General features: G+C 37.6%; 5 protein-coding genes across 10 annotated transcripts; 2 read left to right on the plus strand and 3 right to left on the minus strand.

Annotated features, from left to right (window-relative positions):
• Positions 1-6,365: 6,365 nt before the first annotated feature.
• SLC35A5 (solute carrier family 35 member A5) lies at positions 6,366-25,658 on the minus strand. 2 transcript variants are annotated; one of them, XM_036850103.1, is made up of 7 exons: positions 25,419-25,658; positions 24,459-24,607; positions 19,971-20,069; positions 18,462-18,595; positions 15,850-15,917; positions 9,143-9,923; positions 6,366-7,850 (listed from the first exon to the last, which is right to left on the minus strand). In XM_036850103.1, exons 2-7 carry the CDS (start codon positions 24,586-24,588, stop codon positions 7,782-7,784), a joined length of 1,281 nt encoding a protein of 426 aa, XP_036705998.1. In that variant the 5' UTR covers positions 24,589-24,607; positions 25,419-25,658; the 3' UTR covers positions 6,366-7,781. The 2 variants fall into 2 exon arrangements, with proteins under 2 accessions (XP_036705998.1, XP_036705999.1); XM_036850104.1 differs by having other exon boundaries at positions 18,462-18,592; positions 25,419-25,621.
• Positions 25,659-25,746: 88 nt separating this feature from the next.
• Positions 25,747-55,201, plus strand: ATG3 (autophagy related 3). Its single transcript, XM_036850105.1, has 12 exons — positions 25,747-26,234; positions 28,919-28,960; positions 32,578-32,627; positions 36,330-36,400; positions 37,773-37,880; positions 43,124-43,173; positions 46,354-46,435; positions 49,850-49,884; positions 50,138-50,293; positions 51,068-51,195; positions 53,236-53,304; positions 54,944-55,201. The coding sequence occupies exons 1-12, from the start codon at positions 26,163-26,165 to the stop codon at positions 55,023-55,025; spliced, it is 945 nt and encodes a 314-aa protein (XP_036706000.1). The 5' UTR covers positions 25,747-26,162; the 3' UTR covers positions 55,026-55,201.
• A 31,987-nt stretch (positions 55,202-87,188) lies between these two features.
• BTLA (B and T lymphocyte associated) lies at positions 87,189-139,086 on the plus strand. The gene is given in 7 exon segments (XM_036849683.1): positions 87,189-87,276; positions 101,524-101,545; positions 101,547-101,659; positions 101,662-101,841; positions 117,158-117,298; positions 118,829-118,875; positions 138,847-139,086. Coding segments are annotated over 7 exon segments (831 nt in total).
• A 10,927-nt stretch (positions 139,087-150,013) lies between these two features.
• LOC118894911 (OX-2 membrane glycoprotein-like) lies at positions 150,014-168,837 on the minus strand. Of its 4 annotated transcripts, none has more exons than XM_036851651.1 (6): positions 168,695-168,837; positions 164,893-164,974; positions 161,625-161,945; positions 158,987-159,259; positions 156,833-156,940; positions 150,014-150,497 (listed from the first exon to the last, which is right to left on the minus strand). In XM_036851651.1, the coding sequence occupies exons 1-6, from the start codon at positions 168,704-168,706 to the stop codon at positions 150,490-150,492; spliced, it is 804 nt and encodes a 267-aa protein (XP_036707546.1). In that variant the 5' UTR covers positions 168,707-168,837; the 3' UTR covers positions 150,014-150,489. The 4 variants fall into 4 exon arrangements, with proteins under 4 accessions (XP_036707546.1, XP_036707547.1, XP_036707548.1 ...); XM_036851652.1 differs by lacking the exon at positions 168,695-168,837 and adding an exon at positions 162,096-162,307 and having other exon boundaries at positions 164,893-164,960; XM_036851653.1 differs by lacking the exon at positions 164,893-164,974.
• A 75-nt stretch (positions 168,838-168,912) lies between these two features.
• Positions 168,913-213,167, minus strand: LOC118894581 (OX-2 membrane glycoprotein-like). 2 transcript variants are annotated; one of them, XM_036850906.1, is made up of 5 exons: positions 213,076-213,167; positions 197,841-198,179; positions 196,799-197,098; positions 182,562-182,646; positions 168,913-169,425 (listed from the first exon to the last, which is right to left on the minus strand). In XM_036850906.1, the coding sequence occupies exons 1-4, from the start codon at positions 213,137-213,139 to the stop codon at positions 182,612-182,614; spliced, it is 738 nt and encodes a 245-aa protein (XP_036706801.1). In that variant the 5' UTR covers positions 213,140-213,167; the 3' UTR covers positions 168,913-169,425; positions 182,562-182,611. The 2 variants fall into 2 exon arrangements, with proteins under 2 accessions (XP_036706801.1, XP_036706802.1); XM_036850907.1 differs by lacking the exon at positions 168,913-169,425 and adding an exon at positions 170,184-170,248.
• Positions 213,168-221,767: the final 8,600 nt, after the last annotated feature.

Raw genomic sequence — 221,767 nt, forward strand, 5'->3', positions numbered from 1 at the left:
GTGATGATAGTTCTTCAATCTTTTGGAGACTAGAATTATTACATTGCTCTTCCTGTCAGCCTCGACATGATTTGAGCAAGTACCTCTTATTGACTCCACTGTCACCATAGTTAATGGCTTTTGGATACTCACAGTGTAGGCACTTCTTCTCCTGGGAACTTCTTACCTCTCCCAGATTTAAGAAGTTGTCTGGATGTCCATGGAAGGATGGTGGTACTAATATTAATTCATTCATAAACACTACCCCCTCCCTGAAATAAACTAAAATGAACAATAAGCATGAATTTATAGAAGAAAACTTCATCAAGATTGAAACTAGGGAATAGCTTTAATCTCAAAGCATGAACTTTGAGTAATGTGTGCCTACTTACTATCCCCAACTTGGGGAAATTGAGCACTAGGAAAGATAAGAAATACACTTGTAGTCTATTGCTCAGGCAAGGATCAGCTGTAGCTGAGAGGCCAAAGTTAAGTGACATGGCTATGCCCTGCCCTTCTTTTCCCCTAACTTCCTAATTGGAGGAAGGAGGTTTGGAGATAAGGGTATATATATGCAGGATGGAGTTGGTTTACAGCTAGACTGGAAAAGCTCTATCTCTGGGGACATGATGGTATCTTTTTTGACTCTTGGCCAAACTAAGGGCAGTGGCATTTATGATGTGCTGTTTAAAGTCTGAAACTACCCCAGGGATCCCCAGGGTTAATTTCTTTAATGATGGTTTCCAACTGGCCTAATAGATTACGTAAACCTGACTGATGAGTTGGCTAGAGAGGCCATGAAAATCCTGGGAAATTCTACTTTGAGTTCTCCCAAAGTCAAGATTCCTCCCACAGATCTTGGGAGTTCCAGCTGGAGAGAGTGGAGACAGTGGAGACAGTGAGGTCTCTGTGTAATAAGGACCCTGGGGAGCTTAGGCTTCGGCTCTCTTGGAACCCCAGTGTCTACACTCTCCTTTTCTTGCGGCACCATATCCTTCACCTTAAATAAAAGTCTTATGTGAGTGTCCTCTGTGGAGTCTGGTGAGTCCTTTCAAATATATGAACGTGGGAAATCTTTGCAGCAGGGCAGTGTGTATAAATTTTACATATACAAACTTAACAAAATAGGAAATGTTAAAATATTTTATACAATATGTTAAATGTCTGTAACGTGTTAAATGTAAGAATATATACAAATATAATTATACATAAGTATACAATACAAAAATTCTAGTAGCAAATTTCACAGTTGTAGAGAAAGTGTGTGCTGCTTTCAAGGCACTTCACTTAGCCTGACTTCTTATCAAAGCAGGGGGCTCAGTCTCAAACAGAGGAACAAACTAAAAGTCAAGTGATACCCTCTCCTCACAACAGGAGACAGTACTACCCCTATCTCTATGGAACTGGCCCTCAAAGCAGGCATTTCAACCGAGATAGAGGAAAAGTACACACCCAGAAAGTTCCCTCGTTGCAATTTTCTATGGTCCTGCTTCCCTTCCACCTTCTTAAAACAGCTTCTAGCTTTAACACAACTTCAAAGATGCCATTCAGGGTCCAGGTAAAGAGCAATTGGGTAAGGAAGATTTCACCTACACCATTTTGTGGGAAATACTGGGACTGATTAAAATTTTGTTTAAAGATGAGTACACAGAAATCTTAAAGAAAAGATCTATACAGAGGCATCCATGCACCCAGGCTTAGAAATCAGCTCACCTACAAAAAGGGGGGAAAAATATATATATATATATGCATATACGCATATACACACACCTAGACATACATACACACCTACATACATACATATGTAATATAGCAGGGAAACAACTTTTTGGCAACACTAAATGATAAAAAAGGAGATTTCTAAATGGAAAAGAAAAGGTGACTTAAGAATTATTTTTCAGACAAGCCATTATTTATATTACATTAAATAGCTATAGAAAGTAATACAAATGCAAAACCTCTGAACAATAATATGACTCGAAAAAACTGCAGTCAGTAGTTATTAGACACCAACAAAAATTAACAAAACCTCAGGAAGTGTATCAGTCGAAAACACTTTCGGAAGAGAAAATTCTATTTTAAGACAGCTCCCAGCTGAGAGATGAACTGGCATTTAAAGTTATGAATAAACAAATTATGTAATGAACGAATAAAGTTTAATTAGCTGTGATAATTGGGATTACAAACTAAAAGGCAAACTATTAATTCTTGAAGGAAAAGGTGCATAATAAAACATTTTAAAAAGAACTTCCGAATTTCATCATATCCATGACAACATCAAGTCTAAGAGACACCACTATTTCATGTCCTGCTAAGAAACACACTGTCAATTAAACATATTACTTTCTTGTCATTTAGAATTTTCATTTTATATCTTTTTAAAGAGCTTTTAAAGACTTTGCATTTATCATGTAGCATTTTCTGATTACATAAAAAGGGAAACTATAAGTTAAATAAATTAAGCTATTTCTAGAATATCTTCCCATTTTTTTTTTTTTTAATTATTTATTTATTTTTATTTTTGGCTGTGTTGGGTCTTCGTTTCTGTGCGAGGGCTTCCCCTAGTTGTGGCAAGTGGGGGCCACTCTTCATCGCGGTGCGCGGGCCTCTCACTGTTGCGGCCCCTCTTGTTGCGGAGCACAGGCTCCAGATGCGCAGGCTCAGTAGTCGTGGCTCACGGGCCCAGCCGCTCCGTGGCATGTGGGATCTTCCCAGACCAGGGCTCGAACCCGTGTCCCCTGCATTGGCAGGCAGATTCTCAACCACTGCGCCACCAGGGAAGCCCTAGAATATCTTCCCATTTTGAGCCAGAATCTCTTGAATCACTTTTTGACGCAGAGTCGTAGATGTCTGAGGTTTTCCGGGCAGATAGTTCCCTGCACCACTGGGAGACGTGATGATGATGAAGCATTTTAAGAGAGTTTCTCTGCTGTCTCCAGGGTCTTCTTCCAAGCTATTGACATTCATTCTGTAAAATTTGATGCTGGCATTTTCTTGATCTTACCAGGAGGTACCAATGAAAGATTTTCAGACAACAACCAGAACTCTTATCCTCTCCTCAAATGGTCTTTAAGTGGTTTGTTGACTGAAACATCAAAAAGTTGTATGCACGTGCCAAATGCCTGCATGTGCAAGCAAAGACAATTTCATTACTGCCAGGAGGCAGCAGCTATATTAACATGCCATTGCTTAACACACCCCAATTTCAGAGATGGTAATGTGAAAACATGAGTCCTAGAAGAGATGAAATACAGCGTAGCAGACCTAGATAAAATTCTCAGAGCTTATGAAGAAAAACTAGGAGTTGGGAGGAAATGTAATAACCTAAGTTCCTCATCTTTCAATGAAAGGAGTCAATGATCATATTTTAATTTTTGAGGTTGAAACATTTATAAATAAGGTTCTAAGTTTGCTTTTAAAAATGTAGAAGTAACTACTAGCAGTGAAACAGACTAGAAATGCAAGTTGAATAAATCTAAAATATGACAAGAAACTTTCAAACTGGTTCAAAATATCAAACCAACGTCAACTTTCTCAAAAAAGTTTTTACACAAAGGATGAGCCGAACTACAATAATAAATTCAATAAAAATATGCAAATAACAACAGGAAGAGCACAGCTCTCATTTTCCAACCAAGTGTATAAAAACTAGAAACTAACAAAAGTATGAATAAAATCCTCAATGACACTACTCTTGACTCGAAACAGAATTAGAAAAAATAACAATGATAATGCTATATTTTAAAGTCTTTGAGGATTGGCCTGGAGTCTACTTACTCCAAGGAATTTTTCTACTAGTTATAAACATGTTCATTAACAAGCAAGAAAGAAAACAAATACATTTGAAGAAGATGGAAAAAGAACAAAACAAACTTTAGAAAAACAGAACATAATAAATTTTAATAAAGTAAAAATTAGAAACTGCTCATTAACCTATTTTCTAAAAAACCAAGAGACACCATTCATACACAAAATCAAAAGTGAGAAAGAAAACAGAACTATAGTAAAAGAGGAAATAAGTAAAAGAATTATGAGCATGATTCACAAATTCCTGTGCAAATAAATTTGAAAATCTGGATGGTTAATTTTTTAGCAAAATATTGAATATAAATGATCAAGAGTGAATCAAGAAGAATATGAGGAAGAAACAAAGAATGTTGTAGGGAAAAAAGTACTCCTCAAAACAGTGCCAAGCCTAGGCAATTTTATTTGTGAGTTCTTTCAAAGTGTCAGGGAACACATAAAGCTGACGTTTTTAAAATCTTTCCAGGGCGACGCGGCCAATGGGAGTTGGCAGCTTGACCCACACCACATCCGTATGTGATTGTTAGGGACGTAGGTTGATAAATCCCAGCAGGATTAAATGCATTACCAGCATTGTCAGCAGGTTTCAGTTATCTTGGCAGAGACAGGATGGTGCTTGAAGCAAGTAAAATAGCAAGTGAGGACAGAAGTTCTGCAGATCTGTTAGGGAGTTTATTGTCATTCCATGTGAGCAAAACATCACCTTCTCACTAAACTCCTATTTGAATTGAAAATTTACTGCTTTTATAGCTTTATACTTTAATTGTAAATTTGTTTTGGTTTTCATATAAAAAGTATAAGAAGTTTATACTTTATGTTCATATGCATTTAAATTACAGTAAAGTGAAAAAAAGGTCAACACTGATCTGTAAGAGGTTTTTTTTCCTTTAAAGGAGGGATACATATTACTCAATTTTAGAAAGTGTGCTCTAGGCTTTAGAGAAGGAAAACCACTCTCTTTCCTTTGGGTTTGACATTCTCTGCCCCTTCACCATACTAGAATGGTAAGAGTTCGCAGGAAAAATCAGGACTTAAGTAAAAGGAGAAGTTGCCAAGGAGGACCTGGGCTGTGTCTGGTCAAGGTTGGGCCTGTACAAGAGCAAAAGGTTTCCCTGCAGCCCCACATAGTCTAACCCAGGTCACCAGCAACAGGGCTTCCACATGGGGATTCAGATGCAAACAGCCTTAGAGTTATAAACAAAGTAACTCTGCCCTGAGTCTCCTCTGCATATGGACCTTGAAAACCTATGGCAGCAGGACATAGCTGGCCAAGCATTTGGGATCTGGGTCTAAGCCATCTTTCCCTCTGTAACCAACAGCCACATCCTGCTTCCCCTCAGGATTAGGCACATTGCTGGATAGAAGTTTGACCCTAGGACCAGTGGCAGAGCTGGAATCAGGTCACTGCAGGCCATACTTGTGGTCCAACCAAAGGCTATTCAGCACATTAGTTGTAGGTCAAAACTGCTTAGAAGAGAATCTAAAAATAGGAAGGGATTTTAGAAATCACTTAGTCCAACTTCTATAACAATGATGGAATCTCTTCTAAAACATACTGCTGATACAATCTCTCCTTAACACTTCAGTGATCGAGAATTTACTACTACTCTCTACTACTCTTCAGGAAGGCCTTCTCCATTATTGGAAAGTATCATTTGTTAGGAGAGTCTTCCTTATAAGGAAAGAATAACCATCACCCTATAACTTGTTCTTTAGAACAGGAAAGAAGTCTACTTCTTTTTCCGCATGACACTCGTTCTCCCCAGATTATGCACTTGATCCAAGAGCACCTAAGATGATAGGATATGGTTTCTAGACCTCTCACCTTTCAGTTACTCTCCTATTAAAACAGTAGCACCCACAAAATACAGTTGTCCCTTGGTATCTGCGGGGGATTTGTTCCAGGACCCAATGCGGACCAAAATCTGAGGATGCTCGTGTCCCACAGCCGGCCCTCCATATCTGCAGTTACGTATCCGAGGATTCAACCAACCGGTGATCGTATAGGACTGTATTTATTGAAAAAAAATATGCATATAAGTGGACCCGTACAGGTCAAACCTGTGTTGAGGGGTCCACTGTACTCCAGTCCATCCACATCAGAACTTCACATTTTAGTTCCAGCTCCTTCCCTCTCTCTACTTAATTTGTAAATTAACATGAGTAAACCTTCCTTTGGGCAATAAATGCTTTCCTGAAAAGGAGGGTAAAAAAGCAACTGTAAGTGAGAAAATCAATCTCCATGAATTAGTGGGATCTGCTATTTAATACATCCCGTAGGCAATACCTTCACAAGTAATGTTGCTGCAATTTTATGTTTCATAAGTATGTTTTGTATGCTATATTTCTTAAAAGTGAGGTCTTCCTATAGCTGATTTTCTTTACCTTTAAAATGAATTGTCATAATAATCTTCCTGTTTCACACTACTCTGATGGAACGCCTATGATAAGATAAAGTTTTGCTATTCTCAGAAGTCAAGATCTACTGAAAAAGAGACAGTTTTAAAAGTTCTTTTGAAATTACGTTTTGAAATTAAAAATACTCTGCATTCCACCTCATATAACAAAGTGGCAACACAAGGTAAGGGTTTAATAGTTATTTTATTTATAAATTTCCACCAACTCTTGCCATTCATATTGTTCTGGATATCACAGATGGATTATGTAATAGTATTATCTTATATTTATCTGTATGAAAATTAGGGGAAAGAAGAGATGTACAGACTGCATGAAAACGACAACTTAAAGCTCACATTTACAGTGTAGTGCTCTATAAACACACAGGCCTATTAGCTGAAGCCAACACTTGTCCTATCACCATCCAGCTATATGGCCTTGGGCAAGTCATGTTTTCTCATTTTTAAATTATCTATCACCTGACTTCTCTACCTCATAGGCTCAACTGGACGCATGCAAAAATCCCTAAAAAAATACCATGCAGTTTAAGGGTGAAATATGGTTACTATAAAGTGCTTTATTTATTACTGGCCTTCCTCTTTTTAGAGTAATACTATTCATATTTCAGTAAAAGTCATTTGTTTGCAAAGTGACTCTTTTAAAAGAACTCTTCAGCAATAGTCTTACTGATAACCTGGCATGATTCTGAAGCCAGTGTCTCAAACCTTAGGAACAGAATATGATATAAAGATATATAATAGTCATAAGTTCTATTTAATAACTAATAAAAGTGGCTTATTAGGTCTCCAAAATAGAATAATCCAAGAGTGATGTGGTCAAACTGAGGAGAAAAAAACCCACCATGGCTGGTTTAAGTGAAAAATACAAGTGATAACTGTGGGGACTGGAAACCAACTTTCACCTAAATTGAAGCTTATTTGTGTAGAAAAACATCAAAAGACAACCACTAAAAATAAGATTTCCTACAAATTCCTAAAAATTAAAATTCTGAGATTTTTGTTGAAAAATTTGTTTGTCAAAACATTTAGCACCGACTACAATACTCTCAAATCAATGTTGTGGCTGGTTATTAACGTCCTTCAACCAAATTTTTAGAGTCTCATTGCTTTTTAATTACAAAATGACTATCTCCATGGCCTCAAAATTCAAGGGTCAACCTAGGTGATATTTATAATGATAAAAAAGGGAAGACTATGGCATGCAGAGTAGAAGTACACAATTCTGAATATCTGGCAAACTGATCTCTATATGTATATTTATAGGGTACAGCTAACATGATTATTACAAGTTTTCTGGAATGGAGGAACAAGGAAAATAATCTGCAAATATATCTTGACCTACTAAGTACCAGGCCATTACTGCAGTCTCCATACTATTATTCTGATGTCAGTTCCTTAGAACTTTTTAGCCTTTGGGTACTCTAAGCTTTGGTTGGAGTTATTTAGGGAGCGGTTAGATATATGCAAAGAGTTTTATGCTTTAGAAATGTTCTTGGTTTATCAAAGTGGAAAGATAAATATCACACATGCTGAAAATGTGAAGATAAGGTTTGTGAGAGCTGCCAACTATTTGGGTACCAGTCAGAAAGTATCTTCATCTGATTCAATATCACTCTTGGGTTTGGTAAGTCTCTCCAGTTCTTCTCCATCCTAAAAGGAAACATGAAATCAGTAATTAATTAGGACAAAACTAGAAATGTTCCATTTTTAATAATTACTAAGGAGAAACCTTACTAAAAAATCATGGATTTTATTTAATTAAACTATACTCTTGTTAAATGAAATTAAATAAATAAGTTCTTGGCAAGTTAACCGCAGGCATATAGTAAGATAAAAAATTGGAATGCACTTCAGTACATTTGAATTTCAAAGTTAACAAGAGCAAAGTAAGGAGCGGCCTCTGCTGGTCTTGGAGGGAAATGACTAAAGGCTGCAGGAATAGGTATAAACTAGGCCTTGTTACCTACATTGATTTTCTTCTACCTAAAAAAGTAGGGCAAGCAGTGTTATTAGACTGTTGGAAAAGAACACAGGATTTCTAAATCTATATTCTAACTGAGATCAGAGCAGGCTTCTAACTTTTTCATCTTAAGAATCTGTTGTAAATATCATCACTTCAGAGGCATTACCGAGGGAAGCTCTGCCATGAACTCTATCTAATAAGCAATAGGTTAACTTTCCCGAAGAGTAAAATGTTCATTGTGTGAACTATCTCATATTTTGTGTGTTCATGAAAACTGTAAATTTAAACCTAGATAGAGGACTCCATTTCATGTTTTATTTAAATATATATCTATCTCCTAACTTGAGCCTCCAGGAGATCACTATGCATTTGCAGCAATCCTTTTGGGAACCTTGGGAACCACCGTCTTAGTGAGATAAACAAGGTTGCCCTTCTGGCACCCTCTGGTTTATGAGTAACTACAGGGAAAAGAAAGAAGCCAGGCTTTTGACTTATATTTAACAAGACTTACTAATGTCAAAGATCAACTTTTCTTACGAATGAGGCTTGTTTCCCCAACTACAGTGGAGTGGAAAGAGTAATGAATGGATTAGGAGTCAGACCTCATGGATTTGGTACCAGTTCTTTCACTTACTATCTGTAACCCAGTTAGCCTCTCTGAGTCTGTTTCTTCACTTGTAAAACTAGGAGACTAGACAAGATAACCTGTGATGCATCTTCTGGTTCTGTGACTGTAATATTCTATGATACAACTAATGCATAAAGTCCTTGAGACTGTGATTTATACTTTTTCTCAACCCCTGACAGCATTATCATGAGCCCTTATACATAAGGAGACCAACAAATGTTTGTTGAACGGTAAGTCAGAGAGATCCAATATGCCCTGTGACAAATCAGCACTGATCTATTTCTTTTCTTGTATAACTACACTTTGAATTTGGGAAGAACAGGCAAAAAAGCAGCATCCTCACAAACTTACCCCACTGGAGCGCTCCCAAAGACTGCCACTTAGATCTCGGATCCTTTCTTGCCTAGGTGCATATTCCAGACCTTGAGGCTTGCTGGCATTATAAATAAATATGGAGAGAAGAACTGATGGGGCTTCTAAGAAGAACTCAAGGGAGGGCCTGAAGTCAAAGACCAAGACAGACACCGTTGTGATGACGACAGTGGTGACCTGGGCCATCAAGACATGGAACATGTTATCCAGGAACTTCAGAATAAAGGCCACCGAGAGGCCCTGGAATGCAGTTACAAAAATAAGGGCTACTGAAAATGCATTGTGGCCATAAAAAAACCCACAGTTCTTAACCTGATCACGGTTACTGCTCTGAAGGCCCAGGGTCAGCCCATTAAAAAGAATGCCAAAGAAATAGAGTTTGCTGTTCTGTACAAAGATGCTTTCAGTGAGCTGGTTCCCTTCCTTCAGTATCTTTTCATTATAGATATTGGCCATCGAAGAAATAAAACACTGGACTATAATAAGAACATGGCCCAAGCCAAGACGGATATGACTGAAAACCCTGGCCGTGGTGTTCCACTGAGCTTCAGAAGAAGTCCACTCCTTTGCTGTGCAGTTGTCTTTTCTGGAGCACTCACTTCTGAAAAGAAGACAGGAATTGGATGGGCTGAAGAAGGCATCGTGATGAAATCCATGTCCTGCCAGGTTATGCTGTGAGGTCTCAGTCCCAGAAGTGAGGGCCACAATAGACAAAAATAAAATCAGGAGGGAAGCCCACTGTATCCAGTTTAGATGCCTCCTGTTCAAAGATGAAAAAAGAGATTTTAATACTAGTCTTTTTTCCTCCTCCCCTATCAACTGTGTCTACTGAAAACTCAATCACTTGAGTACTTGGTTGCATGAACCATACTGTTTTTGCCAGCATTCCCCACAACTCAAGTTCAAAGGAAACCTGTTGGGGTGTGTCTGCTTCTTGAACTTATTTTTTATCTGCTTTTATAGTAGCTGTCCCTTAAGGCCACTCAGTCATTTCTCCTCATTGTAAGTTTCCTTTTAACCTATAGGTTTAACTAAGCCTCCTTTGTACCTTGGGAGCTGATCTTAGTTGTTTGGTACGATCACTTTTTAATCTCGCGATAAAGTAAGTTATAGCAGGGATTCTCAATCTAGTTTCCATGAACCAGAAAAAATGTGACGAGCTTCTGATATCTGTGAATTCTTGCAGTGTGTGCCAAATCTTCTACATAGGCGAATTCCTGGCCTTCCCCACCCCCACCAGGTGATCCTTCAAAGATTTGTCAAATTTTCAAAGGTATTCATGACCCAGAAACGACTTAAGGAGGAAGCTAGTTCCCAGATTCATGGCCTGATCATGAAGTATTATACAGCAAACTGTCTGATAAGGCAAGGAAAAAAATATTTTCAGTGTTTCAGTTGATGAAGTCCTAACGATGCTTTATTTATTTCTTTATTTTGCCTAACAACAAACTTTTCAGATATGGAGGATGTGATGATTATTCCATTTTGCAAATTCATTCAGTTCAACAGACATTTAATAAGCAGCAACTATGTGCCAGGCATGCTGGGAAGAGAAAAAAGACTTGGTCTCCATCCTCAAAGAATTCACACTTTAATAGGGAGTGAGCCATGGAACTAAATGATGACAATATAACGTGTGACATATGATACACAGAACGATTGGGGTACACTGAGGAACAACGCCCGAGTCTGGAAATAGAGTCAGGTATTGCTTTGAAGAGGAAATGACACTTAAGCTGAAAGATGAAAAATAAATTGAAGTTTGTCATGTGAAAAGGGAGTTGGCAATATACCCAGGAAGAGGCAAGAGTCTACACAAAGGCTACAAGGTCCATTGACTAAGGAAAGAGGGGTATGGGACTCAGGTGCGGGCACCCAGGGAGGCTTCTAGGGGGGACAACATCTTCAAGTTTGAAGATCGATTAGTCAGGTGGAGAAGAGGCACACCAAGAACAGACAGTAACATGAGCAAAGGCAGACGTGAAAAGCAACAGGTGAGAACTGAAGTTGTAAGAATTTTGGAGCCTTTGTTGAGCACCTACTATGGGTCAGGCAGTTTCTGTTCTAGGGGAGGAAATGGTTCTCAGAGGTTAACTGACTTCTCTAAGGTCATGTATTTATGAAAGAGCAAGGAAGGAGTCTGAGCCATGGTTTTGTTAGTTCTCCTTCTGGACCAATGCACCTCTTAAGTGTAATTCTGAGTTCCAGGATGCCTGTACAGGAATATGTGTCTGATTTCACCAACGCTTCCATAGAGCTTCATGCTGTGAAACTGCTAACTGCACAGACAGCACACACAGACAGCAGCACACCTGTGCTCCCTATATGTCTTCTCTCGTATACACTTTCATATAACCAGATCTAGCGTGCAGTGATGAGACCAACATAGCCCTATAGTCCATGAGGTCAGAAACCGTCAGCTAGTCACATACATTGCTGAAGGTGCAGGTGGTACACATTTAGTAGTAGAAGGCAAATGGAACGGAAACCGAAAAGACAGAGATGAAAAATGGGCGCTCAATTTATAAAAATCATTATATAACCAAGTACTGTACGTCAAGATAAATGAGGCAATGATATACTCTACACGTCCTTTAGAAGTATTCAATTCTGACGGCTATAGATTTTCCACTAATATTGACATGGAGAAAAAAGAATCCAAGGAAATAAAGCCTTAAATAAGCTAAACGGTACCTACTGCAAATAATTACTCATTCAAGATAATGTTCTAGGAAGGTAAAAATTATTAAAGATTAGGGTGAAAATAGATTTTCAGCAAAGAAAATAAAACAATAAATCATCCTATAAAGTCAGCTGAGCATCTGCACTATTATAAATGACGACTGATTAGGCACGAAAGAGTTTGCTCCTTACGGTTTAGGAGGTGCAACAGTAGAAGCGCACTTAACCGACCTCTCCACTGCCCCAGTAAAACATTCAGATTGATGCGCAGAGCTGAAAGCCTCTGGTTGGAAGGCTGCTGAACCTGAAGGCCTCTGCTCCCAAGTGAACTGTTTGCTCACAGAGTCTCTGTTCCAAAACGTGTTTTTGCCAGGTGACCTCATTATTGTAATTATATATTTTAATGATTACAGAAATCATAAATTATGAGTGAATGAAAAGGATTGCTGGTTTCATGAAAACTAAGTTGAATGCCTTGGGAGGATTAAAGGCAAATCACAAGACAAAAAAAACTGCCTTTGAATTAGGTACAGGTAAGTTAGTTTAAGCTTAGGGAATGAATAATAAAAATCCAGAAGAATCTACTTTAAAAATATATTTAAGGCTCGCTCCACTATAAAGAAATTGAAACCAGAAACCACAGATGATGTGTAATCAAGGTAGGTTCAAGCAAGAAAGAAGCCAAAGAACTCCAATCAGCAAACCCCACATGTATGCAAAGGAAAGGTCTTAGGCTCTTCATCAAAAGAATGATGAATGGACACTTACATACCTTAAGTTAAATTGTCTAAAGTATATATATATTTTAAATGACATCCCTACTTTGAGTTTTCCTAGTAACTCAAGAATTAGGTCCAAATTGTGTCAGAGCATTTCTACCATATTTGGTGGTAAACCAAGGCAGAGCAAGAAAATATTTAAGTGGAAAGACATAACTTTTTTCAAGAAACCATGCATCATACCTTTCTAATAAATAGCACAGAGAGTGACCAGGGGCAGATTTATCATGGGAAATTATAAATATTTATCAAGTGAATGAATGGTTTTGGAGAAATGCTTGTTATTACCGAGTGGCACTTTTATTTTTTCTGCTGGTTCAGAAAGTAAAGTTCACCGTAACTTCCAAGACATCCAACGTATGTTTCAAAATGTGTTTTTTAATAATTTTTTCCCTTCCCTTTGAAGAAATCAGAGAAACTTATATACATTCTTTAGGTAAAAATAAGTGCTGGTCTTGGTTTTGCTCTCTAATCTCCCAAATCTCGATGTTCAGGCTGACATTGTTATTCCCTAGAGCCTAGCAAACAAGATTATACAACTTTGCCAAGCCTTAAGAGCAAACCAATAGGGCTTTGAGGCATGCCTGCCACATTTCCACTTTGAGCCAGTAACTATACTTCAAGGAGGAAATCTATGCATTCACATGGGGTTTAGAATAAGACATTTGAATGGTGATACTTTTCACTTTTTCTCACTTTCAAATTCTTACAAGTAAGTTTTACATTATTCACTGGACTTATTTTTTTCTACCTGTATAGCCGTATATCCTTTACCTGTATGGGAAAGGTATTTGATGGCTCTGCTAGAGTCAAGTATAAGACAAGAGATTTGATATTCTAAATGAGTTATTTATGGCAAACAAATTAAGAACTTGTGATAGAACTCAAGCTATTCTTAGGTCAAAATTTTATTGCCACGGGCAAAACACTATCAAATGACTCACAAAGAGTAGATTAAATAGGGAAAAACAAACAAACAAACATACACTACCACCAACAAAAAGATCAAAATAGAACAAAGTTGATTTTAAAATATAATAATAGGTAATACTTAAAAGGCATTCCCATAAAAGACATTATTAGATTTATTATCACATTTTAGCTCTACTATTTAGAGTAGCTTCAAGTGCTGATCTGTGAATTAGTCAAACTAAGACCCATTTTGGGAACTAAGCGCTTGAGGAAATAATAAAAATGGAGTGATTTTATTGTTTCTTTAATCTGAAGAACTTCTAAGGATTCAAAACAGAGTGGTATTAACAACAAAGCAAACACATGCCTAAGAATCAATATTACTGCTTTGAATATTAAGAGGTAAAATATGTAAAAAAAAAAAAAAAGTTTGAACTGTAGTTCATAACGTCGTTCGCCCCTCTGCCTCCAGCCTATCCACCTAGACTCCCTCTTCTACAGCCAAAGGGAGCTGCCCGAGGGCTGCAAAATGCTTAGTGGCTCTGGGTTCCAGGCACAGACTCAGCCTAACTGCACCTATCTCATGGGGTCATTGTGGGGTTAAGTCGAAATAGGGTAGAAAGGCCCTGAGGAGACCTTGGTGTTTTCTAGTCACTGGTGGAGAGCCTCCCCGCGCAGCTGCCCACATGGCAGTCAGGCCACCCGGGGCAGGGCTTTTCCAAGTGCCCCTCACCTTGGCCCACAGCCCTGCTCATGCTCTGGGGTCATTAAAAAAAAAAAAAACCAACCAACTCTGGGCATAGCTAGAGCTACTGGCCAATTTCAAGACAGGAAATACATACCTTTAAACTTCTCTTTGGTAAATTCAGTTATTAATTTAATTTTGACATAATACTTATATATTATATAATAACTTAAGTATAATACCATGTGTACTCATAAACTGTCACTTCACAGGAAAAAAATAATTTTTTTACTTAAAAAAAAAGTTAAAAAAAAAGCCCCAAACAAAACAAAAAAAAATACATGTTTTTCAGACCATCGCTCCCCTATTAATAGTGAGTATTTTACTGTGTGTCAGAGCCAACAATTATTCCTTTATGGAAGTGCATCCCTAATTTTATCACAGGAATCAATATAAAAATATTATTGCTTACACATGTTTTCTCAGAAGCCAACTTTTATCCTACAAAGTGACTTTCGTGCTGATTTTAAAGACTTTAAAATGTTTTTTTGGATTAGCATTCTTTAACTTGCTAGTTGAACTGAATTATTCTCACAATTCATAAATAAAATGAAGAAAGTGATAGCAAAAGCAAATTTCAGTGACTCTATAACATTTAAATTGGATGAAATGCTATGTTCATTTTTTCCCATCTCTGACATCAACTGTTAAATTGAATGTTTCCTCAGGGTAAAAGAAAACCTTTCAAGAATTTCATATAATTTATGGACTGAATGCATCACGGGATTCAACAAATAATTACTGAGTGCCTATGTACCAAGCCCTTCATCCTTCTGTACACATCAGTTATGAAAACACACTGTGACATAGCACATTGAGAAACAAATTAAAAAGAGAATGTGAATGTAAAATTAAAATAAAAACAATCACAACAAATGTAACAAAAAGTTAATTTTATTTTCATCATCATCATCATCATTAAGTAACAAATTAAACTGGAGTTAAGTACCCAGATCCTGTATCACCTTAGGACATTCTGGCCTTTGCTTTGCAGCAGAGCCTATCTAAACTAAAAATGTTTATTTTATTCAAACGTTCTCCTGGAGATGAATTAGTGATAGCACTTGGAAAGTTTAATAAGTTCACTCTTATTAATTGTAATTTTAACTAGATTCCTCATGCAAATCCTCTGCCAGTTAGAGCTTAAATCACGTAGTCATCTCAAGGAGTTTAATAAGGAATTTGCCACTTTTTATCACCTCCAAACTCCAAATAACAAATATATTAATCTTAGGAACTTCTTGGTTCCCTATTAGTGTACAGAGAATCTGCAAAAAAAAGCGCTAATGAATTCTTTGTTGAAAATCTGGCACTAAACATTAAAATAATTAAAACCCAATCATCTCTTTTTTTTTGAGATGCTAAGAAAAAACATTTCAAACACTGAATCACAGAGGATTTAGACAGGCTAACACTGCAGCTGCTTTCCAGATGGGTTAAACAACTTGCCCAACACACAAAGCAAATTAGGAATAAAATCCCGGCCTTGGGATTCAGAGGGTGTATCATCTGAAACAAGGCGGTGCCATTTTAAAGTATGATATATGCTTTCACAACAAGTTACTTACTTCAGCACTATCCTGAATAGAAGAGCTGTTGTTATAATGCTAAAATTTGAGAAGATAACAGCCATGGCCTAGAAAGAAAGAGAAGATAGAGTTACAATCCAAGCAAAGCACTGACCTCAGAAATCTCCCAGCTTGGTGCAAGTTCACCTGACAAAAAAAGCTTTTTGGTCAAAACCCAGAGGGGTTATTAGGGCAGCTACTTCACTAGAGGATTAAATTCTATTTTTATTGCTCGTTAAACTTACGTAGATATGATCAAATTATTGTACAGGCTTTGAAAATGTGTTGAAATTCAGCAAACGCCTGTGTAATAATCTTTATGTGCAGATCTGGAAATACTTATAAACTCTATAGGTTTAGGTCCAGAAATAATGGTTACAATGATTATAAAGCATACTTTTTCAAGCTCTCAGAGACTTTTAACACTGATTCTGTGGGTAGAGAGAAAGCAAGTACTGTTAGGCCCATTTATACATTAAGAAGATGGAGGTATAGGTTTTTAAGCGTTTTTAACGCTCTAGGAATTAAATCAATTTACCTGGTTGAACTGTAGTGATTCAATACCAGTGACTCACTACCAAACTTATATTTGACAGTCCTTTGGATTTATTCACATTGTCCTAAACACTTAGAAAGGTGTTAGCCAGATTTTATTAAGGTTTGTTTTTGTGAATTTAGTCAAATTTCACACATGAGAATATTAATCTGAACATATATACATTTTGGCCCAGAGAATATGAAATTTATCACTGCCCCCATAATTGGATCTGACAATATTAATAATTTCTAAAAACAAATCCTACTGCCTTCCTCCTTGCTGTCACTTTAAATTGACCAAACCCTAAAGAGTATCCACAATCTTATACAACCAGCAAACATGACTAATATGCAGCTGAATTAAAGAAATAAGAGTAAAATCCAATAACAACTAGCAAAAATTCCAAGAATACGATATTGCTCTTTTTCTACTGAATTTTTATGGGAACCATTATTTTAAGGTTTTCTTTGCAGACGAATGCTTGTGAACCCCTGGTTAGGAGACAAGTAAGAGGAGATAAGAAAAGTACGTGGCTGGTTAAGAGTGGGGAAGTGGCAGCTCTGATCAATCACAGGTACAGCGCTGCAAATGTACCTAACAAAACAGCCTGCTGGCCTGGGGAATTGTGTCTACTCTGTCCAGGCAATAGTATAGAATAAATAAAATATCACAGCTCTTTGCGCCCAAACTTCCATGCATCTCTATTTAATTCTTTCCAACTAGGCTTGGGCATAGCACTACACAGAATATGTATGCCAAGTAATTTATTTTGTAATATCTGTGGTTGTACACAATCAGGAAGGAAGAGCAAAGCAATAAGCTGTAAGAACAGGAAATTGCACTCCTGCTTTGGTACTAGGGATTTAGCAAAGGGATATAAATTTAGAGCTAGTCTGTTGGATACAAATAAAACACAACAAATATACACTTTATTGAATGTGAATAATTATGTTGTTGGGAGGAATTCTCAGATCCGAAAAACAAAGTGAAAGAATTTAGGAGAGGACACATTTTAAATGGAATGAACTTTTACTAATAAAATGGATCACAGAGCTGAAAGCAACTTCAGGTGATCCCCTGGCCCAGGTCCTTGCCTTTGGGCCGGTACGGTAACACTATTCTATTTTACAGAGCAGTTTGGCCTTGCCTGGTTCTAATCTTTTAAATTGTGCAAAAGAATCAAACTCCTGTTTTCTACCTCAGTGCCCTCTTGATCCCTCCTTTTCATCCCACTTTCACACTTATTTGGCTTTACTTAACAGGTTTCAAATAGAGGACTAGTGTCAACAGAAATTCTATTTATGATCAAAATGCCTGAAGTTTCTCTTTAAAGAAAATTAAAACACATTTTCTTAAATGTGGCAATAGAAACCTTCATTTTATAAAATGAAAATATAGAGGGGAAAATATACACGTGATCCAAACTGAGTAATAGGTAAAAGCAGAAGACCAAACTTTAATTCTGATTACTAACAGCTCTCTAAATTGGCACAGGGGATGCCAGGAGACATGAGAAGTATACCTAGTATTATCAGTTATGGATAGCATTTAGATTGGGAGGATATAATCTCTACCCTTAAAGAACTTGGTTAAATGACAGGACTAACAGAAAACGAAAATCATACCAAAAGAATACATATACACCACATTAAAACAAGTGTAAGAAAGAGCGGTACACTGAGCGTATAATTTTCTGAGTTAATCACGGGAGTCTGCTTGGAGGTCCTGAATGTTGAGATTAATATTAGAGGTGGGTGACCACAGGATGGCTCAGAAAATAGGCAGACTGGTTAAGGTTACACAGAGAGAGATGGCTCTAGATTCAGTGGTCAGGAAGCAGCTCCCACCGATCAGTCAGCACAGTTTAATAGTTATCTTTCACAGCAGGAGAGTCTTGCAAGTGGATTGGTAAGTCAGTGCTCAGATGATTCTGCTCAAACCTCAGGAAGGCCAGTGAGGCAATGAGAAACTAACAGTGCCAAGGAAAACGATTAAAAAAAAAAAGAGAAAGGTTAGTTCCAGGATTTATTTCTCTGTCTTTTCAATGTTGTTTTCTTTGTCATTATTTACTTACAGGCTGAAGATAGGAAAGGACATAGAAGACAATCAAATTATCCAGGAAATAAAGAAAGGCAGGAATGGACCACTTCATGAAATTAGAGAATTCCTTCCAGGAACCACATCTCAAGTTTCTATTTTGATGATCTTCTAAAGAAAGAAATACAGCAATAAATATATGAGCTTGATGAGAATGCACATATTTTTAGAGAAAGTAAATTGTATTTAATTTCTGATATAATTCTTTAAAAGAGACTTCATGAACGTGCTTTCATAAGTGACTATTAGCCTTGAGAAATCAAGGACTACACAGGATTCCATTACAGTCTTTCTTCACCCCACCACCGTGCCCATCTCTGACAACAGCAACACTTTAGGAATACTGATTTTCTTAGTTCCTGCTAACTTGAGACAGATGTATTACTGAAGAAGGCAACTCAGGACACACTTATGTTTTCTCTTACTACAATGAGCATAAAGCCAAGAGAGATCAACAAATTAAAATAAGTGGAACAAAAAATGTAGCGTTCATGCTGGGATTTTTTTTCTGGGGGCCGGGGCGGTGGTGCTGTGGTGGGTGAGGGAATCAGGAAAGGGAGATACTAAGTGAAAGTTTATATATAGGGGAGTAGAGAAAATTAACTTTTACTCATCCTAGTATGAGTTATTCTCCTATCTCTAGGTTTACAAAAACTTAAGAAGGTACTATAATGGAGAATGTAAAATAAAATGAAAAGATAGAAAACAATTTAAGTCTAACCCCTGTAAATACTTCATAAATTTCATGAGATTAAGAAATGTATTCCACTAACTAGAAACTCTGCAAAGATTGAAACCTCTGAGAATGAAGAGACATCTTCTTGGGCAAGCCCTTTAATAGTGTAAATTCTATGTCTACCTCATGTGGGAAGGTGGATCAAAGTAGCAGAGAGAGCTAAGGTTCAATAACTGGAGAATTAATAGCCACAAAAGGGTACATACTTTTGATCTGAGGAAGGATTAGTACCCTTATTTGATACTATTTGTACCCTTATTTGATACTTATTTGATAGTTGATGAAACTGGAGCTCAGAAAAGTAAAATAATCTGCCCTAGAATACAGTCTCTCTGACTCCAAAGCGCTACGCTGTCCCCCTAAAGGCAATGGGGACTGTTTTGCAGTATGCTACATATCACGTCAGACAGCAGTGATTTAGATAATCCTGAATCTGAATAAAAACTAACTCGCTGTGCGACCCACCACAGGAACAAGTCAAGAGGCGGCACAGTGGACGGGACGCTAGGACATGTGGGTGGAGTCCAGGCTCTGCCCCTCCTACCCAGCACCACACTAACACTTACTACTTACTCTCTGAGTCTGCTCCTCACCTGCAAAACATGAGTAACCATATTTCTATTTGTATCTTAGTATCCTCATATATAAAATTAATGGGCTAGGCTAACTGATATAAAATGTTCCTTTCCGTTCTAAAATTCTTTGAGTCTGTGATTTTTAAACAGTATATAGTACCATTTCAAGACTCACCTTTCTTTAGAACCCAGAATGACACAAGCACACAGAAAACCAGCTTCACCAGTTCTGAGCACACATTCACAGTAGTTGGAAGATAATCATATTTGTTCTCTGAAATGTAACAGAAATGTTTTTTAATTATAAGTTTTGCTCTATATAATGCTTACATACAGTAAATAATTGAGAGCTGTTTCTAAACTTAAAAGCTGGACTTTAATACTGGTTATATTAAACTTCATCCAGTTGGTTTTGGCTCTTTTGGATTTTTGAATCAATTCACCTAATGTGTTAGCTATCCTTACCTCATTGAGTGTTTTATTATCCTTGAAATTGAGAGATATGCCTCTCATGTTTTCCTTCAAGTTCCTGAAAAATGTGTTGAGGAGGCTAGGGCTACAGGCGAAGAAAGCTTTGGGGCATGGCATTAGAGACCACCTTCTAAGTTGACCATTAACTAACAATCGGGGCCTGACTAATCAAACAGCTATCAATCTAGGTGGCTGAATTATTACCCAGCTCATGATTCCTCTTGTGTGACTTGTCTGCCTTGCTTAAATCAAGGTACACTCTGTCTGTGATATTCCCTTAACTCAGAGTTTTCCTATCTGTTTCATATCATGGTACACATGGAAAACAATATTTGTTAGGCACTCTGGGACAAACATTATGTTGTGGTAACAGAAGGAAGTGGCTTGAGGCAAGAGGCAACTGGCCCAGGGCTCTTCGGTGGACAAACACACTGACACATCCAAACCCACTGACCAATCAGGAAGCTATATCCCAACCTACAAGTCAATCTAATTAGGAAATGAGGTTTGGTTAGTATATCTTGACTTAGCTGTTATTTCTCTCCTTTTTCTAACAACTTGCTCTATAATTTTGCCAAGGACAAACATAAATTTTATTAGTTACTATTTTGAGGAATGCATTTTCTCAAAAATATTTGCTTGTTTCCCTTGGTTGTCGTATGAAAAACCAAAACTGGCCAAGTACAAAGGAAAAAAGCCAACTCGACATTCTTGCTCCCCAGAACACTCTTTCTTCCTCTTTTCTGTGGTTTTCCCTGACCTTCACAACCTATGCATAATCAATCCTTTATTCATCTCCAATCCTGTAGCACTAGTGTAAACAAATAGGGTAGGGGGTCCCCGAAGAAAGAGAACCAGGCATGGCTTTCTTGACTTAAGAGAAGCCATTTTTGGCCTAAGCCATCTTGTGACTTAAGCCTGGCCGTAATGCTTGTCCTTGAACAGGTCTCAGTAATTAAGGATCTTAAGGGAACAAAAGAATGCAGGAACAAACTGTTATCCAGCAAGAGAAGTGACAATAGCAAAGATAATGTATCAGTTGTAAAGACTCCCAGTTCAGTTTCAGTGGTAAAGATGAGCCTGCAGTGCTCAACCACCAGATCAACTAGAACTGGATGATGATGTTGACCTTTTCTGACCCTCCTGACTTCAGTCAACTAAAGCTGGATTCTGTCAACCACCCAAGCCCCTCCATAAAATGCATGTACCCTTTAGCTTAAAACTTCCCCAATTTTGCTGTTTGGGAAGACACTGCTTTGGGAAAGCTCCCCGGTGTTCTCCTTACTTGCTACAAGTAATAATAAATCCTTCCTTCTCCCGATCTTTGGCTTGGTTGTGTCTTTTGGCTCAACACCTACCAAAAGGTGAACCCAGTTTTCGGGTAACACTACCTATAAACCTCTGTAACAGTACTTTTTTATGTTGTTATGTCTTACCCTTAAAATGTAAGCTTCTTACAAGACAGGGATCATGTCTTGTAAGACATCCTAAACCTGGCAGTTAAGTGTTCTGCACTTAGTAGGCACTTAATTGCCTGTTAAACTTTCTCCATCATTCAAAGCTTAGTTAAAAACATCTCCTCCTCCCTTTTCTGAGCTCAAAGCTATACTGAAATCACATTCCATTATCCTCCAACAATACTTTGCTTTACTTTCTAGCATGATACACACGAGCAAACACACATGCACACAAATGGGGGGCTTCAGATCACAACTTTCAAACTCTTGTCACTGCTCTTTAACTCATTCTTACTTTTCATCGTTTTTGTTTTTCTCCTTGCATTTCTCTCATGGTTGATCCCAAATCATATCACAGCATCAGGTGTGACCTCTCTCCACTCTTCTGCCCACACTCCAACCTTATCGACACCACGTTCATCCTTATTGGTTTCCCTTCACTCCCAGAGAGACGAGCCATGGCCCCACTATTCACCCATTCTCCCCGTTAAAACCTTCCCTTCTCTTCAGGGGCTTTGCTCCAATAAGTATTTCCTCTGGCTTCAGTATATCTCCTTTATCTTTCTATTAACTGGCTTCCTCTCCTCTCCTACAAATATGTTCAAAACTCCCAACCGAAAAAAGTAAAATAGAAGATCCTCCCCCTCCAGCTACCATACCTCCTCCTGATCTCCATAAAAGTGTCAATATTCATTATCTCCACTGTACCCACCTTCCACTCAGATCCTGCCCCCAAGCAGTTTGGTTTCTGATCCCACCACAGTACTCCAACTACCTAGTTCCTGAGATTACCAAACACCTTCTAATTACTAATTCCAAACAGTGGGTTTTAATCCTTATCTTATCCTGATACTGCAATTTCCTCCCAGTCAAACTCCCTTCTGTAAGTCATGTGCACTTAGTTCTCTCATCTCTCTAATTCCTTCTTAATGTCCTTCTGAGTGTCAGCACTCCTGTTAAATGCTGCCATTCCTTGGAGTTCTATCCTTGGCTCTTTGTTATTTTCTCTTTCTGTGTGGTTACCCTGAATGAGCCCTCCGCTCCTTGGGTTTTAAATGTCAATTTAATATTAATGTTTCCAAATCCGTATTCTGGAACATTTAATGCTCACTAAACATATCCATATGAATAACTATCTCCTATTTATTCACTTAACTGGCATTTCCTTGACATGTGTGAAGTGCTAAAACACTGCAGGATACAGCAGTAAACAAGGACACAGCTCCCGGCCTCATGGAAGGTACAAGAGCTAAAACTGTTAATTTCTCTGAGCTCTGTCCAACCTGTTCTTCCTTCCTTAGTCTCCATCTCAGTTGAGAACATCATTGACCTACTCAGCATCCAAACCAGAAACCTCTGAACTATCCAATACTTCATGTCCTTTAATCTCCACATTCCACACGGTCTCCAGGTCTTGTCTTTTCTATGTTTAGAATATTTCTTGAATCTATCCTCTCTTCTCTATTCCTACTTCAAAAGCCTTGGTTAGTTTTCATCATCTGTGGCTTGAATTTGTAATAACCCCCAAACTGGCTACTTCTCTTCCCCTTTAGTCCATTCTCCATCCAGCTACCATAATAGTCTTTCTCATCTTACCCTGCCGTTTATATTCCTCCCAGTATTCCCTGTCTCCCAGACTCTAGGGTCTAGAGAATAAAGCCCCAGATGCTTAGCATGACATATAAAGTCCTCAGCTCTCTGATCATTACTGCCCTCTCTGGCCAAGCACTCCTTCCCCCCTCGTCCAAGTCCTTAAAACTTTTTGCTCGGTAATTCTGAACTACACATTCTCACAATCCATCCTGCTTTTTTAATACATCTGTTCATTTTTACAGGCTGTTGCTTCTGTTTTGAATACCTCTGCCCACCTTGTCTTCTTGTGGATCAACTGTCACCTTATCCGGGAAGTGCTCCCTGACTGCTTCACAGTCCACACCATGCTCTCCCAGACAGAATATATCACTCTCCATGTAAAACTACCTCTGTATCTTTGGTATAGAACTGCACTTACTATACTGTATTTTCATGATGCATTTACATGTGTTTCTCTTCTAATAAACTGTGAATTCTTGAGAATAAAGTCTATATCTTATGCACTTTGAACCCTGCTAGTAATATCTAGCCCAGCGCCTGGCAGAGAAATGGTAACTGAAAAAAGAGACTTATGTACACATCTGACTCCCCAAGCAGACCATTAATGATCATGATGTCATGATTTTACGTGTACTCAATAACTAGTGAGAGGTTCTCAACACAGTTTTGTGGAATTAAACTGTTTAAATACAAATTCTTACATTAAGAATAATAAAAGATTTCCTGAGTACGTATTTATCAAAGCTAATAACCTGTACTGCTCCATTGATAATGTACTTAAAATAGTACCTCACAAACGCCAGGCGACCAAATATATCTCCTATTTCAAAATAAGTTATAATATATATTGCTATAGGCCCAGAAACACCTGTTGATTAAACCAACAGTCAGATGTTATGATCTGTTCTGCAAAGGTTTTGATCCTGTACTTGACTGACCCAAATTTCACTCAGCATCAAAAATTTTTCTTGGTAAGGAATGAAAGTTTAAAGAACCAAATTTAAACATGCTTTATCACTGACATGAAGCAGAGTACTTTTAAGGGTATTATCCCCATTTTATACACAAGGGAAACTAAAGACAAGAAAGATAAAGTGTGATTAGATGGCAGTGCTCCATACATATTCCAAATCTTAACTTACCTTCATTGGTTGAATATTTTACAAGTAGGATGCGACTGGAGCTTAAAGCAATGAATATGGCCCCCAGCAGGAATGTATACATTGCTGACGAGGAGCTTAACATGGGATGACCATAATAATTCCTTTCCATTCCACTGTTTTTTAATTGCCTTAAAGAGAAGAACAAGTTCATGAGCAACCCTGCTGGCAGATTAAGCATAATGCAAATACCATTGATTTGTGAAGAACAGAAAAGGAATTTTTTAGATGTCTGGTTATGGCTATACCCAAAGCAAAAAAGTTGGGGAGTACAAGAAAAACTATGGGGAAAGGAAAGGAAAGAGTCAAAATTTGATAGAAGAGGGAACTCTAGAGACTGAAAAGGCAAGAGCCAGGTTAGAAGTGCTGCCCAAGGTAGGACATTTTAGGACTGCAGGATTCTGCAGAAAAGCAATTCTTTAACTTTCATTCTTATGAGCAACTTTGCTCTAGAAGATAATTTCATATTTGTATTTTTCTCCTCAGTAGCAGCTTTTCCATAGGAGGAAGAAAAAGAGCTTGCTGGGAAAGATTTCGTTACAATAATGACCGAAATAGAAATATCTGAAACACTGTATTAATTTATACTGAACTACTGTTGGAAGTAGAAGACGACTTAGAAATCAATGACTCTAAGGCCCTCTTTTGATATGTTAAGGCCATTAAACTCCAGGTCGGGTAACTACCCAAAACAACCCAGAGTAAGGATAGTGCACAGTGCCTGGGGGATTGGTGAGAGATGGGCTGGAAATACCAATGCCCACAGCCCAAGTGGGGCGTAAACCTACCAAGGCCAAAGAGACATCTCCCCTACTCGGGAAGGCCAGCTTTCCCCCCACGATCTAGGAACGCCTTCTTGTCACACATGCGCAGAGGCATCTCGCCTGGGGCGCCCTCCCCTCAAACGCACGCGCACTTCTTTGTCCCGGGGGGCGCGGTTACCTCGGTCCCTTGGAAGAGCTTCTAGTGGAAGAGCGTACATCCTAAAGCTGAGACAGTAACTGTCTAGGTCCGCAGCAGCAGCAGCAGCGGTAGCTTTTAGGGTCCATACGCGGAGAATCTATGGGAGAAAAAGAAAGGCGAATGAGCCTTTGGACCCGACCCGCCTATTCCGGAACAAAAAGCACAATAACGACCCGACTGTGAAAAAGCGGACCTGGCGCCCATTGCGCAGGCGCGCTCAGTGTTACGCTTCCGGAGGGAGGGGAGAAGCGACCCGATCCCGCCCCAGCGCGGCCTTTCTCGCGTCACGTGCCCGGAGACTCCTGTGTCACGTGAGGCCCAGGTGGCGGCGGAGCTGCGGCGAGAGGGCGAGAGTAAGAAGCGGAAGCCGGAAGGGGCGCGAGTGAAGGCTGGCAGAGAAGACTCCTCCCGAGAGGGCGAGGGGTGCGCGTGCGCCCTCTTCTTCCAGCTCAGCCCCGCCGCCCTCGCTCGCGGCCAGGTGACAGCTGGGCCCGGCCTGCCGCGCGCTGCCTGGGGCGCGAGGAGCGCGCGCCCTGCCCTTGCGCGCCGCGTCGGCCGCCCCTCCCCCTCGTCCCGTCCCTCCCGTCGCGTCCCGTCCCCTCGGGTGCCGCCGGCCGGTGCTGAAGCGAGTCGGCGGCAGCAGGGACATTTTCTGACTCCCGACCACTGTCCCGGCTGCCCTTTCCTCTCCGACGCGGGGCCGGCCGCTACTCCGGCCCCAGGATGCAGAATGTGATTAACACGGTGAAGGGAAAGGCACTGGAAGTGGCTGAGTACCTGACCCCGGTCCTCAAGGTAAGCCGGGCTTGCGGGGGGCTGTCAGGCTCACGCTTGGCTCTGCAGGGACCGAGGACCGGACGCCGGGGGAGTCACGGTGTTGTCCGGTGGGGAGCGGTGTAGGAAGCTGGCAAGGGTGGTACGCGGGAAAAGGTGTAGCCCCCTCCCGCGGTCGTGTCTAGCTGTTCTCTAGGGTAAACTTCGAGCGACGCTCTGTGCGTACTTCACCCGCCAGAACTCAGCTCGTCTGGGTACATCGGGTTGGAACGTAGTCCGCAGCTAAGTGGGTTTTAGAACATTAAATCCTAACATCGGAAGTCTTTTGAACTTTTTAAACAAGGATTTTGCTTATTTTAAAGAAATGAATCAGTGTTTGGTACTAAAATGACATGTTACTTTTTTTCTTTCAAATTTCGTAGTAAGTCTTGTAATTAAGAGTTTGAAATAGTAAGTTGTCAATGAGGTTGCAGCTTATTAGATTTCAGTGGAACAAGGTGAAATTTGCAAAATTATTTCTTTCAGTACCATTGAACCCAGTTTGCAGGCAAAACCCCCTTTCCCAAGTTTTAAAATAGCTGAAACTAGTTCATCTTGGACGTCAGTGATAATACGGAGCAGCTTGACCCTTCTAGATACATTATTTTTTTTTACATTGGCAATAACAGCATTTTTAAACTAAAAATTGTGACACATTAGCTATTACAGCAGTGACTGACTTTCTCATTTTCAAAGATAAATTTCTAGAAGTGCATTCGAGTTTTTCTTTTATAACCCTTTATGGTAAGTTTTTTGTTATTGTATCTTTATTTTTCCTTTCTGAAAAGCGAGCAGTGATAGTAAATGAATAGCGATTTCTTGCTTAAGTGTTTTTTTTCTTTAAGCTTTCATTTAAAATTTTACAAATCTTAGTGTAGGATGAAATATCCATGGAAGTGGTTGTTCCTCTCTATTCAAGAAGTTACTCTGGTGTTCTAAGAAGATTTTACTTTGCTCCCTTTCCATGACAAAGCGAAATATTAGTCGTGTAGTTTTTAAATACTTATTTCTAAGAATGGTTTTAAAATGATACCTTGTTGGGCCAAGTTATAAAAAAAAGTTTATAAATGAGAACAACACTTGCTACGCTTACATTTGTTTACTGTGAAACCCATCATAATTAAGATTATTCAGTCAACTTTGAAAATAATTTTTTTGACATTTGAATTGAATGATTCTTTTGCATATTATGTCATCTTATCAGAAACGTCTAATTTACTAGACATACAGCATTTAAATAATACACAATTATTAAAACTTTTTAGTTTCAGGGAGAGAGGAGCAAGAGAAGAAAACCTCCCAAATAAAATATAAAACTGCTATTTTGAACTTATAGGATTATGTATTGAGAAAGCATTCTACTTGTTCACCAAACTGAAAGGATGTGTTAGCTTGTTAGTATGTATTTTTAGTAATAAGGAAAGCAGAATTAATGACCCTCTCCTTGATCTTCCCTGTGCAAACTGTTGGTTTACAGAGTGAATTCTTGTAGTTTCCTACTAGACATGGGAATGCAAGGAGGAAAAACTAAATCCCTGGGAAATAAATGATGATTTATCTCAACGAGTAAAAATTAAGAAAAATGGTCTGGAAGGCACATGTACAGTAAAAGCCAAAGTCCTTACAATGATCTTCAAGCCTATACTTGTTTGGTATATATATATATATACTACTGGCTTTTAAGCAAAAGCCCTTGTTCACTTTTGCTTAAAAGCCAGTCTGACCTCTGTGTTATCCATCAAGCGCTCTCTTGCCTTGGGTTTTGCATTTGCTCTTCCCTCTGCCTGAAATGCTCTTCCCCCAGACAGCCTTGTGGCTGGTTCCTTTCCTTAAGGTCTCTACTCTATAGTCACCCATCAGTGCAGTCTTTGTTCTCTTACCATCCTATTTTAAATAACCATCTCTCTCCCTCCACCCCTGACCAGTTTCCTCTCTGCCCCATTTATCTTTGATGACCATTTGGCTTTTCACCCTGAACTAGAGTTTAAACTTCTTATGAGGACAAGGAGGGGTATGGTCTATTTTATTCACTCTATGTCCCTATTACCCTATTATGTCCCTATTAAATAGTGCTTGGCATATAGTAGTTATTTGGTATTTTTTGAATCAATAATGTTCATAAATGAATCTTCATTTTTGTAGATTTCTACCACAAAATCTTATATATAACTTAAACTTTAGAAAAATTTGGTAAGTAACATCTTTGCTTTAGAGGAGAGAATATTGTATAATATCTTGGTGGAGATGAGAATAATGGGAAAGTATTAAATGATTTAGGACTTCTAGATTTGGTTTCTAATATTACTCAAATGAGACATTGGCTGAATTGTAATATGTTTAAACATCTTTAAGACATTTTTCTGTTCTGTAAAATATTTCGTCATTTCACAAAATTATTTTGAGGTTTAATGTTTGTATAAATCTTTGAATGTTTTTCCAAAGAGCTTTGCTCTGTTATAGCACTGATCACATTATATTGTAATCACTTTCATGTCAGTTTCCTCTGTTATACTTACATATTCCTTGAGGTCAGGTACCAGTGACAGATTGTCTTTTTGCACATGCTCCATTACCTAGATGGGTACCAGGCAAATAGTTGCCCACAAACATTTTTCAGTTGAAAGTGAGAGATAGTGTAATACTGTTATTCTTTTTATTTTCTTTAGGAATCAAAGTTTAAGGAAACAGGTGTTATCACCCCAGAAGAGGTGAGTATTGAAGATATCAGTATAAAGCTATTATATTCTACAATTACATAAAACTGGGTGGCTTTTGTGTTTTATAAGAAAACATCTTGAAATTTAATCTTGATTTGAGTAAAATTAGATCCTGTTGACTATATTAGCAATTTTGTAATTGTAATTACAATTTTGTAATTGTAATTACAATAATAGCAGTTTCTATTTCCCATAAAAGAACATGTAACTTCCCTTTCAGTTTGCCATTTCTCATATTTTTCTGTAGTTTCTCTTTATTTAGAAATGAGGGTGGGAGAGGAAATGGAAAAGATTCCTATAGTGACTTATCCTTCACTCATATTTGTATTATATGGAGCTGTGCAGTGGACTCTGGTGTTTGTTGTCTTGCTTCTTTCTACCCCAAACATGAGTTTTCATGGCTTTCCATTTGGAAACTGTCTCAATGCTTGGATATTAAGTTTTCTATCAGTATTCAGCTTAAATATTTTATTGCTACATATTTAACATTGATTTTTTTTCCCACCATTCTTTCACTTTTTCTACTAACCAGACAATGATGAATCTGCTTAATGCTGAAACAAATGGCTCTTTTATAGGCCAGTTGTGTTTTATTGAACATTTAATATAGAATTATGTTTTGAGGAATCATTTTACTTGTTCACTAAATCTATATAATAAGAGTATTGTCTTTCCTTTAGGTAGTTTATTTTGTTGTCTTTAGAGAAATACATTCTGGTCTAAATATCCTTTTGGACTCCAGTTTTATGAATAGTTATGGTTACATCAGACTTATTTTTTAGTCTTAATGAATGGCAAATAATTTATTTAAGCTTCACCTTTAACTCTCATTAAAAGTACCAGTCATTGGCAATGGAACTTTATTGAAATGAGCCATGTTGTATGATCTGGTTGTAAATTCCAAGACCTCAAGCCAGGGAATTAACCGATCTTTTAGTTTTCAATTGTGATGGAATCTCTTCAGTCCCAGATCCTTGTAAGTTCAAAGGATGGTGTGCTTAACTGACTATTTTATCTAAAATTGTCTTTATGTTTAGTGAAGACACAGAATAGTATGGCAAAACCTAGAAGACCTGCCTTCTAGACCCATTTCTCTTAATTTCTCCTATTCTGACTCAGGCAAATCAATTTATCTAGGCACAGGCCTCATGTTTCCTCATCTTTAAGATGAGGGGTTTTGACTCGACATTCTCTAAAGAACCCAGTCTCCCTTAGGCATCATGAGTTTAATACCTTGAATGCCAAATAAAACTAAATTTTGAGCTTAAGGATATCATTAATGTTCTGAAACTCAGTATCTAAAATAAAGAGCAGAGATGAAAGTGTGCTGTTTTTCTTGTACTCTTCGGCTTTATCTTCTCTATGTGAAAATGGCTAATTGGTAAATAGATAGTTGGATTTAGAGATACAAGTCTGTGGTCATTGAGTAGAATTAAGCAAACCATTTTAAAACAGCTACTAATCCTACAATGAATAACTCTTACACTTAATTGTATCATGAAGTGATTTATGAATTTCCCCAGTTTTAAACAAACGCAAGGCAAAAACTAGCTCAGCTGGGTACCAACCACATAATGCTGAATTGAGATAGAGTGCAATTATGGGATTTAATTAGATTAGAATGAGTCTAGAGGAAGAAAACCAGAAGACAAAATGCTTTGGATCAGTACTATACTGAGTTGATCTGTTCATTTGTTTTCTCTTACTGTTTCTGGGCTTCTGGCTGTCAGTCTCTAACTATCTTTTTGTTTTCATTGAGAGATGTGGAAGTATTGTGTTTAAAAATAAGGACAGGCATTATCTAATATGGTACTGTCTGACTAAAAATACTTTAATGTACAACATGTGTATGACTTGAATAAATAGAGTACTAGTAATAGAGGATAGCTTGAAGAATAAAGTTGCTCATCAGAATGTTAATATTGATTCTACCTTGTTAAAGTTATTCAGTCTTATCCAATATTTAATCACTAAGAGAAAGCTACTGTAAGCAGTATTGAGAATTTAGAAACTTGAATCTTTCATTTGAACATAGGAAGCATGTAATAATAATGGCCACTGCTAATGAGAGCAGATATACACATGTACTAAATATCATTAGTAGCATAGCAATTCTATGTTCTTTTATATTTTTCCTTATCTTCTAGTGTGTTTGTTATTTTTTCAATGGATGCCACCAGAGGTGCTGGGGAATAAAATATTAGAGTCTTGTGATCTCAAGGCAGTATCATTAAAGAATTTTTATGTTTTTAATTCTTTGTTTTGCTTGCATTTTGTTAAATTAATACTTTTTTGGTGATGATGAATTAGTTCCCAATAGCCGTAGAGTTATGCAGCATCTTGTTGCAAAGACCCAAAATGCTTAAAACCTGGGGGAGAGGGTATTGCTTTCGTTTGGGTTTTTGTCTTTACCTAATCCCTTTAAGTAGTAAAGAAATTATTTAAATAAAAGAACAGAAACATTTTGTAAAGTTACTGTTGGGAGTATGCTGCTAAATCTTATCTTGTTAATCTATCTTCTTAAAAGAAGTTACTGTCAGAACTCTTATTTTATAGAGTTTTATTCTCTCAAAGCAGAATATCATACATAGACATACTTTTCTCAGAAAGACATTAGAAGGTTAAAGATAATATAATTTTTTGCTGTGTAATAAACCCATGAACAATACATGATTTTAAGTTAGAGCTGTTGTGAAATAGTAATTGGGGAAGTATGTGTGCATATAGCTTGAGTTGGGACACTGCAGTTATGTTTAACAGACTTTCATTTTCTGCTCTCAAGAATAAGCAGGATTTCTCTCTTGCGATAAGATCAGTCCATGCTCATGTATAATGGAAATTCTCAGAAGATTAAACTCTTTCTTCCTGAGTCTTGTTTTTCATTTCTGAAGAAAAACAAAAATTTGTACAATGTTCAGCCTGCCCAGAAAGTCCAAGATTTGTTAGAGGATTCAATTTCTTAATTGTCTTGGTGTTTTCTGATTCAATCCAAAAGCTTCTAACTTTTTCCCCATTGTTTGGCAGTACATTTCTCACTTTTATTAATGATTCCTTTAATAGTGTGAAAAAGCTTTCAAAATTAGATGTTACTTAAATTTTTTTTAAATGAGGAAGAAAAACTGTGTGCACTGTGATGTAATAAACTATTCTTACATCATAGACCTGTAGTTATTTAGTAATTTTTTCAAAGATCTTCATTGACTTTTCAACCATTAGCAAAAATCGCTCTACATTTTATTCATCCATAAAGTGGTTTTTGGCATTTTAAAATCCTGTTGTGTTACCCTTATTCATTTCATGGTACTCTATGCTTTTGGCATTATCTAAATCCAGTGATTACAATTGAATAAAAAAATTAACAGCACTCGATATTTTTTCTTCCAAAATTAATTTACATTTTCATGGATGTTAAAAATTTTGTACTTTTAATAAATATTCAAAAATAAATCTTTAGGCTGGTAGAGCAAGTTGGTGCTGTTTGCATTTTAATTGATTATTTTGAATCAAGGTTACACAGGATGATCCCTTTGGTATTTTGCCACCTTACATTCAATGATGTTCAATTTTTCTTTTTTCCTTTTTTCATATTTCTGCTAAATCTTCAATAGTTTGTGGCAGCTGGAGATCACTTAGTCCACCACTGTCCAACATGGCAATGGTAAGTACTCTTGAGTGAGGAATAGAAAGTTTATAAAAGGTGTGACTTCATAATTTTGGCAGTTTACAAAATAGATTAGTGCATGAAAATTAGAATGACCTGTTTAACCCTCCTCTAGTAGATTTTTCTATTAAATAGTGCTCCAGTGTTGCACAAGTAAAATAAATGAAGAAAAACTGAGCATTATGCCTGTTTTGTTTTGCTCTGTTAGCACAGAAGATGGAGATTTTTGAGAGAAATGCCTTACTTCCTTTACCGGTATTCCGTTTCTTTATAGTGTCTAAGTCTGTTCTTGTGGTGGGTCTTTAAAAAATGATTTTCAAAAGTTTAATAACTTTGATTAGCTTTTTTTTTTTCTGTTCATAAGCGTAATATTTAACATCTTTATTGGAGTATAATTGCTTTACAAGGTTTTGTTAGTTTCTGTGTGTAACAAAGTGAATCAGCTGTATGTATACATATATCCCCATATCCCCTCCCTCTTGCGTCTCCCTCCCACCCCTCTAGGTGGTCACAAAGCACCGAGCTGATCTCCCTGTGCTACACAGCTGCTTCCCACTAGCTGTTGGTTTTACATTTGGTAGTGTATATATGTCAATGCTACTCTCTCACTTCGTCCCAGCTTACCCTTCCCCCTCCCCGTGTCATCAAGTCCATTCTCTACATCTGCATCTTTATTCCTGTCCTGCCCCTAGGTTCATGAGAACCTTTTTTTTTTTTTTTTTGGATTCCATATATATGTGTTAGCATATGGTATTTGTTTTTCTCTTTCTGACTAACTTCAGTCTGTATGACAGACTCTAGGTCCATCCACCTCACTACAAATAGCTCAATTTCATTTCTTTTTATGGCTGAGTAATATTCCATTGTATATATGTGCCACATCTTCTTTATCCATTCATCTGTCAATGGACACTTAGGTTGCTTCCATGTCCTGGCTGTTGTAAATAGAGCTGCAGTGAACATTGTGGTACATGACTCTTTTTGAATTATGGTTTTCTCAGGGTATATGTCCAGTAGTGGGATTGCTGTGTCATATGGTAGTTGTATTTTTGGTTTTTTAAGGAACCTGATTAGCTTATTTTTCAAATTAAGAAGTATTGAATTTTTTTATGACATTAATAAATGCAGAATTTTGCAGAATCTTACGGTTCTTTACCATAAGACCTTCTTTAAGGTTCAAAAGTTTCTCCCCTTTTTAGGAATGAGCTCAAAAGTTGAAAGATTCATGATACCAAATAAAGTCTTAATTGGAAATCTACTTGTAACAGACTTTTACAATTTTTATTTTCCTCATTAACTTTTCTTTTAATTATAAAGTAATTTAAACAACTAGCAGTTCTCATAATGTGTTTTTTAAATGTCTGAATAATAACAGAATGTTTTAAAACAAATTCAGTTTCATTACTTTGAGTACTTATGGTAAAAGCACCTGGCAGTAGCTGCAAAATTGATCCCAATACTGGCAGACTATTTTAATTAGGCTAGAATTGTTTGGAATTATCATCTTGTTTGGATATGAGTGGTTCAACTTGTTACATCCTTTTTTTTCCCTCAGTGACACTTTTTCAATTGTAGTTGAAAGGTAGAGTTTTGATTTGGGGGCAGGGGTTCTAGAATGAACAAGATTCTAATTGATAATGTTTTCCTTAATATCTAAAGAGCTTAAATAATTAAACTATTTAAAATCACAGTTAGAATTCTCTTTCATCTGTGACCTCTTCTATTACCCTTAATTTTTTTTTTCTTTTTTTTTAACAAGTCCTTGCCCCTCTGTGAGTTTCATGATTCTGTCTGTCCCCTCTTTGGGGACCGTGGGCCTTTTAGGATCTGTAAAATAATAAAGTGGGTTCCTGGACTGTTTTCAGTATTTCAAAAAGTCAAAGAGAAACTGCATTTGTGTCACCGAGCCTTTGGCCATTGCCCAACCTACCCTTAATTTTTATGCTTAACACATATCCAAAATAGTTCTTACTGCTTTTGATCAATTGCTCTTTATCTTGTAGAACATTGTTTTTTATGTACCAAGAAAGGCCGAAATGTCAGGTTCATTTATTTTTATGTCCTTGTCTTTCCTATGTGTATTTCTGTTCCATATTTTAAATTATGTTCATATCATAGAAGCTCTCTGATTTTAGACTTTTTTCCTCCCTAAATTGTAAAAACTATATTTCGCTATGTTGTGGTCTACAATATATATGTATATTTCAAGTCATATAGATATATAAAATTTAAGGTAATGGTCATTTTATGGAAAAAGAACTAAATAAGGATTTTCTTCAATACATGTGTGATAGATATACATTTTCTTTATTCAGATTTCTTTGTTGAAGCCCTTAGTTGTCTAGTTAGTTTAGTTATATAATTTATAGTATTGTTATAGGGGTTGGTATATATGGACAGGATCTTCTTTTAGCAGGTAGTAGTTTATAGTTCCATTTCATAAATTGTGATGGTTGAAATAATTTTATTGTAACTTAGAACTCAGTTGTATCACACTCCAATGTCTATACTTCTGGCTAAATTGTTGGGGCCAAAGGAACAATTCATTTTAAATCAGTGCTAGAAACAGACCATTTCTATGCTATACGTTCATGTTTACAGGTGCCATCGTGACTGTATTATATCATCTTCCTGCAGAACTTTAGGCATTGCCATGATGTTGTTGAATTTGACACTTGGAAAATGTGTAAAGATACTAGAAGCCTGCCAAATAGTTTTAGGACATTTCCTGGCTTTTTCTTTTGCTGAAATCTATGGTTTGAAGTTTAGACTGAAGCTTAAGACGGCAGCAGAACTCAAAGTTTGTGCTCATTTATATTTGTGACAGATACCACATGCCACTCTAGCTCTGACCAGTTCCCCTAGGTGACCCACAGAAGAATCTTTGAACAAATTTCTTAGTGAGATATTCCAGAGTAGCCCCCCAAAATCAAATAGCTGGCTGTGACCCACAGAGGGAGCAGTGTTAAAGAGCAGGAGCCCTAGAGTCACTTGGCTCCATCCTGGCTCTTCTACCTTCCGGTTCTGTGACTGTGGGCAGCCTGACTTCTTTAAGCTTTTGTTTACTTACTTATAAAATGGGACTATAAATATTACTCACTTTTTAGGTATCTGAGGATTATATAAAAATACTGCATGTTAACGTTCTAGTTCCTATACTTAATAAGCACTCAATAAAAGGATTTTTTGTTTGTTACAACCATTATTATTCTCAACATTATCATCTTGTGATTCAAAGCATCTTTTATCTCTTAGTTCCAATTTTAATGCAGTGGTAGGAATGTGGATGTTGTGAACCACCTACTTTGTTATGTAATGTCATGGAGCTATTTTTCTGCCTCCTCTTGGCCTTCAGATGAGCAGTACTTTAAGATTAAAAATCTGAATGAGATTATATTTGGTTAGAGGCAAACACAATAGTTGCATAATATAGTTCTGTATTATTCTACCTTTTTGTGTAATATTGAATCCAAATTCTTTTGGTCTGTCTGCATCTCTTGGTACATTTCACTTACAATAAATATTGCTGTGCTCTTCATTGCTGTGACGTATGTCACTTACGGCATCCTTCCCAAACCAGTCCTAAAATAATTTTCTCAGGGGTGTGGATTGTGTAGTGTTGAGATTAACATGTGATATCTTCTGTCTTTGTCTTTTAAAATATTTTTTGTATTTTGGTGCTTTTCACTCTTTTTAAAGGGCTACAGGGGAGGAATTGAAAGTGAAGGCTTACCTACCATCAGGCAAACAATTTTTGGTCACCAAAAATGGTAAGAATTATGTTGTATATATTAGTTAATTTTGCGCAAAGAGTTATATTTTTTAAAAAAGCTTAGCACTTGCTGATCGTAATTCATGCTTAAAGCGGTACTTGCAGCTTCCCTCAGCCAGAAATTTGGAAATTTAATGAAACTATGGATTTTCTATGGGTAGAGTATTTTTTCCATACTTGATTTTATCTCCTTCCTTTTTGTTATTTCTTTTTGCCAAAAATGTCTAGTTTTAAGATATGAAGGAAAAGAGCTTTAAGGAAAATTGGGCTTTTTTCTCGTTGGGCTTTTTAAGCAGACTTCATAATCATAATCTTTTTAGCTATTTTAATCATCTTTAGACTTAAATTTTTTATGGAAAGTGTAACTGATACTATCTTTGATATCTAAAATCTCAAAGCTAGAGGTTTTATTGTCCATTGTGTCATTGAAAGATTGCCTATAGGCACAAAAATGTTTCTGAAACAGGTATTTATGAAGTTAATGAAGTTATTTATGAAGCTAATTTGAAAACAACATCAAAAGGTTGTTACAGTCCCTATCTAATCACATAACAATACATTGATTTCTATTCTAATTTGCTCATTATAGGAAAGGGAAAACATGTACAAAACATCAGTTTTTTATTTCCTACAGTATATTTTTTGATAGGATTGGTCATTTATATCTTGCTTGTTTTAAAAAAAAATCAGGAGATTAATAGCATTTTGTTGACCCCATGTCGTAATGTTGTTACCTTATAATTTTTCAATTTTTAGGCTTATATGAATTATAATACCTGTTAATCGATGCATTTGCTATATGAAAAACTTGGCACCAATTTGTATAAGAGAGTAAAGTTTAGCAGGTTAGTGAACTTTAAACTGGTTTATCCATTATGAATAGCTGGAGCTTAAATATGAATTATGAAATACATGTTGAAAGTTACTTTAGCATTGCAAACCAGAGGTCACCTCTGCCACCTCCGAGTGTGACAGGTGGTGCCTCCATGTTCTGAGAGTAAAGCTGTTAAAATAGTATATTATTCATTAGCCTGAGGTTGAACAGTGTCACCTCTGACTTCAGCTTTGTTGATCTTCACAGATCATCAGGGTAGAGAATATATAGAACACTCCCAGTAGAGCCTTTGTATTTGTCTTCTAACAAATACAAAGGGATTTTGTATTTAGGGAAAGATAAGTGTGGTCAAATAATTTTGTCTGTGGGTTGAATGTATCTCTTAAATTAAGTACTCCTATTAGAAGTAACATATAATATTTACCTAATATTTTGGTGGCAGAAATATATTTTATGGAATAAACTTTCTCTTTTTTTAATGGATTTATAGGAAGCAGATTATGTCCTAGTAACTGTTTTTGTCATTTTTTTATAGTGCCATGCTACAAGCGGTGCAAACAGATGGAATATTCAGATGAATTGGAAGCTATCATTGAAGAAGATGATGGTGATGGGGGATGGGTAGATACTTATCATAATACAGGTAAGAGGAGAATAGAATGGCATGTATTTAGTTTAAATTGTTTTAAACTCCTTTACAATCTTTTATAACAGCCTTGATTTAAAAAAAAGGCTACATAAAGGCATATTATGACTTAGTTTTTTTTTTTTTTTAAAGATATGAATCCTTTCTTTTTTTTTTTTTTATTAATTAATTTATTTTATTTTTGGCTGTGTTGGGTCTTCGTTTCTGTGCGAGGGCTTTCTCCAGTTGCGGCAAGTGGGGGCCACTCTTCATCACAGTGTGCGGGCCTCTCACTGTCACGGCCTCTCCCGCTGCGGAGCACGGGCTCCAGACGCGCAGGCTCAGTAGTTGTGGCTCACGGGCCTAGTTGCTCCGCGGCATGTGGGATCTTCCCAGACCAGGGCTCGAACCCGTGTCCCCTGCATTGGCAGGCAGATTCTCAACCACTGCGCCACCAGGGAAGCCCATGACTTAGTTTTAATAAAGAAAATATGTTCTGAATTTAAATCTAGGATACTAAAAACAAGTTTTCTCCCTCTAACTCCTAGAGAATAGGAGGTATATCAAATGTAGTGGTAGAGCAGGGTTTCCCAGTCTTAGTACTATAAACATTTTGGGCAGGATAGTTCTTTGTCATAGCATTTTCTGTGCATTGCAGAATGTTTAGCAGTATCTCTGGGCTCTACCCACTAGATGCCTGTCACATCCTCCCAGTCGTGACAACCAGAAAAGCCTCTAGACATTGCCAAATATTCTGTGAGGGGCAAAATTGCTACTCTCAGTTGAGACTCACTGCAGTAGTCAGAGGGCTAAATAATCTGCACAGGAAAAAGTACCTCATTAAGTCTGTTTCTCCTCTTCTCTGAGTAAAGGATACTGCCATCATTTCCTTATGATGATATAGAAACAGATTTAGGACTTGAGCTCCTTGATTTGAAGCTCTTTTGTTCCTTAATGAGTTGAATGTTGTTATGTCAAGGCCTAGAGAAAATAGATTAAACAACTTCTTAAAATAATTTCAAAAATCATCCTCTTTTCTCCACTGAGTAGTGCTGTTGGACTTTTTTTTTTTCTTTTTTCCCCTGGATCTTTCCAAAATCTTTTAGCTGCTCTGCTTTGGTCTTCACATGACTGGGAGATGTGAGTAGCACATCTGTAGGAAATTGCCTGTTGACTGAATAGAGCCATTGGTTATAGCACTGTATTTCTGATATCAAGTTAGTGAGTTTCTCAAGTTGTCTAGTTGTATTTTATTCCATAACCCCTACCCCAAAATCCAGGTACATGTTTACAAAGGCATTCATCACAGAGATAAGCAGGTGCCAGAATGATTGGATTGACAGAAATCTATTACAGAAATTCTACAACTAAAGAAATGTTTGCCATGTTGACAGAAGACAAGTAGCATCATTTTCTTACATAGAAAGCAACATAGTATTATACTTCAGTTAATTTGGTGTACATAAATTCTAAGTAAAGTTTATGAGCGATACCCTTAGAATTTTAGGTTTAAACTATATTCTGATTGGCTTAAAGCAGTGCTTCCAACTGACTCACAAGGCTAGGTACCTGGTTCTTTATTCACCTCAGTCCGCTTTGCTTCATCACTGCTTTTCTTCTCTCAGGTTTCTTTCATTTCTGTTAGCCCTTGTATTAGTCATGGTTCTCCAGAGAAACCATGGATATAGATATAGACAGGTTTGTTTTGAGGAATTGGCTTACGTGATTGTGGAAGCTAACAATTCTGAAATGTACAGGTCAGGCCGGCCAGCAGCCTGAAGACTCAGGGAACAGTTGATTGCTGCAGCTGGAGTCTGAGGGCAGTCTGGAGGCAGAATTAATTCTTCTTCTTTAGCACTCAGTCTTTCTCTTAAGGCCTTCGACTGATTGAATGAGGCTCACCCACGTTATGGAGGGTAATCTGCTCTACTCTAAGTATACTGATTTAAACGTTAAACACATCTAAAAAATACCTTCACAGCAACATCTAGACTGCTGTTTGATCAAACTATGGGGCACAATAACCTACCCAAGTTGAGTTGACATATGAAATTAACCATCACAGCCTTATAGAGTATTACCTTCATTAGAATCATTTGAGCTTTCTTTTTCTTTGCCAGTATGTCCTACTTTTAGGAGAGTCTGGTTTAATGGGATACTACTACATTATATTTAAACGGATTGAAGAGGTTTATTTTCTTGTGTTTCTATGTAGTAGATTCAGTGAACTGTTTTGTAATAGCAATTTATTACGTTAATATTTGGGCTTTACTGTTATAAAATAATCATACCTATTATAAAGTAATTTCTAGAAAAACTACTGTGAAGTAAAAGTTTTATGCTAGAGCTGTGGATTGTGACATTTTCCATCTGTGAAAATGAGTCATTCTTTGGTTTGGATATATTGAACAGATACATCAAAGCTTTAGAAGATTAACAAAGGAGCAAAGCATATTTTGTATTTAGGGTTTTTTTTTCTTTAATATTTCCCATCCTTGTTGAATTATTTAATTGAGAACACTGATGGGTATTTTGAATTAGAAATATTATTTAGCTGACTTATGATGCTGCCATCTGCTTAATGTCACTTTCATTGAGATAAGTAGGTTCCAAGGTAGTTGCTTAATGAGGTGCACTGGACAGAGCATTGAACCAAAAAGGTGTGGGTTGAGTCCCAGATTATTCATGTAACTGTCTGTGAGATTCATGCAAATTACTTTCTTTTTCTGGAGACTTCATTTCTTTATAGGGAGAAATCATTACCTTATAGAATAGTGTTTGTAAGGATTATTTAAGATATAGAAACAGTAAAATAGAAAGTCCCATATAAACCTGATATGATATTACTACCTCTGAATGTCCTGGATTTCTGAAGCAAATAGCACATATTTTTTTAATTTTTTAAAATTAATTTATTTTATTTTATTTTTGGCTGTGTTGGGTCTTTGTTGCTGCGTGTGGGCTTTCTCCAGTTGTGGCGAGCAGGGGCTACTCTTTGTTGCAGTGCACGGGCTTCTCATTGCGGTGGCTCCTCTTGTTGCAGAGCAGGGACTCTAGGCATGTGGGCTTCAACAGTTGTGGCATGTGGGCTCAGTAGTTGTGGCTCACGGGCTTAGTTGCTCCACGGCATGTGGGATTTTCCCGGACCAGGGCTCGAACCCATGTGCCCTGCATTGGCAGGCGGATTCTTAACCACTACCCCACCAGGGAAGCCCCTAAATAGCATATTTAGTATAACCAGTATCTTGTTGAAAAAATTTCAGTGCAGGTTTAAATGTAAATACTGGGTTGGCCAAAAAGAGCCTTCGGTTTTTAAATAAAATTAAAAGACACATTTTTCATTTTCACCAAGAACTTTACTGAACAACGTATTCACCCTTCTGTTCCACTACCTTCTGCCATTTTTCAGGCAACTTCATAATGCCATCTTCCCAAAACTTTATATCTTTTTGAGCAAAGAACTATTCCAGGTGCCTTTTACAGTCTTCCAAGGAATTGAAACTTTTTCCATTAAGAGAATTTTGTAAGGACTGAAATCAATGGAAATTCAAAGGTGCAATGTCTGGTGAATATGGCAGATGAATCAGAACTTCCCAGCCAAGCTGTAACTGTGTTTGCCTGGTCATCAAAGAAACATGTGGTCTTGCGTTATCCTGATGGAAGATTATGTGTTTTCTGTTGACTAATCCTGGACGCTTTTCACAGAGTGCTGCTTTCAGTTGGTCTAATTGGGAGCATTACTTGTTGGAATTAATCGTTTGGTTTTCCAGAAGGAGCTCATAATAGAGGACTCTCTTCCAATCCTACCATATACACAACATCACCTTCTTTGGATGAAGACCGGCTTTTGGTGTGGTTGGTGGCGGTTCATTTCGCTTGCCCCACAGTCTTTTCCATTCCACGTTGTTGTACAGTATCCAATTTTCACTGCCCGTCATAGCTTGTTTTAAAAACTGAACGTTTTCATTATGTTTTAGTACAGAATCGCGTGTGGAAATACAGTCAAGAAGGTTTTTTCCAGGGACTTCGCAGTGGTTAAGAATCCGCCTTCCATTGCAGGGGACTTGGGTTCGATCCCTGGTCCAGGAAGATCCCACATGATGCGGAGCAACTAAGCCTGTGCACCGCAACTACGGAGCCTGCGCTCCAGAGCCCACGTGCCACGACTCTGAAGCCCGCGCGCCTAGAGCCCATGCTCCACAACAAGAGAAGCCAACGCAATGAGAAGCCTGCACACTTCAAGGAAGAGTAGCCTCTGCTCGCCGCAACTAGAGAAAAAAAAAAAGCCCGCACACAGCAACAAAGACCCAATGCAGCCAAAAAAAACAAAAAAAAAAAAGGTTTTTTCTGCTAATCTTATGTGGAACCCAAACATCAAAGTGATTAACATAACCAAGCTGGTGCAAATGATTTTCAATGTTTGATTTGGATATTTTGCGTATGTTGGCTATCTCCCACATGGTATAACGTTGATTGTTCTCAATTAATGTCTCGAATTGATCGGTATCAGCCTCAACTGGTCTACCTGACCATGGAGCACTGTCCAGAGAGAAATCTCCAGCACGAAACTTCACAAACCACTTTTGACATGTTCGATCAGTCATAGCACCTTCTCCATACACTACACAAATCTTTTTTTTTGCATTTCTGTTATGTTTTTACCTTTCTTGAAATAATAAAGCATAATATGCCGAAAATGTTGCTTTTTTTCTTCCATCCTCAACAGTAAAATGGCAACACAAAAATTCACCAATTTTGATGTCTTTTTTTTAAATGCATGCTGATATGACAGCTGTCACATACAATCTAACAAAATTGTTTGGAATGAAGTTAAAGATAGCTAAGTGCTACTAGAGCCATCTTATGGAAAAAACCGAATGAACCTTTTGACCAACCCAGTATGACTCCTGTAATCTCTTAATCTGTTCATTTTCTGAGGATGAATATTTGTTTAGATAGACTCACACAAGGAAAGTAAATAAGAGAAGAATAGTAAATGAGGAATGATAGAGTAGGATAATTTATAGTAAAATATTAAATTGGTATTTAAAAATTTTTATTTTATTTTTAATATGAAAGGTGCCTTTGGGATTATTTATTCCTATTAGAGTTCATTTGTAAAAGTGCTGCTAACATTGCCTCCTCGTTTCAGAGAACTTTGAGAATTTAGGTAATATTAAGTATTTTTATATTTCTTAAATCAGGTAAATGGAGGATGTTTACAACGTAATTTTAGTTATATTTTGCTGAATTTTAAACAGGTATTGCAGGAATAACCGAAGCAGTTAAGGAGATTACACTGGAAAGCAAGGTACTGGTTGTTTACTTATGTCTCTAAATTCAGTGACCTAGTTATTTGCATGTATATTTATTTTGAGATTATTTATATCATTTTTATGCAAACTAACTATTTATTATCAAGCTCTTTTAAATTTCAGCTATTTTATTCCCTCTCATTTTTCTACATCAACATACCAAAACACTGCTGTTTCCCAGTGCTTCTCTTTTCTTTAATCTGTCAAATGGTTAAGAAGAACATTTTTTGAGATTGTAACTGGTTAAAATCTACAAATTTTTCTTCTAATTGGGAAGATTTCTAGACCATTTTAAAAGAAACGGCTTTTTATTTTTAAGTACCAAATGGTCTTCAAGTGGAGGTTTTGAGGGGATTTATTTACTTGCTGATCAGTAGCTGCTGATGGTATCGTGTTTAAATTTGTAGTTTAAACATTAAGTAATTTACTCATTTCTTCTGTAATTTCTTAATTTACTGCTAATTTGAGGAATTTTTTTTTTTTTTTTTTTTTTTTTTTTTTATTCACACACACACACACTGTATTTTATTTTTACAAGACATAAATAGACTGACACCAAGCATTGTACATGGATGAACACAACAAAAGCAACAATGATTGCAATTACCAAACATGAAACACACTCATACTATGTCATAATATTGACATTCAGTCCAGTAATCCTCCACTGTAACAACTCCTTTACTTTGCAGTGAAAATTGATTTGTATATTCTTTGCCTCTGAGTCCTTGTGGGATTTTTTTTTTTTTTTTTAAATTCAGACAGAAAGTCACAAAAATTATACTCATCCTCATCAGTTCACTCAGTCCCATGTAATTAATTTTTTTTTCATCTTGATCTTTTGTTAGCACTTTTATGAGTTCATCAGTTTTTCATTAGAGTTCTGAAAATGCTTATTCATTCAGTTCAGCAGTACAGTCAGTTACCAGAAACCTGTACTTGTCAGAGTCTTTTCCATGAATTTCTTGAAGATGAAACCCTTTTATAGGAACATATTTGCAAAATCATCAGAGTACACCCAGGACTGTCTGTAAATGACAAAAGACTTAAAAATGACCACGGTTAAAGATTTGATGAAAGTTCATAATAATGCAGTTGACAAGAAAATTAGTTATTTCTGAGATATACATTTTAATGTAATAACTAGGATTATTACTTATAACATTATACCAGAACATATAAGATTTTTAGAAATTTCATGTAATGTCTGAAACATTTATATTAACATATTTCCATACATATTTCCATACAAATACAAATATAAGATTTTTAGAAATTTCATGTAATGTCTGAAACATTTATATTAACATATTTCCATACATATTTCCATACAAATACAAATATAAGATTTTTAGAAATTTCATGTAATGTCTGAAACATTTATATTAACATATTTCCATACAAATAACCCAATGAAAGTTTAGTATTAGTTGTTTTGTTTGTTTTTTTATACTGCAGGTTCTTATTAGGCATCAGTTTCATACACATCAGTGTATACATGTCAATCCCAATTGCCCAATCCAGCACACCACCATCCCCACCTCACCGCAGTTTTCCCCCCTTGGTGTCCATATGACCATTCTAATTTGAGGAATTCTTGTTTTTTTGTTTTATTTTTTGTTTTGAAAATTTAAAGGAAACTTTATGTCATCCAAAATCATGACATTTTGGATGAGTGGAAGCTAAATGGGTTTTATTGTACAGTTCATTTGAAGGAAGGGTAAAAATATATAATTGGGTAGAAATTTTCTCCTTGAAAGTTTTCAGTTAATTTAGACTATCTGTATTACATTAGCTTTTCCATTTCTAGAGAAAGAATGATTACAGTTGCCTTCATATTTTTGATATAGTTGTTTGAAATAATATAAAAAAAATACGAAATGCCTTCACCCTTATCTTTTCTTAACTGTTTTGTTCACAGTCAAATCTCTTAGAGGACAGAATATTTGGGCAGAATAATTGTGTTCCTTTTGTCCTTATGAAACATTCAACTACAACAGTTCCTAGTTTAAGATAGTCTTCTTTATGTGTTTTTGTCATTTGGATCTTTTGGGATTTGTTACTGGGGCTTAACAGAAGGTGTTAGAAACCAAAACAATATTTTTTTTCCCTGCGTACAGTTTTATGCTTGCTAGGGATTTAAGGTTCAGTTCATTAGCCTGAGAATTCATCCTTTTGAAGTTTTACTTTTTGGAGAATTTGAATGATAAAGGAAAAATTACATAAATGGCTTTGCTGCTTCAGAAGCTCTTGTTTACTCCAGCCATTAGTATGTATGCTTCAGACTTTGGGAATGATAAATGGCAGAGGAGTGTGGATAGCATTGTTTGATAGGTTTATGGTAATTCTTTTAAGAATTTTTAATAAATGCAATAATGGTTAATATGGTACTTTGTATCCCACTTAACATTCTTATGTCCTAGTAAAGGTTGAATATTTAGAATAATTTACAACTAGAATATATCTTCCCTGTGACTTCCTGTTTAATATAGAATTTACATGATTATTTATAATTTAGTGCTTAGAATACTTGCTATCCAGAGTAAAATTATAAATTAGGTGAAACTAAATGTCCAATTTTTTTACCTACTACATTGACTTCAGATTTTTAGAATATTAATTTTGTGAAAATGTTAATTGTATATTAGGCTTGGCTTTGGTTAGCATTATTTCATTCTAGTGCAAATATAGTTAAGAACTGAGATCTTATGTGTTCTAATAACTGTAATTGCTTAATTCAGTCAGGAATGTTAACAAATTAGAGAATATGATAGTATTTTATTTATAATAATAAATTTAACTTATAAATGTATTGTGATTTATAGATATATAGCTTTTTCTCCTTTAAGTGTGCAAGTTAACTTTGAATTGGTTTTCTAATACTAATGAATTGCTTAACTAGAAGTATTGTTTTGTTGGAAGTGCAACTGGCAACTTTTTTAGATGACTCGGTGCTTCTATGATACTTTTATATTTTTCAGTCACAGCACTTAGCACATCACTCTTAAAGATTGGCTTATGGGTTTGTCATCTGAAGGAGGAGTTTCTTGAGCATAAGAAATATCTTATCACTCTTATTTTTACAGTGGTTAGTTAGCACTGTGCTGGCATGTGGGTGCTCAATATTTGAACTAATGAACATATTTAAGTGACTTTAAATATAATCAATTTCAAAGGACAGTATAAAACTCCAAGATTGCTCAGCATTATGTGAGGAGGAGGAAGAGGAAGATGAAGGAGAAGCTGCAGATATGGAAGGTATTCGTGTTCTGGATTTGCTTTAATCACAATAGAATATTGCTTTTAGAATTTATGTAATTGATGTGAGTTAAGAATTCTACTCCATTGAGTTCTAAATTTAACATTTAGCAGCCTAGAGAGGATTTGTTTAGTTTAAATTTAATCAGCACAGAACTTATCTTGGTCTTGGACTCTTCTACTTCACCCAGAGCATAGCCATGATAGCATTATTTCTGCTGAGATCAGTACTGATCATAAATCTTTAATGCTGGGTACAGCCGTAAGACACAGATTCTTAAGCTAATTCTTAAATTTTTTCAGAACAAAATTTGTTCTGGCATTTAGTATTTTCTTTTTCCTTTTTGATAACATCTTACTACTAAAACCTTATGATAGTGATTCTTAATGGGGCCTTTTGAACTACATGGAATCCCCCCACTGCTCCCTGAAAATCTGAAGTGCCTTCCTAGGATTGCTAGCTGAGACTCACTGCATTAGTGAATCATTGTTACAAGAGATTGAAACCCACTGTACTAACAGAACACAGTGATACAGGTCTAAAAGTATATGGCTATTCAAAGCTTCCTATTTCATTAGCATGATAATCTTTAATACAGGTGAAACCTCAGATATTTAAAATTAGATGAAGAAATTGCTGTCATCAGGACAACCTCTCTGTTAAATCCAATCTGTCTTTATTATACTTACCTTCTTTGCATTATTTATTTGATTCTGTTAACCATTTCCTCCTCTTTTTTTTCCTCCCTTGATTTTTTGACACAGGATTTTCCTCCTTTTTCCTTGACTGTTTCTTTTAAGTCATCTTGCTGGGCTCTTTTACTTCTGCTTCACTGTTAAATGTTACTGTTTCATGGGGTTTCACTTTTTTTTTTTCTGCTCACTCCCAGGTAGATTTTTATCCACTCTTATGACTTCTGTAATTGAATACTGTGGTCTGGCACAGAATTGTTTACAACAGGAAAAATGGTGTATAAATTACATTAGATTCTCTGTGAGAGTTTAAATATGAATATGTGTATGTATAGAGAGAGGGTTAGTTGGAAAAAGGAAGAGGATATAAAAAAGACAGGGCAGGTATTTTGGAGGCTGTAAGGTGGCTAAATCCCCCCAATACATAGGATTTAGTGAGAGAGAATGCAAAAGTAGAAGGTAGTGTCAGTAGAGTTGAAGCACCATAATGGCAAGTGGTGTTCGATGATGAGGAGGTGACAGCATAGCCTAATCAACCAGAGTAGCCTTTACTTAAAAGTACCTTTTTCAGTTTTGTTTCCTAAATTACTTTTGAGTTTCTGTGAAACCTAGCTGTATATCTGTTCCTGAATTCTAGTAAGAGTCTTGTCCTTATTTCCATTGTATACTCCTATTCTTTGAGGAATTCCAAATGAGTTACTTGTAACCGAAATTGCTCACAGCAACCTCATAGACCATTTCTGCGCTCAAGACATCCATGTCTAAACCCCCAACCCAGATCTCCTGAACTTCACATCTACTTGTTTAGTTTCATTTCCACGTGGATGTCTCATAATTGTCAGAACCACCTTCTTGTACAAATACTCTTTCTGGGTTCCATTTGTCTCTGAATGGCATACAGTTGTCCCGGTTGGAGTGGGGAACCTTATGAATAAAGCACTGTTTTTAGAGTACAAGCTGTGGGACTGCCTTAAATATCTGGCAGCCTTTTAGTATGTTTGTTACATTTCCCTTGGATAGAGTTAAAGAAACAATTGCTATATATGAATTTTGCTTAAAACAGTGTTGTTGGTATCTAATATAACAGTTAATTTTCATCCATCATTCATCAAATATTTATTGAGCAATACAGTATCTATGTATCAGATACTGTATTTGGTGCTGGAGGTAAAGCAGTAGACATGATCTCACGGAGCTAATATTTGATTTAGGGGACACAGACAAAAAACAGTAGATAAGCAAAACATACCGTCGTAGATGGTTATAAGTGTTAGGGAGAAAAATAAAGGTGGGAGGGGATAGGGAGTCTTGTAGTACGATGAGTGTTGTCATTTTTAAATAGGTTAGTCAAGGAAGAACCTCATTGAGGATATGCCTTTTAAGTAAAGCCTGGCAGGAAGTGAACGGACAAGCTATTTGGGTATCTGAGGAAAAGTGCAAAGGCCCTGAAGTGGGAGCATGTGTGGCGTGTATAAACTACTGCAAGGAGGCTCCTATGTCTAGAGAGGAGAGAGGGGAGAGTAATAAGGCATGGAGTCAGAGAGGTAACCCGGGGACAGGTCGTGTAGGGCCCTGGCTTTAACTCAGAGCGAGACAAGAAGCCATTGGAGGGTTCTTCTAAGTAGAGGAACAACTGAGAATGCGATTTAACATCTCAACAGAATCACTGTGACTGCAGTGTTGAGAATAGAGTGAAGGGATAGGGACAACAGTTAAGTGGCTATCTTGATAATCTAGGCAAGAAATGACTGTGGCATGGGCTCGAGTAGGAATTGCAAGTGATGAGAAACTGCAGATTCTGGACATATTTTGAGGGTAGGGCCGAAAAAGGATTTGTTGCTGGATTGGATGTGACATGAGGGAGAGAGAGTACTCAAGTGTGACTCCAAGGTTTTTGACCCAAACGTCTGGAAAGATGTCATTATTGAGATGGAGAAAACTGTAGGAGTGAATGGCTTTGGAGGGGGAGTCAGGAGCTCAGTTTTTGACATGTGATATTTGCTCTGCTCCTTAGTCATTGATTGGAGTCATAAGTAAACAATTAGGTATCCGTGTTTGCAGTCAGGGAATAAATTTAAGAGTCATCAGCATTTAAAGCCATTGGGACTAGATGAAATCATCAAGGGAGTAAGTGTGGATAAAGAAGAGACAACGTCCAAAAACTGAGCCCGTAGTTACTGTAGATGATGAAGGGGAACCAGCATAGGAGATAGTGAAGGAGAAGCTAGTGAGGTGGGAGGAAAGCCAGGAAAATGTAGTATCTTAAAGGCTGAGGAAAGAAAACGTTCCAGGGAAGAGGGAATAAATCATGCCAGATGTTCCTGAGAGGTCAATTAAGATGAAAGCTGGGAATTTACCACTGGATTCAGCCAAGTGGAAGTCAGTGATGACTTTAACGAGCACGTTTTATGCAATTCTATAAACAGCCTTGTGCACCCTATGGAGTCACCTAAGGCTCTACAGTATTATTGTGCCAATTGGTATTAGTAATAGACTGTCGTAGCACAGACCAAGCCTTAAGCCTGCTAACTTTCTCTGGCTTTGTCACGTAAATTGTCTGCTGCTTTAGAAGTATAGAATTAGCTCCCTCATGTTTATTCAATATCTTCAGTCAGAACAGAAGCAAAAACCCAGGATTTGAATGATACTCTGAAGTAATATGTAATTTGGTTTAGGAAATTACTTTGAACTTGATTAATCTTTTGTTGCTTTTTTAAACAGAATATGAAGAGAGTGGATTGTTGGAAACAGATGAGGTTTGTAAATCAAGTTTTGTCTTTAGTTAATTTTTAATGAGTAAACTTGGGGATTAGTATTCTTAATATCTTGATCTATCAAATGAGTTTTTAATATATGTACATTGTTTATTACAGTATATAACATTTTAGCTTTACATTTTGTTATATCTGCTGTTGAATAAAAAATATATGGGATGGGAAAAATAGATTTTCTAAAACATGACATTCATAGTGATTTTAATGGTTGTAAATTTTTCTCCACTATTACCAGGCTACTCTAGATACAAGGAAACTAGTAGAAGCTTGTAAAGCTAAAACTGATGCTGGAGGTGAAGATGCTATTTTGCAAACCAGAACTTATGACCTTTACATCACTTATGATAAATATTACCAGACACCCCGACTGTGGTTGTTCGGCTATGATGAGGTAAAACTAAAGAAAGACATTTTAATGTAAATATTTAAAATTTTTGTGTTGAATTCTTTTGTCATTAGGCCCATGGATATATACTTTTGCCTTTTAAATTTTACAAATCATTTGTTTTATAATTTTGTGATTAATGTTGAGTTTTATTCTTATTTTGAAGAAACTGTGAATTATTCATTGTAACAACACCACTGCTAAGAATTAAACAGAAATAATCTGTTACATTTATTTCTTGGTCCCTGAGCTTATTTATCCCTTCAAAATGTGAGGAAAATTGAAGTTGGTTTGTTGTATTAAATTTTGTTTGGGATTATATCTATTGGATATATAGGCATTTGCAGAATGATCATATTGCATGTAGTTTTTTTCCTTAAGAATTTCACTTAATTGAATTAAAGGATAACTGAAATAAAGTTAACTTCTTTAACCTGTCATTCCAATGACTATAAATGGGAAACAAGAAAATAAAACAAAATCAGCCTAAAAGATGTTACAACGTTATAAAATGTTTTGATAGCCATGAACCTGCCTTTTTGTGGGATCTTTTCTGTATTAGATGGTGGCTGATGTCACATAGCCTTGATGGACAGACTCTCTCCTCCCTCCCTCCCTACTTGGTGTAAATAAATCCTTTGCCCAAAATAATCTGGTGATTCTAAATAGTATAGAATTCAGAACTGCAGGTGATGTGGGAGGTGGGGATAAGTGTAAACCCTGAAATTTAGGCCTAAAAGTTTTTAAACAGTAATTTCAAAGCACTTTTTATGGTTTTAGCAACGGCAGCCTTTAACAGTTGAGCACATGTATGAAGACATCAGTCAAGATCATGTGAAGAAAACAGTGACCATTGAAAATCACCCTCATCTTCCACCACCTCCTATGTGTTCAGTTCACCCATGCAGGTGTGTCTGTGTGTGTGTGTGTATTTGTGTGCATGTGTGTGTGTGTATACTTCATGGATTTACTACTTGGGAGTCTGTATAAACATGGTGCCCGAACAGAAAAATTTACTTAATAAATAAAATTCTCTTTTGTCTTCCTTAGGAATGTTTTTGTGCTTAAATAATATATAAGACAAAGAAAAAAAAACCCTTACCAATTTCCTTTAAGTTTAAATTCATTAAGAATAATTTTTGTCCTTTGTGTGTGTTTAGTTATAGTATAGATCTTTGTGATTTCACTCCTGTTATTAGCTCCAAGAATACTTTGGAAGATCCTTTTTAGATTAAAAAATACTAATCATTTAGACATGGTTTGCTCTATTGTGATATATCTTTCTGCGAACGTGCAATGTAAAGTTAACTGTGCTTTTTCTAGGTGACCTATTTATCTCCTTTTATCGGTTAGTGAAGGGAGATGTATGTAGAATTTCTATTCCTTTACTTTTCAATTAAGAGGTTTTCAGCCCTACCAAATCAAGTACATTTTATAATTTGGGATTTCTTTGTATTAATGTGTTTTCACAGGGCCAAATAAGTGAAACTGAATCTATATATATGATCTGTTTAGAATTTTCCTTAAAAAAAAGTTACATGCTAAATTCTTTCAGTTATTTCTAATGGGTAACTTCTACAAATCATTGAGCAATTTTGGTAACAGTATTTTTCAGATACAAACTCTGATATTCCATTGACTAATTAGAGGCAACAGTCTTGTTTTAAAAAATCCTTTAATATTTTCTTCTCATTTTTAACAACCTTTTTATTCCAAAAATCTATCCCATAGGAAGTCTAGTTCATTTTTCAAGTTTATTTATGTTAAGAGTGTTAATAATGCTAACTGTGAAAAGTATTTCAAGAGTCATTAGTTTAAAACCAAAACTATCTAAAATTATCTAATCTAAAAGGTTTTCATTTTTGAGAGTTATTTTTTTGGTTCCTCTTGTGGCTTGAGAGTTTAGGACAGAGCTTATCAAACTGAGGCAGGTCTCTTTCTGAAGTATAAACTTTACTCAGTGGGAAAAAGAGATAAGTAATTTAACTGGTGATGTTAAACATTTTAGTAAATGACTGTATTATGGAATATAATGTAAATAAGGCAAAAAAAAGCTGGGGGCCTGTAAAATGAGACTGCAAGGGCATTTTAGGCCTTGCCGTTGGCTGCCTCAGGTTATGTCTTCATATTCTCAGGGCCAGTACATTTATTCTCATCTTCTAAGTTGACTGCCTCTTTCATGAAGGTTGTACTCATAAAAATTGAAGTGGTGTTATTTAAGCCAGGATACGTGTAAAAGTTCATTTCTTTTGTACAGTGCCCTTTTCTCAAGTATATGCTCAGGCAATTACTTTGATGCCACCTTTTTCTATAGCATAGGAGATTCACCAGTTGGCCACAACAAAATTTGTGGAAAACTTCAGATAAATATCCTTCTTTATATAAAGCCAAACATTTTTTTCTAAGTAGAATCAGATAATTTTAATCTGAAAAAAAAAAATATAAACCTCTTAACTCTGACCAGTTGGCTTTTCTTTAACTCATTTTTGGTTTACTCTCTGTTAAACATTTAAAGAGGCAAAATCACAGCCTTATAAATATCTTTGTGTTTTTTTTGACCAGCTGTTACCATGTAGCTTTTTTGAATTTGCCTGTTTAGATTCTTTTTTGTTTCTCAGAGCAGAAAGCCCTTGCTCTGCATTTATGCCCTGGCATGATTTCCCTTTCTCTGATTTTCTGCCCTACCCCCCTTCCGCCCCCATTATAGGAAAGCTAACTAGTCCCATTGTGTTCATTTGTGACTACCATGGCTGCAATAAAACTGTCTGCATGACTCAACAATCTGGCTTCTTGGGGAGTAGGGAGGAGAATATTTTACAATAGTACTGTTATATATTAAAATTAATTCACAGACGGTAACAACGTAGGTTTCTTCGCAAACAAAAACTTGCTTTTCCTACTTTGATCCAGTTGATCTATACTAATAAGATATGTACTTTTGCTTTTAGGCATGCTGAGGTGATGAAGAAAATCATTGAAACTGTTGCAGAAGGAGGGGGAGAACTTGGTGTTCATATGTATCCTTACCTGTGTATGCGACTAGAGGCAAATTGCTTCTGGGATTTTTTTTTCCCCCTTTTTGGGAAATTTAGTATAAACTTTAAGTCACAGTAGTATAACTTATTTTAGCCCTGCATATCTGGAAGTCTTAGTGGGAGTCCTTAATTTATTTAGAAAATGTTACATTTTGATAGTTCTGGCCTTGTTCAGTTGATAAGCACATGTCCTTATGTGCACCAGTTAGCTCTGCCTTGTTACAGAGCTTCAGAGCAATATGTACTTCTAGGTAGCAGCTTGCCAAGTGCTTTTGTTTGTTGAGGCAGTGGCTGAGAGTATGCAATTCCACAACTGTGAACTCTTTATGGAAAAGAAACTCAAAGCGCTTAATCTGTTGATGAAAGATGAATAACCTGTGAATTTAGAGGATAACACGTGAATATCTTTTCAAGTATATTTCTGATTTAACATGTTATCAAAAACGTACTTTTCTATCAGGTAAAAGTAAAGTTGGGTTTTGTCAGTCTGAGGTCTCTGTGAAGCAAAGAAAGAATTCCGATTAAATAAATAGGTTAATTAAAAAGTAAAGCACCTGAAATCTATTTCAGGTAGTCTTCAAATATAGTATTTTCATTTTTCTCCAGATAAGAGCACCTCTTTATTTCTCTGGGGTTGACAAGAGGAATTAAGTAAACTACTGGATCCTGAAATACACGTACCCATAGCATGGATGCATCAAAAGCAGTCAAGAGTCAATGATTTAAATACCAAATAGCTTGAATTAGTTTGATGCTAGATTGACATTCGACTTGGTGGTTCCTGCCACTCAGTGTTAGATGGAGACTGAGGGGTCACCACTGTCTTGGAACTACAGATAACCTAAGCATTGCTAATAGAATGTGTGCCTCAGAGAAACATTGGGCTGGTTTGATACTGAAACAAACCAAGAACTTTTGGTCCAAACCAGAATTACTCTTAAAATTCTATTATGCATAATTTGAGCATTCATCTCTGTTTTGGAAGCTGTGTAGCAACTTGGAAGACTCTATATATAATTCATAATTGTCATCAATTCCCCTGAGAAAAATTAATCTCTTAATGTTTCTAAGTGCAGTGGAACATAGAAAACCATTCAGGAATTTATTAAAGCCAGTCCAGTATAGCAGATTTATTAAAGACTATTCCAGTATAGTATATGGCAAGTACATATACTAACCAAGAATCATTCCTTATGGAGGGTTTTTACTTATTTTTTGTTCTTTTCCTTCAGTATTTTTATATTCTTTACACTGTCTCATTTTCTAACATACTCTAGCAAACTTACAGGCAATAAAAAGACCATCTCCCACTCATTTAAACATGTACAACCTTGTCCTTATTTTTATATTAAAATATTTGGGCTAATATGGACTTGTACTCATTAAGAAGTCTTACATGCAAATATTAAATGCGGCCGGGTCAGTCATTCTTATAGAGAGCCTCATGTTGAATAGACACCAAATGCATGAATGAATTTTTTTAATATAATATACTCGATTTAAGATTTTGTCTTCTGTATTTTTTCTGAGGAGTTATTGCTTAATAAAATGGATATTTACAATGTTAGCTTAAATCATAGAACTATTTACCAATCTGTTTTCCTTAGCTAAAGACCTTTAGGTATCTTCTAATTTTCTTGAAATTTGTACAAGCTGTCATTCCGACAATAGAATATGACTACACAAGACACTTCACAATGTAACAAAGAGAGCATAGAATCTATCCTAATTATTGGTTCTGATTTTTAAAGAATTAACCCATAGATGTGACCATTGACCATATTCACCAATATGTACAATTTCTCTAATAAAGAGAATTATATGTTTATGCATTAAATAAAAAAAAGTTCCACTACCAGCCTTATTTGTTTAATAAAAATGAGTGTAAAGAGACCGTTTTTCTTCTTATCAAAAGATGATAATAATTCTTTAAGTGTAGAAGTATCTCATACAGAATGATGATAAGAGTATTTTTGGTTCACACTTATGAGGAAGGTATTTAAATGTGTAATAATGTGAGAGCTGGAGCTAGAAAATACTGCATGCTAGACTCATCTTCCCTTCTTCTTCTTTCTGTTCCTTTTGTTTCCCCTCTCTGACCATCTCCCTAAGTCTCCTATCTGCTAGTAGTTAATATTGATGAAGTACTTACTGTGTGCCAGGAAATGCGTTAAGTGCTGTTACTTATTTTGTTTCTGGATTGTTTTACTAAGTTGGTATCACCAAAGTTATTTTTTTTATTAAGGATTCAGGAATATTTTTCCTATGGTCATTGCCTGATAGAATATTAGAATTTAAAGGGGTCCCTTTGTTGTTTACAGATATGGGTCTGGGAGTTCAGAAAGGTTAAGTGTGTTCTACTCAGGGACACCCGCTGAGAGCCGAGGAGTAGAACCCAGGCCCTTTGAGGACTCCTCTTACATTCTCTTCGTACCCCACATTGCCCCCTCGTCCCTTTTCTTTCCATCTTGCACGTAGTGGGAGTGGCTAATCCTGCCTCTAAGGAACCTTCGTTTCTTGGTTTGTTTTTGTATTCCTCATCCTTCAAGAATACTCGCCTTACCTTCAATGCCCCTTTATTTTTACCCCTTTTCCAATTGTAACCCAATTTTTGTGTTTTAAGGCACTCTCCATAATGAAAATCTTGATTGAATTAAGGTGGTGTTTGATATGGCATAATAGATGTAAACATAGGTGTCATCTTAGAATACACATCAGATATCCTGCTTGCTCATGTAGGCAGCAAGCTACTCTTCTGGCTTTATTTAAATTAATCTTCCGAACTGATTTTACTGAAATATCGTATTTTTGAATACCTGTAATCTAAATGATATGTAGTAATAGATATTTTCACATTGTCAACATTTTTCTCCCAGTTAAGCCTTATTTATAGTACAGATACCTTCAGATCTTTTTTTTTTTAAGCCAGCAGTCATATTTATCTCAGTCACCACTAGGTGGCATAAATCAGAAGATCTTTTTTTCCAATTGAAATCTTTACATGGGTGCCTAATGCATAAAACAAAAGTGGATTTTTTTTTTAACATCTTTATTGGAATATAATTGCTTCACAATGTTGTGTTAGTTTCTGCTCTATAACAAAGTGAATCAGCTGTACGTATACAGACATCCCCATATCCCCTCCCTCTTGTATCTCCCTCCCAGCCTTCCTATCCCACCCCTCTAGGTGGTCACAAAGCACTGAGCTGATCTCTTTGTGCAATGCAGCTGCTTCCCACTAGCTATCTATTTTACATTTGGTAGTGTATATATGTCAATGCTACTCTCTCACTTCGTCCCAACTTACCCTTCCCCTCCCCGTGTCCTCAAGTCCATTCTCTACATCTGCGTCTTTATTCCTGTCCTGGGTTCGTCAGAACCTTTTTTTTTTTTTTTTTTTTTAAGATTCCATATATATGTGTTAGCATACGGTATTTGTTTTTCTCTTTCTGACTTCACTCTGTATGACAGACTCTAGGTCCATCCACCTCACTACAAATAATTCAATTTCGTTTCTTTTTATGGCTGAGTAATATTCCATTGTATATGTGTGCCACATCTTCTTTATCCATTCATCTGTCGATGGACACTTAGGTTGCTTCCATGTCCTGGCTATTGTAAATAGAGCTGCAGTGAACATTGTGGTACATGACTCTAAAAGTGGATATGTTAATGGTATAAATGTGTTTTTATGAGTTCAGATTTCTAGCACTCATTAAGAAAAATGGGGTTGGTTTGATAAACAATGAAGTTGTTTTGATGAACTTAGAATTGGGATTCAGATTACGCACAGAAATCTTACAAGTCTTTGCACCTAGTTTATTTCTTATATTAGCTTTGTGCCATTTTTAAACATTCAATTTGCATAAGTAGTAGCAAATGGTAATGGTTTTTTCTTTTGTTTGTTTTATAACTTTTTACTTTGAAATAATATTAGATTTACGGAAGAATTGCAAGTCCTATACACCCTTCATCTGGCTTCCTCTAATGTTAATATCTTATATAACCATGATACATTTATCAAAACTAAGAAATTAACATTGATACAAAGCTACAGATTTTTTTTTGAGCTGTTTGTGCATTTTATTTTTGTTCTTGCCTCTTTTTTTATTGAAGTGTAGTTGATTTACAATATTATATTAGTTTCTGGTATACAACATAGTGATTCAGTATTTTTATAGGTTATACTCCAATTAAAGTTATTATAATATATTGGCTATATTCCCTGTGCTGTACAATATATCCTTGTAGCTTATTTATTTCATACATAGTAGTTTGTGCCTCTAAATTGCCTACCCCTGACTTGCCCCTCCTCCCTACCCTCTACCCACTGGTAACCACTAGTTTGTTCTCTATATCTGTGAGTCTCTTTCTGTTTTGTTATATTCATTCTTTTTAAAAATTTTTTAGATTCCACGTATAAGTGATATCATATAGTATTTGTCTTTCGCTGACTTATTTCACTTAGCATAATATCCTCCAGGTCCATCTGTGTTGTTGCAAATGACGAAATTTCATTCTTTTTTATGGCCGAGTAGTATTCCATTGTGTATATATACTACATCTTCTTTATCTGTTCATCTGTTGAGGGACACTTAGGCTGCTTCCATATTTGGCTATTGTAAATAATGCTGCTATGCACATTGGGGTGCATGTATCTTTTTGAGTTATTTTCATTTGCTTTGGATATATACTCAGGAGTGGAATTGCTGAGTCATATGGTAGCTCTATTTTTAGTTTTTTTGGAAACCTCCGTACCGTTTTGCACAGTGACTGCACCAGTTTACATACCAGCCAACAGTGTGAGAGAGTTCCCTTTTCTCCACACCTTGCCAACATTTGTTGTGTTCTTTTTGATGATAGCCATCCTGACAGGTGTGAGACGATATCTCATTGTAGTTTTGGTTTACATTTCCCTGATGATTAGTGATATTGAACATCTTTTCATGTGCCTGTTGGCCATCTCATTTCCTTTTTGGAAAAATGTCTGGTCTGTTCTTCTACCCATTTTTAAATTGGGTTGTTTGTTTTTTTTTGATGTTTAGTTGTATGGGCTATTTGTATATGTTAGATATTAACCCCTTGTCAATCATATCATTTGCAAATATTTTCTCCCATTTAGTAGGTTGCCTTTTCATTTTGTCAATGGTTTCCTTTGTGGTACAGCCATTTTAGAGAGGAATCTGGTAGTACCTGGTCACGTTAAGTATGTCTCCTCAGATTCAGTTATCTTGCTGAAGTGGCTAACAGAACTCAGGGAAACACAATATTTATCAGTTATTAAAGGACATGAAGGGTACAGATGAATAGCTAGATGAAGGGTGAGGTCTAGGAAGGTCCTGGGTCCAGAAGCTTCTGTTGTGCAGTGCGGGTGCATCACCCTCTCAGAGTGGATGTGTTCACCAAACTGAAAGCTCTCCAAACACCATACTATTGGGATTTTATAGAGGATTCCTCACATAGGCATGATTGATGATTAACTCTGTTTCTAGCCCTTCTTCCCTCTCTGGAGGATGGGGAGGTGGGGCTGAAAATTCTAAGCTTCTAATCATGGCTTTGTCTTTCTGGTTATGAGCCCCGATTAAAGAGTCCACCCAGAATTACCTTGACAGAACAAAAGATGTTCTCTTTTTTTTCTAAAATTTATTTTATTTTTTGAAATATATTTATTTATTTTATTTATTTAGTTTTGGCTGCATTGGATCTTCGTTGCTGCACGTGGGCTTTCTCTAGTTGTGGCGAGCGGGGGCTACTCTTCGTTGCAGTGCACAGGCTTCTCATCGCGGTGGCTTCTCTTTGTTGGGGAGCACAGGCTCTAGGCACGTAGGCTTCAGTAGTTGTGACACACGGGCTCAGTAGTTGTGGCTTGCGGGCTCCAGAGCGCAGACTCAGTAGTTGTGGCTCACGGGCTTAGTTGCTCCGCAGCATGTGGCATCTTCCCGGACCAGGGCTCGAACCCGTGTCCCCTGCATTGGCAGGCGGATTCTTAACCACTGCACCACCAGGGAAGTCCAAAGATACTCTTAGTGCTCTTATCACTTAGGAATTTTTAAGGATCTTAGGAGCCCTGTATTAGGAACTGGAGACAGAGACCAACATATATATTTATTATTATATTACAGGGAACCTATAGGATGTTCATTGCTGTTTATGGTGACAGGAGTTGGAAGCAATCTGGGGATTAATCATTGGTAGGGATACCAGGTACTGTACAGCAATTGGATACATAATAGATACACATGAAACAACATGGATAGATCTTAAACATATTGTAAGTTTTAAAAGTCAGTTATTTCCTTTGTAGTTTCCTCTGTTTTCCATTTTTATTTGGTTATCCTGTTTGACATCTCAAACATAACATGTCTAAACCAAAACTCCTGATTTTATATTCACTGCCAAACAGCAACTACCACAACTGAACTGCTAACAATAAAAACCCACTCACTTCTTCTAATTTTCCACACTTGACGTCACTACCAGCCCCCCCAGTTACTGAGCCAAAAATCCTGGAGTCGTACTCTTTCTCTCTGTCCACCCCTATCCCACTAATACATATCACATCTCTCAGCGGCAAGTCCTGTCCTCTACTTCCATGACACATCCTGGTGCCTGGGGTTCTGTGTATTGAACCAGCAACTCACAAGATTTTAATGAAGGAGGTTGATTCATGGATCACACTTTGAGAAACTCTTGAGAAACACTCTCTTGCCCTTAGTTGAGGAGTAAACTTTTCCTTTTTGATAAATTTTGGGGCTTCTTTAGGAAAAATTAGAGGAAGATATTTTGGGGGAGCTTTTTAAAATAAAAATCATTTTTGTGATTCCATTGTTAATAGTGAATCAACTGGTCTCAAAAGGTAATACCTTTCCAGATTTATCTCCCAGTACAGCTGATAGCATGAAGTTTATATTTAGGGAACAGGAAGTAGCTAAGAGCTGTCTCTAGAGCCACTATTGAATTCCCCGTTCCCTTTAATTGTGTGACCTTGGTTCTGAACCTCCAGATTCCTCATCTACAAAGAGAGGCTAACATTTTCTAGCCATAGAATTGTTAGGAGGGTTGAAGATGATGATGCATGTAAACCACTTAGCACAGTGCTTGACATTCATACTGTAGCTAGTGTGATGACAATGATTACAATTGCTGCCACTCTAGAACTTCTGGTTTTGAGGTCAGAATTATCACATCCAGCAGAGGGCAGTGGAATAGCACAAGATTAAGCATTTAAGCATTCTGGATATGGCAGAGTTACCAAAAACTGCTTCTCCCACTTTCTCTGGGTTTTTTATTTTAATGGGGGAAGGAGGTGGATGATATTGGTCAACATCCTTTATGTTTAAATCCTCACCCCTTCATTTATTGAAGAACAATGAGATCCAGTTTACCCAGTGTTTGCTTGCAGTTTCAATCACCTGACATTTTCCCTGAGTTATGTCCTTCATATCTACCTTCCTAAAATGAGAATGGATTAAATTTTTTTTGTTTTATTGATGTATAATTGATAAAATTATAATGTATTTAAAGTATACAATGTGATGATTTGATATATGAATAATTTGTAAAGGATTCTCACAATTAACACACCCATCATCTCCATATTTTTCTTTTTTTTCTTTTTTTGGTGAGGATGCTTAAGATTTATTTTCTTGCCTAAATTTCAACTGTACAATGCACTGTTAACAACTATAGTCACCGTGCTATCCTTAGATCCTCATACCTTATTCATTTTATAACAAAGTTTATATAACCTTTCACCAACCTCTCCCCTTTTCTCCCAGCCCCTGGAAACCACCATTCTACTCTTTATGAGTTTGCCTTTTTTTTTTTTTAAGATTCCACATATAAAGGATAACCTGAGGTATTTGTCTTCTATCTGGCTTATTTCTGGTGAAATGCCCTCCTGATTAATCCATGTTGTTGCAAATGACAGGGTTTCCTATTTTTTTAAAGGCTGAATAATATTGCAGTGTATATATTAACAGTAGTTGAGGAGAGACCACAATGCAGGTGAGACACCTGTGAAAAGAGAAAGAGAAGAAAGGAGACTTGGGGAGAAAGAGCCTCATCTTGCAGTGCAGCTCCAAGAAAGTCTCAGACAGATTAATGGGGATCCAGGAGCGCAGATTGCCTATTAGAGAAGCACCCCATCTGCCAGGAACGTCCTGGTTCTACTGCCGTGCGCAGATCCCAAAGGTGTGGCAGCTGGAAGCCATCAGCTTATTACACTCCTTGCAGGAGGCTCTCTCCAGAAGGGAGATTTGAATGGCATGCCTCCATGACAACCATGGTGAACACATTTTGAAAATGCTAAAGAAAATTGTTGTTATGATTATTATTATTCCCCTTGATATTGCTGCTGCTGCAACTACCACTATGGAGCCCAAATATGTTCATTCACTAAATAGAGGTCAAAAGCCTCTGCTGGGTTAGATACCAGTGGACTCCAGAATTCCAATCCCCATATACCACATCCCCTTCAAAGAACATTTGGGTTGTTTTGAAATCTTGGTTATTGTGAATAATGCTGCAACAAATAAGAGAGTACATATGTCTCCTTGAGATAATGATTTTATTTCCTTTGGATATATCCCAAGACATGGGATTGCTGGATCATACGGTAGTTCTATTTAATTTGTTGAGGAATCTCCATACTGTTTTCCATAGTGGCTGTACCAGTTTACATTCCGTAACAATGTACAAGTGTTTCCTTTTCTCTGTATCTTCACCATCGTTTGTTATCTCTGTTTTTTTTTGATAATAGCCATCCTAACAGATGTGAGTTGATACTTCATTGTGGTTTTGATTTGCATTTCCCTCATGATTAGTGATGTTGAGCATCTTTTCATGTACCTGTTAGCAATATGGATGTCTTCTTTGGAAAAATATCTATTCAAGTACTTTGCTCATTTTTCAATTGGGTCATATTACTGTTTTTGTTGTTTTTTTGCTGTTGAATTCTATCAGTGGTGATAATGGGCATCCTTGTCTTTTTCCTGATCTTAGCTTTTTGCCATTGAGTATGATGTTAGCTGTGGGCTTATCCATAAATGGGTTTTATTATGTTGAGATACCTTCTATCTGTACCTAATTTGTTGAGAGTTTTTATCATGAAAGGATGTTGAATTTCATCAAATGCCTTTTCTGCATATATTGGGATGATCATGTGATTTTTATCCTTCATTTTGTTAATGTGATGTAACATTTATTGATTTGTATATGTTGAACCATTCTTGCATCCCAGGAATAAATCTCACTTGATCATGGTGTCTGATTCCTTTAATATATTGTTGAAATTGGTTTGCTGATATTTTGTTGAGGATTTTTGCATCTATGTTCATTGGGGATATTGCCCTATAATATTCTTTTCTTGCAGTGTTCTTGTCTGGTTTTGATGTCAGGATATTGCTGACCTTATAAAGGAAGTTTGGAAGTGTTCCTTCCTCTTCAAATTTTTGGAAGACTTTGATAAGGATTGGTATTAATTCTTCTTTAAATGTTTGGTAGAATTCACTAGTGAAACCAGACAGTCCTGGATTTTTCTTTGTTGGGAGGTTTTGATTATTGATTCAGTCTCCTTACGCATTATTGTTCTGTTCAGATTTTCTGTTTCTTCATGATTCAATGTTGATAGTTTGTGTGTTTCTAGTAATTCATCCATTTCTTCTAGTTTATCTAATTTGTTGGCATATAATCATTCATAGTAGTTTCCTATGATCCTTAGTATTTCTGTGTTATCAGTTGTAATGTCTTTTTTATTTCTGATTTTATGTCTTCTCTCTTTTTTTCTTAGTCTAGCTAAAGTTTCTTTGATCTTTGCTATTGTCTTGCTAGTCTCTTTTTTTTTTTTTCTGCTCTGATCTTTGTTATTTCCTTCCTTTTGCTAAATTTGGGTTTAGTTCTTTTTCTAGTTCGTTGAGGTGTAAATTTAGGTTGTTTATTTGTGCTCTTCTTTTTAACGTAGCCATTTATCACTAAAAAATTCCTTCTTATTATTGCTTTTCCTGCATCCCATAGTTTTTGGCATGCTGTGTTTTCATTTTTGTTTGTCTGGTGGTACTTTTAAACTTTTCTTATGATTTTATCTTTGACCCAATCGTAGTTCAAGAGTGTGTTGTTTAATTTCCATGTATGTGTGAATTTTCCAGTTTCCTTGCCTGTTACTGATCTGATTTTATTCCAAGTGGTTATAAAAAATACTTGGAATGGTTTCAGTTTTCTTAAATTTGTTGACTTGTGACCTAATGTGATCTCTCCTGGGAAATGTGTTCCATGTGCACTTGAGAAGGATGTGTATTCTTCTGCTGTTGTATAGAAAGTCCTGTATATGAACTTTCATTGATCTATAGTGTTCAAGATTTTCTGGATGGATGTTCTATCCATTATTGTAAGCAGGATATTGAAGTTCCCTACTGTTATTACATTGCTGTCAGTTTCTGCCTTCAGATCTGTCAGTATTTACTTTTGATACTCTGATGTTGAGTGTGTTATGTATTTATAATTTTTATATCTTCCAGTTGAATTGATTCTTTTATCATTATATAATGACCCTTTTTGTCTCTAGAGACAGATTTAGACTTAAAGTATATTTTATCTGATGAGTATAGTGACCTCTGCTTTCTTTGGTTACCATTTGTATTCATTCAGTCTACATGAATCCTTAATTTAAAAGCAAGTCTCTGCAGGCAGTATATAGGTAGATCTTGGTCTTTTAAATTCATTTGGCCACTTAGTGCCTTTCGATTGGTGAGTTTAATATTTTAAGTTAAATTATTGATAAGTGATGACTTAACATTGCCATTTTGTTGTTTTCTGTTTGTCTTTCAGTTGTTTTGTCCCTCTGTTCCTCTCATGATTTTTTATAGTGATTTGCTTTGATTTTTTTTTGCATCTTTTGTGTATCTGTTATATGTTTTCTTGTTGGTTAGCTCAAGACTTGCATAAAATATCTTGTAGTTATAACCTTCTATTTTAAATTGATAACAAAACTTCAGTTTCATACAAAGCACTGTCCTTTTACTCTTCCCACCCCCAGCACTTTGTGTTCTTGCAGACATTTGGTTTCCTTTTATATTGTGTACCCACAAACAAATGTTTAAGCTTTATATTAGGGTTAAAAATAATTTATATACCACCTTTACTGTGTTATAGACAGCTCTACATATGTCTATATATTTACCTTTGTGAGATTTGTGCTTTCACATGCTTTTGTGTTGCTGTTTACTGTGTTTTTATTTCATTTGAGCAAGTCACAGCCAGGAGGATACTTCTGGGTGTGAGTCCAGCTTGCATGTGCATTTGCTGCAGCAGTAGTGCAGCAGAAGTCTCAGGCACAGGCTCCTGTGTAGCAGTTGCAGAGATAGGGTCCAGGGCGAGTGTATGTTTGTGGAAGAGGGGTGTCAGCTCTGGCACTGGGAACTGAGGGATCCAGCAGTGTACATATGGCTCTGGCCCTGGAGAGGGGGCAGCATTGCACAGAGGCAGCTCTGGCCCTTGGGGGGAGGATGCAGCTGCTGCTTGGGGCCCAGCAGGGAGTAGGAGACAGCGGGGGTGACTCTAGGCAGCTCCATCAGCTGGGTTCAGCATAGGTGTAGACAGTGGGAGTCTTTGGCAAAAGCTAGAGTGTCCTCAGCAGTGATTAGGGCTGCTGAGATCCTCTGGTTCTCTTTTTTCCCCACAGGAGATGGTCACACTCATCCCTCTTGGCAATAAGCTGTGCCACACTGGGGGATGAGATGACACAGGTTTGCTTTCTACACTTTTCTATGTGCCATCCTTAGTTTTTGTGCTCCTCAGGATTTCTGAAGCTACTTTATTGTATTCTGGAGTTGTCCTAGAGTTATTTTCCTCAGTATGTAGTTGTTGGGGGGATGAGCATTGGATCCTTCTACTCTGCTATTCTACTGACATTACCTGTTTTTAACTTTTGGGTAAATTCCTAGGGGTAGAATTGTTGAATCATAAGGTAGATATATATGTAGTTTCATTCAAAAACAAAAAATCCTGTCAAATCTTTTTCTAACATGAGATACTTTTTTTTTTTAACCCACTAAGATCCAGGATGGTTTTTTATTTAGCAATAAATAACCATAGCATGAGCCCACTGAAGCCACAACCCTTTGAGAAATGTACAAGTTCCCCCCTTTTTACAGATGAGAAAACTGAGGCTTAGTGAGCTGAAGCACTTGTGTCCCACATCATGCAGATAATGAGCAACACAGCTAGAATTTGAGTCAAAGTGTGTCAACCTCAGGATCCACATTCTTTGTTGATGAGATGATCATCAGTCTAGATGGTATAGAATGTTTGGGTTGGGAAAGAATGGGGAAGAAAAGAGAGAGAGATAACCCAAAGGCTGAGCTTAGAGAGGGAGCAGGGGAAGCTAGAAGGTATAAGCAGATTTGCCATTGGAATTAAGATCATTCAAGGCGACTCTTTTCACCAGGGTCAGCTAGGGAAGCTCCCACCTATGCAAACACCAGAAGGGAATCTGGTGCTTGGCGCTTCATACCAGGTCAGAGGGCCTGGGAGGGCTCTCTTCATCTTCCTACCTCTTCAACAAGGAAGTGTTGGCAAGGATGTGGAGAAAAGGGTATCCTTTTGTGCTGGTGGTGGGAGTGTAAATTCATTCAGCCACCCTGGAAAACATTATGGAGGTTCCTTAAAACTAGAACTACCATATGATCCAGCAGTCCCACCTCTTCAGTATATATATGAAGGAAAGGAAAACAGGGTCTTGAGATATCTGCGCTCCCATGTTCGTTGTAGCGCTGCTCACAATAGCCAAAATATTTAAACAACCCAAACAAGTGTCAATGGATGAATCAATAAATGAGATGTGCATATATACATGGCATATATATATATGTGTATGTATATATACATATATATGTATACATATGTATGTATACATATATATGTATACATACATATGTATACACACACAAACACACAGGAATATTATTTGCCAAAGAGAAAGAAGGACATCCTGCTGTTTGTGGCAACATGGATGGAATTTGAGGGCATTATGCTAAGTGAAGTAAGTCAGACAGAAAGAAAACTACTGTATTATATCACGTTATACATGGAATTTTACAAAGCTGACTCATAGAAACAGAGACTAGGATTGTGGTTACCAGGGGTTGGGGAGTGGGAGAAAACCGAGATGTACAAACTTCCAGTTACAAGATGAGTAAGTTCTGGGGATCTAATGTACAGCATAGTGACTATAATTAATAATACAGTATCATATACTTGAAAGAGTAGATCTTAAATGTTCTCACCACAAAAAAGATGAGATACTATTTTACATTCCCATCATGAATGCATGAGAGATCTAGTTGCTTCAAAACCTCACCAACATCGATGTTGTCAGTCTTTAATTTTAGCCATTCTGGTGGCTTTAGTTTTGACCTTAAGGTTTTAATTTGCATTTCCCTGTTGACTAATAATGTTGAACATTTTTTTCTGCTTGCTTGCTGGCCATTTATATGTATTCTTTTGTGAAGTGTCCATTTAGATATTTTGCCCATATTAATTGGGCTGTTAGTCTTTATTTTTCATTTGTAGTTCTTCATAAATCCTGCATTGGAACTTTGGCATATGTATGTTTTTCAGATATTTGCTTCTAGTCTATAGCTTGCCTATTCATTTTCTTAGTTTTGTCTTTTGAGGAATAGACTTTTTACGTTTGATGAGGTCTAATTTTTCCATTTTTTTCTTTGCTTTCTGTATCCTTTTGAAAAAACCTTTCTACCCTTAAACGTGAACCTATTTGCTGTTTTTCCTTTAAAGACTTTATCATTTTAGTTATTGTGTTTAACTTTAGGTCTGTGTATATGGATGAGGTATGGGTCCATGTTCAGCTCCCATCCACACCCCATCCCCTTTGTTTAAAGGACTTTCCTTTCTCCATCGGGTTGTGTTGGCATCTTTGTTGAATATCAAATGATCTTAAAAGTATGAGTCCATTTCTGCATTTTCTCTTCTGTACCTTTAATCTGCTTGTCAACTCTCATGCCAGTACACCTGGTCTTGATTGATATAGCTTTATAGAAGACTTGAAATCAGGTAATGTATGTCCTCCAAATGTTTTCTTCTTTTTCCCAGATAACTTTGGATATTCTAGGTCCTTTGAATTTTCATGTAAAATTATAAATAAGCATGTCAGTTTCTACAAGAAAAATCCCGTTGGAATTTTTATTGGGGGTGTTGAATCTATAGATAAATTTGGAGGGAATTGACATCTTAACAAGATTGAATCTTCTACTCCATGAATATGATAAAGCTCTTCATTTATTGAAATCTTCTTTTATTTATCTCAGCAGTATTTTGTAGTTTCCAGTGTAGGTGTTTTGAACATCTGAAATTTATTAATGAATATTTTGGTTTTTACATAATTGTAAATGGTATTCTGCTATTTGATTCCTGCTAGTATGAATAAAAATACAATTGATTTTTTCATATTAATGATATTATTATGTAACTTTATCACTTAACTAAATTGACTTATTTCCAGTAGTCGTTTTGTAGGTTCTGTAGGATTTTCCATGTGAACAATTACATCATTTGCATATAGAAATAGTTTTGCTTTTGCTTTTTAAACTTTATGCTTTTATTTCTTTTTTCTGTTTTATTACAATGATTAGGACCTTCAGTACAATGTTGAATCGAAGTGATATGACTGTGCATCCTTTCCATGCTCCTGATCTTGTGGCAAAAGCATTTGATATTTATCATTAGTTATGTTAGCTATAAGATATATGTCACCTTTGAGGAGACAGTTCTCCATGAGTCTCCTGTTGCTACACATCTTGCAAGCAGATGTAATAAGCACTGTTTTGTTCTGGACTACCTTTTCAAGGATATTTGTAGAGCAAAAAGCCTTGGAATATATAGTGTCTCCCTCCAGAGCAAAGGGTGGATCTGTTTACTGTCCAATATGATAATGTCTCCCTCTGGGGCAAATGTTGGGCAGGGTTGCTTGCAGCCCATTACAAGAGATTTGACTTCACTAAACTCAGTGTTTCTCTTCTGTAATGTAAGCTACTGTGTGTGCAGGTGGCACCTAGCCCTCACTGTGTCATCCTGTGAAATTGGGGCTTGAGAAAGTAGCACAAGAAAATGATAATACTCTAGCTACTGCTATTGTTACGAGAAATAAACTGTCCTTTACAGCGGACCTAGGAGATTTGTGTCTTCTGCCAGCATCCATGACAGGCTGATTTGTTAACTTGTAAGTAGAGTAAAAACTGTTTACGGTTCTTGACAATGACCTCTGTCAAATTGTGGAAAGTCCCTTATATTCATAGTTTTATGAGTTTTTTTTTTTAAAGATCTGATTCTCAGGACTCTCTTTCTCTCTCAAATTGCAAATCATTTAATATAGTAAATTTAGAATTTTTGGTATACTTGGCTACCATGCCTGTTGCCTTGCTGAATGATGATCATCAGTGTTCCACCACTACATTAACTTTTGCAAATTCAAATAACTTACTCTTTGTGACACTGAAGGGACTCTGAAAATAAAAAATATATGTACTCCAAGTAGGGCTTGCTTTTCCAATAAAAAAATCTCAGACTTTTAAAATCATGAATGAGTGTTGAATTTTGTTAAATGCTTTATTTTTATCTATTGAAACTATCACATACTTTTTCCGCCTTTTTTGTGAATTACATTGATTTTTGAATGTTGAACTAAACTTAATACACACTATTTGGTTATAATGTATTATCCATTTTATATATAGCTGAATTTGATTTGCTAATATTTTGTGGACATTTTACATCTATGTCCATGAGGTATATTGGTCTGTAATTTTTCCCTCTATCTCCCTCTTTCTTCCTTCCTCTCTCTTTCTGTCTCTTTCTCTGCCTCTCTCTCTCTCTCTGTCTCTCTCTCTCTCTCTCTGTATCTTTGTTTCTCCTTTTTCTATATTTTATAATATTCTTGTCAGGTTTTGATATTTTGGGCACACTGACCTCATAAAACTAGTTGGGAAAACTTCCTTTCTCTGCTATGAACCGATAAGATTTATGTAAGATTTTTCCCTTAAATATATGATAGAATACACTAGTGCAGTCATCTGGATCTGTAGTCTTCTTTCTGAGAAGATTTTGATAACGGATATAATTTCTTTAATATATATAGGCAGGCCTATTCAGATTTTCTATGTCATTTTGTGTCTGTGTTTGTTAGTGGTATTTTTCAAAGAATTTGTCCATTCATCTAAGATGTCAAATTTGTATAAACTTACTCATTGTATTTCCTTTATTGTCTTTTTAATGTAAGTGTGATGTGTGGGGATAACTTCTTTTTTATTTCTTATATTGGAAATTTATGTTCTTTCTAGCTAGAACTTTATCGATTTTGTTGATCTTTTCAAAGAACTTACTTTTGTCTTTGATAACTTTCCCTGTTGTTTGCTTATTTTATTTCAAGATATTTATATCTTCTCTTTATTATTTTCTTCCTTCTACTACTTTAGGTTTATTTTACTTTTCTTTTGTTAGTTTTTTGAGCTCTAAACTTAGTCCATTAATTTTGACCTTTCTTCTTTTCTAAAATAAGCATTTAAAACTATAAATTTTCCTCTAAGCACTGCTTTAGCTGTATTTACAAACTTTGATATATTTTCATTATCATTCTATTCAAAATAGTTTCTAATTCTTCTTATGATTTCTTCTTTGACCCATAGACTATTGAGAAGTCTGTTGTTTAATTTCCAAACTAGGGAGCTGTTCTAAATATCTTACTGTTGATTTGTAATTCAATTCAGTTGTTGTCAGAGCACATACTCTGTACGTTTTCAGTAATTTTAAATTGATTGAGACTTGTTATATTCCAGCATTGGTCTACCTTAGAGAACACACTGTATGCACTTGAAAAGAATATATATTCTACAGTTGCAGGATATACTGTTGTATAAAGATCAGTTAGATCAAAGTGATTGATAATGTTATTCAGATCTGCCTTTACTAACAATTGCAAGTACGTAACAAATATGTCATTCACTTCAGGCTATGTAGTATGTATGAAAAGGAGGGAAGAGAGGGGAAAAAGCACCTTTTATCTATGAGTTTGATATTTTAGAACTCTGACTTTATTATAATTTTACATTAAAGCTTTCTCTGTATAGTTACTAATTATTAGAGCTACTGGTTGTGATAATTATGGTTAATTACCCATACCTGCTAATAGAAACAACAAAAGGTCCATCTTAAAAATTACATAAAGGTAAGGGGTTGTTGGTGGACTGAGTGGGAGGAAAAATAGTTAAGAGCAGGAAGAATTAGATCAGAGGTATGGTAGTTTGAGACATGATGTGACATGCTGTTCCGTGAGTCTGTTGGGCTGTGGCAAGTTTACTACACCATCCCTTTTCCAGTAAAGAAAAAGAATCCACCATCACTGAGTTCCCACAGTGTGCAAAACATTGTGCAATGAACTTTACACATGTACATTCATTTTATTAGGTAGATATAATTATCACCATTTTTCAAATGAGGCAACTAAAAAAGGTTAATTAAATTGTCAGGTTTATGTGGTTAGAGAGCATAGCAGAAGATAATGCTTTGTGTTCATCAACATTTAGTGTAATGTTTTTCCTTCCTAGACATGAAAAGTTTGCTTCCCATCTCCCTGGTAATTAAGTGGGGCTGAGTAATAGTTCTTATCAATGAGATATGAGATGTAGCAGTGAAAAGTCCCTCAAATGTCTCCAGTCTCTCCCCTCCCCTCGTACTCAGATGATGAAACTATGTATGGAGAAAGCCTGTTGAGTCACCACTGAAGGAGTGGTGCCCTATAGTTGCACCAAGCAGATATTTGAAAAGTGAGAAGCAAACTTTTGTTAAACACTGAGATTTGGGAGTTGTTTGTTAGTATATTAAAAAATCTATTCTGATTAAAATAAAGGGAACTGGAATTTGAACCCAGATTTATTAAACTCTGAAAGCCATTGTTATTGTACTACCTCTTCTGTTTCCCCAAAGGCACAGGAATCAGTGTGGTTACAGAAGGAGTGCATAGACATCTTTCATTAGCCAGAGGGGTTGAGCTGGATATGTATATTAAGAACCTACTAAGCACTAGTTGACTACTTTTTAGACTACAGAAATTAGGCTTTTTATCTAATTACTGACCACACATCAACTGTACACTGAAAAAACATTCATTCTTTCATAGGTCTTTGTTTTTAATAAAGGTCACCTGACCTGAGTAGATATTGCTGTTAATGGCTGTTACTGGACTCCCCAACACTGGTTTGCAAAATTTTGAGTGTAAGTATATATATGCATTTTTAGAAGCCTAGACACTAAAGAGCTGTGGTGTACAATATGGTAGCCACTAGCCACATGTGACTATTTAAATTTAAATGAATTAAACAAATAATTAAACTGAATTGGAAATTCAGTTCCTTAGTTGCACTAGCCACATTTCAAAAGCTTGATAGTCATTTCTGGCTAAGTAGCTTCCATATTGGACAATGCAGGTTATGGAACATTTTCATCATCTCAGAAAGTTCAGGTAGACAGTGCTACTGTAGAACTTTCATCAGTTTTCAAAGGAGTCTATGACTGCAAAAAAGGTTAAAAACCATTTAATTAGTATAGGTATTTGCCTCACGGTATATAAAAATAGCTTTGTCCCTAAGAGGTGGGCTATGCCTGCGCTGATGATTCTGTGGTATGAAATATAATGTCCCAAAGCATAATCCCCTGATCCCCTCAGGTTGTGGTAAAGGGAAGTTAGAGGCTTTCTATGTGGGGGAATCTCAGTCACTTTTTTCTGATGTTTGCATGGGAGAAATCAAGGAAGGGCATTATATTAGTGTGCTTGGGCTGCCATAACAAAATATCACAGACTGGGTGTCTTAAACAACAGAAATTTAGTCTCTCACAGTCCATGATCAAGATGCTGGCAAAGTCTGTTTCTGGTGAGGACTCTTCTTGGCTTGCAGATGGCCACCTTCTCACTGTGTCCACACAAGCCCATTCCTCTGTAGTGTGCAGAGACAGTGGGGGAGAGAGAGGGAAATCTCTTCCTCTTCTTTTTTTTTTTTTTTTTTTTTTGAGAACCATCTCTTTTTTTTTTACTTTATTTATTTATTTATGGCTGTGTTGGGTCTTCGTTTCTGTGCGAGGGCTTTCTCTAGTTGTGGCAAGCGGGGGCCACTCTTCATCACGGTGCGCGGGCCTCTCACTGTCGCGGCCTCTCTTGTTGCGGAGCACAGGCTCCAGACGCGCAGGCTCAGTAATTGTGGCTCACGGGCTTAGTTGCTCCACGGCATGTGGAATCTTCCCAGACCAGGGCTCGAACCCGTGTCCCCTGCATTGGCAGGCAGACTCCCAACCACTGCGCCACCAGGGAAGCCCTCTTCCTCTTCTTATAAGGACACCAGCCCTATCAGACTGAGGCCTCATCCTTATGATTGCATTTAATCTTTATGGCCTCCTTATAGGTCCTGTCTCCAAATATAGCCACACTGGGGGTGGGGCTTTAACATGAATTTGGAAGGCAGGGGAATGGAGGGGACACAATTCAGTCCAAACAGGTATTTTCTAGAGATGTGAATCACAGTTCCTATAGCAAATGGCAGGAAACGGGTAATTTCTTCACAGAGTAAGTGCTAAGGGGACACTGAATAAGGAAAAACAGTGTCAGCCTGGGGGTACGGAAGGCTTTTGAAGGAAATGAGTGTTTCTCATTCGTTTATTTATTTGAGAAAGAGTTATTGAACATCTACTGCATGCCTCGCATTATGTTTGGCATTTGGGGCATATAAGGTGAACAGGATATGATAAATGCCACTGACCATGTCAAGTCAGCTGGTGGATGTGGAAATGTGCACACTCAGATCTGGGCAAGGTGCTGGTAGCCTGGAATCTTGAGCTACTGAGTCATGGATCCTGTTGTGTAAGCTGGGATCTGTGGTTCAGGGTTAGTGTTTTTGTTTTAGATTTCCTGTGATTTCTATGTCTCAATTTGAGATAATTAGAGATTAGCTCAGAATAGTTTTGCAGAAAATCTGGCTCCTTCAAGGCTTGTTTTTCTCTGATTAGTCTTCCAGCCTCAACACACAACAATGCACCTCAAAATACTAGAAAGGAGGAGGAAAAGGCTCCCAGAAGAAGAAAACCTTACTTGGGCAAGGAAGCGAGTATGGGCAGAATGATAAGTCAGGCCTTTTCAGTGTCAACTAATGTTTAAGGACCATATGTTCTAGACTTTAGGGCAAATTTAATTCCCTTACTTTACAAAAAAGTGAATGTTAAGCCCAGTGAAATTAAAAAGCTTGCCTACACAGAGTGCTAATGACAGGACCCGGAATAGTATCCTGACTCAGTTCTTCTTAGTGCTACTCGGGTGTACTGGTGTTTATTTTATATTCACAATGTTAGTACAGAAATTGAAAGTAAGCCCACAGAAAATTTTACAGCAATTTGACATTGCCACAACATCCAAGCACTTAATCATTTTTCTATTAATTAACTTTTATTGATTTTACAAAAGTATTGATGACAACAAATTGGAAAGAAGAAAACTGGTCTTTCACCACAGTTAGGTTGTGAAGCATTGCTCTAAACTGTGCTGATTCTCAAATAGAACCTGGCGGATTAGTTAGGTTGATTTAATCCATGTCTGGGGGGCAGCCTAAACACTGGGAGACTCTGGCATACCCAGGAGAACAGCGCTGGGTCTCTGCCCTGCTCCATCCTGCTCTCCATCCATTCCTGCCCACACCAAACATCAGTCTCCCCCAAGGGCCTATCATTGATTCGCTTCTTTTCTTTCTCTGCACTCCCTTGAGTTCTCATTTACTCTCTCAGAGTCGAATTTATAGACGTGTCTCCCAAAACTCTATTTCCTGCTTCAGCCCCTCTCTCTGACTCCAGTCTCTCATTTGCATTGTCCTGTTCCTCCTGGTAAACTCACTTCAAGTTTATAAAGCACAAAATTCTCTTCTCCCCAACCCAGTCACAGCTCATTGCAATCAGTAAGCTCAGACCCTCAGTTATCCTTACTCCCTTCCAGTTTCTCAATGCCTTATCTAATCATGCATCATCATTCATCAAAAACCCATTCTGATTTTTCCTTCAGAATATTTCTGGCACCTCTCTCTCTTTTCACCTCCTCCGCATCCATGGCAGTTCAGTTCTCTGATTGCCGTGGCCTCCTCACTGGTCTCTCTGCTTCCATATGCCCTTCCTTTTAACGCATCCTTCAGACATCCTGACATGCTGTTTTAGTTGGTAGAAATTTCTCCCATTTAAAAACCTTCAATGATTGACTGTAAGATAAATTCCAAATCTTTAATAAAGGCCCTGTTCAATTTCCTGGTCCCAATCCATCTTTCCAGCCTTGCCTCTCACTCCTCCATCATATACCTTCTCCTTCCAGTCAAGTGGAATCTCTCATTGTGCTTTAAGACATTCCCTACATTTTCTATATTGCATTTCTGTTCAAGCTATTTCTTCAGGCTAGCGTGTTCTCCCTCTCATCTCTGCCCACAAAATGCCACTCTTCCTTTAAAGACCAACTCAGATCTTACTCTTCTCTCTTTCTCTCAGCATTGTCAGAAGTGATATTTCTGCCTACTTAACTATAGAATTTTGATTGTGCCTCCGTTGTGGCACTTATTTCATACTATTTTGCATTATAGTTATTTGTACACATGTAAAATCTTTCCTAGATTATCTGCTCCATGGGGACAGATTTCATATATTTATGTGTGTAACTGGTATGTTGAATAAACATGACACATGGATTATAATCAAAACATAACTTTTTTGTAAAGCAATTATACTCCAATAAAGATGTTAAAAAAAATCATAACTTTATTTTTGTCTTTCACCATTCCTTCAAACTTTATGAAGTAGCAGCAATCTTCCCCTTACTCTGGGTAAAGTTCCAACAGGCCCATGGCTGTTCTGATCTTTCTTGAGTAATAGATTGTCCTAGAATCATTTTTGCAAACAGAGTCATAATTCAGTAGTCACTGTGTTCAATCTAACATGGAAGACAAAACTCTTGAACTGACATTACGCTTTCTCTCTTGGCCTTGCTAGGATGGGCATGCTGTCTATTCTCTTCCTGCTTACTTCGTTCCTCACATTTGATTGATTTTAACAAATTGCAATTATCCATTTATATGCTTATTTGTCTCATCTTTGGCCAATAGGAGCCTCTTCAAGTTGGCTCTGAATCCTTTTGTATAACCGTAGTAATCTCTCATAGCTTCCTTGCTCTTTTTCTGACAAGATATTCCAGGTTTATTTTGTCCATTTCCTGCCCCAAGTCCTGAATCAACTGTTTCTCCAAGAGGCCCTAGTTTTTGGTTGCTGGTTTTGTTTGTTTTGTTTTGTTTTTAAATGGGAAATATTATGTCAAGACCACAATTCGGGTTCTAGAGATGCTCACTGCTACTGGGTTGGTCATTGTTTCTAGGCCTCTTCAGTGGGTAGAGCTTGGAAAGATCTCCTTCCCTCCCTCTCTCTCTTTCTTCCTTCTTCCATCTTTCATCTCCTCCTCCATCCTTCCCCCCTCCCTCCCTCCCTTCCTTCTTCTCTCTTTCTTTCTCTCTCTCTTTCTTTCTTCCTTTGTTTCTTTCTTTGTTTCTTTCTTTCTTTTTGTCTTCCTTTCTTTCTTCCTTTCTCTATCCATCTATCTCCTAGCTCTGTGCTTATGTATATACATATTTTAGGATAAAATACTTTATATCTCCAATTAAAATTTGGGAATGCTACAGCGTCTTGGACCTCGATATTACATCTGTATTTCCTTCCTGTCACAGAGACTTCTGTTCTCAGAGACATAGGGATTGGAACAATTAGATTATCCTATACTTACTTACTTTATCCCATATTACACACATAATAGTCTTAGGATAACAATATTTTTTATTTCAGAAATTTTTTTAATTATATTTTTTAGTTTTTCTCTTGCTTTGATTTTTCTTCACCAGAAAGTCAAGGACTTTCCTGGTGGTCCAGTGGTTAAGAATCCGCCTGCCAATGCAGGGGACACCGGTTCGAGCCCTGGTCTGGGGAGATCCCACATGCCATGGGACAACTAAGCCCGTGCGCCACAACTACTGAGCCTATGATCTAGAGCCCACAAGCCACAACTACTGAGCCTGCGTGCCACAACTACTGAAGCCCCCGCGCCTAGAGAGCCCATGCTTCACAACAAGAGAAGCCACTGCAACGAGAAGCCTGCACACCACAACAAAGAGGAGCCCCCTCTTGCCGCAACTAGAGAAAGCCCGTGCACAGCAATGAAGACCCAGCACAGCCAAAAAAAAAAAAAAAGACTGTATAGTTGATCTTTTTTTCCTACTTTCAATACTGTTAACTTTCTCTCAAATCCTTTTTTACCTATTCATTTCTTTTGAATTTAAAAACTTGTGTAATTTTTCACCTTCTATTTTATTAACGCATTATCTGTTGTGCTCATTCACCCTGTGTTCCTTCTTGTTTAGTCTTTGTTTCTAAAATAAATTTCTTTTAGTTCTAATTCTTTTCTGAATTGTCACCTCATTTTGAGTTTTTCTGATCTAAATTATCTTGTTCTTTCATGTCTTGTGTTATTTAATTTCTTTTAGCTCTTTTAAAATCTGTTCTGTGAACATGTCTTTCCAGTATGCTTTCTTTTTTTAAAAATAAATTTATTTATTTATTTATTTTTATTTATTTATTTTTGGCTGCATTGGGTCTTCGTTGCTGTGCACGGGCTTTCTCTAGTTGTGACATGTGGGGACTACTCTTTGTTGCAGTGCGCAGGCTTCTCACTGTGGTGGCTTCTCTTGCTGCAGAGCATGGACTCTAGGCGCACGGGCTTCAGTAGTTGTGGCACATGGGCTCAGCAGTTGTGGCACACGGGCTTAGTTGCTCCGCAGCATATGGGATTTTTCCAGAACCAGGGCTCGAACCCGTGTCCCCTGCATTGGCAGGCAGATTCTTAACCACTGCGCCACCAGGGAAATCCCCTGGCATGCTTTCATTGTTGGTAGGGAAGTTATTTTGTTCTTTATTCTCTTTTCTTATGATAACTTTGTATGGGATTTGACCTCAATACTTTCCTGTTTCTTAATTAGTTTTTCCAAATTTTTAGAAGGATGAATGATTCAAGGTAGCTTTTCTAACTGCAGAGAGCTCTATTGTCTGTTTTTTGTCTTGTTTTTGTTTTTCCTTCAGAGTTCAGAAATATTGTGGCTTGCTTTTTGAACTCTATTTTCCTCCCCCACCTTCATATGACCCCTTTCTTCTCTTCACCTTTATCACCCCTGTCATCTACTTTGATGCCACCCTTAGTAGTTACTGCTTAGGGTAGGGCCATGTCCTGGGATAGAGCCATGTCCTGGGATACAGCCATGTGGCTAAGTTTTGAAAGTTCACAGAGACTATGCTTCTTCAGCCCTCTTACGGCAGGCTCCTGTGATTACCTGCTAATGGAGTAGACATGCCCTCCCAGTTTCAGCTGCTATTTCCGCTAGGCCCACTGTATGCTCCAGTGAGTTCCTTGGCTATTTTGAGGTTCTACTATTCTCAGGTCTGTCACATGCCCTGTTGCATCCCTCTACTTCCTCTTGCACAGAGCTGATACCATGCAGATTTATGCCTGTGTGTAGTTTGTCCTCGTTTGTAGCCTGTGGGGCAGTTTGTTACCTGGGGTTTTGGGGTTTGTTGGTCTTGGTTTTTTGTACATGCTAGGAGTTTTTGGTTTTGCTATGCAGTTACTCTGTTTGTTTTGATGTGGGAATTTGGAAACATTCCAAAACCATGCTGCTACCACCCCCATCTTCCCAAAATGAACAGTGAACTCATGAATTACATTGAAAACATAAAACTTTCTAAAATTTATCCTGTTTCTCTTAATAAATCTCTCTCAAAGGGAGGCAGTCCCTTTGATTCTTTACAGTTGCCTTTCTTTTTTTAAAAATAGTGTTAAAAAATATGGTTGCTTACTTATTGAACTCTGTGTCCCTCTTCTACCTTTATATGAACCTTTTCTTACATATAAACAATATCTTTACATAGACATACTATGATTTTTATCCTCTCTCACTCCCTCCCTTCCTTCCTTCCTCTCTTAAACCAAAACAAAAACTAATAAAAGGGCTGCCTGTGTTTTCCATTATTGACTTATATTCAGGAGGAACTGCATCAGATGGTGTCCAAGCCCCACCTATATCTTTCATCCTCACCACTTTGGTGCAATTTGCTGGCACCTGCACTTCTTTGCTTACGGGCTTTCCCTAGCCACCAGAGCCTGCTTCATTTATGAGTAGCAGGCTAGACATACTAATGCCCCTCTTGAGAGTAGTCTTCAAGTAACAACTGATGAGAATAGAAATATTTGGTAGACAAAAAAATGACCTGCTCAAAGAGGTGCACATCCTAATCCACTGAAAAATGGAAGAAGGTAGTCACAATTACAGGGAAATTTGAAGATGCTATGCTGCTAACTTTGAAGATAGAGGAAGGGGACACCAGCCAAAGAATGCAGGTGGCCTCTTGAAGGTGAAACTTACGTTATTTTTATCAAAATGGACAAAAATGTTACCCGATTAGAATTTATTATTGTCATATAATAATTTATAATAATTTAAACTATGGATACTATATTCCTTCTTCATTTGGGGAGACCAATTGTTTTAAAAGAGGGCCTCCTTTATGTTATGTTTTATCATTGCAAATAACATTTCATTCAACAATCAAAAATGCTTATAAAATCTTTTTTAAACACTATCATATAAATGTTGGGAGCATACGAGTTACCTTTTAGTTCACAGGTCATAGAACCATGAGAAGCTATGTACAAATCTGATGCGGAGAATATGTGTCCTCCAGATACCTTGACTTTGGACGAGTTAGCAAGGTGAGATGTTGATATTGTCCCTTTTGGAGAGGGATGTGTGTTCTTCCAGGGATGTTTAAGTGCTCAAAGTGGTGGATGTGGTAGATAAAGTTTTGGCCCTTCTTAATAATGGAATCTAGAAATTTAGTTGTGTATTTTTTCCTGCCTAGATAGAAAATTTCATTTCCAAGTCTTCCTTGCAGGAAGGTGTGGTCATATGATTAAGTCATGTTCAGTGTGTTGTAAGTGAAAGTTTGGTATTGGATTTCCAGAAAATCTCCTTAAAGAGTCTCAGTCATCCCCAAGGTCTGCTCCCTTTGTCCTCTGCCTCTTTCTTCAAACCTATAACTCAGACACGATGACTGGAGCTGAGACCATTCATCTTACATCTTGGACCCAGAAGATGGATGTCAGAGTTAAGATAGTGAAACAGACAAACAAAAAAAACCAGGATACAGGGTTGCTGATTAATGAGGAGCCATAATATCAACCCTGTCCTGCCTACCTCTATACTTCTTTTGCATGTAAAAGAAACAATGTTCTATTTTATTAAAGCCATCACTATTTTGGACTTTTCCACTATATACAGCTGCACTCAATCTCAATTGATATAGAGCTCCAGTGGTGTAATCCTAAAATAGCCTTTTGACCTGTCATCACTCTTCCTAGGGAAGGTTAGGGGTGTGCTGCCTAGTGGCCTCCATAGTTACCAGGTACACTAAGCTTCACAGGAGATGAATTAGGCTCAAGAACTTCTAGCTTCTTATGGTCTTATGGTCCAGCCTCATCCACACTATTTCTAAAAGAAATTCCATGAAAGTTTTATAGTGAAGCAAGTTTCCTTTTATATTAGCAGAGAATATTTACCGGACAATAACATTTTGACATTTACTGGCAATTTGTGTGATGGAGAGCAAAATTACATCATTCATTACTTTTCTATTGCCACTGTAATAAATTACCACAAACTAAGTGGCTTAAAACAACACAAGTCTATTCTCTTACAGTTCTAGAGACCCAGATATCCCAAATGAGTCTTACAAGACTAAAATCAAGATGTCAGCAGAGCTGGTTCCTTCTGGTGGCTCCAGAGGGGAGAATCTGTTCCTTGTCTCTTCCAGCTTCTAGAGGCAGCTGGCATTCCTTGGCTTGTGGCCACATCACTTCAACCTCTGCTTCTGTTGTCACATTTCCTTCTCCTCCAACTCTGACTCCTTCTGTGTCCCTCTCATAAGGATCATTGTGATTACATCAGGCCCACTTGGACAATCCAGGATAATCTCTTCATCTCAAGATCCTTAATTTAATCAAATCTGTGAATTAGCTTTTGCCATATAAGGTAGCAGGGGTTCCACAGTTCCAAGGTTTAGGATGTGGACACATTTGGGAGGCTGACTCCACTTATCTAGACATCTTGATTAGAAATCATTCAGGAAAGGTGTTTTTCTAATTTAAAAGCAACAGAAATTGTTACATATGGTTACAGTTAGATATGGTTGCCTTTTAAAAAGGCAGCTTCCATAAATCAAATACTACTATTAAAATGTTTAAAGGCAAAAACAAACTATTTGCTGAAAATATAGCAGGCAAGGTGACAAAAGTATAATATATTCAATATATGCACTATAAAATTTTTTTAAATAATAAGAAAATCACTGACTCCAATATTTTCATAAGCAGTTAATTGTGCAAGAACAACAATTCACAAATGATAAAACACCCCCAAAATCTGTTCATCCTCATTAAGCATAAAATTCCAAAATAAATGGAAAGTTTTACTTTTAGAATTATGATGATCATAACAAGACATTACTAATGGTAAGAGTGCAGTCAACCAAATCTGGATGCTTTCATAACTTGCCCCTAGAAATATATGTTGGTCTTCCTTGGAAGTTATGTAGCACTTAGTATAAAGAGTGCTAAAAATGTTCATATGTTCTACTCAGTAATACCACTTTTGGGAAATCATCCAAAATGCAGCAGAGCAAAAATGCTTATCTTTATCTTTATGTGAAAAATTAGAAAAACCTAAAGATCCTACAATAGGAAAATGACTAAATAAATAGTGCTGTAATTATAAGATAGAATATTATTCAGCTATTTAAATGTATGCTACTGGAAAGTATTTTTTCCTAATTCACTTGGAGAAACACCTATGGTAAGGGCAGGGAGAGCAATCTTACAAGGCAGCTGAGCAGCAGCTAAAAATCTGCTCAGAAGTCAGGAGAACATGCCTCCCCTGGACCTGATCTTTCTGAGTTTCCTTTCAAACCGTTATGTGTGAAAATTTAGGTATATAGTTATCTGAGTTTATTAACACTGACTCCAATTGGCATTAAAGGGATAAACAGGCCCAAACTTCAGTCAGTTACCATTGATATGGCTCTACCAGATGTTAGAATATGAAATGCTGCACTTCTGAACTGGTTGGTGAATGGCAACTAGTTGCTGCCCTGACCTGAGCCCTTGAGTAGTCCCTGCATCCCTGGCCCCCTGGGATCCTTCCTTGGGACCTATCATTTTGGGATCTCTTCATTATTGAGCAACTGAAATGACTGGCACAATTGGGCCTTCAGGAAGCTGCTGGAGATATATATGTATATATATATTTCATTTCAGGACAAACTTCTCCCAAATTCTTTCTTTGACCTCACTCCAAAATAAAACTAAATCCATTTCCTTTGCTTTGAATTACTATTTACTTCATTTGCATGTTCTTTTTCTCATAAAGCCATGTAAATAAGGAGAGGATTCTACTGCTAGACAAATGCGAGTGGAGCATGTGCAGTGCAGCTCTGATAAAGCTTTATTTGGTCCAATTCCCACTGTGCTCTTAGCTACTTTCACTTCTGTAGTTAAAAGGATGTGAATTTTCCAAGTTTCTGCCTGCTTTCTATGCCTGTTTTTCACTATTGTTCCCATTGGTTTGGCTGATCTTCACAGTTTCTCCCAGATTGACTAATTTAATACTGCGATTTCTACTAACTAGCTTTCATGCCTTCCCACTTTCTGCAGAATAGATCCCCTCTGTGCAGAATATCATCCATTGAACAAGGAGTATGGGAAAGCAAAATAAAAAGTTGTATATTCAACATTGTCATAACTATGCAAAATTAATGTGTTAGACTGGGTGCTCCAAAAAGCAGACTCCAAAACAGGATAAAATATGCAAGGATTAGATTAGGGGAAACGCCTGTGAGAAAAAAAATGCCAGGAAGAACTATTAGACCACAAAGCAAGTGTGATCCTGAGTGACTGCAGGAAATAGGTTGGGTGGAAGAATCCTAGAGTGCTGTGTACCACAAGAAGGTTTGGCAAGGCTGTAGGGGAGTAGGTCATTAGAAGTATCCTGTGTCCCTCAGAAATGGACCTACCTTGGTATTTCTGTTGTGCTCAGTCATTGGCTGGGAAGCAGAGCCCCATGGCACAAATAAGGTGATAAATCTCAACGTGCAGAACCTGGGGCTTTTGGTCAATTACACCCTTATATTTGGAAATCTACAAGGTATGCCACCTTTCTTTTCCATGTAAACCCCCTAGTCCCTCCTGGAAGAACAAGTTCATGGCTTCAGACCCTAACATTTTGCTGAGATCTGAAGCTATAGGCACATCAAAACATGTGGACATCCACAAAAGTAAAAGAGAAAACAATTTGCAAAGCAATGATACATCCATAAATTGGTTTCATGACACAAGCAATGAGATAAACATACATATGGCACAAAAATATGAGCATATACAAATATAGTACACACAGGTTCCTGGGATATAAGAGAAGTCAACTCTCTCCCTGCCCATGCTTCAGAGATACAAATAAACAAGACATAGGCACTCTATACTTTTTGTCTGAGTGGGAGGAAAGAAAGGAAAATACATTTATCAGGATCCTGGTTTTGTGCCAGTCACTGTGGTAAGTGGTTTCACGTTTGTTAAACTTAAAATGTATGTTACTATTTTTGTCTCTTATTGAATACCCATAACAAGGTTCTATGTAAGTGTGCTTATTCCTGCTTTACAGAGGAAATAATGGGTTTCAAAGAGGTAATAGATTCAAAGTTAAGTAACTTGTCTAAGGACACACATCTAGTAAATAACAGAACCACAATACATTTCAAGTCCACCAATACAGAAGTAAGGGGAGAAGGGTGTTTTCAGGTGTTGTCTATATATACATTTTTTATTGCAAGGAATTTTTTTCCCCAAAGCAACTTCAGTCTTCTAATTTTTGCAGCTGAGGGTATTTTATACTGTTTTTTTGGATCAACCCTATCCACCTCACAGTATGGGATTGATTCTCTCACCAAACATACACTTTAAAGAGCCAAGGGGAAGAGCTCAGTATCAAGTCAGCATTCTTGCCCATCTCAGGTTCTCAGGTGTGGTGCCAATGACTATGATCCTTTTCTGTATCCCAGTTTCAGTAAGTGGCCCCTGCCTTGTTTACCTGTCCAGCCCTCTAGTCTTGCTGTGACTACTTTGACCCCTTCCAGTCTTTTGGAGGGTTACAGCTCTTTCCCTGAGGGACAGGCCCAATGGCTGGACCTTTTTTTAGATCTCCTGTTCTCAGGCCTCTAATTCTTTCTGCCCTTTACTTCTGTGGCCTGTTTGTGAAGCTGATCCATCCTTGTGACTTTTCTGGAATTCAGACCTTTAATCTATTACATTTCTCTGCTAATCAGAGCTTTGTTATGACATTTCTGAGTCTCGTTCTCTATGCAACAGTGACTACCATTAGCAAATACACATTTTCAAGTTGTTCCACCATCATTATTTTTTGGCTTATTAATACGGGGCTTCCTGGTATCCATCTTGTCCAAATGAAAACCCATCTTTGGTTCAGAAATAATTATAGATATAATTTACTGATCACTTTATATATGTTAGCTCAGTTAACCAACACAAAAGATAGATATTATTACCATCTGTGTTCTACAGAACAGGAAAAATTGAGATATGGAGCAGATTTGGTTCTCTGGAAGCAGACATCAAAATAGATTAGGGATCAACACCTGTGAAAGAAAGTGGGTGTAAGGGAGATTGGGGAGCGAAAGAAGTCAAATTGTGATATAAGCCTGACATAACCTTGGCTGACTGAACTGGGAGCTCTGGGTCAAGTATTGCCCATCGACATCCCGTGTGGAGTCAAAATGGCCAGCCCTGTATACACTTTCCTTGCTCCATCACTGGATGCAGGCTGTCATGGGAAAGCATGACCTTGGACAAGGGAAATCTCAGCTGAGCAGACCTTGAAGGACCATACACCTGGATGCAGTCTGCTGACTGCATTCCCCAACAGCTAAGAGCAAATCTGTTCTTGAAAAAGGATCTGAGTGGTACGTCTGTGTCTACCACAGACTCTAAGAATGTAGGAAATATATGAAAGAGTCTACAGCTAGTAAGTGGCAAAGATTTGACACCAAGTCTTTTGTGGCTCAAAAGTCCATGCTCCCCACTAATTTATAATTGATTTCCAAATATTCACCCAAACTAGTTGTATCAGAATCACTTTTAAAATAGGAATTTCTTTAAAATATGAATATTTGGCCTCAGTCCTGTGAGATTCTAATTCAGTAGATGTGGGTGAGATCCAAGAATTCCACCTAGTTAATAAAAACTGCCCAGGCTGGTTCAAAAGTACAGTCATATATAGAAACTATTGCTATCATTGATGAGGAGAAGATGCCAAGTAGAAGAATGGAAATGGTTTTAAACGCTGTACTACATTTCTGATAGAAGCTACCCAATGAGTTTTGGAGTGTTAAAAAAATTCAGAATCAAGATTCATCCCCTGGGCTGATGTTATCTAAAGTCAGTGGCAAGACCACGCCAGGACCCTGCGTCTTGTTTTGTGATTGCTGTTTCTCTGATCACCCTTGGGTAAAAATATTGAAGAAAGTACAGCTGCTTCATGGTTCATGAAAGGAACTGCACCTGTAAGTGAACTGAAGAATTTGCCCTGTAAGTAGCTCCAAAGATGTTTGCAAAATGAATTTGAAGATTCCAAATTCTATTTTGCTTTTTGTCTTTCACTATAAAATCGGAGATAGGTTCATGTTTTTGAAATTGTTTCTAAAATACGATGCAATTACTTTTTAAGATGTAGTAAATTCTTCAAATTTGCACATTTAAATAAAAGTATAATTTTCTGATCAAACAGTGCATAATTATAATGGGACAAGGGTCAAGATAGAAGCTTAATTACTAGATTAGGTATAAATTTAAAACAAAATTGATTTGTTGCTGAGCTAACAAACTTCTGAGCCAGGCTTCTTTCAATTCTTCTTTACCAGAATGAAGATAGGAGTCAGATTCTGACTGAGAATTCTGTCTACAGTGGGGCTCTAAGGACTCCAGCTCTGGAGGGACAAAGGACCAGTCATGCTGATAAAAGTCACAAAATAGATATCTTTTAAAAAATACATTAGATGTTACATAAGTTTTTTCCCCCAAATTTATCTAATTAGCACAGTCATTTTTATATGAAAAAATCTTTAGAATAGTGAATCATGAAGGTTTTATGCTGAGATAAACAACATTTATAGGACTTCTTTCTGGTTCGGGATAATATCCTGAGAACCTTGGCCTTGTGGTTTATGGCTTTGACTTCTGAGACCATTTTAAAGGGACAACGAGCCTTAACTCGGCTGGTATAGGTCATTTGCATTCCATCTTGAGCATGGGAAAGAAAGTTGTGTAAATATTCCATAAATACTGTAATATTTGCAGGATGTTTACTCCAGTAATGGAAGTTCCAGGAAGCTATGTGTAGTCGCTCTGTATTACAATGTGGTGGTTGAAATGCCTGAATATTTATGTCCCAACACTGAAGGCTGATATGAGGAAATTACAGTGCTGGTTGAGCCCTTTAAAATCACGAAGAGTGACTTTTCATCTTTGTTCCTCCAACCATTGCACAGTGTTTATCTGAATCAGTGAATACATGATAACTGTTTTTTAACCTTATATACTTAAAACCATTGAAATTTGGCCTTGGAAGAAAATCACCAGCCTCTGAGAGAAAGACTTACAAAATCAACTTCTGTCAATGACCACATATGTCACAAATCTAGATTTTTCATTTGGAATCTCAAATGGGTGAATTTAATTAGCTTCTGTGATTAGAAGCTAAGCTAATTATTACAAGTGGCCTTGGAGAAAACAGTCCCACATTGATCCTGTCTGATCTTGAACTTTTCCATTTCTTCCTTTATTCTATTCTATTTAATCCAGATAATAACCACGTGAAGAATGTTGAAAATGGAAGTTTCCTTTAATTGATATTCAAGGTGTTATTCAACTCAGAACTTTATTATTTAGAGGGAACATGTAGCCAGTACTAATGATGATCTCGTCCCATTGGTATCTATCTACAGACTAAAGACAGTTGCCCTTCCTTCATCTGTTGAGGAAAGGCTTCCTATCACTCATTTTCTCCATAACCTCAGAAGACTCTCCACTGGTTTAATAAGCATTCTCATCTTATAATGACATGATTTTTTGGAAGATAAATCTAAAATCTCTTACATGAAGTTTCATAATCACAAGCTGTGGAAAGGGGGGAAATGTATACTTACCATAAGTACTTTTTACCATGAATTTCCTGACCTTGATTTGATTAAAATCTCAACCTAAAGATTTCAACAATATAAATTTCTTTAGAGTTTAATTGTTCATTCACTGAAGTTTGAATGAGAAAAACCTAAATGTGGGGCAAAAAGGGTGGTATGGAAGGAGAAGTTAAGGACTGCGCTGCTTAATGTATCAGAGCATTTGAAAGTGAACAGCCAATTTGACAAGAAGCAAAACCCACAGAACAGAGTACTGCCTAGTCTTTCTGTTCATTTTGTTTCACAGACTATTTGGGCTCTTCTTACTGTTCTCTCCCACCTCCTCTCTCTTCTCTATTTATTTTATAGATGTCATTGGAGTAGGTAACCTGATCCAACTCTGAAGAATTCATGGGAGGAAGGGAAGCTTTCTACTTGAGCATCCGTGATATAAACAGGAAATGAAGACATCACCTACTATGCTTGGAATCGGGAAATTGCTTTGGGTCCTCTTCCTAATTCCACTTGTAGGCATCTGGAGTATCAGTGGTAAGCCACTGACTTCTTATATTTCTCAGGGGGGGTTGGAGGCAATGTTTTCCCTTGCTGATCGTAGTAGGATGTAGTGTTTATGTCAAGAGGATAAGGGTAGATGAAACCAAGTAGTTAGACTTGCTCACTGAAGACATTATAGGACATAAACCAAATTAGAAAACAGTATTTAAGTCATACTTTGGCTGGTTTTCTTAAAAACATGTTCTGATGGTAAGAAAAGAGAATTGGGCAAACATTATAAATAGTTCAGTAGAAATTTATCCCTCCTACTGGCAAAAATGTTCTGGATGCCATACTGATGGTGAATAAATAGCTTGTTCTTTCCAAACTGAAGCTAGAGGAGTGTTGAGGTACCCAGGTGGGTAGGTTAGGTGTTGGATAACTGGGGTTATATCTGATTCCATGGTTACTCTGGAATAATGTGGCTAAATAAAATCTCGCTACTTGCTTCAGTGGGGAACGTGCCTTGAGAATACTGAATGAGACAATGCTGAGAAATATGGGATCGGAGCATTCTGTCTCTGCTTCTAGTATGTTGAAAAAGAATGTTCCTACTTGGGTGTCATATGATATAGAAAACAGCTTGGATTCTGCATAGATGATGTTTGGCCACTTTTGCAAAGACTTTATGCGGGCAAAAAAGTGATGAGTTCACTTACTCCCTTACATGGTCACAGATGCCCGCATATTGTAAAGGGGGAAGGGCTATAAAAAGCTAGCAGAAGTTTCTGATTTCCTGGTTTCAAATACCTTGCCTTATTATCCCCACAAGCACACATACTCTTAAATTTTTCAAATCAGAAAATATGGTCACTGAAATCCTGTAAATGTCATCTTCAATTCTGGAACTGTGTGGTTTGGAATGTCTTTGTGATGCCAGGATGGCACACAACCAGGTGCAAAATAAAAATCCCCTTCACTTAAGCGTTTTTATGTTTCTAAGTATTTGGTATTACGTTGATGAGGTGTAGGATGGCTGACTGGATTTTTCACTTTAGCTACAACTGAAGTCAAATATTATTAAACAGAAATCATACCAGTTTGAAGAATATATAAACTATTCTCTGTGAAACTAAGTAAAAGAATATGCAGTGCTGCATCACACTGGGAGTATGGTACAACTCTGTTCCTCCTCTCAATGTGCTTACAAAAACAGACTTGGGTGTTAGAATTGGGTTCATTGACTGGCTCTGCCACTTACTGTGTGACCTTGGTTTAGTTTCTTATCCTCTCTTATCCTTAGTTTCCTCTTTTGTAAAATAGAAATAATAATAATTGTACCTAAATTATGGGGCTTCTGTGAAGACTACAAATACAGTAGATAAAGTGCCTGGCATAGTAAGTGCACATAATAAAAGCTTGAAAAACATTAATGGTATTTTTGTTAATATTCTTTACACCAAGCAACCCACACAATATTCAATTAAGTGGGAAGCAAGTTTTAACATTATCATTTAAAATAGTTAAGGTTTTGAAGCTAAAATAAAATGAATAAATGAAATATATTGTACAATATATTTAGCCCAAAGTATAGTGACATGAATTATTTGAAAAATGAAACGGAGAGCCTTAGATAAAGTACTGGCCAGGTATCTTATCCAGCAGTTTTTGGATTGTAGCATTACTTGAATTAAATTAGGAATAGAGGTTGGTGAGATTTCCTGTGATTTGCTTACTGAATTCTTTACACTGGCACAGTTTCAAACTGTTTAAAAATAATTTTTAAAGATTTTTTCCTTTCCACTTCAAAGCAATGTGAAGTCTGTGTGCCTCTTCCCAGGAATGAGGCTGCATCGTAATAAGGTTGTAAAAAAGGTAAAGTTCTCTACAAACTTCCTGCTTAAGGTCTTTCTCTATAATGAAATTACACTTGCTTGCCTTTTGTGTTTCTCAAAAAGAAATTAGGGGGAACTCTGTCCCTTTGTATCTAGCATATACTTTCTGTCTGGATGAAAGTAATAAAAGTTTCAGCACCTACACATGGAGAGATTCTTCTGGCAAGAACTAGGCTGCAGGTGGAGATGGCCCTTGTCAGTCACCTGCCTCATCCCCAGTGAGCGGCTCCAGCTGAGAGGTCCTGGGACATTGTTCAGCTGGGCATCAACCAAGGATCCCAGCTTCAAGCAGCCAGGAGCACTGCGGTTAATGTCTGGCTATAGCAGAGATTATATATGATCCTGAATAAGGCAGGAGGAAATCTCTGATCACTGCTTATTGTAATAAAAAATCATCCTAATCTGGTCTAGTACCAGAGGCCACTGACAGTTTGGTGCCTTTGAAAACACAGTGGTTGGGGCCAAGTCTCCACGTGGGTCTTGCGTGTGTTCTCTTTCTCCTTTATGGTAGTAGTTCAGTGTGATCCATGGATGCATACTCCACATTCCTCCCAGATTCTGTTTCTCCACCATGAACAGGCCACATCCTTGGGTCAGAGAAGAAACATTGGGGCAAAAGTGCTCTGAATCTGTCTCTCATTCCTTCATATTCTGGTTTTGTAACACAGCGTCTTTATCAGGCTTTTCTCTGGCTCTACTTATTTGTTCTTACTGAAATATGCACACTGTATGCCAGAGATAGAGCTCTGCCTTCTGCCAAATGCCTGTGTATTGTTATTACAAAAATGCCTGTCATAAGATATGACTACCTTTTACGTAAATGTCTAGAAATACATTCTGCAGCTACAGGATTTCCTGGATTGAGGTATGAAAAGACCAATTCTTGTGTTGATCACAGCCTTGAATAGACTTTCCTAACACTGAGCTCTTTAATTAATTATTGCTTCCTCTGTCCCACTATCAAAATTTCCTCTATTGTAATGTTGAAGACAAACAGTTTATCTTGATTCACTGGGACTTTCCTACTTAATTTCCATCATTTGTGAGTTTCACCTTTACTTAGAGTTCAGAATTTGTTGCAAGAAAAATGTTCACAGGCATTTGTAATCAGGTCCAAAAATGAAATCAGCATTTTTCTTTGTTCCTTGGAGGCGCAGTGGTGGAGCAGATAAGACCAGAGACTCTAGATTACTAGATTACTCTCCCATCTCTGCCATTTACTGGTTCTGTGACTATAACCTCTCTGGTTCTCTTTCCTCATCTAAACAATGGGGACAATAATGATATCGAACTTATAGGGTTGTTGTGAGTATTGAGTGAATTAATTCTATAAAACTCTTAGGACAGTGACTGAAGTTTATTAGCTAAACTTACATAGTAAGTGCTGTGTAAGTTTAGCTAATAATGTTTTAGGTTTTTTTTCCCATTTAGTCCCAAACTTAATTAGCTTGATAGTCCCCTTAAAGTAGTATTGGGAGATCATCTCTCATTTGGGGTTGACAAAAGTTGTCTATAAACAACTCTTGATATCATTATCTCCCATCATCCCCATCACCAAGAAATGAGAACAGAGTTTGGGAGTCATGAGGCTTGAGTTACTTTGTGTCAGTGAATTGTTGTATCATAAGCAATTTGCTTCACTTTTCCAATTTTCTTCACTCCCTTACCTAAACTAAGCTCAATAGTTTCCACCTTTCCGGTGTCCTCTCATGGTTATGGACTCTGATCTCCATGCTTATCTCCATGGAAGAAATTACTTGTGTGCCTGTGTCTGTGTGTACACATGCAGGGAATCATGTTAGTGTGCTCAGAATCTAAACATGTACAACGTGAGGTTCACTTTGAATACAGTCCAGGCGAGTGATAGAGGGGCCATCTAGGCAGTCACAGGGAAACATTAGGTTTGGCTGGTAGAGCTCTTTAACTCCTCCTTTTCTCCTTCCTGATAGCCACATTTATCTTATAAGCATAATCTGGAACTTGCATGTATCACAAACAGCCCATTGTCCAGAAGTGGCTATAAGGAAGGCTGGGACACTTAGGTTCTACCTGGGTGGTGATGACCCCCTTTCTTTTTCTTCTGGGGTATTAGGAGAATTAATATTGGGGGACAATTGGCAGTTTCTGCCCACATAGATAATGTTAGGTGTCTTCTAGGGCTTTGAAAATGCCAGTGAATCTCCGTGTGATCTCTGTAGTAGAATGTATTGGGAAGGTGAGGAAGTATCTGGAAAAGAAGTAGAGATGGACTTTCCTCGTGTCCTTCCAACAACACATAACCCACAGTTACTCTGAGCATCACATGTAACCACTCAAACACTGAAGGCAACATTTAGAAATACTCATGTTGGTTTCTTATAAAATGCCAAAGGCTCTCTTGAATGCTACTGTCCACAGCTTCCAAGGTATGTTCTAGGCTTTTCTTGACCTGATTTTCTTCCTAAAGTCACTGTGAGGAAGGTGGAAAGCCTAGCATCTCTGAAGGACAAACCCACCTATACTAGAAAGTCTTCCCTACCCAGAACTATTCTCTAAATTGTCAACATGAATCATTTTTCTTTAGGTTCTATTGAACTGGCTAAAAACTTTTGCTATTCCAGAGAGATAATTACACATTGGCCAATGAACTCTCCACCAGAAACTCATCCTTATCACATAGGACAGGCAGAACTCTGAAGGATTGGAGTGAATCCTCTGGTCTGGGGAGACAAAAGCATGACCAGTAGGGTAGAACTGCAGGGGGACATTTGTCATTTGGTGGAAATGTAATGAAGAAGTACTCAGAGAAAGCCTGAGAAAGTACCAAAAAGCAAAGGATTTTTACTTCCTAGTTTTGACCAAGACTAGCCTTCTTCATTAGTATAATTCTCAAGAATTTCATGTCTCATATAAAAGGACTTTTTTCTATGGGATGTAACACCTTTTCTATCTCTATTATATTCATTTGGCTGGTGAATATACCACATCACTGACCCATGATCACATCACTGCTGACCCCCGAAAGAAGTTGGAAGTAACTGTTCAGAGCAGAGGCATTTGGGGCAGACCTTCTGGGTTTCCATCTTGTCTCTGCCTCCCATAGGCCTTGCACCCTTGGACAATTACTCAACTGCTGTGTTGCTTCCCTAAATTCACCCTATCCAAAAAATAGTAATGCCTGTCATTTATTATTATTTATTGTGAATGAACCACAGTGCTAACAACTCTTCCTATGTGTTCCCATGCACTTTCACAACTATTCTACCAGAAAAGAACTTGTGGTTTGGAGTTAGCCAGACCTGGGTTCAAGTCCTGATCCTGTCTCGGCCTCCAGCCAGCTGGTGATCTTGAGTAAGTGGCTTAGCTTCTCTAATATTTGGTTTCTCCCACTTAAGATAAAGATAATAATAGTAACTACCTCATAGAACTGCTGTGAAGATCAAAGGAAACAATATATGTATGGTACATAGAAGTGCATAGCACATAATAAGAACTCAAAAAATATTAGTCATATCCCTATTTTCCTCCTGTCAGGAGCACCTAGGATGGGTTTACAGTACTTTGATAATGCGAAATATGCTGCAATTGTGGGCAAGTGACAATCAATATGAAGCAGTGATTCGGGAGGTTACCTTCCAAATGTGACTTAAACTATCTGACCTGATGATCACTAAAGCTCTCTGCTTGTACTATTCTTTAATATCTCAAGGAAAGGAAATGACACAGGTACTTTAGATGCTTTGCTAACTGTTAGACAAAGCTATGGCAAATACTAGAATGACTATATCAAGACAAAAAAATTTCAGAATTATCCCAAACTATATAAAAGCAAGAGATATATGACTTAAAGTCTTAGATTGCTCAATACTACTGGATTAAAGAGATAGTCTTCAAAATATTCTCCAAAATAGTCATATCACATTATGAGAAATTCTAGCCCTAGAAGAACTTGTTTTAAAATGTGCTCTATAGGGACTTCCCTGGAGGTCCAGTGGTTAAGAATTTGCACTTCCACTGCAGGGGGCATGGGTTCGATCCCTGGTCACGGAACTAAGACCCCCTCATGCCACGTGGTGCAGCCAAAAAAAAAATTTATTTAAAAAATGTGCTCTATAAATACCATATGAAACTTAAAGAAAGCTTTCACATACCATTTTAAGAAGATTTTAAAGAGAAAATAGTGATAGAAGATGAATGTGAAAATTCTCTCTATTCATTTCATGGTCTTTGTTTTTTTCTTTTTAAAAAAAATTTAATTTAATTAATTTTTTTATACAGCAGGTTCTTATTAGTTATCTATTTTATACATATTAGTGTATATATGTCAATGCCAATCTCCCAATTCATCCCACCACCACCACCACCCTCCCCACGATCCCCCCTTGGTGTCCACATGTTTGTTCTCCACATCTGTGTCTCCACCTCTGCCCTGCAAACCAGTTGATCTGCACAATTTTTCCAGATTCCACATACATGCGTTAATATAAGATATTTATTTTTCCCTTTCTGACCCACCTAACTCTGTATGACAGTCTCTAGGTCTATCCACATCTCTACAAATGACCCAATTTTGTTCCTTTTTATAGCTGAGTAATATTCCATTGTATATATGTACCACATCTTCTTTATCCATTCGTCTGTCGATTGGCTTTTAGGTTTTTAGTAGTTAGTAAGTTTCACAAATTACTTACTCCCTTCAGCTCCTGATGTTATTTACACCAGCAGCTACACTTGTTAAGCTGGAAGGTACTGGACCATGCAGTTTTTTTTGGTCAGTACACCTTTCTGATTGGCTGATCTGGGTATCTGGATGACCATGGAGTGTCACTTCTTAAATATTTTGAATTTCACCCCTGAATGGACACAAATCAGGCCTTTACGCATTGCATACTTGTAAGGTCTAGTTTTTCTTTAGTGGTTAAGTTATAACCACTAAAGGGTATGTTGAGATACATACATCCTTCACCTCACTGTCTTTAGTCTACATATCTAAGGACTCAGCTGTGTCTGCTCTGTGTCTTAGTGCACAGAGAGCATTAGAGTGTGAACAGGAGATTTTTCTCTTCATGAAGCTCTCTCTGTTCAGTCTCATGCTTTCTCACTTTCATACCTTTTCTAAGGCCATCTCCTTTTGCCATCCCATCAAGAAGGTCATAGACAAGATCAGAAGAAAGATGCATAAACACATATTTACTCATAATAGAGTGATGCATGTCACACAAAATAGCATGGGACATTTGGTAGGAGAAACATCAAGTGGATGTGGGTTGCTGGAGTGTGTGTGGCGGGGACTGTCAAGTTTGCATAAAGAGGCAGGGGCAAAATGCCATTTGATGAAGTCTGGACATTTTCCTGCAGGCACTGAAGAATCTCTAAAGGATTTTAGGCAAAAAATTCTTGCAGTTGGATTTTTGTCTTAAGAATGTAAACTGTGGGACTTCCCTGGTGGTGCAGTGGTTGGGAATCTGCCTGTCAATGCAAGGGACACGGATTTGAGCCCTGGTCCGGGAAGATCCCACATGCCACAGAGCAACTAAGCCCATGCACCATACTATTGAGCCTGCACTCTAGAGCCCGCGAGCCACAACGACTGAAGCCTGCGTGCCTAGAGCCTGTGCTCTGCAACAAGAGAAGCCACCGCAATGAGAAGCCTGGGTGCCACAACAAAAGAGTAGCCCCCGCTCGCCGCAACTAGAGAAAGCCCACGCACAGCAATGAAGACCCATAGCAGCCAAAAATAAATAAAAATAAAAAATAATCTTAAAAAAAAAAAAGAATGTAAACTGTGACAGTGATGTGGAGAATGAATTGGGGTGTGGGGAGGGGAACAAGGCCAAGTTTGGAATGTAGAAGACTAGTTGGTAAGCTGTGACAATAATCCTCATGAAGTAGAATGAGACCCAAATTAAGGCAGTGGCATGAAAACAAATTTGAATGATATTTTGGATGCTGAATTAACTTAACTTGGTGGCTGATGGAGTGGGGTAAGAGACAAAGACGGCACCCAGGTTCTGGTCCATGTGATTAGGTAGATAATGGTATTTTATACTGTGATAATGGGAGGAGGACCAGATCTGCCTTGGAGTGGGGTTTGGGACAGGAGGAGATTCAACCTCCTCCTTGAAGCATTTCCTGATTACCCAGACAGAAGGGCTCTCTCCCTCTTGGAGATTTGAAAACTCTGAGAGATTGTATCTTGTTCAATCTTTAAAAAAGAAAAAAATCTTATGGGAAAATTGAAGACACAAGTGAGCCTCTTTCTGCATCCCCTTTGCACTAGAAACTGTCCCATAACTAAATAGTCATGAAAAGTGGGATGTCCATCCCCCTGGGTGTGGGCAATAAGGGGGAATATTGTCTGTACAGAGTTTTAAAACAAATAAAAGTTGGTCTACTTTTAATGATCACCATGTACCAGCGATTCTGAAAACTATCAGTGATAAAATGTTCCCCCAGCCCCAAATATTTTGGTCTAAGTTCTAAATAATTACCATGGTTACTCCTAAGTTTTAATAATATGTATGTAAGTTTCAAATTAGCACATTTTCAGTACTTCCCCTTTAAGAAACATTGCATCTACATGAAAGTTAACTCAGAGAACTTCAAATTCAGCTATATGTGTTCACTTCAAGAGCAAATTCATAATGTTCAGAATCACATGAGCTTGCTCTAGGCATAGTTTGTGTCTCCAACCCCTGTGGTACTACATATTTCTACAGTTAAACAGTAGATTTTAAATAAACAGTAATACCACAGTGATTAGAGAGACAAAGAAACAGAATGTGTGTTGTTTCATTTCTTTCATTCCATGCAACCATTTTGAATATTTATTTGTTTAAAATTTAAAACAGTGAAACAGAATACAAACTGTGAGATACAATTGTTTTTCTCATGCATGAACTAAAGTTTATATCTGAAATGTTTTATTGATTAATATCTTTATAATTGTATCTTTATAATTTATAATCTTTAAAGTGTTGTTTTAAAATTAAAGAAGGAATCAAGAAAATAAAACTTTACATTAGTGGTACACTTTAGTAATGGTCTAAATTATGTCTTTTATAGAATTTCAGTTTTAATAAAATTTGCTTATTAATTACTGGAAAATTACTTACATAAACTACAATATCAGGCTGTAACTGAAGAATCCAAGTTCACACTGTTTAGATAGATATAAAATTATTAAATAAATAGCTGTGCATTTTTCCTTTTTTCTATTCTATTATTATTTTTCAAACATTTTTTAACTTGCATCATTTTATTTTTTTCTTTTCTTTTATTTTTTTATAAATTTATTTATTTTTGGCTGTGTTAGGTCTTCATTGCTGTGCGCAGACTTTCTCTAGTTGCGGCGAGCAGGGGCTACTCTTTGTTGTGGTGTGCAGGCTTCTCATTGTGGTGGCTTCTTTTGTTGCAGAGCACAGGCTCTAGGCGTGCAAGCTTCAGTAGTTGTGGCACGAGGGCTCACTAGTTGTGGCTCGTGGGCTCTAGAGCACAGGCTCAGTAGTTGTGGCACACGGACTTCGTTGCTCCACGACATGTGGGATCTTCCCGGACCAGGGCTCGAACCCATGTCCCCTGAATTGGCAGGCGAATTCTTAACCACTGCGCCACCAGGGAAGTCCAACTTGCACCATCTTATATATGAAGTTTAATGAAAAAAATAGTCACTATGTTTCTTTCCTGGCCATTTTATTATTTGTTTAATTTCATGATTGTTTCTGAATTTTTTTTCCATATAGAAAAAAGGGTTGTTAAAAATCATGCACTCTGGGCATCAACTATGCTAGGTACACCCTAGTCATGGAATATACGTTCTGTAATAATGCAGCAGTGGTTTTCATGAGAATTTTTATTTTATTTATTTATTTAATTTTAAAAAAAAATTTTGGCTGCATTGGGTCTTCATTGTTGTGCACAGGATTCTCTAGTTGCAGCGAGCGGGGGCTACTCTTCCCTGTGGTGTGCAAGCTTCTCACTGTGGTGGCTTCTCTTGTTGCAGAGCACGGGCTCTAGGCGTGCAGGCTTCACTAGTTGTGGCTCACAGGCTTAGTTGCTCTGCAGCATGTGGGATCTTCCTGGACCAGGGATCGAACCCATGTCCCCTTGCATTGGCAGGCAGATTCTTAACCACTGTGCCACCAGGGGAACCTGAGAATTTTTTAAAGGAAAGGCTTCCTAAACGTATAGTACCTAAAAAGGGATACTTTATCATGTGAGAGCCTGAAGATGGTAGAGGTTTCATCATTCACGGCATGCATTTATTTTAATTATTTTTAGCATTGAAAATTCCCCACCATTAGATATAAATGTCTGAGAAAACAGCAGGAACAACAAAACTAATGTTGACAGATAAATCCCAGCCAAAAGCAACTGTGATCTTCATTCCTTTTCAGATGTTTCTTTGACAAGACAAACCCCTTGGGGACAGCTTTGGATAAACTGAGTGTCATAAGATGATTATACATAATTTGGGACAAGCAACAAAAGTGTCAACATGCTTGTCAGATGGAAAATTAGAATTCTATCATTTACCTCAGTGCATCATTCCTGTACTACAAGCATCAGTTTTAGTTTCGCGGAGGTAGGCAGTGTTAATGTCTTCTTTGTACAAAGAGGGAGCACTCTTGATGACTTTTAATGCCTGTTCACAAGCCTCTATCCATTCTTTCCTCCACTCGAGAAAAATTCCTATGCTAGTCAATGTGACAGCCAATGATCTTCATCCTGGTGATAAGAACATACAAGAACCACAGTGATGATTCTATTATCCCATTGCAAGTCAGTGATGTGGTCAGGATTAACAGCTAGCTCTTCTCCCCTCCTAACCCACTTTGTACACTCCTCCCAAGCATGTAGTCGTGGAATCCTTGAACTAGCCGGGTTGTTCAACAGTGCTATTAGCATTGGGTGACAGCCCAGTGGCTAAATGGAAAGGTAACATATTGTAATAGAGAGACTTAGAAGTGGTTTTATAGCATCAGTTGTACGCTGAGGGAGGTGAAGTTGTATATGTATCTGTGTGTAGGAAAGGATGGTGGGTAAGACTTTTCCTGTTTTTGTAGTCCAGTCCTTTCATCTTATCTTTTAAAAATTGAAGGCTGGTGAGGCTGGGTGACTATCTCAACATCACACAATCTGTTAGCATTTGAACAGCCATGTTCAATTGAAAATTCTCATTTTTAGCTATTTATATGAACTTTATAAATATCCCAAAAGAATCAGGCTCTGTATTTCCTCATGGTGGATAAGCAAAGTTTAAACTTCTCCCCACTAATGCTTATTCCATTTATTCTGAAATGACTAGTGGTCTGCATATCAGTATTTTCAGAAAGCCACAATCCAAGTGTATAGCAATTCCCTGAATCTGCCATGAGATTCCTGGACAGTCTGCGTTTGTCCTTCAATTTCCCCAGACTTAAGATACCCCCCACCCTGTTCCATTCACTGCTCACTCACTAAGGTTCAGATCAAATACAAACTTTCCATTCAGCCTTGCCCCCATAGTCCCAGTCGAAGTTAATCCTCGGCACACCCAAGCAAGGTCTGCACCTTCTTATAGTGTTATTTCATTCTTCCATCTGTCAAGCTCTCTATTTCCCATTAGAATGCAACCCCCTTCAAGGGAGGTACCTTGTCTTATTTATTCCTATACTGCCTAATAACTAACATACAAGGTCCCGCTGAGCCTTCCTTTCAGCTCAGTTAAATTTGGAGAAAAAAGAGTGGTAGGTAGTAAATTTATTACAGAAAAGTGGTCTTGTTAGTTAAGCTTGCCTCACCAATTAAATGGTAAGCTCTTCGAGGTCAAAAAGGTCTTTGCCTATAACTCTCTTTTTTTTCACAATGCTGGCGCAGAGTTGTAGGCTCCATAAACTGTGATTGACTTATCCAGAAAATGAAAACAGAAGTTAGAAGGCTGAGGTAGCTTATTAACTTTAGGGAGAGGAATGGACTTCTGGAAACAAGGGTTTCACTTGACCTTTCTTCCTCTGACCACCTTGTTTTTTTGTTGTAATTCTAACCACATCCAGGTGTTATATTTTTAAACACTTCCTTTTGGTAAATTATCTTACTCTTTCTCTTCAATTTTTTGATAACCTCATAACTTGACTTTGAGTTTGCTTAATTTTTTTCTTGATTTTTGGAAACTGTTAGGAAGTATTAAAGTGAACTTGTCTGAGGTCTCAGAGCAGTTGTAAATATCTAAATATTCAGGGTTTTCTAAAAGTTCTCTGCAGATCTCTTGTCTCAATCTGATTCTTGAAAACTCAATCAGTTTACAATTATTCTGAGTAGTGGCTGATGAAATATGAGCATAAATTATAGTGAGAGGTTTACTGAGTGATAGGAAATAGCTAAAAATGAGAATATTTACTCTGGCCAGGGTGTAAAAATAAAGTGAAACATTCTCCTAGGTAAAGCGGTATGTGGAATGCAAGACCAAAAGTTGTACCCCAGTTCAACATCTGAATAGCCCTTAACCCTCTGTCTTTAAAAAAGAGTTTTGGCTATAATCTCAGTTATGCTATGTTATTATAATCTATGATAGTATGAATCTATTAAAATCTAATAATTTACAATTATTGAAGGAAATTAATGAAGAGGATGGATTGGATATATGGCTGAGGGAGTGTTCAAAACAGGGAAAGACAGAGCCAAGAAAGAACTATAAGGATGTAAGAAAAGGAACTCAGAGAGAAAACACTCTTAAGACTTAACTCTACTAGAAATAATAAAAAGATATAAATAACTACACAGTGCTTAACTAAAAGGAATCTTGGCCTCTTTTAGTTATTTTGTTTCACCACCTTACAGGGTCAGGCCCATAGTAGAATATTCCATGATTTATATACACTCCTGATGTAACTGATACAAAAAGGTTAAGTGGTTGTCATGAATTGGTGTGATTTCTCATGCTCCTTTTATACATGAGTCTCAAAAGCCACAGTACACTCCAGCAATTGTCAGAGAATGAATATTTTCACATAAATGTACATTCTAAATAATTGAAGTTTGCCCCTTTGGAGGTCAAAACATTTTTTGAAGTAACCATTTCTGATGAAATTCTTTGTAAAACAGATTGAACACTTCTTTGTTTCTAAAAATGGATACTATTAAACATAATTTAAAGTTTTATTGTTGATTCAACCTTATCATCATGAAAAGAGTAATTAGTCTGTATTATATAACATAATTATGCCCTGGGTTAAATAGGAAATGATAATGGAATTGTAAGAATTGTGTATAAAAATGAGATAAATTTTGGATCTTGCAATATTTATTTTGTTTGCTTGGAGAAAATTTCTTTTTCATTTATCTTGGTTATCAGTTATACTTCAGATGCTGAGGTTACCAGGTATAAACTTTCATGGTAAGTTAAGGGTAATAGAACTTATTCAATAATATAGAGAATTAAATTTTTTTTCTTAGCTTCAGATTTTATATGCAATCGACAATTGCAAACAGAAAGCTCAGAGAAGACAGTAGAAAAATCTGTTTCCAGGAAAATTCACTCTCCCCACCAAAACAAAGGAAATCATATTTCCTGTAGGCCAGAAGGCAGAACTTCCAAAAAGGTGGATAACTTCTCTTCATCCCACTTGGGAAAGCATAAAAAATTCAGGTTATCTCAGAACATCCTCTCTTCAGAAAGTTTTCTTGAGTTGCATGTCTTCTACATAGAAAAAGTCATGGAAAAATTGCAAGGCATCATTAAAGCCTTTGAAAAACAAGTAAAAAAAAAATCCTAATGCCAACTATCATAGGGAAATAGTTGTCTACAAAAATTCCTCTCTCCTATTTATTGAAATATACCAGAGCTAGTAATAGAAAATGTGATTTTGCTCAAGAAACAACAGCAAAGTAATGGATAATGAATTATAGACTAATGGACTCTAGTATGAGTTTAAATCTTGATTCTCTTAATTATTAGCATATAACTTTAGGCAAGTTCTTTATTACCTCAGTTTCCATATCCATAAAACAGGGTTCATAATAATATATTATTTTTGTTGTGAGGATTAAATGATTAATATATGTAATGTGTTTTGAACAGCCCCTGGAATATAATAAGTAAGTGACAAGAAGTCACTATTATTTGCTACTATTGGAGTAGCTATATGATAATAAAATAAAATAAATTAAAGTAAAATCTAATTTTATAATAAAAATGGTAAAATTTTGGAAATTGAGGAAATTATTGAACAATTGAAGAAATTATTTAATTTTTTTCAACAAATATTTATTATGTATCTACTATATGTCACTAGCAGACACTCTGCTAGTAAGGATTAATATACTGTAAAATGTTATCTGGGAAAATTATAGAATCATGCTTGAGAAATCTTTGACAGAAATTGTTGAAGTGGCAAATATCTGATCCTTCCAGAACAGAATTGTTTTTAATTTTGTTTTTATCTTCCAGGGGATGAATCATGTGACATACAATTTTAAGAGATATTCCATATATGTTGTGTCATCAGGAGACCCATTTGAACTGGAATGCCCTGTGAAATATTGTTCTAATAGACCTACTGTGACCTGGTGCAAGGCCAAAGGAAACACTGTTTACATCTTGGGGACAGACTTCAGGGCTTCATGGGTTGGGAAGAAAGGAAGAGTATTTCAGGTTTCATTCTGCATTTTAATCAAGTGCTTGCTAGTGACAATGGGTCATACCGCTGTTCTGTGAACTCTTCGCCTGGACTCATTGAAAGCCACTCAGTTACCATTAATGTGACAGGTGAGTTCTAGACATCAAGACTATCTAATGCTTTTCTCATCTGTTTCAAGAAAAGGAAGACTCAGATTCTCAAGTGATTATGTTAGACATTGAACTCATGTAAGACATCAAAAGGCTGCCACATCTCACAGTTTGTGGTGTGTGGTCACATACATGTGTTTGTGTTTTGGAGTGAGGCAGAAAAGAGTAGAGAAAAATATAATAAAAGTTATTGTTCTTGCCTTTAGGGGGTATATAATTTATTTGATAAGCCCAAAATTTGACCACTGAAATATGGAAAAAATTACAAAGTGAATACCAATAGTAGTAGACAGCTTTTTATTTTTTGTCCTTTGAATTTTTTCTTTCATTTATCAGTCCTTGACTTTTATTGATAATAAATCCTTGAATTTATGTTTGTGTTGCTCAATTATACTCTTGTTAATAGTTCACAGTTTGCATAGAGGGCAAACAGCACACAAGTAACCTGACTCCTTGATGAGTTTTGAGAATATTCATAGCTTTAGCTGCCTCCCCAGTCCCTCCTCAGAGGCCCTTAATAGACTCAAACAACAGAGCAAGGACAGGTTGAGTTATGTTGGGCAAAACTATGCTGAACAAAACATGGAAAACAAATAGAGAAAAGTAGAGGAGAGTAAAAAATAGTTGGTTTATGAAAATCCCACAGCTAATATCATACTCAGTGGTGAAAAATTGAAAGCTTTCCCCCTAAGGACAGGAATAAGACAAAGATGTCTGCTTTTGCCACTTCTATTCAACATTGAACTGGAGGTTCTAGCCTGAGCAATTAGGCAAGAAAAAGAAATAAAAGGCATCTAGCTTGGAAAGGAAGAAGTGAAACTATCTCTGTTCACAGATGAAATGATTTTAAATATAAAAAATCCTCAAAAACCCACACAAACTACTAGATCCAATAAATGAATTCAACAAAGTTGTATGATCAACACAAAAATCAGTGGTATGCTGTATACTAACAATGAACAACCTGAAAAGGAAATTAAGAAAACAATTTCACTTGTAATAGTATCAAGAATAAAATACTTAGCAATAAATTTAACCTAGGAGGCACAAGACTTGTACTCTGAACAAAATATGGCTGAAAGAAATGAAAGAAGACATAAATAAATGGGAAAATATCCCATTATTATGGATTCTAAGATTTAATATTGTTAAGATTGTAATATTCCCCAAATGATCTACAGATTCAATACAATACCCATAAAAATCAAAACTATATATAATACATATATAATATGTATATAATATATATATTGCATAAATGAAAAAGCTGATCCTAAAATTCATTTAGAATTACAATAAACCCTAAATAGCCAAAAAAAACCCCAAAAACCTTGAAAAAGAAGAACAAAATCGGAGAACTCCTGTTTCTCTATTTCAAAGCTTACTACAAAACTACAGTAACTAAGAGTGTGGGACTCATGTAAAAATGGATATATACATCAATGGAAGAGAACTAAGAGTCCAGAATAAATCCATACATATTTGGTAAATTGATTTTTAACAAGAGTGCCAAGACCATTCAATGGGAAAAGTATACTTTCTTCAATAAATGATGCTGGGACAATTGGATATCCACATGCAAAAGAATGAATTTGGAACTCTACCTCACACAATATACAAAAAACAAGTTAAAATAGATCAGATATTTAAATATAAAAACTAAAATAAAATCTTTGTTTATATAAAACTATAATGCTATGTTTCCTTAGAAGAGTACATAGAAGTAAATCTTCATGATCTTGGATTTGTTAATAGTTTTTTGGTACAATTTCAAAAACATAAGCAACAAAGGAATAAATAGATGAATTGTACTTCATAAAAATTAAAAACTTTTGTGCATCAAAAGACACTATCGAGTCAATTGCATTATTATGAACTTTCATCAAATCTTTAACTGCGGTCATTTTTAAGTCTTTTGTCATTTACAGACAGTTCTGGGTGTACTCTGATGCTTTTGCAAAAATGTTCCTGTAAAAGGGTTTCATCGTCAAGGAATTCATGGAAAAGACTCTGACAAGTACAGGTTTCTGGTAACTGACTATACTGCTGAACTGAATGAAGAAGCATTTTCAGAACTCTAATGGAAAACTGATGAATTCATAAAAGTGCTAACAAAAGATCAAGATGAAAAAAAATTAATTACATGGGACTGAGTGAACTGATGAGGATGATTATAATTTTTGTGACTTTCTGTTTGAATAAAAAAAAATCCCACAAGGACTCAGAGGCAAAAAATATACAAATCAATTTTCACTGCAAAGTAAAGGAGCTGTTACAGTGGAGGATTACTGGACTGAATGTCAATATTATGACATAGTATGAGTGTGTTTTGTGTTTAGTAATTGCAATCATTGTTGCTTTTGTTGTGGTCATACATTTACAATGCTTGGTGTCAGTTTATTTATCTCTTTTAAAAATAAAATACAGTGTGTGTGTGTGTTGGAAAAAAAGAAAAAAGATGCCCCCCCCCAAAAGACACTATCAAGAGAGTGAAGAGACAACTCACAGAATGTGAAAAAATATTTGTAAATCATATATCTGAGGAGAGAGCTTCAAGATGGCGGAAGAGTAAGACGTGGAGATCAACTTCCTCCCCACAAATACACCAGAAATATATCTACATGTGGAACAACTCCTACAGAACACCTACTGCACGCTGGCAGAAGACCTCAGACCTCCCAAAAGGCAAGAAACTCCCCACATACCTGGGTAGGGCAAAAGAAAAAAGAAAAAACAGAGACAAAAGAATAGGGACGGGACCTGCACCAGTGGGAGGGAGCTGTGAAGGAGGAAAGGTTTCCACACACTAGGAGGGCCCTTCGCGGGCGGAGACTGCGGGTGGCAGAGGGGGGAAGCTTCGGAGCCACGGAGGAGAGCGCAGCCACAGGGGTGCGGAGGGCAAAGCGGAGAGATTCCCTCACAGAGGCTCGGTGCCGAGCAGCACTCACCAGCCCGAGAGGCTTCTGTGCTCCCCCGCCGGGGCGGGCGGGGCTGGGAGCTGAGGCTCGGGCTTCGGTCGGATCGCAGGGAGAGGACTGGGGGTTGGCGGCGTGAACACAGCCTGAAGGGGTTAGCACGTCACAGCTAGCCGGGAGGGAGTCCGGGAAAAAGTCTGGAGCTGCCGAAGAGGTAAGAGGCGTTTTCTTGCCTCTTTGTTTGCTGGTGCGCGAGGAGAGGGGATTAAGAGCTCAGCTTAAAGGAGTTCCAGAGACAGGCACGAGCCGCGGCTATCAGCGCGGACCCCAGAGACGGGCATGAGACGCTAAGGCTGCTGCTGCCGCCACCAAGAAGCCTGTGTGCGAGCACAGGTCACTATCCACACCGCCCCTCCCGGGAGCCTATGCAGCCCGCCACTGCCAGGGTCCCGTGATCCAGGGACAACTTCCCAGGGAGAACGCATGGTGCGCCTCGGGCTGGTGCAACGTCACACTGGCCTCTGCCACCACAGGCTCGCCCCGCACCTTTACCCCTCCCTCCCCCCGGCCTGAGTGAGCCAGAGCCCCCGAAGCAGCTGCTCCTTTAACCCCGTCCTGTCTGAGCGAAGAACAGACGCCCTCAGGCGACCTACACGCAGAGGCGGGTCCAAATCCAAAGCTGAACCCCGGGAGCTGTGCGAACAAAGAGAAAGGGAAATTTCTCCCAGCAGCTTCAGGAGCAGCGGATTAAATCTCCACAATCAACTTGATGTACCTGCATCTGTGGAATACCTGAATAGACAACGAATCATCCCAAATTGAGGAGGTGGACTTTGGGAGCAAAGATATATATATATTTTTCCCTTTTTCTCCTTTTGTGAGTGTGTATGTGTATGCTTCTGTGTGTGATTTTGTCTGTATAGCTTTGCTTTGTCCTAGGGTTCTGTCTGTCCGGTTTTTTTTGTTTGTTTGTTTTGTTTTCTTATTACTTAAAAAATTTTTTTCTTAATAATTATTTTTATTTTAATAACTTTATTTTATTTTACTTTATTTTATTTTATCTTCATCTTTCTTTCTTTCTTTCTTTTCCTCCCTTTTATTCTGAGCCATGTGGAGGACAGGCTCTTGGTGCTCCAGCCAGGTGTCAGGGCTGTGCCTCTGAGGTGGGAGAGCCAACTTCAGGACACTGGTCCACAAGAGACCTCCCAGCTCCACATAATATCAAACGGTGAAATCTCCCAGAGATCTCCATCTCAACGCCAAGACCAAGCTCCACTAAACGACCAGCAAGCTACAGTGCTGGACACCCTATGCCAAACAACTAGCAAGACAGGAACACAACCACACCCATTAGCACAGAGGCTGCCTAAAATCATAACAAGGCCACAGACACCCCAAAACACAACACCAGACATGGACCTGCCCACCAAAAAGAGAAGATCCAGCCTCATCCACTAGAACACAGGTACTAGTCCCCTCCACCAGGAAGCCTACACAAACCACTGAACCAACCTCAGCCACTGGGGACAGACACTAAAAACAATGGGAACTACGAACCTGCAGCCTGCGAAAAGGAGACCCCAAACACAGTAAGTTAAGCAACATAGGAGAAAAACACACAGCAGATGAAGGAGCAAGGTAAAAACCCACCAGACCTAACAAATGGAGAGGAAATAGGCAACCTACCTGAAAAAGAATTCAGAATAATGATAGTAAAGATGATCCAAAGTCTTGGAATAGAATAGAGAAAATACAAGAAACGTTTAACAAGGACCTAGAAGAACTAAAGAGCAAACAAACAATGATGAACAACATAATAAATGAAATTAAAAATTCTCTAGAAGGAATCAATAGGAGAATAACTGAGGCAGAAGAACAGATAAGTGATCTGGAAGATAAAATAGTGGAAATAACTACTGCAGAGCAGAGTAAAGAAAAAAGAATGAAAAGAACTGAGGACAGTCTCAGTGACCAAATTACATCACCAACATTAGAATTATAGGGGTCCCAGAAGAAGAAGAGAAAAAGAAAGGGACTGAGAAAATATTTGAAGAGATTATAATTGAAAACTTCCCTAATATGGGAAAGGAAATAGTTAATCAAGTCCAGGAAGCACAGAGAGTCCCATATGGGATAAATCCAAGGAGAAACATGCCAAGACACATATTAACCAAATTATCAAAAATTAATTACAAAGAACAAATATTAAAAGCAGCAAGGGAAAAACAACAAATAACACATAAGGGAATCCCCATAAGGTTAACAGCTGAACTTTCAGCAGAAACTCTGCAAGCCAGAAGGGAGTGGCGGACATATTTAAAGTGATGAAGGAGAAAAACCTACAACCAAGATTACACTACCCAGCAAGGGTCTCGTTCAGATTTGACGGAGAAATTAAAACCTTTACAGACAAGCAAAAGCTAAGAGAATTCAGCACTACCAAACCAGCTTTACAACAAATGCTAAAGGAACTTCTCTAGGCAGGAAACACAAGAGAAGGAAAAGACCTACAATAATAAACCCAAAACAATTAAGAAAATGGTAATAGGAACATACATATCAATAATTACCTTAAATGTAAATGGATTAAATGCTCCAACCAAAAGACAAGGATTGGCTGAAAGGATACAAAAACAAGACCCGTATATATGCTGTCTACAACAGACCCACTTCAGACCTAGGGACACATACAGAATGAAAGTGAGGGGCTGGAGAAAGATATTCCATGCAGATGGAAATCAAAAGAAAGCTGGCGTAGCAATTCTCATATCAGGCAAAATAGACTTTAAAACAAAGACTATTACAAGAGACAGAAGGACACAACATAATGATCAAGGGATCAATCCAAGAAGAAGATATAACAATTGTAACTATTTAGGCACCCAACATAGGAGCACCTCAATACATAAGGCAAATACTAACAGCTATAAAAGGGGAAATCGACAGTAACACAATCATAGTAGGGAACTTTAACACCCCACTTTCACCAATGGACAGATCATCCAAAATGAAAATAAATAAGGAAACACAAGCTTTAAATGATACATTAAACAAGATGGACTTAATTGATATTTATAGGACATTCCATCCAAAAACAACAGAATACACATTCTTCTCAAGTGCTCATGGAACATTCTCCAGGATAGATCATATCTTGGGTCACAAATCAAGCTTTGCTAAATTTAAGAAAATTGAAATTGTATCAAGTATCTTTTCCAACCACAACGCTATTAGACTAGATATCAATTACAGGAAACAATCTGTAAGAAATGCAAACACATGGAAGCTAAACAACACACTACTTAATAACCAAGAGATCACTGAAGACATCAAAGAGGAAATCAAAAAATACCTAGAAACAAATGACAATGAAAACATGATGAGCCAAAACCTATGGGATGCAACAAAAGCAGTTCTAAGAGGGAAGTTTATAGCAATACAATCCTACCTTAAGAAACAAGAAACATCTCAAATAAACAACCTAACCTTACATCAAAAGCAATTAGAGAAAGAACAAAAAACCCCCAAAGTTAGCAGAAGGAAAGGAATCATAAAGATCAGATCAAGGGGCTTCCCTGGTGGCGCAGTGGTTGAGAGTCTGCCTGCTAATGCAGGGGACACGGGTTCGGGCCCTGGTCTGGGAGGATCCCGCGTGCCGCAGAGCAGCTGGGCCCGTGAGCCACAATTACTGAGCCTGCGCGTCTGGAGCCTGTGCTCCGCAACAAGAAAGGCCGCGATAGTGAGAGGCCCGCGCACCGCGATGAAGAGTGGCCCCCGCTTGCCGCAACTGGAGAAGGCCCTCGCACAGAAACGAGGACCCAACACAGCCAGAAATAAAATAAATAAATAAAATTAAAAAAAAAAAAAGATCAGATCAAGAATAAATGAAAAAGAAATGAAGGAAATGATAGCAAAGATCAATAAAACTAAAAGCTTGTTCTTTGAGAAGATAAACAAAATTGATAAACCATTAGCCAGGCTCATCAAGAAAAATAGGGAGCAGACTCAAATCAACAGGGTTAGAAATGAAAAGGGAGAAGTAACAACTGACACTGCAGAAATACAAAGGATCATGAGAGATTACTACAAGCAACTGTATGCCAATAAAATGGACAACCTGGAAGAAATGGACAAATTCTTAGAAATGCACAACCTTCCAAGACTGAACCAGGAAGAAATAGAAAATATGAACAGACCAATCACAAGCACTGAAATTGAAACTGTGATTAAAAACCTTCCAACAAACGAAAGCCCAGGGCCAGATGGCTTCACAGGCGAATTCTATCAAACATTTAGAGAAGAGCTCACACCTATCCTTCTCAAACTCTTCCAAAATATAGCAGAGGGAGGAACACTCCCAAACTCATTCTAGGAGGCCACCATCACTCTGATACCAAAACCAGACAAAGATATCACAAAGAAAGAAAACTACAGGCCAATATCACTGATGAACATAGATGCAAAAATCCTCAAAAAATACTAGCCAACAGAATCTAACAGCACATTAAAAGGATCATACACTATGATCAAGTGGGGTTTATCCCAGGAATGCAAGGATTCTTCAATATATGCAAATCAATCAACGTGATACACCATATTAACAAATTGAAGGAGAAAAACCATATGATCATCTCAATAGATGCAGAAAAAGCTTTTGACAAAATTCAACACCAATTTATGATAAAAACCCTCCAGAAAGTAGGCATAGAGGGAAGTTTCCTCAACATAATAAAGGCCATATATGACAAACCCACTGCCAACATTGTCCTCAATGGTGAAAAACTGAAACCATTTCCACTAAGATCAGGAACAAGACAAGGTTGCCCACTCTCACCACTATTATTCAACATAGTTTTGGAAGTTTTAGCCACAGCAATCAGAGGAGAAAAAGAAATGAAAGGAATCCAAATTGGAAAAGAAGAAATAAAGCTGTCACTATTTGCAGATGACATGATATTATACATAGAGAATCCTAAACATGCTACCAGAAAACTACTAGAGCTAATCAATGAATTTGGTAAAGTAGCAGGATACAAAATTAGTGCACAGAAATCTCTTGCATTCCTATACACTAATGATGAAAAATCTGAAAGTGAAATTAAGAAAACACTCGCATTTACCATTGCAACCAAAAGAATAAAATATCTAGGAATAAACCTACCTAAGGAGACAAAAGACCTGTATGCAGAAAATTATAAGACACTGATGAAAGAAATTAAAGATGATACAAATAGATGGAGAGATATACCATGTTCTTGGATTGGAAGAATAAACATTGTGAAAATAACTATACTACCCAAAGCAATCTACAGATTCAATGCAATCCCTATCAAACTACCACTGGCATTTTTCACAGAACTAGAACAAAAAATTTCACAATTTGTATGGAAACACAAAAGACCCCGAATAGTCAAAGCAATCTTGAGAAAGAAAAACGGAGCTGGAGGAATCAGACTCCCTGACTTCAGACTATACTACAAAGCTACAGTAATCAAGACAGTATGGTACTGGCACAGAAACAGAAATATAGATCAGTGGAACAGGATAGAATGCCCAGAGATAAACCCACGTACATATGGTCACTTTATCTTTGATAAAGGATGCAAGAATATACAGTGCAGAAAAGACAGCCTCTTCAATAAGTGGTGCTGGGAAAAATGGACAGCTACATGTAAAGGAATGAAATGAGAACACTCCCTAACTCCATACACAAAAATAAACTCTAAATGGATTAAAGACCTAAATGTAAGGCCAGACACCATCAAACTCTTAGAGGAAAATATAGTCAGAAGACTCTATGACATAAATCACAGCAAGATCCTTTTTGACCCACCTCCTAGAGAAATGGAAATAAAAACAAAAATAAACAAATGCGACCTAATGAAACTTAAAATCTTTTGCACAGCCAAGGAAATCATAAACAAGGCAAAAAGACAACCCTCAGAATGGGAGAAAATATTTGCAAATGAAGCAACTGACAAAGGATTAATCTCCAAAATTTTCAAGTAGCTCATGCAGCTCAACGTTAAAAAAACAAACAACCCAATCCACAAATGGGCAGAAGACCTAAATAGAGATTTCTGCAAAGACGATATACAGATTGCCAACAGACACATGAAAGAATGCTCAACATCATTAATCATTAGAGAAATGCAAATCAAAACTACAATGTGATATCATCTCACACCGGTCAGAATGGCCATCATCAAAAAATCTAGAAACAATAAATGCTGGAGAGGGTGTGGAGAAAAGGGAACTCTCTTGCACTGTTGGTGGGAATGTAAATTGATACAGCCACTATGGAGAACAGTATGGACGTTCCTTAAAAAACTAAAAATAGAACTACCATACGACCCAGCAATCCCACTACTGGGCATATACCCTGAGAAAACCATAATTCAAAAAGAGTCATGTACCAAAATGTTCATTGCAGCTCTATTTATAATAGCCAGGACATGGAAGCAACCGAAGTGTCCATCAACAGATGTCCATCATCGGATGGATGGATAAAGTAGATGTTGCACATATATACAATGGAATATTACTCAGCCATAAAAAGGAATGAAACTGAGTTATTTGTAGTGAGGTGGATGGGCCTAGAGACTGTCATACAGAGTGAAGTAAGTCAGAAAGAGAAAAACAAATGCAGTATGCTAACACATATATATGGAATCTAAAAAAAAAAAATGGTCATGAAGAACCTAGGGGCAAGATGGGAATAAAGATGCAGACCTACTAGAGAATAGACTTGAGGATACGGGGAAGGGGAAGGGGAAGCTGGGACAAAGTGAGAGAGTGGCATGGACGTATATACACTACCAAAAGTAAAATAGATAGGTAGTGGGAAGCAGCCACATAGCTCAGGGAGATCAGCTCCGTGCTTTGTGACCACCTAGAGGGATGGATTAGGGAGGGTGAGAGGGAGGGAGACGCAAGAGGGAAGAGACATGGGGATATATGTATATGTATAACTGATTCACTTTGTTATAAAGCAGAAACTAACACACCATTGTAAAGCAATTATACTCCAATAAAGATGTTAAAAAAATAAAATAAAATAAAATTCAGGGCAGGAAAGCTGCTGCACTTCTTACCAGAGTCAATTCTTGCCAAGACAGGTTCAAGTGTTTTGGATTGATGGAGCAAGAGGAAGGGAGGTGAGGGAATATAGAAAAATTCTATGTATAGTATCATATCATCTGCAAACAGCGACAGTTTTACTTCTTTCCAATTTGATTCCTTTTATTTCTTTTTCTTGTCTGATTTCTGTGGCTAGGACTTCCAATACTATGTTGAATAAAAATGAAGAGAGTGGGTATCCTTGTCTTTTTCCTGACCTTAGAAGAAATGCTTTCAGCTTTTCACCATTGAATATGTTGTTAGCTGTGGACTTCTTATATGTGGCCTTTATGATGCTGAGGTACGTTCCCTCCATACCTACTTTGTACCTACTTTATAGAGCATTTCTATTAGAAATGGATGTTGAATTTTGTCAAAAGCTTTTTCTGAATCTGTTGAGATGATCACATGGTTTTTATTCTTCAATTTGTTAATGTGGTATATCATGCTGACTGATTTGCAGATATTGAACCATCCTTGCATCCATGGGAAAAATCCCACTTGATCATGGTGTATGATTCTTTTAATGTATTGTTGGATTTGGTTTGCTAATATATTTGTGAAGATTTTTCCATCTATGTTTATCATTGATATTGGCTGTAATTTTCCCTTTTTTTCTGTTATCTTTGTCTGTTTTTGTAACAGGATCATACACCATGATTTTTGCATCTATGTTCATTAGGAATATTGCCCTAAAATATTCTTTTCTTGTAGTATTCTTGTCTGGTTTTGATATCAGGATATTACTGGCCTTGTAAAATGAGTCCAGAAGCTTTCCTTCTTCTGCAATGTTTTGGAATAGTTTGGGAAGGATAAGTGTTAACTCAAGTCAGAGATGAAATTGGGATCTACAATCTGTCTCCCTTGGGGAGAAGGGGGCCTAACTTCAGAGGGAAGGGAGGCAGTATTCCATCCTAAACCCAATGCCTCTAGGGAATGACTGGAACAAAGAGTGTGAAGGATGAAGTAGTGAGGGGGAAGTCTAAGAGCAGTGTAGGAGACATGAAGGGCCTTTTAAGTTCTCTCTGAAGATTTCTACTCTTCTAATTTTCTACTCTCCCACCTTCTTATCACCCCCTTTCTTATCACATTGATGATTAATGCTTCTGAGCCTATTAGGAATTCATCAGGACTTTGCTTTGATCTTCTACTCTTGTCTGTCAACAGCCTTCCACTCTGTGATTGGTTCCCTCCTGGAGCTTCATGATCATCTCAGACGTTCACTATCTTCCTTCTAAAATTCCAATTAGTTTTATGAACTCCTTGTCTTTAAAGTTTTCCCACTTTTGGTTCATTTCAGCCAAAAATCTTCCTAATATACTTAATTTGCCTAATAAACTTATTTCATAAAGCCACTCTTTTATTGAGTCCCGTGAAGAACATTCCCAGTGCTTACACTATTGGACTCACACCAATCTGCCTCCACCTATCAAAATTCTACCTCTTCTGTCAAGCCCAGCTCATTTCCTAATTCTTTATGAAGCCTTTTATGTTTACACTAGAGGAAGTGATTTCTATTTTCTAGTAATTTTATGCCATTTAAGGTTTTTGCCTCTCATTTATCACAGATTTCTTTGTACTGTAGATATGTGGGGAAATGTCTTTTATTTCATGAAGGGTTATGATATACTGGCAAGGAGGAACTGTGTCATATTTCTTTGGATCATCCTTGCTTCCTTCACAATAGTCAAATGAATTACTTAGAAATCGTCTTTGAATTGGGTGTGGATTTTCCTTTTGTGGAGTGATGAAAACAAACATAACGGGAAGAGTGTCAAAGAAAAATTATTTTCTTTATGTACCAGGGAGTACTCAATGAACTGAGTATGAGGTGAGGAGAAAAATATACTCTGAGGACTTCCCTGGTGGCACAGTGGTTAAGAATCCACCTGCCAATGCAGGGGACATGGGTTCGAGCCCTGGACCGGGAAGATCCCACATGCCACAGAGCAACTAAGCCCGTGTGCCACAACTACTGAGCCTGTGCTCTAGAGCCCGCAAGCCACAACTACTGAGCCCATGAGCCACAACTACTGAAGCCTGCATGCCTAGAGCCTGTGTTCTGCAACAAGAGAAGCCACCGCAATGAGAAGCCCGCGCACTGCAATGAAGAGTAGCCCCTGCTTGCCATAAATAGAGAAAGCCCACGCACAACCATGAAGACCCAATGCAACCAAAATTAAATAAATAAATAAATTTATTTATTTAAAAAAATATATACTCTGAAATTATATTTCAGAACCATGCTTTTAGTAAATAAATTTTGGAGGTATGATAGAAAATCTTTCATTTTTTCCCCTTGAAATATCTTTCTTAGGAGGTACTGGGAATTTTCCTGTTTTTATATCTGACTCTGCTTTGCTTTTTATATTCAAGTTAAGAATTGGTCCATGTGTAAACGTGGTTGTGACAGAGTGGGGGTTTGGATGCTGTTGGGGAAGCAATTATCTCTGAGAAGGAAGAAAAGCACTTTGCAGAGCAAAGTCCCGGAGGGAAAGTCAATAGAACAGCCACTGAAACACACACTGGTCTGCAACTCTGTCCTCCCCAATCTTCCTTTGGACAATTCCTGATTAGGCGCTTCACAAAGCCATCTTAGCAGGAAAGTGGGGGTGTATGAGTGAGCAGGGTGAGAAGCACAATCTTTATTTATTTATTTATTTTTTTACTTTTAAGAAAAATTTATTTTATTCATGTATAGTTGTGTTAGTTTCAGGTATACAGCAAGGTGATTCAGTTATACCTATATATACATTATTTTTTTCGTATTCTTTTCCATTATGGTATATCACAAGATATTGAATATAGTTCCCTGTGCTATACAGTAAGACCTTGTTGTTTATCCATTCTTTTTTTTTTTTGAATTTTTGAATTTTATTTTATTTATTTTTTTATACAGCAGGTTCTTATTAGTCATCAATTTTATACACATTAGTGTATACATGTCAATCCCAATCGTCCAATTTGTCACACCCCCACCCCCACCCCCCACCGCTTTCCATACGTTTGGTGTCCATACGTTTGTTCTCTACACCTGTGTCTCAATTTCTGCCCTGCAAACAGGTTCATCTGTACCATTTTTCTAGGTTCCACATATATGCATTAATATACAATATTTGTTTTTCTCTTTCTGACTTACTTCACTCTGTATGACAGTCTCTAGATCCATCCATGTCTCAACAAGTGACCCAATTTCGTTCTTTTTTATGGCTGAGTAATATTCCATTGCATATATGTACCACATCTTCTTTATCCATTTGTCTATCAATGGGCATTTAGGTTGCTTCCATGACCTGGCTACTGTAAATAGTGCTGCAATGAACATTGGGGTGTATGTGTCTTTTTGAATTATGGTTTTCTCTGGGTATATGCCCAGTAGTGGGATTGCTGGGTCATATGGTAATTCTATTTTTAGTTTTATAAGGAACCTCCAAACTGTTCTCCATAGTGGCTGTATCAATTTACATTCCCACCAACAATGCAAGAGGGTTCCCTTTTCTCCACACTCTCTCCAGCATTTGTTGTTTGTAGATTTTCTGATGATGTCCATTCTAACTGGTGTGAGGTGATACCTCATTGTAGTTTTGATTTGCATCTCTCTAATAATTAATGATGTTGAGCATCTTTTCATGGAGAAGCACAATCTTTATTTCACAAATAGTTCCCACCATGTCATCAAAAGTCTTTCCTCGTGGCCTTCTATACTCACTTGGGACACCTGATGAATGTTCATCTTGTTATTCAAGTGCCAAAGGGTGTCATATAGGCTGAATTGTGTCCTTATACTTAAGGAGTGGGAAAGAGGGAGTCAAAGCAGAGAGAGGAAGATTGTGTTGTATTTATACAGTCTTTGTTTGAGATTCAAAATAAACCCAGGGGTTTACTTTGTGTCCATGATCTTGAGGTGATGATCTACAAATTTTGCAAACTGCCTTTGAGCTGGATTATTGGATTATCTGTTAGTATGTAAATGCAGGAGTCTTCTCAGAGACTAGCTCTGATTTTGGACACACCTGAGTATAACCCTCATTGTTTTCACAATCAATTTCAATTCTTTATCTTGTCTTTCTATCTCAAAATGGACTCAAAATAATTCAGAACACCCTCTTATAAGTAAGTATCAAACTTGCCAAATAAAATTAAGGAAACTAGATTGTTAAGTGGTTGGAAAGTATTACAAGTTGCATCTTCTTAATTGAGTGGATTTGTCTGTATTAGGTTATCTGTTGTCGGAATCTTAGTCCCTATTCCTATCCATTCCCCTCCCCCAGACAGCCGAGTTTGCCACTCTTGGTAATGATTTGGCTGCTTGCCCAACCTAAACAATAGCTGCCGGATGAACAATATAGCATTTGTTACCGCTCAATTACCAAACCATTTCATGCCCAGATCCAGTAGCCCGTGACCACATTTACCCCAAAACCAAGTATATGGGGAAGGAATATGTAACTATGTTAATATATCTAGAAATAAAGCTTTCCTACATAAAAAATATTAACACAAGTACAAAATCGAAAGATATGCGATGAATTCTGATATTTTCTATTTTGTTATGTTTCATTTTTTGAAGTTATTTTTTATCTGTTAAATTGTTCCACGACCCACTAGTAAGTTGCAACCTATCGTGAACAAAAAGGGCCTTAATACACATTAACACTGGTCAATAGTAATGGGAACCAGCTGTATGCCCAGAGAAGCATATCTAGAGATACCAAAGGTATCTGAAGATAATAAAAGTATTTGGAGATATTAGGGTTATGAGACAACAAAAAGGCACTGTGTTAAATGAACTTCAATTTAGTTTCAGAAGCATGTTGGCTTGAGTCTCAACTGCCATTTACTAGCTATGAGACCTTGGGCAAGTCTTGGGACAATTGCTCTTCTCAAGGCAAGTGACTGGATAAAAAATATTCCTTACTTTTCTTAAGTGGTGAATATGAAAATTAAATAAGACAATGTAATGAAAGGGTGTGGTAAAATGCTTTCCAAAAGTTGTTATGGATATTGTTTTCCAGGGGATTAACCCTAGCAGAATAAAAAACTTTTCAAAAGATAAATTATAACCTGGAGTCATTCACATATGCTCAGCAATAAAGCAAGAGGTGGGTGAGAGTACTGAGTCCTGGGGTTCTTGGGAGAAGCCTCTTGAAAGGGAAATAGAGGCATCAGCTGGAACTCCATTCAAGTTCTGACAATTCAGAGGGTGTTACCTAATGTATCTCATATTTCTTAACCATCTTTAGTACTGACTAACATTCCAGATACAAGGAATGCCTCAGGACCACCCTCCAAGGAAGAGATGGTGGACCAACAATGGATCCTTTATAGTTTGCTTCCTTTGGGGGCTTTACCTCTATTCATTACCTGTTTCCACCTATTGTGCTGCCTTAGACGGCACTGAGGTGAGTTCCATCTTCTCTCTGCTGCTCTGTGTCACACATTTGGGGTTCAGTTATGAGGGCTGATAGGTTTTTAGTTGGTTTCTGTTGGCTTTTTACACACTATTCTGCTATAAACTGTGGACAATGATTTCTTAGGGGACAACTCATCTTTCCACCAGAAAGCCAAGTGGATTAATTCAGGTCTCCTCTAGTCATGATGAGGCATGCTCAGCACAGCACAGTGCTGCAGTCAGGATTGTGGTGAGGAAGGCACATTGTTGGGACTTATTCATTTTACTTGTGTCAATCTTAGGAGGAACTCTTCTAACTTTTAAGGGTGTTGAAAGGGAAGTTGAAATAATTTCTCGGATCAGCATGTCTGATTTGAGTTAGTTTGTCTCATCCTGTGTTTTACAGCCACATCACATCATGCCAGTCATCCACACCCCTGTCTAAATGAAGACCCAGTGTCCCCAGAGGAAATTCATATGTCTGTGCTTACTGTTGCCATCATAAGCACATGCTTGAACTGTATCCCCACCCAATAATAATGCATTTCAAAAATGTGGGTTTGGCTCTGATGGGAGAGGTGTGATATTTTGAAAACAATTCTGTTTTTGTAAGAATTCACTCAATGTCACTAGCAAACACTGAAAGACAGTAAGAGAGAGATGTATGGCGACTTCTGGTCTAGCTCGGGTCAAAACCAACTCAGTCCTCTCTCTCTTTCCTCTTTCCCCTCTGCCATCTCGTCTAATCCCTTTCCCCACAACAGCAGCAGCCACAGTGTAGCTATAGAGACTAAGCTGGACAGAGCAATCCTTATTTCTGCCATGAGAGAAAGCTTTGTCTGAGCAAAAGTGCTTCTGCTGTTCTGTGGTGAGGACTTCCAGAAACCAGAACCTTCTCAGGATAATGAGGGACTCCTCTGTAACTCCAAGTCCACATCTGCAACTCCAAGGCTCTTTCCATGGTCCCCCTCCAGTTTTTGCCACCTTTCTTCTGGCAGCTGGAGCTTCAGAAAAAAAGTCAGGGGTAAGTCTTTTGATTTACCCCATCTGAAGTGAACTAGGCAGTAGGAGATCCTGACTATGTAGGTGGCAGGACAGCAGTGTGTGTGGCATTAAGTATAGAATGTCCCCAGAACAATGATTCCCAGGCTTTTTAAAGTGATGTGCTAGGTCCTGCCCCTTCCTCTTGGATATGCCTTTCTGGAGTGAGAAGTGAAGAACCAATGAACAAAATGGGCAGCATGAATTCTCACAAACAGATGTGTGTGTGCCATGCTAGACACAGCAAATAAACAAGCCCAAATTAATAATGATGCTGTCGATGGCATGCAAGTGGGTGAGCATGGGTGGGGGGCTTTCCCACCTCTGCTCTAAGGACTGAATTTCAATCCTTAGATTTCAATCCTCAGACTGCAGATAGCAATCTGATTCCAGAACCTCTATTCTTAAATGACCCTAACTTATAGGGAATTGAGGAAGAATTTTGTTTTGTACTGTTTTTTACCCCTTTTGATTTCTTATTTCTCGTTTTGAATTCCAGGGGAACAAACGAAGCTTTCTGATACAACAGGAAGGGAAAGTAACCTGGTATGTTTGATGTATCTGTTAAAACAAATGCAGATTGTCCACTCTCACCACTATTATTCAACATAGTTCTGGAATTTTTAGCCACAGTAATCAGAGAAGAGAAAGAAATAAAAGGAATCACAATCAGAAAAGAAAAAGTAAAGCTGTCATTGTTTGCAGATGACATGATACTCTACATAGAGAATCCTAAAGATGCCACCAGAAAACTACTAGAGCTAATGAATGAATTTGGTAAAGTAGCAGGATACAAAATTAATGCACCGAAATCTCTTGCATTCCTATACATTAATGATGAAAAATCTGAAAAAGAAATTAAGGAAACACTCCCATTTACCATTGCAACACAAAGAATAAAATACCTAGGAATAAACCTACCTAAAGAGACAAAAGACCTGTATGCAGAAAACTATAGGACACTGATGAAAGAAATTAAAGATGATACAAACAGATGGAGTGATATACCATGTTCTTGGATTGGAAGACTCAACATTGTGAAAATGACTATACTACCCAAAACAATCTACAGATTCAATGCAATCCCTATCAAACTCCTAATGGCATTTTTCACAGAACTAGAACAAAAAATTTCACAATTTGTATGGAAACACAAAAGACCCCGAACAGCCAAAGCAATCTTGAGAAAGAAAAACGGAGCTGGAGGAATCAGGCTCCCTGACTTCAGACTGTACTACAAAGCTACAGTAATCAAGACAGTATGGTACTGGCACAAAAACAGAAATATAGATCAATGGAACAGGATAGAAAGCCAAGAGATAAACTCACACACATATGGTCACCTTATTTTTGATACAGGAGGCAAGAATATACAATGGAGAAAAGACAGCCTTTTCAATAAGTGGTGCTGGGAAAACTGGACAGCTTCATGTAAAAGAATGAAATTAGAACACTCCCTAACACCATACACAAAAATAAACTCAAAATTGATTAAAGACCTAAATGTAAGACAAGACACTATAAACTCCTAGAGGAAAACATAGGCAGAACACTCTATGACATAAATCACAGCAAGATCCTTTTTGACCCACATTCAGAGAAATGGAATTTAAAAAAAAATAAACAAATGGGACCTAATGAAACTTAAAAGCTTTTGCACAGCAAAGGAAACCATAAACAAGACAAAAAGACAACCCTAAGAATGGGAGAAAGTATTTACAAATGAAGCAACTGACAAAGGATTAATCTCCAAAATTTACAAGCAGCTCATGCAACTCAATATCAAAAAAACAAACAACCCAATCCAAAATGGGCAGAAGACCTAAATAGACACTTTTCCTAAGAAGATATGCAGATCGCCAACAAACACATGAAAGAATGCTCAACATCACTAATCATTAGAGAAATTCATATCAAAACTACAATGAGGTATCACCTCACACCAGTCAGAATGGCCATCATTAAATAATCTACAAACAATAAATGCTGGAGAGGGTGTGGAGAAAAGGGAACCCTCTTGCACTGTTGGTGGGAATGTAAATTGATACAGCCACTATGGAGAACAGTATGGAGGTTCCTCAAAAAACTAAAAATAGAACTACTTTACGACCCAGCAATCCCACTACTGAGCATATACCCTGAAAAGACCATGATTCAAAAAGAGTCATGTACCACAATGTTCATTGCAGCTCTATTTACAATAACCAGGACGTGGAAGCAACCTAAGTGTCCATCGACAGATGAATGGATAAAGAAGAGGTGGCACACATATACAATGGAATATTACTCAGCCATAAAAAGAAACGAAATTGAGTTATTTGTAGTGAGGTGGATGGACCTAGAGCTTGTCATACAGAATGAAGTATGTCAGAAAGAGAGAAACAAATACCATATGGTAGCACATATATATGGAATCTGAAAAGAAAAAAAAATAGTTCTGAAGAACCTAGGAGCAGGACAGGAATAAAGACACAGTGGTAGAGAATGGACTCGAGGACACAGGGAGGGGGAAGGGTAAGCTGGGGCGAAGTGAGAGAGTGGCATGGACTTATATACACTACCAAATGTAAAATAGATAGCTAGTGGGAAGCAGCCGCATAGCACAGGGAGATCAGCTCGGTGCTTGTGACCACCTAGAGGGGTGGGATAGGGAGGGTGGGAAGGAGGGAGACGCAAGATGGAGGAGATATTAGGATATATGTATATGTGTAGCTGATTCAATTTGTTATAAAGCAGAAACTAACACACCACTGTAAAGCAATTATGCTCCAATAAAGGTGTTAAAAAAAAAAAAACAACCAGAAAAAGACTCAACAGACATATAAAATAAACTTATGCTTACCAAAGGGGATAGCAGGGTGGGGGTGGGTGGGTGGGGATATAAATTAGGAGTTTGGGATTAACAAGTACACACTACTATACATAAAATAGATCAACAACAAGGACCTACAATATAACACAGGGAACTATGTTAATATCTTGTAATAACTTATAATTGAAAAGAATCTGAAAATTTATATATATATATATATAAAACTGAATCACTTTGCTGTACACCTGAAACTAACAGCACATTGTAAAGTAACTACAACAAGAAAAGAGACCCCAGAGAACTCCCTTACCCCTTCCACCACATAAAAACATATGAAGACGCAACAAGAAGACAGCTGTGTTTGAAACAGGAAGCCAGACACCGAATCTGAAGGTGCCTTGAACTTGGACTCCAGCCTTCAGAACTGTGAGAAATAAATGTTGTTTAAGCCACCCAGACTATAGTATTTTTGTTACAGCATCATGAAAGAACTTAGACACATGTATTACTCAGTATTATGGTCTATTAATTAGTCTTAAAACACAAAAGTAGATTTTAAGAGGGGTTTACGTCAAATAAAGTTATCCATAATTACACTATTGTGTTGTAATATCAACTATCAATCTATTATATGCACCTGTTTGCCGACTTTATGGACAGCCTATATTTTGACACCTCTACCATCTCTTGAATTTTGCAAAACGTATTTTAAGTACTAAACAAATGACTGATAAAAGCATATCTTATCTCAGTGCTTGATCACTATTTATTTTTTCCAATCTATGTGACCAAAACTTATTTTCTGCCTCTCATCTATTCAAGCTCATCAATTTACATTGGAAAACAAGTGGATGGATTTTCGCCAAGATTAAAAGGTGTGTTTAACACCGTGAATTGATTCATCAGTAAGTGAATTTATAAGCCCACATAATTGAAAAGTCTAGAATAGTTCATCTTTGGAGAATCTTGATGAGAAGATTATATTAAAACTATCAGAATCTGGATATTTTAGTCCATCTTTTGGTTCTGCTCACCTCTATTTTGGATCAACCCTCAGTCAGGCTCTGTCTGCAGCAGCTCTAGAACTCCAAGTGCAGCAGGAAAGAAAGTCCTGGTCTCAGGAAGCTCAGAGAGAAACCTCAGAATGGCATCTCAGTGATTGGCTGTCCAGACTTAGACCCTATGCACATTCGTGAATCAAACTGTAACCAGACCAAACTGTGGTGCACAAATGCATTGTCTGAATTAGGATTTGGCCACAAGGGCATCCCCAGAGCCAGGTGTAAGGTCAACTTCACTCTACACATATGGACAGAAGCTTGGAGAAGGGTGACTCCCCAAAACCAAATCAGGATCCTGTGCCCACAGGATGGGAGTCTTGACTTTGGTAGCAAGACCAACAAATGCCCATTATAGATGTTCTGATATACAATATAGTCTCTGTAGTACATACAAAAGTTACTTTGGGGGCTTCACAGAAAGAAGCAGTCATTCTTCAGGAAACATCAAATTGATGTTTGGAAAGATGCCCATAAACTGCTGATCTGGAAAGACCATTCATATTAAAAGGCCATTAACAAATAAAGAAAACCCTGGCTTCCAGTACGAGCCAAAAATAAAAATCATAAAAGCAGATGCTTCAGCTTTCCGGTATTAATCCATCACTGTGCTGCATCTTAAGAGAACTATCTCCTGACTAAGCAACAACAGAATTTATTTAATCTGACAATCGTTAACATTCTGAATAGCAATGCCTGGGGGGTCAGCTAGTGATCAGATAAAATTATGCATCTTGAACTTGTTCACTCTGAACTCTAAGGGTCCACATATGCTGGCTATGTTCCACTCTACCAAGATTCTGACAGGAAAGAAGGGGCCCTCTTTAGTCATTAGTCTGAGGAGGTTGATAGAATATAAATGACTTTCTGAAGCTTTTTCCTTTCATGGTACAAGGGAGTGCTGTCCAAATGTCGGAGGAAACATACTTTCTTTGCCATCAGTTAATAAACTATTTATTGAACACTCCAAATGTTGTTAGCCCTACCAGAGTGAACTTGGTTAAGAGAGTGACACCTGCCTAAATTCATACTCCCTGTTTATCCCATTCATAGCTACTTTGGGCTTTTCATAAAATTCACATATATACATAATATACAGTAAAAAAAAATCAGTATTCTGAAAGTCTGCTATGTTGTATTAGGCATTGTGTTAGATGTTAGGAATCCAAGAAAGACATTTCCCCTTTCTTCATATCCTTTCCAGGATAGGAATTAAGATATTAAGCAAATAACCACACAAACATTAATTACGTTTGTAAGCATTATAAACCAAAAAAAAAAAATCTCTGGTATGCAATGAGAGCTAATTAATATGAGGATCTAACTTAAGTCTGGAGGTTAAGGGAAGTTTGCTAGAGAAAATGAGATCAGGAATATGAGCGGCCATAGGAAAAGGGGGTGCATCGTCTTGAGTCCCATCAGGTGACAGTAATTTAAACAGGGGAAGTTTAATATAAAAATTATCAAGCTAAGATAGGAGATTCACTATGTACATGGAAAGAGAACTCTAAAAGGTACGTGAGGGCTGGGTAGCACACCTAAGGAAGGACAAATTTGCAAGGAAGGTTCAGCTTTCATTGAAAGAGGTGGTTGAAAGAGATGTGGTTGTAGAACACTGGAGGGTGGAGAAGATTGCCAGATGGCCTGGGCGAGAGCTGGTTCACAATCTCTGGGCAGGGAACAGACAGGCATGCTGGTAGGCAGACATGAAGATAGAGTGGGGCACACAGTGGGAGTTGAGGGTACCATTGGAATGGAGAGGATTCCTTTATATGAACCCAGTGCACTCCCATGTGCAGCTCAGGCTAGGGCGGCTCAGGGCCAGCATGTGCACACATGGGGCTGAGGGTACAGAAAACAATGACCTGAGCTAGGGAACAGGCCCACACTATCTGAGCCACTGCTCTAGTCAAGAATTAAAGAAAACGTATGGCCAAATGCTGGAGAAAGCTGTGCCATGCAGGCATCTCGCACTGAAGAAAACTATATGGTCCAAGCACTGAAGAAGAAATCATGCTCTCCAGGATCCTGGCAAATGAGACACTGGAAAGGGAAGGAAACTCCTTGTTCCTACAGTATCTCTCCAGTGCCCTCAACTGATAAGGCTTAACATCATGTCAGCTGCCAAAAGGAAAATATTTAAAGGGCCCAGGTCTATTTTTACAGATCAGGCAACAAGGTGAATTTGGAGCTGAGAGGCAATACATTGGTAATGGCACACGGGTAAAGAATGTTTCAGGCAGAAGGAACAATACATAGGAAACTCTTTGATAAACCCTCAGTGTGGTCAAGCTGCTGAAAGAAGGCCATGTGGCCCAGAGAGTTTCATTTAGTGGGGTAGGATGAGACTAAAGAGGCTGGGAGAGGCCAGAAAGAAATTCACATGGGCTTAGGTCATAAAAAAAGAAAAAAATTACTGGCTCTCATAATAGAAAATTCTAGTGGTAAACTGAGCTTCAGACAAGGGTATATCCAGCAACTCAAATATGGACAAAAGGAACTAATTTATTACCTGTCCCCCTCTCTGCTTTCTGTAGATGTCTTACAGTGTTAATGTAACTATGGTTCCATTTTGTGCATATGATAGCTGCCAGTTTTCCTAGAGGTTCTGTGTTTCTTTATTCACATCAGGTAAAGATTAAAAAACAAAAAAGAAATCTCACCCAATTCTCTCTTGGAAGAGTAGAATGCTGCTTTTCCCTAAGAATCCAATAAACATCTCCTGCAGTCTCTTTTTCTCAAGTTGGTATATGTTTCCTGAACCAGACAAATGTTACGTGCTGATTGGATGAAACCAACAAAGGCCCACCCTTTAAGACAACTTAGATTATGGGTGGGCTCACCTTCCTCAAAAACACATAAAAATTGGAGTTATGTTTCAGGGACGGATAGGGAATGGAGTCTGACTGACCAGTTAACTGACTAGCAAAAATGTACACCTCATGTGAGGATTCTATTCTAAGGATAATGTAAAGCCTGAGATGGGTTTCAGAAAATCACTAGCTCGTGTATGGGTAATTAACTGGGGAGAAAAGAAGGGGTGGAGGGAGACAAATCTTAAGCCTCTGGAAGTCATCTAGGTGAGCAAGAACATCGCCAGCAGAAAATGCAGAGTTGGAGGTGGATTCCAGAAATATTTAACAGGTAGAAAGTTTGAGACTTGGTAGCAAGTTGGATTTGGAGACTGAGTGAGAAGGAGGCATCAGTGATAATACCCAGGGTTTGAATGCCTAGGAAGGAATGGAGATTCCTTTTACTGTGGATTCTGATGGAGAAGAAGTGCTTGGAGGTCAAGTATCACTTCAGTTTTAGACGTGTTGAATAAGTGAGCACAGTACTAGAGAAAAATTACAATGCTGGTATTTAAGGATTTGTTTCACTATTTCCACATCCAAGAGTTTTATTTTAAAATGAGATCAGAACTCATAAAATTTTAAAAACCCACAAAGCTAAATATATAATACATTTCAAATGCAAAAATTTATGTATGTATTACAAAATATCAAATAAAATGTAAACTTATAAGTGAAGGTAAGTTACCATTCTTGCTAGCTCTGCTGCTTCCTTCAACATCAATTCCTTTAGCCCCAGGGCATCTTCTGAGCTTTGTCTCTGAGGTAGCTGGTCCCTCTGAGCATCAGTATTAGCATCCTATGCTTAGCTCCCAGAGCTCTCCTCTGCCCTGGCCCTGTTCTGCAGGAATTTTTACTTGTCTTTCTTATAACCTTGTACTGCCCGTGTTCTGAAACCTCCTCTTCCTTAGAGAAGAGATCCTCCCACTTCAGAGGGCATCTACTCAGGCCTTTCTCAGTCATTTTTTTTTTTTTTTTTTTTTTTTTTAGTGCAGATGGGGTAGGGAGAGCAAAAGGAAGATGGAGAAGGAAACTAGGGAACTGCAGGGTCTGGCATGGCTTGTGGTAAGGGTGTTAGGAATAAGAGCCAGAGGAAGGGAGTACAGGATTTGTTTGAAGAAAATCTACCCTCTTCTCTTCTTCAGCCCTCTATTAGTCTTCATTATTTGAGACTTCTGGAATTCATTTTGTGTCTTTGAATCACATTTTCTAAAGAAAGTTGTTTTCCCTGTTTCAATGTAAATTTGAATTCAATGTTAATGGACTTCTTTCAGTAAATGAACAAAAATATGTTTTGAGAAATTTCCCTTAATAAGAATTCTGGGTCAATATGAAAGTTAAACTTTAACAGGAAGAAACTGCCTTTTATTGATATTAATAGCATCATTATTCATTGGATTTTCCATTAAGTCTCTTGTAATATTTTTCCCCAGAAAAGTGACTCAATGAATTAAATGAAGGAAATACACAATCATAATGAAGTTACAAAGATTACATAATACTTCTTGGATGCAAAAATAAATTTTTAATGGAGAATCCAAAGGAAAATTTAAAAAATACTGTTCAAACACGGGGAAAGTGCAGTTCAGTGAGAGAGAGACAAAGTGAGAAATAGAAGAGAGAGAAGGAGAGAGGATGTGATTTTGCATGAATCACATGTGTTTTCTAGACAAGCTACTTGGTATCAGGAGATAGCCCCTGCCATAAGAATGGACTGTGTTCCAATGTTCATTTGTAGTCTTTTGTTTAGGTCTTGGAACAATGTTAATTAGGACAGTAATGTCCTAAAACATCAGTAACAACCTATTTAACCTTCGATATGTCTGAAATTCTGCAACAGCGGTGACTTACCAGCCAATAAGGTTGTGACACAATAAAAATGCATTCAAATTCACAGCGTTGGATTCTGGGAACATATCTCTGCATTCAGGAAAGGGATCAAGTTCCCCATATTCTATACACCAGTAATAGGGACAATCTCCTGGAGAAAGGTGAGGATACCAAATGAACAGAGGGCTCCAGGAGACTGAAGTTGGAGCAGGTGTGGGGCTTTTGGCCTCTTGCTAGATAACACCACAAAGACAATTTTAGTCTTTGATTGCTTTTTAAAAACAAAATTATATTGGAGTATATTTGGTTAACAATGTTGTGTTAGTTTCAGGTGTATAGCAAAGTGATTCAGTTATACATATACATGTATCTATTCTTTTTCAAGTTCTTTTCCCATTTAGGTTATTACAGAATATTGAGCAGAGTTCCCTGTGCTATACAGTAGGTCCTTTTTCTTGGTTTCTTTGGCTCCTTTGGTTCATTTGTTATCCTTTGGATAACAAAGAATTATTCATACCAAAATTTCAATAGTGCTGAGGTTGAGAAACTGTGGTATAGAACATCATCTTGGAATTTGTTAGAAATACAAATTATCGACCCCCACCCAGACTTAATGAAGCAGAAACAGAGGGCAGGGCCCAGCATTTGTGGTTTAAAAAGTCTTCCAAGTGACTTTGATTTTTAAGTCTGAGAACTACTGGCAGAAATATTACGTTGATTGGACTATAGATTTTTTATTTTTTTATTTTTTATTTTTATTTTTATTTTATTTTATTTATTTATGGCTGTGTTGGGTCTTCATTTCTGTGCGAGGGTTTTCTCTAATTGCGGCAAGTGGGGGCCACTCTTCATCGCTGTGTGCGGGCCTCTCACTATCGCGGCCTCTCTTGTTGCGGAGCACAGGCTCCAGACGCGCAGGCTCAGTAGTTGTGGCTCACGGGCCCAGTTGCTCCGCGGCATGTGGGATCTTCCCAGACCAGGGCTCGAACCCGTGTCCCCTGCATTGGCAGGCAGATTCTCAACCACTGCGCCACCAGGGAAGCCCTGGACTATAGTTTTTAAATAATGTAAATCTTTTGCCAATTTCACTACTTTATGATGTTCAATTTCACCATAAAATTGTTTTCAAAACATTTCACAACCTACAGAGACCATAATTGAAAATGGTTGCTTAACCTTAATTTTCAGAGAGATGTGACCCAGCTCATAGCCTCAGGTAATAGCAATAAACTGAAAAAAAAAAAAAAAGGAATTTTTTTAAAGAGAATTTTTTTGATGGCTGGACAACCTGTTAAAGAAACTATGATCAGTCATTTGCAGGTGGGATGTCAGTGATTTCCTAACACTGTGGTTAATTTCACATTCTCAATGATGAAAATTGTCATAATAATAAGATTGACGAATCAGAATATCTCACATCAATAGTCTGACTTGGTGACCTAAGTATACTGGTGATACAGGAAGGATGAAGGATCAATTCAAAATTTCACCTAAGGCACATTGCAGACCTTTATATTTGACATCGAGTATATATTTATAGTGAAATGGTAAGGTTTTAGTGAAGATGAAGGAAAATATGGGAATCCCCCCCAAAACTAAACAAAACACACACTATTTATAGTGTAATCTACAGATCCGCAGTGTTGGCAGCATGTGGGAGCTGTTAGCCATGCAGAATCTCAGGCCCCACTGTAGACTCATTCAATCAAATCTACAAGGGCTATATTTTCATAAGTTCTCCAGGTGGCTCATGTGCACATAAGAGTTTGAGAAGCACTAGAATAACTCAAGAACAATGTTGTCTAAGAAGGTGATAATTTCCTTGCTGTTGATATATGATAAAAATGTCCTTATGAGTTCCATTACTAATAACACTTGAATGCACAAGGAAACTAAATTCAGTGAATTTTGTTCTCTGATTTCCTTGGATATGAAGCATCCTATTTCAGAAGATTTCCTAATCAGCTTTCTACTGTTGCCAAAGTTGTATAATCTTTCGTTGTCACCATCCAGGCAGATAGAAGACGGAAGGTCATGTCTGTAATATACAGTTCTTTCCTCTTTTCTTTCATTATTCCTTCTCAGCCTCCCGTGACCACTGCACAGTTTGTACTTTCATTCATTCAACAAATAGTTTTTAAGCATCAAGTGTGTGCCAGGCTCTGTTCTAAGTATTGGTGGTTTTGCGAATGAAAAACATAGCTCATGACTATGTTTAAGGGCATAATTTCTAATAAACTATATACAAATGAGATAAATGACAGACTCTCAATTATTTGTTTTCAAGTGTCGAGTGAATTTGACACAAGTTCAAAACATTAAATGGATGAAGTAAGTGACAGGTTTATAATCTAATGTTATTTGATCATATTTGGCACATGTTTTACAAATAGTTCCCTTTATGAACTTTCTATTGTAATAGTTTCTTTCCGTTTCTTTTTTTTTTTCTGTTATTTTTTTTTTCACACACACACACTGTATTTTATTTTTACAAGAGATAAATAGACTGACACCAAGCATTGTACATGGATGACCACAACAAAAGCAACAATGATTGCAATTACCAAACATGAAACACACTCATACTATGTCATAATATTGACATTCAGTCCAGTAATCCTCCACTGTAACAGTTCCTTTACTTTGCAGTGAAAATTGATTTGTATATTCTTTGCCTCTGAGTCCTTGTGGGATTTTTTTTTTTTAATTCAGACAGAAAGTCACAAAAATTATACTCATCCTCATCAGTTCACTCAGTCCCATGTAATTCATTTTTTTTTCCATCTTGATCTTTTGTTAGCACTTTTATGAGTTCATCAGTTTTTCATTAGAGTTCTGAAAATGCTTATTCATTCAGTTCAGCAGTACAGTCAGTTACCAGAAACCTGGACTTGTCAGAGTCTTTTCCATGAATTTCTTGAAGATGAAACCCGTTTATAGGAACATATTTGCAAAATCATCAGAGTACACCCAGAACTGTCTGTAAATGACAAAAGACTTAAAAATGACCACGGTTAAAGATTTGATGAAAGTTCATAATAATGCAGTTGACAAGAAAATTAGTTATTTCTGAGATATATATTTTAAAGTAATAACTAGGATTATGACTTATAACATTATACCAGAACATATAAGATTTTTAGAAATTTCATGTAATGTCTGAAACATTTATATTAACATATTTCCATACTCTTTCCATTTCTTAATCTTTGGAATGGATGACAAATAAATGAGCAAGGATAAAGCAGTAGAAAGAGGTCTGGAATGAAGGACATCTCTGTTTGGGCCCCCAGGTCAGTCTGTTTGCCTTCGATTAGTCACTTTCTATTCTATCAATTCAGCCAATGAATCAGGATGTCCCCTCCCATACTAAAGGGAAAGAAAATGTAATTTAATTTTTTCATGTATCTGATACTCTTTCAGGCAAGGTACACTGGAAAGGGCACTGTCTTTGGTGTTGGGAGAAGGGGATTTGAGTCCTGGCTTTGCCACGAGCTAGCTATGAGACTGAGTCCATCCCGTCACGTTTCTGAACCTCAGTTTCCTAATATGTAAAATGACAACAAATGTAGTAAAATTTATGAAAGCGCTTTGATATAAGGATATCATTAATCATGTAAGAAAGAATTATTATGTTTTGGGTCTTGCATTATTTCAGAAATACTGCTCGCTCAGGGTTGTTGTCATGAAATGAGGAAGTAAGCTGCAGTAGATGGAATTCTAAATAACAGAGTGGTTACTGTAAATAAAGCACACTTGCTGAATTTGCTTACAATAGCCTCCTGAAGACCCAGACTTACTTTTGTCCAGTCCTGTCTAGAATTCCTTTATTTATTTATTTATTTATTTATTTATTTTTGGCTGTGTTGGGTCTTCGTTTCTGTGCGAGGGCTTTCTCTAGTTGTGGCAAGCGGGGGCCACTCTTCATCGCGGTGCGCGGGCCTCTCACTATCGCGGCCTCTCTTGTTGCGGAGCACAGGCTCCAGTCGCGCAGGCTCAGTAGTTGTGGCTCACGGGCCCAGTTGCTCCGCGGCATGTGGGATCTTCCCAGACCAGGGCTCGAACCCGTGTCCCCTGCATTGGCAGGCAGATTCTCAACCACTGCGCCACCAGGGAAGCCCCCTGTCTGGAATTTCTAACAACCAATCTCCTTAATATACTTATTCACCTAACTTTACCATCAAATGGCTCTAACAAGTGTCTGTCACTTGTAAGTCCAGGTTGAGGTATAGCTAAAGAGAAGAGGTTAGCTATATACAGTCCCTGCTGCGTTCTTTTGCAATAATTTTCTATTAACATACCAGGTAGGTGTGAGTGACTAGTCAAAGGAGCAACATTTAAGGCAGATATTCTCTCCCGGGTAAGCAAAATAAGTCTTTTTTTTTTTTAACTGATAATTGATAATTATTGATTAGAACTGTTTCACTGTGCCTATATAATTAAGTAAAACCAGTTATTATAATCTATAATTTTATCATCTCATAAAAGGGGAAAAGTACACATAAAATGAGATATTCTTTCACTTTTATCACTAAACTCACATTTTTGGTTTTTTTTTTTTCTCCCTGTGTGTGTCCTCTCAAACTTATGCTAAGATTTGATTGATTGGCCCTTTAGGAGAGATTTTTCTGAGAATTTATTTGCAGTCTTTGTCCAATTTTATTTTATTTTTTGATCACAAAAGTATTATTATACATGACATTGCAGTTTGTGTGTCCTCAGCTCCCTCTTTTTTCATGTCCAACCAGTCAGAACTTCCCTGTTATTGCTCCTCATCAATGCAAAAAGAAAGAAAACTAACATTATGCTCTGCTATGCTTTCTCACTTAATCCCGTTGAAAACAATGCCAAGAATTAGTCACTGATGAGGACATGTGGGCATGAAATTGTCAAATTTACCATTATGTAGTTAGTACATTGCAGACCTTGGATTTGCACTGAGGTTTGACTGCAAACCCCATCATACTATTATACTACTTATTTCTATCCTGCTGGGGGTCTCTTTTAGTACTCACACTGTTTTGGACTGAAAATCCAAATTTCCTTTCAAATCTGTATCATTTAAATCACAAATACGTAGTATGAATACCATAAGTGCTAAAATATTAAGTCACAATGCAACTTCAAATTAATGAGGTACTTTAGTATTTGATAGTTCTTTTATACACATTACCTCTTGTGCAATAGTACAAGATGAATCTTTTTTTTTAAATGAGGAAGTCAAGGTTTAGAGGGGTAACTGACTTGTGGGAGATGGAACAATGACGTTTGTGACAGAATGTGAACCTTGGTTTTCTGGCTCCAAGTCTAGAATAGCTGCACTATTCTACTATGTTCAAAGTGTTCTGTTGAGGAAACATCTGTAGCTTTTCTTCCTGGGGAGCAGACCTTCAGAGGAAGGACAACAAAAATCTCAGTGACTTTTGACAGTGGTTTCCTTCCACTAAGGATTTCAAGAGTTGTCCTCCCCCATTTCCTTTCTATTTTCCAGTGAAGGTCTACAGTGGTTTATAGTCCCTGTGGCAGGTATTTGAGCTTTTTTTTGTCCTGGAGATATGCTTCTCCTCTCCCCTTACTTCCTTATGGCCTCATTCAATGAGAAGTTCAAGCACAATTTGCAGTGTGGCTGCAGAAACCTTGTTGCTAACTGGAGAGCAGCTGAGCCTAACTGTTGCAAAAACCAATCCCACTGGCTGCTATCACTGCCAAAGTGGGGAAGGCTCTTTGTCCACTCATTCACCTTTATCGGAGCTCTTGCTGTTCTTGGGTAACTTTTTCTCTCAATTTCCTTAGTTTTCTTGTGACATTATCCATGTCTAAGTTCCTTTCCTTAGTGTGTAGGGACCTGAGGGCTTTGCTCTTGGCTGGGTTTCTGAAGGCTGGCACTGAGTCTGATAAGAACATGCGGCTTCACAAAGGAAAAGATTGTCGAGCAAAGGGGAAACAAAACAGAATCTTGGAGAAAGTGAGGTTGTGAGTCGAGTAGTCCAAACAAAGAATTCTTTAAATAGGGTGAGAGTGTGTTTCATGGGAGAAAATCAGATGCAAGGCCAAGAGGCCAGGATAATGGTGAGGAGAAAGGCAAGGGCTAGCTTAAAAGTGCCTACAAAGACAGAGGGTGAGGAATTTTATTCAGGCATCCAGGATAGATAAGAACCTTTTAAAATATTCCAGGGGGCGCAACCTTCATTATAATCCCCTTACTCTTCACTTGAGAATAGCAATTCCGAGTGAGATGGAGAGGATGGAGCTTCAAGTCAGGTTGGACACTCCATTGAGAAATTTGGGAAAAATTACCCTGAGCTCAGTCAAAGGACATTTTGGGACATTTGAACAATACGACCAGGACTTACACTTAAAAATATTAATTTTCAATCCACCACAAACAATTATCCCAGTGCCACAGGGGCAGTTCTCTACCTTCCTAGCCATTCTATTTCCCACTACCTAGTAGTTGAGTTCAAGTCTGACACATATCCTGCAACTCCCTGTTCTTCTTAAACTATTTTCATTCATCTCCGCTGACTCCTATAGGCATCTGAGGTTATGTTCCCACTCCAGAGGCATAAACAAACTTTGCTCCCACACCTTTCCTTTTCACTTAGGAATCTCAATTCCAGTGCCACAACACTTCAATTAACCCCCAAATAATTCCTCTCCTTCTTCCAAGATTCCTGGGGTATCTTCCTGGAACACTTATGTTTCTAAACCAATAAACTATTAAACAACTCTACAGACATTAAGTAACATGATATATATCATCACATGAGTCAGTACATGATTAATTTCCAAATGTGTGCCCAAAAACTGTAAGTTAGGAGAGTGAAGTTAGAAATGACTGACTTTTTAAAAAGGGAAAATGTGTATTTTCTTTTTTCTTTTCCTTTTATAACTGGCAAATCTAAAATCATGTTGTTTGGAGGCGTGAAAGTCTATTATGCAACACTTGAGTTGTTTATTTAAACAATTCAGTTTGTTATACTTAAAATATATACTTGTCTTATTGAAAATCTCTGGAGGAAAGGAGTCCCCTTGCCCTCATACTCTTGTTTTTCTTTTGAAGAAGTTGGGAAGCAAAAGGACAAAAGCCTAGAGAAAACAACTTGAATTTTTCTCTTTTTATCCAAAGACTTTACATGTCTAGTCAAGGAACATAGAGACTGGTCCTGGGGAAATTTCCTGGGGGAATTGCCTTTGAGGGATGGGGAAAATTTACAAAGGGGAGTAGAATTGGAGGGACAGTTTGCCTTGTCAGAGAAAAGTGTGCATATGAACACAAACACAGCAATGTGAAATGTTGTAAAAGAGGTTTTTGAGTCAGAGATGGGCAAACATAGAAGCTTTAGGTGATAAGGATCTTATTTTCCCTTTAAAAATACTCCAATCTAGATGAAAAGTAAGTGCAATATATAATTTTTTCCTTTTGATAAATTCTTTCTCCAATTAAGACATATTTATCAATCTACTCAACAAATATTTACAGAAAACTTTCCCTATGTGACGAATATACAGGGTATGTTCTCAACAAAGACAAGTGCAAAGGAACCATTTACATATACATTTATGAGCCAAAAATTAAGACAGAAATTTGAACACAGAACTGCTCTTGAAAATCCAGAGCAGACAGCTGTAAGTATAATGTAAGTATAATACGTAGATTTAGGCAAAAATGAGAAGGATCCATTTACCTCAGAGAACAGAGTTGCATCAAGCTTCCCTCAGAGATGGTATTGAAAGAACCATAAGACTAACAATATGGCCCAAGGAATAAGCTATAGGAATCATCTCACTTAAAATTAAAAAAACACCGACACTGGATGCCAAGTAAAACACAAGCACTTCTCATATAATAGAAGCTCAATAAACATTTATTGAATGGAGGAATAAATGAATCAGAGTCATTATGAAACATATAACAGTTGTCCTTGTTTGGCAGTAAATATAACATTTGATGGCACAAAAAATGGACATCTGGTTCCCACATCAAATTTCATTATTTCCAAACGGTATGAAGAAAAAACAAAACTCTAACAATCTAGAAAATGAACTAAGATTGCCCTCCTAAGAGTTTAAACAACATTGGTAGTTGGCAATGACCTATTCCTTAAATTTCATGGCAGTGGATTTCATGTTTATTATATTACTCTTTATTCCTTATAAAGCCTTTCTTAATAAATTAGTTTTAAATAAATAAAAACAAATTTTATGAACTAACAAAACAAACCTCATTATTTTGTCCCCTGCCAAAGTGTAAGGTCTGTAGTGTCAGGGAGGAATTGAAGCTGAAGCTGGCAAGGAGTGAGCAGACAAACCTCTCAAAACCCTCCTATGAGGAAGGTCTAGGAGTGTCATGGCGTCCATTCTGCTGGCATTTGGGAGGATTTTACTAACCAGCTCATTTCTCCGTTTTTCTATCCATAATGAAGTTTTGTAAAACAGTCTGAACATATGATAAAATACTTTTTTTTGAATGCCCCTTAGGACCCAAGACACCAATATGACTCTACGGAAGTTATTATGGAGCCACTTTAACGCAACATATATCTGCCATTGAATTCAGTACTGGGAAGCACAGAGTCTACAGTAAGGAAATGATCCTTTCTCAACCTTTAAACCAGCTATTAGTGAGCTAGATCTGAATTCCATGTCAAAATATCCTATAGTTTGTTCAGAGTTTGACTGAGTCAGCTATAGTCCATTAACCTGCTGGCACCTTCTCTAGAAGGAATGATGAGGAAGCTCAGCATTGTCTTCCAAGGAATAAAAAACTACTCCAGATCTAAAATGTTCCTAATCAATGACAAATTTAAAAGAATTTCAGGGATGCAGAAGTGGCCTTCATCCCAAGACTGCCCAGAAGTCACCCTGGAAGAAAAATATAGTGCCTTAATTGTTCACACTTATTTAAAATTAGGCATGCAAACATACTTGAATGTTATTTTTTATTTAAATTTATAATAGCTTAAATATATTCTTAAAAACAGAATTCAGCTAACATGATACTTAATGGTGAGAAACTAGAAACTTTCCTGCTAAGATCGGGAACAAAGCAAGAATGTCCCCTCTCACCACTCTTTTTCAAGATTTTACTGGAAGTCCTAGCTAATGCAGAAAGACCATATATATATATATATATATATATATATATATAGAGAGAGAGAGAGAGAGAGAGAGAGAGAGAAGAAATAAAACTGTTTTCGTTAGCAGATGCCATATGTGGACAATTCGACAGAATTGGCAAAAATATTCCTGGGTCTAAGAAGTGATTATAACAAGGTTGCAGGTAAAGATTAATATACAAAAGTCAATCACTTTCCTATTTACCAGCAATGAACAAGTGGAATTTGAAATGAATAACACAATGCCATTTCCATTATTACCTCCCAAAATGAAATACTTATGTATAAATCTAACAAAATATGTACAAGATCTATATGGGGAAAACTACAAAACTCTGATGAAAGAAATCTAAGAACTAAATAAATGGAGAGATACTCCATGTGCATGCATAGACTTATTATTTTCAAGATGTTTGTGCTTCTCAACTTAATCTATAGATTCAACATAATCCTAATTAAAATCCCAGCAAGTTATTTTGTGGGCAGCAACAAATGGTTTCTAAAGTTTATTGGCAAAAGACCCAAAATAGTCCAGACAATATTGAAGGAGAAGAACAAAGTCAGAGGACCAACATTACCCAACTTCAAGACTTAACTATAAAGCTACAGGAATCAATACAGTGTGGTATTGGTGAAAGAATAGACAAATAGAACAATGGAACAGAATAGAGATCCCCAAAGTAGGCCCCATAAATATAGTCAACTCATTTTTGACAAAGGAGCAAAGGCAACACAATGGGGCAAAGAATAGAGACACAGATCTTTTACCCTTCAGAGAAATGAACTCAAAATGGATCTTGAATTTAAATATAAAACGCAAAACTATAAAAAGCCCAAGAAAATAACATAAGAGAAAAATTTAAGTGATCTTGAGCATGGTGATGACTTTTTAGATACAACATCAAAGGCATGATACACTAAAGAAAGAACTGATAAGCTGGTCTTCATTAAAATAAAAAGTCTCTGCTCTTCATAGGACACAGTCAAGAGAATGAGAAGACAAGCCACAGACTGGGAGAAAATATTTGCAAAATGCATGTCTGATAAAGGACTGTTATCCAAAATATAAAATGAACTCTTAAAACTCAACAATCAGGCTACAACCCAGTTTTTTAAAAGGCCAAAGACCTGAACAGACAACTCACCAAAGAAGATACACAGGTGGCAAATAAGCACATGTGTAAACAATGAGCTACCACTGTACACTTATTAGAATGGCCAGAATCCAAACACTAACAATACCAGTCCTGGCACGGACACAGAGCAACAGGAACTCTCATTCATTTCTGGTGCGAATGTAAAATGCTACAGCCACTTTGGAAGACAGTTTTGCAGTTCCTTACAAAACTGAACACTCTGTTAATCATATGATCCGCAGTTGCACTCCTTCGTTATTTACCCAAAAGAATTGAAAACTTATGTCTGCACAAAAACCTTGCACAGGGATGTTTATAGCAGCTTTATTTATAATTGACAAAACTTGGAAGTAACCATGATGTCCTTGTTGAATGCAAAAACAAACCGTGGTCCATCCAGACGATGGAATATCATGCAATACTAGAAAGAAGTGAGCTATCAAGCCACAAAAAGACATAGATGAAATTAAATGTATGTTACCAAGTAAAAGAAGTCAATATGAAAAGGTAACACATTGTATGATTTAAACTAAATGACATTCTGGAAAGGCAAATCTATGAAGACAACAAAGGACTAGTGATTGCCAGGGGTTGGGGGGAAAGAAAGGATGAGCTGGCAGAGTACATAGGAGTTTTAGGGCGTGAAACTATTCTATATGATACTATAACAGTGGATACACGTCACTGTACATTTGTTGAAACCCATAGAAGGTACAACACCAAGAGTGAACCCTAATGTGTAGTATGGACTTTGGGTAATAATGTAGGTTCTTTGATTGTAACAAATGTACCACTCTGGTGCAGGATGTTGATACTGGGTGAGGCTGTATCTGGGGAGTGTGCAAGGAGTATTGGGAAACTTCATTTTTACTCTACTCAATTTTACTGTGAACCTAAAACTAAAGTCTATTTTTAAAAAAACAGTAAAAAGTAAAGTCTATTAAAAAATAGAGTTAAACATTTGCCGAACCTGAAGCACCTCTAAGAAACCTCCAGTCATCTGAAACACACCAAGTGAGACTTTCCTTGATTTGATAAATAATAATATCATCAATAACCATAATATAGTTAACATAGATTGAGCACACACCTCTTGAGAAAATTAACTAAATCTTTGCAAACATTATCTTCTTTGTTCCTCATTGCAAACTTATGGGCCAAGTATTATCTTTAACTCTTTTTACTTATAAGGAAAAAGATGTATAAAGATCAGTGTGTTGCTTGAGGTCACAGAGCTAGTAAATAGAAGAGACAGAGCCAATCCAAGGCTCTTGCATACCAACCTGGCGTTCTCTTCTTCTGTGGGATCGAGCAGGACCTAGGACACCAGTATGAAAAAAAAGGACTGAGTACAGAGTCCATCTGTGCCTTTATTTTATTTATTTATTTATTTTTAAATTTATTTTGGCTGTGCCAGGTCTTAGGTCTCAGGTCTCTTGTGGCACGTGGGATCTTTAGTTGTGGCATGCGGTATCTTTTTTTTTTTTAGTTGCAGCATGCGGACTTCCTAGTTGTGACATGTGGACTCTTAGTTGCGGCATGCATGCAGGATCTAGTTCCCTGACCAGGAATCGAACCCGGGCCCCCTGCGTTGGGAGCACGGAGTCTTACCCACTGGACCACCAGGGAAGTCCTCATCTATGCCTTTAAAAAGCTTTGCTTTATGAGTTTTCCAGAAAGCTGCCTGTTCCTCTCTTTTGAGCCCCTAAGGACAATGGCAAAAGGCCTCTTTCTTGTGCAGAAGGTGGAAAGCAAAACCTGAAGGGTCTTCTCTGCCCCTTGGGTGAACTAAAGCAGAAAATGCTGAAGAAGCCATTGAAAGAGCATTCTCGCATTTCCTGTTCTCCACTCGGGCGTCCACGCATGTTCTCCGAGTGGCTCTTATGTGAAGATACGGTTCTGGACACTGGAAGTATAGGAGTGGACAAGAGAGAGAAGGTTCATATTTGAGGTAGAGGAAACAGCAAATACGGACAAAATCCCTGAGCTGAAACCCAGCAGACGCCTGCCAGCAGCCAAGCTCCGTGTGCTTCAACCCTGGTGAAGCTGTGTGAAGTCACTGCAGCAGAAGGCGCTGGCAGGAGGAGGAGTTTGGGGCAGCCCGGGAAGGTGAGCAGCAGGGCAGAAGTCTACCGGGTTTACACTTTATTGCATCCAAACATGCTTCTCCTGATCTGCTTTCCTGTCTGTTTCTGCCCATTCACGCCCACGTGTTGACCTCAGTGCAGATGGAGATCCTGTACCTACAAGCGGAGGAGGTGTGGCTTGGTAGCACTGCCTGCCAGGAAAGCTTATTATGTTCAAAAGTGAGGCAAGGGGAGGGAGGGACAATTGAGCTCTGTTTCCTGAGTCACAGAACAGGCACCAGGCTCTGCTGAAAAGGCACAAATCACAGCCTTGTTTTCCAACCAGGCACTGCCCACCGAAACTTCTTCAGGGCGAAGAGTTCTGGAAGGAACCAGTCAGATTCATTTTTACCATATCAAGTATGTGTGTGTGTTTTGGAAGTGGGAGCCATTTGGAGGGGGTTGTTTTAGCTGCCCCTTGCATAGTTTTCCAGTGAAGGGGTTTTGGCATCTACCTTCCTAGGGATCCCTAATACACTCTCTCTGCTCCACTGAGAATGAAATTCTATGGTCCTCTGAACACTGTTGCTTCTCTCTCCTGCTCAGGCTCTTTCTGTTCTGGCTCTCTTTCAAATTCCTTATTTTCAGCCTCAGAGTCACTTTTATCAAAAAGATTTTTTGGATCCATCCCAGAGTGACATTAGTTGGCGTTTTTTTAAATCTCATAGAAGCTTTTGTGTGTAGGAAACAATACTTACAGTAGCCTGTGTTCTCAGCGATGTTGCATCTTCTACAGTTATAAATTGAAAACCCTGCTCTTCTTAAACTGTTAAACACAATTGCAGAAAACATTTCATATAATGGATTTCCTCAAGAATTGCAAGCCACTAAGAAAGCAGACATGCAAACCCCATAAACAAAACCTTCCTAAACACATAAACAACTATAATAAAGCTAATAATAACAAAAACGTATACAGATGATCCTTGAACAACACGGGTTTGAACTGCATGAGTCCACTTATATGCGGATTCTTTTTCCAGTAAATACACGCTACAGTACTACATGGCTGGTTGAACCCATGGATGCAGAACTGTGGATAAAGAGAAGAAGGGGAGGTGGGCAGCTCCCCTAATCCCCTTGTTGTTCAGTGGTCAACTGTACATTTACATGATTCTCATAAGCATTCCAACATCTTAAAGCCTAAACTCATAAATTTAGTAAATCAGATTATCTTAAGAATTGAAAATTGACTACAAACGTAAATGGGTAAAATCCCCTAAGTGTTCCAGTAAAAATCATTTGTCTACTATGTTAGTTTCTCCTAAGTATCTTTAATATAAAGCATATACAAAGCAGTAAAATGATTTTTTTTAACTTGATATATTTGCATTAAAATAAATTTTTGCAGAAAACATCATATTTAGTTTTTCATCATCTATGTATTTATTCTTTGTACAGTCTTAGGTCTGCAAAGTCATTTACTTAACTAAGTAGAACAGAATCACGATTTCAGGCCCACCATAGTAGCTGAAATTATTTACTCAGAGTCCTCGGTCAGAGGTTTGATACCAATGCTATGGATTGGGGGTTATTGGTCATTGGTCAAGGAATTAAAACTTGGAAGATGGAAACCAGCACAAAACACATCCCAAGAAGATTCAGCTCAGGTTTACAGGGTAAGTCTCTTCAAGGGTTCTGCTATGTCAGTGGAGAACCCACTAGTATATCAATTTAGTGTATCATGTAAGTCCTGGTCCTCTTTTCAGTGTCACCTTTACCCAAATTTTATCATATTTACTTACAACATTTTATTACATGATTTAGATGAGTACTGTAACACATACCCAGATTTCAATCTCTTTGCTTTCTGATGGGAATAAATACAGTTGTGCAATATTGTATATTTTATTGCTTTAACAACCACCACTATTTAAGTTGGGCAAAGCAAGAAATGAGGACATAAATGGAGTAAAGTTCAATGAAACTATGCATATTAGCTTCCTACAACTACTGTAATAAAGTACCACAAACTGAATTGTTTATTTTCTCACAGTTCTGGAGGTTAGAAGTCCAAAATCAAGGTGTCAACAAGGCCATGCTCTCTCTGATACCTGTAGGGAAGAATTCTTTCTTGCCTCTTCTCTTCCTAGCTTCTGATGACTTGCTAGTAATCTTTGGCATTCCATGACTTACAGATGCATTACTCTAATCCTTTGTCTTCATGTGGAGTTCTCCCTGTGTCTCTGTTTCTTCACATGGTATTCTTTTTATAAGGATATTAATCATATTAAATTAGAGGCCCACACTACTTCAGCATGACCCCATCTTAACTTAACTAGTTGTATCTTCAATGACTCTATTTCTATCTAAATTCACATTCTGAAGAACCAGGGGTTAGGACTTCAATATATCTTTTTCTTCTTTTTGGAAGACACAATTCAATCTATAACACCCTGTAGAATCAATGGATTGTAGATCCTGGTCATGTGAAGCAGAGTTTATCAATCTTGGCACTATTGACAGTTTTGACTGGATAATCCTTTGCTGTGGAGGGCTGTCATGTGCATTGTCTGATGTTTAGCAGATGACCTCTACCTGGTGGATTCCAGAAGCACCCTCTTAGTTGTGACAACCATAAATGTTTCCAGACATTTCCAATGTCTCCTGGGGGTTGGAGGTTAGAGGTCAAAATTGCTCTCATTTGAGAACCACAGATAAAGGATAGCTGGAGTTGGAGTACTTGAGGATAAAAACAGGAAAAATAGGAGGTTGTCTTATGGCGGTGGGAAGTGTGAAATGTGAAAAGGAGGTCATGAAGGGTAGCAGTTTTGTAATAACAGAGATTAGGATATGATCATAGGAGTGAATGCCTGAAGAAGGATGAGAACTAGATTAGTATAGGGGAAGAGGCCAGGGAATGAAAGAATCATCTACGTACATATTGATATAATCAATAATTATGACAGAAGTAGTTTTGGAGCCAGTGACAGACAGGAATTAAAATCTTCAAGGAATGAGGGGTAGTGACCTGGGAAAGGTAATAACTGTAAGAAGGAGGAGAGCTTAGTAAATTATCTGCTGATTTGAGACCTAACGAAGGGGCTTTTCATGGAATCAGAAAGGAAAATGACCTAGAAGTGGCAACAAGGAGCAAAAAAGATACCTCCCCACACCATAGCCCAGTCCAGTGGTACAAGGAAAGCAAAACCAAGGCAGAGGACTTCAGGGGAGCACTGTTCTCAAAAGGGCACCAGGTTCAGTTAGTGCAGGAGACAAAAAGGAAACCTTTAGAAAAAGTTTGAAGATGTAGGGGAGTTTGCTGATGACTGGTCATATGTTCCAGGGAACAGAGTTGAAGGATTTTAGGAGTTGCGGATTGGTGGGAGGCATGGTCAGGAAAGGGAATTCACAGCACCTTATAAAGATTTGTGCCTGAAGGAATGAGCACTTTTCTAGGAATTAATGTTGGGCTTCTAAGTCTCTCTCATGGCTTAGGTACCAGAAAAATAACTTTCAGTATCTTAGAAAGAAATAATGGTTTTAGAATGGCATGAAGCCTTTGAGTAAATATAGAATGAAACACTCACCCCCCTCAAAAAATACCTGTTATATTTTGCATTATCTTCTATAAATTTATTCTATAATTTCTTTATGGCAATGGCAACTCCAAAGGAATTACCAGAATAGTTCTGTCAAAGTGGCTCAAAAAGGGACCAGGAGGGGAGCAAAAACATGAAGTAGAAGAAGTTTGCTTTTTGTGACCAACCCTTCACCCCCAAAACCTCAAAAAGACCCTAGATATTCTTATGCTATATGTTGGACTCTGGGCCATCAGCGGAGCACTCAACTCAGACCCTAACTTCTCCAAGCCCTCAGGCTTCCATGCCCCAAATATATCTGCCCATAGTCTGTGTCACATCACCTTCAGGTAGTGGCTCTTAACTTTTTAGAGGATCACAATGTATTTTCAAATATATACAAAAGTAGAGAGTAGAGTATAAAGAACCTCAATTTCCACAGTGATCAACATATGGCCAATCTTATTCTCTATCATCCATATCCAAGATATCGTATCATTACACATGTAATGATGTGGAATCAAAGTATAAATTAAATTATAATAAATACATTTGTAAATTTTATTTCCCATTCATGACAGTACTTCATGTAATTTCACAAGTTGTTTTTAAATACATGCAGGTAGGTTTATTTTGTCTGTCCTTAAGTTTTAAATTTCTCCAGGAAAAGAATTTTTTTCCATGCCTCCCTCTGCAACTATCTCTCAGGACCCAGGACAGTTGGGTGGTTGAAACAGTGCTTCATAAATGCTACCCACTGCAAGATACATGCTACTGTTCTGATCACCGTAAACACAGCTAACAGAATATTGATAAAATAGCAAAGATAAATGCAGTGTTGCTCTCTAACAGCTATATGGTTAGAAAATTATTATATATTTAATTGGTATAAAAGCCAATTATCACAAACTTCATCTAATGACATCATCACCTCTATTCCATCTCTTTGTTCAAGAAACCAAGTCAAACACGAACCCCAAACCTGTGAAATCACTTTTTTTCTTTCTCTTCATCTTTTCACCATTTTTGTAATGTTCCCTTTAATATGTTTTGCTTTTGAAACCTGATGAGTGGAAATTCATTCAAGTTTGACTTTATAAGTGTTAGCTTTGTAAGTGATTCTTGGGGCTTTTTAAATTTTTGTTTTTAATCTGATATATCTGGAAACTTTCTCCTCCCTAACCAAGAATGTGCTTGCTGTCTCTCTCTCTCTCTCTCTCTCTCTCTCTCTCTCTCCTGCATCAAGATCCACCCCGCCCCTCAAAATTACCTTTGCTGAAAACAATCAAAACTACGCCAGTCAAGGGAAAGAATTTTCCAGAATTTAAGCATCAAGTCAAAACTACATATTATCTATCAAACCAGATGTTTATCTGTTCACTGCCAAAGAAGCTGGAGGTACATCAAACACCAGTGACGGGAACAGCTTTGAACCTCATGCAGAAGGAGGCAGTTCAGGAAAGTTTGGGGTTCTAGTAAGCCCTGTGGGCCTACAGATATATTTAAATTTAGGAAATGGTTTTTCTTGGCTAACCAGATTATGGCAGGCCGTGTAAGAGTCTTTTATCTGTAACTACATGGGGAGTTTCTGCTGCCTGGTCTTTTCCTGTGTCCTGGTAAAGTCTTGCATGATTTTAGTGAGTCACTTGGCATTCTGAGGCCTGTTTCCTTATCTCTGAAATCTCTTCATTCTGACTTTCTATGATTCTAACTCAGTCTCTTTCAATGCCTCTTGGCATGCAACAGGAAGTATCAGCTTACCCAGGGGCATAAGTGTCAGTCAATTCCTGAGGTGTCAGGAATTGTTGCTGATCTTTATTTACATTAGTTGGTGGCTTCTGATGACACTTTGAGGGTAGGACCTAGTCAAATCAAATACAACTTGGTAGGCCTAGAGTTCCCTCAAAGAATACAGTCTCTCTTTCCAAGGGATTTGTAAATTAAAGTTAGCTCTAAGACAAGGTGGAGAAAAGCATCTCCTTTCCCCAAGTGGTTCCAACCAAGCATGGGCAGCTGCAGAACTAGCTTGGTCTCTCTGAAACTCAATGGGACAAATGAAAAAGGGGAATAAAATTCTAAGCTATCTTTGAGCTATATTTCACAAACACTGGCCTAGGCCAGAGCTACCTACCCCTGAAGGTATCAGTGTGCTTCCATCCAACTGGTCACTGTTGCTGAAATTTTAGTGCTTCCTCATGTTTTTTAACTAAGAACCACCGGGTTTACTAATAAATACATTACATAAGAGCATTTAATTAAAGACAGCATCTGACTTATTTTTACATGAGATATTTACAATACTGTCTTTGATTTATAAGAAGGGAAACCAATGTGTGTACAAGTTAAGGGAATTATATACAAAGCTAAACAGCAATGATAGATCCAGAATCATGTGGTATTTGAAATGCATCATCCGAGCAGCTGGTCTTCAGTGTCTTTTGCTGTTGGACTAGAAAGTGAAAGCTACTTCCAGAAAAACACAACTCTCCTTTTGAGTTCTAACTCTTTGAGTTGAGTGCTCCACTCTCTAGGGTAATATGATTTAGTTGAAAAGTACCTAAGTATCTGTTGAATTCTCTGGAACCTTTCAAATTCTGGTAAGGTCCTTCTATCATGACATATTATCAAATCTGGTAAAGCAACATAATTCTAGGGAGAGCTTTCAGCGGTATCAATTTTTGCATCCTCTTTAAGTGTTTGGAGAGCTCTCTGCCATCTCTTATGGCAGGGGGTGGCTGTTAATACTCTGGAGCAAGGTGGCAAAACTGTATTCAGAAGCTGATGCTCAATAGAAAGGACTTTAACTTTTGTGGGTTTTTTTTTTGGTTTTGGTTTTGTTTTTATAGGGTGCCGGCATGGTCGGGTTCTGGGAGGGCTCTCTTCCTGGTTTGCAGACAGCACCTTCTTGCTAACCAGGTTCGCTTTGCCCAACACTTAGCAAGCCAAATTGCTGAGACACCAACTTTTGTGTGTTTTATTCCTTTGGTCCTATCCTCAGCACAAGGAAAGGCCAAATCATCCTGGATGATGTAGTAGGGTCCCTGCTTCTGTTGAAGCAAAGACCAGTAGGTTTTCTCTCTGTTCGGCCAGAAGGCAGCTCCCACTGCCAGCACTCCTATCTCCACCTCAGCCCCACATCCACTTCTGGACAAGGGTGGGGCTGACTGTGAGAAGGAACTGGGAAGGACATGAGGCCTGTGTTGTTTCAGTGGGGGTTTTGAGGTCACAGGGCAGACATGCCTCAGCACATAAACTTGCACATGTTGGGAGCTACACCCCTTCATACTTGAACCTTTACAGAAGACAGACTTGGTGCACACCCAATTTAAAATTGAGGACATGTAAATTCAGAGAGATTAAGTGACTGGTCCAAGATGAACACATTACTAAATATCAGGGATGGAACTTAAACCCCATTCTTTTGGTTCTAAATCCATTATGCTTGTCTCTATGCCTCATGACCAACAATTTCTAAAAGTCCTTTTCTACTCTCTAGTTCAATCATACTCTCCCACAGGGCAGGAGAGATGCTCCAGTACAAAACTGTTTGAACTACTACTCCCTCCCATAATGTATTGGCATAAAATTGATTTGTTCAAGAAATATTGCTTGACTGCTTATACTAGGTGCTAGGGAAAAGCAAGCAAGCAAGCCAACAGATTAAAAAACCTCTGCCCTTATGAAGCTTACAATCTATTGGAAAGAGACAGATAATAAAATAAACAAGTAAAGCATGTAGCATGCTAGATGGTGATGGATGCAAGGGAGAAAAATGAAGCAGGAGAGGGAGACAGAAAGGGTTTGTTGGGGAAAAGGCTTATGTGGCCACCTTTGGGAAGAACATTCCAGGCAGAGAGAAAAGTAAGTGCCAAGGTCCTGTGGTGGAAACCTGTCTGAATGTTAGTGAAACAGCAAGGAGGCTAGTGTGGCTGACAGAGCATGAACAGGAGAAAGAGCAGCAGGAAGTGATTTCAGAGAGTATCAGGGAGCCCAATCATGTGCAGCCATATAGCCCATGTAAAGACCTTGGCTTCTCCTCTAAATAAGATGGGAAGCACTTGGAGATTTTGTGCAAAAGAATGACACGATTTGTCTTGACCTATATTTTAAAACAGATGCGAGAATAGACTAAAAAGGGGAGAAAGCAGAAGCAGGGAGATTAATTAGAAAACTGTGTCAACAATCTAGGAGAAAGATAATGATGGTTTGGGCCAGGTGGTAAGATTGGGGGTAAGAGTTGGATTCTAAATATATTGATAGAGCAAATAGGATATACCGACAAGTAGGATTTGGGATGAATGACAGTAAGAGTGGAGGGAACAGAGAGAGCACTGGGCAGGAAGTCTGGGATTCTGAGTTGGAGTTTTGGTCCCATGTCATATTTTCAGTGTTACCCAAAGAAAGTCACTGAAAAGCTTAAGGCTTCATTTTTCACACCTATAAAGATGGGCTTAAAAAACCTTCCCGACCTCACAAGGCTCAAATGAATATGATGTCTATGCAAAAGCTGGCTTGCTTACAATTGAATCACAGCTCTCTGTGACCCTGTCCAAGTTTATTAGCCTAAGTGACTGTGGTAGGGAGACTGAAGTCCTATCTGGAACATTTTGAGAGCAAATATAAAAAACAAAAACATTACAGTTGTGAAGAATTACTTTAGGAAACTTTAGTTTTAGAAAGTTAAATCTCTTTCTTGACGAGCTAAATAAACATAGAAGAAAGTTGGTCCAAGAAAACTATTTTAACCAAAGCCTCATAATCCCTAGTCATACTATGGGATTTTGTACTCTTTGAACTTGTATTTATGAAATGTTACCTAGTTGGTGGTTAATAAATTCCAACCGCTCCCCCCAAATCTTCACCTTCAGTTTTACTTCTATTTAAGCACAAAAAACTTCTTCTGGTTTCCCTTGTCTCTGAGCTCATTTACCACCACCCTGGAAAGTCTCTAAATTTTTACTGCCAAGAAAACTTTGTGATTGAGTTATTCGAAATGACTCGAATGTTTACAACTTTCCCAACCTTGCTGAAGCATACAAAGCCCAAACTGTCTCTTTCCAATTCATAGATTTGGAAGAAACTCCCCTAATTGAAAGGTTCAGGATGAGTAAGGGGCAGTTGGTGAGCCCCTCCCAGGGGTGAGAGGGCAGGAGTCACAGGGCAAGACTGGTGCTACCCAGGGATCTGCCTTGTCAGACAGAGCCATGTGCTCTGAGTCACACCTTCCACATCCTCTCTTTGCTCTCTATGACCCTCTCAAGTCTTTCCCATCAAAACTTACCTATTCTAAGTCCAAGTCTCTCAATACCCTGCAAGGTAACTGATAAGCCATTTAATTAGGCAATTTAAGTTGAATTGCTAGTGAGGAAGAAGGACTGGACCTAGGCCTCTCTGCACTTTAAGGGGAACTCCCAGAAAGATAATGGCCTAACTAAAATTATGGTGGAATGGTGGAATGCTTAGGCACTGTGAAGATAGCTGTTTCGTAAAGGAGAGCCTTTGGAAGAGACTCATGAAATCTCATAAGATGGTCTCCTTCTTTGCCTATACGTTAAGTGAGCAGTCCTCAAAATTGTCCTTGAGACCCTTTCCGGGGTTCCACAAAGTCAAAACTACTGTCATAATCACATCAATTCCTTATTTTCACTCTCTCACAAGTGTGCTGCGGAGCTTTCCAGAATCTACCTGATGTGTGATGTTGCTATCACTCTGATGACTAATGAAATGCATGCTTGTAGATTTTTGTTTTTAAAGTTTATCAGTTTTAATCTCAAATATGGTAAATATCAACAGACATAATTCGCTTTACAAGAAAGCTCTTTGGGGTCCTCAATAATGTTTTTACGTGTGTAAAGGGGTCCTGAGACCTTTAAATGTTTGAGAACTGCTGCTTTAAGTTACCCTGTCTGATCTGGCAGCTGAGATACCAGAAAAAACAGCAAAACCAGAAGCAGGATGATAATTCCTACTAAATTCAAAACTGTGTGAGCTAATCCATTTGCAAAGGTTGGTATCTAAAAGCAAAATCAGATTGACATCTATATACTAATATGTATAAAATAGATAACTAATAAGAGCCTGCTGTATAAAAATAAATAAATAAAATTAAATTTAAAAAAAAATTCCCAAACAAACAAACAAAAAAGCAAAATCAAAACAGCACATATAAGGAAGTACTCCAAAATTGACCGGGTCATATCAAAAGGACACAGGCACCAACATGAAGCAGCTTTCACTGGTCAGATCAAGAACATCTGATCTGTGACGCTGTGACAAATCAGAAATGCCAACAGCATCTTTTAGGGGGTAAGAGATAGAGGGGAGGATTTCACACACAGAGGAAAAATGTACAGATTATCATTAATGCCCACATTTTCCACATTCCCTACGAGAATATCATGAACCAAATATTTAGAGTTGACACTTTTAATTATTCAGTATATTAATACAAATATACGAAATAATACAGAATTAAATAACATACGAAAACCTTACTAAATATATAAATAATCAATTCAACAGGGAAAACAACTTAAGTTTTAGTTTTTAGTTCCTAGGTCACTGGATAGAGACAAGAAAGCAAAAGATACTGAAAAAGTCACCAACTGGGTCCTATGATTATTTAAAAGTTCAAAATTGTTCCACTAGTTAGAGCCATGTGTTTACAACAAAGGGATTTGTACACCCATACATGCTTTCTCTGCTATTGTGAGAAGTTAACTCATGAGAAAAGAAGCTGGGAGAGACAAAACATTTGAATTAGCTGAATGCTATTCAGGAAACTTTCTAAATGCTGTATTTTCTAAATATGTCTTCATTATACTAGGCTGAATTTAGAATGACTAAAATAGGGCCGGGTCATATTATGAAACAAATGGATGAGAAATGCATGCCTTTTTAAAAATGCGAGCTGCTAAGACTAATAATATTTAGTCTGCTATAAAAACAGATAAGTAAAGTTAAGGTTGTCAATGTTACTTCACAATAAATTCAGTTCCACTTCCACTGTGGTAAATATCACAGAAGTACATGAAGAATAGCAGTGAAACTGAGGGTTCTAGAAAGACCAGTTATTAGCAAAACAGTAAGCAGGCAGTGGACTAGATACCAAGTGATGAGGAAATAGACTTACGGACCAAAGAAGAAGGGAAGAAGAGGTGGAATAGCCACAGAAAGGCAAAAGGTAGTCTCAGAAAAGTTCTTTGGTCCCTACCTTCCTGTATTCTTCTCTCTCTTTTTCATTTCTTTTCTCTTTGTTTATTCCTTTTTTTTTTCCTGGAATTACAACCAGTTTTAGAGCAGAATGGCAAATTATTTGGTCCAAATCCTTAATTTTCTGTATGCAAACGTGGAAGCTCATTGAGATAGTGATTAACATAGAGTTGCCACCAGTCGGAGTCCAAGTCAGCCTCTGAGCAGTGGCTCCTGATTCTAAGTCCAGTACCCTTTCAACAGCACAACACTGCATTGTTTTACAAAATCAAGTCCTACAACAGACCTGAGAGGTAAAATGACTTCCTCTTGGAACTCACAGAAGCATTGGGTAGCCTAGATGGCAGTAGAAAATCTTGAAATTCTTAGGCCTTTGACTCCAACTTCTTTTGCTCTTTTAGGTTCCTTGGAGAATGACCCTCTTTCTCCTGCTTGCCTCCTGAGTCAGATTCAAGTAGACCAGGGAATAACTTTCAGGGTTCTGTGTGACTCCTCTATGACTCTGGGTAAAAGAAAGATCAAGATATTAACTTTGAACATTTATAATTTCTATTCTAATAGATTTTAAGAAGATAAATAACAGAAGGATCAATAAACACAGAAGTATCCTGTGCATATTTCATCAGCCAAGAGAAGAAAGTAGACATTCCTGACCCAAAATGATGTGAGGCAACTGTGACTCTCTTTAAAAGGACATGAGTAATTCTAGGAAATAATAGTTTGCTATTCCTAAGTAAGACTGTACTTGCTCAGTAATACACTTAAGACTACAAGTAAAAGAAAACGTTCAAGAATTCCAAATGATCTACATGTATTTTATTTATAAGACCTTGAGCTTTGTTTCCTGTGGATACTCATTTACTGGAGATCGGGTTGGGAATGGTCACAAAGTAGACAGATAGAGTTCCTTTCAAGGTTATTAGCTTTCTAGCACTTAAACTTGGAGCATGTGGGCCTCTCTACAAGGCATGTAAACAGTGAAGTAAAAGACCTCGGATATCATCTTGGTTCCACATCTCACTCTCCATGTAATCTTAAGTAATTCTTTACCAGAAACTGCAAAGTTCTGCATGTTTTAACTGTGCCAACATTTCCAATATCAGTGATCTGTTCAGCTGTGAAAGACAGAACAGCTCAGGCAAGAATGCCCAGGCTTACGGGTCTGTTAGCCACCTACTTTGTGATTGGATTTTGTTATGACATTTTGATATGATGGGTGGCATTTGCACCCATTCAAGGGTGAAATTTTGTAGACAAGTAGCCTTGGAATGCAAGATTCCTCCCAGCAATTCTAACCTAGTCGGTTCAATAAAGATTGCTTCACACTTTTCTCATATAAAGCACCCTTCCTTCTGCTTGGAACTAGGAGGACACTGGGATAGAGGTGAGGGTTACCACTCATCAAGCCTTCATCTGGGAAGTTAAGTACAATTATTTAGCAAAGCAAAGATTCTCATTTTTTTGGAAACATATATCTTTTGTATTATCCTTCCAACTAATCACCAATTTCCGCATCACAAATTATTTACTGAGCACCTCTGTTATTTGACGTAGTACTAAGCTTAAAATAGGAGAAAGTCCATCCACTGCACTACAAATAACTCAATTTCATTTCTTTTTATGGCTGAGTAATATTCCATTGTATATATGTGCCACATCTTCTTTATCCATTCATCTGTCGATGGACACTTAGGTTGCTTCCATGTCCTGGCTATTGTAAAAAGAGCTGCAGTGAACATTGTGGTACATGACTCTTTTTGAATTATGGTTTTTTTAGAGTATATGCTCAGTAGTGGGATTGCTGGGTCATATGGTAGTTCTATTTTTAGTTTTTTAAGGCACCTCCATACTGTTCTCCATAGTGGCTGTATCAATTTGCATTCCCACCAACAGTGTAAGAGGGTTCCCTTTTCTCCACACCCTCTCCAGCATTTATTGTTTCTAGATTTTTTGATGATGGCCATTCTGACTGGTGTGAGGTGATACCTCATTGTAGTTTTGATTTGCATTTCTCTAATGATTAGTGATGTTGAGCATCCTTTCATGTGTTTGTTGGCAATCTGTATGTGAAGTAAATCAGAAAGAGAAAAACAAATACCGTATGCTAACACATATATATGGAATCTAAAAAAAAAAAAAAAAGGTTCTGAAGAACCTAGGGGCAGGACAGGAATAAAGATGCAGACATAGAGAATGGACTCGAGGACACAGGGAGGGGAAAGGGTAAGCTGGGACGAAGTGAGAGAGTGGCATGGACATATATACACTACCAAATGTAAAACAGATAGCTAGTGGGAAGCAGCCGCATAGCACAGGGAGATCAGCTCGGTGCTTGTGACCACCTAGAGGGGTGGGACAGCGAGGGTGGGAGGGAGACGCAAGAGGGAGGGGATATGGGGATATATGTATACGTATGGCTGATTCACTTTGTTATAAAGCAGAAACTAACACACCATTGTAAAGCAATTATGCTCCAATAAAGATGTTAAAAAACAATAATAGGAAAAAGTGACATGATTCCACCCAAGATATAGTGTTTTACCAACATTGCCATTATTAGCATTGCAAAGAACCTATTTATAAGGTTAGATTATTGTGAAGCGAACTGAAAAAAGTCAAGGCAATTATATAGATAATGTGGGTTTAAAAAAACCCACTTTTACCTGGAATAGTAAGATACTTGAAGAAAAGTGAGGCTTGGAATATGCATTTCATATGATTTTCTAAATCTTCTATTGGTTTCCAATTCAGCCTTGACCCAATCAAACACAAGAAGACTGCTACTCAAAATAAAGATCTCTAAAAATTAGGTGATTATCTATGATGATCTGCCCCAAAGTGAAGTTGTTGTTTCTGAGAAGCTTGTGATCATTGGTGGGTTGGCTAATGAGAAATAAAAGATTATCCTCAACCTCAAATTTTACTTCACTGTAGTATGTGTGGAAGGGGCAACAACTGGCTTTAATAGAAAGAACTATCATGAAATGGTAGAAAATTTCCCTAGGAAATTTTAATTTCTTCCCATTTTCTATTTAGTAATAAAGTACTGATTCATAAAAGAAAAAAAAAAAAGAACGTTCTTTGAAAACCTATTAACCTATTATTGTATTGCTGTAGTCTAATGGGAAATAATTGTGATGATTCCATTAGGAATGGTGCAAAGAGAAGTCAACTCTAGCTCATCACTAGTACAGCTTTACAGTTGAAAAAACCAACATCACACTCTCTGGCATTATACAGAATCACAGGAAAACTGCAGGGAGCCTGACTTCTCTATGAAAATAACATCTGTCATTAGAGATTACCTCTCTGTCCACAAACTATAAATTTGCTTATGTTTTTGTGAGCAACAAATTAGTGATTTTGATCTAAAATAAACCTTTTTTGGTCATTTATCTAACAAAGAGTTGAACTTTACTTAACAGACTTTTCTTACCTACCAGATTTGTCTTACTATTGGGCAGTTCCAAGGAGATGACTCTTTGTCTACTCATATTCAATAAGCTCAAGAATTAATTCATCTCTACTCTTTCTCTCCCCACAAACTCTGAACACACACACACACACACACTCTCACACTCAGTTCCCCCTCTCCACTTCTATTTCTGTTCATATCACCATTTTTTCAGGTCACCAGGTCCAGAATCTTGGTGTCATTTTTGACTGATCATGTTTCCCCACCCATCCAAAAGTTTTATGTTTCAGAAGATAATAGAAAGTAAAAGAGAGAGAGAAAGCAAAAAACCACAAAGTAAGGGTAGAGAAAGATATTCTGTAATAACCTAAACGGGAAAAGGATTTGAAAAAAAAAATAGATATATGTATATGTATAACTGAATCACTTTGCTTCACACCTGAAACTAACACAACATTGTAAATCAACTATACTCCAATATAAAATAAAAATTAAAAAAAAAAGAAAGATGGAAAGCAAATGTGGTAGAACTATTCACTTTCATGACAAATTGACAATCAAAATTTGTTACTTGAAGAAATAAAAAATGTCTCTATCTTTGATGATTTTCTTCCCTTTCTCCCAGCTTTTTGTATTACTTAAATTTTGGTCTTAACAAACCAGTATTCCCTCAGCCTTGAGGGTTTGTCTCCAGCATAATTAACATTTGATTTTACTAGCTTTTTTTTTTTTTAAACATCTTTATTGGAGTATAATTGCTTTACAATGGTGTGTTAGTTTCTGCTTTATAACAAAGTGAATCAGTTATACATATACATATGTTCCCATATCTCTTCCCTCTTGCATCTCCCTCCCTTCCACCCTCCCTATACCACCCCTCTGGGTGGTCACAAAGCACCAAGCTGATCTCCCTGTGCTATGCGGTTGCTTCCCACTAGCTATCTATTTTATGTTTGGTAGTGTATATATGTCCATGCCACTCTCTCACTTTGTCACGTCTTACCCTTCCCCCTCCCCATATCCTCAAGTCCATTCTCTAGTAGGTCTGTGTCTTTATTCCCGTCTTGCCACTAGGTTCTTCATGACCCTTTTTTTTTTTTCCCTTAGATTCCATATATATGTGTTAGCATACTGTATTTGTTTTTCTCTTTCTGACTTGCTTCACCCTGTATGACAGACTCTAACTCCATCCACCTCACTACAAATAACTCCATTTCGTTTCTTTTTATGGCTGAGTAATATTCCATTGTATATATGTGCCACATCTTCTTTATCCATTCATCTGATGATGGACATTTAGGTTGCTTCCATGTCCTGGTTATTGTAAATAGAGCTGCAATGAACATTTTGGTACATGACTCTTTTTGAATTATGGTTTTCTCAGGGTGTATGCCCAGTAGTGGGATTGCTGGGTCATATGGTAGCTCTATTTTTAGTTTTTTAAGGAACCTCCAGACATGTCTCCAAAGAACATATACAGATTGCCAACAAACACATGAAAGAATGCTCAACATCATTAATCATAAGAGAAATGCAGATCAAAACTACAATGAGATATCATCTCACACCGGTCAGAATGGCCATCATCAAAAAATCTAGAAACAATAAATGCTGGAGAGGGTGTGGAGAAAAGGGAACCCTCTTGCACTATGTAAATTGATACAGTCACTAGCTATTTAAGTATATGGAACCAAATAATCTTAAGCTGACTCGCTTCACTTCAGTAACTGAATAAGGCATTGAACAATCATATTTCCCAGAAAATACAAGACTTAATGAACAAAGGACAATTATTTTGCAAATGCCCCTTTCTAGTGAAATTTACCTTGGGCTTGAATAGGTTGTATTATAAGATTCTTGTCCAAGGGGACTTTTTAAAATGAATTTAAACACTTCATACTTTTCTGCTTGTACTTTACAGAAGAATACAGTAATATCAGCAAGCACAGACAGAAATAAATGCAACTAACAACAGCACCTTTCAAGTCAGGAAACTATAACTGGAAGAACATTCCGGCAGAGGTCAGGAGACCAGGATTCTAATCCTAGGCCTGCTGTTAACTAACTGTGTGACCTTAGGGAAGGAAGTCAACTTCAGTTCCTAACTGGAAAAGTGAAATGTTTGGAAAAAGTGGAATCTAACGGCCTTCTGCCTTTGACATTTTGCAGAGTGCTAAGGAGTTCTATGGGTTTAGGTTTATGTGCAGTAAGATTATCTGATTTGCAATCTCCTGTCCCCTACAGAACAAATCCCTTTATCTACTTTTGCAAAAGGGTCATTGACACTGGTGATTTGTTGCTTTTCTTATAAAGTCACAAGAATTAATCAGGGGTTTATATAAGGCTTATGCAAAATTAAATGTTCAAAAAACTTAGAAGGTGAAAGATATTAGTCTATGAGACATAAAATAAAAAGGAAAAAATGTAGCATTTGAGTGAGATTTTTAATAGAAATGTAAAATAACACTCAAAGCCAACATTTTTTTCTTCCCTCTCTGTCAGTCATGTGAGCTGGAGAAAACCCCCATACCACCCCGTCATCTTGGGAAATCCCCATTACATACAACATAAACTGCAGCTTTGCATTAGCTTTCATAAATTATGCACTGTCTTCAGAAACCAAAGAAATTTATTTCTTCCCCTCTGGCTGACTCCTCTTGTTTGATAGCATCTCTTGTTTTATATTGTCTCACAGTGTTTAAGACTCGGCATCTATGAGGTACTGAATTTGCAATTAAAAAAAAATGGAATTGAACAAATCCCTTTGAAAATCTATCCTTCCATTCATTCACTCATTCATTCTTTTAATGAACATTTATTGAGCACCTGGTATACATAAGGCACTGTGATAGTTGTTGTAGGGGATGGAGAGAAATTAACAGTGTATAAGGGCAGAATGACATGATGCAGTTATTATAAGTGTGGATCACCTGTATGTTGCCTAGAGTGTCTGAGCCATAGTGAGGGTATAACATAGAAAGCACTACTCAATTAGTGATCATATCAGACAAGTTCACAGTCTCTTAAGTCGGGTAGCTGACCTGTGGAATGCTGTAAAAAGAGAAGAGATTGTCCTGGGTAGGATGAACACAGCCTGGGTGCCAAGACTTCCCTGCTTTTGCTATTAGATGATTCCATAGTGATTGAATAAACATTTTCCACATTTCCACTCATCAATCCTTACTCTCAATTTATACAATAATTGGCCTTTAAACCATCTTGGCAAACGAAATGCAGAAACTCATGCCCAATTGCAAGAAAATGACACTGAAGTGTTTTAAAATACCATCAACATTTATGTATTCTGGAAACACCAAACCAAACACATGGTTGTCACCCCTTTACTTATATCTTCATTTGACCCCCAGATTGTCATTAAACAATCATTTTTTTCCTTCTTTGTACCTCCCATGGGGACTCACCTCGGTCTTGGTTCCGACGATGTTTCCAGTATAGTAGGATTGAAATTAAGACCAGAAGAATTACCAAGGAAACAATACTTAACAGTAGTGGAACTGAAAACCAAAAGCCTGTGGATATTGAAGGGAGAAAAGGAAAAACAAGTTGTAAGTGGAAGCTGTAGAGGCAAAAAGTGATAAAGAGACAGTTGTGATGAGTTTTTACTAGAGCTGAGCTTTCGATGAAAACTATTCTTAAATATATATATATATATACTGAGGTCTATATTCATGACCTCACATTATTTTAATAACATTTAAATAATAATAATCGCTAATGTGTTTTATGTAGTTACTAGGTAGTAGGAGCTTTGAATGTGTTACCTCATTTAATCCTCAAAATAGCCCAAGAGTTAGGTCTTATTATAATCATCTAACAGATTAAAAAAACAAACAACTGAGGCTCAGAGAAGTTAAGTTAGCCCCAAATCAGTGTAGTAAGTGGTAGAACAAAGCTTGGTCAAAGGTCTGTTTGCCTTCAAAGCACATATTCTTTGCCATACTGTCCATTAAAGTAATACGTTTATTGAGGAATTTTTGAAAAAGACAGAAATATAAAGGAAAAGAATAATGAATCTCATGATTCCAACCCCCAGGAATAACTCATCTCAATGTTTTTATTGTGTTGCTTCTAATCCATGCCTTTGTTATTAAATCTCTTTCCAATAGTCAATAAATGCAACTTAGCCTGAATATCATCTCTTCAGTGTCACTGTGTAATACAAAGGCAGAAGAAGCACTCCCTGATCTGGGAGTCTCCAGCATCTTCTCCATACCTTTATAATGGAATTTGTCACATACTTTAACTGAGCACCTTCAGATTTGTCTAATTTCACTAGTTCTAGTGCTCGACATAATGCTTTAAGCATGAAAGATTTTTAGTAAATGTTCGCAGAATGAACAAACATTATACAAATGACGTATAAACATTATAAATGATATAAGTCAATGTTGGCACTCTTGGAAAGACATGTTCGTTTTCAGATTTTTGTTTTTCAGGGAAATTTACCCTTCACCGTGGCTGAATCTGAGGATCCCTTCACAAATGTCCAAATCTAATACTGCAAACCTCTTGAGCAAATTTACCTAAATATTTACTTTTTGATTAGTCTGCTTTTTCAAGGACCCCAGAAATGACTACAGGATATGTTCACTAGAGGCCACCATTCCAATGAGGTCTAAACTTTTCCAGCTTTTATTGTTTACAATGCGTCCAGAAAAAAGCAGCAATATCTTTTTATAGGAGGCTTCCTACTGAGTGCCTCATCCAGAGTTAGTGCTTCAAAACTACATAGAGAAAGAAAACTGTGGCTGTTATCACTGAAGTGTCCTGTCTCTAAAACCACCGCTTTCTTTATTCTCTCTCCCATAATCTTTACCTCTTGTATTGATGAGGCCCAGAGACAGCAGTTTAGATAGAAACACAAGAGAGCAAAAGAGGTCCTGAACAGGAGGCAGTTTATTTTAAAAGGGGGTGAGGAAAACATCTCAGATTGGCCCCCTTCTTAAAAGCCCCTTTCCCACAGTGTAGATTATGCAAAGGTTTCATCCTGGGTGTGGCTTCTTCCAGGAAAACATCCTAATCCCTCCAGACTGAGCTGATGCTACTTCTCCCCACTCTCAATCCTCCCACAGCTGTCTTTTTTTTTTTTTTTTTAAGTAGAGAAAGGTTTATTGCAGGGCCAAAGGAGAACAGGTGAATCACGCTCAAAAACCCGAACTCCTACTATAGCTTTCTTATTGAAGCATTTAACATGAAGTTTTACAATTGCCCAGCTCCTTTTGCATTCCCTCCTAGACTAGAAGCTCCCTGTGTGCAGGGACTGAGTCCTCACTGTTGCGTTTCTGGCATAACAAATGCTCAGTTAGTAGCACGGAAGAATAAATCAATGGATGGATCTCAGCAAAAGCATTCAGTATGTGGGCAACATACCACATTTGCCAAGGTAAAATCGGCTTTATTGGCTTCCTCAACTCTGTTTTTCTTTCCCTACTTATCCCATTCTCTCCCTTATCAGCTCCTTTGCTAAAGGCCAAGAGGCTCTGCAGAGCATTCACCACCTTGCAGGTGTGTGTCCACAAATGTGACCACGATAAATCTTGCCCTCTCTCTCTTACCTTTGTTCACAGTTTCCCTGTAGTCGGTCACAGTCCCCAGGTGCAGTACCTGGCAGATCACATCCTTCCCCACCTGACTCTTGGGGTCTTTGATCTGGAGGATGCTGGTGACAGACGTTGTCCCGTTGGGGTGTGAGAGAATCTCAGTACTGTTCTCAATCTCTGAGCCAGAGACCTTCCAGGAGATCATAGGGGCTGGGCGAGCATTGGCAGAGCAAGTGATATTTAGGTGGTCTTCAGATAATTTATAGTGAAGGAATACTGTGGGCTGTACTGGGACAAAAAAAAATTATCTGCCATCAGTTAAGCATGGTGTGAGCCCCACACTCTCCTCAGAGAGATGAGAGGAAGATCTTTACAGAAAGACAGTGGAGGCTAGAAAGATAAGGTGGCACATCCAGTCCAAACTGGGGCCTTCTGGCTTCTTCCTGTGTCTAATTCTCTGAATTGCAGGATGGAGACCGGCCTAGTACAACCCTGTGACAAGTACAATCCTCCCTGTAGTTTGCCTCTAGGAGAATTAGCTGGATGGACAGAAGGTACCTTCTCCCCCAAACAGTGCAGAGCCTGATTATTCTTTTCTCTTCCATGGGCAATGCAATATCTCTGCCTTCTTCTGGGTACCCCTCTCAAATAGTTTGACAATGACCACCAATCAGCACCTCCATACAAGTAGTCTGCACTTCTCAGAAGCACAAGGGCAGTTTCAGAACAGAGAGCCCGTAGCGGGGCTGCTGCTTAGAGAAAGCCTTTTTCTGTTTGGAACTGGGCCAGGGAGCAAGATGCATGGAGCAGACTTGGCAAGTCCCTGTTTGAAATACCTATATAAAATGTCAATTAGAAATTCATAGTCAGTAGTCAGAAAATCACAGAATGACAGTTGTAAGGACCGTGGAGATCACCTTATGGAGTTAACAGAAAATAACTAGCTTATGAAAAAAGGACATTATTTTTAGGTCAGCTGTACCCTGTTCCCTTTCAAAAGTCCCTTGATTAATGAGTTCATTTTCCTTGGAATATACCGTTTATCTCTGCTGAGCAAATGCAAACTTGCCTTTCTGTGGTTGGCTTTGGAGCCCACAAGATAATTAAAGGGCAATGCTAAATGAAAGCTTGTCCGTGCTCAGAAGTTCAAGAGGTGGGTGGGTGGCAGTAGGCTGGAGAAAATGAGCCTATAGGACTGTGCCTCTGTCCAGAGTGCCCAGATTACTAACATCAATAAGCCCTGGAGGAAGAGACATAAGGTAAAGGAAGACGAGTACGGTTGACGTGGCCAGACTGGCAGCAGGGTTCTCTGATGTATCAAAGAATGACTTAGACGAAAGCTATAAGGTGTGGCTGGAAAGGATCACTGTGGAAAAGAACTACAGAATTACTCGCTAGAAGATGCAGAGGAGTCTGCTTTTCGGGCAAAAAGTAACACAAAGATTATGAGTAAAGAAGGGGGAGTAGGAGAAAGAAAGATGAACAAAAAAGAAAAAGAAAAGGAAACAGAACAGAAATGAGAAAAATGTGACACAAGAAGGAAAAGGAAGAAAAATGGTGGAAAGAAGGAAGGAAGGAAGGAAGGAAGGAAGGAAGGAAGGAAAGGAGAGGGAGGGAAGGAAGAAAAAAGAGCAAGGGAGGAAAAAAGGAAAGGAAAGAGGAAGGAAGGATTGGAGGAGGGGAGAGAGAGAGAAAGACAGGGAGACAGAGGGAGACAGAGGAATGAAAGAAATAGAAATCAAGAAGAAAGCCTGATGCAAGATCCTGCCGAGAGGACTCATTACAGGCAAAATAAGTGAAAGAAACTTGTGTTTGGTGTTGTCTTACCTCCCTTGCATTCTTATTTACTGAGCCTCTTCTTATCCCTTGTCCAGTATTCTTGGTGTGCGTGAACTCTCATTTTAACATTCCTAATAACCCTGTCTAAGTTTGTCATTTCCCTTCTAAAACTACCACCAAGTGTGCCATCCTCCAAAGTTACCCCTTATTCCTAATTCTCAATTCTTGATCTCAGCTAAGCATCAGTTAAGAAGAAAGGAATCTTGTCAAACTAAACCTCTTGGATTTTAAAAGAATGCTTATTATTCAGTTAAATTCCTAGTAGGCATCAGGAATGAAGAACATCTGCTGCATGTCTCCTTATCAATCCTGACACAGCTACACTGAAACAAAATGAGAGGGACCCCCATAACTGGCTCCAGCTTAGCCCAATCTGGCTTTGTCCTTAGATCCAAAAATACTAAAGCTGTTAGAGACCCTAGAGATGATCTACTTCACACTTCTGGTGCAGATAAATAAACTCTGGTACAGAGTGGACAGGACTCTTCTAGGGTCACATGACTGCTAATTGCAAAGCCAGGTCTGAACCACATCAGTGCTTATGGAGAACTTATCCTCACTATGGTCCTTAATTTACTCTTGTTGACAACAGTATTTGTCAGGGCAAAGATAACTCCAGGTAGAGATTCAACATAGTCCTATGAACTCTCCAAATAACAGTAACCCCAGTTACAGTAGACATGAAAGGCCAAGTGTCCTCTCATGAGCCTTTCTGGGGTTAGGATCCTGAAAAACTAGGCACTACCACTACATTCCAAACATTCTGCAAGATAACATTTCAAGCCAGAGACAATGTATTCTCAGAGACTCTCACCAAAGAGAGTGAGGCAGGCTATTCCTGAGATCTTCCCAGAACCAAAGGTATTGAAGAGGCACTTGTAACACCCTTCATCTTCCAAGGTGGTATTCCAGAAGGTAATGGTTGAGCTCATGAGTCCCAGCTGGGTGATGTTTATCTTGTCCTTATAGGCAGGCTGGACCACAACCCCATGGTTCTGGCTAAAGGTGATCATGTTTTCTGGGCTTACAGCCTTGATTTTTTGCCATGTCACAATCAGAACTTCCTGGGGATTTTGCAGAGAGCATCTTAAAGAAGCAGGTGTGTTCAGCAACTCTCTTACATCTTGGGTCTCCACTTTCATCATGGAATCATAAAAAAACATTTATATTTTAAATTTTAATACATACACAAGTATACATTTTTTGATTAAAAACAATGCACGTTCAAAGTCAAATTTAGAAAAGATACAGAAAAATGCAAAAAAAGAAAACAACATTTACCTACCTTCCTGATGTTGCTAGAGAAATATAAGTTCAAATATTTGTTCAGTCTTTAAGAGTAGCAGAGTAGAAAAATAAGAAAGCAAACTCCCAGTGACCAGAAATTACATGAAGAATCCCTGTAGGCTGGAAATTAGGTGAAGTGAGGTTGAAGATGGAAAGTGCCAAATAGGATAGAAGCATCACCAAGTGAGTTTATGCCTGGAGCAGTAACAGCTAGGAATAAGAAAGGGCCAATGGACAATAGGCAGAGTGATTAGTTTAAGTGAAGAAGGTATAGCAGCTCTATACATTCCACACACATACCTGCAAGGGAAGGAGCAGCAGTAGTGATGTCTGCCTTCAGGAAGCAGTGGTGAATATAGGAACACAAGATAGAGAGATATACAGGACAGTGCTCCAGGAGGCTGATAGTACCAGAGAGATTTGACCACCAAATGACAATCTACACATTCCCCCATTTTTAGTGTATGCAGTGCAGAATATAAGGCATGGCAATAATTTCTTCCCCCTCCAATGCTGGCTAGTCATATTGATACGATAGATGACTCAATGGGAGATCTCAATAAAACAAATAGCCAAACATTTGAGAAAGTTAACATAATGATAGAGGAATAATAAACTCTACAAACCCAAGAACTCACCAAATGAATAAAGATATCATAAATAAACATTTTGATGTGAATAAATGTGATATCTTAAGTGTGAAAAGGAACCAGCACTGTAAATAGTAGAAACCAGAGATGCAGAAAATGAGAAATGTAAACTCTTAACAGACTTAGCAGAATAAATATCACTGAAGAGTAAATTAGTAAGTAGGAAGACCAGGTCATAGAATTTTTCCAGAATGTGGCACAAAGGGATAAAGATATAGAAAGGATTAAAGAAAAATTCAAAGACTAGAATGTTTCAGCATGAGTCCAGTAAGAATTTTAAAAGGAGAGAAAGGGGAGAATAGAAGACAAAAACACTGTAAGGAACAAAAATGTATTTTTCAAAATGATAAAAGGAGGAATCTAAAATAAGACATACCAATCATGAAACTTCATGCACCTAACAACATAACTCTGAAATATATAAAAAGCTAATAGAACTACAAAGAAAAATCCATAAATCCATAATCATAATGGGAGAGTTTTTCATTGTTCCCTTGGAATTTTCATTTCCATATATTAAAAAAATAAGTAAAGCAATAAAACCAAATATAAGGATATAGAGCATTTGAAAAACAAATTTTTATATATAAATTATTATATATGTATGTGTAGTATGTGCATATGAGCATGTATTTGTAAACTTTTACCCAAAAGAAAACATACAATCTTTTCAAACAACATGTGGAACATACCCCAAAACTGAACTTGAAATAGTATACAAAAAAATGACCTTGAACTCTGTCCATAATGCAATAAAATTAGAAATTTACATGCTTCTTTTAACTCCTTAATTACACCAGAAATCATAACAAGAATTATAAATCACTATGAATGACAATAAGAATATCATATATTAAAATCTGTAGAAATTTACAAAGCAGTTCTCAGAGGGAAATATTTAATCCTAACTTAATTTACTGGGAAACAAGAAAGATTGAAGAAAATGAATACACACAGATATCCAAAATTCCCACCCCACCCAAGAAATGATAAAAGGAGTGAATTAATAAAGTTAAAGGCACAAATTAATAAAATGCTACACAAAATTTTGAATTAAAACACCAAAATCTGTTATTTTTTTTTAAGACTAATAACACAGATAAACTGTCTAGAGTAATTAGAAAAAAAGAAGGCAGCATAAACAAACAAACAATATCCACTCAACAACATCAAGAATGAAAAGATGGGCATAGCAACAAATACAAATTGGAACCCGCAAGTGTTGCATAATTCCAATTTTAGTGAGGTGTACTCTTGGTAGATGTGAAAAGTTCTGGGGGGAATACCGGTTGTTAGGACTGGAGTTTCCAAAAGGTTTGTTGAGATTTTTCAGAGTAGAGATCTGAAGAAATTGCTGCTTTTAGAATAGAGAGTAGAAAAGGGATCAAAACTAGAGTTTTAACTTCTTGGGTAACTTTTCCCTTTGACTAATAATTTAGTGGAAAGCTTACAATTCTTCGCTGCATATATGAAACTCCATTTAGGGTTGGTAAATCCTGTGTTGTACATGGTATGAAGTTTCCCTTTCCTACCCCTGTGAAGGCTGATGTAGTACAACATCACGCGGAAGGTGATAAAAGGCCAGCAGCAAAGTGAGGTGTGGTCTCCTATGGAACCGAGGAGAAGGGACTGGCACAAGTAGGAAATTCAGCAGATGAGTGGAGAGCATAGGTGTATGTTTTATATAATAGACTATGTGAACCTATGTAACCTCCATATTTCATTATTTTTAGTATTTTTCTGTAAGAGGGACACACCCAAATTTAAGGCTTATTACCAGACTACCTTCCCAAAAGGCCATATTCATTCACACTCCCTTAGGCATTCCCATATCTTTACAAACATAGGGAATTATTATTTTAAACATTATTCAATTTGATAGGTGAAAAATGATATCTTAATTTAGGAAGAATTTTTTCATGTCTGGTTTTATCTATGAAAAGTTTCTTAATATTAAAGTCTTTGGAAACATTGGAAAAAATGTGGAAGGCAGAAAGAACCACTCTCAGTCAGCCAAACAAATTACACATTTAAATAATTCATGGAGACAGATGAACTAACACAGCACAAACAAGAGTGGCCAAATGTCTCCACTCCAAAAACTGTGTTTCCTGGATTCCATGCAGGGGAATTGAGTATCTTTACCTTGTGCCCTGCATAACATCATGGCAGCCAAGAACCAAATCAGTTGGAAGGTAGACAGATGACAGAAGAGCCTCCTCAACACCTGAAGACAGAAAGCAAAGTACAGAAATGGGCGTTTGGATGTGGACAAAGCTAAGGAAGCTTCAATCTAATCGCTGTTTCAGGAAATGTTGCAGCTAAAGTTTTAACCACCGGAAACCTTTGGTTTTGTGGAAGCAGAACCAGAGGCTATAAATGGAAGAAATAACAGAGGGTGCTCAGGATATGGGAAGGGAAAAGCAGCAGTGTGGTTCCTTCATTATGGCCATCAATAAGCAATTTGAGGCCTTGCCTCCAAAGCCACCACTGTCAAGACTGCTGGGAAAACAAACTGCCATAAGTATACCCAGAGAACATAGAGACTGCAAATGCTGAAGAACATTCACTCCCCCAAATAATCCACGTCTGTTAATATTAAAAATGTAACTCAGATTGTAATCGCTTGGCAGAATATGTGACTGCTGAGGTAGATTTTCCTACAAATTCTGCACAGTTTATGTAAATTTTACCTTTTAAAAACCAGTAATGGCTTTATTTTTTCGTCACTGCTTTATTTTCATGTGTCTGGCAGAAATCCTTGGCCTTTTTACAAATCATGGTGGTATTTAAGGGAATATTATTCTGGGTATAATTTTGTTACAAAATGAGAGAGTAGAATGGAGACAGAATAACTTTACTCTGCAGCAGCCCCATGGCTGGCTTTGGTCTACGTTAGTGTGTTCACTGTAAGGGGGTACAAGCAAGGAATGTAAATTTTCCCTATATTTTTTCCTATATTCTATATTTTTCTATAATTGAGGTGTGTAAGAAATATAGGTTTCTCCGTATTTTTCTTTAACTGAACTTAATTTTTATTTCATGCTGCCATTCCAACTAGAGGTAGAGACTTAATTTCAGTCAATATCACATACTCTCTGTCAGTTTAGCCCACCAACACTTCACAATTGTCCCAAACTCTGGCACTGCATCCACAGTCCTGGGAATGCCAAGCTGTGGGACAGGACCATTAACCCTTGGTTACAACCATCTATCCATGCTGGCACTGTGTTTCCCTCAAGTCATCCTGGTCATCGGTATGTACAATTAAATCTTGTGCTTACAGGATGTTCTCTCATGTTTCCCGATTCTCCAGATTCTGTGCTCCTGGATTCTTCTGTGCTGAACAAAGGAGAATTCTACAAGGCTCTCTGACTAGACTCCCATGTGTCTGTCCATCTCTGTTTTACAGTTCCCTTGCCATGATGGGCAGGCTTTCCTCTTCCCACAGTTCCCCGCAAGAAAGCAAGGCACAGGTGTTTTCTGTTCTTTGATTTCAACACCTACCTGTAAGTTCTATTCACCACCATCCTGGACTCCCTACTCCTGGGGGCCAGGCACAGAGCATCCTTTTCAGGACACAAACCAACACTATTCAGTCCCTCTTTGCTCTCCCAGCCTAGGGTTAAAGAAGCTGCTTCCTCCATCACTTTGTATTCTTCCCATCAACTTTTTCTGGGATGAAGGCCTGTCCTTGATCTTTCAGCATTTAGGCTTTTAAAACTCAAATGCTTAGGCTCTTGCTATTTCAATACTTTGGCTTCTGAGTGTCCATCAACAGATGAATGGATAACGAAGATGTGGCACATATATACAATGGAATATTACTCAGCCATAAAAAGAAACGAAATTGAGTTATTTGTAGTGAGGTGGATGGACGTAGAGTCTGTCATACAGAGTGAAGTAAGTCAGAAAGAGAAAAACAAATACCGTATGCTAACACATATATATGGAATCTAAAAAAAAAAAAAAAATGGTCATGAAGAACCTAGGGGCAGGACAGGAATAAAGATGCAGACGTAGAGAATGGACTTGAGGATATGGGGAGGGGGAAGGGTAAGCTGGTACAAAGTGAGAGAGTGGCATGGACATATATACACTACCAAACATAAAATAGATAGCTAGTGGGAAGCAGACGCATAGCACAGGGAGATCAGCTCGGTGCTTTGTGACCACCTAGAGGGGTGGGATAGGGAGGATGGGAGGGAGGGAGATGCAAGAGGGAAGAGATATGGGGACATATATATATGTATAACTGATTCACTTTGTTATAAAGCAGAAACTAACACACCATTGTAAAGAAATTACACTTCAATAAAGATGTTAAAAAAAAAAAAAACTTTGGCTTCTGACACTAAAAAGTTTTCTTTGGCATTCTAATTCCACACCATCATGCCACATGGAAATCCAGGCTCTAGCAAAGGCTGTGATGAGGAATGCAAATAGTTTGGCTTTCAGAGTAAAAATCTGTCTTTCAGGATAAGAGAGAAAGCAGACACACACCAAAACACAAGATGCACGAACTGGGGGCCAGCAATGTTTAAGAAACAGAAGCACAGTGATTGAGGCAAAGGGAATTAGAAAGAAAGCTTTGCTATTAATTATATACACATTTCCTCTGGCTGACTTGAGTTCAGGCTAGCACCAATACTAGATGTGTAAGCTAGGACAAATCATTTTACCTCTCTGAAATGCAGAAAAAAAAATAATAGTACCAACCTACTCTCTGTTAAAAAGACTAAATGAGATAGTATATGTAAAGCTCCTAGAACAGTGACTGATACAAATAAGCACTAAATCAATGTTGCTGTTATCTCTTTGGGTTACTATGAGAATTAATTAAGCATTTAAAGTATTTAATACAGTGCCTAAGGTATGGTAAAAGCCAATATGTGTTAGGTAGTTTAAAAAATTCATTAATCAGATCACACAATAATGGAAATAGAGAAGTCCATTTATAACCTTTGTCAAGAGGGCCAGGGTTCACAGGCCTGGGTCTTACCTGACAGCTGCCCATCTACACTGCCCCTATACATACCTCTTACCTGAAAATTTCTAGGTCCAAATCCTGACCCTGCCACATACAGTCACATGGACTTGGAAAACTTAACCTCTCTGCCTGTTTCTTTATTTGTAAAATTGGGTAATAACTCCTCCTTTGAAGGATAGTGGTGAAGATTAAGAGCACCTGGCACTCAGTAAACACTAGCTCTCAGGCCACCATTCTCCTTTGTTAAGGAAAAGAGTGAAATAACTGGCTGTGTGATCCTGCCAATAAACTATATACACACAAAAAAATTACTTCAGGCATTACTTGTATTTAGATTTTATTTTTTATTATTTTAATCAATTACCAATGTAAATGAAAATCCTCTCCTTCCTTCATTTTGTCATATACACAGGTCCTGAATAAACAAAATGTCTGTCTCTCGCGGATACCCTGGGTTTTAACCCTGATTTATCCAATCCTTTATGGCTTCCCAAGGCAAAGGCCCAGAGGATGCAGAAAGAGGCTGGAGCATCACAGAGGGGGCCAGCTCTCCTGGAGAGCCTGAGCCTGAAATTCTGAGACCGCACCCCAGGGTTCAGGGCCAAAACCGAGCCAATACAGGACCCTCTATCCCCGCCGCCAGCGCCCGCCTCCCAGCCCAGTTCCTGTCTGAGAATGTCGAGGATCTTCGGAGAAGCGTCTCCGGAGCCTGCGCCTGGCAGCATCCTTTTTCCAGAGCACCGGAACGCCAGGAATGGCCTGTAAACCACCCTTTGGAAGGCAAAATCCGCTTCTCAGCAAGGTTAAGGGCTGAGAGGAAAGCGCTAGCAGAAATCCCACCTCCGAACCAGACTGGGGAAAGCCGCAGCCCGGCGCTCTCAGCCCGCCACCGCCCCAGGGCCACCGGAGCGATGTCGCCCACCCTGCGCCCTCTTTCCCACGCCTGGCCCGGCTCACCAGCCACTCCATCCTCGCTCCTGGCCGCGCGGGGTGTTTGGCTTCAGCTGGGAAGCCCGGAGGGATCTCACACCGGACCAGACAGAGCTCCTCCAGTTCTGTGGAGCAAGGATGCGCCCCGCCAGCGCCTGCGGAGAGCTGCCTCACTCCTCCTCCGACACAAATACCCCTCCTCCCCACCCCCGCCCCGCCCCCCAAGCAGAGGCGTGAAGGCCAGTTTTTCCAGTGCACTTGTAGGGGATAAAATAAAATAAATAGTACTCCTCTTTTCCCATCTTCAAAACGATTCGCAGTTTTCAGAGGTGGCAACTGGGGAAACAGAAAATGTCTGAAAAAATATACACCGTTTCCATTTTCATTGTGCAGACAGAGAAAGGAAACGGAGAGGTGGGAAGACATGAATTGTTTCACTGCGTTGGCGCTTGGAGGAATGGCAATCTACTCTGTGGAGCTGGCAAGTACGAAATGATTTTTGAGAAATGTTACACAGTTTCCACAATTACCACCTCGGAAAATCCAAATATTTTGAAGCTGAATTTAACCAATAGACACTTTACAAAACAAATGTATATTTTTATCTAGAACCAAATTATATATTGAAGCCATCAATGCTGTAATGATCTCTCCATTCATGATGTGACTGGGTTTTTTTCTCTATGTGAGGAGTTTTCTTTCATTTGTATTGATGATGAGGATTCTTCTCATTTTAACAAGTTCTGGAGTTCTTGGCTCTTAGACAAACAAAGAAAGACGAACAGATCAATGAAGTGTTCAATTCCTAAAGCCTTTTCTGTTTTCCTAACACCACCCCTCTGACAAGGTGCTGGGACAGAGCTTTTACCTAAGGATCCATGGGGCTGTAAATTCCAGGGCGGTAACTAAAATAATGACTGATTTTCAGAAAAACACAAACATATTGAAAGGACTAAAATATTCATGGAGTGCCAAACAGGATACATAAAAGAAAGCCAATTTATAGACATAGTGGAATTAAGATCAAATTAAGGAAATTGAAAGAAAATTCTTAAAGCTTCAAAAATGACAAGTAGAAACACCAAGAAAGAGCATCAAAGTGACTTTATTTTTTATTTTTTTAAACAGCTGTGTTTTATTTAATTAATTAATTATTATTATTTTTATTTTTAGCTGCATTGTGTCTTCATTGCTGCGCGCAGGCTTTCTCTAGTTGCCGTGAGCGGGGGCTACTCTTCGTTGTGGTATGCGGGCTTCTCATTGCAGTGGCTTCTCTTGCGGAGCACGGGCTCTAGGCGTGCGGGCTTCAGTAGTTGCAGCATGCAGGCTCAGTAGTTGCAGCACACGGGCTCTAGGGCGTGTGGGCTTCAGTAGTTGTCGTGCATGGGCTCAGTAGTTGTGGCTCACGGGCTCTAGAGCACAGGCTCAGTAGTTGTGACTCACAGGCTTAGTTGCTCCGCAGCATGTGGGATCTTCCCAGACCAGGGATCGAACCCGTGTCCCCTGCATTGGCAGGCGGATTCTCAACAACTGTGCAACCAGGGAAGTCCCCAAAGTGACTTTAAATTTCACAAGGTAGTGCTGGATGCAAGAAGGCAATGAGTTAACTTTCAAAATATTGAAGAAAAATAACTTTGAATTCTACTTTATCTTTTATAAATATTGTTACAAAGGTATATTTAAAAAATACTTTGAATTTTTTGATTAAATATGTTATTCATAGAGGAAAGTGCATACATCATAACTACCCAATATGAATCGTCATAGAGTAAACATACTTGCATAGCCAGAAGCAGATAAAAAACTGACTATTCCCAGCTCACCAGAAACTGTCCTACTCTCTTTGCCTACCCTTCCTGTCACTGCCACCTTCCCACCACTCTTACTTTCAACATCATAGACTAGACTTGCCTGTTCGTAAACTTTGTATAAATGGCATCATAGAGTATGTCCTCATTTGTATCTGGGTTCTTTCACTCAACAGATTTGAAAAATTCATCCATGTTATTGCATGTAGTTGTGGTTCATTCATTCTCACTGCTGTATACTATCCCATTCTTTAAATGCCACATTTATTTATCTATTCTGCTGTTACTAGACATTTGTTTGTTTCCATTTTGGGGTTATTTTTAATAGTGGTGTTATAAACATTCTTATACATGGCTTTTCCTAAACACATGTACACCATGCTGTTAGATTATTTTTTGTTTTTGCCAGTTTTATCTTTTTCTATCACTTTACTTTAAAATTTTCTCTATTGTTTTTCCCCCCCAAGTATATAGATGATATTTTGCAGATGATATTTTGACATTTTAATAAATCTACTGAAAGACTCTGTCCTAAATTTTATTACCAAAATATTATAAAATGACAGGATAAAAAAAAGATTTTGTTAAGCATATAAATCTCAGAAAATTTATTACATCAAGACTCTCCTTGAAAATATTTTCAAAAGAAGTATTCTAGAAAAAAGAAAAATTAATCCAGGAGGATGCTACATAGAAAGATATGCAGAAAGGGTAAATAAACTCATCAAAACTTATAACTGCCTAGAAAAAGCAAGATCCCCAAAATTGTATGTTTATAATTCAATAATTCAAATGTGCATGGAAGGGGGTAAGAGGTTAGATAATAAGATTATGACAGGTAGGTGAGAATTATGCCAAGATGTGTATGTTTAAGAAATAAACATTAAAATATAAGTTCTTAGTAAGTTAAGGCAGAACACCAGAAGAATAGCATAAAATATGATTCAAACTAGCAAAAGAATATTTAACCTAGTGAAAGACAGCATAGGAGAAAAGAGAAAAATGTTACCAGTATGAAATGTGAAAGTCAAAAATAAAATGGAAAAAATGTTCTATTATATTAGCATTTATGACATATACAAATAAGCTAAAAACACAAAAGATAGAGACTTGGGATGCAGAAGAGTGAACAAAAGAGGGGAAAAAAAAATCCCTGCCATCATGGAGCATAAACATTGTTCAAAAATTCTTTGGAAAAGAAGAAATGTGCTTATATAATTAAACACTTTGCAAGAAAGGAAAAATATGTTTAAAATTCTTGGACAAATTTAAAGGAGCACTCAGAGCTAATTTATCACCTGAAATATATATATCAGCTACCAATGTTGAGCAAAAGAAGCAAACAGTGAACTCAACAAAATAAGAAGGACAGATACAATAAAACTACAGGCAAAAATCAATAAAAAGGAACAAAATTGAATAAACATAAAAGGATTTTTTTCCTAGAGATTGATTGAACAAAACTATGGCAAAATTTACTAAGAAAAATAGAAAATAAAAAGAAACAATATAGAATGAAAGTTAGAAATAATACTGGTATAACAAATAGAAAAAATAACAAGACAGTATTATAAACAATCATATCAATTAAAAAATTCTGAAAGTGACAGATGGATCATAAGAATTTTTACCATTTTAATTGACATTTTAACAACATAAAATCTTCCAATTCATGAACATGGAATGTCATTCCATTTGTTGTGTCTTCTCTAATTTCTTTCATTAATATTTTATAGTTTTCACTTTACAATTCTTTTTTTAACATTTTTTAAAAATTGAACTAATTAGGACCTACTGTATAGCACAGGGAACTCTACTCAATACTCTGTAATGATCTATATGGGAAAATAATCTAAAAAAGAGTGGATATATGTATATGTATAACTGATTCACTTTGCTGTACAGCAGACACTAACACAACATTGTAAACCATCTATACGCCAATAAATTTTTTTTAAAAATTGAAGTATAGTTAATTTACAATGTTGTGTTAGTTTCAGGTGTACAGCAAAGTGATTCATTTATACATACATATATATATATTCTTTTTCAGATTCTTTTTCATTATAGGTTATTACATGTTACTGAATATGGTTCCCTGTGTTGTATAGTAGATGGTGTATGAGCATTTTACTTATTTTTGTTTTGTTTATTTATATATTTAATTATTTCTTCCTGTTTTCTTGAGATATAATAGAATACAGCATGTATAAGTTTATGGTGTACAGAATAATGATTTGACTTACACACATCATGAAATAATTACTACAATAAATTTAGTGAAGATCCATCATCTCATATAGATACGATAAAATAAAAAGGAAAAAATTTTTCTCCTCATGATGAGAACTCTTAGGATTTACTCTCCTAACAACTTCCATATATAACATAGAGCAGTGTTAATTATATTTATCATGGTGTGCATGACATCCTTAGTACTTATTTATCTTATAACTGGAAATTTGTACCTCTTGACCAGCTTCATCCAATTCCCCCTCCCCCCATTCACTGCCTGTGGTAACCGCAAATCTGATCTCTTTTACTATGAACTTGTTTGTTTGTTGGCTTGTTTTTGAAGTAAAGTAGACCTACAACACTATGTTTGTTCCCAGTGCACAACATAGTGATTCAATATTTCTGTACATTACAAAATGGTCACCACAATAAGTCTAGTTACCTCCTAGACAATAAAAAGATATTACATAGTTATTGACTATATTCTCTACACTATACCTTTCATACCTGTGGCTCATTTATTATGCAACTGGAAATTTGTACCTCCTAATTTCCCTCATCTATTTCTCTCATCCACCCACTCTATCCCTTCTGGCAACCATCTGTTCTCTGTATCTATGACTTTTTCTATTTTGTTATGTTTGTTCCTTTGTTTTGTTTTTTAGATTCCACATATAAGTGAAATCATATGGTATTTATATTTCTCTGACATTTCATTTAGCATAATACCATCTAAGTTCATCTATGTTGTCACAAATGGCAAGATTTCATTCTGTTTTATGGTTGAGTAGTATTCCATGGTATATATATACAAAATCTGCTTTATCCATTCATCTATCAGTGGGACCTTAGGTTGCTTCCATATCTTGGCTATTGTAAATAATGCTGCAATGAACACAGGGGTGCATATATCTTTTCAAATTAGTGTTTTCATTTTCTTTGGATAAATACCCAGGAGTAGAATTTATGGATCATATGGTAGTTCTATTTTCCATTTTTTGAGGAACCTACATATTATTTTCCATAGTGGCTGCACCAATTTACATTTCCACAAGGGTTCTCTTTTCTCTACATCCTTGCCAACACTTGTTATTTGTTGTCTTTTGGATAACAGTCATTCTAACAAGTGTGAGGTGATATTTTATTGTGGTCTTGAGTTGCATTTCCCTGATGATTAGTGATGTTGATCCTGATGTCATGTGCCTGTTGGCCATCTGTATGTCTTCTTTGGAAAAAATGTCTATTCTGGTCCTATGCCCATTTTTTAATTGGTTTATTTGTTTTTTGATGGTGACTTATATGAGTTCTTTGTATATTTTGGATATTAACCCCTTATCAGATATATTGTTTGAAAATATCTTCTCCTAAACAGTAGATGGCCTTTCCATTTTGTTAGTTCCCCCTGTGTTCATTGCAGCATTATTTACAATATCCAATTTTAGTTTGATGTAGTTCCATTTGTTCATTTGTTTGTTTGTTTGTTTCTCCTGCCTGAAGAGACAGAGCCAAAAAAATATTGCTAAGACTGATGACAAAGAGCTTACTGCCAATGTTTTCTTCTAGCAGTTTTATGGTTTCAAGTTTTACATTTACATCTTTAATCCATTTTGAGTTTATTTTTGTATATGGTGTGAGAAAGTAGTCCAGTTTCATTCTTTTGAACATAGCTGTCCAGCTTTCCCCAACATAATTATTGAAGAGTCTGTCTTTTCCCTATTGTATATTCTTGCCTCCTGTATCATAGATTAACTGACCATATAAGTGTGGGCTCATTTCTGGGCTCTGATTCTGTTCCATTAATCTATGTACCTGTTTCTGTGCTAGTACCATATTGCATTCATGACTGTAGCTTCATAGTACTGTTTGAAATAAGGGAGTGTGATACCTCCAGCTTTGTTCTACTTTCTCAAGATGGATTTGGCTGTTTGGGGTCTTTTGTGTTTCCGTACAAATTTTAGAATTATTTGTCCTAGTTCTGTGAAAAATACTTTTTTCCATCCCCTTACTTTCAGGCTAGTGTATCTTTGGATCTGAAGTGAATCTCTTATAAAGAGCATATATATGGGTCTTGTTTTTTTTATTCATTCTGTCACTTTATATCTTTTGATTTGAGCATTTAGTCTATTTACATTTAAAGTAATTATTGATAGGTATGTACTTATTGCCATTTTGTTAATTGTTTTCAGGTTGTTTTATAGTCCTTTTTTGTTCCCTTCTTCTTTTGCTCTCTTCTCTTGTGATATGGTGACTATTTTTAGTTTTATTTTTGGATTTCTTTCTCCATTTTGTGTGTGTATATATCATAATTTTTGGTTTGAGGTACAAATGTCATTTTGTGTGTGTATATATCATAATTTTAGGTTACCATGAGGTTTATATATAGCAATCTATATATAGATTATTTATATATACATGATTATTTTAAGTTGCTGATCTCTTAAGTTCAAACTCTTTTTAACAGCCTTACATTTTTACTCCTCCCACTAAGTTTACTGTTTTGACATTATGTTATTCATCTTTTTATTTTGTGTATCCCTTTACTACTTATTGTGAATATAGTTGATTTTAGTACCTTTGTCTTTTAACCTTTCTACTAAGTTTATTAGTTGACCTACTACCTTTACTGTATACTTGCCTTTACCAATGAGATTTTTCCTTTCATAATTTTCATACCTCTAGTTTTTGTTCTTTTCTTTTCTGCTTAGAGAAATTCCTTTTACATTTCTTATGAAGCTGGTTTGGTGGTGAAGTCTTTTAGCTTTTGCTTGTCTGTAAAACTTTTGATCTCTCCATTAAATCTGAATGAAGGTCTTGCTGAATAGAGTATTCTTGTTTGTAGGTTTTTTTCCTTTCATCACTTTAAATATATCGTGCCACTCCCTTCTGGCATGCAGAGTTTCTGCTGTAAAGTCAGCTGACATGCTTATGGGAGTTCCCTTGCATATAACTTGTTACTTTTCCCTTGCTGCTTTTAAAATTCTCTCTTTATCTTTAATTTTTGCCATTTTAATTACAATGTGTCTTGGTGTGTTCCACTTTGGGTTGATCCTATTTGGGACTCTCTGTTCTTCTTGGACCTGGATGTCTGTTTCCTTTCTCAACTTAGGGAAGTTTTCAGCTAATATATCTTCATATATGTTCTCTGTCTCTTTTTCTCTCTTCTCCTTCAGGGCCCCTTATAATGACAATGTTAGTGCACTTGATGTTGTCCCAGAAGTCTCTTAAACTGTCCTCATTTTTTAAAATTCTTTTTTCTTTTTTTCTGTTCAGCTTGAGTGATTTCCACACTCTGTCTTCGAGTTCTCTGACCCATTCTTTGTATCATCTAATCTACTGTTGATTCCTTCTAGTGTATTTTTTTTAATTTCATTTATTGTATTCTTCAGCTTTGTTTGCTTCTTCTTTATATTTTCTAACTCTTTGTCAAACTTCTCACTGTGTCCATCCATTCTCCTTCCAAGTTCACTGATCATCTTTATGACTATTACCTTGTACTCTTTATTAGGTAGATTGCTTATCTCCACTTTCCACCTCTTCTTCTAAGGTTGTAACCTCTTCCTTTATTTTGAAAATATTCCTGAGTTATTTCATTTTGCCTGATACTCTGCTTTTATTTCTATGTATTAGGTAAACCTAATATTAGGTAGGTGGTTACATTTTCAGATCTTGGAGAAGTGGCCTTATGAGGAAGATGTCCTATGGAGCCCTGAAGCACAGTCCTCTCTGTTCAGCAGAGGTATATGCTCTAGGGGTTCCCCTGTGTGGACTGCATAGGCCCTTCTGTTGTTGTGGGACTGACTACTGTGGGTCTCTGATGAGCATGGCTAGTCCTTAGCATGGTTGGTTGTCAGGCCCTGCCTAGTACAGAAGTTGCTGGCCACTGGTGGGTGGAGCTAAGTCCCAGGGCTGGTGCCAGCTCACTGATTGTTCGGTCTCAATCTTGTTGCAGCTGGCTGTTGGGCTCAGGGGGTCCTGAGGCTGGTGCTGGCCCACTGGTGCACCAGACTGGAGCCCATGGGGTGCTGCGAATGGTGTCTCTCCACTGCTGCACCCCAGAGTTGGCGGGCTGCTCCTTGCCTACTTGTGGGCAGGACTGGGTTCTGGTATGGTTGACTGTGGTGGCCTAGGAGTCCCAGGGCTGGTGCCTGCCCACTGTTGGGTGAGGCCAAGTCCCAGGACTGGTGCTGGCCTGCTGGTGGGCAGGGCCATGTCCTGGTGCAGCTGGGGCCAGATTCCACCAACATCTATATCCTCAGGGTGAGACCAAGTTGTCTCCTGCCTCTTCATGAAGCTCTCCAAGATCAGCAAGTGGGTCTGACTCAGGCCCTTTTAAATTACTGCTTCTGCCCTGGGTCTCTGTTGTGTGAGATTTTTGTGTGCACCCTTTAACAGTGAAGTCTCTACTTCCTACAGCCCTCTGGCTCTCCTGAAAGCACACCCCACTGGCCTTCAAATCCAGATTTTCTAGGTGCTAATCTTCCTGGTTCAGGACCTCCAGCCTGGGTTGTTCAATATGGAACTTGGACCCCTCACTCCTGAAGCTCTGCAATTGTGATTATCCTCCCGTTTGCAGGTCTCCTACCTGGCAGTGTGGGTCTTGAATATACTGAGTCTCCATTCCCCCATCCATCTTGTTGTGGTTCCATCTTTATATCTTTAGTTGTAGAAGATCTTTTCTGCTAGTCTTTGGGTTGTCCTCATTGATATTTGCTCTTAAAATGGTTGTAATTTTGGTGTGCCCATGGGAGGAGGTGAGCTCAGGGTCTTCTTCCTCCACCATCTTGGCCAAGTCCAAGCCTATATAAGCCTTTTAATGTGCCATTGAATTCAGTTTCCTGGCATTTTGTTGAGGACTTTTGCATACATATTTGTTACAGCTATTGTCCAGTAGTTTTTCTGTTCTTGTGTTGTCTTTGTCTGACTTTGGTATCAAGGTAAATCTAGCCTAATAAGATGGGTTTGAAACTGTTCCCTCCCTTTCAATTTCTTGAAAGAGTTTGCGAAGCATTGGCATTAAATCCTGTTTAAATGTTTGGTAGAATTCAGTAATGAAGCCATCTAGTCCTGGACTTTTCTTTATTGGAAGGTTTTTGGTTACTGATTCAACCTGCATACTAGTTATCAGTCTGTTCAGACTTTCTATTTCTTCATAATTTAGTTTTGGTAAGTTGTATGTTTCTAAGAATTTATCGATTTCTTCTAGGTTATCTAGTTTTTTGATATATATCACAGTAGTCTCTTATGATCCTTTTTATTTCTGTGCATCAATCATAATGTCTCTTGTTTCATTTCTCATTTTATTTATTTAAGTCTTCTTTCTTTTCTTCTTAGTCTAGCTAATGGTTTGTCATTTTTTTTAACTTTTCAAAAACCAACTTTTAGTTTTGTCAATTTTTTCTATTATTTTTTAATTTTCTATTTCATTTAATCTTTGTAACTTCCTTCCTTCTGCTAACTTTGCGCTCAGTTTTTTCTTCTTTTTCTAGCTCCCTAAGGAGTAGAATTAGGTTTTTTTATGCAATGCCTATCAAAATTCCCATAGAATTTTTTTACATAAATAGAAAAAAACAAATCTATGATTCATATCGAACACAAAAAAACATCAATAGCTAAATCAATCTTGAGAAAGAGGAATGAAGCTGGAGGTATAACACTTCCTGATTTCAGAATATAGTACAAAGTTACATTAATCAAAACAGTATGGGGGCTTCCCTGGTGGCACAGTGGTTGAGAATCTGCCTGCCAATGCAGGGGACACGGGTTTGAGCCCTGGTCTGGGAAGATCCCACATGCCGCAGAGCAACTGGGCCTGTGAGCCACAACTACTGAGCCTGCGTGTCTGGAGCCTGTGCTCCGCAACAAGAAAGGCTGCGATAGTGAGAGGCCCGTGCACCGCAATGAAGAGTGGCCCCCGCTCGCCGCAACTAGAGAAAGCCCTCGCACAGAAACGAAGACCCAACACAGCTAAAAATAAATAAATAAAACTAAAAAAAAAACAGTATGGAACTGGGGTAATGACAGACATATGGATCAATGCAATAGAAGAGGGAACTCAGAAATAAATCCAAATGTATACAGTTGACTAATCTTTGACAAGGGTGCTTGACAAGGGAAGGTCCAAGAACACATGATGGGGAAAGGATTGTTTCTTGAACAAATGATGTTGTGAAAACTAGATATCCACATGCAAAAGACTGAAATTAGACCCTTATTTTACACCATACAGAAAAATCAAATCAAAATGAATTAAAGACTTAAATGTAAGATTTGAAACTGTTAAACTCCTAGAAGAAAACATAGAGGAAAAACTTCATGAAATTCGTCTTGGCAATGATTTCATGGATGTCACACCAAAAACACAGGCCACAAAAGCAAAAATAGACAGATGGAACTATATCAAGCTAAAGAGCTTCTGCCCAACAAAGGAAACAATGACAGCATGAAAGGGCAACCTAAAGAATATGAGAAATATTTTCAGGAGTCGTTAAGAGTCATAAAACCATCACAAGCATGCAAATGTTGGTTTCTCAGTGTCATTAATGACATTTAAAACCATAACTTACTCATGTATGTTCCAGATATGGAACAGGAAACAATTACTCAGATACACAAGCAAGTAGCTCCAGGATAGGCAACGACATTTGGTCACTGTCAGGGTTTGTCCTCCATGTGAATCTTGGAGGTCTTGCTTCAACCCCAAAGTGCTTGCACAGGAAACTGTCTTGAGCTTCTGCACCTAATTTCTTCCAATTATAGCCACATCATCTGGCCTAATGAGTTTCTAAAAGTAGTTTTCATTTTATTTAGAGCATGTTTCCAGATGTGTTTTTAAATTAATCAGTGCTAGTAATAAAAGATAACATGACCCTGGGGAAAAAAAATTGTAGACCATATATCTGATGAGGTTAATCTCCAAAACATATATCTATAAAGAGCTCCTATAACTCATAGCAAAAAAAAAGAAAAAAAAAATACACACAACAACAACAATAAAAAACCCTAATAACCCAATGAACAAATAGGCTTGAGAATTTGAACAGATATTTCTCCAAAGAAGATACAAACACCCAAGAGGTATATGCAAAAATAGTCAATGTCACTAATCATCAGGGAAATATGAATCAATCCACAGTGAGATATCACCTGACATCTGTCAGGATGGCTATTATTAAAAAACAAAAGACAACAAGTGTTGGTGAGGATGTGGTGAAGTGACAACACTTGCTTGCTATTGGTGGGAATGCAAAATGGTGCAGCTGCTATGGAAAACAGTACAGAGGTTTCTTAAAAAATTTTAAATAGAACCACATATGTTCTAGTCTCACTTCTGGCTATTTATCCAAAAGAATGGAAATCAGGATCTCAAAGAGATATTAGCACTCCTGTATTCATTGCAGCACTATGCACATTAGCCAAGGTGTAGAAACAACCTACATATTCATCTGCAGATGAATGGATAATGAAAATGTGGTAGAAACAACCTAAATATTCATCTGCAGATGAATGGATAATGACAATATGGTGTATGTGGTAGAATACTATTCAGCCTTAAAAAGAAAGAAATTCTGAAATATGTGACAACATAGATGAACCTCATGGGCATTATGCTAAGGGAAATAAACCAGTCACAAAAGACAGATCCTGCACCGTTCCACTTATGTGAGGTATCTAAAATAGTCAAATTCATAGAATCAGAGAGTGAAATGGTGGTTGCCAGGGGCTGGGGAGAGAGAGAAGTAGAGAGTTACTAGTCAGTGGGCATAAGTTAAGTAACATGAATTAGTTCTAGAGATCTGCTCTACAACATTGTACCAATAATCAACAATATTATATTGTAGGCTTAAGACTTTTATTAAGGAGGTAATGTCATATTAAATATTCTTACCACAATAAAATAAAATGTCATAAATAATATTATACAAATTATAGGAAATTTAAAATGGAATAATCCAATAATTTTGAAAGGAAATAACTGAAATCAAAGAATTCCCCTGCCAAAAAATCCATAGATCCGGATGGCTATTAAGGAATAGAAATCTCTATCTTACACATGTTTCTAAAAAGAGAAATACTGTATGACTAAGCTCTATCTTTGAGTGTTAATTTCAAAACCTTAAATTGAAACTTTTATTTCAAAGCAAGGAAAGATGATTCAAAAAAACTCAAAGTATAGTCCTGTTTTACTTATAAAGCAGCAAAAATTCCCAGAATGGTTTAGCATTTGCAAATCTGTCAATGTAATTTATCATGTTAGTGAACCACTTTGGAAAGTTCATGTCACTGTCTCAACAGGTACAAAAACATTACTTCTTAAGTTCAACAACCTATATATGTTAAAACCACAGAAACTGGAAATAATGAAACATCTCCTAAACTTGATAATATGCTTAAAGACCAAACACTGCAGCAAATATCATACTTAGAGAAATTTTAGATATAGTTTTTAAATTCAGAAGTGTTTTAAAGCAAAAATGTCATTATGTGCAAGGGAGATGGTTATCTATGTGGAAAATCATTAGATCAACAGAAAAACTTTGAATTAATAAAGAGTTTAGCAAGGTTTCCAGCTACAGGTTAAGTCACAAAATCCATAACAGTTCCTAAACCACTAATAACAAGCTAGAAGATTTCATTTAAAAAATAAGATACCATTCATTATAGCACACAAATAAAAAGTACCAAAGAATTAACTTAGCAAAAGTTCCACAAACCTACAGAGAGAAAATTTTTAAACTTTCCTAAAAGACATTCAGAAAGATTTGAATAAATGGATAACATATTTATAGGTGGAGTAAATTACACTGTAAAGATACCAAACTTCCAAAATTAAATTAATCTATAAATTCAATGTAGGACTAAGAAAAATTCCAGCTGTATTTTTTTAAGAACTTAATAAACTTATTTCATGATACATGTGTATGTTTGTCTATCCTTGATTTGAAATATCAAGTTAGAAAAGAAAAAAGGGGAACCTCTCCCTACCACATTTTAACACCTAACACAAGACCATAGTAATAAAAACTATGCATCCATGAAAAAAAAATTAAACAATGGAACAAAAGTTCCACCTGCGAGAGCTGGAAACAGAGCTCATCAGTAAGGAAAGGATAGATCGTATAGTAGCTGATGTTAGGAAATCTGGATCATTATATGATGAAAATTAACACTATATTATCAAGTCTACATTATGTATAAAGGTTTAGAGACCTAAATATAAAATAGAAAAATATAAAGCTAATAAATATGATTTTATTTTTGTGAATTTAGGTAGATGAGGACTTCTTAAATAAGACCCCAAACTCAAAAGTAGGTAAAAAAGTGATGGATTTAACAACATTAAAGCATTAAAGACCTCTGTTCTTTTAATGATATAACTGAGAAATTTAATGGAGTGATGCCAAATTGGGAGAAGTAATCAATATCTAGTATTTACAGAATCTATGATATTCTACAATTTCTACAAATATAGTCCACCTACCCGAAGTCACATGAAGATGTAGACAAGAACTTCACAGAAGGGGAGTGCATAACAAATATATATAAAACAGGCTCATAATTATTAATAATCAGAAAAAAACACACCCCAAATCAGAGTAGCCATTCGATTGGTGACAGTAGGAGGGATGACTAGACAGTGAATCAGGGAATGAATAGAAACATTCGAAGACACTAATATTAATATAACCTCATTTGAAATTACTAATTCATGAAGTTGGATATATAAACAAATTTTTTCCACTTATTTTTAAAATAATAATTGCTGCTACCAAATGGATGATTTAATATGGAAAGGTAAGTCTTAAATTTGAAGTATACACAATGACAGCAAAAATCACACATCTGCCAATTACCTGTGTTCACTAAGGTGTGTGGTTCATTAGGGTGTCCATGCCAGGCTGTCTCAGCTGGGGTGTGGTTTCAAGCACATGCTCAGACCTAGAGATATAAAGACATAAGATAAGATAAGATACATAAGATGAATACAACCCAAACACTCCCCCTAATGGCGGTATATTGTAAGAGCATGCTATCAATAAAAAATTGGGGGATTAATACTCTCTTGACAGATCAAAATAGTTTTTCTTTCTTTTTTTTTTGAATTTTATTTAATTTATTTTGTTACACAGCAGGTCCTTATTAGTCATCAATTTTATACACATCAGTGTATACATGTCAATCCCAATCTCCCAAATCATCACACCACCACCCCCACCGCCCCACCACTTTCCCACCTTGGTGACCACACGTTTGTTCTCTACATCTGTGTCTCAATTTCTGCCCTGCAAACCAGATCATCTGTACCATTTTTCTAGGTTCCACATATATACGCTAACATACGATATTTGTTTTACTCTTTCTGACTTACTTCACTCTGTATGACAGTCTCTAGATCCATCCATGTCTCTACAAATGACCCAATTTCGTTCCTTTTTATAGCTGAGTAATATTCCATTGTGTATATGTACCACATCTTCTTTATCCATTCGTCTGTCGATGGGCAGGTAGGTTGCTTCCATGACCTGGCTATTGTAAATAGTGCTGCAATGAACATTGGGGTGCATGTGTCTTTTTGAATTATGGTTTTCTCTGGGTATATGCCCAGTAGTGGGATTGCTGGGTCATATGGTAATTCAATTTTTAGTTTTTTAAGGAACCTCCATACTGTTCTCCATAGTGGCTGTATCAATTTATATTCCCACCAACAATGCAAGAGGGTTTCCTTTTCTCCACACCCTCTCCAGCATTTGTTGTTTGTAGATTTTCTGATGATGCCCATGCTATCTGGTGTGAGGTGATACCTCATTATAGTTTTGATTTGCATTTCTCTAATAATTAGTGATGTTGAGCAGCTTTTCATGTGCTTTCTTGGCAATCTGTATAACTTCTTTGGAAGTTAGTCATTGCAGCACTATTTACAATAGCCAGGACATGGAAGCAACCTGAATGTCCATCGACAGATGAATGGATAAAGATGTGGTACATATATACAATGGAATATTACTCAGCCATAAAAAGGAACAAAATTGGGTCACTTGTTGAGACGTGGATGGATCTAGAGACTGTCATACAGAGTGAAGTAAGTCAGAAAGAGAAAAACAAATATCGTATATTAAAGCATATATGTGGAACCTAGAAAAATGATACAGATGAACTGGCTTGCCGGTCAGAAATAGAGACACAGATGTAGAGAAGAAACATACAGACACCAAGAGGGGAAAGCAGCTGGGGGTGGTGGTGGTGGTGTGATGAATTTGGAGATTGGGATTGACATGTATACACTGATGTGTATAAAATGGATGACTAATAAGAACCTGCTGTAGAAAAAAATAGATAAAATAAAATTCAAAACAAAACTTTTTAACATCAACACTTTTTACAGCAGGTATTTTGACCACAGTGTACTTAAATTGTACTGTAAATGTCACTTCTTTCTACATAGTCTTCTGAATATAATTTATATTTTACATTGCAACTTCAATTCAAAAAATGGCCATCATTATGATTATCAATGATAGTTCTTAGGTGTAACATAAAAATGAACCTATACCTCGTGGATGGACCTTAAGGAAATTTGCACTTACATTAAGTGGCATGAACTACTGTGTATTTTGAATTCTTAGGTCTTCTTGTGATTGGTTGTTTTTGTCCTCTTTCTGATTGTCAGATTGATGTCATTTCTCTGCTCATTGTATCCTCTCATTCCTTTTTTTTTTTAAAACATCTTTATTGAAGTATAATTGCTTTACAATGGTGTGTTAGTTTCTGCTTTATAACAAAGTGAATCAGTTATACATATACATATGTTCCCATATCTCTTCCCTCTTGCATCTCCCTCCCTCCCACCCTCCCCATCCCACCCCTCTAGGTGGTCACAAAGCACCGATCTGATCTCCCTGTGCTATGCGGCTGCTTCCCACTAGCTATCTATTTTACATTTGGTAGTGTATATATGTCCATGACGCTCTCTCACTTTGTCACAGCTTACCCTTCCCCCTCCGATATCCTCAAGTCCATTCTCTAGTAGGTCTGTGTCTTTATTCCCGTCTTGCCACTAGGTTCTTCATGGCCTTTTTTTTGTTTTTTCCTTATATTCCATATATATGTGTTAGCATACTGTATTTGTTTTTCTCTTTCTGACTTACTTCACTCTGTATGACAGACTCTAACTCCATCCACCTCATTACAAATATCTCCATTTCATTTCTTTTTATGGCTGAGTAATATTCCATTGTATATATGTGCCACATCTTCTTTATCCATTCATCTGTCGATGGACACTTAGGTTGCTTCCATGTTCTGGCTATTGTAAATAGAGCTGCAATGAACATTTTGGTACATGACTCTTTTTGAACTATGGTTTTCTCAGGGTATATGCCCAGTAGTGGGATTGCTGGGTCGTATGGTAGTTCTATTTTTAGTTTTTAAGCAACCTCCATACTGTTCTCCATAGTGGCTGTATCAATTTACATTCCCACCAACAGTGCAAGAGGGTTCCCTTTCCTCCACACCCTCTCCAGCATTTATTGTTTCTAGATTTTTTGATGATGGCCATTCTGACCAGTGTGAGATGATATCTCATTGTAGTTTTGATTTGCATTTCTCTAATGATTAGTGATGTTGAGCATTCTTTCTTGTGTCTGTTGTCCATCTGTATATCTTCTTTGCAGAAATCTCTATTTAGGTCTTCTGCCCATTTTTGGATTGGGTTGTTCGTTTTTTTGTTATTGAGCTGCATGAGCTGCTTATAAATCCTGGAGATTAATCCTTTGTCAGTTGCATCATTTGCAAATATTTTCTCCCATTCTGAGGGTTGTCTTTTGGTCTTGTTTATGGTTTCCTTTGCTGTGCAAAAGCTTTTAAGTTTCATTAGGTCCCATTTGTTTATTTGTGTTCTTATTTCCATTTCTCTGGGAGCTGGGTCAAAAAGAATCTTGCTGTGATGTATGTCATAGAGTGTTCTGCCTATGTTTTCCTCTAAGAGTTTGATAGTGTCTGGCCTTACACTTAGGTCTTTAATCCATTTTGAGTTTATTTTTGTGCATGGTGTCAGGGAGTGTTCTAATTTCATACTTTTACATGTATCTATCCAATTTTCCCAGCACCACTTATTGAAGAGGCTGTCTTTTCTCCACTGTATATGCTTGCCTCCTTTATCAAAGATAAGGTGCCCATATGTGCGTGGGTTTATCTCTGGGCTTTCTATCCTGTTCCATTGATCTATATTTCTGTTTTTGTGCCAGTACCAAACTGTCTTGATTACTGTAGCTTTGTAATATAGTCTGAAGTCAGGGAGCCTGATTCCCCCAGCTCCATTTTTCGTTCTCAAGATTGCTTTGGCTATTCGGGGTCTTTTGTGTTTCCATACAAATTGTGAAATTTTTTGTTCTAGTTCTGTGAAAAATGCCAGTGGTAGTTTGATAGGGATTGCATTGAATCTGTAGATTGCTTTGGGTAGTAGAGTCATTTTCACAATGTTGATTCTTCCAATCCAGGAACATGGTATATCTCTCCATCTATTTGTATCATCTTTAATTTCTTTCATCAGTGTCTTATAATTTTCTGCATACAGGTCTTTTGTCTCCTTAGGTAGGTTTATCCCTAGATATTTTATTCTTTTTGTTGCAATGGTAAACGGGAGTGTTTTCTTAATTTCACTTTTAGATTTTTCATCATTAGTGTATAGAAATGCAAGAGATTTCTGTGCATTAATTTTGTATCCTGCTACTTTACCAAATTCATTGATTAGCTCTAGGAGTTTTCTGGTAGCATCTTTAGGATTCTCTATGTATAGTATCATGCCATCTGCAAACAGTGACAGCTTTACTTCTTCTTTTCCGATTTAGATTCCTTTTATTTCTTTTTCTTCTCTGATTGCTGTGGCTAACACTTCCAAAACTATGTTGAATAATAGTCGTGAGAGTGGGCAACCTTGTCTTGTTCCTGATCTTAGTGGAAATGGTTTCAGTTTTTCACCATTGAGGACAATGTTGGCTGTGGGTTTGTCATATATGGCCTTTATTATGTTGAGGAAAGTTCCCTCTATGCCTACTTTCTGCAGGGCTTTTATCGTAAATGGGTGTTGAATTTTGTCGAAAGCTTTTTCTGCATCTATTGAGATGATCATATGCTTTTTCTCCTTCAATTTGTTAATATGGTGTATCACGTTGATTGATTTGCGTATATTGAAGAATCCTTGCATTCTTGGGATAAACCCCACTTGATCATGGTGTATGATCCTTTTAATGTGCTGTTGGATTCTGTTTGCTAGTATTTTGTTGAGGATTTTTGCATGTATGTTCATCAGTGATATTGGGCTGTAGTTTTCTTTCTTTGTGACATCTTTGTCTGGTTTTGGTATCAGGGTAATGGTGGCCTCCCTCTGCAATATTTTGGAAGAGTTTGAGAAGGATAGGTGTTAGCTCTTCTCTAAATGTTTGATAGAATTCACCTGTGAAGCCATCTGATCCTGGGCTTTTGTTTGTTGGAAGGTTTTTAATCACAGTTTCAATTTCAGTGCTTGTGATTGGTCTGTTCATATTTTCTATTTCTTCCTGGTTCAGTCTGGGCAGGTTGTGCATTTCTAAGAATCTGTCCATTTCTTCCAGGTTGTCCATTTTATTGGCATAGAGTTGCTTGTAGTAATCTCTCATGATCGTTTGTATTTCTGCAGTGTCAGTGGTTACTTCTCCTTTTTCATTTCTAATTCTATTGATTTGAGTCTTCTCCCTTTTTCTCTTGATGAGTCTGGCTAATGGTTTATCAATTTTGTTTATCTTCTCAAAGAACCAGCTTTTAGTTTCATTGATCTTTGCTACTGTTTCCTTCATTTCTTTTTCATTTATTTCTGACCTGATCTTTATGATTTCTTTCCTTCTGCTAGCTTTGGGGATTTTTTGTTCTTCTTTCTCTAATTGCTTTAGGTGCAAGGTTAGGTTGTTTATTCGAGATGTTTCCTGTTTCTTGAGGTAGGCTTGTATTGCTATAAACTTCCCTCTTAGCACTGTTTTGCTGCATCCCATAGGTTTTGGGTCATCGTGTCTCCATTGTCATTTGTTTCTAGGTATTTTTTGATTTCCCCTTTGATTTCTTCAGTGATCACTTTGTTATTAAGTAGTGTATTGTGTAGCCTCCATGTGTTTGTATTTTTTACAGATCTTTTCCTGTAATTGATATCTAGTCTCATAGCGTTGTGGTCAGAAAAGATACTTGTTACGATTTCAATTTTCTTAAATTTACCAAGGCTTGATTTGTGACCCAAGATATGATCTATCCTGGAGAATGTTCCATGAGCACTTGAGAAAAATGTGTATTCTGTTGTTTTTGGGTGGAATGTCCTATAAATATCAATTAAGTCCATCTTGTTTAATGTATCATTTAAAGCTTGTGTTTCCTTATTTATTTTCATTTTGGATGATCTGTCCATTGGTGAAAGTGGGGTGTTAAAGTTCCCTACTATGATTGTGTTGCTGTCGATTTCCCCTTTTATGGCTGTTAGTACTTGCCTTATGTATTGAGGTGCTCCTATGTTGGGTGCATAAATATTTACAATTGTTATACCTTCCTCTTGGATCGATCCCTTGATCATTATATAGTGTCCTTCTTTGTCTCTTGTAATAGTCTTTATTTTAAAATCTATTTTGTCTGATATAAGAATTGCTACTCCAGCTTTCTTTTGATTTCCATTTGCATGGAATATCTTTTTCCATCCCCTCACTTTCAGTCTGTATGTGTCTCTAGGTCTGAAGTGGGTCTCTTGTAGACAACATATATATGGGTCTTGTTTTTGTATCCATTCAGCCAGTCTGTGTCTTTTGGTGGGAGCATTTAATCCATTTACATTCAAGGTAATTATTGATATGTATGTTCCTATTCCCATTTTCTTAAATGTTTTGGGTTTGTTATTGTAGGTGTTTTCCTTCTCTTGTGTTCTTGCGTAGAGAAGTTCCTTTAGCATTTGTTGTAAAGCTGGTTTGGTGGTGCTGAACTCTCTCAGCTTTTGCTTGTCTGTAAAGCTTTTAATTTCTCCATCAAATCTGAATGAGATCCTTGCTGGGTAGAGTAATCTTGGTTGTAGGTTTTTCTCCTTCATCACTTTAAGTATATCCTGCCACTCCCTTCTGGCTTGCAGAGTTTCTGCTGAAAGATCAGATGTTAACCTTATGGGGATTCCCTTGTGTGTTTTTTGTTGTTTTTCCCTTGCTGCTTTTAATATGTTTTCTTTATATTTAATTTTTGACAGTTTGATTAATATGTGTCTTGGCGTGTTTCTCCTTGGATTTATCCTGTATGGGACTCTCTGTGTTTCCAGGACTTGATTAACTATTTCCTTTCCCATATTAGGGAAGTTTTCAACTATAATCTCTTCAAATATTTTCTCAGTCCCTTTCTTTTTCTCTTCTTCTTCTGGAACCCCTATAATTTGAATGTTGGTGCGTTTAATGTTGTCCCAGAGGCCTCTGAGACTGTCCTCAGTTCTTTTCATTCTTTTTTCTTTATCCTGCTCTGCAGTAGTTATTTCCACCATTTTATCTTCCAGGTCACTTATCCATTCTTCTGCCTCAGTTATTCTGCTATTGATCCCATCTAGAGTATTTTTAATTTCATTTATTGTGTTTTTCATCGTTGCTTGGTTCCTCTTTAGTTCTTCTACGTCCTTGTTAAATGTTTCTTGCATTTTGTCTATTCTATTTCCAAGATTTTGGATCATCCTTACTATCATTATTCTGAATTCTTTTTCAGGTAGACTACCTATTTCCTCTTCATTTGTTAGGTCTGGTGTGTTTTGACCCTGCTCCTTCATCTGCTGTGTGTTTTTCTGTCATCTTATTTTGCTTATCTTACTGTGTTTGGGGTCTCCTTTTCACAGGCTGCAGGTTCATAGTTCCCGTTGTTTTTGGTATCTGTCCCCAGTGGCTAAGGTTGGTTCAGTGGGTTGTGTAGGCTTCCTGGTAGAGGGAACTAGTGCCTGAGTTCTGGTGGATGAGACTGGATCTTGTCTTTCTGGTGGGCACGTCCACGTCTGGTGGTGTATTTTGGGGTGTCTGTGGCCTTATTATGATTTTAGGCAGCCTCTCTGCTAATGGATGGGGCTGTGTTCCTGTCTTGCTAGTTGTTTGGCATAGGGTGTCCAGCACTGTAGCTTGCTGGTCGTTGAGTGAAGCTGGGTCTTGATGTTGAGATGGAGATCTCTGAGAGATTTTTGCCATTTGGTATTACGTGGAGCTGGGAGGTCTCTTGTGGACCAGTGTCCTGAAGTTGGCTCTCCCACCTCAGAGGCACGGCCCTGATGCCTGGCTGGAGCACCAAAAGCCTTTCATGCACATGGCTCAGAGTAAAAGGGAGAAAAAATAGAAAGAAAGAAAGAAAGAGGATATAATATAGTGATGTAAAATAAAGCTATTATAAAGCAAAGCTATACAGACAAAATCTCACCCAGAAGCATATACATATACACTCACAAAAAAAGGAAAAGGGGAAAAATTAATATATCCTGCTCCCAAAGTCCACCTCCTGAATTTGGGATGATTCATTGTCTATTCAGGTATTCAACAGATGCAGGCACATCAAGTTGTTTGTGGAGTTTTAATCCACTGCTTCTGAGGCTGCTGGGAGAGATTTCCCTTTCTCTTCTTTGTTCGCACAGCTCCCGGGGTTCAGCTTTGGATTTGGACCAGCCTCTGCGTGTAGGTCGCCTGAGGGCGTCTGTTCTTCGCTCAGACAGAACGGGGTTAAAGGAGCAGCTGCTTCAGGGGCTCTGTCTCACTCAGGCCGGGGGGATGGAGGGGTACGGGTGCGGGGTGAGCCTGCGGCGGCAGAGGCCGGTGTGACGTTGCAGCAGCCTGAGGCGCACCGTGCGTTCTCCCGGGAAAGTTGTCCCCGGATCACGGGACCCTGGCAGTGGCGGGCTGCACAGGCTCCCGGGAGGGGCGGTGTGGAGAGTGACCTGTGCTCGCACACAGGCTTCTTGGTGGTGGCAGCAGCAGCCTTAGCGTCTCACCGTCTCTGGGGCCCGCGCTGATAGCCGCGGCTCACGCCCGTCTCTGGAATTCGTTTAGGCGGCGCTCTGAATCTCCTCTCCTTGCGCGCCACGAAACAAAGAGGCAAGAAAAAGTCTCTTGCCTCTTCAGCAGCTGCAGACTTTTTCCCGGTCTCCCTCCCAGCCAGCTGTGGTGCGCTAACCCCTTCAGGCTGTGTTCACGCCACCAGCCCCAGTCCTCTCCCTGCGATCCGACCGAAGCCCGAGCCTCAGCTCCCAGCCCCGCCCGCCCGGGCGGGTGAGCAGACAAGCCTCTCGGGCTGGTGAGTGCTGGTCGGCACCGAGCCTGTGTGCGGGAATCTCTCCGTTTTTCCCTCTGCGCCCCTGTGGCTGAGCTCTCCTCCGTGGCTCCGAAGCTTCCCCCCTCCGCCACCCGCAGTCTCTGCCCGCGAAGGGGCTTCCTAGTGCGTGGAAACCTTTCCTCCTTCACGGCTCCCTCCCACTGGTGCAGGTCCCGTCTGTATTCTTTTGTCTCCGTTATTTCTTTTTTCTTTTGCCCTACCCAAGTACGTGGGGAGTTTCTTGCCTTTTGGGAGGTCTGACGTTTTCTGCCAGCGTTCAGTGGGTGTTCTGTAGGAGCAGTTCCACGTGTAGATGTATTTCTACTGTATCTGTGGGAAGGAAGGTGATCTCTGCATCTTACTCTTCCGCCATCTTCTCTCTGGGTCAGTTCTCTCTCATTCCTTTTTAATTTGCTGCTTTAATTTTCCATTATCGTTGAAGAAAAAGATAAATTCTTGTTAGCAATGACTTCTTCCCTGAGATACTATTAGAAAGTCCATATTTAGTTGAAAAACTTTGTGCCATTTATTTTTGACTGTTCAGGTATCACTTTGCCTCAGTTTCTATTTTTAATTATGTTCTTTTTCAATGAGATACTACATAGCTCATTCAAAATGTGTGGAGGAAGTTGAATGGGAAGAATTTGGCACAAAAATGTGAACACAGCTCTGAAGTCAATGGCAACAAAGAAAAGGCAGGAGGGAGCTCTATATAAGAATTCAGCAAAATCAGGGATTTATATCCCAAATACTTGTTATGAAGCTAAGCAAGGAAGAATCCTCTTCTGAATTGATGTTACTTCTTTACAGACATTTGTATCTCAGTGATAAGTGAAATTAACCATAATAATCTACCCAATAGATTGAGGGGGACACACATATACTATTCAATTGCCATAATTCAATCTCATGATTTGGGGAAACTTACCAGGGGAAAAAAGCTGATTAACTTCAGTTTTTTTTTGTTTGTTTTTGTTTTTTTAAAGTATACAATTCCCTATCCTCTCTCAGGTGGTTTGTTTCGTTTTGTTTCAAGGAAATTTCTATATCCTACTCCAGACCTGATACGTTGGACCTTCAGGGAATAAACTCTAGGAATCTGTATTTTTATTTATTTATTTATTTACTTATGGCTGTGTTGGGTCTTCGTTTCTGTGAGAGGGCTTTCTCTGGTTGCGGCAAGTGGGGGCCACTCTTCATCGCAGTGCGCGGGCCTCTCATTATCGCGGCCTCTCTTGTTGCGGAGCACAGGCTCCAGACACGCAAGCTCAGTAGTGTGGCTCATGGGCCTAGCTGCTCCGCGGCATGTGGGATCTTCCCAGACCAGGGCTCGAACCCGTGTCCCCTGCATTGGCAGGCAGATTCTCAACCACTGCGCCACCAGGGAAGCCCCTAACTTCAGTTTTAAGAGGTACATGTAACAGAAATACCTCTATTCTTTCCTGAAACTCCATTAAAGTAACAGTAATAAAAATAAAATGATTAAATGAAAAATAACAAGTAGACAGAAGAAAGACCTTCATTAGCAAGAAGTTTAAACAAACTTATGAAAGGCGTAAAAAGGTTACAAGAATGGCCTATGAAGGTGCAGGATGAAAGAAGCTGCAGGTTCATTTATGTACAAAGCAGACTATTCCTGCAGAGAGAGCCCTGCAGAACCTGGAGAGGCTCAGTATTCAGACAACAAAGGAAGGAATATTCTGAATCACAGAATAAAAGAGTCAAAAGCATCCACTTCCATGGACCTAGAGACTGTCATACAGAGTGAAGTAGGTCAGAAAGAGAAAAACAAATATCTTATATTAATATATATATGTGGAATCTAGAAAAATGGTACAGATGAACTGGTTTGCAAGGCAGAAATAGAGACACAGATGTAGAGAACAAACATATGGACACCAAGGGGGTGGGAAGCAGGGAGGGGGGCAGGTAGTGGTGGTGGGATGAATTGGGAGATTGAGATTGACATATATACATTAATACATATAAAATAGGTAACTAATAAGAACCTGCTGTATTAAAAAACGAATAAATAAAATAAAATTCAATAAATAAATAAATAAGCATCCACTTCCATAACCCAAAGCACAACTTTGGACAGCCAAGTGCTTTTGCCAACCACTCAGGCAAAAAACATGAGGTGGTAGTTCAAGTAATTTATTAAACATATGAAATAACCAGGGTAGAGGGGGCCAGAGCACCAGAGTAAAGGCCTCTGCATTCCAGCTTTTAGACTCTCCTGACTAATTGCTATCTACTCTCTACAAAAAAGTTTGTCTCGGGGCTTCCCTGGTGGCGCAGTGGTTAAGAATCTGCCTGCCAATTCAGGGGACAGGGGTTCAAGCCCTGTTCTGGGAAGATCCCACATGCCACAGAGCGGCTAGGCCTGTGAGCCACCACTACTGAGCCTGTGCGTCTGGAGCCTGTGCTCTGCAATGGAAGAGGCAGCGATAGTGAGAGGCCCGTGCACCGCGATGAAGAGTGGCCCCCGCTTGCCGGAACTGGAGAAAGTCCTCACACAGAAACGAAGACCCAACACACCCAAAAATAAATAAATAAATAAATTTATAAAAACAAAAAAAGGGGGAAAAAACTGAAGTATAGTCTATAATTAAAAAAAAAAAAAAAAAAGTTTGTCTCTTCACAAGATGCAATAAACCAAATAAGGATTCTTTAAACTCCGAGTGAAGGCTCACTAGACTTTGAAGAAGCCTGTAATCAAAGTGAAAAATACTGAGTAAAAGAAATATAAAATTAAAATGATGGCAGTGGAGGTGAGGCAGGGACTGGTGAAGATAATTAAAGATAATTATAGCACCTCTGAATTATTATTCCTAGATAGATTTGAGAAGGTATTATTTCCTTAAAATAAGAAGATAAGGGTATGAATTAAAGCAATTTTAATTTGTAAAATTAATTTTAAATTGTAAAAGCAATTCAAAATTATAAACCTGATTATCAAAAGAAGGAAACATTTAATGAAAGAGTTTGAAGACAAATTTTAGAAACTCAGTCTGAAAAAAAGAAAAAGAAATGTGAATATTAAAGAAAAAATAAAATAAAATCCAATCTAAATATTTTAGTGACCACTTAATCAAAGTTTATCAAAAGAGAATGTTAGGTGAACAAAGCGAAGAGTCTCAAAAAAATGAGAAGATAGTCAGAGTTGAAGGATTTGAGTCTCTAGATTGAATGAACTCACCAAATGCCCATCACATTAAAGGATTAAAAAGAAGACAACTAAAAATAGCACTAGGAAGTTTCAAAACTCTAATAATAAAGAGAAGATACTATGTTACCAACGAGAAGTAATATTTCTATTACAATTATCTGATTGACATTTGGCTTCTTATCAATAATAATAGATGGTCAGGGTAATGGAGAAATACTCTAGAAGTTCTGAGGGCAGAAGGATGATTAAACTAAAGTTGTGTAACAAGCAAGCTATCAATCACATGTGAAAGCATTCTAAGACCACAGGATAGATCCTGTGGCCTGGTAGAATGACCACCAGAGTCACCAGGGAAATTGCTAGTTTCCCTATAGCACTGAGTTTTGAACTCTACTTGAACCAGGTTGTGTAGCCTGGAGAGGCTGAAAATGACAGAAGAGGGTAGTTTTTGGTGGTCTGAGTGTATTATGTTTTACAACCATCTCATTTGGTGCTAGCCTTCATTTTGTGCTTTATTTAGATTAGCCCAGAGGTTAATTCAGAGATCGATGAGATTTCCTAAATGAGGTTATGTTTAGCCCATCTGGACTGCTTACTAAACTACTCATTCCAATACTCCTGTAGTTGGCTATGTACAAAAACTGTTATATTTCCAAAAGATGTGATGTCTCCTTCACTCATTCAAACTGTATGATTCAACATCACTGAAGGCTAGTGATGCTTTTTGTTTCTTGGATGAATGTGACAAATTATGGAGATACTTTAATCTTCTCATCATTTTCCTGAGTTTATAAAAACCAAAAGTATAGATTATGTTAAAGATATCTTAATAAAATAGGATAAGCGGGCTGACTAACATGACTTACTTAATGTTCTCACCAACTCTGAACATATAGCAATTTTATGAAAGCTGTCAAAATATAAGACAGGGAATTAAGATACCCTAAGTTCTACTGCAAGCTGTCCCATCAAATAAGATTCTGGAAAAGTCATTAGATTGTGCTTTCGGCAAAAGATATGCAGAGGTACTATAGTCTTGTTTCTAAAATGATCTGTAAGTAATGACTTGCCTTCTCAATGTGTATTTTGGAGAAAGAAAATATTTCACTCTCATTATAAAGTCTAGGATTTGAAGTATTACTATCTGAATAATAAGCACCTACAGTAGATATCTTCTGCAGGAAGAGATGGAAACTCCAGTTGGCAGATAAGCCAAGAGCTCTTCTCTATTTCTATAAAAAGTATTTAAGGCTATGTAATGAGGGCAAGAAACTGTGCTTTCTTGAATTTCTGAAAACTGGGTCAAAGCACATTAATTACTGAACACGGTGACAAGAGCCCTGTCGACAAGGAGGCTATGGAAATGCAGTTACAACAGATGAAAAGATGGGACTTCCCTGGTGGTGCAGTGGTTAAGAATCTGCCTGCCAATGCAGGGGATACGGGTTCGAGCCCTGGTCCAGAAGATCTCACATGCTGTGGAGCAACTAAGCCCGTGCACCACAACTACTGAGCCTGCACTCTAGAGCCTGCAAGCCACAACTACTGAGGCCATGTGCTACAACCACTGAAGTCCACATGCCTAGAGCCCGTGCTCTGCAACAAGAGAAGCCACTGCAACGAGAAGCCTGGGCACCGTAATAAAGAGTAGCCCCTGCTTGCTGCAACTAGAGAAAGCCCACGCGCAGCGACAAAGACCCAACGCAGCCAATAAATAAATAAATAAATAAAAAAGATGAAAAGATAATAGCCAGTATAAAATTGGATAGTAAGAGAAGGTTTCAAGGATATATGTTATAATCTCCAAGTCAACCTCTTAAAGAGGGTATAGGAATGTATAATTAACAAACTATAGAGGAGGGAAATGAAATAAAAACAAATAATCTAAAAGAATTGAGGAAGAGAGAGAAAGAGACATAAAACTGGTCAGATAATAAACAAATAATAAAGTGGTAGATTAAAACCGAAATACCTCAGTATATATACTGAATATATAGAGATTAAAAGTTCTAGTTTTAAAAGATTTTCAGGTGGAATATGAAAACAATTATTTAAATTATATAGAAAATTATATTATTTAAATATACAAATATATTTAAATTATTATTTACATTCTTTAGGAAAATTAGACTGCTTAATTATGGTTCTGAAACAGAAGATACAGTTGACAAAGCTTGAAAGGAAGGTGGGCAAAAAGAGAAGTGGGTAGCTAAGAAAGACTTTCTATGGTAAATGAAGCAAAACACAGGTTTAATCATGCTGTTGAAGGTTGCAGAGGTAAGTAGTAAAAGAACTGTACTGTGAAGAAAGGGACTATATTGGGAGGAACAAAAGTTGAAGGAGCCTAATCTTCATAGACTGTGGTAGAAATTCAGTGGAAAACATGTAAGGGAGATCAATTCAAAATTTTCCATGTAAGGACAGTTACCCCTGGAAGCAGGGCTGGAGTAGATCATAGCTTCATTATTTGATTCTTTTAACCGTGTGTGTGTATGACCCTGATTTAGATTTTTAAAAATTGATGACTATGCAAACACTTCTGGTAGTGAATTTTAATGATAAATAGTCCCCCTTGTTTTGATTATTACTTTTACTTACATTCTTGTTTGACTGACAGAGGAATGATCTTCTCTTCATTCCTTAGAGGATGATCCATGTGCACAATCAGGTGTCGGAGTCTTAGGGACCTCACAGTCTCCAAGGAGACGTTATACATTTCAGTGATAGTAACTGTGCCACTGGGGTTCAGAGCAAGGGATTCCTCTGGTGGATTAATTAAGACTTGTAATGGGAAAAGAGATATTTGAGGAGCAGGTTTTCCCACAGCCAAGTAAGTAAATCTAAGAAAATCTTCAGAGTCAAGATTGGACTGGAGTTCAGTTCTTAATTCAGATACAGCTGAGGCAAAATAAAAATAAAAATAAAAAGAGAGAGAGAGAGAGAAACAAAATTAAATTTTAAAATATGTCCCCCTAGATTCCTATGGTGTTAAAGATGGACTTTCCAAAACTTTCATATGAAACCAAAATGTTGAAAACATGTCCGTCTCAAACACCTCTCCTCACATATTACAAAACCTCCTAATTCCATCTCCTATACTCACTATCCTCTAATTTGAGAGGAACAATTTGTATCTCCACTTCCGTTCAAACTTAAAATTACATTAAATAAACTCATAATACTTTAAATTTATAGAAACATAATGAGGGAACTCTATGACACTATCACTACCCCTTCAACGTTTTGTTAATTTGAAGACTGGGAAATTCTTATTCTCTTAGCATTGTCTTTCTTCTTTCTTCTTCTCTACTGTCTCTTTTTCTTTTCCTCTCTTTTCCCAATGAAAACCCTGATGCCACTCATGAGATTTATCCAATGGATTGAAGCCAGTGCAGTGTAGTACAAAAAAGTTAGATGAGAGGGCAGAAGACCTTAATGCTATGCCTGGTCTTGCACTGTGTAAAAAAAGGGAAATTATGTGACCATCATTGACTTCTGTTTTTTTTTTCTTCTATATAATAAAAGACTTCAGCTGAATGACCTCTATTATAGTCTTTCCTTCTCTAAAATTCTTTCTCTGGATCTTAACCTTCAAAGACCACATCCCCATGATTTTGACTCCACATAAAAATTTATATACTTATAATGCTAAGGCAGATTTGTCCTCCGTGGCTTCCGTGTGGGAACACATTAAATAAACATTTGTAGCAGGCTTCGACTTCAAATGTCACCTCTCGGATAGTTATGAATGAGGAATTGGGTTCGATGGCCTCACAGTGTAGCCGATCTATGTATGGTGGAAGAGTCTTTTCTCCATATTTACTGCTATACGTGCCAATATTTTGTGGCAAAGAATCTTGGATCTTCTGCCAGGTAATTTGAACAACGTCTACTGGAGTTGTTAAATTGCAGAAAATCGTCACGTTTTCTCCCAATATAGCTGTCTCATTATTTTTGTGCTTTATCCTATGTCGATTATCTGAAAATAAAACCCAGTATGAATTAAGAGCAATGTACTTCATACTAACCTAGACTTACCCCTATCATAGCACTTATCTCTCTGTTTTATAATTATCTTTTTATTCTCTCTCTTCCCCCATTAGAAAATGAACTCTCCTATCTTCTTCACCACTGATAGTTCCTAAAAATGTTTTTGTTGTATAATACCTAATTAATAAATATTTATCAAGTCCAAAAGTTGCAACATAAATTAACCAACATAAAATGAGTAATTTTATTATGAGTAATCATAATTTTGATGACTTTCTGGAGGCTGAGTGTGACCTAAATCGAGGGTGATAAACTCCTCAGGGCCCCAGGCTTAGGGAGGACCCCACGTTCCATAGGTTTCACCAGCAGGAACTCCACCAGGTTCTCATGGTGAAGAGCCAAAAAAATCACCTCATATCTTTGGCAAGGGGAGGGGAAAGTTGCCATTTTGAAATAAGCCCAGTGCATTTTCCATAAAAAGACCTACTGTCCAGGGTAAAAGACCTTACCAGGGCCTTAGCTCACGTGGGTGGAAGGACAATGACCTAATTTCAGTTTCCTTTAGCTTTCCTGACTGATCTAAGTGGGAGGAAGGAGGAGAAAAATAGGTAAAAAAATTTGTGAAGATCACAGCCAAGGGACACAAGCCTACTAAAAGAGTAAGGATTAGCCATAAGATATTCTAAAACTTCCCCTCCCTCTCTCTTTACCTCCATATCAACAAGGCTAAAATATGAGAGTGGATTAGAGCTGAAATGGCTACAAGGCTCAGACTCCAATAAATAAGGAGTTCTTAGGGAAATTTAAAAAAAACAGGGGAAAAAAACAAGGAAACTACAAGACTTTGAAGCCCTTGAAACCTAGACCTACAGTAAACAGTAAATACAATCCAACTTCTAGCCAGATTACTGTAAAACCCACACTAAATCTCCATTTACCTTAGTTCCTATTATTTGATGTATCACATCTGGATTTCAAAAAAAATTACAAGGCATACTAAAAAAAAAAGCAGTGTGAAGAGACAAAGCAAGCATCTAAACCAGATTCAAACATAGGACTATAAAGTAAAAATTGTTGCCTGCCATCCCAGTTCTACAAGGATCAAGCCATTAGCCACTGCAGTCACCCACTGACAGTGAACCTGAGGGGAATTCAGGATGGAGAAAACAGGAAGCATTCTTTGCTTTGGATATACCAGCCCCTAGATAGTTAAGATAAATATCTAAGGAAAAATTTCAATGACCCCAGATTCTTGCATCTTCCCATTCATAGAAAAGTACTGAAATCATTAACCTGAGATGTCTGTCCTTGTGATTAGCAGTGGTATTTTTATGCCTGACTGCATGTTTTCCCCAGCAAAAAAGTTTATATATATATATATATATATATATATATATATATATATATATATATATATATATATATATATATATTCCTATCTCTTCCCTTACCTCTTTAGAGCAGTTTCTCAGAGCAATCTGAGAGGCTGTCTCCTGGGCTATAGTCCCTCAATAATGTCTTCCAAGAAAATTTAACTCACAGCTTTTATGTTGTGTGTTTCTCTTTCAGTTGACAGTTTAGAATTTGAAATTACCAGACAGGAAGTTGAAAATAACTATGATTAATATATTAAGAACTCTGGTGGAAAAGTTGAAACATGCAAGAACATGTGGATAATGTAAGCAGAGATATGGAAACTCTAAAAAGAATAAAAAGAAAATGCTAAAGACACTAAAAGAACAGAAAACTATAGAGCAATATCTCTTATGAACATAGATGGAAAAATCCTAAAGAAAATAGCAAACTGAATCCAAAAGTGTGTGAGAGGAATTATGCCCCACAAACAAGTGGGATTTATCCCAGGTATGCAAAGCTGGTTCAACATTTGAAAATCAATTAATGTAATCCATCACATCAACAGACTATAAAAGAAAAGTCACATGGAATCATATCAATAGATACAGAAAAAACATTTAATAAAATCCAACACCAATTCATGATAAAAACTCTCAGTAAACTAGGAATAGAGGGAAACTTTCTCCACCTGATAAAGAATATCTACAAAAAGCTTACAGCTAGTATCATATTTTAATAGTGACAAACTTGAAGCTTTCTCCCTAAGATCAGGTACAATACAAAAATGTCCCCTCTTGCCACTCTTTTTCAACATCATATTGAAAATTCTCCCTATTGCAATAAAGCAAGAAAAAGAAATAAAAGATATACGGATTTGACAGAAAGACATAAAACTATCTTTTTTCTCAGGTGGTATGATTGTGTATGTAGAAAATTAGAAAGAATCAACTAAAGAAACTCTTGGAACTAATAAGAGATTATAAGAAGGTTGTAGAATTGCAAGGTTAATATACAAAAGTCAATCACTTTCCTGTATATCAGCAAGAACAAGTGGAATTTTGAAATTAAAAACCAATACCATTTACATTAAAGCCCCAGAATGATACTTAGATATAAATCTAACAAAATATGTACAAGATCTATATGAGGGAAACTACAAAACTTTGATGAATGAAATCAAAGAACAAAATAAATGAGAGATATTCCATATTCAGGGACAGGAAGACACAGTATTGTTAAGATATGAGTTCTTCCCAACTTGATCTGTCAATTAAATGCAATTCCAATCAAAATTCCAGCAAGTTATTTTATGGATATTGACAAACTGATTCTAAAGTTTATATGGAGAGGTAAAAGACCCAGAATAAAGCACTACTGAAAGAGAAGAAAAAAGTTGGGGAAGTGACACTACCCGACTTCAAGACATACTATAAAATTGCAGTAATCAGTACAGTGTGTTATTGGCCAAAGAATAGAAAATAGGTCAATGGAACAGAATAGAAAGTCCAGATATGGACCCACACAAATATAGTCAGCTGATTTTTGACCAAGTCACAAAGGCAATTCAATGGAGAAAGAACAGTCTTTTAAACAAATGATGTTGTTGGGACAATTGGATGTCTGATTACTTTCCTAGGGATGTCATAACAAACTATTACACACTTGGTGGCTTAAACCAATAGAAATTTATTTTTTCACAGATCTAGAAGTTAGAAGTCCTAAATCAAGGTGTCAGTAGTGTTGCCTGCTTCTCTCCAAGCTTCTGGTGGTTTCCAATAAACCTTGGCATTCCTTGATTTATAGATGCTTCGCTGTAGTATCTGCCTCTATCTTCATATGCTGTTCTACTCTGTCTCTGTGTGTCCTATCCTCTTCTTATAAGGACACCAGTCATTGAATTTAGGGCCCACCCTAACCCAGGATGATTTCATCCTGAGATCCTTACCTTAATTTCATCTGCAAAGACCCTATTTCTAAATAAGATCACATTCTGAGGTTCCAGGTAGACATAAATTTGGGAGCAAGGGGGATGTTATTCAACATTTCACAACATCCATATGCTTAAAAAAAAATTAATATAGGCATCTAACTACCTTTCACAAAAATTAACTCAAAATGGATTTATAGATCAATTAAAACATGGAAAACTATAAAACTTCTACAAAAAAGCATAGGAGGAAATCTAGGTAACCTTGGGCGTGGTGATGAGTTATTAGATACAATACCAAAAGTATGATACATGAATGTAAAAAAAAATTTGATGAGTTGGACGTCATTAAAATTAAGAACTTTTGTTCTATGAAAGACAATGTTAAGAGAATATAAAGATAAGACAGATTGGAAGAAAGTATTTGTAAAATATGTACATCATATAGGACTTTTTCTTAGTCCTTTCAGTCTGCTACCACAGACTGAGTGGTTTATAAACAACAGAAATTTATTTCTCACAGTTCTGGAGGTTGGAAGTCCAAGATTAGGGTGCCAGCATGATTGGGTGAGAGCCCTCTTATGGTTTGTTGACTTCTCATTGTATCCTCACATGGTGACAGGGACTAAATTCTCTGTGGATCTTTCATATGAGCACTAATCCCATTCATCAGGGCTCTACCCTCATGACATAAACACCTCCCAAAGGCCCCACCTACTAATACCATAACCTTTGGGGGTTAGGATTTCAATATATGAATTTTCAGAGGGAGACATGAATATTTAGACTATAGCAGATTTGTATCCAAAATATACAAGAAACAATAAGAAAACAAACTTAATTAAAAATTAGGCAAAAGTCTAAACAGAAACCTCACCAAAGAAGATATATAAGTGGCAAATAAGCACATGAAAAAATGCACAAAATCTCTTGTAATATGGAAATTGAAAATTAAAACAATAATGAGATTCTACTACAGACTTATTGGAGTGGTTAAAAAAAATTAAAATACTAAGTGCTGGTGAGAATGTGGCCAAAAACAGGAACTCTCATTCACTGCTGATGGGAGTGCAAAATGGTATAGCTTCTCTGCATGGCATTTTGACAGTTTCTTACAAAACTAAACATATGCTTACCATATGATCAAGCAACTGTGTTCCTAGGTATTTACCCAACTTATTATAAAACTTACATCCACACAAAAATCTGCATGAAATGTTTATAGCCTCCCTTATCCATAATCACAAAAAACTGAAAGCAACAAAGATGATTTCAATAGGTAAATGAGTACACAAATGACATTTATACAACAGAATGTTTTCAGCCATAAAAGAAATGAGCTCCCAGGTCACAAAAAGATGTGGAGAAACCTTAAATGCATATTGCTAAGTGAAAGTAACCAGTCTAAAAAGGCTACATACTGTATGATTCCAATTATATGCCATTCTGGAAAAGGTAAAACTGCAGACACAGTAAAAAATATCAGTGGTGGCCAGGGGTTCAGAGGTAGGGGGTAGGGTTGAATGGGTGAGGCACAGGAGAGTTTTAGGGTAATGAAACTATTCTGTGTGATACCATAGTGGTCAATAAGTGACATTATGCAGTTGTCAAGATGTATTGAGCTTTACAGCAAATGAACCTTAATGTATACAATTAAAAAAATAATTTAGAAAATTGAGGATCCCAAGGAGTGAAGATTGTAACCTGAAAATCTAACTTTATTGCAAATGTATCTTATGTAAACATAAGTGATAGTAGATATACTTACATGATATAATTAAAATGAACAATTTTACTTTCTGTGGCCTTCCTCTCCAAATTCACAACCCCAGTCTAATCATGAGAAAAACATCAGACAAATTTTCGATAGAGGGTAATTCTACAAAATACTTCACCAGTACCCCTGCAGACAGTCAACATCATCAGAAATGAGGAAATTCTGAGAACTAGGTCACAGTCAAGGAAGCCTAAGGAAACACAACAAAGAAAAGTACTGTGGTATCCTGGATGGGATCCTTAAGCAGAAAGACTTTAGATAAAAACTAGGAAATCTGAATGAACTGTGGACTTTATTTATGAACAATGTATCAATTTGATTTACTAATTATTACAAATGTATCATAAGAATGCAAGATGTTAATAACAGGGAAAACTGGGTAAGGGACATACTCTGTACTAGGTCCTCAACTTTTCTGTAAGCCTAAAACTGTTCTAAAAAATAAAATATTTTAAAGAAATCAGAGATATATATATATATATATATACACACACACACACACACACACACACACACACACACACACACACATATGTATATACATATATATCTCCAATAATTAAATGGAAAAGAAAAACTTGAAAGTATGATTTGCAATACCCTCCCCAAATAAAAAGAAAAAAATTCATAGGAATAAATCAGTTGAAAGATATATAAGACTTCACCACTAAAATCTACAAAACATTTGAAAAATTAAAGTGGAAAGATAGATTAGATTATAAATAGGAAAAAGCATAAAGATGTCAATTCTTTCCAAACTACTTCTTAGATTTAATACAAATTTGATAAAACTTAAAGCAGTTTTTTAAAAATTTTAATTCCTGAAATTGACAAGCTGTTTCTAAAAAAGCCGAAGCCATAAACTGAAGACTTGCTATCCAGACATAAAACTAAAGTAATACAATGTGATATTGATTCAAGGAAAAGCAAATGGATGAAAATGATGAAATAGAGAATCAGAAACTGACTCACACATATCAAGTTATCTGATATTTATGACAAATGGAACAAGACAGTACCATAGGATTGGGAAAAAGATGATCTTTCCAATAAATGATGAAGTGCAAACTGGATAACTACTCGGAAAAATTATATATGGACCCCCATATAAGACCACAGACAAAAATCTATTTCAAATGCATTAAATATATGTGAAAGATAAAACACAGCTTTAAAAATAAAGTATTGTAGAACGTCTATTTGCTGGAGTAGCCACAATTTTTTAGATAGGACACACATCAACTGTTATTTGATGCCTTATTCCTCTCTTAGGAATATTAAATGATAAAGAATCCGAAGTGAAAACTGACCTTTTTTAAAGTTTAATAACTTTAGTCCAGCAAAAGATACATTTTCAGAAGTAAAAAGGCAACCCACACAGTGAGGGAAGATTTTGCTATATATAAAACAAAGGGCTTGTATTCTAATGTGTTTATAATTCTACAAATCAGTAAGACAAAGTCAAGCAACTCAATAGAAAATTGAGGGACTTCCATGGCAGTCCAGTGGTTAAGACTCCATGCTCTTACTGCAGGGAGCATGTATTCAATCCCTGGTCAGGGAACTAAGGTCCTGCATGCTGCACAGTGCAGACAAAAAAAAAAAAAAAAAAAGGTTGAGCAAAATATTTGAGTATGCTCATCACAAGAGAGAATGTATAAATGGCCAATAAATATTAAAGATGCTCAACTTCTTTAGTCACCAAGGAAATGCAAATTAAAACCTGAACTACACATGCATCAGAATAACTAACATGAAAGTTAGACAATACCAAGTTTGGTGAGAGAGAGTTAATGACAGATAAAATGAATCTATGTTTTAAGAAGTTAAGATGGTGGTACTCTTAGGAGAAGACAGTAAAAGAAAGGGGGCATAAATAAGACCTTGGGATGCTGTTAATGTTCTGTTCTTGATTTGTGCTGGATATATTGGTGTTGTCACTATGAAAATTAATCAAACTATATACTTATGTTTATACACTTCATGTATGTCTGTTTTACTGAAATGCTAAGGTTAAAAAAAAATCTTCGAGAGGCTCCTTCAAGATGGTGGAGGAATAAGACGTGGAGATCACCTTCCTCCCCACAAATACATCAAAACTACACGTACATGTGGAACAACTCCTACAGGACACATACTGAATGCTGGCAGAAGACCTCAGACTTCCCAAAAGACACCCTCAGGTGACCTACATGCAGAGGCAGGGCGAAATCCAAAGCTGAACCACAGGAGATGTGTGAACAAAGAAGAGAAAGGGAAATTTCTCCCAGTAGCCTCAGGAGCAGCAGATTAAATCTCGACAATCAACTTGATGTACCCTGCATCCCTGGAATACCTGAATAAACAAGGAGTCATCCCAAAATTGAGGTGGTGGACTTTGGGATCAACTGTAGACTTGGGGTTTGCTTTCTGCATCTAATTTGTTTCTGGTTTTATGTTTATCTTAGTTTAGTATTTAGAGCTTATTATAATTGGTAGATTTGTTTACTGATTTGGTTGCTCTCTTCCTTTTTTAAAAAATATATATATATATATTTTTCCTTTTTCTCTTTTTGTGAGAGTGTACATGTATGCTTCTTTGTGTGATTTTGTCTGTATAGTTTTGCTTTTGCCATTTGTCCTAGGGTTCTGACAGTCCGTTTATTTTTGTTTTGTTTTTCTTGTATACTTTTTAGCTCTTGTCATCATTGGTGGATTTGTTTTTTCATTCTGTTCCTCTCTTCTTTCTTTCTCTCTTTCTTTTTTTAATTACTTTTAAATTTTTTATTTGTAATAATTTTTTTATTTTGATAACTTTATTTTCTTTCTTTCTTTCTTATCTTTCTTTCTTTCTTTTTATTTCTCCCTTTTCTTATGAGTCATGTGGCTGACAGCATCTTGGTCCTCTGGCCAGGGGTCAGGCCTGAGCCTCTGAGGTGGGAGATCCGAGTTCAGGATATTTGTCGAGCAGAGATCTCCTGGCCCCACGTAATATCAAAATGGTGCAAGCTCTCTCAGAGATCTCGTCTCAATGCTAAGACCCATCACCACTCAACGACCAGCAAGCTACAGTGCTGGACACCCTATGCCAAACAACTAGCAAGACAGGAACACAACACCACCCATTAGCAGAGAGGCTGCTTAAAAACAAAATAAGTTCACAGACACCCCAAAACACACAACCACAAGAAAGACAAGATCCAGCCTCATCCACCAGAACACAGGCATCAGTCCCCTCCACCAGGAAGACTACACAACACATTGGACCAACCTTACCCACTGGGGGCAGACACCAAAAACAATGGGAACTACAAACTTGCAGCCTGCAAAAAGGAGACACCAAACACAGTAAGTTAAGCAAAATGAGAAGACAGAGAAATACACAGCAGATGAAAGAGCAAGGTAAAAACCCACCAGACCAAACAAATAAAGAGGAAATAAGCAGTCTACCTGAAAAAGAATTCAGAGTAATGATAGTAAAGATGATCCAAAATCTTGGAAATAGAAGAATTAAAAAGCAAACAAACAATGATGAACAACACAATAAATGAAATTAAAAATTCTCTAGAATGAATCAATAGCAGAATAACTTAGGTGGAAGTACGGATAACAGACCTGGAAGATAAGATAGTGGAAATAACTACTGCAGAGCAGAATAAAGAAAAAAGAATGAAAAGAATTGAGAACAATCTCAGAGACCTCTGGGACAACATTAAAAACACCAACATTCGATTTATAGGGGTCCCAGAAGAAGAAGAGAAAAAGAAAGGGACTGAGAAAATATTTGAAGAGATTATGGGTGAAAACTTCCCCAATATGGGAAATAGTCAGTCAAGTCCAGAAAGTGCAGAGAGTCCCATACAGGATAAATCCAAGGAGAAACACGCCAAGACACATACTAATCAAATTATCAAAAATTAAATACAAAGAAAAAATATTAAAGGCAGCAAGGGAAAAGCAACAATTAACATACAATGGAAGCCCCATAATGTTTAAAGCTGATCTTTCAGCAGAAATGCTGCAAGCCAGAAGGGAGTGTCAGGACATATTTACAGTGATGAAAGGGAAAAATCTACAACCAAGATTAATCTACCCAGCAAGGATCTCATTCAGATTCGATAAAGAAATTAAACCATTACAGACAAGCAAAAGCTAAGAGAATTCAGCACTACCAAACCAGCTTTACAACAAATGCTGAAGGAACTTCTCTAGGCAGGAAAGACAAGAGAAAGAAAAGACCTACAATAACAAACCCAAAACAATTAAGAAAAGTGTAATAGGAACATACATATCGATAATTACCTTAAATGTAAATGGATTAAATGCTACAACCAAAAGACACAGACGGGCTGAATGGATACAAAAACAAGACCTGCATATATGCTGTCTACAAGAGACCCACTTCAAACCTAGGGACACATACAGACTGAAAATGAGGGGATGGAAAAAGATATTCCATGAAAATGGAAATCAAAAGAAAGCTGGAGTAGCAATTCTCATATCACACAAAATAGACTTTAAAATAAAGACTATTTCAAGAGACAAAGAAGGACACTGCATAATGATCAAGGGGTCAATCCAAGAAGAAGATAAAACAATTGTAAATATTTATGCACCCAACATAGGAGCACCTCAGTACATAAGGAAAATGCTAACAGCCATAAAAGGGGAAATCGACAGTAACACAGTCATAGCAGGGGACTTTAACACCCCACATTCACCAATGGATAGATCATTGAAAATGAAAACAAATAAGGAAACACAAACTTTAAATTATACATTACACAAGATGGACTTAATTGATATTTATAGGACATTCCATCCAAAAACAGCAGATTACACTTTTTTCTCAAGTGCTCATGGAACATTCTCCAGGATAGATCATATCTTGGGTCACTAATCAAGCTTTGGTAAATTTAAGAAAATTGAAATCATATCAAGTATCTTTTCCGACCACAATACTATGAGACTAGATATCAAATACAGGAAAAAAAATGTAAAAACATAAAAACACATGGAGGCTAAACATTACACTACTAAATAACCAAGAGATCACTGAAGACATCAAAGAGGAAATCAAAAAATACCTAGAAACAAATGACAATGAAAACACGATGACCCAAAACCTATGGGATGCAGCAAAAGAAGTTCTAAGAGGGAAGTTTATAGCAATACAGTCTTACCTCAAGAAACAAGAAACATCTCAAATAAACAACCTAACCTTACACCTAAAGCAATTAGAGAAAGAAGAACAAAAACCCCAAAGTTAGCAGAAGGAGAGAAATCATAAAGATCAGATCAGAAATAAATGAAAAAGAAATGAAGGAAACAGTAGCAAAGATCAATAAAACTAAAAGCTGGTTCTTTGAGAAGATAAACAAAATGGATAAACCGTTAACCAGACTCATCAAGAAAAATAGGGAGAAGACTCAAAGCAATAGAATTAGAAATGAAAAAGGAGAAGTACCAACTGCCACTTCAGAAATACAAAGGATCATGAGAGATGTCATGTTACTTCAAGCAACTATATGCCAATAAAATGGACAACCTGGAAGAAATGGACAAATTCTTAGAAAAGCACAACCTTCCGAGACTGAACCAGGAAGAAATAGAAAATATAAACAGACCAATCACAAACACTGAAATTGAGACTGTGATGAAAAATCTTCCAACAAACAAAAGCCCAGGACCAGAAGGCTTCACAGGCGAATTCTATCAAACATTTAGAGAAGAGCTAACACCTATCCTTCTCAAACTCTTCCAAAACAAAGCAGAGGGAGGAACACTCCCAAACTCATTCTATGAGGCCACCATCACCCTGATAACAAAACCAAAGATGTCACAAAAAAAGAAAACCACAGGCTAATATCACTGATGAAAAAAGATGCAAAAATCCTTAACAAAATACTAGCAAACAGAATCCAACAACACATTAAAAGGATCATACACCATGATCAAGTGGGGTTTATCCCAGGAATGCAATGATTTTTCAATATATGCAAATCAATCAATGTGATACACCATATTAACAAATTGAAGGAGAAAAACCATATGATCATCTCAATAGATGCAGAAAAAGCTTCTGACAAAATTCAACACTAATTTATGATAAAAACCCTCCAGAAAGTAGACATACAGGGAACTTACCTCAACATAATAAAGGCCATATATGACAAACCCACAGCCAACATCATTCTCAATGATGAAAAACTGAAACCATTTCCACTAAGATCAGGAACAAGACAAGATTGCCCACTCTCACCACTATTATTCAACATAGTTTTGGCAGTTTTAGCCACACAGTCAGAGACGAAAAAGATATAAAAGGAATCCAAATCAGAAAAGAAGTAAAACTGTCATTGTTTGCAGATGACATGATACTATACATAGAGAATCTTAAAGATGCTACCAGAAAACTACTAGAGCTAATCAATTAATTTGGTAAAGTAGCAGGATACAAAATTAATGCACAGAAATCTCTTGCATTGCTATACACTAATGATGAAAAATCTGAAACAGAAATTAAGGAAACACTCCCATTTACCATGGCAACAAAAAGAATCAATACCTAGGAATAAACCTACCTAAGGAGACAAAAGACCTGTATGCAGAAAACTATAAGACACTGATGAAAGAAATTAAAGATGATACCAACAGATGGAGAGATATACCATGTTCTTGGATTGGAAGAATCAACATTGTGAAAATGACTCTACTACCCAAAGCAATCTACAGATTCAATGCAATCCCTATCAAACTACCAATGGCATTTTTCACAGAACTAGTACCAAAAATTTCACAATTTGTATGGAAACACAAAAGACCCCAAATAGCCAAAGCAATCTTGAGAAAGAAAACGAGCTGGAGGAATCAGGCTCCTAGACTTCAGACTATACTACAAAGCTACAATAATCAAGACAGTATGGTACTGGCACAAAAACAGAAATATAGATCAATGGTACAGGATAGAAGCCCAGATATAAATGCACACACTATGGTCACCTTATCTTCGATAAAGGAGCAAGAATATACCAATGGAGAAAAGACAGCTTCTTCAATAAGTGGTGCTGGGAAAACTGGACAGCTACATGTAAAGAATGAAATGAGAACACTCCCGAACACCATACACAAAAATAAACTCAAAATGGATTAAAGAGCTAAATGTAAGGCCAGACACTATAAAACTCTTAGAGGAAAAACATAGGCAGAACACTCCATGACATAAATCACAGCAAGATCCTTTTTGACCACTTCCTAGAGAAATGGAAATAAAAACAAAATAAACAAATGAGACCTATTGAAACTTAAAAGCTTTTGCATAGCAAAGGAAGCAAGAAACAAGACGAAAAGACAACCCTCAGAATGGGAGAAAATATTTGCAAATGAAGCAACTGACAAAGAATTAATCTCCAAAATTTATAAGCAGCTCATGCAGCTCAATATCAAAAAAAACAAACAACCCAATCCAAAATTGGGCAGAAGACCTAAACAGACATTTCTCCAAAGAAGTTATACAGATTGCCAACAAACACATGAAAGTATGCTCAACATCACTAATCATTAGAGAAATGCAAATCAAAGCTACAATGAGGTATCACCACACACCAGTCAGAAGGGCCATCATCAAAAAATCTACAAACAGTAAATGCTGGAGAGGGTGTGGAGAAGAGGAACCTTCTTGCACTGTTGGTGGGAATGTAAATTGATACAGCCACTATGGAGAACAGCATGGAGGTTCCTTAAAAAACTAAAAAAAAACTACCATACAACCCAGCAAACTACTGGGCATATACCCTGGGAAAACTATAATTCAAAAAGAGTCACGTACCACAGTGTTCATTCCAGCTCTATTTACAATAGCCAGGACATGGAAACAACCTAAGTATGCATAGACAGATGAATGGATAAAGCAGATGTGGCCCATATATACAATGGAATATTACTCAGCCATAAAAAGAAACGAAATTGAGTTATTCGTAGTGAGGTGGATGGACCTAGAGACTGTCATACAGAGTGAAGTAAGTCAGAAAGAGAAAAACAAATACTGTACGCTAACACATATATATGAAATCTAAAAAAAAAAAGGGTTCTGAAGAACCTAGGGGCAGGACAGGAATAAAGACGCAGACATATAGAATGGACTTGAGGACACGGTGGGGTGGAAGGGTAAGCTGGGAAGAAGTGAGAGATTGTCATGGACTTATATACACTATCAAATGTAAAATAGTTAGCTAGTGGGAAGCAGCCCCATAGCACAGGGAGATCAGCTCGGTGCTTGTGACCACCTAGAGGGGTGGGATACGGAAGGTGGTAAGGAGACTCAAGAGGGAGGAGATATGGGGATATGTATATGTATAGCTGTTTCACTTTGTTATAAAGCAGAAACTAACACACCATTGTAAAGCAATTATACTCCAATAAAGATGTTAAAAAAAAAATCTTCATGTACTTTACTTACCTCATGTTATGCTCTCTGCTTTTCATCCACTTCTCTTGATTTTCATGTTCAAATTATAAGCAAAACTTTTTTCAAATAATTTTCAAAAATTTCTTGGTCTGGAACTATGTACACAGTATTGTAGAATATTTAAATACATATCACAAGTTTGTTGCATACATAGTATTTCATTTGTCAACAAAAGACTGTGATGATGTCCTACCTGGGCTACTTTCAAGAGTGTGGTTTTGTAGGAATCCTTTACCTTCCTAAGCCTCAGGATTTTCATCTGAAAAATGGGCTTAGTGGTACCTGACTCACAGAATATTGTGAATATGAAAGGAGAACATATAGATGTAATGCTGGTTATAAATAACCATAGACATTTTAGTTATCATGGGTGATATAGTCCCTGCCCTCAAGGAAAAAGGGAAAAGTATTAAGGGAAGTCAAATGAGCAACACAAAAGAGTTACAAGCTAACGATTACTATTTCCATAACAATTTCTATAACTGGGTTTACCACACTCCTTCACTATTACTTGTTCACATGCGTGTGTCCCTTACTAGATTCTGAGTTACTTGGTGACAGTCTTCTCCATTTTGCATTTTAGATGCAGAAGTAAGTTAAGGAGAAAAAACCTGAACATAATGGTTTCCTGTACCTGTCACACTCTTTTTTTTCCTCAGCATAGGTCACCCCACATATAACTTTTGATTGAACCATCTAGCTAAATTCAAATGATACTTGCCCCATGAAAAAATCCTTAACTAGAAGTTATCATGATTTTTTTTTTCTCTGCTGTTCCTATAGAACATTAGTTATTGCCTTTACTGTGAACCAAACTGATTTTAGATGGATTTGAGTTAAATATCTTTAATCAAATTATTTTTTAATGACTAGAAAAAAGCAGGACTTGAATACTTACTAAATCTTTGATGTGTTTCAGGTGTACCTCAGTTTGTAATGATAAGCAAACCCACAAAAAACCCCAACAGATATGACAACACAAAAATGAAAATTTCTTAATGACCAAGAAGAGCCTCAAAACAAGTCAAACTTAAAAGGCAAATGGGCTGCAAGGAATACTGCAAAACTAACTAACTTGCAAAGAGTTCATTTGCTTCCAGCAGGTTTCTGGCTCCCCTGTTTGAGCTACTTGGGCTCACTTCAGAAGCAGTGCTTATTATATTTCTTTCATTCTCTGTTTACTAAGTCACTGTTTCAAATATGCTCAACTTAAACTGTTTGCTAGTTGTCAACAACTTGGATAGCTACATGATTAACATGCAGACCCAAACATAATGTCCTCTTCACCTAACCTTATGAAAGTAAAAAGACTACAGCCTGGTATTTATTTGCCATTGATTTCCACCCAAATGCATTCGAGAGAAAAAGTAGAAATTTACCTGATCCTTGTACCCTGAGGGGTAGCATGAGGAGCTGGATAATAGGATGGCATGGAAAGCCCATGAAATTTGATGATAAAATCTTCACTAACATTTGCAGTATTTCATTTTCTAACTGAACTCTGGAACTGAAATGAAGCGTTTACAGCCAAATCTGTTACTCAGTAACCACTTGCTCCGAAAATCCGTTAAAACATTGTCTTGATTTTTAACTTCCTGTGTGCCAACCCTATTCAGAATCCTAGGTCTATGCATAAAATTTTACTTAAACCTATCTTCCTGCTGTCCTGTAGCTGTCACATGATTCATACACAGGGCCTCAAAACTTACCTGCTGACTTGCAAGAAAATTTAATTAGCTCTTCTTTGGGTAGTGTTACTAACCTTTCCCAGTTTTTTATGTATGTCATGCATATCAAACTAGTTTACCCACAGTGAGATCAGGTGAAAAGACCGCTTTCCACAGAGGTATGTTAAGTGTCTAAAAATCATTCCTCTCAGGATCTAATCCCTAAAATCCATCTCCCCAAACAGCTGGAGTGGGAAAATTAAAAAATAACTTTCCTGTAAAATCATTAAGCAGTTTCAAAGTAAATACTATTTATGTATTAAAATGAAAAAACAAACAAACAGGTCATTTTCACCTTCCTATAAACTCCTCTCTCTATATACAATTTTAAGTAGAGGGAAAGCACTCCTTGCTTGGTGCTTTTGGTTTCTATTTTTCTCCCTTCAGTTCCAACCCAGCCACCTGCTTATTGGTGTTTTATGCACATGAATTCATACCAGCTTCCCCAGAAGGTCTTCCTCCTGCTGGAATCCTGGAAAAGCTGTGTTCATTCTCTACTGGTTCACAGCATACTTTTTTAATGTGATCAATTCATTTGAAAATGAGGATTTTTTTTCCTCCTGCACTTCTGTTATTGCTGGTTAAATGATTAGTGTCTTCTGGACGGTATGTCCTCTCTTACAAGTTATGGTTGGTGATCTTTACCCAGAATCTCCTAGAATTACACTTAATTAGCCAAACAGACCAGGGGTGGGGCATTGAAACCAGGGCTAGGACTTGGGGAAATTAGTGTTCTCAGAGAAGTGCAGTTGGGCTTAGCTTCTCTGGAGTGAGATCATTAACCAGCCTCCAGTTAGTACACACATAGCCATACCCTCACCCCACCCCGCGTTAATGTGTGCACATACTGAACACGTTTTGGGCACTAAGCCTTTTCTTTCTCTTTTTGTCACTCATAAATGCCTCTAAAAATTACCTTCTCCTCTCATAACTTTTTCCTCAGCTCCTGTCTCAGGAAAACAAAAGCCTCTATTGGCATAGATGGTCCCCACCCTCCCCCCACCTCATATACCAATATCCATCTCTTTCCTATGGCTCTAGGTATTGGAGGTCTTTCTTTCCTGACTTCCCTTAAGACAAAACTTCCCTCTATCTAAATTCCAGCTTCTAAACCCACACTTATAAGTCTACTACCCACCTGAGAGAGGTTGCCTTGGTAATGAGACAGAGAAAACTCAGTTTTCAAAGGGAAATGGAAACTGATGCTGAATAATGAATATATTATCTCTGGTTTGGGGAGCTCTTCCTGAGCTAGAGAAAGAACTCATTGTGAGTAAAACGTATTAGGATTAAATGCCCAGCAGCCTCTGGGTCAGGGAGAAGCACTGCTGCTACGTTGGGGAACAGGAAGTTCTATTGAGGTGAAAACCCTGCCCCTGATTCTTTTCTTGTGAGTAATAAAGATGTGAACACAAGCATTATAACTTTGAAGAATGACTGGGATCCCAGCAAAGTACTCTAAAGGAAACCGTGTCTAAAAAATTAAAGGAAAGTGTATTAAGAATGATGTATCACCAAGTATAAAATATCGATAAAGAGATTAAAAGTTATAAAAAGGAATGTACAGAAATTCTGGATTAGAAAAGTGTAACTGAAATGAAACATTCACTAGAAATGCTCAACGACTGGTTCAAGGAGGCAAAGGTTAGAATCAATAAACTTGGAGATAGATCTAGTCTGAGAAACAGAAAAAAGACTGAGGAAAAATGAACAGAACCTCAGAGATCTGTGGAACACTATCTGAGCACCACCATATTTGTAAGGAAAGTCCCAGAAGGAGAAGGGATACAGAAAGGGGATAGAAAGAATATTTTAAAAAATAATGCCTGAGGGCTTCCCTGGTGGCTCAGTGGTTAAGAATCCGCCTGCCAATGCAGGGGACACTGGTTCGAGCCCTGGTCCGGGAAGATCCCACATGCCGCGGAGCAACTAAGCCTGTGCACCACAACTACTGAGCCTGCGCGCCTATAGCCCATGCTCTGCAACAGGAGAAGCCACTGCAATGAGAAGCCCGCGCACTGCAACGGAGAGTAGCCCCCGCTCGCCGAAACTAGAGAAAGCCCGCCCGCAGCAACGAAGACCCAATGCAGCCAAAAATAAATAAATAAAATAAATAAATTTTTTACAATGCCCGAAAACTTTTCAAATTTGATTTAAAAAACATTAGTCTAAATATCCAAGAAGATCAGTAAATTCTATGTAGAATAAATATAAAAAGATCCACACCAAGGCACATCATAATCAAACACAATCAAAGACAAAGAGAACATTGAAAGTAGCACAAGATTTTCAATAACATTAACAGCTAATTTTTATCAAAAACCTTTGCAAGGCAGAAATAGAGACACAGATGTAGAGAACAAACATATGGACACCAAGGGGGGAAAGCCGGAGGTGGGATGAATTGGGAGATTGGGATTGACATATATACACCAATATGTATAAAATAGATAACTACTGAGAACCTGCTGTTAGAGCACAGGGAACTCTACTTCACTTTGCTGTACAGTAGAAACTAACACAACATTGTAAAACAACGATACCCCAATTAAAATTAAAAAGTGCTAAGAGGAGTGGCCAAGATGGAGGACTATGAAGACCCTGAGCTCACCCTCTCCCATGGGTACACCAAAATTACAGCTATTCACACATAAATTATTGATGAGAAAAAACTGGAAGACTAGCAGAAAATATCTTGCACAACTAAAGATATAAAGAAGGAGCCACAATGAGACGGATAGGACAGGTGGAAATGTGGTACAGTCAAGACCCACACCCCTGGGTGGGTAACCCACAAATGGGAGGATAATTACAATTACAGAGGTTCTCCCAAAGAAGCAAGGGGTTTGAGACCCAAATTGGGCTCCCCAGCCTAGGGGTACTGCACCAGGAAGATGATTCCTCCAGAACATTTGGCTTTGAAGGCAGGCAGGGCTTGCTTTCAGGAGAGCCAGAGGGCTATAGGAGATAAAGACTCCACTCCCAAAGGGCACACACAGAATCTCACATGCTTTGGGAACCAGGGCAGAAGCAGTCATTTGAAAGAAGCCTGGATCAGAGCAACATGCTGATCTTGGAGAGCCTCCTGGAGAGGCAGAAGGCAGCAGGGGCTTGCCCCAGGGACATAGACACTGGTGGCAGCCATTTGGGGAGTTCATTCTGCCATGTGGCCCGGGTGCTGGCAAGACCCATTTTGGAATCCTGCCTCTAGCTTATAAGTGCCAGGACTCAGCCCCATCCATCAGCCTGTGGCCTGGGACACCTTAGGACAAGCAATGAGCTGAGTGGAGACACAGCTGTACCCACCAGTAGACTTCCTGCCCTAATACCGCAGATCCCACACCTGCCTCAGGGCCTGGCCCTGTCCACCAGAGGACCCTGGACCCAGGGGTCCTCTGGCACTATCCCTGGGACCCACAGGGTCCTGCAGCCAGAGACCCTGGGATCCAGTTCCATCCACCAGTTAGCTGGCAGTAGCCCTAGGGCCAGCCTCACCCACCAGTGGGTAGGCACCAGCCCCAGGACCACGGCAGACCTTCAGTCAGCTACCCTGGGATCTGGAATCACCCACCAGCAGGGCAACACCAGCTCAGATCATGCCAGACCTTGCAGCCAACCATGTCAAAAATCAGCCCCCCTTACCAGCAGGCCTACACAAGCTCTGAGACCTCCAGGGTCCTGTAGCTTGAGACTTGGGAACCTGACTCCACCACAAGTGTGGCAGCTCTAGCCCTGGGATCCTCTAGGCACCAGCCCCACCCAATAGAAGGTAAATACCAGATCTGAGACAACTTGGACACCTCAGCCAGCCACCATGGGATCTACCCCACTCACCAGTGGGCCAACACCAGCTTTGGGACAGCCCAAACCCAACAGCCAGCCATGTCAAAAACCAATCCTACCCACCAGCAAGCCAACACTAGATCTGAGGCTGCCAGCCCCACATTCACCCACTGCAGCACACATCTCTGCCCACCAGTAGACCAGAACTACACCAGGACCTCCTGAGTCCATGTGGCCAGCAGCCTTGTGACCTGAGCCTGTCTTCCAGTGGCTGGGAGCCTCTTGCAAGGCAAGGCATGGCAACCAACCAAACCAGAGGCCAGAAGGACCCATACAGCCAAAATAGGGAGCACCTCTAGAGCATAGAGCCAAATAAGAATCTAGATTTCAAAATCATTACAAAATTCCTTCCCAAATATTTTATGATGAGAGTGGGAATATGAAATTTGGCTCTATGGTAGTATCACTAAGTAATTTCAATGAAAATATCCTTTTCATATTATGTTTAGAAAAAAGAAATGAGTCTATCATTATTCCAAAAAATTTCCCTAGATAAGGGACTCAGAAGATAAAGTCTATCTTGCCTGTCTTGATTGCATTCTCCTACATGGTTAGAATAGCCATTGTCTCCCTCTCTCTCTTTTTTGTTCCCTAACCCAGCAATCTGCATCCTCATATTTCAAAATCTCTATCACTCTATCTTATCTAGATAAGAATTCTGGGAAAACAGTGTCTATTGGCTCTTTGTCAGAAATCCACTGTTCCTAAGCTTTAAATTAATATACCAATACAGTTTCTGGAGGTTCCTTTTCACCCTTGTTTATTTTATTTTTTTTAAATAAACGGCCTTAAGGCTTCAAGGGTTGCCGTAGATGTGCAGGGACAATGATGCTGTGTAGCGCCTTCTAGGCCTGTATTTCGTCAGCCAATCAAGTCAGGGGTTGTGAAGCTGAAGCCAATGGGTGCAGACCAGGGGCGGGGCTTACAGCAAGTAACTGTCAGTGAGGTAGCAGTTAGTTGCGGCTGTTCTAGGGTGAACGGACTAGGTAGCCTCCACTTATCACCTACATACCACACGATACTCCTCCTAAGGCTCTAGATGGTGAGTCCTCCCTTGGCTTCCCCTTCAGGAAGTTGCCCTTCCCCTTGGGTACTTTCTTCCGCAAAGAAGAACAAATGATCCCACAGTGTTCCAGCTACAGATTCAGCCAGCCACTCCCTGTTGTAGTTTCCAACTTTCCTATGGCAGCCAATCAAACACTTTTCCGAAGATCAACCAGCCTTTCAGTGTGAATTTCTGTCCCTTAACCCCTGCCCGTCCTCCATTACACTTCCCATATCAACTTTCCGGACTTCTGCTCACCTGCCTGATGATTGTACCCTTTGCCTTATGAGGCACCAAGAGGAAAGCACACTGATGCCTTGGTGAATCTCCTCAGGTGTATGCAGCGGAGCCGAGAGGGAGGAAGGGCTCGTTCTGAGTGAAGAAGCCTTAGGAGGGCAACAGACTGCTCACCTTCAGAGTCTGTGAGTAAGGCCCCGCTGTACTGTGTGGAGAGTCTTCTGCAGAGACAACCCAACCCCAGTTCTGTATCTGTCATAAATCAATGAGAGCTTTACAGCTAATGAAGATTACTGGGATCCCACAGCTCTCTTTTCAGGATGATTTGGTCACCTAATTCCTGCAAAATGTGGTGATTAAAAGGAAGAAAGATTTCCCATTTTCAAGTACAGAGTGAATCAGTACGATTTCCACTCCATGAGAGAGAATTTCTCAAGGCTGAGTGATGTTGAGGACAAATCCACATGCCATTTTTGAGAGGACAGTTATTAACTCCACACAGAAAGAGATTTGAGGCATTATTTAATTTATTAATAAGTTAATATAGGAAACCTATGTGGCAATTTCAAGACAAATCAATATTTTTTGCTTAATGAGACATTAACTCATAAACGTATTCAAAATTGTCAAAAGTCAAGTTAAGCTGAAGAAGAGTTTTAATTACATTGAAAAACTGTTTAATCTAAGCTGCTACTTCTTTACCCATATCCTTTAAAGTATCAAACTAGAATAATATTAGCATTTACATGCTAACTTAACATGAGATCATTTTGGTCAGGGGAAAAGTTTGTTAGGAGAATTTGGAGTAGAGGTTGAAGAAGCCAAATTGAGTATTTACAGCAAAACAGGGAAATTCTGTTGAACTTGATCATATATGTCCCTAAAGTTCAAGAATAATTAAGATTTGGAGTAATCTTATTCTTTTATGAAAGGGATTTATTAGGATTGAATGTATAAACACTTATTAAGGTTTCCTTTTTTTTTTCTTTCTTTCTTTATTTTTTTATTGGGGTATAGTTGTTTTACAATGCTGTGTTAGATTCTACGGTACAGTGAAGTGGAGTTCCCTGTGCTATACAGTAGGTTCTCATTAGTAATTTTTTATGTATTAGTGTATATATGTCAATCCCAATCTCCCAATTCATCCCACCCCCCCCCGTTCCCCTCTTGGTGCCCATACGTTTGTTCTCTACACCTGTGTCTCTATTTCTGCCTTGCAAACATGTTCATCTGTACCATTTTCCTAGATTCCACATATATGCGTTAATAATATATGATATTTGTTTTTCTCTTTCTGACTTACTTCACTCTGTATGACAGCCTCTAGGTCCATCCACATCTCTACAAATGACCCCATTTTGTTCCTTTTTATGGCTGAGTAATATTCCATTGTATGTATGTACCACATCTTCTTTATCAATTCATCTATCGATGGGCATTTAGGTTGCTTCCATGACCTGGCTATTGTAAATAGTGCCGCAATGAACATTGGGGTACATGTGTCTTTTTGAGTTATGGTTATTAAGGTTTCAAATAAACAATTTTAGAAATGAGAAAATGCTTATGGGAACATGTATCCCTGCTTTTAGTTTGGAAAACAATACTTTCCTTAACTGTATTAAATTCTGAGAGCCTATAGGAATGTATAACTATGATGCAGAAAATATTTTTCCTTTTTTGGTCAAACACGTTTGCTCCAGAATATTTAGTCCTGGAGTAATAGTGAGAAAATTAATAGGTGAAATTGACAATATTTTCCTAAATAGTTTGATGCTGAGAGCAAATACCATCAGTCTATCACACTGTTCTTCCCTAATGGCACAGATTTCTCCTAGAGCAGTGCTTCTAAATAATGGCTGATTATTAGAATCACTGGGAAGTTTTTAGGTTCCTAATACTCAGGCTGCACCTTAGACCGATTAAATTAACCTCTGTGGTGCCACCCAGGTATCTGTATTTTTAAAACTCTCTGATTCCAATATGCAGTCAAGGTTGAAAATCTCTGTCTTAGAGGGATAACTGAGCTTGCTCTCCTCTATCACTTAAATTACTATCAAGATCCCTTGGTCTACTTTCAGTTCTTAACATGTTAAAGTGAGGTTAAGGAATGTAGAAATCCTTTGAGGAAAAATGAAACAAACCAAAAAAAAGCAGCCCCAAATATCAGGGAACTGGTCTGGCACCCAGAGCTAGGTGTCACTTAGTGTTACTACAAGCTGGGCTGATGCTCACAGCTAGTCCATGTTGTTCTCCTGTTGGACATAATCTCACAGAACGTCAAAATCAGATGAGTTCACTAGGAGACCGTAAATAAAGTTGGACAAAAAGAAGTCACCATGCAACCCATACAGTACCAAACATCCCCTCCCTCATCTAAAATGAGTGACTGCTGCTTCTGTACTCATCACAGCTTTATCCCCATTCTAGTCTGCTTTCGCTATACATAAGATTTATCGCGATACCCAATCACAGAATTGTCCTTGCTTTCTGACAGCACCCAAGTTATAGTAAACTCTCACTTCCTTAGACCCTCTCCAAAATTACCCAGATCCACAATTAGTTCTTTCTAACATCCTTTTACTGAACCTCCCAACAGTTCCCCAGGGTGAATGGCCTCCCTCACTGAGACACATAATAATCCAAACTTGTCAACTACAGATGTGTTTCTGGGGTCTTCACCAGAAGGACATTGATACCCTTTCTCAAAATACCTGACTCAAAATATTGAAAATAAGCTGGCTTTGAGACTGAAAATTGAGCAATGCTCCCTTTGAGTTGGGTGAATCACAGTGGTTACTAACATTGGCTACACATTAAAATTGCCTGGGGAGCCCAAGCTGCCACCCAGACTGATTTAAATAGGAATCGCTGAGGATAAGACTCAGGCAATAGTATCGTTATAGCTCTCCAGGTGATTTCAAATAAAATTATAAATACAGGGAGAGGAATTACATAGACTGGGAAACTATACAGATTAGAAAACTGAGGCCAACAGCAAGTTGCCCAGAGTCTTTTACCTTGCAAGCCGCAGCCCATCAGATCTTTGCGTGCAGAGAGTCGCAATCTGACCAGAGAGTCAGCACTTTTACATTGGTGCTAATATGGTACAGCGTTAGTAAACAGTGTTCACAAGGCCCTTTGATGCTGGTAATACAATACCATGTGGAAAGAAGCAGAAAGTATAATTATATAAGGATGAACAGAACTATGTAAATAAAA

This window comes from Balaenoptera musculus, chromosome 4 (assembly GCF_009873245.2).
Source record: "Balaenoptera musculus isolate JJ_BM4_2016_0621 chromosome 4, mBalMus1.pri.v3, whole genome shotgun sequence".
Taxonomy (NCBI): Eukaryota; Metazoa; Chordata; class Mammalia; order Artiodactyla; family Balaenopteridae; genus Balaenoptera; species Balaenoptera musculus.

Coding starts and splice junctions, on each gene's coding strand:
- SLC35A5 (XM_036850103.1), bottom strand. CDS start 24,588: ATGGAAAGGAATTATTATGGTCATCCCATGTTAAGCTCCTCGTCAGCA. Junction 20,070..24,458: donor AAAATATTCAACCAATGAAG/GTAAGTTAAGAT, acceptor GTTACATTTCAG/AGAACAAATATGATTATCTT. Junction 18,596..19,970: donor ATTCTGGGTTCTAAAGAAAG/GTGAGTCTTGAA, acceptor TTCTTTCTTTAG/AAGATCATCAAAATAGAAAC.
- ATG3 (XM_036850105.1), top strand. CDS start 26,163: ATGCAGAATGTGATTAACACGGTGAAGGGAAAGGCACTGGAAGTGGCT. Junction 32,628..36,329: donor CACTGTCCAACATGGCAATG/GTAAGTACTCTT, acceptor CTCTTTTTAAAG/GGCTACAGGGGAGGAATTGA. Junction 37,881..43,123: donor AGATACTTATCATAATACAG/GTAAGAGGAGAA, acceptor AATTTTAAACAG/GTATTGCAGGAATAACCGAA.
- LOC118894911 (XM_036851651.1), bottom strand. Junction 161,946..164,892: donor GATGTTATGCAGGGCACAAG/GTAAAGATACTC, acceptor CCATGATGAAAG/TGGAGACCCAAGATGTAAGA. Junction 159,260..161,624: donor AGCCTGCCTCACTCTCTTTG/GTGAGAGTCTCT, acceptor TTTTTGTCCCAG/TACAGCCCACAGTATTCCTT.
- LOC118894581 (XM_036850906.1), bottom strand. CDS start 213,139: ATGGGCTTTCCATGCCATCCTATTATCCAGCTCCTCATGCTACCCCTC. Junction 197,099..197,840: donor AATCTGCCTTAGCATTATAA/GTATATAAATTT, acceptor ATTTTGCCTCAG/CTGTATCTGAATTAAGAACT. Junction 182,647..196,798: donor TCTGTCAGTCAAACAAGAAT/GTAAGTAAAAGT, acceptor TTATATCTCTAG/GTCTGAGCATGTGCTTGAAA.